General features: G+C 34.9%; 8 protein-coding genes, 2 long non-coding RNA genes and 2 pseudogenes across 20 annotated transcripts; 5 read left to right on the top strand and 7 right to left on the bottom strand.

The window, feature by feature from the left end:
- The first annotated feature begins 3,620 nt into the window (after positions 1 to 3,620).
- LOC114368301 (protein MAIN-LIKE 1-like) lies at positions 3,621 to 4,672 on the top strand. The gene is made up of 3 exons (XM_028325615.1): positions 3,621 to 3,737; positions 4,010 to 4,090; positions 4,184 to 4,672. The coding sequence occupies exons 1-3, from the start codon at positions 3,621 to 3,623 to the stop codon at positions 4,670 to 4,672; spliced, it is 687 nt and encodes a 228-aa protein (XP_028181416.1).
- A 28,451-nt stretch (positions 4,673 to 33,123) lies between these two features.
- Positions 33,124 to 33,492, top strand: LOC114368300. The gene has a single exon (XM_028325614.1). It carries the CDS (start codon positions 33,124 to 33,126, stop codon positions 33,490 to 33,492), a length of 369 nt encoding a protein of 122 aa, XP_028181415.1.
- Positions 33,493 to 71,366: 37,874 nt separating this feature from the next.
- LOC114367300 lies at positions 71,367 to 77,766 on the top strand. Of its 6 annotated transcripts, XR_003657163.1 has the most exons (11): positions 71,367 to 71,771; positions 72,223 to 72,320; positions 72,670 to 72,740; positions 73,016 to 73,749; positions 74,456 to 74,508; positions 75,696 to 75,745; positions 75,837 to 75,932; positions 76,018 to 76,134; positions 76,363 to 76,578; positions 77,169 to 77,231; positions 77,328 to 77,766. It is a non-coding gene; the product is annotated as an uncharacterized LOC114367300 (long non-coding RNA). The 6 variants fall into 6 exon arrangements; XR_003657165.1 differs by lacking the exon at positions 76,018 to 76,134; XR_003657161.1 differs by having other exon boundaries at positions 76,018 to 76,578.
- A 20,755-nt stretch (positions 77,767 to 98,521) lies between these two features.
- Positions 98,522 to 99,466, top strand: LOC114366918 (pectinesterase inhibitor 7-like). Its single transcript, XM_028323955.1, has one exon. It carries the CDS (start codon positions 98,586 to 98,588, stop codon positions 99,210 to 99,212), a length of 627 nt encoding a protein of 208 aa, XP_028179756.1. The 5' UTR covers positions 98,522 to 98,585; the 3' UTR covers positions 99,213 to 99,466.
- A 29,131-nt stretch (positions 99,467 to 128,597) lies between these two features.
- On the bottom strand, positions 128,598 to 150,430 carry LOC114368299 (annotated as a pseudogene).
- A 9,208-nt stretch (positions 150,431 to 159,638) lies between these two features.
- Positions 159,639 to 160,905, bottom strand: LOC114368690 (2-keto-3-deoxy-L-rhamnonate aldolase-like). The gene has a single exon (XM_028325919.1). The coding sequence runs from the start codon at positions 160,808 to 160,810 to the stop codon at positions 159,755 to 159,757; it is 1,056 nt and encodes a 351-aa protein (XP_028181720.1). The 5' UTR covers positions 160,811 to 160,905; the 3' UTR covers positions 159,639 to 159,754.
- Positions 160,906 to 171,371: 10,466 nt separating this feature from the next.
- LOC114367987 (putative receptor-like protein kinase At4g00960) lies at positions 171,372 to 183,632 on the bottom strand. Its single transcript, XM_028325295.1, has 6 exons — positions 183,393 to 183,632; positions 183,138 to 183,280; positions 182,558 to 182,768; positions 175,223 to 175,457; positions 174,342 to 174,492; positions 171,372 to 172,026 (listed from the first exon to the last, which is right to left on the bottom strand). The coding sequence occupies exons 1-6, from the start codon at positions 183,454 to 183,456 to the stop codon at positions 171,589 to 171,591; spliced, it is 1,242 nt and encodes a 413-aa protein (XP_028181096.1). The 5' UTR covers positions 183,457 to 183,632; the 3' UTR covers positions 171,372 to 171,588.
- Positions 183,633 to 198,460: 14,828 nt separating this feature from the next.
- LOC114368298 lies at positions 198,461 to 200,542 on the bottom strand (annotated as a pseudogene).
- A 2,288-nt stretch (positions 200,543 to 202,830) lies between these two features.
- LOC114367986 lies at positions 202,831 to 221,700 on the top strand. Of its 6 annotated transcripts, none has more exons than XR_003657299.1 (5): positions 202,831 to 203,281; positions 203,363 to 203,400; positions 203,524 to 203,560; positions 210,638 to 210,767; positions 221,142 to 221,700. It is a non-coding gene; the product is annotated as an uncharacterized LOC114367986 (long non-coding RNA). The 6 variants fall into 6 exon arrangements; XR_003657297.1 differs by having other exon boundaries at positions 203,521 to 203,560; XR_003657298.1 differs by having other exon boundaries at positions 203,363 to 203,405; positions 203,521 to 203,560.
- Positions 207,027 to 208,207, bottom strand: LOC114367985 (preprotein translocase subunit SCY2, chloroplastic-like). The gene is made up of 3 exons (XM_028325294.1): positions 207,779 to 208,207; positions 207,599 to 207,705; positions 207,027 to 207,175 (listed from the first exon to the last, which is right to left on the bottom strand). Exons 1-3 carry the CDS (start codon positions 207,927 to 207,929, stop codon positions 207,086 to 207,088), a joined length of 348 nt encoding a protein of 115 aa, XP_028181095.1. The 5' UTR covers positions 207,930 to 208,207; the 3' UTR covers positions 207,027 to 207,085.
- A 7,056-nt stretch (positions 221,701 to 228,756) lies between the features above and the next one.
- LOC114368296 lies at positions 228,757 to 231,210 on the bottom strand. Its single transcript, XM_028325612.1, has 4 exons — positions 230,289 to 231,210; positions 229,651 to 230,129; positions 229,030 to 229,467; positions 228,757 to 228,882 (listed from the first exon to the last, which is right to left on the bottom strand). Exons 1-4 carry the CDS (start codon positions 231,208 to 231,210, stop codon positions 228,757 to 228,759), a joined length of 1,965 nt encoding a protein of 654 aa, XP_028181413.1.
- A 28,219-nt stretch (positions 231,211 to 259,429) lies between these two features.
- On the bottom strand, positions 259,430 to 260,008 carry LOC114425509 (gamma-tubulin complex component 4 homolog). The gene is made up of 2 exons (XM_028392453.1): positions 259,744 to 260,008; positions 259,430 to 259,663 (listed from the first exon to the last, which is right to left on the bottom strand). Exons 1-2 carry the CDS (start codon positions 259,963 to 259,965, stop codon positions 259,454 to 259,456), a joined length of 432 nt encoding a protein of 143 aa, XP_028248254.1. The 5' UTR covers positions 259,966 to 260,008; the 3' UTR covers positions 259,430 to 259,453.
- Positions 260,009 to 267,443: the final 7,435 nt, after the last annotated feature.

Raw genomic sequence — 267,443 nt, 5'->3', positions numbered from 1 at the left:
TGATGAGTAATTTTTTGATGTGGATGATGAATAATTGTTGGATGTGAGTGTTGAATAATGAATGTTGTGTAAGCTTATAATGTTTGCCTATGTTCCTTGCTAATTGTGGTTATTTAGATTTGGTATTGGTTCTTTTTATAATGAACTCACCCTTGTAATTTTGTATCGTGTGGTTGATACCTGTGATGATCACGAACATTGTTTGTGGGAGCAGAATGACAGCAGCAGGGTGCAGGGAGTAAGATTTTGGTGAGGAGCTGCCGAGCTGACGTGATGACGTTGGCATTATTTTGGGAGAGAGTTGTGTTTTGTAATCAACTCCTCCGTAGTTGGTTTTCAAGTTTTATTTTGTTGAGTTAAAGATGTTAAACTTGGATTTTAATTATACTTATGAACAGATTTAATTTTCATTCTGTGTATGATGTGTACCGAGTTACTGTTCCTATATAATTATATATTCACTTAAGTAATGGCGTGTTGTTGGATGAATGTATGTTGGGACAAAATTACTTCTATTTTCATAAGAAAATTAAGGGAGTTCTTTTTATAAAAATTGAAATTATCGCATATTAGAGTGTTGATATCGTAGAGACGAGGCGGATCGTTACAATAACTCCTAACAGTCACACATTTTCAAATGTTTTTTTAATGGCCATCAAAGGCCTATATATAAGTGACTTGGGATACAAAAATTCTTCAGAGTTTTTACTAACCAAAAAGTCTTATCCTCTCAAAAGATTAAATTGTCTTATCTTCTAAAAATTCCTTGGCCAAAACACTTGCAATTCAATAAGGAATTATTTGAGTGCTTCATTGTACAATCTGTCTCTTACAAGAGAGATATCTTCTTCTCTTTCTTCTTACTCAAGAAAAGTGATTAAGGGACCGAGGGTCTCTTATTGTAAAGTGATCTGAACACAAAGGAAGGGTTGTCCTTATGTGGTTCAAAACTTGTAAAAGGTTTTTACAAGATAGTGGAACTCTCAAGCGGGTTGCTTGGGGACTGGACGTAGGCACAAGGGTGTGGCCAAACCAGTATAAAACTGAGTTTGCATTTTCTCTACCCTTAAACTCCTTTATTTATTGTTATTTATCTTTTTCATTAAGGAAAATTAGTCTGAATTGAATTATAGTAATTCATAATAAGGGAATATCGACATTGTCTTTAAAGAAGGATAAAATTTTAATTAGGGAAATAGTTTGTGATATCTTAATTCAACCCCCCTTCTTAAGATATCTGAGGCCACTTGTTTAACACATTGAAATCATACATGCAAGATTGGTGGATTCTCAGAAGAGTTATAATGTTATAATGTTGTGGCTGTTCAATTGAGTCTTTTAAGGGTGTCTCTACTAGGATTGGTTTAGTTCAATGGGATGGTACTTCCTTTGATAATACTTTGTCAAAAAGGTGAGATGCTTTGCAAGCAACCTTTATGAGTGGCGTATTCCCCCAAAGTATTTGATATGGTCATTTATAATCAAGTCTATTTTTTGTGTCTACATTAGGAAAGGTTGATCACACATCTTACATCTTGGAAAAAAATTACATTGAAGGGAGGATTATATTGTATTTGAGAAGGAGATTGAATCTACTGAAGCATGTCTTACGTAATTCTGTTAGTGTGGAGACACCATCACAATGTCTTTAATATTGTATACTATAGCAAGAGGGTGAACGTTAATTAATGTGGTTAGGAAAATTTGGCATTGGGCCTTAATAATAAATGAAGTTGTAACTGTAACATTAAGTAAGATTGCATTATTATGTAGGGTGTTACTTTGGGCATCCAGCGTTTTTTTGCAGGGACACCCAGCACCCTAGGTGAAAGGGCTAAATTGCCCTTCACCTATTTAATATATAAAGGAACAGTGACTCATTCGTACGAGTCACTTCCGTTCTCCTCCGTGCCGTTTTGCTTCTGCTTTTGCTTCGTCTTCTTCCTTTTCCTTTTCTGCTTCGTCTTCTTACTCTTCCTCTAGTTGTTCCTTTGCTTCTTCTTTCTTCTTTGTTTTTGTTTGCTTCTTCTCACGCACGTTTTTGCTTCCTCTCTTGCGTGTCGCTTCTGCTTCATCTTCTTTGTTGCTGCTTGGTGTTGGTTGCTGCTTGTTCTTGTTGGCTTCGTCTTCTTCTAGGTAAGTTATCCTTTTCGTATGAATGTGTTGTTTGATTCATTGCTTTGTATTCATCTACTTCTCACACATTTTTGGTTGATTCATTGCTTTGTATTGAATGAATGTGTTGGTTTGTTGTTGTCTGAAGTGCATCAATGGTGGAAACATATTTTTTTTTCGAAAAAGAAACCATATGGATTTTTTTAAAATTGAAAATAAAAATTTATAAATTTTTTTAAATTGTTTTGTAGTGTGGTTATATTTTGTGAAATTTGATAATGTAGTGATTTTTTTTATTATGTATGAGCTTATTTGATCACTCTTCCCTTTTATATTATGCTGTGTGGGGATTATTTTTGTGATTTATTTGTTACGTATATTAATATAAGATTATAGTAGATTAGATTAGATTAGATTTCCAAAACTAAGACTAAGATTAGATTAGATTAGATTTTCAAAACTAAGATTAGATTAGTTTGGCCAAAATATTAAATTAAAATATTGAAATATTATAATTTTTTAACTTAAAAAGAAATTGAAAAAAATATTTAAATTCACTAGTTATGAAAAATATTGAAATCAGAAAAAAATTTAAAATAATTTAAATTTTTTTAGTTATAAAAATAATTCAAACAAAAAATTTAAATAATTTAAATTTGTTATACAAACTATTGAAAAAAATATTTTAAATGTATAAAAAATTTGTAAATTATAAAAAATGATTGAAATAAAATTTAAAATATATTAAAGTTGTTAGTTATAAAAAATATCGACACAGAAATTTAAAAGATTTTAAAATTGTTAGTTAGTTTTAAAAAATTGATTGAAATGAAAATTTTGACGAAACCAAAATTTGAAATTTAAAATATGATTGAAATAAATTTTAGAATATATTAAATTTGTTAGTTATAAAAAATATTGAAACCAAAATTTAAAATATATTAAGATTGTTAGTTTTAATAAATGATTGAAAGTAAATTTTAAAATATATTAAATTTGATAGTTATAAAAAATATTGAAACCGAAATTAAAAAATTTTAAAATAATTTAATTTCATTTTGTTAGTTTTATAAAATATTTGAACAAACATTGAAAATAATTTAATTTGGTTAGTTTTACAAAAATTTGAAACAAATATTTAAAATAATTTAAAATTGTTAGTTAGTTTAAAACAATTGTTGAAACAAATATTTAAAATATATTAAAATTTTTAGTTAGTTTAAAACAATTGTTGAAACCAAAATTTAAATTATATTAAAATTGTTAGTTAGTTAAAAACAATTGTTGAAACCAAAATTTAAAATATATTAAAATTGTTTGTTTTCAAAAGTTATTTTAACGAAAATGTAAAAGATTTTAAAATTGTTAGTTAGTTTTAAAAACGATTGAAACAAAAATTCAAAATATTTTAACATTGTTAGTTTTAAAAAATGATTGAAACAAAAATTGAAAATAGTTTAATATTGAAAAAAATTCACAATAATTTTAAAAACATTTTGCTGATAATGATTAGAACTAGAGGTCTTGGTCGTGCTTTAGGCCGAGCAATAGGAAAAGCCCTGGGGAGGAGAGACGCGAGTGACTATGATGCCCCTAGCGGCGAAGGCCTACTACATCTGCCCGTAGTTAGCGACAACAGGAGCGTGTTGTTGAGGATCCTCCTACGACTGCAAAGGAATTGAACGAAGAGCAGCCAAAAGCACTTGTTGAAGAAGTTGTTACTAATGGTGAGGGATTTTCAGGCGGACCCCATGACACATTAGTTCTCAGAGATTTATAAAATCACATTGCTCTGAGAGTCTGGAATAGAGAAGTATGTAATTTTTTAAAAACATAAAACATGTAGTTTACAACTTTATAATTTTTTTTACATGATCGATATTATTGTTTGCAGGAACGTCCTGAGCTGAAGCTATCTTCCCATGGAAGGAAGATGGCTAAGTTCGGGAGGCCTGCTACAGAGATTGAAGGCCTTGTGGCTACCAATGGACTAAGTCCTTTGATTGCATGTTCCCTAGATATGGGCGATCGGGGACTAATGTTTGCTTTTGTGGAATGTTGACATAAGGAAACTAGTAGTTTCCATTTGCCCGTTGGAGAGGTGACTATCACCTTGGATGACGTCGCGTCATTACTACATGTGCCTATTGTAGGAGTGTTCCACAACTTCGAGCAACTTCATGTCAACGACGTTGTTGACATGTTGGTAGAATTACTCAAGGTCAGTGTTGCAGAGGCGAGAGCTGAGACGATTCAGTGTCATGGCTCTTATGTTCGACTATCATGGCTACGAGACGTGTATCATATGAAGATCGAGGCATGTCACAGGATTGTAGCAGTGCAAGCGTATTTGTTGCATCTTTTTGGATGCACACTCTTTGCTAAAAAGAGTGTCACACACATGCAAGTGGTATTCTTGGATGCACTACGTGACTTGACGCAGAGTGGGACTTACGCTTGGGCCGCTGCTGCAGTACTTGTGCACATGTATGATAATTTAAATGAGGCATCGAAGAGCACGACGAGGCAGCTTGCAGGATATATCACTCTATTATAGGTTAGTTCAGATGTTACGATTTTTTTTTCATTGGCATTGATTATTATATGTTGTTGCGTATTTTAATGAATATGTTTGCAAAATATATTTAGTGTTAGATCTACGAGCATTTCAAGTCCGTTGGTTCAGCCCTAGCTACTGAGGATTATGATGAGAGGAGACCGTGTGCGTGCAGATGGACCTTTGGCAAGGCACTGCCCGTGTCCACGTATCGCAGGCGTCTAGACAGACTGACCCTTGACGTAGTGTGCTGAATTTCGTATGGTGACCACCGTTCATTTATAGAATTTGAGGTCATCTCATTATTTTTTAGCCATCTCAAATGGGGTCCCTTGACGGTCACTCACCGACCGGAGAGGGTTGTACGACAGTTTGGATACATCCAAACTATTCTGCCACATCCTACTATGTCTTCGGTCTCTGTTGAAGAAATGGATGATAGATGGATGTAGTTCAGTGACTACATTGCACCTGTAGGGCAAATCTATGCAGTGTCTAACCAGTGTTCGTCATATTACATGGATTGGTTCTACATGATTTCACACTCATTCATGAGTCTGGCACAACCAAGGGATCCTCCTAGAGTTCCGTCGGTTTAGCAATATGACACATTTGTTGAACCAGATGTGCATCAGCAACCGGTGGCGACAGCGGCACCTAATGAGACAGACGTTGATGTGTATCATCTTTGACATGCAGTGGTAATATATTTTTTTGGTATTTGTGTTTGTTGTTTTCTTTTGTATTTTATTACTAACAATTGTTATGTTTTTTTTTTTCACTTACTAGAATGGTTTTGTAGCAATTGTTGATAAGTTGGAGAAGCTACTGAACCTGAGGATCCTGACCGAAGGAACAGAAGCCTATACTGTTGCTGAAGAATGTCTGGGCATCACAAGAAATTACATTAGCCAATCAACTATAGGTCATAGATCAAGGCGTAGGCGGCGTACGGACGGTCTTTGAAGTTGTTTTTTTTTTGCCTTATATATTTTATTTTTAATTTTTTGGATAATTTATTTATTTGGTACATTTATGTATTGACATTAACATTTGGTTAATTTATAATTTTCGTGCCTTACTTACGGACACGTTTTTAATTATGCGATATAAATTTTTGTCATTCGTTTATCGTTAATTAGCTGTTAATGTTGATTTGAGGAATAAATTAATTCATCCATAAGAAATATTGAAGCATCATAAATTGTTCTCAAAGTTGACAATACATTGTGAATTACATGCGTATGTTTAAAAAAATGAATACTACACGTACGTACTAACATAGAAATGTCTACTCAGTTATTTTAGTTCTGATAGTAACAATGCATGCCTGATGCAAAATTAAAGCATGACACAACATTGTTGTACTTGACAACACAGACAAATTTGCACGCGTCTATTTAAAAAAAATAATACAGCAGTCTCAATGAACATCTATATATACCACACCAACACTCTCAAAAATCACACATTCTTGCCCAATCCAACTTTAGAAACTAAATTTTACAAGAAACTATGGCATTTTTTTGGGAGAAACAAGCAGTCAGACCATTGTCAACTCCGGATTAGCTTTTATTTTTTCGAATGGATTGATTATTCACAATGAATCTGGTGTTTATTTCCAAAGTTCCACTCTGATACCTATTAGAGTACCTAACGATTATGGTTTTGAAACGCTAAAAAGCATAATACACAATACCCTCTAACCAGCGGTCAATATTTGGATGAAATTTACTACCGCAGCCATTCGCAGATGCAGGTAACCAATTTGACTTTCAATATATGCAATTGAAAAATGATGATAAGGTTAACACAATATTAATATGTAATAATCAATACTCGTGTGTTGGCCTGATTGAGTTATTATGTACCATTGGTAGAACATCGGATGGTCTATTGAACTTACTTCAAGCCACTATGACCCCTACTCATGATGCCTTGCTATATTACAATGGGAGGTGGAACATGTCACGCCAACACGACTTTGTGGGTTACTCGTTCACAAGAAAAAATCCAAAAAGATTTGACATTCCTTCCGAATGTACCATCGATGGATTGAAGGATATGATCAAGCAAGTTGCACCTCAAGGGATTCCCCCTTATGGTATTCATGAATCACAAACGATAAGGTGATTGTTTTTTCGACAACTAGGTCATTTTGAGTATTTAGACAAAGTTATCAAATTTGAAATTATTGAGTTGAAAACTGATGATGACATGTTAAAGGTTTTATTACAGTTTAACTACTAGAAAACAATTTGGTCCAATAGAAATTTTAGCTGTATTTAGTAAACTGGTAATCAAAATAGAAGACGACATGTCTCAGTTGCAACATGATTCAATGCAAAATTAGTATTAGTTAATTGTAGTTTTTGATGCATTTTTTGTTTGTTTCAACTATGTTGAAGTTAATGTAATGTTTAAATTCGTGTCTATTAGCTAATGAAACCGTATCTTTATTATTTTCAAAGTACTTAATTATTTCCTAACTTTTAAAAATAATGACTGAAAATAAATTATTATTTACAAAAATGTCAACAAAATTACAAATGTCAAAAAAAATAATTATTTACACGAATGTCAGTGGATATAACGTATTTTATGTTCATTGTTCACCTAAATCAACAAATTTGGTTTGCAACCTAGATAAATTTGTGTAATGTTGCATTCTGCCTATGTACGGGGTGGGGCACTGCTTTGCCTGATAATGACAATGTGTATTCCACAACAACGCCAATGGTGGTAAAGGACAATGATCTCGTAAAAAAATATGTTACATAACGGCAAACAGATTCAATGTAAGATAACCAACTACATTGTTAGCACTTATACTTTCATCATAATTATGCAATTACCTCTACAAAATGATTTCCATACACATGACCAATGCATATTACGCGATGCACAGAAGAATCTGGTGGTGACTGACTTCTAAGAGGAAAAAATGTCATGTGTCGCAACCTACCCTTCGACGGGAGGGCGACGCGAGGGCTCACGGGTGCATCTTCCATGGGAGGAAGATGTGCGGAGTCGCCACCAACGTTTATTCGAGGAAAAAGTCAGAAAAACCGGAAAGGTGTGGTCTACGAACTTTAAGTGTGAAAGATTCGGGAGTTGTATTTACGCATGGGGAAGGTATTAGCACCCCACGCGTCCGTCACAAAGGACGGCAGCCTTTAATTGAGTGTGCAAAGATGTCTTCAAATTGTTTTATTTTCCCTTTTTTACGTTTTTATGTCTTTTTATGCCTTTTTGTATTTTTTATCTTTTAGTGGTCGACAAGGGTGTTTCCCTTGCTCCTACGTATTCCTCAATTGTGATAAGGAAATCAGACCTACGTAGTTCTTTCAAAAGGGGCGAATGAAGTGATTCTTTTTACTTGGAAGGGGGTCATTTAAGGCGTTGGACCTAAAAATGATCCATTTTACTTGGTGAGAAATCTAAGGCGTTGGACCTCTAACCATCTCACGAGGTCGACAAAGGCAGGGCTTTTGCTTCTACATATCCTTTATCGAAGAGGAAATCAGACCTACGTAGTTCTCGCAAATTGTAAAGTTACATGTTGATTTTATGCTTTTGAACGGTCCAAGTTAACCGATAAAAGCAAAGAGGATCGTTTAAGGTGTTAGACCTTAAAACGGTTTTTAGTGATTTTTTGCGGACAAAGCTTGATTTGTGAGTTGATTTTAGCCTTAGTTTCACTTTGGTTATTTAGTCAATTGATCCAAGGAAACTTCCAAAGAAAAACGTCCGATTGATTTTTTTGACTATTTTATTCAAAGATATTTTGATTATTTTATTATTATTTTTCAAGATATTTTGATCATTTTATTATTATTTCGCTTTTTTTGGTTTAACCGAGATTACAGCGTGAATGATTGGTTAGATTTTGTTTTAACAGTGATTAAACGAGATTACAACGCAAATGATTGGTTGAAATTCATTTTATCATTTATTAGGTGAGAAAACGACTTAAATAAATGGTTAAAGCACGTTAAAAACGGAAGAAAAGAAAACTGAAAGTAAGCGAAATTAAAGTGAAAGTACACAAAACAAGTAGGGACCACTAAGGGTGCATAGAATGAATTGAAAGATTCGATTTCGGAAACTTATCGATTGAAGACCGAATAACGGTGAAGAATGATGAATAACAATGAAGAATTTTCACAAAATCGCTTACGGAAGCGTTACGGAAGCACTTCGACTCGATTTTTCTTTACGAAAATGTGTTTTTTGCCCAAAATAGTCGAAATGCATAGCTAAGGGGTGATGAGTATTTTTTGAAACAGCCCCCCTCCCCTATTTATTGGGAAAAAGAGAGGTGCTTGCCGCCTAGAGACTTAATGAAGAAGATTTCTAAGCGCACCCAAATTACTAAGTTCACCCCCTTTTCATATTTTACGCAAAAGTTACGGAAGCCTTACAGAAGTGTTTCGGATTTGATTTTCATCTTTATTTCTCTTCCCTTTCATCAATGTTAAGTGAAATATGCTTACCCAAGGTTTTCAGAAATTTTACGGAAGCCACGGAAGCCCCGAAAACCATTTTTCAAAAAACGTGGAGGAGCTTGCCGCCCAGTTGCTTCCTCCTTAAGCAACCCAACTTCCAAAATGTTCCGAAAGGGCCTAGACTCAAATTGCTATTTACATCCCTATCTTGATAAGTTCACCCCCCATTTTTGTGTTTTTGGCTGTTTTCTTTCCGAAATCTCATGAAACTTTACGGATTCCGTAACGACATCCATTTTCTTTCTGGAATGTTGTGAAACTTTACGGATTACACAACAATGCTCTTTTTGACTTCTGGAATGTTGCGAAACTTTACGGATTGCGAAACAATGTTTCTTTTTTACTTCCGGAATGTTGCGGAACTTTACGGATTACCTAACAATGGGGGTTAAGTACCTCGAGGCGGTCAAGTGAAGGTTGCATGCCACCAAACAATTGTCCCCGGACGAAATTAGGGTATGACAGTTGCCCTTCTTTACTTACCTTTTATCGGAGACAGGAGGAAAGTAAAGATAAGACACTGATTTCGTCCATCTCAGCCTTTTCCATAATTAATATATGATGATTCCCGAAGGCCATTCTTTGCCCATCATGGGGATTTAATTGATCTTAATTACAATAGTTCCAACCAAAACGATTTGAAATAATTGACCCCCGTCTCTCCTTCTTTTTCTCTGAACAACACAGAACAAAAAAATAACATAATATACACGTATACACATTTTTTGGTGAAGGAACCGATCGGGAAAATAACAAAAACTTTATTTTCCCCTCACCGAGGGCTCCATACTTGATAACGGAGGATGCATGAACAACGCTAGGCAATCAATTCATGGGACTCCGGACTCAATGATGGAGGATGCACGAACAACGCTAGGCAAACAATTCGTGGGGCTCCGGACTTGATGGTGGAGGATGCATGAACAGCGCTAGGCAATCAATTCATGGGGCTCCGAACTCAATGGTGGAGGATGCATGAACAACGCTAGGCAATCAATTCATGGGGCTCCGGACTTGATGGTGGAGGATGCATGAACAACGCTAGGCAATCAATTCATGGGGCTCCGGACTTGATGATGGAGGATGCATGAACAGCTCTAGGCAATCAATTTATGGGGCTCTGGACTTGATGATGGAGGATGCACGAACAGCGCTAGGCAATCAATTCATGGGGCTCCGGACTTGATGATGGAGGATGCACGAATAGCGCTAGGCAATCAATTCGTGGGGCTCTGGACTTGATGGTGGAGGATTCATGAACAGCGCTAGGTAGTCAATTCATGGGGCTCCGAACTCAGTGATGGAGGATGCATGAACAACGCTAGGCAATCAATTCATGGGGCTCCAGACTTGATGGTGGAGGATGCATGAACAGCGCTAGGCAATTAATTCATGAGGCTCCGGACTTGATGATGGAGGATGCACGAACAGCGCTAGGCAATCAATTCGTGGTGCTCCGGACTTGATTGTCTCTGGATAGTGAAAAAAAAGATGCGGGACCAAATGGTTCCCCCGCATGTCATCGGGCCCGCCGCCTCTGGATGACAAAGGTGCAGATGACCATAATTTGTCTCTACGTGTCAACGGGCTCGCTTGCCTCTGGTTGACAAAAGGTGCGGGACCCCTAACTTCACGGGTTAGTACTGATAGAGGTTGTCTGCGTGGAAGATGACGTAAATCTCCGCGTGTCAACGGGCTTGTTGGCCGCGATTGACAAAGGGTGCAGAAGACGACGTTAGTCTCTGCATGCTATCATGCATTGAGTCTTAGAGATAGCAAAAGAATGTTTATACGGATAACCACTTGGGTATTTCCACCTGCCCCCTAACTTCACGAGTTAGTGCTTGACAGAGGTTGTCTGTGCAGAAGATGACGTAAATCTCCGCGTGTCAACGGGCTTGTTGGCTGCAATTGACAAAGGGTGTAGAAGACGACGTTAGTCTTTGCATGCTATCATGCGTTGAGTCTTAGAGATAGCAAAAAAATGTTTATACGGATAACCACTTGGGTATTTCCGCCTGCCCCCTAACTTCATGGGTTAGTGCTAGATAGAGGTTGTCTGCGCTGAAGATGACGTAAATCTCTGTGTGTCAACGGGTTTGTTGGCCGCGATTGACAAAGGGTGCAGAAGACGACGTTAGTCTCTGCATGCTATCAAGCGTTGAGTCTTAAAGATAGCAAAAGAAAGTTTGCGGGTTACCATCAGGTGTCTCCGCATGCCACCGGACTCTTGGATCACGGTAACAAAGGTGGGGTGGTCGACAAAAGCAGGGTTTTTGCTCCTACGTATCCTTAATTTGTGATGAGGAACTCAGACCTACGCAGTTCTTGATAAATGTGAGACTAAAATAGTCTCGGTGTTTTTTCACTAAAATGCGAACATGGTTTAGTAAAGAAACAAAACCTTCAACTAATCAGAGCAACATATGATTTTTTTTTTATGAAAAACAATGTGTCTATTAGGGAAGGAGAGTATGCTGATGAAATTTTCTCATAACCATAAATGAGATTTTGGATGTTAGCATTTTGTTTCTAAATGACCATTTAGAGGAAACACTGGGTCCAACAAAAATAGAAGAAAATCACTCAAAGTGTATCAATCTCACACAGGTAAGTGTTTCATCCTAATTCCGAACCATAGATATGTCATGACTTGATTTTGCAAATCATTTCCTATCAAATCAAAGATTACATGCGTGATCATGGATCAATAGGACTTTTTCTTGGGAAAAGTTTGTTTTTTTTGTAGGAAATTTGGCTTTGAGTGTTCTTTTCCTTTTCCTTTTCTTTTTTTGTTTAGTGTGAGGTGAACAAGTATCCGACGCACAGGATTTTGGTTAGCAATCAAAGGGAGAGGACCACTTTAGGTCATGGTTTCCTTTCTTTTCTTGTTTACTTGGTGACAATTCTGTATTGTTCAGATATTGTCTGGTCCAAAGACCTTTCTGCATATTTCTTCTGTTTTCTTTCGATCTTTGATCGGGAATTTTCTTTCTTTTTGCTTTCTCTCAATCTTTAATTGAGAATTTTCTCTCTTTTCTTTCTTCTGATTCTTTAGATCAGGAATTTTCTCCTTTTCTATCTTTTTTTTGTTTTCTTCTGAGGGCAAGGATTGACATTCTCACCCTGGGTCAAGGTTTATGGTAAGTTGGGATTTTGGCTCAAGGCTTGTAGAACGGCTGGACATGATATATGTTAGGGTTTGGCTAGTGGTTCGGGGATAAAGGGGATGTCCCACATTATTTCCATGATACACATGCAATAATGATGATTAGGAAATTTCATGCAAAATTGGTCATTCATGCACCCATGTGGACACTCAAGCATCAAGTTTTTATGGTCACGTGATACTAGGGTTCAGGATTCAATTTTCCTATTTAAGTAAACCCAGTATTTCCAAAACATGTTCTTTTATCAATTCATGCATTCATCCGAGTCTATTTTGGGTGTTCGGGAAAATTTTCACAGCATTCACCCTTCAGGTGCATACACATTTTTTTTCAAAAACTGGTCATGATCAGTGAATCTCTTTCAAAGAAAAGCTGGAAGTTAATTCTTTTCAAAAGCATGCTGGCTTTTCAGCCGAAAGATATATTTTGTGTTCTTGGGAATTTGTTTTTGTTTTTGTTGTTTTTTTTTTGTTTTTGTTTTTTTTAGGTATTTTGCTACCTAAACATGTGTATATTTTTGTGAGGTATTTTTGCTATATACATGCATATCCAAGGTATCTTACTACCTAAACATACATATATATGTTTTGTGAGGTATTTTTTCTATATACATGAATATCCAAGGTATCTTGCTACCTAAACATACATATATATATTTTGTGAGGTATGACTACCTTTCGAGCTTGTGCTTGTTTTATTTAAATTCCTAGGATCATGAGCAACTAGGTTTGTCCTACTATGAGTTGAGAAACAAAGGTGATCAAATAACAAGCAGAAATTTAAAAGGTACTAGGTTGCCTCCTAGTACCGCTTCTTTGACGTCTTGAGCTGGACGTGTGATGACTTGTCGGCCATGGACCTAGTACTTTGCTTACCTTTGGCTTTGGACTTGGTCGCCTATTGGTCGACCATGTGTCATAGGCAACGCTCTAACCTTTTTGTGGACGAGCTGAGGTGAACTCTAGAGGTGGTGGCGGTGTGCCTGTTGCCCGCTGTCAGCCATCCCCGGGCTGCTGTGGTGTCTCGCCCTGCGCCTGCCTGGGGGCGTAGTACTTCTTGATGAAAACTCGGTTAATGGGGCGCCTAATGACCTTGTTGGGGCGACGGGTGCTTCGTAGAACTGACAAATGCCCGTAATCAGAGCTAGAAACCCCAAGACCCTGTTGGACTTCTCCAGGTCCACAGGGTGTCTTGCGGGCGCGATCCCTGCAAACAATAGATGACATCATAAATCAGTTGAGAGAAGTGCATACTTACCTATGTCACGATGGTATGACCTTACTGGGGGGGATGGGCACCCTGTAGGACTGACAGAGGCCCGCAACCCGAGCTGGAAACCCTAGGGCCCTGTTGGGCTCCTCCGGGTCCACTGGGAGTCTTATGGGCGCGATCCCTGCAAATAGTAGATGACATCAGAAATCAGTTGAACCATATGCATGCTTACCTATGTCGGGACAGCACAGACCAACTGATACTTCCGCAGGGGGAGATCGACATTGTGGTCGTTGGACAGAATGTTGCTAAGTGGCAATGTCATCTGTATCTGTGTAAGAGTGGTCATGTTGGTGCGCATGATCCACACTCGTCTTTTTGCAGCGGCACGGGTGAAATCTTGCCCTGGTATGCATAGTAGTTGCGTGATAGCCTCCCTTTCTGGTTGTGCTCGCACAGTTGGTCGCCCTCCAATATCAGGGGGTGGGCCAGGAGCTGATAAAAGGAAACTACTGGCCCCTTAACCGAGAGCACAAGTCTCAGTTAAGCATTAAGGGCAGAGGACCTTAAGTTCTCTTAAGGTGCGGATGTGGAGCCCACTGAAACTGAGGACACGTAGCCCTCTAAAGCCGGGGGCGTGTCACCCTTTGAAGGCGAGGGCGTCCAGCCCTCTGAAAGCAAGGGCGTGCAACCCACTAAAGGAGAGGGTGTGCAGCCCTCTGAAGGCGAGGATGTGCAACCCTCTAAAGGTGAGGACGTGTAGTCCTCTAAAGGTGAGGGCGTGTAGTCCTCTAAAAAAGAGGGCGTGTAACCCTCTAAAGGAGAGAGTGTGCAGCCCTCTGAAGGCGAGGACGTGCAGCCCTCTAAAGGTGAGGATGTGTAGTCCTCTGAAGATGAGGGCGTGTAGCCCTCTGAAGGCGAGGGCATGTAGCCCTCTGAATGTGAGGACGCATAGTCCTCTGAGGGCATGCATGTAGCCCTCTGAAGGTGAGGACGTGTAGCCCTCTGAAGGCGAGGGCGTGCAGCCCTTTGATGGCAAGGACGTGTAGTCCTTTGATGGCGATGATGTGTAGTCCTCTGAAGGTGAGGACGTGTAGTCCTCGGAAGGTGAGGGTACTAGTACCCAAGGGTCCACCCTTTTGAGAAAGCAAGAGATTGACTCATTGAGAGGGCCGGTCATCCCAAATTCCAAAAGATGGGACATTAGGTGTAGGAAATCTACGCAGTTAACATGATTTTTAGGGATGCAGATGTATGCAACCTTTGAAATTTGGTAAATGTGGACTTCATATGAAACAATGCAATGCAACGGAAAGTTGTACAATGTTCATGACATTCTTTCCCTATTTTGTGATTTTGATTTTGATTTAACTTTTTTGGAAAACACAGATTGACTGTCCTTTTGAAAGAGGTGATAATTCATGCAACCTTATCCTATCTTTTGCAAATCTCTCCGGAAACTCCCTCAGAGTGTATGTTCTGTTTGATTTAGTCACTTGACCATTTTGGAGTGATGACAATGGAGCTTTTTGATGTTTAATCAATCCATTGAAAAGACAAACTTTCCAGAATGATAAAATGAGGTCACATGAACGCCTATATTTTTACTTGAAAACACAGTCAATCAAATGCTTTTTTTATTTTTATTTTGAAACTTATTTTTGCTTTACTTATCGTTTTACGACACCCTCACCAAATGTGTAGCATGAGTAATTTCTGATTGAACGGTCTTGGAAGTCCAAACTTAGGAGCGCAGGTCGCTTGAGCAAACAGACCAATGGCTTGCACCCACATTCCGGTGAAAGTTGAATAAGCAAAGATGCGTTTGTGAGAGGATGAGGGACAAAGATATCAAATTTATCCATTTTATTTAGCATTGTAACTGTGGTTTACAATAATGGTATAAACTTGAAAATCCTGATGAGTCATTAGAGACATCTAACAATAGCTTTCAAAATTGCCCCATGTGTGGCATCTCTTGTCAATGTCAGGATTTACATGCGATTCTCCTTAAATTTCAGCCAGCCCGCATCAATTAGACCTTGCACCTTACACTTCAGGGCCCTACAATGCTCAATGGAACGCCTCGGGGCTTCTCCATGACAAGCACACGTTGCGTTCGAGTCGTATTCTCGGAGAAATGGAGGTTGATGAACCTTGGCTGGGGTTATGGCTACCATTGAATTATCAAGTAGATATGGGAGCAAGTCAGCATAGGACACCGGAATTGGGGTGAATTCTATAGGCTTTTTTGCTGCAAAATTCATTTCTTGGTTAGTGTTTTTTTTTGGTGCTAAAGGTGGTGTTCGTCATTGGAAGTGCGGTAGACAGGCTTTGTGGTTGATTTAGGGATGGCCTTTGTGGATAACTGGGTGGTGGGTAAGGAGAAGGTTTGTTATTGGCTGAGTAATGACATTGTTGGGTTGGTGGGAAACTTGGTTGTATAGGAATGGCAGTCATAACATGGGTTTCTCCCTCATTCTCACCCTCTTCATTTGCCCCAGTTTTTTTGCATTTATCAAAGCATGATGATCAAATTTGCCTCTTTTTAGACCCACTTCGATCATTTCGCCAGCAAAGACCAAATCCGCAAAGCTTGAAGGTGTGTAACCCACCATTTTCCATAATAGAACACTAGTAAAATGTCTACTATCATTGTTATTATTTCTTTCTTCATCATTGAGGGAAACACTAGGGCTGCCAGATCCCTCCACCTTTGGGCGTATTCTTTGAAAGATTCGTGCCCCCTTTTTGCACATGTTTTGTAGTTGCATCGTATCCGAAGCCATTATGCTGACACTGCCTAACGAAGGCAACCATTAGGTCCTTCCAAGAATGGACTCGGGAAGGTTCCAAGTTAGTGTACCAGGTAACAGCTACCCCAGTAAGACTTTCTTGGAAGGAATGTATCAGCAATTCCTCATCTTTTGCGTATGCCCCCATCTTCCGACAATACATCTTTTGATGGTTCTTGGGGCAAGTAGTCCCCTTGTACTTGTCAAAGTCCAGCACCTTGAACTTGGGAGGGGTGATGATATTGGGTACTAGGAAAAACTCTTCTAGGTTAGCAAAGACATAATCTTGACCTTCTTCAATGGCCTTGAGCCTTTCCTCTAGATGATCCAACTTTCCCATTTTTGCCATAGCATGAGGGTTTTTACTTGTTGTGGAATGCAAGAGGTGCAGTTGTGGGTGATACTGAGGGCCCTCCAAAGTGTTTTGCAGGGGTATACCACCAACTGCTTGCCCTTCAGTGGCATATCCGAGGCAAGGCTCGAAGTCGGCTAGATTGTGGTGGGGAATTTCATGTGTCTCCCCCACGATTTAAGAGACATGTGCATGATCAGTTTGGGGTTGTTGGCTCTCAATGGGTATAGGAGTGGAGTTATTGACATTCTCATTGGGAGTGTACACCACATTGGGTGGCGTATAGTTGGGAGGCAAGCCATATGGCGGGAAGGCGTGCTCGTTTTGAATTTGCACATCATGGGGTCGTCTGTACTTCCCAAATCTTTGCCCACCATATCTGAGGCTAGATGATTCATTTGGTTGAGATCAGATGAGGGCATTGGGTTCACCTTAGCAATAGCCCTGGTAGCGGCAACTGCAACCGCATTGGCTTCCATTATCTTCTTCATGCTCATCATGGCCTCCATCATTGTGGCCATTTGCTCTTTCATGGCCTCCATGTCGGCCTTCATCTGCTTTTGCACCTCCTTTACTTCACCTATTACTCTAGCTCTAGCACGGGTTTGGTAAGGGCGCCGTAAAGCGTGTTCTTTTCTTTTTGATAACAATGATTAAGTTCTTTTTTTTCAAGGAAAGAATGCAATGAGCAATGCAACCAATGAAAAGCACGGATGTATGCGAATGATGCACAGTATTACGAATTTTTATGTAGGACATGGGGTTGAATCAATTTAGATTTTCAACATGGTCCATGACATCTTTGTCAAGGTGAAACTGGAAGTAACAAGGACATCAACAATCCAAAATGTATTTGGCAGTAGACGAAGCAGTGATGTAACTCGATCCATCTTTTGCCCCAATTTTTGCAAGATGGTTACTTCCATATTTCAACTTGACTTGATGAACCTTTTCATAAAAGCATGAGCTTGGTTCAACTCTATAATCCAAGGAATGGAAATTCTAATCGCCAATACTTCAACAACATTTCATAGGGATGAATGACTCGGGCATACTTTAAGCTATGCATGGAAAATGTAATTATGAAATTGAGATGCCCGAAGAAACATCATTTCCTAGTTAACCATGCATTAGGTACCATGTTCAATCATTTTGTTTTTAAGTGAAACGGGTTTATGATCCCAACATGGTTGGCCCATGGTACCGAATATATGCAACTAAGAATGCATCATGAATTTTCATGCTTTCCTTTTTGGTTTTTCTTTGCAGAGGAAAATGCAAGGATCATGCATGAGCGAACATGAAAACAAAAGGTATGCAGTTTGTAGAACAAAAAGTATGTTGAACGCATATGCATGATGATGCAATGACTCATGCAAAATGTGATGCTGGAATATGATAACAGACAAATGCAGGAACGATATGTTCATTATGATGCCATGAAGAGATGCTTGTGCGATGCATGATATGAATGCATTTATGGACACGAGGGCCCGGAAAATTATCTCTTCTTACTTGCGCATTTAGGGGTGCAGTGCCCCATGTGTGCAGTTTAAGAAGGTGATATGGATCTTCCGGCTTCCCATGACAAAAGATGAAACCAACATACAACGCGTGCGTGATGACATGATGTAGACGCGCAAAAGCATAACACGGGGATGCACATAGTACAACAATATCCACAAATAATTACAAGCAAAGGCGTACATGACATTTAGGACTACATGCATGGCAGTGTTTAAAACGGCACGCAGCGTGTTTGCTCCGTGCCCTTATTTTAGGGACCTACACGGGAGGAACCAAAAGACCTTTTAATGATAATTCCCAAGGTGGTCATTTCTCTCTTGATGGTCTCTAGAGGTATCATCCCCTTCAAAGAACATATTGCGGCAGTAGGGACTACTAGCAACAATATGTTATCAAAAAGAAAAACTCTAGATGAGGGTTCACTGTAATCAAGTAAGTCAGAGACCTAGCATGACCACAGATTCACCTCCCCTCCTTATGTTCCCATGGACCCGGGTATAGGGCCCCTTTTCAACTCACCGTGTGTGCAAATAGTGTTGGTGTTTGTGTGCATCAAATGAATAAATATTTACCTCATGCATACATTTTAAAACACACTAAAAGCATCAAAAGAGTTTATATATACAAGAACATAAGAAAAAAAGACAAAGAAAAAGAACAAAAGGGAAGTCATAGTAAGGAAAGCACACTGATTGATTGGCCTAACTCTCTAACAATAGTCCCCAGTGGAGTCGCCAACTGTCACAACCTACCCTTCGGCGGGAGGGCGACGCGAGGGCTCACGGGTGCGTCTTCCATGGGAGGAAGATGCGCGGAGTCGCTACCAATGTTTATTCGAGGAAAACGTCAGAAAAACCGGAAAGGTGTGGTCTACGAACTTTAAGTATGAAAGGTTCAGGAGTTGTATTTACGTATGGGGAAGGTATTAGCACCCCACGTGTCCGTCACAAAGGACGGCAACCTTTAATCGAGTGTGCAAAGATGTCTTCAAATTGATTTATTTTCCCTTTTTTTACGTTTTTATGTCTTTTTATGTTTTTTTGTATTTTTTATCTTTTTGTGGTCGACAAGGGTGTTTCCCTTGCTCCTACGTATTCCTCAATTGTGATAAGGAAATCAGACCTACGTAGTTCTGATGCAATCCTACCCCGCAAGGGCATTGGATAGAAAAACTCCAAGTAGATTGGGCCAGAGATGCAAGAGAAGGCCCTAGGGTTCTTATGAGCCTTAGGGTAGATTTCGGGCCCATGGGCTAAGTACGAGCCCGTTTATCTTTGTAAATATTAGATTAAGGTTTCATTATTTTTGGGCCTTGTATTTAGGGCTCCATAATGTAGGTAGGGTACCCTAGAAATATAGGATTTTTCAGCCCTTGTATTTTAGGGCACCTAGACTAGTTTTTGTATTAGGGGTAGTTTTGTAATTTCACATGCACTAAGTGGATATTTGATGTGTGTGGTTAGAAATAAATTTAATTGAATTGGTAGAAGCCCAATCCAATTAAATTTTAGAGGGGGAGGTGAGCATTTGCTTACTACACCCCATTGCCACATCATATAGTCACACTTTGTGCATGTCCTTCATGCTTTTCATGCCTCATGACACCTAAGCACACTTAGTGGAGAATCTTGGAATTGATCTTGGATTAGTGGGCTGAACCATAACTAAAATTCACTAATCATAATTAGTGAAATTTTGGCTCCAAAGTTTGGCTCCACAAATTCAATTTCAAATTCAAGTGAAATTTGAATTTCCCTCCAATTTTGTGTGACACTTAGGCTATAAATAGAGGTCATGTGTGTGCATTTTTTTCAACTTTGATCATTTGAATATTAACTTCAGATTTCAGAGCTCCTTTTGAGCACAAAATTTCGTGCTCTTCTCTCCCTCTCCCTTCATTCATCTCCTTCTTCCTCCAAGCTCTTATCCATGGCCTCCTATGGTGGTGAGCTTCTTCTAGACTCATCTTCTCCTTGAAGTGGCGTCTCCTCTCTCTCTTCCTTCTCCATTCCGCTGCCATTTATCTTCCAAGAAGCAAAGGAATCCATTGATGAAGAAGATCCTAGGCCTACAAGCTCCAATGGAGCTTGCATCATGTGGTATCAAGAGCATCTTCATCTAGGTGATGTTCTTTTGCTTCCTCTATCTTTTTGTTCGGTGAATTCGCTTTAATTCCTTGTTTTTCATCTTATTCTCCATGTATATCCTCCATTGTCTTGTGGTTTGGTGCTGTTTAGAGTAGATTCAAAAAAATAAACCGATTAAATCTTAGATCTACACTTGTTCTTGCATTTCTATGGTTCAAATTTTGTAGATCTACTCTTGAATCTTGTTTTTGTGTTGATTTTAGGTTCTATCATTTTTCATTCATAATATTCTTGTGCTGAACCTTAGATCTAAATTTTCTTCCAAAATATTGATTAGAAAAAAAAAAACACAAAAATCTAAGTGTAAATCACTTAATCCATGTTGTCTTAGAGTCATGTTTAGTCATAGTAATTGTCACATTATGTTCTAAGTTTGTGTTGAATTTTTATTTTGTTGATTGAATTCTAGATACATTTGTTCATGTATTCTTGTCATTCGTAGCCTATCTTTTGAATTTTGAGTCTAATTCATGCATGTTATTTAGTTCATAACATGTTCTAAATCAATTCCTAGAAGTAGTCTTGTTGTTGAACTCTTTTTTTTTTTTTGTTTTCTAAGTTTCCTACATGATGCCTATGATGAAGTTGAGTTGTGGTGCTGAGTTGTGGCTGGATTTGTGAATCAAAATAAGTCTTAAGCTCTCTTTAATTGTGTTATTCAAGATAATTGAGCATAAGCAAACACAAATTGTAACTATCCAAGCCTTAAGCAACATAAACACTACTCTTGATTTCTAGGTTGAAATCGCTGGTGCTGGCAGCTTGAACATAAGAACTTGTATAAATTACTGGGAATTGGTCACTACGTTTTTTGAGCTGAAACTTTTACTGAATTTTCTAAACATCTGGACCAAAATTATAAAAAAAGAACCAAGCGATTTGGATTAAAGGAAAAAATAAGAAAAATCTCACAAGTTGGCAGAAAAATCAGTGTCCAGAAAAAAAAAAAAGTGAAAGGAAAGTGTGCTTGTTGTTTTGGCTCAAAATTTGTTCTATAATTGGTGCCTATTTTATACCAATCCTAGTTCTGAAATTTCAATTGAAAATTATTGTGAAAACAAGTGCCAAAACTAGAGGTTTCTTGAGTCTTTTTTTTTTGAGTTTTTCTACTCTACTCTAGAGCCATTCTAGGTTTCTCTTTGAGTCCTAGCTTGCTCTTTTGTGCTTTTCATTGCTTTAATTGTTGAATAATCCTTGGAAATTTGTCTTGTTAAAACTCTATTGGTTTAGCTTTCATTTCATTTTTTTTTTGGTCTTTGGTTATTGCTTGTCTCTTTGTTTCCTTGGTTGTGAGTTGCCATATAAGGAATTGGAAAGGAGGATTGGTGCCATATCTTGAAGAATTTGAGTCAAGAAGAAAGGGGCCAACCACCTTAAGAGCTATTGGACTAAGAAGCACTCCAAATTGAGTGAAACACTAAAGAGAGAATAGCCACCACAATTGAGGACTTTTTTTTTTCTTTGTAATTTTGTAATTGGCAATTTGTTTTACTTTCAAATTTTGTAACAAAAAGGCCTTTCATTGGAAGTAAGTTGGGAGCCTCCGCTAGGTCTCCCTACTTCCATTTGTGTGTAATAATTTAGGCAATTTTCCCTTAGGATAGTGAGTGTTTTGTTGGGAACCTTAAATGAGGTCATCCAAACACTCTTAGGATCCGCCTAGTTTGCATTTCTTGCACTTTAATTTCTTGCTTACTTTCATAGCTTATTTCTTTTACCCTCCATTGTCAAACCACCTAGATAGCTTGCCTTTTACCAATTAGTTTTTACCTTATCTTTCACACCTCTTATAGTGTTTATTTTGGCTAGTTTCAACCATAGTTTATTTTACCTTTTGTTTTCAAACCCCCAACAAGAAAGAACCATAACTTAGGAACCAACATGAGTCTTCATTCTTCATCTAGTGTTAATGGTGAGGTTTCTACTCCTAAGGACCCCTTGTATAAGATATTAGATGAGTTGAGATCCCTTAAGTTGTGGAAAGAAAAACAAGAGAGAAAAGAAAAAGGTAAAAAAAGAGTGGAAGAAATAAGTCAAGATGAAAGAAAGAAAATAAGAGAGGAAGAAAGAAGAAAAATAATGAAAGAAATGAAAAGAGAAAAACATGTCTCCTATAGTAGTCATAACTCTTGCAAGAGCCTAAGTGAAGAACTTCATGACTATTATGAAGGAAGGCATAGGTCACATCTTAGACCTCACTCCCATAGGAGAGAAAATGAAAGAAAGCCTCAAGAGGTTAACAATAAACTCCCATACTTCCATGGGAAGGACAATGTAGAGGCTAATTTAGATTGGGAAATAAGGGTAGAGCAACAACTTAAAAGGAAGTCTACTTCAAAATCTTATGGCTCTCACTCTTATCCAAAGAAAGACCAAGGTCAAGGAATCTTAGGGGTGAGACCTTCTAAGCCCAAAGATGATAAGGGGAAGACAATAGAAAAGTAACCCCTTAAGGCTAGTAAGCAAGAGAAGACTAGCTCCATGAAGTCCTTTAAATGTCTTGGAAGAGGACACATTACTTCTCAATGCCCCACCAAGAAAACCATGATTATAAGGGGCCAAGACATTTATAGTAGCCAAGATGAGACTACTACTTCACCTTCCTCTAATAAAAGTGAAGAAGCAAAAAGGGAAGAATCTAGTGAAGAGATCTACCCCCAAGAAGAAGGACAACCTTTAATGGTTAAGGAGGAGTGTAAGGAGGTAAGTGTCTCCTCCAAGAGGTTAGCTAAGAAGGAAAGACATTTTGAAATAAAGACAAATATTAAAGAAATTTCCCCTCTTAAACAACCTCCACATTTTCTCCTTTGTAAAAAGACACTTGTTCGCATTGCCACACCTCTTAGGCTTGAGTTTATTCCTCAAGTAAAGGAGTTGTTGGATGAGGGTTTGGTTCGCAAGAGCTTAAATCCTTGTGCTTTGTTGGTGCCCAAAATAGGTATTATTAGGCACCAAATCCCTAAAATATGTGGTATGATGAATGCTTTGGGTGGTGCAACACTCATTTGTAAAATCACTCGTGCACCCAACATCTTCATGATTTGTGTACATAGGGACTCATTAGGTAGGTTTGTTCTTATTTTTAGTTTCAATACAAACTTAGGTACTCATATGGGACACCTTAGGTTTGTCATACTTTTTGGTAGGAATAATCAACATGAAAATACAGAAAAAGGTATGTTCTATTGCTTTACTTTTCTTAATTTTTTAAATTGTGATCAAGGGGTTCCCATGAACCCTAAGAGAATAAAGGTCATTCCTGAGTGGCCCGCTCCACCAAGTGTAAGAAAAATTTGGGGCTTCCAAGACTTAACAAACTTTTACACAAGGTTTGCCCCATATTTGTCTATTCTTGTAGCACCACTCATTGAGTTGGTGAGGAACCATGTTCCTTCATGGGAAGATGCCCAGGAAATGAGTTTTCAGACCTTACCTTACTTCAACATACTAAACACCACTAATACATATGTTTTTGTTCTTTTTACAGGTGTTGAGGAAAAAAACCCAGAGTTTCAAGAACCTCGGGATTTGAGGTCAAATCCTTTTCAAGGGGGAGGGAATGATGCAATCCTACCCCGCAAGGGCATTGGATAGAAAAACTCCAAGTAGATTGGGCCAGAGATGCAAGAGAAGGCCCTAGGGTTCTTATGAGCCTTAGGGTAGATTTCGGGCCCATGGGCTAAGTACGAGCCCGTTTATCTTTGTAAATATTAGATTAAGGTTTCATTATTTTTGGGCCTTGTATTTAGGGCTCCATAATGTAGGTAGGGTACCCTAGAAATATAGGATTTTTCAGCCCTTGTATTTTAGGGCACCTAGACTAGTTTTTGTATTAGGGGTAGTTTTGTAATTTCACATGCACTAAGTGGATATTTGATGTGTGTGGTTAGAAATAAATTTAATTGAATTGGTAGAAGCCCAATCCAATTAAATTTTAGAGGGGGAGGTGAGCATTTGCTTACTACACCCCATTGCCACATCATATAGTCACACTTTGTGCATGTCCTTCATGCTTTTCATGCCTCATGACACCTAAGCACACTTAGTGGAGAATCTTGGAATTGATCTTGGATTAGTGGGCTGAACCATAACTAAAATTCACTAATCATAATTAGTGAAATTTTGGCTCCAAAGTTTGGCTCCACAAATTCAATTTCAAATTCAAGTGAAATTTGAATTTCCCTCCAATTTTGTGTGACACTTAGGCTATAAATAGAGGTCATGTGTGTGCATTTTTTTCAACTTTGATCATTTGAATATTAACTTCAGATTTCAGAGCTCCTTTTGAGCACAAAATTTCGTGCTCTTCTCTCCCTCTCCCTTCATTCATCTCCTTCTTCCTCCAAGCTCTTATCCATGGCCTCCTATGGTGGTGAGCTTCTTCTAGACTCATCTTCTCCTTGAAGTGGCGTCTCCTCTCTCTCTTCCTTCTCCATTCCGCTGCCATTTATCTTCCAAGAAGCAAAGGAATCCATTGATGAAGAAGATCCTAGGCCTACAAGCTCCAATGGAGCTTGCATCAAGTTCTTTCAAAAGGGGTGAATCAAGTGATTCTTTTTACTTGGAAGGGGGTAATTTAAGGCGTTGGACCTTAAAATGATCCATTTTACTTGGTGAGAAAGCTAAGACGTTGGACCTCTAACCATCTCACGAGGTCGACAAAAGCGGGGCTTTTGCTCCTATGTATCCTCCATCGAAGAGGAAATCAGACCTACGTAGTTCTAGCAAATTGTAAAGTTACATGTTGATTTTATGCTTTTGAACGGTCCATGTTAACCGATAAAAGCAAAGAGGATCGTTTAAGGCGTTGGACCTTAAAACGGTTTGTGATTTTTTGCGGACAAAGCTTGATTTGTGAGTTGATTTTAGCCTTAGTTTCACATTGGTTATTTAGTCAATTGATCCAAGGAAACTTCCAAAGAAAAACGTCCGATTGAATTTTTTGATTATTTTATTCAAAGATATTTTGATTATTTTATTATTATTTTTCAAGATATTTTGATTATTTTATTACTATTTCGCTTTTTTTGTTTAACCGAGATTACAACGTGAATGATCTGTTAGATTTTGTTTTAAAAATGATTAAATGAGATTACAACGCAAATGATCGGTTGAAATTCATTTTATCATTTATTAGGTGAGAAAACGGCTTAAATAAATGGTTAAAGCAAGTTAAAAACGAAAGAAAAGAAAATTGAAAGTAAGCGAAATTAAAGTGAAAGTACACAAAACAAGTAGGGACCACTAAGGGTGCATAGAATGAATTGAAAGATTCGATTTCGGGAACTTGCCGGTTGAAGACCGAAAAACAACGAAGAACGAACGAAGAACGGTGAAGAACGATGAAGAACGATGAAGAATTTCCACAAAATCGCTTACGGAAGCATTTCGACTCGATTTTTCTTCACTAAAACGTGTTTTTTTGCCCAAAATAGCCGAAATGCATAGCTAAGGGGTGATGAGTATTTTTTGAAACAGCCAAGGTTTTCATCTTTTTTTCTCTTTACTTTCATCAATGTTAAGTGAAATATGTTTACCCAAGGTTTTCAGAAATTTTACGGAAGCCCAGGAAACCATTTTTCAAAAAACGTGGAGGAGCTTGCCGCCCAGTTGCTTCCTCCTTAAGCAACCCAACTTCCAAAATGTTCCGGAAGGGCCTAGACTCAAATTGCTATTTACACTCATATCTTGATAAGTTCACCCCCCCCCCATTTTTTGTGTTTTTGGCTGTTTTCTTTTTGAAATCTCACGAAACTTTACGGATTCTATAACAACATCCATTTTCTTTCCAGAATGTTGCAAAACTTTACGGATTACGCAAGAATGCTCTTTTTGACTTCCAGAATGTTGTGAAACTTTACGGATTGCAAAACAATGTTTCTTTTTTACTTCCGGAATGTTGCGGAACTTTACGGATTACCTAACGATGGGGGTTAAGTACCTCGAGGTGGTCAAGCGAAGGTTGCATGCCACCAAACAATGGTCCCCAGACGAAATTAGGGTATGACATCATGTTTTGTTGTCGTGAAAGAGAAACAACGATCACGTTGTATCGTGAAGCAATGGCATATCTCATATCCATAATATTCATCCATTTGTCCATGGTAACCTACATGCAAAAGACAACAAATAGCGATTACTTAAACGTTATTTTAAGAAAAAGTGACATAACAATGAACTTACGCACCATAGATAATCTGTCAACAAGTAGGGAACGCTTTAATTCCTCAAATCTCTCTATGCCACCAAGCAGGTTGATATACTCTTCCGACCAGCTTGTCAATTCTTTATGTATATGGTTGTGCACCAATGATCATGATTCTTCACCATACCCAATAAGGTAGCTATTGCTCGATAACCACAGTTGCCATCTGCTTTGACATCAATAATGTTTTCAATAGAATCCTAGATGCACAAATGAAATTGATCCAACATTGGAATATTTTGTCTTTATATTGGTTCCTTAGATGATGATGTACTATGTTTCACTGAAGAATTACTATTTTGCACATAGTGTAACGCATCGACATACTCCTAATAAGACAGATCATGTTTTGTTGACTTTTGTTGTTTGGTCAATGGTTTTTTTGGAGCACCCTTGGTCTTCACCTTTTCTAGAGGAGGACACATGGAGTTCAGATTAGGATAAGAAATTTCTCGCAGCTTTGTCTTCAAATGTACCTTGCCACAAACATTGAGCTACTCAAATCGTTTCGATATGGTTTCCATCTCCTCAGTTATGGTCACTTGTGCCTCACATAACCTTTGATCTAAAAAATTAAGTCTCCACCAAAAAATGTGGATTGTCTTTAGTGGTATGGAGCCAACAACATATTTAGACAACTCACATGCACATGGAAGACCGTGGGTACTCCTCATGACACGTCCACAACGTGAAGGGTTTTTGCCTGAATAAGGTACACGCTCATACTCTACAACAATTTCATTTAAAGTGTACCATGATACCATGCCAAGTAGTTTTTTGTACAAGGTAACTTTAAACACATGCCCAACCACGTGCGTGCTTGTCTCAAAAGATGCTTTAATCTAGGTGTGTTGAAGTGTCATCATGTTGTTCATTGTTTCCCAAACACTGCATATGTCACCAGAGAATTTTGTAGGAGTCTCTTTAATGACTAATGAACACTCTTAACCCTACAAATGAAATATACAACAACATATAAACAACCGCAACATTTTCATTTAAGTCAACACTTAAACAAATCAACACAAACAAAAAACAATATTCATACCTGTTAGTGGTTGTGTTTCCTAGATGCATCACTTTGTTGGTCCATGCTTTCACAATTTTTTCTTTGTGCGGAATTACCCATGTTTGACATACGTAGTCCACAAACATAGGCCACGGAGAGCAAGCCATTTCAAATTTTTTAAGGTACTCATCAAAAGAACTCTCACATGGACAGTCAACAAAACTCCCCCAAGCCTCCATCACATAATCCCATGCATTCTTTTAAGAAACCAAGGTTTTGCACTTTGCCTTTACATTCTTGTCAATATGAAACTGACACAACAAGTTCGTAGCATCCGAGAATACAGTTTTCACTGCATTCATCAAAGACAAATCTTTGTCAGTGACAATAATCCTGGGAAGTGCATCAACTCTCATGAAAAGACTCTGAAACCGCTGTAGAGCCCAAACAACATTATTAAGATGTTCTCCTTCCAAGTAAGCCAAAGCAGCGGAGAATGTCATTCCTGTTGGTGTAACACCAACAATATCAAGCAAAGGCAATTTGTACCTATTTGTTTTGTAGGTACTATCAATCAAGAAAACCAAATTACAAGAATTTGTTAATTTTACTGCATCTGGATGACTCCAAAACAAGTCACATACAACGTTATCATCCTTCATCCTATGCCAATGAATATACCGATCTCGATCAAGCACCATCATGAGTTGTTGCATTTCGGTATTACTCCCTCTTATGGAAGAACGGTAAGCAAGTTTGGCATTGTAAATTTGTTTGGCATTATGCTCCTTCAACGTTAAGAGAATATTTCTTGGCTTCACCATGGACTTCGTCATATCAACAACAATAATTTTCTCATCTTTAGTCAGTCGACCCACATATGGATGTTCAACTAATGACTTTGCCATTTCATGGTTGTGAACCCCATAAATTAACTTTACCATCCATTCTTCTCCTCCCAAAACTGGCTTCGCACGCAACTTAAACGAGCATCCACATTTTCTTCTGCCAGTGCATGTTCTTACCAAATCATTCTTCTTAGGCCTATACTCACCACTCTTTTTGCAAGCTATTAACAGAAATGAGACCCTTCCTCTAACACCAGTATTGGTGTCTTACCTCATTATCATGGCAACAAATCCAATGTCATGAGCCACCGATCAAGCCCAATGTAAAACTTCATCACGGCTAGCAAACAACTATAACACAATTCAAGAAAGGTCTCAGATCAATAAACATTTATGTGATATAATTATTGTACCAACAACAAATTAGAAAAATACCTGGGAAGTATTAAAGGCGTTAGAGCAATCAACGTGTTCTACTTTCACGCCAACATCTTCCTCTTTTTCAACATTCATATCAACTTCATCAGACATGATACTATCATACATCAACTATTCTTCATCCATCTTAAAAAAATATTTAACAGATTCAATGATAAACAAAATACAACTTAAAAAAATTATACAATCACCTCATTTGTTATCGACACAAATATAGGTCTATACAAAAATAAAATAAAAATGTATTGTACATCATATAACCACAGACTACATTTTTGCTACATATCTTCATTAAAATATCATTCAATAAATATCATATAAATTCTAATAAATACATCATTCAATAAAATATCAAATTTGTTTAATTATTAATCATTGTAATAAACATTAAAATATATAATTTAGTTAAACATGTAAATACATAATTCAGTTAAATGCATACATAAAATTATTTTAGCAATCTAATATTACTTTTACCAATCTAATTAGTAAATTAATTTTTAAGCAATCTAATGTTAGTTTTAGCAATTTTTAAAAGTTTATATATATTATCATTTTTTTTCCAATCTAATTCCTGAATACATTTTTTATACCACTATAAAATAATATCACCAAATCAAAACTGCTAAAACTATTACAAAAAAAGTTACACTACCAAACAAATTAAATATATGATTCAAAAATTTTAATTTACAATTTTAAAAACAATTAAAACCTAAAGATTCACAGTCCGTATAGCCATACGGATTAGCAATCCGTCCGTATGAACCATACGGATTCCCAATCCGTATGTTTCTAAAAAAATTTCACATACCTTCTTCTTCAACGATGAATAATGACCCAACTTGATCATATACTCATGTACAACGCGCGTACACCACCAGAGACCGAAAACACTTAGAAAAGGAGCCTAACGGAAGCTAACGGAAGCAACTTACAATAACAGAGTGATATTTGGTGAAAAAAAAGGCACTGCAGAAATGAAAAATGGATGCTACTATTTATAACCAAAAATATCGGTATTTTCGGTATTTTTGAAAACTGCTGGGTGCCCCAAGCAGTTGCCTATTATGTAATACATTTCTTTGGGCCTGGCCCTGATTTCTGGTATAAATTTTTTGGAATCATTGTTAGTTAGGAAAAAAAAAGTTGTTGCACCGTTAAAAAGTAAGCAATAATTCTAAAAGGAAAGCAATTTATAAAGTACTCGACAATTGTAAAAGGAAAGCAATTTTTAATTACAAGGTATTTGGAAATACGGGTTGATTGAGTGGTTAAAAAAGAAAAAAAGAAAAAAAAAGATAGTAGATTCAATCTCTCTTTCTTATAATAAATAGCATTTAACATTTTTCGATAACAAAATAATTAAAAGACAAGTACATAGTTTAATTTTGGTTGCATTAGGTACTAGTCATTTATTTGTACTTGTATTACGTGAGAATGGATACACTTAATGAATTTGAAGTTTTCGTTTTGAGAAATTTAAAAGAATCTTATGAAGTCATGCCATGCTTGGTCATGCTGAAATTGGCCATATGTATTTTGTATGATAGACCATCTTTCTAAAGTGTCATCAGGCAAGCCCACAAGAATTTCATTGGCAGAACTATTAAATATGCAGCATAACATAGTCAGGAACAACCTACAAGTAAAAGTAAAAAATTGTCAATTTTTTTGTTTGCACAAATAAATTAAATGATAAGTTAGTTGTGTGTAGAAACTACAAACCATTGGTTCGGTAAAACTAGCCATTTCTTGTGTAATAGTTGTGTGTCATAGTAGTTCTTCGTGTATGTTGATTTGTGGATAATCTAAATCGTTGACTTGGGAATCAATTGTCATGTTAAAGAAGCTATATCCTATGTAAGTAAATTTAAGCATCACAGTTTGGCATAGATGATAGTAGTCTTTAATGGCAGATATACCATTTGTTAATAATGCCCTTTGACCTCATTGTTCCACATGGAATATGAATGTACTATTATTTTTTCCATTAAGTAAAATTTGTCTAGTAATTCGTGGCTCTAACAACGCATGAATCGGGTAGGAATGATGGCATAATCCTACGATGAAAAAAAAATAAAAGTTAGTTAAGATGGATATGTGTATCTAAATTAGAAAATGGAGTGTATCAAAATTTGAAATATGTATGACATTATGAGCAACGAAGTCGTTCGTCATGTGATAATGACTCACTCGATCAAAATGTAGCACTGTGTTGAAGTTCATGTATGATTCCATCACGAACGTCGCAACGATATAGGAGGCATGTGCAATTTAAATATGGTGAGTAAAAACTAAATAGAATATGAACAAAATATTTGTTGTGATTACATGCCTGGGCAGGTTCGATGCAGGAGTATAGCAGAAACAAGTTAGACTATTTCATGGTGAAGACGTTATTGATAGGTTCATTAGAAGAGGGTTGAAAATATAAGGGAATATTGATTTTCATATGCATATAAATATAAAGCGTTTCAATATATTGATTTATTGATATATAGTTATATATTGATGTTGATCACTAAAAGTGGTGAGTGGTGATTTTTTTTTTCAAAAACATCACAAATTTTTACATTCAGCGAACACTTTTTAGTAACAAAATGGTTTTTATTTTTTATTTTTGCATAGTAACGTGTAGGCTGCCTCATAGGCACAATCAATGTAACCTTTATGTCATTCAATCTTTCGATACAAGTGGAGAAGAGACACGTGTGTTGGCATGAAACTCGTGGGTGATGTGTAATATTTTAATGTTATTTCCAAAATGATCTTCATGCATGGGTTGAAGAGATGGTCTTAGCGGCATCGCGTAATTCACAATTAAAAAAATGGTTAATCCACTGTGAGTTCACAAATAATAAGTGTCACACGTGTCACTTCATTGCACACGTTATTTTAATCTCTTATTATTTGAATATATGATTATCTCTTTATCTCTTGGAAAGTATTCAATTATCTATAAGGCTTCACATTATTTGTAATTGACAATTATCTACTAGCTTTTATCTTTAAGCTATACATTATCTCTAACTTTATTTATAAGCTATCGATTATTATCTACGAATTGGTAATTATCTGCAAGGATTATAATAGCCCCTACAAACAAGGACGCGCAGCTCGCTCTACATACTATAAGTATCAGGTTCCTTTGTCCTCTTTCCTTATGTTGAAGATGGGTACCGTAGTGATATCAAACATAGAGATATGGATGATTCTCATGAAAGGAAGAGAAAAAAACTAACTATCAAAGAGTTCTTGTGTTTTAGGTTGCAGTCTAGAAAAGATGAAGCACAAAATTTACTGAGGTCCAGAAGATTGTTTCAACAATTCATTATTGATGGTTACACAATGATGGAAGTAGAACGATTATTGTTTATCAGAACTCATTAGAAGCAGTTGTGTTGTGTTCAATATAATACTTTAAAAAACTCACAGCACCCAGTTGAAAATCAGCATGCCAATTATGGAAAGCGTATTGTCTTACCTTCATCTTTTGTTGGTAGACGTAGATATATGAATCAATTGTACTTTGATGGAATGGCCATTTGTAGCACTGTTGGATTTTCGGATTTGTTCTTAACATTCACTTGCAATCCGTACTGGCCTGAGATTCAACGATCTATTTCAGCTCTTAATTTATCTGCACAAGATTTGCCGTACATTGACATTGTAACAAGAGTTTTTAAACTTAAGCTAGAACAATTAATGTCTAACTTAAAGGACAAAAAAGTTTTAGGAAATGTGCTAGCATGTAAGTTATCCATTCCTAATGCTTGTGATTAACCTATCCATATTCCAATTGCAAATATTCAAACAATCAAATTCCAAAAGAGAGGTTTGCCACATGCTCATATCTTGTTGTTTCTGGATGTTGGGAGCAAGTATCCATCTCCTGCAGATATTGATCGTATCATATCTATTGAGATACTAGATTCTATTGAACAACCACAACTCTATGAGTGTGTCAAGAAACATATGATGCATGGTCCATTTGGTCTTGCAAACAGGCAGTCACCATGCATGAAAGATGAAAAATGTTCTAGATATTTCCCAAAAAAAATGGCAAGCTGAAATTGTTGTTGACCAACATGGCTATCCTATTTATAAAAGGTGTAATGATGGTAAATATATTGACAGAAATGGTGTAGCACTAGACAACAAATACATGGTACCATACAATCCATACCTATTGTTGAAATATCAAGCTCACCTCAACATAGAATGGTGCAATCAATCAATGTCTATCAAGTATTTATTCAAGTACATTAATAAAGGTTATGATCGCATAACCGTAGCTCTTGTGCCTGTCAAAAATGAAGATGGAACAACTAAACAAACTGTTGATGACATTAAGCACTATCTTGATGGTAGGTATATTTCTCCTTGTGAAGCTTGCTGGAGAATATTTTCATTCCAGATTCACAAGAGATCACCTGCTGTTGAAAGGTTGTACTTTTATTTGCTTGGTGAGAATTCAGTCATATTTGAAGATGGTGATGAAATTGATGCCTTGCTGTCCAAGCTAACCATTAAAGAGTCTATGTTTACCTCTTGGCTGCAAGCTAATGCCATTTTCCAACAAGCAAAAGATCCTACATATCTGTAATTCATAACAAAATTTACATATATTGCCAATAAAAGATGTTGGAAGCCTCGTAAAGGAGGCTATACAATTGGAAGGCTTAACTGAGCGTCTCCAAGTACTAGAGAATTCTATTATCTTAGGATGATGTTGGGTGTGGTTAAAGGAACAACAACTTATGAACAAATTCGTTTAGTCAATGGTCAATTGTATTCTACATTTAGAGAAGCTTGCTTTGCTATGGGTTACTTGGTTGATGATAAGGAATATATTGAGGCTTTGGAGAAGCATACCATTGGGGTTCTGGCCAATTCCTTAGAAGACTTTTTGTAACAATGTTGTTATCAAACAACATTGAGAGACCAAATCATGTATGGTCTAAAACATGGGAATGCCTAATTGATGGTATCCTTCATCAGCAGAGAAGGATAAGAAACATACCTAGTAACATATATTAAACCATGACTTCTTTTTTCAGTTACAATTATTGTTCAGAACTTAAATACTCTATTTCTTTTTTGTGTCCAAAGATTTGCAGCTAGAAATAAAAGAGTTACAGACTTTGGCATTGCTTGAGATTAAAGATATATTACAATCCAACAAAAAATCATTGAAGGATTATCCAGCCATGCCTTTTGCAAGACATGTGGTGTTGTCACAAATGGGTAATAAAGATATATATGCTGAACAAAATTATGACAAAGCTCAATTACAACAAGATTTCGAAACATACTTTTCTTTTCTAATAGGTTAGCAAATAGTGGTATTCTTTTTAATTGACTATGTTGTATTAGTACAATAGAAACAATGATGGCTCATGTAGTAGCTACCTTCCTTTTTTGCATGCAAATACGGATGAATAGAGGCATATCTTTGATAGTATCATTAATGTTGTCAATAGAGGCACTGGTGGAATGTTTTTCCTGTATGGGTATGGAGGTACTGGGAAGACCTTTATGTGGAAGACATTAGCTTCTGCATTACGTTCAAAAGGTAATACTGTGTTAACTGTTGCGTCAAGTAGGATAGCCTCATAGTTGTTACCAAATGGCAAAACTACACATTCAAAATTTGTCATTCCTGTGCCTACATTACAAAACTCAACGTGTAATATCAACCAAGGTACAAAATAGGCTGAACTGTTAAAGGCAACCAAATTGATTGTATGGGATGAGGCTCCTATGGCTTATAGGTATTGTTTTGAGGCATTAGATAAGACATTGAATGACATCATGTGTATGTCTAATTCTGACAATGTTCCATTTGGTAGAAAAGTTGTAGTATTTGGAGGTGATTTCAGGCAAATTCTTCCTATCATTCCTAGAGGAAGTAGATCAGACATAGTGCATGCTACTATAAATGCCTCATACCTGTGGGACTATTGTACTGTCTTGAAGCTAACAAAAAATATGTGTTTGCATTCAAACTTCATGTTGATAAATGCTTAAGAAATCAAGAGCTTTTCCCAGTGGCTGATAGATGTTGGTGATGGGAAACTAGGCAAAGGTGATTATGGTTGTTAAGAGATATAAATACCACCTGATCTTTTAATAACAAGCTACACTGATCCTATTGAAGCAATTATAAACCATACTTGCCCAGATATCCAGAAGAAGTATAAAGATAAGGAATTTCTCAAATCCAAAGTTATACTTGCTGCAACAAATGAGGTTGTAGACCAAATCAATGACCATATCTTAAACATTATCCCAAGTGAAGAAAAGGAGTATTTCAGTCATGACTCAATTGACAAGACAAATGTTGCAACAACTGAATCTTTTGAAGCAATTACACCAGAGTTTCTGCATTCATTGAAGACCTCAGGAATACCAAATCATAAAATTAGGATGAAAGCAGGCACACCTGTTATGTTGATTTGAAATTTAGATCCTATGCAATGGGACAAGACTAATTATCTCTAGAATGGCCAACAATGTTATTGAGGCACGAATAATTTCTGGAAAAAAAGTAGGACATTTGGTTTACATTCCACGAATGTCATTATCACAATCTCAAACTCCTTGGCCTTTCAAGATGACTAGAAGACAATTCCCACTTATTGTGTCATATGCCATGACAATCAATAAATCTCAAGGCTAATCTCTTCAATGTGTTGGATTATATCTTCCTCAACCAGTTTTTAGTCATGGTCAACTTTATGTGGCATTATCAAGAGTTCAGAGCAAAGCTGGATTGAAATTTCTTATTCATGATAAAGAAGGAAAACCACTAAATAAAACAACCAATGTGATTTTCAAGGAAGTACTACAAAATCTATAGTTAACTGTAGGGTTATTCACTGCATTGTAAATTGGACTAGCTTCATGACTTCTACTTTTTGCACAATTTCACCAAGATAGCATTCAGCTCAACTTCATCCTCCTAAGCTTGCAGCATGAGTTCTATAAATATAATTTATTTACTTGGAAATAGTGTAAAACTATATGTGTTTGTTAGTTACTGTATGAAATATTGTATTGTAAGTGTAACAGTTTCGTGTGACTCATTGAATAAAAGAATAATTGATGTATGCCTAAGTAGATTCAAGTGGTATTTTGATACAACAGTGATTATCAGCCACTAGGTTTCTGTTTTACGTTGAATGCATGTATACTTCATGCAATTTTTATACTAAGTGTCTAAAGCAAATGTGGTGTAACTCTGTTGCATATATGATGAACAATTGTACTGATATAAATACATTCCCAAAGCAATCAGATTAACATCATGTGCAGTTAACTGTAGTGTTATTAACAAATCTAAAATTTTATAGCTTCATGACATCTACTTTTTGCATAATTCGATACATAACAAAATTGACCTTAGCTTCATCTTGCTAACCTTGCAACATCAGTTTTTTAGATATGGTTTATTTACTACAACTTCAATTTAAAATTATGTGTTTATAAGTTATTGTGTGCAAATTGTATTGTCAGTGTTACTCATTAAATAAATACTTGATTGTTGCATAAATAAGTAAATTGAACTGATATTTTCATGAATCAATGTTTATCAACCATGAGGTTTCAATTTTACACTGAATGCATTTATACTTAATGCAATGTTTATAGTTAGTGTCTTAAACAAATGTTGTGTGACTCAAGTGTAGTGTACTTTGTATTAAATTCTCTATTATGGTTAAATGGTATGATAGTGTAACGATGCAACCTTCAATTTTCAATCATAATACAATTTTCAGTAGTTGGTAAGAGCATCATAATTGTGTAACCATGAGTTTCATATACTTTTTACACAAGAGGTATGACAGTTGGTAAGGTTGTAATAGCTAAAATGACATATACTTTTTTCATAGTTTCATTGAATACAAAATTTGTCATAGCATGATTATCCAAACTTGCAACATGAGTTTTTAGATATGGTTTCTTTACTTGGTTTCAGTTTAAGACTATATGTGTTTGTTAATTACTGTGTGCAATATTGTATTGAGTGTAAGAGTTTGTTGTTCCTAATTGAATTAAAACATCACTGTTGTGTAACTAATTAAAATCAACTGATGTTTTTTATGCAACAACATCATTCAACCAAGAGGTTTTAGCTTTACACTAATACCTCATGCAATCTTTATACTTAAACTCTCTCATGCAATGTTTTAGTTTTATCACTTCAGTTGGTAAGGAATTTCTCATTTCTGCATTTTAGTTGCATGTTCTACAACCTAACCAAAATCCTGCATTTTCATTCTCCGGTGTATAGAGATTGTCCACCTGTGTTGCTTGAAGAAATTGACTTCACTTGGTAAGGTTCTTTGTATATATCTATTAATGCTCTGTGCACCACATTCTTTGTTGGTTTCTTTCTTTTTTGGTTTGTATTAAATCCTCTCTTGTAGTTAAATGCTATAACAATGTAATGGTGCTACTTTTAATTTTGAGTCATGTTATCTACAAGGTATCATCAATTTGCATGTGATATTTTGAACATAACAAGTTTCATGTAACCCAATAAATTAACATGACTATACCTTTGTTGTGTATATGATGACCAATTGTGCTGATATAAATACATTTCTAAAGCAATCAGATTAACATCATGTGCAGTTAACTTCAAGGTTATTAACAAATCTGCAAGTTGTAATAGTTTCATGACATCTACTTTTTGCAGAATTTGATACATAACAACATTGAACTCAACTTCATCCTGCTAACCTTGCAATTCTTTGTATATGGTTTATTTACTGCAACTTCAGTTTAAAACTACATGTGTTTCTTAGTTACTGTGTGCAAAATTGTATTGATAGTGTTACTAATTGAATAAATACTTGACTATTGCATGAATAAGTAAATTGAACTGATATTTTTATGAATCAATGTTGTTCAACCATGATGTTTCAATTTTACACTGAATGAATCTATACTTAATGCAATGTTTACAGTTAGTGTCTTAAACAAATGTTGTGTAACTCAATTTTAGTGTACTTTGTATTAAATTCTCTGTTGTGGTTAAATGGTATGACAGTGTAATGATGCAGCCTTCAATTTTCAATCATAATACAATTTTTCAGTAGTTGGTAAAAGCATCATAATTGTGTAACCTTGAGTTTCATATACTTTTTACACAAAAGGTATGACAGTTGGTAAGGTTGTAATAGCTGAAATGACATATACTTTTTTCACAGTTTCATTGAATACAAAATTTGTCACATGTTCATTATCCTAACCTTGCAACATGAGTTTTTAGATATGGTTTATTTACTTGGTTTCAGTTTAAGACTACATGTGTTTGTTAATTACTGTGTACAATGTTGTATTGACAGTGTAAGAGTGGTAGAAGCAAAGCTTCCAAGATTATTTTGATGATACCAAAGATTATTAAAGATTCATTCAAACAAGATTAAAGAATCACGAAGATTCAAGTGAAGATTCAAGATATGCAAGAACCTCAAGAAAAGCATCAAGGTAAGTTAAAAAGAATTTTTCAAAGAAAAGATTGAAAAGCACAAAATCGTCCAAGAGAATTTTTCAAGAAAGATCTTTTACCAGAGTTTTTACTCTCTGGTAATCGATTACCATGGGCATATCATCGATTACCAATGTTTTTGAACGTTGAATTTCAAATCTCAAGAGTCACAACTTGTGATAAAATATTTTCAAAATAATGTAATCGATTACACAATATTTGTAATCGATTACCAGTGGTTTTTGAATGTTGGATTTCAAACCTCAACATGAAGAGACACAACTTTTGATAAAATAAACTGTGTAATCGGTTACACCATTATGGTAATCGATTACCAGTGACTGATTTTGAAGAGATTTCCAAAAGTCACAACTTTTAAAGTGATTGGTTTTTGAAGAAATTTCCTAAAGTCACAACTTTTTAAAGTGATTGGTTTTGAAGAAAATTGCCAAAAGTCACAACTTTTAACATGGTTCTTCAAGAGCCATCAAATGACTATAAATATGTGACCATGTCATGAATTTCAATATACTGATTAATAGATTCATTCTCAACATCTTTCTAAGAGTTTTTGTTCAACACTTGCTTTGTCAAGAAAAATTCATTGGGCAAAAACTTGTGCTATTCCATTTTCTTCCTCTCCTCCATTCTTACAAAAAACTTTTCAAGAGACCTATTCTTGGTGACTGTTTTCAAGAAAAGGTCTTCTTGGTTGCAAACACTGAACACAAGGGACCAACGTTCCTTGGGTTCATTGCAAGAAGCAGGATTTGCTTCTTGGTTGATCACTGGACACAAAAGACCAATGTCTTTTGGGTTCATTGCAAGAAGTGGGTATAACTTCTTGGTTGTTATCACTGGACACAAGGGACCAACGTTTCTTGGGATTCATTGCAAGAAGTAGGAATAACTTCTTAGTTGTAATCACTGAACACAAAGGAGGGAAGTCCTATGTGGTTCATTGCTTGTAAAGGATTTTACAAGGATAGTGGAAATCTCAAGCGGGTTGCTTGGGGACTGGACGTAGGCACGGGTTGTGGCCGAACCAGTATAAATCCGGCTTTGCATTCTCTCTTTCCTTAATCTCTTTTACTTTTTGTTGTGTTTATATTTCTTTAAGTTTACTTCTCCTTATTTATTATTCGAGTAGCTTATAATTAAAGAAATAATTTAATCTAGGAAATAATTAAGAAAGGGAAAATTTCAATTAGGAATAGTCAACGAAATCTTAATACAACCTCCCCCCTTCTTAATATTTCTGAGGCCACTTGTCCAACAAGAGTATGTTGTTCCTAATTGAATTAAAACATCATTGTTGTGTAAATAATTAAAATCAACTGATGTTTTGAAATAGCAACATCATTGAACCAAGAGGTTTCAATTTTAAACTAAACGCATCTATATCTCATGCAATGTTTATACTTAGTCTTTCTCAACTAGATTTGATTGCATACATTCATGCTACCTCCACCCATGTTTTTTCCTGTAACCACTTGAAATAAATTCTGACTTTTCTTTTTATATATCAAGCTCTTCATTAAGCAATTCTAAATTTGTCATATTAATGTCCAAAATTTCTGGAACTTATGTACAAATTAATGTTTTCACACTCAAGTAATGTGCAATCAACACAAAATCACTATCGACCCATACATATTGCAAATCCATATGACTTTACGGATTCATAATACGTATCAGATTCCACAAAGGACAATTTTGTAATTATAAAAAATGGGCGGGGCATCCAACTATATTGGTAGGTGCAGGAAGCAAATTTGCTATAGCAGTAATGAATGGTTTGCTTCATAAAAGCGCAAAATGTACACGGTTATCAGAAAATAAATGTTTTTCAGAAAACAGTTTCTATTTTACCTATTTGGTTTATATGAACATTGTGTAGTTATAGCTCTGTGTATCAAAGGAGTTTCATCATGACGCAAGATTATTTTGTCAGATTGGTATTAGCATTGTCTACTAATACATTGTGTACTAATTCATTGTACGAAGGCGCTACCATCATTCATTTCATAGTTAATAGAGCATATCATTTTTTTTTATAACCATAACACTATGAAACAGACAACAGAAAGCTAGCACATTGTTTTGTTACCATTTGAAATTGCATTTTCAACGAATTATGGTTGTTAAGTCAATTGCATTTGACATTGTTCTGTTACCATTCAATTTCAATTCATGGTATGCATAACTTTGGCCATATTGAACATGCAAAATAGGTGTGTGATGTACATGCTTATGTGACGCTAAGAATGAACTGGCTTTCATCATGACGACTAATTGAATGTCAATTTTGTTATATCATTGTGTAATAATCTGCTTAAATAGATATTTATCTATCAACATTTTAACTCTAATGGTGTTCAGAATTCATGAACGAAGAGCACGAACAAAGCTACGAAATGGCCAAGAACCAGATCATCTTCATTTTGATTTAATTAACATATCATTTTTCAATTATTTTGTACAACTGACCAACCAATTATTATCATTCTAATGTTTTACCTATTTCAAATGTAGACTTACGTTGATGTTAGTAGGTCATTTGCCATAAGGTGGAAGGACGTGCTTGACTGTTACTGTCATTTGATTGATAAGGATGGAAATTTGCATACCGTTGTCTAAAACCAAGATTTGGACGGCCTAGCCATTGTATCAGGGTGGACAGCACTGAGGGATTTCTATCGGCTGACCAGAGATCATCAAGTGACGTTAACCCATTATGGTCAGAGTTGGTTCCCAAGATGGCACTCATTATACCATCAAGTGCCAAATTCTGTCACTTTCAACGTGCTTCTCACTTAGTACAAAATTACCTGTAGCAGCCTTGTAAGTTACATTCCAATTTATTTATTCATTCAACCAATCTTTATCTGCCAAGTTTTAAATTTCATTTATTTCTCACATAAAGTTATTCTTAATATCAGGACGTTCCAAATAGCATGTATTATTTTCTAAAAGCCAAAGGGTGGACGCATTTGAATTTAGAAGACATTGCAGAATGCCAGATTGCTTACAATCACTGGAGAAAGACAACTAAAATTGGAGCTGGATAGAAATATTTTTGTGAAACACAATCTTTCAAACCTGGCATGGAAATTGTTTTTGAATTCCCTGATCCAACAGTTAACTATGTTTTATTTTGGCCATGTTAATGAATTAAGTTTAATATTATTCTGACTTTTGTTAATATTTGTAAATTAACACTTTATTTTGTGGGCATGTTTTTGCTAAAAACAATCTCTTGAACATTATGACTTTGTTAATTAACAGTTTCTTATATAATAGTTATTTTACTATGTGTTAATCATAATTTTTTTAACCATATTCATTTTTGTTCTCAATTAGTTATACATCATAATATTGTCTAGTGTTATAATGACACAAATATAATTATATTGTCAATTCTCACGGCTTACCCGTGTGTAGGCACAATTTTAATACCAAAACAAAAAAATATAGCGGAGCGACTCGTGCATACGCATGAGTCCCATACTAGTAATTGTAGAAGCAAGCTTTATGATGAATCAAGATTGATTCAAGGAGTTTTGATGATAACAAAGATGATGACAAAAAGTTCAAAAGTCAAGATCACTTCATGATAACAAAGATGATGACATTCAAGAATGAGTTCAAGATTGAGTCGAGAACACTTCAAGGATCAAGAGGAAATTTGATTTCAAGATTCAAGAATAATCAAGATCAAGATTCAAGACTCAAAGATTCAAGAATCAAGAGAAGACTTAATCAAGATAAGTATTAAAAAGTTTTTCAAAACATTGAGTAGCACAAGAAGTTTTTTTACAAAATCATTACCAAAGAGTTTTACTCTCTGGTAATCGATTACCAGATTATAGTAATCGATTACTAGTGGTTTTTAAAATGTTAAGATTTTCAAAATTCAAAATGAAGAGTTACATCTGTTGATGTGTATTCGATTACACCTTTATGGTAATTGATTACCCATGACTGTTTTTGAAAAATTCATTTCCAAAAGTCACATTTCTTCAAGTGACTTATTTCTGAAGATTCTTTCAAAAGTCATATCTTTTTAAGTGATTAGTTTTAAAGGAATTGCCAAGAGTTACAAGTTTTGACTTGAGTCATCCAGAAACTATAAATATGTGACCTTGGCATGAAACATTTTAACAATCTCATTCATATCAATCATCTCTTTCAATCATTATATCTTTCAATCTATCTTTCAACATCTTCTTTCATTTCTTTCAGAACTTTTTGGTTTCATCTTCATTTTTCTAAAACTTTTTGTTCAAAACTTTCTCTTCCAAGAAAAATTCTTTGTTCAAAAACTTGTGTTATTCATCTTTTTCATTCCCTTCTCCCTTTGCCAAAAAGAATTCGCCAAGGACTAACCGCCTGAATTCTTTTTGTGTCTTTCTTCTTGTAGCGACCCGCCTCGTCGCTACGGTATCCACACTCTAATATTCGATAATTTCAATTTTTTTTAAAAGAACTCCCATAATTTTTTATTATGAAAATATAAGTGATTTTGTCACAACCTAAATTCATCCAACAACACGCCATTACTTAAGTGAATATGCATAATTACATAGAAACAATAATTCGGTACATGTCATACACATAACGAAAATTAAATATGTTCATATATATATATATATATATATATATATAATTAAAATTCCAATTTTACATCTTTAACTCAACAAAATAAAACTTAAAAACCAACTACGGAGGAATTGATTACGAAACACAACTCTCTCCCAAAATAACGCCAACGTCATCACGTCGGCTCGGCGGCTCCTCACCAGAATCTTACTCCCTACACCCTGTCACTGTCATTTTGCTCCCACAAACAAGGTTCGTGATCATCACAGGTATCAACCACACAATACAAAATTGCAAGGGTGAGTTTATTATAAAAGAACCAATACCAATTCCAAATAACCACAATTAGCAAGGAACATAGGCAAACATGATAAGCATACACAACAATCATTATTCAACACTCATATCCAACAAATATTCATCATTCACATCCAACAATTACTCATCATCCATCCATGGACCTAATCAAGATTGCACAGAATGATGCATGCACCTGACACAACACTCAGATGCAATGTGGTACGTACCTACAACAACCAAATCTCAGGAAATAGCCTAAGCGTGTCCACACGACACTCTTACTTAGGGAACTGTGTTGAGTTTGTCGAGACCACCCGGTTGTGCACGTAACAGCCCCCCTCCCATAGGTGATCAGCCTGGGAGCCCAAAGGTGTTCCTTACCAGGTGACAAGCCCCCTAGTACAAAGTACACTTGGCCACAGTTACTCTATTTCCTGTGTCGTATGAGCTATGATCACGGCCAAAAGTAAGTGCCAAAGACCATGGACCAATTAAAGCGCCTAAGCACCCCCTCAAAAATGCTTAGATTCTCTAACCACGTTAGTTACCCACGTCTGGGCCATCCGACAAGGTCAGTGCACTCTACCCCCCATGACATACACTCCATACGAAGTATGATCGTGGCCAAAAGCTAGTGCCAAAGACCCTGGAAGGTCAGTGCACAGTGCCCCCCACGATCATACACAACATCCAACGTATGAACGTGACCAAAAGCTAGTGCCAAAGACCCTAGAAGGTCAGTGCACAGTGCCCCCCACGAACATACACAACATGCACATGCCAATGCATTTCCAACATCAATCAACATTCCATTTCCATGTCATTCACAACATAAATATCATCTCATCTCAATGACGTTATCAACAACAACAACAACCTCATTTCATATTCACATATTCATCAATAATAACAATTCATGTTGACATGGTCTTTATTAACAACGTCATCTCAAATCAATATCATCATAATTATCATTATCATCACATATCAATTAAAATCCTCAATAGCAACATCAACAACAATTCAAACAAACACAACAATATCATTTCCACACGCACGGTCTTCAAACAACACATTTCAAACAACCAAAACAATATCATTCATCACAATATATATATATATATATATATATCGCATCCAATTAGTTAAAACGTAATTTTCTTTGAAGAAAAATCAGCATGCAACAGGGACAGGCAGATATCCTCATAGCTAGGTTCCCTGACCCTAACTATGGTGTTAAAACGGTAAATTTTATAATAAACTCCCCTCACCTATCGTGAGCTACCCCGCGGATTCCTCGTCGCGTCACTTGAAGATTCCTTTTGTCCTTGCTCGTCGATTCCACACAAGCCTCTACCATGCCAAAACGAAGGAGACTTAGTATGGATTTCAGAAAACAAAGCTAGTAACAGTGCTCTGGGTCAAACACCCACATCACTATATGAAAGAGCTGAGAGCATTTCAGATTTTACAAAGGAACGTCATTTGGAAATTCTGACCACGCTGATGTGACCGGGGTTCAGTGTAGGTTACGAAAATAACATGATTTCATGAAAGGATAACGTTTACAAAGTCTCTTTCTCTAAGGTTTTTCAAAGGGAGCATAAGACATGCAATGGCGGTTCCAAAGTCAGAAAAGATGCAAAGACAAGATGAAACTAACAAGAAACAAGCATAGAACCATGGTTACCTTGAAAGAAAATGAAAGGTCGGATTAGGGTTTCGTTCTCTACCGAAACCGCAAGCCAAGTTGGAAGATTCCGCTTCGGTTGAAGGGTTCCTCTCGGTGTGGGGTTTCAATGGAGAACAACGATGGTTTATGGTGGCTAATGGTGGCTATGGGTGATGGAGAAAGTGCTTGGGACTTTAGAAATGGCTTTGGAAGAAAGAAAGAAGAAGAAATGACGTTTTTCCTAAGCTACACGAAAGCAAAGGCTGAAGTTCTTAAATAAGAAATGCTCTCGGGAACGGAAGCTTCTAGCACACTCCAGACATCTTCTCAAAGATCCCAACGGTTAGATCATGGACACGTGTCTTATGAAGTTGTAGACCAAATTTTGAGAAGATCCAACGGTTAACGAAGGCTGGGAAGCGTTTTTACCGAGGTAGCTTTATGTAGCTTTCTCTAGAAGCTTCATTAGGAGGCTTCCTCCAGAAGCTTCATTAAGAGGCTTCTAGCATACTCCAGACATCTTCTCAAAGATCCCAAAGGTCAGATCATGGACAAGTGTCTTGTGAAGTTGCAGACCGAATTTCGAGAAGATCCAATGGTTAACGAAGTCTGGGAAGCGTTTTTACCGAGGTAGCTTCATGTAGCTTTCTCTAGAAGCTTCATTAGGAGGCTTCCTCCAGAAGCTTCCTCGTGGCTTCTTTGAGAAGCTTTCTCAAGAGACTTCTTTGAGAAGCTAGATCCTTATCTATCCACACTCCTCTTTTAACTAAATTAACCTCCTTAAAAATAATTATAGATGAAAATAACGCAACAAATAATCAAACATCAAACATAATTACTAATAATATATAGATCTATGTATCAGGGTGTTACACTTCTCCCTTTTCCAAAAGAACGAATGATTAACCGTCTGAATTCTTTTGTGTCTCCCTTCTCCCTTGTCAAAGAATTCAAAACGACACAGTCTGAGAATTCTTTTGATTCTTCCCTTTCCTATAAACAAAAGATTTCAAAAGACTAACTGCCTGAAAATTCTTTTGTTTCCCCCTTCACAAAGTTTCAAAGGACTAACCGCCTGAGAACTTTGTCTTAACACATTGGAGGGTACATCCTTTGTGGTACAAGTAGAAGGTACATCTACTTGGATTGTTGACTGAGAACAAGAGATGGTACATCTCTTCTAGATCAGTTCTAGTGGAGGGTGCATCCACTAGGTTGTTCAAAGAGAACAAGGGAGGGTACATCCCTTGTGGATCTTTGCTTGTAAAAGTATTTTTACAAGGTTGAAAAGAAATCTCAAGGACCGCAGGTCACTTGGGGACTAGATGTAGGCATGGGTTGTTGCCGAACCAGTATAAAAATCTTGTGTGTTTGTCTCCTTCTTCCCTACTCTTTTAATTTCCGCTGTGCACTTTAATTCCTGCTTTTACTTTTGGTTAAGTTTCTTTTCTATTCTTTATTTTCTTAACAACATAGTAAAAGCCTAAGAAGGATAATTTTTAATTACTAAAGGTCTAGTAATAATTAATTCAACCCCCCTTTCTTAATTATTCTGAGTCCACTTGATCCAACAGTAATAAAACAACGTGTCAACACAAAGGACAATATAATGATGTCCACAATGGAGTTCAGCTTACGTTCCATGATCAACTACTAACATAGATAACCATTAAAGCATCAAGCTTGTAAATAAAATGAACTTTTTAAAAGGAACGAAGACATCAACAAGACAATGAATAGGATATTGCAAATAGAAAAAAGAAAGAAACCAAAAAAGAATGTGGTGCACAGAGCATCAACAGATATATACAAAGAACCTTACCACGTCAAGTCAGGTTCTTCAAGCAACACATGTGGATAACCTCTATACACCGGAGAATGAAAATGCAGGATATTGGTTGGGTTGCGGAACATGCAACTGAAATGCAGAAATGAGAAAGAACCTTACCAACTAAAGTAAGGTTCTTTAACCAACATAGGTCAAAGTGAGGTAAAATCGGAAGCTTGCGGTATATCCAAATGGAATCCAGAAAATAAGGTGAAATCGGAAGCTTGCAATTTATGCAAAAAATGGAATCGAGAAATGAAATGAAATCGAAACCTACTCACAATATTGTAAATCATGCAAGTTTTGATGATGTCAAAAAGAATTTGCTTGATAATGATTGTCATCATCAAAAAGGGGGAGAATGTGAAAGTATGAATACATGAATTTTGATGATGTCAAAGAAGAATCAAGCAAGGCTGCTACAAAGGATAAGCATTGCTTCAAGATTAATACAAGATTGCTTCAACAAAAAAAGCCTTGCTTCAAAATTAATACAAGATTGCTTCAACAAACAAAGCCTTGCTTCAAGATTACTTTAAGATCAAGCCTTGCCTCAAAACAAAGTGTTTCCAAGACATGCAAGGCTCTGGCAATCGATTATCAGGCAGTGTAATCGATTACCAGTAGACAATTTTGAAAAAAAAACTTTTAAAAAGGGTTTTGAATTTGAATTTTGAACCTGTAATCGATTACCAGATGTTTGTAATCGATTACCAGCAACGGAACTCTTGAAATTCAAATTCAAAAGTCATGACCCTTCAAAATATAACTGTGTAATCGATTACCAGTGAAAAAATTCAAAAAAAAACTTTTTGAAAAGACATCTCTTCAAACCATTTTGAAAAGGCACGAAGGGCCTATATATATGTGTGTCTGATTTCAAAAAGCAAGAGAGAGATATTCCAAGAGAACTTCATTGTCAAATGCTCTCTCAACAACTCTTGGGCAAACACTTGCAAATTTATTGAAGAGTTCATTCGGGAACTTCAATTGTAATATCTTTCTCTTAAAGAGAGAATTCTTCTTCTTCTTCTTATTCAAAGAGATTGATTAAGGGACCGAAGGTCTCTTAAGTTGTAAGGATTCCTGAACACAAGGGAAGGGTTGTCCCTGTGAGATTCAGACTTTGTAAAAGGATTTTTATGAAGAGAGTAGAAAATCTCAAGTGGGTTGCTTGAGGACTGGATGTAGGAACGGGAAGTGGCCGAACCAGTATAAATCGAGTTTGCATTTTTCTCTTCCTTTATCTCATTTATTTTATCGCAATCAATTTTGTCTTGCATGTTTAAATAACATTATTAAATTGATTGTTGCTTCTTCTTATGCATTCTGAGCCTATCATTTAGAAGAGGGTTAAAAGTTTGTTAGTGAGACTTAATTCACCCCTCCTCTTAAGTTAATGAGGTCACTTGTCCAACAAATATTGCACAATGTTTCATAGCCTCTCTCTGTCAATCATATCAGAGTATAGAATGGGCCTAGCCTGGAACCTAGTCGAACCGTAGACTGCGATTTTGAATTTGAATGTTTTGAAATTTGGTGGAGCCAAAAGAGTGGAAGGAAGAAGCAGTGGAAGCAGTGGGAAGCTTGATGTTAATTGTTATTCATAAGTTAGTTTGGTATTGAAAATTTGCAAGTAAATAGCACTATGCCTCCAATTTATGGTTCTTTTTGTAGAAATTGTACATATTTTCTTTATTGTGTGATTTTATAGGGTAGAAGCTCCAATTTTGTGACCTAATGTTGAATCCAACTCAGTTTCAGGCCAAAGAAGAAAAGGTTAAAGCTGCTGATGACTCACTTAGCGAGGCAGATTGGCTAAGCGAGATGCATCCTCTTAGCGAGACATCCAGCTCGCTTAGCGGATGGGAAACCCTAGAAAAGCATAAGTCAGAGATTTGCACGTCCAGCGAGGACGTTCTCTCTTCTTGTGCTTAGCATGCCCATGCTCGCTTAGCGGATTTTCACTTACTCTCGCTCAGCGAGACATGCTCGCTGAGCGAGCCTTTGAAAGCTGAAGAGTCCAAGAGCCTTTAAAACACTGAAGTTGACTGATTTTAAGGGAGTGGAGACACAACCGGTGGAAAGCAGCAAAGAGCGCTCAGCTTAGTGAAAATAGAGAGATTTAGGGTTTAGAGGCTGGAGAAGACATTCTCCATCATCTTCTTCCAATTTCTTTCACCAAAAACAGTTTCTTTCTTGTATTTTTGAAGCTTTGCTTGTAATGGAAGGCTAAGCTTATTTGTTGGAGAGTTACTACTAAACCTCTTGATGTAATACTCTTACTATCTATTTAATGTTATTTCTCTGTTGTCATACCCTAATTTCGTCCGGGGACCTTTGCTTGATGACATGCGACCTTTCTTTGGTCCTTGCGAGGTGCTTGGCACCCATCATTAGGCAATTTGTGAAATTCCAGGACATGCCGGAAAACCAAAAAAATATTAATGCACAATCCGTAAGTTTCCGTGATACACCGGAAACCAAATGGAAGCATCGTTGCGTAATTAAGTGAGGTTCCGTAACATTCCGTAAGTCAAAAAGGGGATGATTATGTAATCCGCAAGGTTCCGTAACATTACGGAAAGAAAACAAGTATCGTTACGAAATTCGTAAGTTTCCGTAACTTTACGAAAAAGAATCACCAAAAAAAAAGCAGAGGGGGTGTACTTAGTAAAAATGGGGGTGCAAATAGCACCCAGGCCCACTTGGGCCCTCCAGAATATTCCTCCAGAAGGCTGTTGCTTCTGGAGGAAGCAACCTGGCTCGCCTGGGCGAGCTGGGCGGCAACCACCTCCCCTATTTTGCTATAAATAGGGGAGGAAGTGAAGAAGAAAAGGGTTCAGCCCCTTAGGCATTTCTCTCTCTTTCGAATTTGCTTGGAAAAATTGTTTCCGTGAAGAAAATCTAAGCCGAGGCGCTTCCGAAACGTTTCCGTAACGTTTTCCGTGAAGAAATTCGCAAAGGTTTCAACCGTTCTTCGACGTTCTTCATTCGTTCTTCATCGTTCTTCGATCTTCAACGGGTAAGTACCTCGAACCAAGCTTTTCGATTCATTCTATGTACCCACGGTGGTCCACATTGTGTTTTGTGTATTTTTATTCCCGTTTCGTTTACTTTTTATACCCCCTCTTGACGTGCTTAAGCCATTTTACTTAAGTCATTTCTCGCTTAACTTAAAAATAAAATCAATTTCCACCGAACGTTTGAATTGTATTGTCCGTTAACTTCGATTAAAATGAATTCCGACCGTTCGGTCGTGCCATAACCACGTTGGAAATAAAAAAAAGAGGTAAAAAAATAATATAATAATAAAAAAAAACATCTTTTAGCAAAATAAAGCGGAAAATCAATCAGACGTTTTCTCTTTGGAATTTCTCATTCTTAATCGAATTGACTAATAACTAAAGTGAAACTAAGGCTAAAATCAACTCGCCTAGTCAAGCTCGTCCACAAAAATAGGTTTTTGAAGTTTGTCATTTCAAATTCTCATTAAGTAAAATGGATCATTTTCAAGGTCCAACGCCTTAAAATGATCACCTCTTAAGTAAAAAAGAATCACTTGATAAGAAAGAACTACGTAGGTCTGATTTTCTCATCCCAAATTGAGGAATACGTAGGAGCAAAGGGAAACACCCTTGTCGACCACAAAAAAGGAAAAATATAAAAAGGATATAAGGACATAAAAGGGAACGTAAAAATCAAAGTCATGTTTGCACATTCGATTAAAGGTTGCCGTCCCTTGGGACGAACGTGTGGGGTGCTAATACCTTCCCCGTGCGTAAATACAACTCCCGAACCTTTCACTTAAAAGTTCGTAGATCGCGTCTTTTCCGGTTTTTCCGACGTTTTCCTCAAATAAACGTTGGTGGCGACTCCGCGCGTATTCCTTTCGTGGAACACGCATCCCGCGAGTCACGCGTCGCCCTCCCGCCGAAGGGTAGGTTGCGACAGTTGGCGACTCCACTGAGGAATTGTTTTTAGAGAGTTAGGCCATTTAATCTTGTGCAATGTTTTACCGTGACTTACCCCTTTGTTGGTTTCCCTTCATTATGTTCTTGTGTATATAAATTCTTTGTTGCTTTTAGTGCGTTTTAAATGTATGCATAAAGTAAATATTTATTCATTTGATGCACACAAACACCAACAATATTTGCACACACTATGAGTGAAAAAGGGCCCTATACCCGGGTTCGTGGGAACATAAGGAGTGGAGGTGAATCTGTGATCATGCTAGGTCTCCGACTTGCTTGATTACAGTGAACCCTCATCTAGAGCTTTTCTCTTTGAAAACTTATTGTTGCTAGTAGTCCCTACTGCTACAATATGTTCTTCAAAGAGGATAATACCTCTAGAAACCATCAAAAGAGATATGACTACCTTGGGGGTTATCACTAAATGCCTAGTTAGCTCTCTCCCTTATAGGTCCCTTAAATAGGGGCACGGAGCAAACACGCTGCGTGTCATTTTTCACACTACCATGCATAAGTATCATATACCCTTTTGCTTATATTTGTTTGTGAATATTGTCGTACTATGTACATCCCCGTGTTGTGCCTTTCGCATATGCATCATGCGTGGGTTTCATCTTTGATCCCCTCACTTTAGCAAACCGACGGAGGGTCCGTGTCGCCTTCTTAAAAAACATACGTTGGGTGCCATGCTGCCCAAACGTTGTATCCAAGAAGGAAACAATTTCTCGGGCTCCCGTATTCGTAAATTGCATCTGTGTCATATGCATTTCTTCATGCATTCATCCATTCCACCCATGATAGATGTAGGAGTTTTGTTTCGCACTAGATTTTATTTCACTTTAGTAAAACATGGGATCAAGTCAAAAGCCTTCGCTTAAAAAGAGGTTCTATCAAGTCAAAATCAAGAGCTTAGAGGTCACCAGTTTACGAAAGTTGGGGCAATTAATGGGTCAACTTCAACGGCAAGCCTTCCGCAAAGCCTATGATAAGATTTGGGACCTAGCTAGGGTAGAAGTCTCCATGGAACCGATTGCATCCCTTTCCCAGTATTATGACCAGCCCCTAAGGTGCTTCACATTTGAGGACTTCCAGCTAGTGCCGACTGTGAAAGAGTTTGAAGAAATCCTGGGATGCCCACAGGGAGGAAGGAAGCCATATCTTTTCTCTGGGTTCTATCCCTCCACGACAAGAGTTGCCAAGGTGGTGAAAATCTCAGCACAAGAGTTGGACCGTGTAAAGCAAAACAGGAATGGGGTAGTCGGAGTACCAAGGAAGTGTTTGGAGGAAAGGGCAAAGGCCTTAGCAAATCAAGGCGAATGGGCTTTCTTTTATTGACATCTTGGCGCTTTTGATCTTTGGAGTTGTCCTCTTTCCAAATATGGAAGGGTTAGTGGACCTAGCAGCGATTGACGCTTTCCTCGCCTTTCATCATGGAAAGGAAAGCCCGATCGTCGCCATTTTGGCCATGTATGACACGTTCGACCGGGGATGTGAAAAGAGCGGCGCAAGAATTGTTTGTTGTGCACCAACTCTTGGCTAGCATGGAGGGGCGTCTGTTAAATGGTTCCCTCGCTAGAAGGAAGGAAGAATCAGGATTCTATCTTCATGCGAAGGATGTCCCATGAGAGGAGTGCCATCAGACGAAAGCATCACGCCTTTCATCGCACGAGGTTTCAGTGACCACAACGCGAGGGTACTCCAAGGAGTTCGCAAGGCATGGGATGCGGCGTGAAGAAAGGACAGAGAGCTTAGGGGAAGCAGTAATGGGATCATCGGCGGCTATCATAAGTGGCTGAGAGTCCGAACAAAAGGACTGGATTGGCTCCCAAATCTAAAGACTGTGAGAGACGATGAGGTTAAAGCTTCGGAAGAAAGTGATGAGGTACAAGCCCTAAAGGCAGAGCTTGAAAGAGCCTGGGTAGTCGAAGAGAAGTTCAAGTCCATAGCCATCAAAGTCTGAAAAGAGTATGATGAACTAAGGGATGTCAATATGGCCACCGATGAAGCCTTGGAATGAGAAACCAAGAAGGCCCGAAAGGAAGAACACGACCAAAGCAAAGTTTTGAGGGGCTTTATAGGGCAGCAATAGTGAGCTCAAGCTCCGAAGAGGTGAAAGGAATCATCACGGGTCAAAGGCATGATCTTGAAGGACGAGCTAAAGGTTTGCCTTAGGTCGAAAAGAAATTTGTCCCAACAGTTAAGCGAGACTGAAGGGAATATGTGGGCCATCATCGATAAGTGCAAAGAGAAGCTAAATCTAGCGGCGACTCACGAGCAAAGGCTAGAGGACGAGTATGCTCAAGTATACGCGGAAAAAGAGGCTAGAGGAAGGGTGATCGACTCTTTACACCAAGAGGCAACCATGTGGATGGATCGGTTTGCTCTTACCTTGAACGGGAGTCAAGAACTTCCCCGCTTGTTAGCCAAGGCCAAGGCGATGGCAGACACCTACTCCACCCCCGAAGAGATTCATGGGCTTCTCGGCTATTGTCAGCATATGATAGACTTAATGGCCCACATAATTAGAAATCGTTAGGGAACTTGTATGGTCTCTCAGACCTTGACTAGATACGACTTCCTTTTTGAAATAAAATGAGTTGGTCCCATGTTTCTACTCCAAAAAACTTGTGGAAATCAAATCACTCCTACATTTCATCTCTAGCATGCATTTTCTTTCTTTACCCACTCCTCACGTTTGGTTTTTTAGGGAAAAACACCATAACTAAACGCGCCGCAAGGTATCCCTATCGCACCAGATCCAAATCTAGAACGATGGGTGATCAAGAGGAGACGCAGGAACAGATGAAAGCCGACATGTCGGCTCTGAAAGAACAAATGGCCTCCATGATGGAGGCCATGTTAAGTATGAAGCAGCTCATAGAGAAGAACGCGGCCACCGCCGCCGCTGTCAGTTCGGCTGCCGAAGCAGACCCGACTCTCTTGGCAACTACGCACCATCCTCCCTCAAACATAGTAGGACGGGAAGGGACACACTGGGGCACGATGGCAGCCCTCACCTGGGATACAACCGAGCGGCTTACCCTTATGGATTGTCGCCCAACTATTCACCACCCGTCTTGCAAGAAGATGCGGGCCACATTGCTTCTCCCGTCCATGAAAGAGAGCCTCCTCAGCAGCCCGATGAAGTCCACAAAGACCCTCAAGACTATGCTCGAAGGGATGTCGAGTTCTATCCCCCGATCCCCGAAGGGTCGGCACCAGGCACGTTGCCTCAACCCAACATCGCAGCACCACCAATAGTTTTGTCCACGGAAGGGCCGCCTCCAGCAACTGAAGAAAGGAGGAAGCTCGATCTCCTTGAGGAAAGATTGAGGGCCGTGGAAGGATTTGGGGATTATCCGTTCGCAGACATGACGGATCTTTGCTTAGTACCCGATGTTGTTATTCCCCCGAAGTTCAAAGTGCCGGACTTCGACAAGTATAAAGGGACGACTTGTCCCAAAAACCATCTCAAGATGTACTGCCGTAAGATGGGCGCCCACTCTAAAGATGAAAAGCTATTAATACACTTCTTTCAAGATAGCTTGGCCGGAGCCGCGGTAGTGTGGTACACTAATTTGGAAGCTTCCCGTATCCGTATTTGGAAGGATCTGATTACTGCCTTCCTAAGGCAGTATCAATACAATTCTGATATGGCTCCCGACCGCACTCAACTGCAGAATATGTTCAAGAAAGAGGGTGAAACCTTTAAAGAATATGCGCAGCGATGGAGGGATTTGGCGGCACAAGTAGCTCCTCCCATGGTTGAGAGAGAGATGATCACCATGATGGTAGACACTCTGCCAGTGTTCTACTATGAGAAGCTAGTAGGTTACATGCTGTCCAGCTTTGCGGATCTAGTGTTTGCCGGGGAAAGAATCGAGGTAGGATTGAAAAGAGGAAAGTTTGATTACGTTTCCTCCACAAATGCGAATGCCAAAAGAATCGGGGCAACAGGGGCAAAAAGGAAGGAAGGAGATGCCCATGTCGTCTCTTTAACACCCGCGTGGGTCAAACCCCAGCAAACACCTCATGGTACCCATCAGTACGCGCAACATCACCCAATCTTCTCGGCTCATGCCGGGAACGCCTCTAGTTCAACACCCGTGCAGCCTAAGGCACCCACCCAGAGGGAAGCTCCCCAAGTTCCAACTCCGAACACGACTCGACCGGCCGGTAATTCCAACACAACAAGGAACTTCCCTCCGAGGCCATTTCCGGAATTCACCCCACTCCCAATGACGTACGAAGATCTTTTGCCATCCCTCATCGCCAATCATTTGGCCGTGGTAACTCCCGGAAGGGTCCTCGAACCCCCTTTCCCGAAGTGGTATGACCCTAACGCGACCTGCAAGTACCATGGGGGTGTCCCAGGGCATTCCGTTGAAAAATGCTTGGCCCTTAAATACAAGGTCCAACATTTAATGGATGCTGGATGGCTGACTTTCCAAGAGGATCGACCCAATGTGAGAACCAACCCGCTCGCCAATCATGGAGGGGGAGCGGTTAATGCAGTTGAGTCCGATAGGCCGCACAGGTCTAAACCTTTAAGGGATGTGGCAACCCCTAGGAGGTTTATCTTTGAGGCCCTACAAAAAGGAGGTGTGATTCCCCATAGTGGGTGTAAGGAGGATTCCTGTCTGCTACACTCCGGCGAGCTGCATGACATGGAGACGTGTTTGGGAGTAGAGGAATTGTTACAGCGGATGATAGATCAAGGTCGACTGGAAGTCAGCATTGAAGGAAAAGAAGAGCAGCATATATGCATGCAGTCTACGGAGGGGAGCAGTGTTGCGAAGCCCAAACCCTTGGTGATATACTTTACTAAAAGCGCAGCTTCGCAAAAGCCCGGACACCCCTTAGTAGCCAAACCTGTTCCTTTCCCGTACCAAAATAGCCACGCAGTCCCGTGGAGATATACACCTCCGAGGGAGAAGGAAGAAGAAGCCACTGACGTCAGCTCGCTGTCAGCTAAAGTAACAAATATCACGGGACTGAGTGGTGTGACCCGTAGTGGTCGTGTGTTCGCGCCTCCGGACCTACCAGTCCAACCCGCGGACGTCAAGGGAAAAGGAAAAGTGGTGGAGGAACAAGATGGCGAAGCACCCCACGCTTCGAATAAAGATATTCCGGCAAAGGGCCCCCCGGAGAAAAAGGATGGTAAAAAGGAGGTGTCGCTAGAGGAAGCCAGCGAGTTCCTCCGGATAATTCAACAGAGCGAATTCAAGGTTATCGAACAGCTCAACAAAACCCCGGCCAGGGTCTCGCTGTTGGAGTTACTTATGAGCTCCGAGCCTCATCGGGCTCTGCTAGTAAAAGTTCTGAACGAGGCCCATGTGGCCCAAGATATCTCGGTAGAAGGTTTTGGAGGGCTGGTCAACAATATCACTACCAACAACTATCTTGCATTCGCCGAAGAAGAAATCCCTGCCGAGGGGAGAGGGCATAATAAGGCTTTACACGTATCAGTCAAGTGTATGGACCATATCGTAGCCAAGGTGCTCATCGATAATGGTTCCAGTTTAAACGTGATGCCTAAGAGCACTTTGGAGAAATTACCATTCAATGCTTCCCACTTAAAGCCGAGTTCAATGGTGGTTCGTGCCTTCGACGGCACTCGCCGAGAGGTTAGGGGAGAGATCGATCTCCCAGTACAAATAGGCCCTCACACCTGTCAAGTCACCTTCCAAATAATGGATATTAACCCCCCTTACAGCTGTCTGTTGGGGCGCCCGTGGATCCACTCAGTGGGAGTTGTGCCCTCTACACTTCACCAAAAGTTGAAATTCGTAGTGGAGGGGCACTTGGTCATCGTGTCAGGCGAGGAAGACATCTTGGTAAGCTGCCCATCCTCTATGCCTTATGTGGAAGCCGCAGAAGAATCGTTAGAAACCGCTTTCCAATCTTTTGAGGTGGTCAGCATTTCCTCCGTGGACTCCCTCTCTGGGCAACCTTGTCTGTCCGATGCAGCAGTAATGATGGCCCGAGTTATGTTGGGGAACGGTTATGAACCCGGGATGGGTTTAGGCAAAGACAACGGCGGCATAACTAGCCTGATAAATACCCAAGGAAATCGTGGGAAGTATGGTTTAGGCTATAAGCCCACTCAGGCGGACATGAAAAGAAGCATCGCGGGAAGGAAGAGCAGTGGTCAAAGCTCGCGTTGGAGACAAGAAAGTGAAGGAAGCCCGCCCTGCCACATAAGTAGAAGCTTTATAAGCGCGGGTCTGGGAGACAAAGGCAAGAGGTCGCAATATGCGAAGATGATGTTCCGAGTACATTGGATTTGGTACGACCATGCCCTCCTGATTCCCAACTGAGAAATTGGCGAGTGGAGGAACGCCCCGGCATTTACGCAACGAGCATAATGTAAACCTTTACGGTTTTAAAAGCTTTATAGTTGGGCCTAGGCTTTAGAGTTTTTCCTTTTGTTAAGGCTTTGTGTCCTTTGTTTTTGAATTTATAATACAAGGATCTTTCTTCATCTGTTCCTACGTCTCTACCCATTCTCATTCATTTGCATGTTTACTTCTTTTTCTGAAACGGCAGATCCGATGACGAGTCCCCCGAAGGTACTAATACCTGGGACCCGCCTATCGACTTCGAGCAAGAAATGAATCAAACGGAAGATGAAGGAAACGAGGATGTGGGACTTCCCCCAGAATTAGAAAGAATGGTCGCCCATGAGGACCAAGAAATGGGGCCTCATCAAGAAGAAACAGAGCTGGTAGACTTAGGAATTGGCAGTGGAAAAAGGGAAATAAAGATAGGTACAGGTATTACCGCACCTATCCGTGAAGAATTAATAATCCTGCTAAAAGACTACCAAGACATCTTTGCTTGGTCATACCAAGATATGCCCGGTTTGAGTTCTGACATTGTACAGCACCGATTACCTCTAAATCCCGAGTGTTCCCCGGTAAAACAGAAACTGAGAAGGATGAAGCCCGAAACATCCTTGAAGATAAAAGAAGAAGTGAAGAAGAAATTTGACGCTGGATTTCTGGCCGTCGCTCGGTATCCAGAATGGGTTGCCAACATCGTACCAGTTCCTAAGAAAGATGGGAAAGTACGAATGTGTGTGGATTATCGGGACCTGAATCGGGCCAGTCCCAAGGACAATTTTCCTTTACCACACATCGATATCCTCGTAGATAACACGGCCAATTTCACTTTATTTTCCTTCATGGACGGTTTCTCTGGTTACAATCAGATAAAGATGGCGCCCGAGGACATGGAAAAGACTACTTTCGTCACCCTGTGGGGGACGTTCTGTTACAAGGTGATGTCCTTTGGACTCAAGAATGCCGGGGCAACTTATCAACGGGCCATGGTAGCTTTGTTCCATGATATGATGCATCAAGAGATCGAGGTCTACGTGGACGACATAATTGCTAAATCTAAATCCGAGGAAGAACACCTTATCAACCTGCGGAAGTTGTTCGAAAGGCTTAAGAAATACCAATTAAGGTTGAACCCCGCTAAGTGTACCTTTGGGGTCAAATCAGGGAAATTGCTTGGTTTCGTTGTAAGCCGGAAAGGGATAGAAGTAGACCCCGAAAAGGTGAAGGCTATCCTTGAGATGCCAGAACCCCGCACAGAGAGGCAAGTCCGAGGTTTCCTGGGACGCTTGAATTATATTGCCAGATTCATATCACAGCTCACCGCCATTTGTGAGCCGTTGTTCAAACTCTTACGCAAAAACCAAACTGATCGCTGGAATGAGGATTGCCAAGAAGCTTTTGGAAGGATCAAAAAGTGCCTTATGAATCCTCCCGTGCTTATGCCACCAGTACCTGGAAGGCCTCTCTTTTTGTACATGACAATCTTGGACGAGTCAATGGGGTGTATGCTGGGGCAACATGACGAATCCGGGAAGAAAGAGCGCGTTGTTTACTACCTAAGTAAGAAGTTCACGACCTGTGAGATGAATTACTCCTTGCTCGAAAGAACGTGTTGTGCTTTAGTATGGGCATCCCATCGCCTAAGGCAGTACATGCTGAGCCATACTACCTGGTTGATATCCAAGATGGACCCGGTTAAGTACATCTTTGAAAAGCCAGCTCTCACAGGACGAATCGCCCGGTGGCAAGTCCTGCTATCCGAGTTTGATATAGTCTACGTCACCCAAAAAGCGATAAAAGGAAGCGCCTTAGCAGATTATTTGGCTCAACAGCCTCTTAACGACTGTCAGCCCATGCATCCTGAATTCCCGGATGAGGACATCATGGCCTTGTTTGAGGAAAAATTGGACGAAGGTCGGGACAAATGGACCGTATGGTTTGACGGAGCGTCAAACATTCTAGGTCATGGCGTTGGGGCAGTGTTGGTCTCTCCGGACAATCAATGTGTACCTTTCACAACCAGGCTAGGATTCGACTGCACCAACAACATGGCCGAATATGAAGCATGTGCCCTAGCCGTCCAGGCAGCGATTGACTCCAATGTCAAACTGCTCAAGGTGTACGGCGACTCAGCGTTGGTAATCCATCAGCTGAGAGGGGAATGGGAAACTAGAGATCCCAAGCTGATACCTTACAAAGCCTATATCAAGGAATTGGCTAAGACCTTTGATGAGATCTCCTTCCATCATGTTCCCCGCGAGGAAAATCAAATGGCAGATGCACTTGCTACGTTGGCGTCTATGTTCCAGCTAACACCGCACGGGGATCTACCCTACATTGAATTTTGGTGTCGTGGCAAACCCGCGCATTGTTGCCAAGTGGAAGAGGAACGGGACGGAAAGCCTTGGTATTTCGACATCAAGCGATATGTCGTAAGCAAAGAATACCCGCCAGAGATTGCCGACAATGATAAAAGGACATTGAGAAGGTTGGCAGCCGGTTTCTTCATGAGCGGAAGCATACTGTATAAAAGAAATCACGACATGACACTCTTGCGGTGTGTGGATGCCAGGGAGGCAAATCACATGATCGAGGAAGTCCATGAGGGCTCGTTTGGAACGCACGCCAATGGGCATGCTATGGCCAGGAAGATCCTAAGAGCAGGTTATTACTGGCTTACCATGGAAAGTGACTGTTGTGTCCATGTGAGGAAATGCCACAAATGTCAAGCATTCTCAGATAATGTCAATGCCCCACCACATCCTCTGAATGTCATGTCCGCCCCTTGGCCTTTCTCCATGTGGGGAATAGATGTCATCGGGGCCATTGAGCCCAAGGCCTCGAATGGTCATCGCTTCATCCTCGTAGCGATAGATTATTTCACCAAGTGGGTCGAGGCGGCTTCATATACCAATGTCACGAGGAATGTGGTGGTCAGGTTCATTAAGAAAAAGATCATCTGCCGGTATGGTTTGCCAAGGAAGATTATCACGGACAACGGCACCAACCTGAATAACAAGATGATGGGGGAAATGTGCGAGGAGTTTAAAATCCAGCATCACAATTCCACACCCTACCGGCCAAAGATGAATGGAGCCGTGGAAGCGGCCAATAAGAATATCAAAAAGATTATCCAAAAGATGACCGTGTCGTACAAGGATTGGCACGAAATGCTCCCGTTCGCATTACACGGTTACCGAACTTCAGTGTGAACGTCAACTAGGGCAACGCCGTTCTCATTGGTATATGGGATGGAGGCTGTGTTACCGTTTGAGGTAGAAGTCCCGTCGTTAAGGATCTTGGCAGAATCCGGATTAAAGGAATCAGAGTGGGCTCAAACGCGCTATGACCAGCTCAACCTCATTGAGGGTAAGCGCTTAACGGCCATGAGTCATGGGCGCTTATACCAGCAAAGAATGAAGAATGCATTCGACAAGAAAGTACGTTTGCGCAAGTTCCATGAGGGAGACCTTGTGTTAAAGAAAATGTCCCATGCTGTCAAGGACAATCGAGGGAAATGGGCCCCGAACTACGAAGGGCCTTTTGTTGTGAAGAGGGCTTTTTCCGGAGGAGCCCTGGTGCTTACCAACATGGATGATGAAGAGCTACCTTCACCCGTGAATTCTGACGTCGTCAAACGATATTATGCTTAGAAGCTGGGGCAATTAAGGATGTCGTTGCATGTTCTTTATCTTTATGCGTTTTCTGGATTTCCCCCGGGGATTTCCTGTCTATTGTATCTCTCGTTACAATCTTTCAAAGAAATGAACGTGGATGCGAGGCTTTAGTCCTCACGTTGGTTTCAAACCTTGCATTTGATTTGTGATCACCTGAGCCCTTCCGCTCAGTTCGTGGGATGCCCCAAGCGCTTAATTAAAATTGAACCTAAACCAACTTGTGCTAAGATTCGCTGCGTTTGAAAACATTCATGCATACGCATACGCATGCATATTGTTGTGGTAAGACAGGGGCAGGATCATCTTGAGCTACCTTCTGGGGTGAGGACAAAATGTGGACGGCAGAAACCAATCAAGGTAAGACAATGACACGGTCAAGATTGGCCATACCTGGTTGTTTATTACTTGCAGGTACTTAGGGACGGATGCAAGTGGGGATGGGGTCACGACCGACCGATCGTTGCCCCTTCTCTGCGCGAAACAAGCAGAGAATGTCGTTGCAAGGCAGCCCCGTATCCTTTGTATTTGCAGTTTTCTTTTACTATTTGTTTGTTTTAAAAAGTAAAAATAAGTAATCAACGCCTAATTCTAACCTAAGTAAGTTCAAGTTAGGCAAGACGCTAATCCATGAGAAGGGAGGGGACATGGTTAATGTTCCCCTCAAAAAAAAAAAAAAAATGCAGGTTAGCTCGCCTGGGCGAGCCACCCCTGCACCAAATTATAAGAATGACGAAAGGGGGGATGTTTTTTGCATTCAAAAACTTCTTTTCCCCCCTTTCAAAAGCCATACCCACGGGATTGACGAGTTTGTAGCCCTAGGGTCATCATTTTTCGCATTTTTTGATTCCGTTTTGCGCCTTTGTTCATCACCAACAAGTAAGTGTTCCATCCCTAAGCTTTCTAAGCTTTTCATTGGTGTATTTTGATCTCCTTTTGGTGCTCTGAATTGTGAGAATGTGCTCAAATATGTGGGGCAATTTTGGTTTGTTTTCTTGCTTGATTAGATTGAATTGGGGGTTTGTATGGGATGGCCCTAGGCCTATAATGCATTTTGAAACAATGGGACATGCCACATTGTCCCCGTTCTCTTGCTATTGACGCCTAAACGCGCGCCCACCAAGTGTTCGATGAAATGCCTCAATGGCATTAGCACGTGACTTTTGTAAGGAAACAACCCATGGGGCATTTTGGTTTGTACATATTTGCTATTTTTTGGGACATGTATTCATTCCCGAAAAAGGCTAGAGTAATTGCCCCACATATATCCTAGGCCTAGGAACCAAAGTTTTTATGCAAAAGAACACAAGAGGAGGTGCATGTTGGGTAAAGTTACCCTTTTTTTGGCCAGCAATCAGCTATGGGCCACGCTACAATATTTTCCCTATGCCTAGATGGTTAGGAATTTTGCTCATCGTAAATATGTGGGTTAGAATAGGTAGCAAAATACCTTTGGCAATTTACACTTTAGGTATGGTAGCAAAATACTTGGATGTATGTACATGTAATTTTTGGTAGTCAAAATGTCTCACAAAAATCTATAAATATGTTGCATGAAATACATTACAAAAGTACCTTTTAATTTGAATACAATTTTAGTCAGCAAAAGAAAATATACTTGAATTTGCATGCGGCTTTAGGTAGCAAAAACTTGAAAAAAAAAAGCATGAAATGTAGCACCTTATTGTGTAGATAGTCAAGATTTATCATAAAGTTTGTGTATGTATAGGTATTAGAAATACCAGGATGTGCACGTATGCAATTTTCGATAGCCAAAGTGCTTAGAGTATGCATGTATGTGAATTTAGCAAAGGAAATGTGTGTGATGTAGGTAACAAATACACCTTGGAAGTACATGTAAATAATCTAGGTAACGAAGCTGCCTTGATTGTATATGGGTGCATTTTTCTTAGTTAATAGAATGTCTTGTGCAAGTGAACGTTTGTAAGGAAATATGCGCATAAGCTTGCTCTAAATTTACATTGATGTTTGTATTTATGGGAGGAGGTTGTATGCCATTTTTGTTTTAAGAGTAGCGTCCCACTGGTAAAACTAACTTTTCAAATGTTTGCCTTCGCAGGAAATGGCCCCGAGGAAGCTTGCCTCAAAGAGGTCCAGGAAGGACAAGGCAGCCGAAGGAACTAGTTCCACTCCGGAGTATGACAGTCACCGCTTTAGGAGCGCTGTACACCAGCAGCGCTTCGAGGCCATCAAGGGATGGTCGTTTCTCCGGGAGCGACGCGTCCAGCTCAGGGACGACGAGTATACTGATTTCCAGGAGAAAATAGGGCGCCGGCGGTGGGCATCACTGGTTACTCCCATGGCCAAGTTCGATCCAGAAATAGTCCTTGAGTTTTATGCCAATGCTTGGCCAACAGAGGAGGGCGTGCGTGACATGAGATCCTGGGTAAGGGGTCAGTGGATCCCGTTTGATGCCGACGCTATCGGCCAACTCCTAGGATATCCGTTGGTGTTGGAAGAGGGCCAGGAATGTGAGTATGGCCAGAGGAGGAACCGGTCTGATGGGTTCGATGAGGAGGCCATCGCCCAGCTGCTATGTATACCGGGGCAGGATTTTGCCCGGACTGCTGCAGGGAGGCGAGTGCGAATCATGCGCACTAACATGACCACTCTGACCCAGATCTGGATGACGTTGCTCCTCAGCAACATCCTGCCCAGCGATCATAATTCTGACCTCCCCCTGCCGAAGTGTCAGCTGGTGTACGCCATCCTGACGCGAATGAGCATCCATGTGGCTCAGTTAATCGCTGATGCCATCTATATTTTTGCAGATATGGCGCCTACTAGGCATCCTTTGGACCCAGATAAGTCCAACAGGGCCCTGGGATTTCCCTCGCTGATCACAGGACTCTGCCAGTCATTCGGAGTCCCCGTTGCACCTACCAAGGTAATTCGGCCGCCCATCACCCGGGCTTTTATTGAGAAGTACTGTACCCAGAGACAGGCTCAGGGTGATGCTCCACAGGCCGCAGGCGCGCCACCACCACCTCATCAGGCTGGCCAGGCTGGGGCATTTGACATGGAGCAGTATTTACGGCATTTGGTTCGCCAACAGGCGGCCAACCACCGAGCACATGTACAGACCCATGATTGTCTGTACCAGATGAGCCTCAGCATGCAGAGCCAGGGCTTCGCTTCTTTTTCATGCCCTACTCCAGACCAGTTCAGGGCAAAGGTTGCATGGCCCAGAGATTGGCCCGAGGCCCAAGCGGGAGAGGCGCCCCCAGAAGCTCCCGGCGATGGAGAAGAGGCCCACGAGGACGAGGAGATGGCCGATTTGCTTGACTTCTTGGGAGGGAGTGGAGATACGTGACTGGGAGATCCCCATATTCATGTTTTCTTTCATATTTCTTTTATCATTTTTATGCTATGTTATTGTTTTGACTTGAGAGACTAATGTTTGTTTTTGTTGTTTCGATTGTCATTTGTACAGCGCATACATTTTTGATTAGATTGTTGCGTTAGTGTTTATATATCATTACTATCGATGATGTTTGAAATTCTGGAACCATGTAGAGTTCTTCGTTTAGGAACATCGTCCAAAAAATATATATGTAAAACAAACAAAAATCATGATAAAAATAAAAATAGAAAAGAAAAAAAAATGAAATGGAAAAGAGAACAAAAGAGAAAAGAAGAGAGCAAGTAAAGAAAAGGAGAGCAAATAAGGAAAAAGAAAGCAAGTAAGAAAAAAGGTGGAAAAAGAGAGAATAAGTTGTCTAGCTAAAAACCGACATGCTTTTGAAAAGAGATGATTTCCAACTTTTCTTTGAAAAAAAATTCATAACTAGTGTTTTAAAAAAAATGTGTATACACCTGAGGGGTGAATGCTGTGAAAATTTCCCCGGACGCCCGAAATGGACTCGGATGAATGCACAAATTGATAAAAGGACATATTTTGGAAACATTGGGTTGACTAAAAATAGAGGAAATGAATCCTGAGCCCTAGTATCACATGACCATAGAAATTTAACAGTTGAGCGTCCACATAGGTGCATGCATGACCAGTTTTGCATAAAATTTCCAAATCATCATTTTTGCATTTTGTGTCATGGAAATAATGTGGGGCATCCCTTTTATCCTTGAACCAAACCAAACCCTGACATGTATCATGTCTAGCCATTCTACAAGCTTTGAGCCAAAATCCTGACTCACCATAAACCTTGACCCAGGGTGAGAATGTCAATTCTTACCCTCGGAAGCAAAAAAAAAGGGGAGAGGGAAAATTTCCAATCAAAGAGGAAGCAAAAAAGGAGAGAAGGAAAATTTCCAATCAAAGGAAAAAAAGAGAGGAAAGGGAATTCCCAATCAAAGAGTGGGAGAAAGCAAAAAGAAAAGAAAGAAAATTCCCAATCAAAGAACGGGAGAAAGAAAAAAGAGAAGGAGAAGAAGGAAAGAAAGCTCCTGATCAAGGATCGAAAGAAAACAGAAGAAATGTGCAGAGAGGTCTCTAGACCAGACAATATCTGAACAAATACAGAATTGTCACCAAATGAACAAAAGAAAGAAAAGGAAACCATAACCTAAAAGTGGTCTTCTCCCTTTGATTACCAACCAAAATCCTGTGCGTCGGTGACTTGTTCGCCTCGCGTCAAACAAAAACAGAAAAAGAAAAAAGCCAACAAAAAATCAAAAGCCAAAAACACACAAAAGCCGAAAAACCCACTAAAAGAATCCATTCCCAAAGGAAGTCCTATTGATCCATGATCACGCATGTAATTTTTGATTTGATAGGAAATAATTTGCAAAGTCAAGTCATGACATATCTATGGTTCGGAATTAGGATGAAACACTTACCTGTGCGAGATTGATACACTTTGAGTGGATTTCTTCTATTTTTGTCGAACCCAGTGTTTCCTCTAAATGGTCATTTAGAAACGAAATGCTAACATCCAAAATCTCATTTATGGTTGTGGGGGATTTCATCAACATACTCTCCTTCCCCGGTAAACGCATTGTTCTTTTCACTCGGAAAAAAAAAGGGCATATGCTGCTCTAATCAGTTGGAATATTTGTCTCTTTGCTAAAGCATGTTTGCATTTTAGTGGAGAAAACACCGAGACTTTTTCAAGTCTCACAAGTTATCCAGAACTACGTAGGTCTGAGTTCCTCATTGGAGGATACGTAGGAGCAAGAGCCTCGCTTTTGTCGACCACACCGCCTTTTGTTGCCATGACCCAAGAGCTGGTAGCCCGCGGAGACACCTTACGGTTATTCGCACCTCGTCATTCAGTGACCCCAAGTGTGATTGACGAGCAGAGGCCAATGTGGTCATCTGCGCCCTTTCCGGAGATGTCAGCATCTTCCGATGGAGACTTTTCAAGTCTCACAAGTTATCTAGAACTACGTAGGTCTGAGTTCCTCATTGGAGGATACGTAGGAGCAAGAGCCTTGCTTTTGTCGGCCGCCCCATAATCTTTGTCATACTGACCCTGAGGTCATGTGACATGCACCCTTGTGTCATCCAGAGGCGGCGGGCCCGATGACACGCGGAGACAAAATTTGGTCATTCCGCACCCCTTTGCCATTCAGACACAGTCGTGTCCGATGGCACGCAGAGACAAAATTTGGTCATTCTGCACCCTTGTGTCATCCAGAGGCGGCGGGCCCGATGATACGCGGAGATACCTTACGGTTATCCGCACCCTTTTGTCATCCAGAGGCGGCGGGCCCGATGACAAGCAGAGACAAAATTTGGTCATTCTGCACCCTTGTGTCATCCAGAGGCGGCGGGCCCGATGATACACGGAGATACCTTACGATTATCCACACCCTTGTGTCATCCAGAGGCGGCGGGCCCGATGATACGCGGAAATACCCGAGTGGTTATCCGTATAAACATTCTTTTGCTATCTGTAAGACAGAACGCTTGATAGCATGCAGAGACTGACATAGTCTTCTGCACCTTTTGTTCCTCCGGGAACAACAAGTCATTTACATGCGGAAATTTTATGGTCACCAGCGACTCTCGTCAACCGAGAGGAGCGAAATTAGTGTCATACACTAATTTTCGTCCGGGGACCTTTGCTTGATGACATGCGACCTTTCTTTGGTCCTTGTGAGGTGCTTGGCACCCATCATTAGGCAATTTGTGAAATTCCGGGAACGACAAGTCATTTACATGCGGAAATTTTACGGTCACCCGCGACTCTCGTCAACCGAGAGGAGCGAAATTAGTGTCATACACTAATTTTCGTCCGGGGACCTTTGCTTGATGACATGCGACCTTTCTTTGGTCCTTGTGAGGTGCTTGGCACCCATCATTAGGCAATTTGTGAAATTCTGGGAACAACAAGTCATTTGCATGTGGAAATTTTATGGTCACCCGCGACTCTCGTCGAATCGAGAGGAACGAAATTAGTGTCTTATCTTTACTTTCCTTTTATCTCCAATAAAAGACAAGTAAAGAGGGGCAACTGTCATACCCTAATTTCGTCCGGGGACCTTTGCTTGATGACATGCGACCTTTCTTTGGTCCTTGCGAGGTGCTTGGCACCCATCATTAGGCAATTTGTGAAATTCCAGGACATGCCGGAAAACCAAAAAAATATTGATGCACAATCCGTAAGTTTCCGTGATACACCGAAAACCAAATGGAAGCATCGTTGCGTAATTAAGTGAGGTTCCGTAACATTCCGTAAGTCAAAAAGGGGATGATTATGTAATCCGCAAGGTTCCGTAACATTACAGAAAGAAAACAAGTATCGTTACGAAATTCGTAAGTTTCCGTAACTTTACGAAAAAGAATCACCAAAAAAAAGCAGAGGGGGTGTACTTAGTAAAAATGGGGGTGCAAATAGCACCCAGGCCCACTTGGGCCCTCCAGAATATTCCTCCAGAAGGCTGTTGCTTCTGGAGGAAGCAACCTGGCTCGCCTGGGCGAGCTGGGCGGCAACCACCTCCCCTATTTTGCTATAAATAGGGGAGGAAGTGAAGAAGAAAAGGGTTCAGCCCCTTAGGCATTTCTCTCTCTTTCGAATTTGCTTGGAAAAATTGTTTCCGTGAAGAAAATCTAAGCCGAGGCGCTTCCGAAACGTTTCTATAACGTTTTCCGTGAAGAAATTCGCAAAGGTTTCAACCGTTCTTCGACGTTCTTCATTCGTTCTTCATCGTTCTTCGATCTTCAACGGGTAAGTACCTCGAACCAAGCTTTTCGATTCATTCTATGTACCCACGGTGGTCCACATTGTGTTTTGTGTATTTTTATTCCCATTTCGTTTACTTTTTATACCCCTCTTGACGTGCTTAAGCCATTTTACTTAAGTCATTTCTCGCTTAACTTAAAAATAAAATCAATTTCCACCGAACGTTTGAATTGTATTATCCGTTAACTTCGGTTAAAATGAATTCCAACCGTTCGGTCGTGCCATAACCACGTTGAAAATCAAAAAAAGAGGTAAAAAAATAATATAATAATAAAAAAAAACATCTTTTAGCAAAATAAAGCGGAAAATCAATCGGACGTTTTCTCTTTGGGATTTCTCATTCTTAATCGAATTGACTAATAACTAAAGTGAAACTAAGGCTAAAATCAACTCGCCTAGTCAAGGTCGTCCACAAAAATAGGTTTTTGAAGTTTGTCATTTCAAATTCTCATTAAGTAAAATGGATCATTTTCAAGGTCCAACGCCTTAAAATGATCATCTCTTAAGTAAAAAAGAATCACTTGATAAGAAAGAACTACGTAGGTCTGATTTTCTCATCCCAAATTGAGGAATACGTAGGAGCAAAGGGAAACACCCTTGTCGACCACAAAAAAGGAAAAATATAAAAAGGATATAAGGACATAAAAGGGAACGTAAAAATCAAAGTCATGTTTGCACATTCGATTAAAGGCTGCCGTCCCTTGGGACGGACGTGTGGGGTGCTAATACCTTCCCCGTGCGTAAATACAACTCCCGAACCTTTCACTTAAAAGTTCGTAGATCGCGTCTTTTCCGGTTTTTCCGACGTTTTCCTCAAATAAACGTTGGTGGCGACTCCTCGCGTATTCCTTTCGTGGAACACGCATCCCGCGAGTCACGCGTCGCCCTCCCACCGAAGGGTAGGTTACGACATTTGTGTTCATTGCTTCTATCTATGCTTATTTTACATGTTTGTGGCTTGATCACCCATTTGTATGTGTAGTTAGGCTTTTTAGTATTGGGAAATGCTTTAAAACCTTAGAACTTGATAGAGCAAGCTAGAAATCTGTATGTCTAGGAATGAAGTGGAGTGATCTAATCTATTTTACATAGTAGGCTTAGTGCAACTCTTTTAGAACAAGGCTTAGTGCAACTCTTTTAGAACAAATTTGTTAAGGAATCAAGAACAAAGTCTAAAGAGAGTTAGGCTCATTCATGTGAGGAATTATGGTTTGAGTAGTTTCTCAGTGTAAGAACACTATAGTAACGTTAAATAGAGAAAAACACATTTTATACAACAAGAGGAACTCAGTAGGACACTCTCCAACGCTTTTAACTTGATAGTTGTCACTTTTTATAACTTTAAATATTCTGTTTTTGTTCAACTAGGTTTTAAGATACAAAACTCAACATTTGCTTTGTTTTAATCCTTAAAGTGTTTACATATTAAATATGCATGGTCTAGGTAAAACAAATTTCCTGAGGATACAATACTTGATCTTACTGTTTATATACTATTTGTGCGAATCGGTACACTTGTCGATCGATTAACACTTGCACGCGTTGCTAATGGAAGATTTTGAGGAAGCTAACACGTGTCAGGAGGAAATAAAAAATTGGAGGAAATGGAAAGCGCTGACACGTGGAACAACCAGTCGTTGTTTTATTACTAACGTATAGATTTTGAGAAGCAAGAAATAATATCACACTTTTGATCAAATCGGGTTTTGTAGGAACCATTGCTCAAACTGGGGGGCTGGTGAAAATGTGCCCTACGCCACAATGGAGTCCAGCGTAAGTTTAGTAGCATTTTTCATCGAATACTGACTCAGTTGCACACAGTATTTAAATAGTGTTCATTTTGAAATTTTAGGTGCAACACAAAAACCACAATCTCCAAAGAAATGAGGGAAACCATGCTGTTAGACAATCCTAATTTGACTCTAAGAGACATAGCTGATGCGATACAGGTTATTGTTGTTGTCTGTGTTTATTTAAAAATATGCAACAAGCCAAATGATATATAAAATAGCCTTTTGCAGGCACTTGGTCAAAATAATTTCAGGGTGAACCCTCAATGTACGAAACCTGTGGAACTGAGTGCAAGTGCAATGTTAAAGATCAAAACCATTTACATATGTGACTCGGATGACGAAGAAGTTACAGAAGTGATACCAACAAAAGGAAAATCCCTATGTACATGCCTTCTTTGCTGAAAGCCAAAGCATCGTCAAAGACGACGAATGTCGACACTTCTCTACCCCATGATGAGGCCATTGAAGTAAGAACATTCGGGAGCAACTACAAAAAGGGCTTCGGACAATGGTTTGACAACATCCCTCAGTTGTTTTTAATTTTAACTAAAATGTTGTATGCTTGACAATATTAACTTCAACTGGCAGACCATGGCTTCAACATTAACATTGCTAACGACCAGGAGACATTGTTTCGGTAGTTGTCCTATTTCAAGAGCAACCAAGGAACCAAAGACTGATGACAAAGGGGTACTCCTTGAAGAATCAAACAGCCAAACCAAAAGTGGAAATACTATGAATGAACAACCCATGAACAACAATGTTGTCAGTGTTTAACAGAAGGAAACACTTCCTAATATTACAAGGCACACTTCGCCAGAGGTGGATCTACTGAATACTATAGTACTTTTCAAAAAAATTGTTTCAATCATAAATTAGTGGTACATATATGAGCATAATTTTATATTCAGGTAGTCTCTCTTCTAAAACAAATTCCTGCCTATACTAAAACACTTGTAAATATTTTTTAGAATATCATATGTGATTTCAAACCTAGGGCAGACATGACCTTTTCGTTACTAGATTCCCAAGTTTGCGCTTAAATCTTCAACAGCATCCTCGATCCAAGGTAACATGGTAGCTTAAATCCATTGATTTTATCGTTGACACCAACATCCACGTGTCACGTATTACTTACTGGTTAACATTTATTGTCCTAATTTTAGTGGGGAGGAAATCGTATTTGGTGTTGGCAACAATTTGGGGCTAATGAATAACTTTCTTTCAATATTCCCAAACAAGGTGGTTGATCCCGAAGAAAATGTTGATCATTTGCTTTTCATTGCTTTGCAGATTATTTTGTTCACTACATTGAAGGTCACCAAAAATCAGTTGCACAAAGATGTTAGAGCTGTGTGGTGCCTACCTCCAGCTTTTGGGGTGTAATTGCCGCCCTATAATAAATTTTTAACTATAATGATCGTGGCTTTCTTATTCCATTCAAAATTTGAATCTGGTAACTAAATATGAACTGAATCTTTCTTATTCTTGTCCACGTATCATAGTCGTCATTTTGATAAAAAAAAATGCTGATTTTTTTACAGATTTATATCCCCATTCATGAAAACAATTCCTATTGGCTCCTAATAGTAATATGTCTTCAGCATAAAATCATCGAAAGGGTTTTCCTTAACCTTTTAATTTCATTCACATTGTCTCTCTCTCACTCGCGCCCTCCCACTCCTTCCAAAACCTAGCCTCCTTCAAATCCACCATCTCCGCCAACCCCCTCCACGCCCTTCTCTCCCTCGGCCCCTACCGCCCTCGTGACTCCTTCAATGTCGCCGCCCTCTGCCGTGCCGCAATAGCTTGGTTCCGCAACAACCTATGGCTCGTCGAAAATGAGCATCCGTAGAACTGATGCAATGGATGTATTGGATGCTTGCAGTCTGGTAAAAATCGAAGACCAGGGAGAGATGACATTGATTTGATTGGGGGAAGACGAAAACCAAATCACCGAAGCAGTCCTCCAGTTTTCGTTAGACACACTATCTCCTGTTTTCTTTGAATCTAACACACACCCGATTGCTACGGTACCTTCCAATCTCTTCATTTCAGTTTTCTCCTTTACTTTTAGATCTACGATTTTGACGCCAATGCAACCCTTTTTGGATTTCACGCGCTTTCCTACTATAATCAACTCGTTTTCGTTCCCGTTTCACGCGCTTTCCTTCATTTTCATTTTTGTTTGAGTGAGTCATGAGTGTGTAGCTATTTATATTTTTATTCATTCTGCTTGTGTCAATGGCTATATTCTCCTTCAAAATAGACTATTAAAGTAGGTGAGGATGTTAAGCAAAAGAAATATTAATTATGATTAACAAGTTCTTATATCTGTTGTTTCCATAGATTTTGATTATATGCATATATGCTTGATCAGGTCTTTAGATTTTGACATTGTCTAAGCTATGGTATCTTTTTCACAATTTTGAACTTCATAGCATTTGAAACCAAATGTTGAACTAAAATTTGTTAAATTATTAGGCGGCTTATGTTTTAGAAGGAATGGGACACAAGCTATGTGGGATTCATAGTTGATGGAGCTAAGTGGCTAGTGGATAACACAGATATCAAACTTGTAGGTAGGTATAAGTTGTTTTGCTATATTGGCTGCAGTTTTCCATGGGCATTTTTCCTGTCAGGTGTTCCAAGTCCAATGGTTGGGTCTAGTTTTGCACTTGTAGCATGCTTCCCCTTAAATTATTTTGTTTGACTGACTTCATAGTTTTATCATACAAGTAATGCAAAATAAATAGATGAAGATGAATGTTTAGGAATTTTTTTTTGCTTGTTAGTGAGTTGAATAGCTATAACTATTTCCTTTCTTGATGAAGATATCACATGATAATTTTGAGCTCCTGTGTGGGAAAACTAATGATCTAGATGTGTGACATTGATTACCTGACATTTATATTTTGTGGTGCAATGCAGGAATTGATTACCTATCTGTTGCTTCTTATGATTACTTGATTCCATCTCACCTTGTTTTTTTAAAAGACAGGGTAAGAAAAAGTTCCTTTTAAAGTGTTAACTTACTTATTGTCTCCACATCAATCCTAATTTATTATTCAATTTGGTGTTTGTTCTTCTGATAAAATATTTAACTTTTTAGTTTGGAAGATAGTTGCCAATTAGTAGGTATAAAAATATTTTGAAATGAGATTGGTAGTCGTGTCCTCAGATTTCCTTGTATAAACTAGATTGAATATGCTTCATTTGTTGCTTGGATAAGAGATAAAATCAATGTGATATGAACTAACTACTACAAATGATTTAGGAGATCATTCTCGTGGAAGGCTTGACGCTTGATGATGTTCCAGCCATAGTTGTCAATAGCGGCCGTAGCGGTCGCTATAGCGGCGGAGCAGAGCGGAGCGTCCCCCATCCGTGACAGACACCTCTATAGCGGAGCGGTTTCGTTTCGCGGCTGGAGCGGCCGCTATCGCGGCGGCGCGGGGCAGAGCGGCGCAATTTCTAGAACGGTTTTTCGCGCTGCTACTTCGAAGCCTCCACCTTTTCCTCCTCCTTCTCCTCTGCCACCCTCCATCCTCCTCCCCTTCACGCGCTAGTACTCACCATAGTGTAGAAGATATGTGTTTTCCAGAGAGGAAGTGGGGGTGGTTGGTGAGGACGACGTCGTTTTTGGTGAAACATTCTTGGAGTAGTGTTTGGGAGGAGACGACGACGAGGCGGGAGCCGAACCATAGGGAGATGACGTCGTCGTACTTGTCGGAGAGGGCTCTGAAGGTGCAATGGAGGGGGCGCTTGAGATGGTGCCATGGTGGAGGTTGCTGATTATGGGGAGAGTGGTGGACCTGGTGGGAGGTTTTGGAACTTTCTAGAGGAGAAGCTTTAAAAGGAGAAAGAGAAAAAAGAATAGGAGAGAGTAGGGGGGAAGTGTCCACGCCAGCAAAAAAATTAATTTTAGCTTTCAGAGGAGAAAGAGAAAAAAGCATAGGAGAGAGAGCAGGGGAAAGCGTACTTGCGAGCAAAAAAAATTAAATTATTTAGGTAACATCTACTGCAAGCTATTCAGCAAAAATAAAATAAAATCTATTGTAAACTTAATTGTCATATGACTTGAGTAAAAATGTTTTGAGAGATAAGATGAGTATACATTTATAAAAAAATAATTAATGTTATATAATTTTATTAATTTCAAATAAAAAATATAATTAGTTTTTAAAAAAATTATTAAAATTTGATATCATAAACAAATAAATCATTAAAAATAAAAATAAATAAAAAATATTTTAAATAACAAAATAAAATAATTTATATTTAAGTATGTTATTTTTTCTTATATATTATTTAGTAGGAAAACTAAAAACTTATATGTAAAAGTTGATGCAAGTGTTACAAACTCAGTTTCTCTAAGCATAATTATTTAATTTGTTTTGGAGGGTATTTTATCATTTTCATTAAATTTTTTTACTTTATGTTTTGTAACTTTTGTTTAATTAACTATGTTTTGAGTTATTTTTCTGTTTTTTGAACTTATATATATATATATATATATATATATATATATATATATATATATATATATATATATATATATATATATATTTTATTAATTATTTAACATATATAAAAAACATAAGAATAGCGGTCATCCCGTTATCCCATCTTGGGGTCGGCCGCTCCGCTCCGTTATGCCGGTATTGACAACTATGGTTCCAGCAGGATTATATTAAGTTCATTGCTTATCTCTTAGGTTGGCTGGTGCTGAGGGATCACCAATACAGTGCATTCTGATTAAAAATTAAGGTATGTGTGAGCTTTGAATGGATAACTTGGATTACATCTTTTTTCTTTGTGTGTGTGTTGGGGAGGGGGGGGGGAGGCTGGAAGGGTATGTTCTATTTGTTAATTCTGTCGAAAGTTGAAGTCTTCTTTTCAGTGAATCAATAGCCAACACTGTATTGAAATTGCTGCATGAAACAGTGTTGTTTCAAAGTAGTTTTTGAATTTGCAGAGCAACAGGGATGCATCAATCTTTGCAATACTTGAATTTGGTTCTCTTTTGTCTGATAGGTTGGAACTGATAAATTGGCATAGTGGTGTGGTGTCCTTATGGAGCAAGATAGTTTCAATGTTGTGCATCAACTTTTGTGGCTTACGTTTACACTTATTAAAAACATGCATAAGCACTTCAAGAAATCATTTTGAAATGGAAAATAATGTATATATAGATAATTTGCACGTAGCATTAGCACTTCAAGAGAGATGCAACAGAATAAGTTGGCACAATGGTGTGTCTTTATGGAGCAAGATTAATAATGTTTGTTAACTTTAGTGGCTCATGTGTACACTTATTCTTGTTTCCTAGTACATAATTGCAACTTTCGTTTTGGGCTTCTTTCAATAGTTAGTCCATCATAGAGCACCATGTACTTGAAAGTTGATGGATTGAAGATCAAGGTGGGGTTGTTATTACTCGCAGCTATGACCATGTGATATTGTGTTATGAACTGGACCTTTACCAGTTTCTATTCTCCTTTCTTTTGATTAGTGGCATTGATTGCGTAGAAGACTAGAAAGATGAAATGTAGGAAGATGACTTGAATGGAAAATATACATTGAATTTCTTGTCTTGTGGGTTTTTTTTACTTCTGATGTTGGGTTTTAACGGGCATCTTTGTCCATAACTTCTGAAAATGGATTATTGATGCTATCCAATCCAAAAGGTATGAGGATGCACTATATTTTTGGGTGTGCATGGTTATGGATTCACAAAACCCTTTGCAAATGGACTTTTGGTCATTTTGTTATGTTGTTAATGCAGGAAATTGCAAGTATGATCTCTTAAACCCAATATGTTTGTTTCTTGAGTACATGGAAGTTTGAGTGTTGACCCTTGCTTTTTGTTGCCTTTTACATTTTTAAAGATATAGCTTCACTTTTTCTACATTTTTAAAGTTTGAGTAGATGGTGACACATGGTCTGTCATGTAGAGTTGGGCTCTGCCTACGAGATCGTTTATGGAGTTTGTAATGTTCTCTAGGTAAACCAACTTCATTTTGTCAAATAAGAAAATTGTTCTCTTGTAACTTGTTTGAGAGTTAAATAACTGATGTAAACTACCATTTGTGCAGAATGTTTGTGGATGCATTGGATGTGCAAATGTATGATGAACACCATTCGACAGGACACTATTCTTTGAGTTTGTCAAAAGTAATTTGCCTCTGGAGGTAAGCTCTTTTCTCAATTTATTCAACCCATTTTTTACTAAGTACTTTATTTTTCAATGAACAATTCTAGTGAATCTTGTCCCAGTCATGTAAGATAGTTGGGGGTCAAAGATATACAAAAGGGCTTAACGAAAAGCAGATAACTTCTCTGCTAAAGGTCTCATGCCAGAGACCACGTGAGCAAGAGACAAATATTCTCCAGGTCATCATCATGGGTTCTTGATATCACTCTCCAACCTTTTATTTTCTTCTATACATTCTTATTTTTGTCAGAATCAATTGGAAACTGAATAGCCATGGCTGTATGATAAATTGCAATTGTTTTAACTTGTCCTTTTCAGTATTTATTCTCTTTACAAACAAATATATAATGTGTATTGCTGGTTTGGTTTAGTTTAATTAATCTATAACTTTCCCAATATACTAGCAGACAATTCACGAAACTGATTATGAGTATAATCCCTATGCAAAGGAGTTTGGGATTAGCATTGATAGCAAGCTTGTATCAGTTAAGGCTCGGGTGTATACATTTTTTTATACCAGTTTTCTCATCGAGTATGTTCATGTCTAGGAATATCTCTTATTCCTTACAATATATGGCTGCAATTTAAACGTGAAAGCTAGATGAGAAGGATTCATGTAATTGGTAAGCATTATTCTAATTGGCTAAGACTACTGGGTGTTTTTTATTTATTTATTAAAGCATAGTTTTATTTAGTTTTCTATTAGAACTTTATTCAGGAGTTAAATTAATATTGTGTGGACTTACATTGCGTGGACAGTGGACTTTCACCATATCACGTGTTTGCACAATTGCACTAACTTGATATATATACTATTTATTTAATATCAAATTTCAAGAGTAATATGGATGTATCAAAAAAATTTCAAGAGTAATATTTTATATATAGATGATTAAAATTCTTTCATAGAATTGTACTATTTTTATCATTAAAGATTTCACCCTCAATCTTAAGTCATTTGTATAAATATACAATTTTATTTTACTATGATTTTAATTTTCTTTTTAACATGAAAGTATTTATTAAATATTGAATTATAAAAAAACTTTTATTTATTTATTTATTTTACTGTGAAATTTATCTTTTTAATTTCGTAGTAAGGTAGGAAGGCTAAGGGGAAGAAATTTTTCCTATTCAAAATGTTTTTGCGCCTATTTCTTTTTTCCGTATGAACCAAAATTAAGTATGCGTTTTAATCTTTATTTCTGTGCAGTGAATAATCCAAATGTCTTGAAGTGAAATGAAAGACTTATTATAGTCGTTGATGCAGCCCAAGGTATACAATCCACTTTTATTTTGAACTATAGCAGTTTATGTTTCTTGCTCCATTTTACTCTTATTTTATGCTCTATGGTTTCTTATGGATTTTCAGGACTGGATTATCTTCATAATGGCTGTACACCTCCTTTGATACACAGAGATTTGAAGCCCTCCAACAAATTACAAGATCAAAACATGCATGCCAAGATAGCTGATTTTGTTTGTAATAAAAACTATTTCTCAACCATATTTATCTATTTGGCATGATTATGATGCATACAATTTATTTCATTTAAATGTGTTGTATGCTGAATTGGCTTCCGAGGTTTGTCATGGACGTGGTAAAATTCTAGTGGTAGATTACAAAGCTTCTGAGCTTTATCTATTTCCCAAGCTCTCTTGTTTGTTCGTGATCTATTTAAATGTGTTGTTAGCATTTGGAGGCTATAATGGGAGGAATAGCAATGAGGTGTGTGCTGTAAGCTATATTTCTAAAATTTTCTATTGCCCGTGGAAGATTGGCTTTCATATATATACACTCTCTTATCATAGTTTGAGATGTCATTTTCATATAGGTTCAAATGTAAAATTGCCTCATTGCATATGTAAATTATTACATTTTTTTTCATGTTTTCTTTTCGTACAGATGTTTATGGTAAAATTTATCCCAAAACATGACTATATTTTCCTTAATTTAGTTTGTTTCTAAAAAACAAGAAAAATCTAGTAAATAAAGAAAAATAATTGTAAGGGAATAGGTACTACAAGAATATGGAAAGTTTGCTTGTTAAGGGGAGTGGGGTATTGAATATATACAAAAAGAAAATAATTTTTTATTTTTTTTTTAGAAAAATGACATTCTAAGATAGTTGTAAGGCCAAAATCGTCTTAGAATCTTTAGTTTAATATTTAATATTTTATTAAAAGAAAAAGATATTTTAAGATGGTTCTCTGAAAAACTGTCTTAGAATTTTTAATTTTTTTTTGTTTTAAAAGAAGATATTCTAAGATCGTTATCTGAAAAATCATTTTAAAAAGTCTATTCTTCTAAGACGGTTTTTTTTTATTGAGAATCATCTTAGAAATGTACTCTTCTAAGACGATTTTTAGCTAAAAATCATCTTAAAAGGATGTTTTTTTCTAAGACATTTTTTTATTGAACCGTCGTAGAAACTGAAAACTTTCTACAACGTTACCTATGACAACGATTAATAACTAACGTAGAATGACCTTCACATGACAACCTCTTCAAGTATGGTTTCATAGTGAAAATTCTGCTTTATGGGTTTTGGATTGGTTGCAGATGGAACATGCCTTTTTGAGAAGCCTGTATGGTGTGGTAAGCACTTCATACATAAGTGTAACACATGTTATTTCAATGTCTACATGTCTTAAGATTGCTAAAAGTATGATTGATTCAAAAAGAAATTGCAATGTAGATTGATGACAACCTTGTTCAAATGAAGATGGCATTAGGATTGTTGCTGGGATCACACAATGACTACTATCAAGATGTCATAACCAAGGCCAACAAATATTGGCAGCAACAATTCAACTTGAAAAAAAAATTGAGGGATTATGTCGTGTGAGCACATGGTAACCAATGAAAGTTGGTTTATTTTGGGGACTATTTAGATTATATTAGTGTGGTATTTTGTGGTAGTTTTGTTGGGGTTGACAAATTCCTACATGACAAATATATGTCATCAGTTTTAAATATTTTAAATTGTATTATGCAACCATTGCAGTTTAGCCCGATTTAGTAGTATTGACATTACAAGTTTTTGAAACACTCTCGTATAAGTACTTGCACTATATGATCATACTCATCTTACTCCTCATATGAATATTAGCAAACCTACCTTGAAAGATCAAGAATAGTGGCATATCTTGCAACAAGGTAAGAATACCAATAATTACAGGCACCAACAAATATGCAACGAATTTCCTCCCTAGCTTCCTTTGACCACCTATCAAGCCTCAAAGACTTGGGTAATTCATTGAGGTCTAATGCCTGTAACACAATTACAATGTGACCATAAGGCATTCCAATTGACTCCATTCTCAAACAATAACATCTAAACTCAACAATAGATGGGCAATAAGACACAAGCCATCGCCTACCACTACAAGCACTATATGAAAATAAGTTTTTTACATCGGTTATTTATGACTTTCTACATCGGTTTTTAACCGATGTTGAAAGTATTATCGTTAACATCGGTTTTTTAAAACCAATGTTGAAAGTATTATCGTTAACATCGGTTTTCAAAAACCAATGTTAATGTAAAATTGACAATATCGGTTATTTAAATAACCGATGTTATATAATAAGAATTATACAAAAAAAAATATATGAATGTTGACAATTCACATCAATTTTTATACAAAATTGATGTTAACTTCCAAACGTTAACATCAGTTTAAGTAAAAAACCGATGTTAACTTATACGTTAACATCGGTTTTTGTAGAAAATCGATGTTAACATTTTTTATGTTAACATCGGTTTTTAATAAAAACTGATGTTAACATATAAGTTAACATCGGTTTTTTTTAAAAAAAACTGATGTTGTTATTCGGAATTTTTTTAAAATACTTTCTCTGTTTTTACAAAAAACCCAAAATTTAACCTATAAATTTAAAATCAAACCACACAACACAACATTTATCATTTGCATTCTGCTTTCAAACAGGTTTTAGCAGAAAACTAGCTAGTAAACTATCAATTGTAAAAAATCAATTGATAACTATGTATAAATAATTTATTAATAACTATCAACAAAGATTATTCAATGTTAAAATGAAACAACAATTGTAAAAAATGTAATGCAACCTATAGTAAACTAATTAAGTAACCTAAAGTTACATAGTTCCCTAACATCCTAAGTTTGATTTCTAACTTTGAGATAATATTGTGCCTATTGGATGCGAAACGCCTTCAATCTCTCTGCTTCCAATGGTCTAACATCATTAAAATACTACATGATCAAATAAAACATAAGTTAATAATGTAATACCAATGATAAGAAAATCAACTTTGTTTGAAATAAACAATTACCGTTTTCCAATTATTCCTGAAAGTTCCTAGGATTATCGTGGACATCTCGTGCATGACATAATAGCCGCACTTAGTGCTTCCTTTTTGTCTATTACACTAAATACATAATGAAATTTGGATATTAAACATTAACTACAATTATTGTACACACACATAAAATATATATAAGTAGAAGTTTTATTTAAATCACGTACCTTAACAACAATCCACCTAGCACCAGCCTTGGATTTAGGTTGTGGAGTATCATCAAGTCCTTTCAAAGCACTGTTGAACACAAGGAACATTAAAATATTGATGTTGTTGAGTTATGCTAATGCAAATGTATTGAAAAACAACACTAACCAGTTAATTATTCCTTTAAGGTAGTTGTTTGGCCTGTTATGCAAGGAACGCAACCAGACAACAAGATTTTCATTAGGCAAAATGACGACCATTTGCCAGTATACGCTGCAGTGGAGACCAATATAGGTTATTGTAGTATTATACATTATTTAAATTCATTTGTTCAGTTTTACTTACCCATTCAGGTAGGCTCCTGATGTAATCCTACCCCGCAAGGGCATTGGATAGAAGACTCCAAGTAGATTGGGCTAGAGATCCAAGGGAAGGCCCAAGGGTTCTCATGAGCCTTAGGGTAGATTTTGAGCCCATGGGCTAAGTATGAGCCCACTTATCTTTGTAAATATTAGAATAGGTTTTTTTTCCTTTGTTTAGGCCTTATATTTTGGTCATTCTAGTAGTATAGAGTTTTAGCCTTATATTGCGAGGCATTTTGAGTAGTCTTTGTAGTAGGGACTTTTTTTTTGTATTTTCATGTATTTTGTCATGGGGGTGAGCTTAGCTATTATAGGGGGTGTGTATCTAAGTTCTAGCTTCTCATCTCAAGGAGATGAGCTTAGCTATTAGAGAGGTGTGTGTAGCTAAGCTCTAGCTTCTTTAGGAATCTTTTCAAGGAAGCTTCTCAAGGAGGTGAGCTTAGTTATTAGAGGGGTGTGTGTAGCTAAGCTTTAGCTTCTCAAGGAAGTTTTCTCAAGAAAGCTTCTCAAGGAAGATACCTAGTCTATAAATAGAAACATGTGTAACACTTATTGTAACTTTGATGAATGAGAGTCATGTGAGACATACTTCAAAGTTTCACTTCTCTCCATCTTTTATTCCTTCAATTTTGTGCTCCCCCCTCTCTCTTTCTCTCCCTCTTTCTTTTCCTCCATTGAATCATCCTTCCAAGCTTCTTATCCAAGGCTCATCTTGGTGGTGAAGCTCCTTCTTCCATGGCTTATTCCCTAGTGGATGGTGCCTCCTCTCACCTCTTCTCCTTTGTCTTCTGCTGCATCTCCATGGTGGAAAATCACCATTAAAGGACCTCATTGAAGCTCAAAGATCTAGCCTCCATAGAAGCCCCACAAGCAAGCTTCCATCAGCTCCAAGGTAGACGTCGCGTTTTGAACTCTGCATCCAACTCTTCATGTAACTTTCTGATTCAAATTGTGATTGTCCAGATCTTTGAATGGACTGTGGCTCAAAGAATCCATACACATCAGAATTCCCCGCTCACATACTTGTCTCAGTTAGATGCCTATTGTTGTTAAGACAAAATTAATTATGTATGAATTTAAAACAATAACTTAGGTAATTAACAATAATCTAAATTGACTTACATAATCCACAACTGTATAACAGATATGTTGAGACATTGACCATCGTGTGCAATTTCAGAAAGATTTTCGTGCTTTATGTACAATGTGAAGTCTTGATTAAACACCCCGAACACGGTAGCATCCCATATAATTTAGTTACAGTGAACAAATCAATTGAAAAAAAGAAGCATATAATCAGAGTAAAATACCTATTTTGATAAACGCTTCACGAGATGTGTTGGTCAAGCAAGGAAGGTGTTAAGTGCCCCACTAAACTAACCTCGTCAGTGGGTACAGGAATGGGAACCTCTGCATCTTTAACCTCTTCAACACCAACCTTCACTTAACCATGCAACAAAGGGATGTTGTGAACCGCTATGGATTCCTCATAAACTCTTCCTAGGGCAACCAGGCAGGAAGGATTTTCTTTGATGTACAACCCGCATTTGTCTGAGTCACCCGTCTCTGGATCGTTCCCTGAGGGATCAACACAACTCTTCTTTGTGCTGACACGAGTAGCTGAGGGACTAACCTCAGGCTCCAGAGGCAGTGCAAGTCCCTGTGATTGCATCTGTGATTGAAATTGGGACTGCATCTAGCTGAAGGATAACATCAACTGTCGTGTCACTTTTTTTGTGATTGACTCCTCCAGCTGGTTCCTGATTTGTTGAGTCAGCTGCTCGAGTTCTTCGGGAGCCATGGATGAAGAATTATGGGAGGTTCGTGGAGCCGATCCAAAGTATTGTTTTATGGTCACACCGACTCCAACAGCACGCACACGACTAGGGTGTTCATATCGCCCAATGGCAGCAGTCAAGACATCCTGACATCCATGGGGGACAAACGAATCCTGTGACGCCTGCTCCTCCAAAGAATCTTGTACATAACATATATATCTGTTTAGTCATTCACAAAATAAACAACGATAATTACAATTCTTAATTGAAAATGACTTACAATCTTCTCAGCAATTTCCTTTGCTGCCTTAGACGTCATCTGCCCAATTTTCTTGGTGCGGGCCATCTTCCACTTCACGTGTCGTCTAATGGGAGATGGAGGGTTAATCACTCCCTCAGTGCATCCGGATTGAGCAGCTTCCTCCAATTTTTTCTTAGTCTTCTCAACTATCAGCTTCTGTTCTAAATATTCATAACCCCCATGAGACAACACGTGGGGCGGTGTTTTGCTTCTGGATGGCCTGTGCCTTTTTCCACACATCCTGCAAAAATCAAACATTAATGAAAATCATTACTACAATGTATTATAAGAACTAAATTTTTAGTGAAAAACAATTAAAATGACAAAGTACATACCTCCCACAAGGGGTCTCTACGGGTCTGACAAAACTGGGCCCATTTCTCATTACTAATGTCATATTTTTCACAAACAGTGTCTACACACTATCCTTGTCGGCTGCAAGTGCCCATTTCCTCGTCAAATTATATTTAAACTGTCTCCAGCACTCCCCGACAGTTTGAAGTACTTTCTTTTTTGTCCAACCATCAAAAGCTTCAAGGATATCAAATTCAGCTTGACAAACAATAAATTAGGTTTTATTGTTAATAAATTATAATTTTTGGCTAATAAAGAAAATGAAAGATGAAAACTAAAAATACCTGAATATCCTCTCATATCAAATCCTTCTAAGCAGTAGGGACTTTCTTCCAAGTCTCGTATGTCACGTCGACCTTATCAAGAGCGACAATCCCCAAATATGTTCTTAATTTCTTCCTGTGGAAACTGTTGGCCTTCCCGGTCCCAGGATCGACATGGACTACCGGTCTCTCTACCCCAGGTGGTCTAGTGGCCAAGGATCATAGCCGTGTGGCTTTCCGTGTCTGCTTCAAGGTAGACGGAGACTCTGATGCCACTACAGGACGAGGGGGAGGAGGAAAAGGAGGAGGAGGAGGAGGCGAGGCAGGTGGAGTAGCCATGGGCCTGTAAAGAAAAAAAATTTATTTAAACATGTGCCATTATGAAAGGGTCTAGCACATAAAATACATGTTTAGCTTGTTCTGCCATGATGAAAGGGTCATTGTGGTAAGCTAGTTTCTTTAGGTCAACCAACGTAAATTCTACATCATCGGTCCGCACACCGATGTTGCTGTCAACCAATTTACATTTGAAAACACAAACAGTAAATTTGACATAGTTAAGCTCCCAAATTTCATCAATGAACCCAAAGTAAGGGATAGAAGCTACACAGGGATTGTCATCATGTACACTTGCGAAGTGTTGAGATTCAGCCCTTAGGATGACCCCGCTGTTTTGCATTGTACATTTCTCATCTTGTGCTTTTGTATAAAAGGAATACTTGTTTATGTGGTATCCTTGCCAAGTTATGAAATTTCTTTTAGGCCCATCTGCTAGCTTTCTTAATGTTTCAGAAGCATTTTCATTAGCAAAGATTGTATCTTTAAACCAATCAAAGAAAGTCTTGTTATGCTTTTTCAAGACCCAGTTCTTTGACATTTTTGGATTACTTTGTTTAACTAAACCTTCATGTTGAAGTATGTATAACAAAACTTCATTACTGTTATTCAACACATACAGGTGAGCTTGTAACAAATCTTGTACACTTGGAGTGATAACATGTAGTCCTCTTGAACCCTTACCGCCCACTCTGTTGTCATGGAGAGACTCAGGAAGTCCAATAGGTTTAACCTTTTCAATGTACTCTGAACAAAATTCAATGGTTTCTTCTGCAATGTACCTTTCAACAATTGATGCTTCTAGATGATGTAGATTCTTGGTATACCCTTTTAAGATCTCCATGTATCGCTCAATCGGGTACATCCACCGCAAATAAACAGGACCACAACATTTGATTTCTCTGACCAGATGAACAATTAAGTGAACCATGATGTCAAAGAAAGCAGGAGGAAAATACATCTCCAACTGGCATAGTATAATTGCAGCCTCATTTTCCAGGTCATCAAACTTGACAGGATCAAGGACTTTGCTACATATGGCATTGAAGAAAAAGCACAGGTGAGTTATGGCTAACCTGACTTTGTTAGGCAAAATGTCTTGTATGGCCACGGCTAACAATTGTTGCATCAGCACGTGACAATCATGAGACTTTAACCCTACCAGCTTAAGCTCCTTCAACTGCACAAGGCTCTTAATATTTGAAGAGTATCCTTGTGGGACTTTGACCCAGCGCAGACACTGACAAAAATTGATCTTCTACTTTCTAAACAAAGTATGACAAGCTGGAGGCAAGTATATTTTTTTACCATCAGACCTTGGATGCAACTGCGATTGTATACCCATATCAATTAGATCTTGACAGGTATTCAGACCATCTTTTGTCTTGCCTTGAATGTTAAGGAGTGTCCCAATGACCATATCACATACATTTTTTCTCCACATGCATAACATCAATACAATGTCTAATATCTAGATCATACCAGTACGGAAGATCAAAGAAAATGGACCTCTTCTTCCATATGCAAGTCTTACTTTTATCCTTCTTTTGGGTCTTTCTAAATACAGTATTCAGGTGTTGAAACCGCTAGAAGACCTACTCACCAGTCAACAGTATCAACGCAATTTCGTGCTCTTGACTTTTATTAAATGCTTTTTTCAATTGCCTGTAAGGGTGATGAGGTTTTAGAAAACGGCGATGCCTAGTGTACACTGTTTTTCTACCATGTTTCAGTTGTATGTAGCTTGTGTCTTCTTCACAAAAGGGGCATGCATGATGACCCTTAACACTGTAACCGCTCAGATTCTCATATGCTGGAAAGTCATTAATGATACAAAAAAGCATTGCACGCATTTAAAAAGTCTCCTTGCGAAACCCATCAAACACCAAAACTCCCTCATCCCACAACTTTGTCAGGTCTTCAATCAACAGACTTAGATAAACATCAATGTCATTTCCTGACTGTCTTGGGCCCGATATCATCATAGACAACATCATGTATTTTCGCTTCATGCACAACCAAGGAGGTAAATTGTAAATTACTGGCAGAACTGGCCATGAACTATGTTGAGTGCTTAAATTGCCATATGGATTCATTCCATCACTGGCTAGTCCAAGCCTAAGATTTCTTGCTTCTTTGCTGAAATCCGGATATAAACGATCAATCTTCTTCCACTAGGAGCAATCAGCCGGATGACGGACCATTCCATCGCAGTTTCTACCATTTGCATGTCATGTAAGGTCTTTAGCGTCGTCTCCATTAGCAAAAAGATGCTAAAACCTTGGAACGATCAGTAGATACCACAACACCTTCGCTGGGGGGCCCTTCTTTGAGTTTTCATCACTACTACACTCCTCATCATCCTTGACTTTGTACCGTGATACTCCACACCTAGGGCATTTGGACATTTCTTCATATTCATGTTTGTACAGTATGCAATCATTGGGACAAGCATGAATCTTCTGATACTACATACCCATCGGACACAATATCTTCTTGGCCTGATAGTAACTTTTAGGCAACGTGTTTTCCTCTGGAAGCATATCGTGCACTACTTGAAGCAGTGAACTAAAGCTTTTGTCACTCCACCCATATTTGGCATTCACATTAACTAGACTTAACACCGCCGACAATAGAATCAACGAATTGTTGCACCCCGGATACAAAGGCTTCTTTGAATCACTTTGTAATGTGTCATACATAGGGGCATGTGCTTGCTGAAAAGACTCTTGTCCAAGGTCACAAATCATATCCTCCATGCGATCTCCCATTTCTACATCAAACGGTTTAGATTGGGGTCCACTCTGCATGTCTTTCATTTCACCATGTCATATCCACGTCGTATAATTCCTCTTAATTCCATCACACAAAAGATGGTCCTGTATGTCATCGACTTTTTGCCGTCTCCCATTCAAACAATTTATGCATGGACAAAAAAACTTCCCATTTTCATCCGGCCGACTTCTTTCTGAAGCAAATTGTAGGAACTATTCCACGCCTTCCTCATACAGATGGCTCAAACGGCTTTCATTCATCTAACTACAATCCATCTAAAAAATAACTCCTTCATACTCTGAAACTCATTCAATGCATGATATCTCACTTTTTCATTTAAGGTGTGGCCCTATCCCATTCAGGAAGACATATTTTTATGGTACATTCATGCGTCAAGGTTAATCTTATTTTTTAAAATTTGATGAAATTTCGGCAGCATTTCGCATTGGTCTCCGAGTACACGACATGAAATCGGTGACATTAATTCGCCGATAATCAAGTATGCACTCAGAGAACAACTAGAAATGCATTGTACCGTGATTTCATCAAATTAAACAAAATAATGTTAACCTTAACACATGAATGTACCATAAAAATGTGAGTCTCCCCAAACTGTCCAAACATACAATTCAAGATTCAATACAATGATTAATGCAAACTTTTTGCAAGAATCATTGTATTCAATCTCAAACGGGAATCTAAGGTTCACTAATTATGAACAAAAGTTGAATCTAATGCAAAGAACATTAATGACATACAAATTAAATATAGTGAGATATAACACAACACAACAGATCGAGAAGAATCCTAACCAAACAAGAAAACAATGGCTGCGGAGTTAGGGCAACAAAAGGTGGAGCTATCCACCCTTGTCACGCGTGCCGCTAATGATAAGTCCTCTGATTTGTTAGCGTCGCTAACATATATCAGTATTATCATGAAATCATGGAAAGTTTTGAGACAGAGACATAATGTGTTCTTAAGAGGAAAGTGCTTAAAATTATATATAAAGAAAAAGAACTCTGAATTACTACTTAAAGGAAATGCTTCTAAGATTGATGTTAGTCATTATTTTGTTTCCCTGTGTGTTTGGAAACACAGTGCAAATGTGATAAACCACATTCATCAGAAGCAACTTGAAGTAACTTCCACGTATTTTCATCCTTAGACATGGAGAGAAGGTGGCGATTTGTGATCCAATTCATTCCAAACACGTTACCCAGCACATTCACATGCCTTCTAATAACCAAATTACAGACACCAGATCCAAAGCTAGAAGCCTAAACTAGATAGCATATAAAATTGGATTCTGCCCAGTATAGAGGAACCAAATCAGATAGAAGATACTGTATTCAAATTTGTATTCAAGTGTTCAATGAAATAGCCATAGGTCTTAATGAGAGTTGTCGTGAGAGTTTCTTTCTCATATATATGAAGTTATGTGAAATTTTCACATTATAAAGTAGTGAAAAAAATTCTAGTTCATAGTAGACACTCAAGAAATCAATTAACAGCAGTACAACCTTATACTAAATGAGGTTGGTTACTTAAATCACACAAAGATTATACTATTTGACTCGACTAAAGATTAAAAATTTAGGAATATTATTTATTATGAGATCTCTTCACAACTTTCTCTCATGTCCACCTTCTTTTTACAAGACAAATTACAAAATTGCATGAAAAAAAAAATATAGTTAATGAAGTAATCTCCCTAATTTTATTTTATTTTTTTGCCTAATGTAGCTTGTGTAAATTTTCTAATGCAGGGGGTCATATTAACCCAGCAGTGACGTTTAGATTGTTCTTGGAACGCAAGCTCTCTCTGACAAGGGCAATTTTTTACATAATCATGCAGTGCTTTGGAGCTATATGTGGTGCTGGTGTAGTTAAGGGGTTCGAGCCACACCTCTATGAGAACACTCCTCTAACTTACAAATGAATAGGCAACTAGAACTCCACACAAATAACAAAGAAGAGAACAAAAAAATACCACCATAGAAAATCCTAAACAACCAAACATACCATCGACAAGAAATGAGAAGCAATGTTGTACTTGAGATTGGTACCTGCAACAAGAGAAACCTACAACATCCCCTTTTTAGACTTTTAGTCCTTGCTGTAGGGGCAAACCCGTTCAAAAATACTTGAGACAGAGTCGCGAAAGTACCTGAGATTGGCCATGTTTGCGAACCCGTTCAAAAATAGCAAACCTAGTTAAACACAAGACACACAGTGTCGAAAAGTACCTGAGACAAAGTCGCGAAAGGTGGCGAGCTGTCAACGTGTCGATAAGCTTGCAAGGACAAAGAGAGCTTACAGTCACGAAGAAGAAAGCTTAGACAGAGAAGAAGATCAAATAGCACGAGCAAAATAGGACTCACGTTCTAATATTTTTAAATATAAGTCCAACATCGGTTTTCAACACAAAATCGATGTTAATAAAATCATGTTAACGTTAACATCGGTTTTCTGGAAGAAACTGATGTTAAATTATCATATGTTAACATCGGTCTTCTGAAAACCCAATGTTAACTAACTTACATTAACATCGGTTCTTGAAAAACCGATGTTAACTACAGTTTATTAACATTGATTTTTCAAGAACCAATGTTAATGTAAGTTAGTTAACATCGGTTTTTCAGAAGACCGATGTTAACGAATACACATTATTTACAAATATGCTACCACATTTATGTTCACATCAGTTTTCTCAATAACCAATGTTAAGTTGACGATGTTAAATATGCTTTTTGTAGTAGTGAAGATACTTTACAACAATAAAAACTGAATACATTGCCATCTTTTGACAATCAACTACCTTAAACAACAAAGCATTTTTCAAAATTGATAGAAAAATATAGAATATCTCCTTCATAAAGTTCCTCGATGCTGACTTCTCAATGGAGTAGAAAGACATTTACACCACTTCATTCGCATAGTTAGAATTAAAATCGGCCTCAAGTTCCCTAAAGCGAAAAATAACTCAAGCAACGTTGGAATTCTTGTACAAAATCTATGAGATTAACCCAACATATCTTGCAACATGACTATGAAATGCTTAACATTGTGAGGTAGCTCTTAATCCAGCGAAAAAATTTCCACGAATAAGAGTTGTGGACCACATCTTTTTCTTTTCATACAATTCTTTAATCCAATTGTTTCCTTCCAAACCAAACTTTGAAACCATTTCAATCCATTTTTATTCAAACTCAATAGCCTCCAAGTCACCAAGCATTAATTTTTTCAATGACGGCAGAAAGTCATGGGGACGAACATTGCTAATGGCATTTCGCACAATGTGTCAAGCAGATAACCTATGGAAAGCACTCAGATAAACTATTCTTATAGCATTCCTCATAGCAACATTACCGTCAGTTATTACAGAACACAGAGCTTTTCCTTTCATGATGTCATTGAATTGTTCCAGTAGCCAAACATAGGTTTCTTCCGTCTCACTTCTAACAAGAATGCAACCAAAGATTTGTTGGATAATATAAACTTGATTTAGCCCATTAATCAAGTGTAAGGCCCATTAAGTTTGTGCTACTACTTTAAAGAAACTTTTAGAGAAGTGTAGAAATAAGTAGAAGTAATATTTAAGTAAAGAAGTGTGTAGAACTAAGTAGCTGGAAGAAGTGCGTAGAACTCTCCCTTGAAGTGTGTGGAAACTTTCTTGATGTATCTAGAACTCTCCCTTAAAGCCTATAAAAGGAGGAGAGCTTGTCATTTGTAAGTGGATTCAAAAAAAGCCAACGAAGCCAAAACAAAAGCATTTCTTAAGTAATAAAAACTAGACTTCTTTCAAAAAATTTCTCCTCTTTCATTTCTCTCAAATACTTCCTATAACATTCTCCTTCCAACAAGATTATCCTTTGGTTATGGTTATTCACACTAGAAAAAATAACCCATGGACAAATATGTTTGTTCTTCTTATATGTCGCATCAAATGCTAAGACGTCACCAAAGAGACGATAATTCATTTGGCTCTCCTTATCTGACGAAAATCGGTTTTGCAACCTATTGCTATCATCAGCAGTATAAGTCACAACCAAAAACGGATCTTTCAAGCCCATCTCATTAAAATACTTGAAGGCACCAATTAGATCTGAAGAGTTCATTCATCTCTGCCTCACCACTTGATATAAATATCTTTGCCCACAAATCCAACCTTTTCAAAATCACCAGAACTATTAGCAAAAAAACCATACACGTTCGGAGGTCTTATTTACCTTTGTCTTAAATTTCAACAACTTATATATTTATTTAAATTAATTATGTATATTTTTCTTATAACTTTAAGAATTTTTATTTTTAAATATTTAAAATACTCATAAAATATCCAGGATGCTTGTTAATTAAAGTATAAAATATGTTTTGACTCCTCTTAAATTTTCAAAATGTGATTTTAATTCCTCTAATTTTAATTTGCACCACCTTTGATCTTTAAGATAACATTTAATACAAGTTTTGTCTAAATTAGCTTGAGGAAGAAAAGTTGCACATTTAAAAATTAGAGGGAGTTTTTTTTTTTATTCGGTGGAAACCTTAGAAAATTAGAGGGACTTAAATTGGATAAAAAATATTTAGAGGGACTAAAATTGAATATGATTTTTTTTCTAAAAGTGATTAAAAACAAACATATTTTATTATTAATTAATCAAATTATAAAAATACGCCGAATAATTGTGTAAAATTATTCCTACATTTTCTTAGTTCTAGAGACAAAAAGAGAGCCAATTACGCCAATGATTCGATATAGAACTAATAAATTTTTGTTGACAAATGGATTCACCTACTGCTGGAGGCCCAGTGTTCTATACTTCACCAGTATTGTTTGTCTGTTATTCAATCTCTCAAAAGTCAAGAGTGAACCTCATCCTAATTCTCATGGTACTGAAGGGTTAAAGAATATTTATTTTTGTAACCATTTAAATATCTAATAATAACTAGAGTCCACTTTGTAGAGGAAATTTTCCGTTATATACTTGACTCTAGCTAGGTGTACCTCCGTATCCAACTTGCCTCATATTCATACAAAATGTTGAAATAAAAGTTAAAAATTACATTTACATCCATAACTTGATAAATAACCACAATTGCTGCTAGTTTATTATTGTTGGAATATAATTATAAAGTGACGTGGTTTGGAATATAATTATAAAGTGAAGTTCCACGTCAAATAACAGTGAAAAAGTTAAAAATCATATAAGTGAAGATAAAATCATAAATTTAAATTTTAAGATTTTTGGTTAAGATGAGATGTAAACATAACATTATAATGTGTTAACTTCTCATCCATCTGTTAACTTCATTTCGTTACTTATGAAAGAGCATATATTCAAGAACGAATTTTTCAGCATATTTAGAAACGAAAATGACTATTTATCCAAGGTATAATTTAATCTTCATATTTCTTCTTTTTTAATCGTTGTAGGCATAACATTATAATAAATACTTAAAAAAACAAAAAAAAACAAGCATAAGTTAGAAAAAACATAATAATAAGCATAATATTGATTAATAAGTATAATATGTCTAAAAAAAGTAAAAAAATGAAGATTAAATTATATTTTAGGTAAATAGTCATTTTTGTCTCCGAATGTATAGAGTGCTGACAAATTCATCCCTAAATGTATCACACTTTTACACTTTTGGAGACTAAAATTTAAATTTTTATCTTTTGGGATGAATTTATCAGCACTTTACACATGAAAATTACTATTTACCCTCTAAGTTATTATTAGTTGTACCACTATAAAGATAAAAATGGGTCATATTCTATCTAAACGTTTATAGGTGCGTACCTTTACTTTTAGTAGAATTGGTTTTTCTTCTCCTTAAAAGCTATATCTAGATTGAATTTGGATAAATTTTTCTGTAAATATGTATAAAAAATAATGAGATAAAATGAATTAAATTTATCCCATAAATTAAAGCTAACCCATTGCATTTTAACTTTTAAATAAGCTTTATCGTCTAAATGTTTATGTGCAAAAATTGATTTTAATTTATAAAATAATTTTGATTATTTTATTTTTTATGAGCATTCATTGAGAAATTTATTAATACTCTTGATGTTACATATGGTAGTGGTAGAATGTTGTACATGTCTTGGTGTCACTGCATAAAGTTTTCTAAGTGTTGAAAGATGCGCTCGGTGGGTTGAATTCAATTGCTAAAAAAAAAAAGGTATATCTTCAAATCAAAACCTGAAATTAAATTAAAAGTATTTTGTCAAAGTGATTGAACTATCCAGTCAAGAATCGAATTTAAACACTAAAGAAACACAAAAGTAAAAATTATGAAAATTGCCAAGTACTAGATGGTGAAACATTTGATGCAATGGTTCAAATTGAAGTTAACTTCGGCTCTTTTCAACATATAAATTGTAAACCGATACTTGTGTGGATGAGTTTGTGTACATGTGTTTGTACTATATAATTCAGTCATTATTTAGGATTGAAATTCTATAAATAGAACTTCCGTATCTTGTTATTACTATAGTTCAAACACTTTATAACATCTAACACACCAATCACATCCATAGTTGATATTGAAATTATGTAAATATGTCTTTAAATCGATAACATGATACTAGTTAATAAAGTATTTAAAAATATAATTTATAAAAAAAATTATGTGACTATTTTTTTAATCATACTCTTTGATCACATGACAAGTCAAAGTCTTTAAATCATCATTTATTTAAAACAATTGATAACATCACACTTGTTAATAAAAGATTTAAAAATAGAATTTATATATAAAAAAAACTACACATGACATTTTTTTCAATCATTTTCTTTGATCACAAGACAAGTTAATGGACAAGTCAATTAACATTGGTATCTGATAATATGGATTGAAATAAAAAATTTAAAATCTTTAAAGAACTAAAAAAATATCATATTTTATAAGGATAAAAATGTTATTTGAACCTTAATTTAAAATTTTAGAACCGTTGAATTACATAAAAATTTCTTAGTGAAAGCATTTAAAAATTTCTCATATTCTCCCGCATAAGGAAAAAGGTGAAAATCAGAAAGAGGAGTGCTAAGATGTACTATAAGAAGCTAGCATCTAAATGCTAATAAAGGTTACAATTTGAAGGATATTATTGTGCATAAGGATGACTTGGAATTTGATTTCTAAAAAGAGGAAATGGAACGAAACGGAAGTTACGGAACCCACTATTTCCATGCTGAAACGTGGGGCAAAAGAAGTAGTAGCACGCTTCGATCGCAGTGCCCAAGTGTGAACATCATCATCATGCACCACCACCTACAAAATAACACACAAACTTCAAACTAATAGCCCAAATCTCCTTGACAAAAAAGTGACTCCTCTTCCTCTGAAGTCTTTGTTGCTTTTCGGTCATTAGTTGCGTTTCCATGGTGCTGTGGAGATTGAAGCTTACCTATCTTTAATATTATTATTAAGAGTCTAATTTAGTTAGTCGAACAATAATATATTAGCTGTTATAAATTTTTTGATACTATCTTTAATTCCCATGAATAAAAAAAAATCTTCAATATCATTACTTAAAAGAATTGTTTCAATTTAAGTAACATTACATGAAAAAATTTATTATTAGAGCATATAAAGTTATATTACTTAAACAAGATGGTTGTTTATTTAAGCAGCATTGTTTAGAAATTGATAAAAATAAAAAACATGTTTTTATATGTTCTAAAGAAGCGAAATCAGTGGATTATAGAACTTACAAATTTAAGTTAAACATTTATTTAATAACATTAACATTTGAGTAAATTTCATATAAAATATTTAAATTTATTTAACGTTATATATATATGATCTACAAAATTAAGATAAATAGTCTATTTTAAGTAATTATGCATTGTGAATGCGCACTATTACAAAATTGACATTTTACATAAGTTAAAATGGTATTTTTACATTGATTTTCACGCGTTATTGTAGTCGGCGACTAATTTGTCTATCTAGTGTATAGTATAATGGATAGCGAAGTTTTTACAATGGGTCTTCAAAAAAATATTTCTTCTCATTACCTATCCTCTTCAATCTACAAAGTATTTTCCAAACTTGCTCATTAGTAATTGGCTATTTATTATGGACTATTTTTTAAACATTGACCTAACTTGTTTATAGATATGATCTGATTTGAAAGTTTATTTATACGGTTTAGTTATAGAAGATCCATAAATAGATTAATAAGCCTATAGACCAATGAACCTAATCAAGCAATCAGACCCATCAAACTTATTATTAATGTTGATATATATATATATATATATATATATATATATATATATATATATATATATATATATATATATATTACAAACAAGCCAACCTATCAAATTTGAGAGTTTTTTTTTTAATCCTAACCATCTTTATTAATTTTTTAAAAAATCTATGTTTAACCTTTTTAATAAACAAGCTAGGTCAAACCTTTGGCAAACCAAGCCACAACCTAAACTATACTTGTAATCATTGCAAATCAATATAAATTATATTTATGTATTAGTATATAAATTCAAATTCAAAATAAATACTTCATAGAGCTGATTCACATTAAAAGAGGAAAAGAACAACTCTTAAAAATTCTATTTTTAAAAGTGAAAAAGCTTTTATATAAATCACACATTTATTATTTATTTTGAAGATTTATTTATTATTTTCTAAAATCATAGAAACTGAAAAATTGAATCGATTTAAATTAGAATGGATCAAATTTCATTTTGTAATTAAATTGATCAGATAACAAATAAATAAAAACTATATTGAATAATTACACCTTTAAAATCGATTTAAGTACCACTATGTCTTTTGCCTACCGTGGAAACAAATTCTGATTGGCTAGCCTACCGTTAATATCGTTATCGAGTGAATGAGTGGGAAACTACCTTATTTGTATTTGCATACGCACTAGCCGCAAAATTGAAGTGGGCATTGTGCACGCGAAACAAAAAAGTGACGGACGGTTATATTTTATGGTCTAAAGTGATTGTTTCATTATTATGAGTTATTTTTCGGCTAAAATAAAAGAATAATTCCTTATCTTTTTTTAAAATTAGTCTCTTAATTTGAATTTTTTTAAAAATAATTTCCTAACTTATTTAAATCATGACAAATAATCTTTTTGAAAAATTGATCTTTTTTTGTTCTTTTAATACCATTTTTAATTTTTTATCGATGAATTTAAAACATGAAACTTGTTTTATTAAATTCACTTTTATAAAATTTATAGGAATCAACTAATATTTTAAAAAAAATCATAAATATAATAAAAATCACATGAAAATTATCTCATAAATAATAAGAATTAAGAAGAGAATATAATATTAAATTATTAAGTTTTTGATTTATCATGAAACTCAATTTTCATGCATTTTTTTACCTTATTTATGTCTTTCTTTATATCAAACATTAGTTGATTTTCATAATTTTTATACAGATAAATTTAATGAGATAAATTTCACACCTTAAATCAATAAAAAAAATATTCAATATTTAAAAATAAAAAAAATATTAATTTTTTGAAACGACTAACTTATCATGAATTAAATAAGTAAGAATATCATTTTAAAAATTTTAAAAGGTGAGAACAATTTAAAACTAAAAAATAAGTTAATGAATCATTATATATTTTAGCCTTATTTTCTACTAATTTTTTTGGTACATTTATTATGAGTTATTTAAATGAACTTTTGATTAAAAAAATAAAAAATAAATAAACTTAAACTTCTTCGATTGACATTAATAAAAAAAATTTCCATTAACAAATTAAACATTATTTTCCTTGACTCAAATGATATGAGACTTTATAACTACCAAAATAATATATAATATTAATTATGTTTTTATGTTAATTAATTTGTACATTAATGGCAGTTAAGACTTAAGAAGGTGGGAAGATAAATCATGGTTTAAATCATTCTCATTAACAAAATTAATGAATTAATAACTAATTTTAATCGTTAAATACATCAACAAAAGAACATTGGTCTTTAAAAAAGACTTATATATTAAAATAGATGCCAACATATTTCCGATGTTTAGGGACAGATATAGGGAGAGTGAAAAGAGTGCGTGTATGCTTAGGGATAAAAAAAATTGTGAATGTAAGACAATTTTGCTATCTATCTTTTGTGGTTTTTTTAATTATTTTATATTTAATTATGATTTTTTTGATATAACTAAAATACATGTCAATGTATCTCCTGTGTTTAGGGACAGATAACAGAGTTAGAGAGGAAAAAGTGTGAACGCGCGTTAGTTATGATTTTGTTGACATAACGTTTGTACATTAAAATAGATGTCAACATATATCATTATTATAGATTATTTAGTTCAATAGAACACAAAAAGTAACCTTCTATTCAAACAATGAGTTTGTTTAAACTTATGTAATTTTAATAAGTGTTTTTTTTTTTAAAAATACTTAATTAATAAGCAGATAAAATTTACTTTTCAAAACAAGCAATTTTTATATATAACCAGTTTAGATAAACAGATTTAAAAAAACCAAAAACAAATTATTTTTTTTAAATAAATATTTTTTTAAAAGAAAATAAGTTTACTCAATACAAACATAACAATGTAGTGTCAATGGTCATTACCTTGAAAGCACTTTGTTTTCTCAAAATTTACATGTAATGCATTTTAATTAGAGTTTTTCAGAAGTGAACGAAATCGAGCGTAAAACCAAAAATCGATCCAAAAAATTGATGATCATTGGTTTAATTTAATTTTTTTATTTTTCAAACGACAGTTCGGTTCGATTCGCAATTTGATATGTAAAACCAAACCAAATCAAACTGCGAATACCCTATAAATTATTGTTCTAATTAGTATTTTATTATTGAATATCTACTTTCTAAGTTTCGATGATTGAAAACAAATATTATGAATATATTTTTTTTAGTTTAATCATTGGAACTTATAAGCAAGCATTATACCATTTTTACTTTTAAGCTTAATTACTTTTAAATTTAATAGTTATTATTTAAGGATTATTTCACTTAAAAATAATTATTGTTTTACTTTAAGTTCAATTGTTGAAATCTTTGTTATTCATTTATATGGTTGATTATTGGAGTAGTTATCATTCAAATTTTGTCCAATTAATAACAAACTTGTAAGTATTTTTTTAATACTTAGTAGTAGATTTTTCAAACTAAAAAATCAAATCAAATCATAAAAGATTAATTTGGTTTTGTTCTGATTTCATAAATAATTTAAACTGAAACAAACTACATTACACTTAATTTTCTTGTTTAATTCAAACTAATTTTAATATAAAAGTATACTCAATCACACCATAAACACCCCTGATTTAAAGAGAAAGTTAAAAGGATTTTGCTAATCATACAAAAATCATAGGAAAGTGAGTTTGTATGTATTTCAATAAAAAAAATTGCATCAATTTTTTTTCTACTTTTACACTCTTAACTAGTGTCTGCATTTACCTATTTAAAATATCGATAACCAATTATAAAAATAAAAACTATTAAAGAGAAAATAACTAACATTAAATATTTTATCTATAAAAATACAATTACTTTAAATATAAGACGAAAAATAATTCGTCTAAAAAAATTATTATCTTCAAAATAAAGATATAAAAGACTTTAATGCCATTATATTATATACATATACATTATACACAACCAAAACCCTTGATAACAAAAATTATCCAAATATTAAAATATTAAACATGTATATGTATATATTTTTATACAAAATTGATGATTATATTATTGTTGAGAAACCTGAATGTATATAAAATTAATATCTTTTTAATATGGTTTATTTTTCATATTTATGCATTATTACTGCAATATGCTAATTTTTATAAAAAAAGTTAGGGATGCCACATAAGCGTGCGGTTCTGCCTACATAAACCCTTCTCATACCGAGACAGTCACATTCATACATATAAACCACAACGTTACAAATCACACAAACACACAAACGAACAATGAAACCCACTTTCCTCCTTTCTCTCTTATTCTTCACATTCACACTCTCCCATCTCACCCCACCCGCCACCGCCGGTGACCGTTACGTTTCCGGCGACAATTCCGGCGATGCCGACTTCATCCGCGCGAGCTGCAACGCGACCCTGTACCCCGACCTCTGCTTCTCCTCCCTCTCCCGCTACGCCGCCGCCGTGCAGAGCAGCCACGCCGCCCTAGCACGCGTCGCCGTCGCCGTGGCCCTCGCCAAGGCCCACGGCGCCGCGGCCTACCTCTCGCACCAGACCGCGGCGGCCAGCGACGACGACTCCGGCGCCGGCTCCGCCCTGCACGACTGCTTCTCGAACCTCGAGGACGCTGTGGACGAGATCCGTGGCTCTCTTAAGCAGATGCGCCGGCTCAAACCAGCCGGAGCCGGAAACTCTGACTCCAGCTCCGTCCGGTTTGGGCTCAGCAACGTGCTGACGTGGATGAGCGCCGCGCTCACTGACGAGGAAACGTGTACTGACGGATTCGAGGGTGTAGAGGAAGGTCCCGTGAAGACGAGCGTATGCGATCGCGTCACTAGGGTCAAGAAGTTCACCAGCAATGCCTTGGCGCTGGTTAACGGTTTCGCTAATAACTTATAGTTATAACCGCCAAATGGGAATAGTAATGGTTTCTCTGTCGTTTTGGTTGGTTACTTTGCGTTTTGCTATGTGTGTGATAAAAAGGAGCGGAAGATCATAGGTTAATGTGTTGCTTAAGTTAAAAAGTGTGAATGTGAATCCTTCTTGTATGTTCAAAGGTTTTGGTTTCTTTGCTCCGTTGTAGCTTTGTGCTTTCATCGGTTATGTTATTTTCTCAGTAATTTAGTTTTTATAATATTATGTTTTTTCTAGTATTTAACTGGGCTAAAATGTTCGCAAAGAAAAACTCCACATAACTAAACAAGGAGTTACAACTCACAAAAACTAAGGAGCCATGCAAAGCCAACTACTCTTTCCCCTTTTTATTTACTTTTAGATCTCCTCGTTCATTACTTATTTTACCTCTCATCTCTCTCTTTTTTCCTCTCTCTTGAATATTATGTAAATTATAGTGAAAATTTTACAGATAGAAAAGAATAGCATTTCTCTCTCTCTCTTTATTTTAGTTAATGTTATTGATTCTGGCCTCCATTTTGTTGTTATAGAATAGGATAGCCTTTATCTCTTTTTTAAAATTCATTTAACAACATTTTTAAATAAATAAAGGCTCATATAGATTACTATTATTTAACTATTTATTGTGAATATTATCTTATATAGTATAGGACATGTGTCATATGATTCTTTTATATTAATTTTTAAGAATTTTATATTAGTTATATCACTTTATAATATTATACAACATATCAGTATTTTATATTTCAATGTTATATATTCAATCCTAATTCAGTCACGAACTGATCAACTTAATTTGAACCATTACTTTCACAAGCTCAGTAATCTCATAAGTGTTAATTAAAAAGATTATTTATTTTTGGAACGCAGAAGCTAGTAACTTAATATTATACAACATATCAGTATTTTATATTTCAACGTTATATATTCAATCCTAATTCAGTCACGAACTGATCAACTTAATTTGAACCATTACTTTCACAAGTTCAGTAATCTCATAAGTGTTAATAAAAAACATTATTTATTTTTGGAACGCAGCAGTTAGTAACTTTTGCTTGAAGACAGATCAGGTCTTACAAAACAGGGATTCGAATTCAATCCAAGCACGCTGTTAAACATGAAAGAATCCTTTTTTATTATTATTTTTTCTTTCGAGTGTAATTTGGTGGGGTTCATAAGCCACCGCTGAAAAGACGGCAAAAGTTAATAAAGGATAACCTAGGCATGATGACTCCTAGAGCTCATGAGTACGTGTTAGTAATTTGCACATTGATATATTATATATTTTTATAATAAAAAAAGTAAAAATAGAGGGAAAATGTATTAAAGTATATATTATTCTTATCATGAATCTCAAGATAGTGTTATTTTTTTGGGCTTTGCTTCCTGCATTAGACGAATTTATACTGCACCCAATAATTTTTCATTAATTTCTTATGTTAGAACTTGTTGTCCTTGCTCACACAGAATAAGGAGAATGAAAGAATGGAAAAAAATTAAATTGAAAGAACAATGAAACAATATTTATACAAAAGGGACAAAGACTGAATTATATTTTGCATTTTGGTCCCTCACTAACAACTTGATTACATTCATTATTAACTAACCAACCAACTTCCTATATTAGGAAGACTTAACAAAGTCAGAATTACTATCATTTCTAACACTCCCCCATAATTCTGACTCTCATTCAATCATGATCATCATCTTGTTTCTCAAGTCTTCAAATCTGTTCTTCTTCAAAGGTTTGGTCACTAAGTCTGCAAGATTATCTTTTGACTTGCAGTATAGCAGTTTTAACTTCCCTTTGCTCACCTTGTCTCGAATAAAATCGTACCTTGTTTCTATGTGTTTACTTCCACCATGATCAATTGGATTTTTAGCAAGGCTGATTGCAGATTTGTTGTCCACCAGTATGTTTATAGCTTCAGTCTTCTGGATCTTCATTTCTTTCAACAGTTTTCTTAGCCATAAGCCTTGACACGAGCACATTGATGCTGCTATGTATTCAACTTCACAAGTTGATAAGGCAACCGGATCTTGCTTCTTTGAACTCCATGACACCAATGCATTTCCAAGTAGGAAAATATATCCAGCAGTGCTCTTTCTATCATCATTATCTCTTCTCCAGTCTGAGTCAGTATAGCCAACCAGTTCCATGTTTGAACTCGTGATGGTATTTAGCAGTAGAATACCATAGTTAATTGTGCCTCTAATATACCTTAGAATTCTCTTTGCTGCCATCATGTGAGGAGTTTTTGGAGCTTGCATAAACTTGCTGATCAGTCCAACACTGAATGCCAAATCAGGTCTTGTATTGCACAAGTACCTTAATGAACCCACAATTTGTCTGTACTGAGTTTCATCAACAGGTTCTCCTTCATCTCTCAAACTCAATGCCAATCCTGTTTCAGCTGGGGTGGCTGCTGCATTACAGTTAGTCATTCGAAACTTCTTCAACAGGTCTGTAGCATATTTGCTTTGATGCATCATAATTCCAACTTTAGTTTCCTTGAACTCAATTCCAAGGAAGTACGAGAGAGATCCTAAGTCAGTCATTTCAAACTGATTCTTCAGCAGTTGCTTAATCTTGTCTATCTCTATCTTGTTGTTTCCTGTGATGAGTAAATCATCAACATAGAGGCACAATATTACTAATTCTGACTCATTTTCTCCTTTTACATATACTCCATGTTCAGATATGCATTTGCTAAAACCAATCTGAATTAGGACACTGTCAATCTTCTTGTTCCAAGCTCTTGGAGCTTGCTTTAGGCCATATAATGCTTTCTTCAGTTTGTATACCTTTCCTTCATGTCCAACAACTTCAAATCCAGGTGGTTGCTTGACAAACACTTCTTCTTTAAGGGGACCATTCAGAAATGCGGATTTTACATCAAGCTGATACATTGACCAGCCTTTCATGCTTGATATTGCAACTACAAGTCTCACTATTTCAATCCTTGCCACAGGGGCAAAGATCTCACCATAGCCTACACCTTCTTTCTGTAGGAATCCTTTTGCCACCAATCTGGCTTTGTGTTTAACTACTTCACCAACAGGATTTCTCTTCACTTTAAAAACCCATTTTACAGCAATAGGTCTTTTAAGTTTAGGTAACTCCATTAGCTGCCAGGTATGATTCGTCTCAATTGATTTCAGCTCCTCTTTCATAGCATTGACCCACTTGTCATTCTTCAAGGCTTCTTCGAAACTCACAGGTTCAGCATCTGCATATAGGGCAAAGTGTACAATATCACATTCATCTGTGATTTGGCTGTCTTTCATGACTTCATAATCTTTCAACATTTGTGAGGGTTGCATAACCCTTTGAGACCTCCTGGTTCCTCCTTCAGTGTTCCTTGTAGGTAGTTCATCAGTAGTGTCACTCAATTCTTCTGGAATGATTGAATCTACCAGAATCTTGGTTGTATTGTTTATAGGGTCCTCCTTCCACTCATATTCCTTTAGTTCATCAAATATCACATCTCTGCTCACGGAGACCTGCTTTGACCTTGGATCAAGTAGCTTGTAACCTCCAGTTGCATGATAGCCTATAAGGATCATTTGTTCACCTTTGTCATCCAGTTTCTGCCTCAGCTGCTCAGGGACATGCTTATAGCAAAGTGAACCAAAAATTTTGAGTTGATTCACTTTTGGTTTAGTACCAGTCTAGGCTTCTTCAGGTGTCACTCCTTTCAGTCTCTTGGTAGGGCATTTGTTGAGTATATAGACTGTTGTTGCAGCTGCTTCACTCCATAGGAAATGAGGTAGCTTCTTAGTCTTCAACATGCTTCTCACCATATTTAGGATAGTCCTGTTTCTTCTTTCAGCAGCACCATTGTGTTGTGGTGTATAAGGTGGAGTGAACTCATGAGTGATACCTGCCTCATCACATAACTCAACAAATTCCTTGGAGGTGTATTCACCACCTCCGTCAGTTCTTAATGTCTTTATACAGTGGCCACTACATTTTTCAACTGAGGCTTTATATTTTTTGAAAATTCTAAGCACCTCATTTTTCTTCTTGATTATATAAATCCAAGTCATTCTAGTCAAGTCATCTATGAATGTTACAAAGTACCTGTTTCCTCCTAGGGATTCAACCTGAAGAGGACCACAGACATCTGAATAAATCACCTCCAATTTCTGTGTTGACTTTACTGGTACAAATTTCTGAAATGCATTCCTTGGTTGCTTGCACTCCAAGCATTCTCTGCAGTTTTCTGTCATCTGTCTCAGCTGAGGTATTCCTTGAGCCATTCTGTGCAGTTGACTCAAATTCTTGAAATTCAAGTGTCCAAATCTGTAGTGCCACAACCATTCCTCTCTACCTATCTCAGCCTGCAAGCAATTGTGTTTCATGACTTGAATACCAACCTTAAAAGTTTTATTCCTGGTCAATGGAGCTTTGATGATCAACCTTCTGTCCTTGTCATAGATCTTCATTTCTTTGTCCTCCATCACCATTATGTATTTCTTTTCAAGTAGTTGGCCAAGACTTAGAAGATTGCATCTCATGTTTGGATCATAGAGCACATCCTCAATGTATGACACTGTACCATCCCTTCTTTTAATCACAACCTTGCCATGACCTTCAACTCTTATAGTGCTATCATCTGCAAATCTGACCTTGTGATTTACTGACTCATCAAGGCTAACAAACCAGTCCTTGTGACCAGTCATATGTGTTGAACATCCTATGCCCAAGTACCATTGATCTTCTGCATCAGTTCCAGTCTTTGTTGTGACCATCAACAACACTGGTTCAGTGTCAGAAACAGCTCTTGTGGCTAATTGTGCTTCATCATCAACATTTTTCTCCTTATACCAGCATTCTTCTGCATAGTGACCTTTTTTTCCACAATTGAAGCATTCAACATTTCTTTTTGCCTCCTCTTCCACGAGTACCAGAACCACCACTTATTTTATTGCAACTATCTCCACTTCTTTGATCAGGTTGAGGTTTGCCTTTATCTTTGGAGTAACCTCCTCAACCTCTCGTGTTTTAGAATCTCCCTCTTCCTCTCTTGCCTCTGTGATTATCAGAACCACCATTTCTTGACTGATGGTGTGCTTGCAGGGCTTGTTCTGTAGCCTTATCATTTGCTCTTTCGTGCAATCTTTGTTCATATGCCTCAAGTGATCCTTGTAATTCATCAACAGATAATGATTCCAAGTCCTTTGATTCCTCAATTGCAACCACAATGTAATCGAATCTTGGATTCAAAGTCCTCAGAACTTTCTCAACTAACGTCAGATTAGTAATTGTATCACCACAACTAGTGATTAAATTTGCAAGAACCTGCAATCTTCCAAAGTAATCTCCAATGCTCTCAGTCTCTTCCATCTGCAGCAATTCAAATTGCCTTCGAAGAGTCTGAAGTCTCACCTTCTTGATCTTATCAGCTCCTGCATAAGCCTTGTTCAGAATGTCCCATGCTTCCTTTGCGGATTTAGCATTTGCGATTTTCTCAAAGTGAGAATCATCAACACATTGATGCAAAATCACCAAGGCTTTGTAGTCTTTCTTCTTCAGATCCTTGAATCCAGTCTTCTGTGAATCTGAGGCTCCTTCTTTTGGAATTTCTATTCCATCCTCAATCACATCGGTCAAATCTTGAAATCCAAGCAAGGCTTTCATTTGCACACTCCATCTGTTGAAGTTCTTGCTGATTAGAATTGGAAGATTTGAGGGAAAATGACCATTGGAAGCCATGATTGGAGAATTGGTCCCTTTTTCGAACCTAGCTCTGAAATACCACTGTTAGAACTTGCTGTTCTTCCTCACACACACACACGAACAAAGAGGTAACTTGATGAAGGATAAAAGTGAGAGAGGTTCAGAGAGAAGCAAAACTAACAAAATAAGGAGAATGAAAGAATCGGAAAAAATTAAATCGAAAGAACAATGAAACAGTATTTATACAAGAGGGACAAGGACTAAATTGTATTTTTCATTTTGGTCCCTCACTAACAACTTGATTACATTCATTATTAACTAACCAACTAACTTCCTATATTAGGAAGGCTTAACAAACAAAGTCAGAATTACTATCATTTCTAACATCCTATTTATCCTTTTTTTTCATTCTTCTTATTCGGTCATCCTTGTTTCGTTTTCTGTTAGAACAAAGGAGAAAATGAGTGAAAGTTTGAAAAAAAAAAGGAAAAAAAAGGCTTCAAGTCCCACATCGCTCAGGATAAACACTTGAATAGTGTTTCACTCCTTATATATAGAGAGTCATTTTCTTCATTTTTTCTTATCCCAGTTGAGAAGCATTTCCTCAACTTTTCTTTCTCCCTCCCATATTTCAGCCGATGCATTTCCGGCAAACTTCTCCCTTTTTCTTTCTGTCACTCTAAAATTTTGGTTGGCTATAATAGTGAATTTTCAAGTAATATTTTCGGTTGGCTATTAGAGTGACTTTTCAAGTCATATTTTCAGTTGGCTATTAGAGTGATTTTTCAAGTCATATTTTCGGGTGGCTTTAGAGTGACATTTCAAGTCATACAAAAGGGTGTAATTCTAGAAAGGTTCCCTCAGTGCAGTGAGAATATTATACAGTGATCTGGGCTGTTTTATCCTGGGAACTTCGTGGTTGATAGTCTGCTTGCACAAGTTTTGGCAGTGCCACGAAACGTCTTAAAGAAAGTGACATTGTCCGTGACTCAGCCAATAATTTTTTCGGTTTGCCATAAATTAATTTTCCAACAATTTTAAGACATTTTCGGTTCTGCTATGGCTACCATAGATATTACTGGCTCGAACAACAATGACCTCAACAAACCTTTTAAGTTTGAAGGGTATCATTTTAAACGTTGGAAACAAAAGATGATGTTTTCTTTAACTATGAGGAAAGTTGCCTATGTTTTGAACACTGATATTCCAGTGATACCTGAAGATGCTGAAAAGGAAGTGAAAGATAAAATGACTATGGAATTAGCTCTCTGGAATGAAAATGATTACCTATGCAAGAATTTCATTCTGAATGGGTTAGCTGATGATCTCTATGATTATTATAGCTCATATAAGTCTGTCAAATTAGTTTGGCTGGCTCTGGAAAAGAAGTATGATACTGAGGAAGCTGGGACTAAAAAGTATGTTGTTAGCCGCTACCTCAAGTATCAAATGACTGATGATAAATCAGTAGAGTCTCAATCCCATGAGATACAAAAAATTGCTCAAGAGTCATACATAGCTGTGATAACTGAGATCAATATGATTGGAGGATCAGATGGATAGTGGGTAGACACTGGCGCCTCCCGCCATGTCTGCTATGATCGTGCTATGTTTAAAACATACACGAATATTGAAAATAAAAAGGTATTGTTGGGTGATTCCCACACTACTACTGTTCTTGGAAGTGGAGATGTTGAACTGAAGTTTACCTCTGGAAAGACTTTGATCCTCAAAGATGTGATGCATACTCCAGAGATGAGAAATAATCTGGTTTCTGGTTTTCTTTTAAACAAGGCTGGGTTTACTCAGACCATAGGTGCAGATTTATTTACTTTGACCAGAAATGGAAAACGATATTTTATCACTTTTATTAATGACTGCTCTGATTATACATATGTATATCTTATGAAAAATAAAAGTGAAGCGCTTGACATGTTTAAGTTATATGTAACAGAAATTGAAAATCAATTCAATAAGAAATTAAGAAACTTCGAAGTGATAGAGGCACAGAGTATGATTCCAATTTGTTTAATGAGTTTTATAATTTGCATGGAATCATACATGAGACGACTGCTCTATATTCACCTGAAATGAACGGTAAAGCTGAAAGAAAGAATAGAACTTTTACAGAATTAGTTGTAGCTACTATGTTGAGTTCTAGTGCAACATCTTTTTGGTGGGCGAAATTTTATTAACTGTTTGTTATGTGCTAAATAGAATCCCCAAATCAAAAAGTAAGACATCTCCCTATAAGATATTAAAGAAAAGACAACCAAATTTGTCCTATTTGAGAACTTGGGGATGTCTAGCCTATGTAAGGATCCCAGACCCCAAGAGGGTTAAACTCGAAAGTAGAGCCTATGAATGTGTGTTCATTGGTTATGCTATTAACAACAAAGCGTATAGGTTTTATGACCTAAATGCAAAAGTGATCATAGAGTCAAATGATGCTGATTTTTATGAAAATAAAATTCCTTTTAAATTAAGGAATAGTGGGGGTACTTCATCTAGTCCCCTTCCTGCTATTAGTAGTGAAAATCTTGTACAACCACAACCAGAAATAGAGCCTCGAAGAGGTAAGAGAGCAAGAATTGCTAAAGACTATGGGCCTGATTATATGGCTTATACATTAGAGGAGGATCCATCAAATCTCCAAGAAGCTTTGTCCTCTTTGGATGCTGACTTGTGGCAAGAAGCCATTAATGATGAGATGGATTCTTTAGAATCTAACAAGACCTGGCATTTAGTAGACTTGCCTCCTGGTTGCAAACCAATTGGTTGTAAATGGATCTTGAAAAAGAAACTAAAACCTGATGGTACTGTGGATAAATACAAGGCTCGCCTTGTAGCCAAGGGTTTTAGGCAAAGAGAGAATGTGGATTTCTTCGACACCTTTTCACTAGTCACTAGAATAACATCTATTCGGGTGCTAATATCTCGTACTGCTATTCACAATCTAGTGGTACACCAAATGGATGTTAAAACTGCTTTTTTAAATGGTGAATTGGAAGAGGAAATCTATATGGAACAACCCGAAGGGTTTATGATTCATGGACAAGAAGATAAAGTCTGCAAGTTAGATAAATCTTTGTATGGTCTAAAACAAGCACCTAAGAAGTGACATGAAAAGTTTGATAACTTAATAGTCTCGAATGGATTTAAGGTGGATGAAAGTGACAAATGCATTTACTACAAATCTGTAAATAATATTTGCACTATCATATGTCTATATGTCGATGATCTTCTCATATTTGGTTCAAATATTCATGTAGTGAACGATGTGAAATCATTGTTGTGTAACAACTATGATATGGAAGACCTCGGAGAAGCAAGTGTAATCCTTGGTATTAAGATTACAGGTCAAAAGAGGGAATTTCTCTGGATCAATCTCACTACATTGAGAAGATCTTAAAGAAATATGACTGTAAACCTGCTAGTACACCATATGATCCAAGTGTAAAACTGTTTAAGAACACTGGTGAAGGTATACGACAAACTGAGTACGCAAGTATCATTGGTAGCCTTAGGTATGCCACTGATTGTACTAGACCCGACATAGCCTATGTTGTGGGATTATTATGCAGGTTTACCAGTAGACCTAGTAAGGAGCATTGGCACGCTATCGAAAGGGTAATGAGATACCTTAAAAGAACCATAAACCTTGGATTACATTATAAAAGGTTTCCCGCTGTACTTGAAGGGTATAGCGATGCAGATTGGAACACTCTTTCAGATGATTCCAAAGCAACCAGCGGCTATATATTTAGCATAGCTGGTGGGGCTGTTTCTTGGAAGTCAAAGAAACAGACTATCTTAGCTCAGTCCACTATGGAATCTGAGATTGTAGCACTAGCAACTGCTAGTGAGGAAGCAAGTTGGTTGAGAAGCTTACTTGCAGAGATTCCTTTATGGGAAAGACCGATACCAGCTGTGTTAATCCATTGCGATAGTACCACAGCTATTGCAAAAATTGAGAACCGTTATTACAATGGTAAGAAACAACAGATACGTCGTAAGCACAACACTGTTAGAGAATTACTCTCAACAGGAGCTGTTAGAGTGGATCACGTACACACTAATGATAATTTAGCAGATCTTTTGACGAAAGGATTAGCTAGAAAGAAAGTCCAAAATACTTCTAAAAGAATGGGACTATTTCCCTTATTGCGATGATAATTCATGATGGTAACCCAACCTAAATGACTGGAGATCCCAAGAACTAGGTTCAATGGGTAATAACAAGTTATGAAGTGATATGAGATGAACATGCTGTTATAAGTGAAAGCAGCATGATTCTTGAAGTAACAAGATGATGAGTTATGGAAAAAATTCATAATTCTTAATGAGATTTATACTCTATATTGAGTGGAGTACCTAGGCTACATGAGTACTCTTGATAGACTCACCTATGTGAATGTTGAAGTGGGGGCCGCTTCATATGAAATTTTGGGCAAAAATTTCTAGAGCGTTCACTATACCGGGATAGACGTGCATGGCCTTTAACACACGGGCTTTATAGAATACACCTATGAAAAGGTTGTGTGTGGTTTGATGTCGGAGATAGAGTTCAAGACTTCGAGTCACTCTAGTAAAATCTGAATCTTACTCACTATGCAGAGAAAGTTGTATGACACCTTTGTTTATGCACAATTTTATGAAATCCTCGAAAATCTTCTTTTCAAATTTCAAGTGGGGGATTGTTAGAACAAAGGAGAAAATGGGTGAAAGTTTGAAAAAAAAAGGAGAAAAAAAGGCTTCAAGTCCCACATCGCTCAGGATAAACACTTGAATAGTGTTTCACTCCCTATATATAGAGAGCCCCTTTCTTCATTTTTTCTTGTCCCAGTTGAGAAGCATTTCCTCAACTTTTCTTTCTCCCTCCCATATTTCAGCCGATGCATTTTCGGTAAACTTCTTCCTCTTTCTTTTTGTCACTCTAAAATTTTGGTTGGCTATAATAGTGACTTTTCAAGTCATATTTTCGGTTGACTATAAGAGTGACTTTTTAAGTCATATTTTCGGTTGGCTATTAGAGTGATTTTTTAAGTCATATTTTCGGTTGACTATAAGAGTGACTTTTCAAGTCATATTTTTGGTTGGCTATTAGAGTGACTTTTCAAGTCATATTTTCGATTGACTATTAGAGTGATTTTTCAAGTCATATTTTTGGGTGACTTTAGAGTGATTTTTCAAGTCATACAGAAGGGTGTAATTCTAGAAAGGTTCCCTCAGTGCAGTGAGAATCTTATACAGTGATTTAAACTGTTTTATCCTGGGGACTTCGTGGTTGATAGTCTGCTTGCACAAGTTTTGGCAGTGTCACGAAACGTCTTAAAGAAAGCGACATTGTCCGCGACTCAGCCAGTAATTTTTTCGGTTTGCCATAAATTAATTTTCCAACATTTTCTTGTTACACCATTCTTTGGTTTGTTGGAGGCTAAGGTTGTCACTCCATTGTGGCTAGTTCTCTCGACGTGTATTGTCATGGTGATTGGTTACCTGCTACATTTAGGTTATGATTGTCGTGGTGGGTGTTGCGGTGAAAACGACGAAGGAAAGGTAAGTTTCTTACATCCGTAACGAATCCATATATGGATTGGTAATCCATAAAAATCATATGAATTGTCAATCCGTATTGATTATACGAATCGTTAATCTGTATAAGTAAAAAAAAATATTTTTAATGTATTTTTATATAAATTTAGTTATATTTATTAAGATATTTGTATAAATATTATTACATTAAATAATTTATTCAAGTGTAAAAAATATGAAAATTTAGATATAAATTATTATTATTATTATATGCTTATCAATTTCAATGTAATATATTAGTATATGTAGTAAAATAATAATAAAGTTGTGTCATAGTATATGTTAAAAAACATATTTATTGATATATCTACATAAATATTTTTTGTCTAGTGCAGAAGATTTTAAAATAAATTTCAACATTAAAAATTTCAAAAATAAACAAATTTATTTATAAATAATTAAAAGTAATGACAATTCATATATTTTATTAAAAGATAAATTATTATTATTATATGTATATAGAGGTATGAATTATTATATGTCAATCCGTATAGGCTATACCTATGGAATTTCATTAGTTGTCGTTAGTTTGCTATTGATTTTTTTAATGTTTTGTTAAGATTGATAAAGATCACTGGATATATGAAAGCATTATGTCTGAAAAAATTAATATGAATGAAGACAGTTGAGAAGAACCTAGTGTGTTTGAAAATATTGATTGTTCTGATGTCTTCAATACTTTTCAGGTATTAATATGATTTTGTATTTGGTTAAAATAACTAAATGAATGTCCTAAGAAGACTAAATATGTATTGTCCCTTTTGTAGGTGTTTGCTACCTATGAGGATTTATTGCAATGGGCTTGTACTATTGCGTATGATATTGGTTTTGTATTTGTGATAATGAGGTCATACACATCAACTAGAAAGAGAGGAAGGGTCTCATATATTTTAATTGGTTGTGAGAGAAGTAAAAAATATAGAGCATACAAGAAAGACTTGGTATGGATGACGATTAGCACTAGAAAATGTGGGTGTTCCTCTAAGCTCTGAGTGAAACCAGTTTTGAGAGGTAAAGGGTGGATGTCCAACTTAATATGTGGGACTCATAATCATGCATTGGCTAAGTCATTCACTGGACATCCATGTGTTGGTCGACTAATTAAGGATGAGAAAATTATTATTGGTGATATGACAAAGTCAATGGTCAAACCAAATAATATTCTTCTCATTTTGAAGGAGCACAATGTCAACAATTGTACAACAATGAAGCAAGTCTACAATGAAAGATATGCATACCGTTCTTCTATAAGAGCAGTAATAGTGAAATGCAACAATTAATGAAGCTACTTGAACGCGATTAGTATATTCATTGACATAGACTGAATGATGGAGATGTTGTACATGATATATTTTGGACACATCCAAATGTAGTGAAATTAAGCAATGCCTATAATTTGGTTTTCCTCATAGATAGTACATACAAAACAAATAGGTACAGGTTGCCTTTACTTGACATTGTTGGTGTGACACTTACTGGGATGACATTTTCAGTTGCATTTGCCTATTTGGAGGGAAAATGTATAAATAATGTTGTTTGGACTCTTGAACGGTTTAGAGGTATTTTATTTGACGTGATGCAATTCCTCAAGTTATTGTTACTGACAAAGATTCAACATTGATGAATGAAATGAAAACTATGTTCCATGAGGCAACTAACTTGTTGTGTCAGTTTCACATTGATAAGAATATGAAGGCAAAATGTAAAACCCTTGTGCATAAAAAAACGCATGCAACTATGTGATGGAAGCATGGGGGAGTCTTATGGATTGTCCTATTGAGATAGAGTATGATGATTGTCTTATGAAGTTTGAAATTGCTTACTCACCATGGCCAATGTTTGTTGACTATGTGAAACAAACATGGTTGATTCCTTATAGACAAATATTTGTTAAAGCATAGACGGATAAAGTGATCCATTTAGGAAACACAACAACTAACAGGTATGAAAATTGTAAATGTATATTGGTGTTAATAAGAACACATTAATGGATAAAAATAATTGTTTGTGTTTTTCAAATGCAGGGTTAAGTTTGCACATTGGGCCTTAAAGAGTTACTGCAGAATAGTCTTGGAGACCTATGTAGTATTTGGAAAGCCATGAAAAATATGATCACTCTACAACACACTAAAATTAAGGCATCTTTTGAGACAAACACACATGTGGTTGAACATGTTTTTAAAGTTACCTTAAACAAGAGACTAATTGGCATGGTATCAAGATATGTGTTAAACCATATTACTGCTAAGTTTGAGTGAGTGAATTATGTTGGCATTGATAGTTCTTGTTGTGGATGTATCTTGAGAACTACTCATGATCTCCCATGTGCATGTGAGTTAGCTAGATATGTTGTTGGTAGCATACCACTTGACACAGTCCATATGTTTGGGCGGATGCTAAGTTTTTCAGACTATATGTTGGTAGCAAGATGTTTTGTGGTATTCTTGGATGCAACATTCAGATTGTCATACATATGGACTAGTGCAATCGCTCCCTATGAAAACCCTCTAGATTGATTAAGGTTACCAAATGCGTTCAAGGATACCACACTAATACGTGTGACACCTTTGTTAGCAAATAATGTGTAACCTACAAGATGCAATAAATATGCTCTAGCTGCTAGTGTCCATTGTCTTGCGTCACATTTGCTATGATAAACGTCTCACAGCTAGGCTAGGCAAACGTATGCCCCTCTATATTGCTCAGTCTCATCTTTTGCGTCTTGTCTACTGACTTCAAGCGACTCAACTAACAAGTCAACAACCTACTCTACATCAATGTCATCAAAGGTATGGAAGACACCTGTAATGGGTAGATGTAATAAGGATGCCACCTCATCAAGGGTTATAGTTAGTTCTCCTATAGGTAGATGGAAATTGCTAGTTTTCTTGTGCCACCTCTCCACAAAAATAGATAAAAGTCCCATGTCTCCTGTCTGTAACGAACATCTAATCAGAGAACTTAATCCTGTAGCAGTCACTATGCCTTCAATCAAGTGCAAGCCTTCCAAATTTCTTCACCTTTCTCCCATGAGAGGCCAACTTCAACTCAGTACATTACTGCAAATAATTAAAGTTAATTAGGTAAATTAAAAGGACAAATAGTTATTTAAATATGTTATAATTAAACAAATAACTACCTCTCCTGCCCAAACTCTGGCTGTCACATGATCAACATATGATGTCAACACTGATGTATCTTAGGGCTCGCCTGGAAAATCGTATGTATCAGCAGCACCTACATGATCCGTAATTGGCTCGTGAGGCTCCTTATGAGCCTTGTCAGCAGCATGACCCATATGCTCAATATCCTTGACAACAGTTGTAGCTGCTCGTGGTCTACGTGTCGATGTTGTCAACTTTCAATGCTAAGAGGCTTCTTCTCATCACCACTAACCTGTCTACCTAAGGCTCTACCTAAAGTCCGACACAATCCTCTGATTCTAACCATAATCTACAAATTTACACATTAATGTCAATTAATGTCATCATTTTGTTACTCAAACTAACTAAAAATTTACAATATTTTTAAACATATTTTGATTATGTTTTTCTTCTAACCTAAACGCTTCATTCACTAATAGTACGCATTCACTTCTAATCAACCCACAACTTCAACAAAATAGTCTTAAATTGAAAATAAAATCATACTAATAAATGTTTTAAAACCATAGTAGTATTTATTAAATGTAATATATTTTAAGAAATGTAATAAAAACAATTTTAAATTAACTTTAAATTATTAATCGAGCAAACTAAAATGTATCATCAAAATCAATGTACAAATTTATTTTAAATATTATAAATAACTATGTAATTATTTTATAAGTAACTATTTTAATACTTTTATATATTTAAAAATCAATGTATAAATTAATTTTTAAATTTTTTATAGTTGAAATCACTATTTATATAAATATTTAATATTATTAATGTAATAATATTTATACATATATGGTTCTCAATAACATTTTTCTTATACAATATTTCCTATTTTTGTTATTTAACAAAATTTTCAAAAAATTACATTATAAAAATTTCCACATTTTCTTATTTAATTTTTTATATATAACTATTTTGAATATATAAAAGCATAAAATAGTTATTTATAAAATAAAAAAATAACATTAATAATCTATACATTGATTTCTTAAATATATAAAAGTATTTAAATAGTTATTTATAAAATAATTAAAATATATAAAACTATACGGATTAACAATCTGTATGGATCATACGGATTGACAATCCATATGACCTCTATGAATTGTCAATCTATATAGGTTCGATACACTAAAGAAAAAAAAAGCATATAGAGCAACAATAAAACTCACAGCGGCAATAGCGAGACGATGATGAACACGACGACAACCACAGACGGATTAATGATGATGAAGCGCAGATTGGTGAAGATCAAACACGAATTGAGGAGACTGAAAAAGGAAAATTTTGGTTTTTCACTCCATATGTTGGGTGTTGTAGAAGAAATTGGGCTGGTGCAAGAAAAAACTCACTATCCTTTTTCATTGACAAGTAGTGATAGCCCATTAGATCAATTGGGCTTATTCAGGTCCAAACGAATGCACCAAAAACCCTCTAAGAATAAGAATTTTGTTTAATGTCTTTATTTCTAGTCATTGATGACTATTTGGGATATTTTCCTATTCCTGGAAGTTTCCTACAATTGCACACAATTATTTCCTACTATAGAATTTCTAGGATTATATTGTATTTAACTTTATCTCCTATTCTACTGGAAACATGATGAAATTATTCAGATATTTTATTTGTCTTTATTTTCTTAATTTGGAGATCTGATCCATTCTAGAATTTGGGTTCCACCATCTTGGTGCTTTCATTTTGTTTGAATCATCACCATGCGTCCCAAATCGATGAAGAATTAGAGGACGTTGTTTTAGCCATGCCTACTGAACTCAAGACCATCAAGTGAAGTGGGATAGCCATACTGAGTAGCTTCAAAACATTATAGACACCCATCACGATGCCTTTCATGGTGTTCTTTCCACCATTTTGGATAAGCTCACCACTATGCCCACCAGCCAACCCATACCACCTCATCCTCATCTTGTAGCACACACAAACACCCTCTTTCCAAGTCGCTCAGGATGGATCTATTCATAATATATCCTCTATTGCCTTTACCACACCCATTTCTCTCGACCACCCCTTTTTAAAGCCCTATTTTCTCCCCCCTTCTTAACATAATTTTGATCAACCCCTTTGTTCAATCAAATCCCTTTATCCGCTCACAAATTTTTCCTACCCTTTTTTTCCCTTTTCCAACCTCTTCACTTGGCCCAAACACTACTTCCAGTGTTTGCCCACCAAAGCTACAACTTTTATCGATCCATTGCAACAGTGCATCCTAAAAGTTGTTGATGTAAGACTCGGTGGAAATTGTGGTTATAAGGTAATTGCAGTTTTACTAGGTCAGGATGAGGAATCATGGGCTCTAGTTCAACAATACTTGATTCAAGAACTTCAAACATGAAATTCTCAAAATGTTGAGTTGTTTATTGGCACACAAGAAATACTGGTTAAATTATTAGACTCATTGTATGTCTAGTCTGGCCCAACAACATTTGTTGACAAGTGGATGATCATTTCCAACATGGGTATAGCTATATTTGATTTGTTCACTAACTCAACCATACTTTTTTTTTCTTCTGTGATAATATAGTTGTATTGGAAGGATGATTGTCCCTTACCTCCTATTGCACCATAATGTGGTACATATTGCACACATGAAACTCATTCATGGTAGAGATCATACATATGATGAATACAAGAGTTCAATTCATTGATATTTCATTCAACTATATGATCTGAGTATGTAATAGACATCACTGACGATTAGTTATTTTAGTTAATTCCTCTTGTATTAAGTATTGTTATGTGTATTCGTTTAATGTTGACTATAAATCATGTTTTCGTTGTAAGTCATGCATGTTGTGTTGCATGTCAAGTTGAGGTCCTTATACATTTAACTATTGTGGTTGACAGACAAAAAAATGTTTCTGTTAACTTTTTTTCCACAAACATTTCACAAAACGAAAATATATTTTTGTTGCACACTTTTGTTTGTGAATATCAAAACATACAACAAAAAAATGATTATCTTGTTAATTGTTTTTTCACCCCATTTGGATAGCAAAAACACATTTTGTTTTGTTTGCTGCCAAGGGACAATTTGGAAATATAGTCGAAAGGCATCCATGTGGATAGTGTCAATAGCAAAAATGATAATGCCAGTACTTTTTTATATGTGTCCCAATTCTTATCAAACCCAATTGTATCCTTGCACCTCCATTCTGCATTTTGTATTTTCCATTACATTTTTTAAGTCCACTAATTAGATGTGTCCACGTAACCCAAAAATATGTCTAGGACAAATAATATCCTTGCACAATTAACAAAATATTCTAAATGAGTTTCACTTTCACGTTACATCTTTATCACCTTAATCGCATGTCCAACTACTTTTATTCACGCTAATATCACTGCACAACTCCTGCACACCATATTTGTGCCTCATATGAATTGCATTATATTTTTGTATTTATTTAAATGAGTTACACCTTGATAACCTACCATTATTGTCTCCTCAACAATGTAGCCAAATAAGTCCATCTATCTTAACATATCATTTTTTTTTTTCAGAAACTTTAATGATTTATTTCCTTTATCTATTTTCATAGCATTAATCATATACTTTTTTTATAATGATTTTAGTATTTATTTGCCATGCTATTTTTATTATACATATTTAATAATGGAAAATTCTAAAAGAACAAGGTATAATGTGCTTATCAATCTTGGTAAAAAATAAAAAACTTATCAATCCTCCAATGCAAAAAGTGATTTCTCTACAAACATGAGTACAAAATTGGATCCAACCAACGTGCTCACCTTCGCACACAAATATATATATATATATATATATATATATATATATGAAGGATGATTTTGTTTACGGACACACTCGTGTGTGTATATATATAGCTAGATGCAAGTTGTGAGAAACAAGTTAATTAATGTCAAACAAAAAAGATAAATTAACATGGAGTATGAAAGCACACGAACATGAGATGGGTGTTAAAATAACTTTCAGCTCAATATTTTGGTATTGTTGTGATTGGTTAGTCAATTATTTATTTTGTTTAACAAATATAAAATATCTCTGTTATTATATCTTAGTTTTTTAGTTCAACAAAGATAAGTATTGTAAAAGGATTAAAAAAAAGAAGGAGTGAAAAACATTAGTAACTGAATACAAGCTAAAACATTATATTCTTTCTCTCTTGGTTACTTATTTTATTGTATCATGGAACATCAAAGAAGGAAAACAAAACAAGATAAATTTTACATGAATGTATTTTTTTGGATTTTTTCTTAAACTCTTATCCCTTTCAATCTATCATTTTAAATATTTTTAGTTCCGACTTCAATTTTAATATTGTTTTTTAAAAATTATTAAATATAACATGGTATCATAATATAAATTATTAAACATAATTAAATCTAAAATATAATTTATATATTCAAAAAAAATATTTATTACATATTTCAACATAATTTACATGTTTAAAAATATTTATTATTATAAATTAGTTATATAAATTAGTAATTGTTACATACAAAATCAAATAAAAAATAGATTAGTGGTTATATAAATAATATTAACAAACTAAACAACATGATATCAAATAAGTCATATTGATTGAATTATAAGGTTATGGGTGGAAAATGATACAAATTAATATTATTTATGATAATCAATCACTAGAACCTAATTATTTATTTTTATTTTCTAAAAAAATTACATGGAGGATGTGTATTAGTCAGCACTCGCCAAATTGTGTGATAAAAAGTTAAAAAAACTGTTGAAGTGAACTAAGAATACTATTTGAATTAAGATTTTAGGTGAACACTAACAGGCATTGTTCATGTATTTTGTTGATACCAGAAAAGATGTGGGTAAGTCCTGCACATTTTTCATTTTTTTCGTAACAAACTTGGATGTCATGTCCTCTCTTGACTTTCTTCCTAAAAAGGAGTTGATTTAGGTTTTTTTTTATAATTGTGTTGTTGATACTTAATATAAACTTGGACAACCCATAAATTTTGTGATTAATCCATCTCAAAATTTGATACATTACAACCAAACACTTTATTAATATTTGAATTAATCAACTAGGTAATTAATTAATTAGTTAATCAATCAATTATATATTTTCAATCTAATCAATTAATCGGTATAAGAATTTCGTATAACAAATCTAATTTAGATTGCCAATTGAAAAAATAGAATAATAATAAAACATGATTTTCTACTTTATATTGTTCTTCTTACATATCATGATTATATTTATTTGCATTAATAATTGAATAATGTCATTTGATAGTTTTTGGAGGAATAAAAGTGAGATTATCACTTGACATCACCTCATCGAATTAAATTTTCTTTTATTGATATATACCAGTTTTTTGACTTGTAGATTGACAAGATATTTGAGAGTTTTATGCAAATATTGTTATGCATGTAATGTGCATTGATTAAGTATATGATGCAATCCTATCCACAAGCGCATCTGATAGAAGACTCCAAGAAAATTGGACGGTGCAAGATAAGGTCCTATGGTTCTCATGAGCCTTAGGGTAGATTTTGGGCCCATAGACTAAGTATGAGCCCAATTTTCTTTGTAAATATTAGAATATGTTTTCCTTCTTTTGGGCCTTGTATTTTTGCCATTTTAGGTTTGTAGGGTACCCTACAAGTTAAGGGTATCTTAGTAGTATAGGGTTTCAAAGTTCAACTTCTCTCCATTTCTTCCTCTTTAAGCTTCTTATCCAAGACACTTTCTTGGTGGTGAAACTTCTCCTTCCATGACTTATTCCCTAGTGGATGATGCCTACTCTCACCTCTTCTCCTTTGTCATTGAAGGACCTTAGTGAAGTTCAAAGATTCAGCCTCCATAAAAGCTTCTCAATCAAGCTTCCATCAAGTGGTATCAGAGCACAAGAGCTTCAAGTAGGTACTCCTTAAACCTACATTAATTTTCAGCTTTACCTTCACCTCCATTGTTGTTTCTTCATTTTTCTCCATTCCACTGCCATTGATCTCCAAGGCCTACAAACTCCACATGGAGCTACATCATGTGGTATCAGAGCATCTTCATCTAGGTGATGTTCTTTTGCTTCCTCTATCTTTTTGTTCGGTCAATTCACTTTAACTCCTTGTTCTTCATTTTTTCTCCATGTATTTCCTCACATGTCTTGTGTTGAATGTTTTTAACATGATTCTTCAAAATTTCCACCGATTAAACTTGCTATAGAAGCTAGGTTTGATTGTCTATGGTTCAAATTTCTTGTTCTTGTTCTTGAACCATGAATTGTGTTGAGTTTAGGTTCCTTTGAGTTTTGTATTGCTATTTTTTTGTGGTTGAAACCTAAACCATAAAATTCTTACAAAAACATTAAAGTAGAAGAAAACCTCAAAAATCTAGAGTGACATGTTAACCCATTGTAGTTTTGTCATAGAAGTCATGTCTAGTCATGAAACTTGTCACATAAGATTCATTATGTTGTGCTGAATTTTATTTTTCTTGTTTCTTTGTCTAACTCATTTGTTCGTGAGTGTATGAAATTTATTTTAGCCTATTATTTGATTTGAGTCTAATCTTGCATGTTAATTAGTCCTTAACATGTTCATATATAATTCTTAGAGAGTATTTGATTGTGAACCTTTTCTTGAACTTTTAGGTTTCCTTATGAATGTCTCTATTGTGAATTTGAGTTTTGGTGATTGAATCGCTGGCTGGAATTTTGATCCTAAGTGTATATTGAACTCCTAAAACTTTGGTAAACAAGCCTAGTGAGTTCAACATACATAGGAAGGTTGAAAGTAAGCCTCAGACAATCAATATACCATGCTTAACAAATTCGAAGCCTGAAATTGCTAGTGTTGGCAGCCTGAACATACGAACTTGTAAAAATTACTAGGAATTGGTCACTGCGAATTTGAGCTAAATTTTTACTGAATTTTTTAGACATATGAAAAAAATTAGAAAAAAAAATAACCAAGTGATTTAGATAAAAGGAAAAAATAAGAAAAATCAAGCAAGTGGGCAGGAAAATCAGTGTCTAGGAAAAAAAAGTGAAAGGGAATTATGCTTGTTGTTTTGGCTCAAAATTTGTTTTATAATTAGTGTCTAATTTAGACCAATCTTAGTTCTGAAATTTCAATTGAAAATTAGTGTGAAAACAAGTGACAAAACTAGAGGTTTCTTGAGTCTCTTTTTTTAGTTTTTTTACTCTACTCTAGAGTCATTCTAGGTTTCTCTTTGAGTCCTAGCTTGCTTTTATGTGCTTTTCATTGCTTTAATTGTTGAATAATCCTTGAAAATTTTTCTTGTTAAAACTCTACTGGTTTAGCTTTCATTTCATTTTTTGGTCTTTGGTTATTGCTTATCTCTTTGTTTCCTTGTTTGTGAGTTGCCATATAGGGAATTGGAAAAGAGGGTTGGTGCCATCCCTTGAAGAATTTGAGTCAAGAAGCATGGGTCAACCACCTTAAGAGCTATTGGACTAAGAAACACTTCAAATTGAGTTAAACACCAAAGAGAGAACAACCACCAAAGTTGAGGACTTTTTGTAACTTTGTCATTGGCAATTTACTTACCTTCATTGCTTTCCAATTTTGTAACTAAAAGGTCTTTCATTGGAAGTGTGTTGGGAGCCTCCAATAGGTTACCAAACTTCCATTTGTGTGTAATAATTTTAGGCAATTTTCCCTTAGGATAGTGAGTGTTTTGTTGGGAACATTTTATGTGGTCATCCAAACACTCTTTAGGATCCGCCTAGTTTACATTTCTTGCACTTTCATTTCTTGCTTACTTTCATAGCTTATTTTCTTTACTAGTCACACCTAGTTTATCTTGTTATTGCATAATACTTTCTTCTTGCTTATCACGCTTATCTTGAGTTCTTTTGAAACCTTAGCTTTTACCTTTTTGCAAACCCCCAATACGAAAGAACCACAACTTAGGAACCAACATGAGTCATCATTCATCTAGTGTTAATGGCGAGGGTACTAGTCATAAGGACCCTCTATCTAGAATCTTAGATGAGTTGAGTTCCCTCAAGTTATGCAAAGAAAAAATAGAAAGAAAAGGAAAAGGAAAAGGAAAAGAGAGGGTAAAAATAAATCAAGATGAGAGGGAACAAATAAGAAAAGAAGAAAGAAGAAAAATACTTAAAGAGTTAAGAAAATAAAAACATGTCTCCTATAGTAGTCATAACTCTTGCAAGAGCCTAAGTGAAGAACTTCGTGACTATGTGATTATTATGAAGGAAGACATAGGTCATATCTTAGACCTCACTTCCAGAGGAGAAAAAAAAGGAAAGAAAGCCTCAAGAGGCTAACATTAACCTCTCATACTTCCATGGGAAGGACAATGTAGAGGCTTACTTAGATTGGGAAATAAGGGTAGAGCAACAACTTAAAAGGAAGTTTACTTCAAAATCTTATGGCTCTCACTCTTATCCAAAGAAAGACCAAGGCCAAGGCATCTTAGGGGCGACACCTTCTAAGCCCAAAGATGATAAGGGAAAGACAATAGAAAAGCAACCCCCCAAGGCTAGTATGCAAGAGAAGACTAACTCTATAAAGTGATTTAAATGTCTTGAAAGAGGACACATTACTTCTCAATGCCCCACCAAGAAAACCATGATTATGAGGGACCAAGACATTTATAATAGCCAAGATGAGGCTACTACTTCACCTTTCGCTAGTGAAAGTGAAGAAGCAAAATGGGAAGAATCTAGTGAAGAAATCTACACCCAAGAAGAAGGACAACTTTTAATGGTTAAGAAGGAGTGTAAGGAGGTAAGTGTCTCCTCCAAGAGGTTAGCTAAGAAGGAAATTCATTTTGCAATAAAGACAAACATTAAAGAAACTTTCCATCTTAGACAACCTCCGCATCTTCTCCTTTGTAAAAAGACATTTGTTAGCACTACCACACCTCTGGGGCTTGAGGTTATTCCTCATGTAAAGGAGTTATTGGATAAGGGTTTGGTTCGTAAGAACTTAAATCCTTCTGCTTTGTTGGTGCCCATAATAGGTATTATTAGGCACCAAATCCCTAAGATAGGTGATATGATGAATGTGTTGAGTGGTGCACCCCTCTTTTGTAAAATCACTCATGCACCTAACATCTTCATGATTCGTGTACATAGGGACTCATTAGGTAGGTTTATTCTTATTTTTGGTTTCAATACAAACATCGGTGCTCATATGGGACACCTTAGGTTTGTTGTACTTTTTTGTAGGAATAATCAACATGAAAATACAGAAGAAGGTATGTTTTATTGCATTACTTTCCTTAATTTTTTAAACAGTGATTAAGGGGTTCCCACAGACCCTAAGAGAATAAAGTTCATTCCTAAGTGGCCCACTCCACCAAGTATAAGGGAAATTTGGGGCTTCCATGACTTAACAAACTTTTACAAAGGTTTGTCCCATATTTTTCTATACTTGTAGCACCACTCATTGAGTTGGTGAGGAACCATGTTTCCTCATGAGAAGATGCACAAGAAAGGAGTTTTCAGACCTTACCCTACCCTAGATACCCAACACCACTAATATATATGTTTTTATTCTTTTTACAGGTGTTGGTGGGAGAAGCCCAGAGTTTCAAGAACCTTTGGATTTAAGGTCAAATCCTTTTCAAGGGGGAGGAGATGATGCAATCCCACCCCCCCCCCCCAAGGGCATTGAATAGAAGACTCCAAGGAGATTGGGCCAGAGATGTAAGAGAAGACCGGTCCTAGGGTTCTCATGAGCCTTAAGGTAGATTTTGAGCCCATGGTTAAGTATGAGCCTACCTTTCTTTGTAAATATTAGAATATGTTTTCCTTCTTTTAGGCCTTGTATTTTGGTCATTTTAGGTTTGTAGAGTACCCTACAAATTAAGAACACCCTACCCTACGAGTTAAGGGTACCTTAGTAATATAGGGTTTTAGCCTTGTATTTCAGGGCATTTTGAGTAGTCTTTGTAGTAGGGACTTTTTTGTATTTTCATGTATTTTGGCATGAGGGTGAGCTTTGCTATTGGAGGGATGTGTGTAGTTTCCCCCCTCTAGCTTCTCAAGGAATATGCTAAGATGCATTTGATATATTCTTGGAATATTTCTTTGGAATATTCTTATGACATATTCCTTTCCCATGTGCTAGAGTCACCTCTTTCATACTTGTGGCATCTAAAGGAAATATGCTAAGATGTCTTTGACATATTCTTGAAATATGCTAAGATGCCTTTGACATATCCTTGGAATATTCCTCTTAGATTCACATGAAATGAAAATGAAATTCACAAGTTAGTGACCTAGGCTATAAATAGAAACATGTGTAACACTTGCAACTTTGATGAATGAGAGTCTTGTGAGACATACTTTAAAGTTAAACTTTTCTCCCTTTCTTCCTTCAATTTTTCATTCCACTTTTTCTCTCATTCTTTTCCTCCATTGAAGCTTCCTCTCTAAGCTTCTTATCCAAGACACTTTCTTGGTGGTGAAACTTCTCCTTTCATGACTTATTCCCTAATAGATGACGTCTGCTCTCGCTTCTTCTCCTTTATCTTCCGCTGCATCTTCATGGTGGAAAATCACCATTGAAAGACTTTAGTAAAGCTCAAAGATGCAACCTTCATATAAGCTTCTCAAACAAGCTTCCATTAGTATCAATATACATGTTTCTAATAGTGTGCATTGCACCATATGAACATGATATTTTAGAGTTTTTAGTTAGATATTGTCTTGTATGTAGTGTGAGTTGAAGTATCAAAATAGACATACATGTTTCTAACATAGAAATGTAATTAGTCGCCTGATATGAAACAGAAAGTTTCCTTCAAACACATGAATTTTAATATATTTATTTTTTATTTAAAAACTACCTAAAATAAATCTATTTTTGGATCAACTGGTTATGGACTTACCATAACATAAATGTTATAAAGAATCAAAATAAAAACATGCAAAGCATAGATTACATATCCATGGCTCGATGCAACTCACCAATAATAAACATGATATAAATTAAAATATTTATTCATGTATTTTATGCAAGACTATAAAAAAAGATTGAAAATTAAAAAAGAAAAACGAATGAAAGACTATTCACATCCTTTATGTTTACCACATTCCTAGTATGTTGACCCATGCATGAATGGGCGACACTGACAACCGTTTACTTATCTTTGTTGTGAATCTATAAAACATGCTTGTAAGTATTAATAATTGTTAACAAACTTTGATGGATTGAATAGTTAAAATTATAGGAGGATTGTATATTTTGATTATTTTTTTAGAATAGAATATTTTCATTAGGTTAAAGAACTATAATATTATAATTGTAATAAAAAATGTTTATTAAAATGTGAAAAAAACTTAAATAATTCATTAAAAGTTACATGTCTAAATTCTTAAAATACTTCCAAAATCTACAATAAATTATGCAGCAAGTTTGCATTTTCATAAATTCCCCTACTTGGTTTTATATATAATATAATTTATTTATTAAAATATTTACATTTAGATATCAACGTATAAGAGAAAATTTAAATTAATCAATATAAAAAGAGATTTTCAATAATTTACGCAAGTGAAAATATAATAAATAAGAAATGAGTTATAACTTGTCTACAAAATTTTTTTAAAACATTAATTTTATTCATATAAATTTATATTAAACTTATTCTTATACTAATGAATAAAAAGAATACTTTGACTCTAATAATTTAAAATTCACATGGTTTCAGTTAAATTATTCATCCCTATGAGTTAAGCGTGAATCTCCTTACTTGATTTCATAAAAATTATTCATTCACATAAATTTTATTTTATATATAATTTCTATATTGATTTAGATATAGATACAATGTATCAAAAGAATAAAACATAAAAAATTTACACATGTAAGAAAGAATCTTCAATAATTTACTAGTACTTAAGCAAGAGTATACTAAATAAGAAATGAATAACGATTTGTCTAAAAATTAATTTGACTCGCATTCTATGATAGATAGAATAAAATATTCAATAAATTAATTAAGTTATAAGAAAAAATATTTATAATAAAGAATTATAGCAATAAATTAAAAAATAATAATTCAACCTTATAATATAGATGAAATGTGATTTTAGGTAAATTATTCATCCACGTTAAGAGCTAGAGAATTTTCATTAAAAAAATACTTCCGCATAAGTTTTAAATAACATTTATATATAAATACCACTGTATAAAAAATGGATTTACGTATTTGAAGAAAAACTTCTATAATTAAGATGAAAATAATAAGTAATGAATAATGATTTGCCTAAAAAGTTCATTTTGTTCATACAGAAATTAATATAAAAATGCAGTTATATTACAATTTTTATTATAACAATGAATTGAAAAAAAATTATTCTAATAATTTAAGAATAAATGTGATTTCAAGTAAATTATTCATCATTGTGAGCTAAGTAGGAAATCCCTTATTTGGTTTCATAAAAGAAAATCATTCTCACAAGTTCTATTATATATATAATTTTTATATTAAAAAAACTACACATAGATATCAATGTATAAAAAAATTAAATTTACGTAGATAAATGAAAATTTTCAATAATTTTAAAAAATAACAAAGAATAAATTAATAATGATTTTTGAAAAACATAATTTAGATATTAATTTTACTCACACAGTCACACTTTATATACTAGATAAAGTAGAATATTCAATAAATTAATTAAATAATTCATAAAATAATAAGCAAGTAAAAAAGTTCATTCATATTAAATAATTATAACAAAAAATTAAGGAAAACAATTTATCCCTAATAAGCAAACAGCATGATAGTATATACAAAGAAAATATAAAAAAATACAAAAAAATCATAAAAACCTTACATACATTGTAGTAACAATGCTAAATAAGTATAAGTAAATCATATTGTACTTTTTAATTTACATAAGAAAAAAGTTGTAATTGCTGAAAATTAATTTAATCATGGTTATTAAAGATGTTAACGGTTGTGAAAACATGATTAATAAAAATTAAATGATTAAATTTCTTTAATCATTAATTTTTTAAAATTTGTTATATAGGGGCTTGCTAATGAACTCATGTCCTTTTTTTTATAAGTGCATAAGCATCTAACACCATAATTATTGGACAGAAAAAACCAATACTCTGCCTTACTTTAAGTGATTTGTTTTAAGGTTATTTAAGTAATTTAATTATTAATTTTTTTAAAACATAAAAAATTCTATTCTCTCACATGCTCTGAATCTCATGTCACACTTCACCTGCCCCACTCATAGAACGTTCTGAATGACGCTCCGTCTTCAATCTTTATCTTTTTCCACCCACCACCAAGGGTGCCGCTGCTTTGGCATTGTTGGCACTGTTGGAGAAAGAGATGAAAGTGTCTCCTTTTACCTATCTTAAAATACCTTCTTTTGCCTATCTATCTTTGAAATTTGACCATTTATGTCTCTCATAGTCTCATTGAACCGTATTCGTTTTTCCCTTTCTGGGTCTCTGTGTCTCTTTTGGTCTTTAATTTTCTTTTTATTCTAGACAAGAAACTGAAGAAAGGTACAAGAGAAGCAAGTTTCAGATCTAGCTGGTGAGAAAAATTCACGACTTCTCAGAAAAATAAGCACATTAAACATCACTTCTTTGACCATGATAATTGTTAGTTGCTCCTAGTTTTACATGAACAAATTTTTTAACGTATAGTTTTCTGAATTTTTTGGAAGTCAATATATTCTATTACTATTTTAATTGATCTTTTTGTTTTCTACTGTGCATATATTCTAGTACTAGTTTTATCATTAATTTATCTTTTTCGCGGGTGTTTTGTGAGTGATTTTTTTTCCTTCTAATATGTTCGTTAAGTGTATAATTGTATTGGTGTAGGTGATGCAATAGAGACGCATAATACTGATATTGTGCCAAAGTGATGTCATGTAAGATTGCTACAAAGATGAGTAACCTTTGATGCTTGGTGCCAAATGCTGCTAGACGAACCAAATACGTGTCTGGTTGTCAAAAAGGAAGCTAGGAGTCTGTCAATATCATGCACAATAGATTAAAGATTGTGATATGTGCTCAAGGAGGTGATACAATAAAGGCTCTCGGAGAAAATAAAAAACAATGGAATTTGCTTCAGTGACTGGTTGTTGGAGTCATATCAACATCTACCATGTGCACAAATAGATGTATATGTGCTTTTAGGCTATTTGTAATGTCGATCTTATAATTAATGGTTTTGTCTATGTGCTCTTATTGTCAAATCTTGGAACATTATTCCAGTCTTTTGTACTTTAGGTAAATATAAAATGATAGAGTTTAGTAAATATATCTCTTGATTTTAAGTTTTACTTCCCAGATATCTAAGTTGTTTGTTGTAATAGAACACAATTTTGTTTGAATAATATTTATTCATGGTCATGAATATTAAGAAAAGCTTAACACTAACACCAAATTCTTTAGTGGCATAATGTTGATACCAATTTATTGTTACTTTTTTTTACAAGCATATTTATATGAACAGAAGATTTATTGGATATAGCTAGTGCAGAGCATAAGACATGAAAGTACACTACCTTGCAAGGACTATAAGCTTTAATATATCCTTGTTATCGAATGCCTAATATATGTCAATGTTGTAATAACAGAATGGGTCCGAAGTGAAGAAGTCTACAATAAATATATAGTGCAGTATGCACCAGTTGGTGAAACAAATCTCTGGTCTATTTTTCCCTTAATAAATGAGCCAAGACCAATCCTAACATTAATGAATACTATTAATCAAAAGGGCGTTCATTGAAAATTATTTCTGACTCAATGAAAATAAGTCAGAGAGGAAATATGCTGACATTAAAATGGAAAAATATTCAAGACAATATCGTGCCTAAGCTTTTCATGGTTAAAATAATAGAAGATGCAAAATACATTCTCATTATCTTAGACTAAACACAATTAGATTGTTTGAAGATTCGCTTCGACTCTTGAAACAACACTTAATCACAAAACAAACTGAAGTACTCTTTCAACTCATCCATTGACTGGTGCACATCCTCTTTTAGACTACTTTTCCAACCCTTTGCTATCCTATTAAATAACATAAACACTCAGTAAGTCATCATTAACACTTAACAAGTCATGATCAACCAAAAAAAATATTAGGACTTACTTAGTTGAAGATTGAGAAGACAAATTTTCAACATTTTTCTTTTTGTTTGGACAATTTTGTGAGTCATGATTAGTCCCATCATAATTAGGAATATGACAACGACCAGAATTTTTTGCAACTTCAACTCCTCCTTTTGGCCTTGACCCTCTTGGGCAACCTTTTGTTTTAGATATCATGAAATTTTTAACATCACACTCATTATCATTTGGAGCAAAATGTTCCAACTCAATGGAGTCTTCTTGAACTTCAGGCATGCCTTTTACCAACTCAATAATTCTCTTTAACTCTTTCACAACAACTTCAACTCGATCTTTTGTCTTTAAACATTTAACTTCTAGATGTTGAATTAGAGATCAAATCTCAATAGAGGATTTATCATTGAAATTAGTTAAGTGATTAGATTTTGGGACCAATGAACTTTTTTGTCTCCACTGAAGAGGAAGATATTTTGTCTGAAGATGAAAATGATCATTCTTCAATAGTACTCGAATATCATATCTACACAATATCCCAAAGAATTCAAATTCTTTACAATAACATTAGATTGATTCTTCTTCTTCTATCCAACTTACGAAATGCCTCCATCAACTTTGGTATGATGTCATGCTGTGTAAGAGTCATTACTAGTTTTAGTTGCTGCATATTTTGTAGATAACTCAATTTCATGTTGTAGCAACTCAAAGGCATAAGGTGTAAGTATAGTTGCAACATGTTCCTCAATAGGAAAACTTGTTCTAATTGAAGGATTATGGTACTTTTTCCGCATTCGTGCCTCTTCTCCAGCTTGATTTCTAATAGTGACATCAACACCAACCTACACAAAAATATATTAGCTATAACAACTTTAAAAGCTAAATGATTAAAGGAATAATATGCTCACAATAAAACTTATGACACGACTCTATACTTGGTATACAAAATCCACCAAACTTGTTTTAGCATCTAAGAACCTTTATATATATGAATTTATAGACTCCAGGTTGTTGTCACCAATAGAAAAAAGTATTTCAAATAGGTAAAAGCCCAAAATTGAAGATGAGAATAAAACAAGTCTATATGTCCATCCATAGTTAGACCAAACTGTACAATCATTACTTCCCATTGTTTTCAAAATCAACTGCACATTCTAAATTATATAACCTATGGAACTCATATTTGAATTCGTTATATCTTGAACCCAAAGGAAAAGAGAACCAAGTTGATAATTTTGCCACAATATGCCATATGCAAAATGCATGTTTTGTGTTTGGAAACTCCGTTGAAATGGCTTCTTCAAGTGCAAGATCTTCATCTGTAAGAATTGTTTGAAGACATTTTCCTTTAACAAAAGACATAAAACTCTAAAGAAAAAAAAACAAATCATAAAAAATTACTAAAATCTCAATTAGAATTAGGATAATAATAATTTTGAAAAATAGGAACATACCTTTAAAGCCCGTATGAAGGAAGGAATTTTTTCATCCATATGATTATTGTTAGTCGTTATTTACGACTAACTTTTGTATTGAATAGTGACATGAAATTAGCATCTTTCCTCCAATTTATGGTTCTTTTTGTAGGAATTGTACATATTTTCATGTTTAGTTTGATTTTATATAATAGATACTCTCATTTTGTGAATTAATGTTGAAACCACTTTAGTTTTAGGCTAAAAGAAAAGAAGGTTCGAGTAGCTAGTGTCTCGCTAAGCAAGGCTTATGCGCTTAGCAAGTGACATCCGCTAAGCGAGGCATGCAACTCGCTTAGCGTGCTAGAAAACCCTAGAAGAGGATCAGTCAGAGATGTGCTTGCCCAGCGAGTAGTTTGTCTCTTCTCGCACCCAGTTCGCTAAGCCAAATTCACTTACTCTCACTTAGCGAGCCAATCTCGCTAAGCGAGCCTTCAGAAGTTGAAACGTCCAAGTAGCCTTTAAAACACTGAAGTTGGCGGAAATCAAGGAAGGAGTTGAAAAATAGAGCCAAGGGAGAAGCTAGAGCGACAGAAACGAAGCCACTAAGATAGTTTAGGTTATAGGAGTGAGATTAAGGTTCTAGAGGTTGAAGGAGACATTCTCAACCCTTCTTAGCCATTTTTCTTCACTCAAAATATGTTCTTCTTTGTATTAAAAGCTCATTACTCTATCCATGCTTATTTTTACATGCTTGTGGCTTGATCACCCATTTGTATGTATAGTTTGGATTTTTAGCATTGGAAAGTGCTTTAAAGCCTTAGAGCTTGATAGAGCAAGCTAGAAAACTGTATGTCTAGGAATGGAGTGCAGCGATCTAGTCCATATTATGATGTAGACTTAATGCAACTCTTTTAGGCTGAGTTTGTTGAGGGATCAAGGACGAGGTTTAAAGAGAGTTGGGCCCATTCACTCGAGGGATCTTGGTTTGGGTAATTTCTCGGCATAAGAACACTAGGATAACAATAAATAAAGAAAAATATATAACAACATCAAGGAAAATTCAGTAGAACGACCCAACGCTTTTCACTTGACTGTTTTTACTTCTCAAACCATAGATATTTAGTTTATAGTTAACTAGATTTCCACACAAAAACCCAACTTGATATTTACTTGCTTTCGGTTTATACAAATGTCTGCTCACTGAATATACATTTTCTGAGTGAAACAAATTCCTTGTGGATACAATACTCGGTCTTACCATTTTATATATTACTTGTAGACTCGGTACACTTGTTGAATAGCAGAGAGCATAACAATTATCAACCCCAATCCATAGTCCATGAGGCATATCATAACGATTAATTCCATATGTGGTATCAAAGATGACCGCATCTCCAAAAGCTTCATATGCTCGAATTGAATCACCAAATACCCAAATAATATGCTCCAATTTATTGTTTTCATCTAATGTGAAATCATATTGGAAGGCATCATCCTTGTCTTTCAAACTTTTGCATAATTTGAGAACCTCAGTACCTTCATTCTCTTCTTCAATACTATGTTGAGATTGAATAAAATTCTTAATATCTTTCTCTAAAAATGATAGATTGTCTGCATCTATTCCTTTCTCTAACTCAAGAACTTTTATTATGAGACTTACGAGACAACAAACCTTTGACAACAATAATATACGATTATGATCATCAGCAGGGATGTCATGATAAGTAGGAAGATACTGAACCTCTTTATCATCCAACAACTCATGGTTATGAGAATTATTAAAACATGAAACTATCCATTATTCCTCAAAACCAATTTTTCTTTTAGCAATCCACATTTTTGCACTACAATTACATTTTAAACTTTTTTGTTTCCTTTTTCTTTCTAATTCAATAACTTTGTGATGTTTAGCATTGCCTGCACGATGGCAAACAAACTCCCTTTTATAAACACCTGATGGGTTCTTCTCATTCTCACTTTTACTACATTTGAAAACATGATCACTTCTAATTGAAAAACCACCACTATTAAAAAAACTATTTTTTACGACACACATTCTAAGACGGTTATATGAAACCGTCTTAGAATATCACACGGTGACAATTTTGTAAATAATAAAAGTTATACAATGACGGTCATTGAAAACTATTCTAGAAATTAAGTATTCAAAATATTCAAAGACATGTCTTTAATAAAATCGTCTTTGAATTTTTCTCACCTTTTTACTTTGACGCTGAGAATTCCATTCTCTTTCTTTGCTCCTCGTGCCCTAGAAGCTTCCATACACTTCTCCTCCCTCTCAACCCTCACCTCCTCGCCACCTTGCTCCACGCCCACGCCGCCAAGTCCTCCTTCCTTCATAACTTCCTCCTCCTTCCTCCACCTCTATGACACCCGCCTCTCCCTCCCTTAGCCCACCAACTCTTCCTCCAAACCTTATCGCGGCACCGAAACATCGTCATTTGGAACACCATCATCTCCCTCCACGCACACAACAACAACCTCCATCAAGCCCTTCAACTCTTCCACTCGCTCGACACTAACCTTATCGATTCCACCTTCAACCCCATCATCTCCGCCCTTGCCACCACCAACCCCTTCGATTTCATTTCCTTCTACTACAAAATGCTACCCCTTAACCTATAGTTGTGCTTAATTACTCTTTTGTCCTTGCTCCGTGCTTGCGTCAACCTCTCCGTTTTCAATTTAATCAAAGAGATTCACGGTTACACCCTCATCATCGTCATCAGCGGCCTTAGCGGCGTCGGCAGGGACACCTTCATTGCGCCCCATTATTATGGTTACTCTTGTCTTTCACTTTTCCAAAATGTTAACATAGCATGCCTTTCCCTGCTTCTTGTTTCTCTGAAAATTTTTAACAATATTGTTGCAGTATTTATTTATTTATTTTTTACGAAGCAAACATAGCTAGATGTTGGAGTGCATATAGTAATATGTTTATTGTTATTTTGCTTTTCACTTTGCATAACTACATTGGAGAGAAAATTGGCCTTGATGAAAAACTTGGTTGGACCTGAAGTGTAATTTGAAGAGGCTTTACGAGTGAGGTTTGGCTAATTTGCTCGCACTGCACTATATATGAGAGATCATAGAAAATTTCCCTCAAGAATTTGTCCTGCACTCGTGATCTACAACGCAATCGAAGAATGTGATTTTCAATTACTTTTATGGCTTGGTATTTCTCATCAACACTACAGTGCATCAGAAATTATTAAAATCGTGTAAGCTATGCAGAAATGAATTAAACCGGGGTTTTTGCTTTGTTTCTATAATTTAATGGCCTTTGTGCTTGTAGGACACATTCTTGGGGGAAATTCTAAGCACAGTTGTCTTGGATGATGGCCTTTTGGAACTTGTCTTTTTTGGGTGCATTTTACTTGCAATGCAGAGTTCAAAATCCAGCAGAAGCAACTTGTGACCAGGGCGGCAACACCCAAATAGTGTGAGGATAACTTGTGATCTTACCAAAAGTTGTCAAAAAAGCTATTAAATTTTTGTGGTCTTTTACATTGGCAGTTGATAAGGGTACATAATGTGGATCTCCTTGGCCACAGGACATTTGGACAAGTGGCTAAATGTTGGGATTCAGATACCAACAGTTTTGTTGTCGTGAAGATCATTAAAAATCAACCTGCATACTATCAACGGGCGCTGATTGAAGTAACTATTTTAATAACGGTAACCTCGTGTTGTTATTATTAAGATCCTTGTCATTTTCTTGCAAGTCAATGAGAAATTACACATGTATACTATTTTTGTCCTGCAGTTAAATGAGAGTATGATCCTGAGGATAAGCATCACATTGTTCGTATATATGATTATTTTGTATATCAACAAAATTTGTGCATTGGTACTAAATTCTTTGGGTCACTAAATTCCGTTTCATTATCTGCTATAAACTTCACACATGGTTGTGTTGGTATCTCACAAACTATGTTAATCTAACCATTTTAACAATACGACATAAGCATGGTACTTGTTCTTTAACTTCAGCTGCAGATACAAATTTTGTGAGGAGTTTAGTCAATGGATCTAGGGACTTTAATGAATAAGAAAATATTGTAGATTGAACAGTTTGTAAAATCATTTTTGTTAGATAATTATATTAAGCGTATTGTGGTGTAGTTATTTACCCAGACTTGTACTTACTATAAGACACTTGTTCTACACATGATTTATCAGGATAAATAGATACATGGAGCCTAATTAATCATGAAGTTACTTCACCTAATATATGGCAATCTTCTTCCTCTTTCTAATGCGCACATTTTCTCCAAATGAGTAAATTGGTTAATTTATATCTTCGGTAAAACAAATCCTATGCTTATTCCCTCCTTATTGTCTAATTTACTATGTCTTTTATGTTTAACCAGCAATTAAAGAAGAGTGTCCAAGGTTTTTGCTTATGGTTTTATTTTTAACAGCATGAAATATAGTTGCAGGTTATCACAAATATCTCAGGTTTTCCCAAAGATGATGAAGCTCCCCCTGGAGGTATAGATGACATGACAAAACTGTCATACTTGCATGAACCAAGAGTTCTGCACAACTTGGCAGCTAGATATGAACTCAATGAAATCTATGTACCTAAGTAAGATACTAATAATCTTATTATTTCTTTTAATGCTAAAATTGTTTTTTATTTTATTTTATTTTAGTGAAAGTAGAACTCAATGTAACCATGATGCTGCTGCCCCTACTCCTACTACATTGTTGCATACATTGTTGCAGACGTATACTGGCAATAAACCCATTTCGAAGGTTACCACATCTATATGATACTTACATGATGGAACAATATAAAAGAGCTGCATTTGAGTCCTCAAGCTTAAACAACAGGAGCTACATCAAAAAACCCAAGAAGACCTTGAATGAAGTTACAAAAGAGCTTTGCCCTGTGGGTTTTCCTTCCTTCTTTCTTTCTTTTAACTAAGATCATATTTTTCTTTGATTTGCTTTCTTATTATGATGTTATCATGCTGCAGGTTCTCAGTTACACAAGATCAGTACAACGTACTGGGATGAACAACACATTATCCCACAATACAAATGATATATCCTTTATTCAACTTCCATTCATTCATTCATATATTTATTTATTCCATGTTGACCAATTGCAAGCTTCACCATGTTCAGTTGTTCACATAGATAGGTTCATTTGTTTTAGTAGAGTAACTAGTTTTTACTTAATTTGACTTTTGTCATGTGCTGAATTTCAGTTAAATGAAGTTAATGGATTTCAAATTATTTGTATGTTAGGTATGAAGTTGACACAGATGCATTTCTTTCTGTTTTAGCCCTTCAACCAATTCCAAACATGGATTTTGTCCCCACCATTATTGAGGTTTGTTACTTGTGACTTATGAGCATCTTTGTTTAAACTAAAAATATAAATAAAAAGAAGAGAGTAAACTTTATATGAAATTTTATTAATTAATGAATATAAGTTTCAAGTTGCAAGACTTATGAGCATTTATTTCTCTTTTTTTTTCTTACCTCTTTTTAACGTTACATTTAACAAACGTACATTACCTAATTCGATTGTCCTAGCTTCTGTTCACATGCACTTTTATTATTTATAAAATGTCAATACATTTAAATATTAAGATAACTTGGCAAAAGGAAAAAAGTTCAACGGCAATCCATTCCAGATATTTAGTGGTATGTTTGAGTACCAAAATATATGTGGAAAACAAAATCACCTAGATTGAAATCTAATAATACATTATCCCTTTTTCTTTTGGTGGAGCGTTCCCAATCCTATCAGTTATCTATATCCTTCCTAACTTTTTTCTTATTTCAAGAAAAAAACTCAAGACTTGACTTATAATCTGTGTTTGGTTGTGAAATGAAATTAAAAAGAAATAACTTTAAGTTGTTAGGATTTAATAAAATAAGAAATTGTTTGTATGCAGCTTCGAGACCTACTAACACAGAGCAAGTTCATGTTAAAAAGAATATTGATAAGAAGAGGTAAACACATATACTTCACTTTCTAATTGGATTTGAATTGTTAGGATATGGAACGTGGTTATGCCTTTTTTCTATGGAAGGATATGGTAGAAATGTATGATAGAAATGATGGGAGTAGGAAGAGGATGAGTTTTTAGAAAATTGGCACCTTAACTTGAATTGTGCTTATTAGCTTCTTGACTTACATTTCATGGCCTTCTACAACTTATGTCTTTATATAGGTTACATAGGTGATTTCTACACACTTCTATACTACTTAGTCCTAGAGTCTTGTAGACTCATCTATCATCTACCATCCATCTCTATAATATTCTAGGTGCTTCTATAAGATATTTTTCTACATCCATCAAGAAGTTTCTACACACTACAACATCTCCATAGGTGTAGAACTCTCTAGATAATAGACCACCAATTATACATCTACACTTTTCTAGATTAATCTTCAACACTCCCCCTTAATCTAGAAAAGTCTTGAACTCCAACCATGTCTCTGAATTTGATGAACTTCTCTGTTGCAATTGGCTTGGTGAAGATGTCTACTAATTGTTCTTCAGTCTTGCAGAACTCCATTTTGATTTCTCCATGTTCCACGAGCTCTTTGATGAAGTGTTATCTAATCTCAATGTGCTTTGTACGACTGTGGAATATTGGATTCTTAGTCATTGCAATAGCCGACATATTATCACAATGAATATGTTGGAGTCTTGTAGTCTTGTTGTACGTCTTGCAGAATTTTTCTGAACCATGTCGCTTCACACACAGCGCTTGTTGCAGCCATGTATTTTGCTTCTGCTGACGATAGAGCAACTTTCGTTTTCTTCTTTGACGCCCATGATATTGCTTTGTTGCCTAGAAGAAACACATATCCACTTGTGCTTTTTCTATCATTTGTGCTTCCTGCCTAGTCACTATCTGTATAACCTGTCAAGTTAAAGTCTCTATTTGCATCATACAAAATGCCAAAATCCTTTGTGCCATTGACATATCTTAGGATTCTCTTGGCTACTGCAAAGTGTGTTTTGCTTGGGTTACTCATGAATCTAGACACGATGCTAACTGCATGTACGATGTCTGGCCTTGAGTTGGTTAAGTAGATTAGTGAACCGACTAGGCTTCTATAAACTGTTGCATCAACTTTGTTTAGCCCATCATCTTTTGAAAGCTTCTCGTTCATCGCCATAGGTGTGGCAAGTGGTTTGCAATCTTGCATGTTGAACTTCTTCAGTAAGTCATCCGCATATTTTTCTTGCGAGATAAATATTTGTTTAGGTCTTTGCTTGACTTGCATGCCGAGAAAATATCTCATGAGTCCAAGATCGGTCATTTCATACTCTTGCATCATAGTCTTTTTGAATTCTTCCATCATATGTGAGTTGTTGCCGGTGTAGATTAAATCATCTACGTATAGACACAAAATCAAGAAATGATTACCTTGCATCTTCACATATAGTGACGGCTCACTTGGACTTTTGAGGAATCTATGCTCGACGAGATATTTGTCTATTTTACTGTTCCATGCTCGGGGAGCTTGTTTGAGACCATAAAGCGCCTTTTTCAAGCGATACACTTTGTCTTCTTCTCCTTGAACTTTGTATCCTTGTGGTTGCTCCATGTAGACTTCTTCTTCAATCTCTCCATTCAAGAAAGCTGATTTTACATCTAGCTGGTAGACTTGTAGCTTCAACTGTGCAGCTAAGGCTAGTACAGTTCTGATTGTTTCCATGCGCACAACGGGAGCAAATGTCTCATTGAAATCAACTCCTGGCAGTTGTGAATAGCTTTAGCTACAAGTCATGCTTTGTGTTTCTGGATTGTTCCATCCTCATTATATTTAATTTTGTAAACCCATTTCAGGCCAATGATCTCCTTGTCTTCTGGTTTTTGCATGAGCTCCCATGTATGATTTTTCTCTATCATTTTGATTTCCTTGTCCATGGCTTTTCTCCAAACTTCTTCTTTTAATGCTTCCTCAAACTTTTGAGGTTCACAGGCAAAAAATCCAACATTTGCATACTTTGGATTCGGTTTGTGTGGCCTTCCTGATCTTCGAAATTTTTGTTGTGGGACTTCTTCTACTTCTTCTTGTTGGTGTTGTTGGTCATGCTGTGTTGGTGATGGTGGCAGTGTGCACGGGCTTGGATTGGTTACTTATTGCGTCTCATTGACTTCAGTACTCCATTGCCACCTTGCTCCTTCGTCAAAGATGACATCTCTTGAAATGATCAGCTGCTTTGAATCTGGTTTGAATAATCGGTAACCTTTAGATTGGTCACTATAGCCGACAAAGATGCACTTTTCTCCTTTTTCATCGAGCTTTTCTCGGTTCTCCTTTGGAATGTGCGAATAAGCAACACATCCAAAAACTTTAAAATGATCAACTGTTGGTTTTCTGTCGAACCATGCTTCATATGGCGTCATATTTAAGACTGCTTTAGTTGGAGAATGGTTGACGATGTATACTGTTGTACTAACAGCTTCCGCCCATAGATTCTTTGGCAGGTTCTTGTGTTGTAGCATCGATCGAGCCATTTCCACAATGGTTCTATTTTTCCTTTCAGCGACACCATTATGTTATGGAGTGTGACGAATAGTCAGCTCCTTCTTGATGCCATGATCATTGCAAAAATTGATGAATATGTGCCCATTGAATTCTCCCCCATGATCTGTTCTCACGATTTTGAGGGAATGCCCACTTTTCTTTTCCACTAGGGCCTTGAACTCCTTGAAGCAAGAGAATGCATCGGATTTTTGTTGGATGAAGTACACCCACATCATTCGAGTGTAGTCATCAACGAAGAGGAGAAAATATCTTCTTCCACCAAAGCTGGGGGTACTTGATGGTCCCCAGATATCAACATCCACCAATTGAAGTGGAGCTTTAGCTCTCCAAGATGCTTTTGGAAATGGTAACCTGTGCATCTTGCCATAAATGCAACCTTTGCAAACTTTAAGGTTAGATGAAATAAAAGGAAGCCCAAGCACCATATTTTTTTGTTTTAATAATTTGAGGCCATTAAAGTTTAGATGACCATACCTCAAGTGCCACAGTATGGACTCATCCATATTCTCACATTTCAATGCATTGTTTTGCCCAAATGGCATAAATAGAGGAAATACTTTATTAGGAGCCATTTTGATAGAAATAATTTGGCCTTTCTTTTATCAATGATATTACATTTATCATCATCAAAGATGACTTTATAATTTTTATGAATAAGTTGACCAACACTTAGAAGATTTTGAGTAAGACCTAGCACATAAAAAACATCATGGATATATTTTTGGCTACCATTTTGAGTTTTAACAGCAATGGTGCCTTTTCCTTCAACTGTTTGAACATTTCCATCACCAAGTGTAACTTTGGATTTTATTGTCTCATCTAGTTGCACAAAGCGACTTTTGTTTTTTGTCATGTGGTTTGAACAACCACTATCAACATACTATATATCCCTTTATTCTTGAGAAGATAAAGCGGAGTACAAAGTATGATCAAGGAATTCTTTATTTTCTAGAAAATTTGCTTCTTCTTTTTGTCAATAAAAATAATCTTTTTCATTGCATAGGTGCCTTTTGCACTTTTTGCATTTGTACCGACAATCATTTGTATCATGATTATTTTTCTTGCATAATTTGCAATAGGAGCTTGAAGCATTATTACTCCGTTGCTTTCCGCTCCTTTTACCACGATTAGTAAATGCTCCTCCTCTTTTTTGAGGAAATTTACCATGGTTATTTTTCTTATCTCCATCATTTTTAGAGATATTAATTTTAGATTGGAATGCTTGCTCTAGTGGCTGCTCAAATCTTTTTATTCTAGCTTCATGAGCTTCTAAAGAGCCCATTAATTCTACTAGAGTGAGTTTAGATAAATCTTTTGATTCTTCTATGGCAGCCACAAAATGATCATATTTTACGGGAAGACTTCTTAATATTTTTAGTATTATTTTCTTGTCTTCAATCGTGTCCCCGTAACTTCTAATTTGATTAAAGATATTAGAGACACTATAGAAGAAAGATTGTATAGATTCATCTTCCCGCATTATTAATGTATCAAAATCCTTCCACAAAGATTGAAGTTTAATAGAAATTACTTTGTCTGTGTCTTTAAATTCATTTTTCAGAGTCTCCCACGCCTCCTTTGCATTTTTTGCTTGCATGATTCTTGGAAAGATCTCTCTACTAACTCCTTGTTGGATGAATAACAGAGCCTTAGCATCATGTTGCTTGTTTTGCTTGTACTCCTTTTGCTTTGTTGTTGTCCACGTAGCCAATTCTTCTTGGCTTTCTGGGACTGGATAGTCATTCTCTATAACATCCCACAAGTCTTGTGAGATGAATATAGTTTGCATTTGGATGCTCCAATAATCATATGCTTCTCCATTAAATATGAGAACTAAGGTTTGGTTATAGTTGAAGGTTGGTGGGCTAGGTGATGTAGCAAAGGCCATAGGATCAATACTGCTCTGATACCACTGTTAGGATATGGGACGTGGTTATGTCTTTTTTCTATGGAAGGATATGGTAGAAATGTATGATAGAAATTATGGGAGTAGGAAGAGGATGAGTTTTCAGAAAATTGACATCTTAACTTGAATTGTGCTTATTAGTTTCTTGACTTACATTTCATGGCTTGCTACAACTTATGCCTTTATATAGGTTACATAGGTGATTTCTACACACTTCTATACTACTTAGTCCTAGAGTCTTCTAGACTCATCTATCATCTACCATCCATCTCTATAATGTTCTAGGTGCTTCTATAAGATATTTTTCTACATCCATCAAGAAGTTTCTACACACTACAACATCTCCATAGGTGTGGAACTCTCTAGATAATGGACCACCAAATATGCATCTACACTTTTCTAGATTAATCTTCAACATGAATAGCTGGGAATTTGTGAGTAATTTAGAGAATGAAAAACCTGCTTACATATGTTTAAGAATTATCTACAAGCAGAGTATGAGAAGATAGACTAACAGGTTCAGGCTTGGGGACTTTCAAGATTTACTACTGATTGTGCCTCAAGTCATTGGAGATCCAGTTTAGGAACTATTTCATATAAGTTATTATAGATTCATGTTCTCAATTAGTACTTCAACTCCATGATTTTTATGATCCAGAGAAGGTTTGAACGTCAAAGTGTAATACCTTCCAGATATAAGTTCCTTTTTCTTATTCTAAACTATCAAATATTTACACAGATAAAAATCAGAGTGAAGATTCTTTTTGGTTCTTTATCCAGAGCAATTGCTATTGAAGCCAAGAGAGTCTGATCAAGCTGGGTTATATTGGACAAGTAACAATGAATACTTTTACATTTCAATTTATCTGTTAAAAACTGTGTTGTTTACCATACTGCATATCTTTGAAGTTGATGCTTGATTGTGTGTGCCAACTATCATGTTATATATATATTGAGGCATATATATGTATATGAGCAATTGGGTATATATGGCCGAGGAATGTAATATGTTTTCTGCTACTGTTATGTTTATAGAATTCTATAGTTCAAGATGCTTAGAATATTTGTCGAAAATATTCTAATGATATCCTTTATGTTGCAGGATTTTCCTTCAACTATGAAGCAACACTATAATTTGATGCTTGAAAATGGTATATTTTAAGGCCATAAATTTTTCTTTTGGTTATTTGAACAATGAAAATTCATGTTCTATGATCTGAGATTTAAGCAAGGGAAGATGCATAGAAGGTAACTATATATCTTTAGAGTTGTAGAGAAATAGGAATTTGTTTTGTGAATTCAACAACAATTGAATATAATATAAAAGGTAAAATGAAGTTGCTAGTTTATTTCCTATATTACTGAAGAATTGTTCGAAAGTTTTTCATCTTATCTTTTGGTGCCCTTTTCTTTTTAAATCCTTATTTTAGTTTTATATTCACTTAATAGTTTAGTAAATTTTGTAATTATCTAAGCATAATTAAATAATTGAAATAACATAAATAATTGTTTTAATTTAATTAGTTTGTCGTATTCTTTTTTCCTACTTCACATTTTATCACTATAGTTTTTTCTCTTATTTCCTTGGTTTTACTTTTGACCTTATAGGAAATAAATCATAAACACACATTTTAGCTACATGTTGCTCATCATCTGCTCATGATTTCTTTAGGTTCTGCAGATGAGTTTATTGTCTCGAAAAATCATCAAGCATAGGTGGCTTGTTGCATAACATGAGGAGCATTATTGTTCAAGTGTTTGTATGGCACTAAATGGTTTCCTTTCTTTCACTTGCAGTGTATGGGTTGGAATAAATGAAGCCGCAACTCAAAATTGCTTTTGCTTTAGTTATTAGCTTGCTTTGGATTCAGCAATCATTTTGTGGTTAGTATAGCAATTTGGAACACACTAAGTAATTGGCTCTCCAATTGTTTTTAATAGCGTACTATTAATTTTCTATTGGAATGAAGACAAGCAGCCTCCTGCAGTGTTTTGTTAGGAAGCAATACATATATGAATATGTTTCAGTTCTTGTACTCACACATTTGCGCACATATATTCGTTTTAATGAGTTTCATTCCTACAGTATGCTTTTAAAATTTGTTAAAAAATAATAAATATTTGTAATATTTGCTTCTTATTTAATAAGTTTCACTCATATTTTAAAAAATTACGATAAATTTTAATTAATAACAAAAAATAAGTTAAACCACACGTGTTAGAAAATATGTTAGAATACTTCTCTACTTTATTTTTTCAAAAAAAAAAAAGATAACACCAATAACTAATTAATAAGCATTATTAATATATCATATATGAGTCATAACAGCTATGGCTTGTGGCATGAAGGAGATGTGTGAAGATGATAAAGGATACAACTTTTGGTATGTGCAAAAGATTTAGTTTATTACTGCAAATCTTTATTCTGGTTGGTAGATAATTTTAATTGTTTAAATTAAAAATAAAAAAACTACATCTCATATCTTTTTTTGGGTGGGTCTTGTTGTGTAGCTAGTGTGCCTCTACTCTTCTTTTCCTTTTTGATGGGTGATGGGTCACAAGTGGTTCCTTAATTGTATTTTTTTTAGATATAAATTTATTATGTCTTGTCAATACTCAATAGGTGATAGCAGTAGTTTTTGCTATCGGTCATTAACCAGGAAAAAAAACTGAAGGGGCTAATAATTGTTAGTGTAGTGTTCTATTTTTCGTTGCATTTATAGTTTATACTAGTTGTCCTAATTGCATGGACTGGATTTTGTTATCACTTGTACACCTCCTTAAATGTTTGTTTCCTGTTGTTACAATAGGTATCAAGGAGTTTGATACTGGTTTAGTTGCACCAAGCCACTGGGGTCTTGTTTCTAATAAGCAAATGATGCAGGAGGAGCAGCCTCTTTAGGTGATTATTTTTGAGTTATTTAGTGGAATTTGTTCTAAGTGTTTTAATATTTGCAGGATTTGCTGACTATGGTTATTTATAGAATAGGTGGCAAGGTGCACAAAGATTATAAACCCAAATTTTGAAGATGTCAAGTATGTTATCAATGTGAAGCAGATTATAAACCCTCTTTGATAGTATTTAATTTTTGGAGAAGCAAGTACAAAAAATTTATTAGAAAAATAACAAATTGTTTCTTTTCTTTCTAATCTTAATATAAATGTAAGAATTTAACTTTTTAATCTCAAAGTTTAACATATAACAATTATTAATTATGAACAAAAGAAATACATAATAGTATGAAGTACAAAAATAGAAAAGAATATATTAAACGAATAAAGTAATTTTTAAAATTTTAAAGTAGGGTAGGGGTCATAAAATATCTATAACTTTATATAACAATGTAAAAAACTTCAAGAAAAGTTAATTGAAAGATTGAACAAAGTTTTTCTTCTTTGAATACGTGCAGCTTTTCTCTCTCGCGCATGATTTGTTTTTCTTGTCATTTTCATTAAGTGTAACTAAATTTCTCTTATGCATAACTTCACTTTTTTTTCACCCGTACTAATTTTTATTTTAGTTAAAAAATATTACACAGATATCTCTTCAACACTCTTTAAATCTTATACTAACACTCCTATAAGGGAGATGGATGTGATGGTTAAAAAACAAGAAGTGAGTGTTTTTGTAATTATATGAAATCTTAAGGAATGTTGCTGTAATTTTCTCAAATGAAAACAGGTTTGCGTGGAAACTATTTTGATAAAACAAATTCATTTAAAAAGTTGGGGTGAACTTAGAAAATGGGTGAGAAGAATAAAAAATGGTGGTGTTAAGTGATGAGTTGGGCCTTTTCATCCTGTTGCTAGATTAGTTACAAAATGGTCATTTAGTCTTGACTTGCTATTAGTTGGAATGTTTTTTAAAATTTCAATATAAACCAAAAGTGGTTTCTGTTTAAAACCAACCAATTATGAAATAATTAGTCTTTTCTCCATTTTGGAAGTTGCTAATATTGTCCTTCTTTTAAGCTGCTTTAAATTTGGATTCATGACATGGTGTTTTAGTATTGTGGCTTGATTTTAATCCATTGGTGGTGGGTGGACGTTGTAAGAAATCATATCAGTGATTAGTAATTGCCAAAGGTTTGCGAACTTGCTTGAGGTTCTTTGTTTTCTTGCAACTAGCATACTGTTTCATTTCCTTCAAAGGAGATGAATCCTACTGAGAAGCATTGCAAAACAGCCATATATTGTGTTATGCATGGGTACAAGGTAATAATTTTTTTCTTATCACTCCAACAATTTTATTTTATTTTTCTTTTTCTTCTATATGTTTTTCAGTACTATGCTATTGTTATGTATTTGAAGGGGATATCAATGAGTTCTACATGATCAATTTTTCATATCTTTTGAACATATTTTGCTTTGCTATATTTTTTGTTATTTGATATATCATGGATAAAATCTCAATGCAGTTTACAAATAACTCCAGTATGCAACTTGCGTCTGAAAGCACTTCATGGTGGTGGTAAAGTTGTTATTGTAAATCTCCAGGCATGTTTCTCCTTTTTAGCTTCTTAGCTAGCTTCTATATGTTAATTTAGTTTGACACCATCTCCTAACTTCTAAAATAAAGTTTTCTTTGCTATTTTAAGAGGTAGAGACCTCTTATTTTCTATTCTTTTTTTTTTTTGCTAATATGAAATTATAATAGTTAAGAAAAAAAATGTTAAAGTTGTTGTTTTTGCTTTTAGAGAACAATAATGCTATTGCTCCACTTACTAGATTAGCAATTGAAATCTATGTAAGTTTGTATTTAGTTCATTCTCTCTTATTGCCCAAAAAAGGGTCATTGGACCCCAAGGATCAGCTGTTTACATCAGTTGGCACATGGCCTCAAGGTTTGGAGAGTTTACACTAGGAAGAATAAAGGGAGGAATGGCAGAATGTCGAGTTGATAGAGAGAGAGAAATAAAGAAGAGGGTTGTTACTGATTTGTGGTTTGCAGTAGTATTGGTGGGAATGTGGGGTAATAGGGGTATCACATGGAAAACATTACGATAGATATGAACGGAGTGAAATAGTTCTCTGTAGTAGCTTGACTCTGTGAGAGTAGAAGAGTTCTTCCATTGTATTACTTTTATTAATTCTCAAACTTAATATTAGGTGAGCTAAAGACTTGTAACTTTTTTCTGAAGGCTAGAGGCATGAAAGTTGAAAATGTTCTATAACCACAATCAAGACAATTGCTTTATGCACCACCTTTTTGTATAGAAAATAAATATTTGCTAAGTTTTTTAATTTTCAGGGGAATAATAGCATGGTTATTTAATGTACCTTGTAGTTTAGTGGCATTTCAAATTAGCATGGTTATTCATATATGTATTGCACCAAATCTTCTTACTAATGGATAAATTTATTAAATCATGATATAATATTTTCATTCTCAAGTGTAAAAGTAATAACATCTTTATAATATATTTTCATTCTAGCTATGTACATATCTTCAACCTATAGTAAGCAATATTGTGTATCCATACATCTCTTCATTCTAGCTTTGTACATCTTTACAGATGAACAAAATTAAACTAGGATTCATTTAAAATTAAAGTGATGGACCAATTGTTCCTCCTGTTTTTGAAATTAAAGGGACCAATTTATAATTTCTAAATTGTAGTGATTTATTTAAAAAAATTCCCAAAAAGTAGTAGGGAGATTCTTTAACTGTTTTTTAATCATGTTTTCTTGTTTATGTAATTTTCAGGTTAGAATCATATGAGATTCTTAAGAACTACAAACCTAGGGCAAGCATCTTTCCCAGTGTTCATAATTATACAGATTGTCCTTACTCATGGCCCTTCTGTTGTCAACCACTCTATGCAGGTGTCATGCCTGTCATCTTCATATCTTCTAGTCATCTTTAAGTATGCAAGGATGTATATTTATTTTAGTATTTCTTTTGTTACACATTAGAATGGTCTGAATGAATGATTGTTATAATATAGTTAGAGACAAAAAGAATTTTCTTACACATTAATTAGTTGAATGGTCACACATTTTTGTCAATTATTACATGACACTTAAGTAGCAATCTATTGGTGCCAATCATTATAATATAGCTGGCATGGAGATGACTATAAAAAATGAAATTAATTTTAAAAATAATAATACATTCTAAGACAGTTTCCTTTTAGACCGTCTTAGAATGTGGTACATTCTACTACGGTTTAATACTATCGTCGTCGTAGACGTCCACACTTTCTACAACGCCTGATACGACGACAATCAATAATCGATGCTGTAAGCTACAAATAACCGATGTAGTAGGCTTTCATTGTAGTAGTGCACTTCTCTTTGCAAATAAAGAGTAAAAATCATAAACATCATTATCACTCTTAAATATTTGTCCTTTCTAAGGAACACATGCATCAATACGTTTCATTTGAGGCAAAGGCCTAATTTGTGACTCTTCAAAAGTTAGAGATGTCATATTTTTATCATCTTCACATACAAAAGTACAATCTCTAAGAAGCCTAAAGGCCAATCACCAACATGGCTTCTTTCTTCAAATTTCATTCTAAGAATGATTGGGTTTGTGAAATAAAAAACCTGAAAAAGAATCTAATAATTTTATGTGAATGTTGAGTTTGCAACCAAGAAGGATTATACATAAGGACACATTATCCACATTAAAGAACCAAAACTGTCATGATTAAAAAAAGACAAAAAAATCAATCGAAGGTTTAAAACAAAATAAAAATAACAAATAAAAGAAAAATCTTATGCCACATAAAGTATTGAGATACAAATGTAAAACAATCCCCTGCACCCACTAGCACAAAACAAAAGACTTGAATTCCCATTTCCAAATGTCGAGACATAATGTCCTACTCTAGAGTATAACATCTATTGTACCCAAACTTGATAATTTCTTATATCCAATCCCCATCCAATATTTTAATCCACCGTAGCTATACTCCATCAATGATACAAGTACATAACCATCATTCAATATAGCATATGCATTTGTATCATCACGTCCCAACAAATACTTGAGTCACGTGGACACCGAAAACCCTTGGAATTGAAGACCAGACTGAGAATTGGGACATGCAAAGGTAAAATTATGATTTTATTAAAATTTAGTAGAAAAAATGAATGTGCAATTCATAGAGACCCATAAGCTTGATATATATAATAACAAATTAAGCAAACAAAACAGCATATGCAAATACCAAAAATCAACAAAAAAAAAGGAACCAAAGTGACTTACTTCACTGCCCTACGGAGTTGTGATATGAGAAACCAATGGAAAATGGAGGTTGAAGCACCAAAGATGCCAACGAGAAAGGCAGCAAATATCCTAAGCATAGAGCAAGAACAATGAGAGAATGTTATGTGAATGCAAAAGAAAAGGACTTACACCAAGAAAGATTAAGAATTTGAGAACGTGATAGATTTAGCAATCATCTAAATTCAAGAGAATATTAACATATGTTATTTACTTGAATTTGAGAATGTCATTGGTACATGATGAAGCTGAGAATGATACGTGAATACCAGCAAAAGGAGATGAACGAAGAATTGTCATGGAGAACTTATGTGAAATGCAACTTTGCAAAAGAGAGCACCAACACTCACAAAGGAGAGAAAAGAAAACTAATAATCGATTACATGAAATGAACTCTGAGAAAAAGACACACCAACAATTGAGAAGCTGAAAAGAGAAAACGAACCAGCAATGTTCATCCGTGAGATTAAGAGTGGGGCAAGTGAGAGAATAAGTTTTTTTTATATATTTTTTTCAAAAATTAATAATTAAATAACTTAAATAACCGTAAAATAGACCACTTAAAGTGAGGAAGAGTATTGGTTTTTCTATCCAATACTAATGGTGTTGGGGGCTAATGAACTCATTAAAAAAACGAGTTCATTAGCAAATATATATATATATATATATATATATATATATATAAGAGTTTAATGTAGTTTTATAAAATTAGTAACTTATGATTATAAGTTGAATAATAATCATTTGATTTCAAAATTGATTATTCAGAATGCTATTAATTTAAAACTTTGTTTGCAAATTATCTTTTACTAATTAATTGTATTAACTAATTGTATTAATTATATCTAACCATAAAATTGAAAACCAACCTTTTTTATGTCAAAAACAAAATTTTTTCATTATATTTTAAATGCTACAAAATAAGGAAAATCTAAAACAAATAATATAGATATAACAAACAACAAATCATCAATAATGAAAATACCGTTAACCTTCAATAATGTTTTTTATTTTAATTTTTCATCACGTTAATATTTTTGGTATAATTTTAAATATATTTAATTACATATAAAAGTTAATAATCTTATCTTAATTTTAATCTAATAAAAGAAATTGGAGGTATGGATTTTAGACACTTACATACTTTTAATCTTGTTGCTGTTGTGCTACGGAAGTAAGCTCCATCTATATCGGTCAACATGACTATACAATATTACTCAATATTAACCATCCTAGTATAATTTGAGTTAATTGTTAGTTACCTAACTAACTAAGTCTGTTATATTAGTTAGAGGTGGTTAGTTTTCTGTTATGGTAGTTATAGAGAATATATAAGTAATGAAAGATACTTTGAATTCAATTTTTTGATAAATGATAAACACAATTTCTTATCCATTTCTATGACCAGATATTCTTCCTATTCCAATAGTTTTCTTCACAAGCTATATCTTCTTCTTCATTTGAGTTCATCCATGACATTCCTACATATCTTTATTATGGCTACATCCTCTGAGATAGAACCTAAGTCATTTAAAGAAGCTTCCCAATCAAACAAATGGATCAAAGCAATGAATGCTGAAATTGAGGCTTTAGAGGCTAATCATACTTGGATTTTGACTAACCTCCCTCCTAACAAATCTGCTATTGGATGCTAATGGGTTTCTAAAGTTAAACACAAGGCTGATGGGTCAGTAGAAAGATATAAGGCTAGGTTAGTAGCCAAGGGGTATACTCAGATTGAGGGTCAAGACTACCTTGATACTTTTTCCCCAGTGGCTAAGATATTGTGAGATTGTTACTTGCTTTAGCTGTTGTTAACAACTGGCATTTAAAGCAATTAGATATGAATAATGCCTTTTCGCATGGAGACCTTAATGAAGAAGTTTACTTGACTTTGCCTCCTGGTATGCACTCAACAAAATCTAATCAAGTTGTTAGATTACAGATATCTTTGTATGGCCTTAAACAAGCCAGTAGACAGTGGTATGCTCGATTGTCCGCTTTCCTCATCTCACATGGATATAGACAATGTTCTTCTGACCATTCTTTGTTTATTAAGCATCATCTTTAATCTTTTACTACTTTACTAGTTTATGTAAATGACATTGTGCGAGAGAAACTACATTCAGGCCTTATCAAGTTGTTGCCCATTGCTTCTGCTTAGCAACTTGCAGACATATATACTAAAGCACTTCCACCATACGCTTTCAATTTTCTTCAGTGTAAGCTAGGAATGTTAGATATACATTCACCAGCTTGAGGGGGGGATATTAACCATCCTAGTATAACTTGAGTTAGTTGTTAGTTACCTAACTAACTAAGTGTGTTATAATTAGTTAGAGGTGGTTATAACCATCCTAGTATAACTTGAGTTAATTGTTTGATCTAACATGATTGTATTGATCATTGAGACCACACATAAACTTCATTATTCTATCTTGATCTTTCCTTTTCTTTACTTCAACAAGAGCATCACAGTCACATTTAGAAGTACATGTACACACAGGATCAGGTCGATAACTCTCAAGCTCATCCCAAATTGTTCTCAGCTTTGTAAAATAATCAGTAATATTCATGTCTCCTTGTTTAATTGAAGCTAATTTGTGTTGTAAATAAGAAATTCAAAGCAAATCACCTTGTGAGTATCATGTTTTCAAATCTTTCCAGATATCAACCGTGTTGTCCATCCATAAGATGCTTTGACGAATGGAAGTTGCAACTGAGTGTACAAGCCATGAAACCACCATGTTATTCGCTCTTTTCCAAGCTGCGTACAATCTATGATTCGAGGTTGGTCGAGGAAGGGAACGATCAACAATTCTACTTTATTCTTTGAACTTAGGGTCGTGAAAGCTAATCTGCTCCAAGAATTGTAATTCGTTGGATCCAGAAGAGGCGAAACTAATGCGATTGTTGGATTTTCACTAGGGTGCAGGTAGTAATGGCTATGAACATTGAGAGATTCATCTTGTAGTTATTCACTCATCTTGAAGAATCAACATAGTACTAACAAGACTAAACAAACAAACGAGAGAAAGATGAAGGATAGAGTAGCACAGCAGAGTTCTTCAATTGAAGCGCTCTGATACCATAATAAAGGTATGTAGGAATGCCATGGATGAACTCAAATGAAGAAGAAAAGATAACTTGTGAAGAAAACTATTGGAATAGGAAGAATATCTAATAATGGATGAGAAATTGTGTTTATCATTTATCAAAAAATTGAATACAAAGTATCTTTCATTACTTATGTATTCTTTATAACTATCATAACCGAAAACTAACCACCTCTAATTAATTATAACATACTTAGTTAGTTAGGTAACTAACAATTAACTCAAGTTATACTAGGATGGTTAATATAATCACCTCTAACTAATTATAACAGACTTAGTTAATTAGGTAACTAACAACTAACTCAAGTTATACGACGATGGTTAATACTAAGAGTGGTAGCTCTAGGTGAGATCTCATACTACACACATAACATATCCAAATCTGGTCTCGCCTCAAAACTAGATTGCACTTCCAAATGGCTTCTTAAAATGTAACTTCCAATAAGCTCTTGCAATCGTGACGCTGAGGGTACTTTCATCAATGCCCGCACAATGCTCTGGCCTTCCTCTTCATGAAGATTTTCAAAAGCTTTCGTTTTGCAGCAAAGCCTTGCTTGGATACAGGAACTCAACATCCACAATATAATTCTCGAATAGACTTGTAAAAGGGTTCATGATCATTTTTCTCATGGTAGAAAGGAAGTATCTGATTTTTACTTGACTCTATCCAATTGTAAACCCTCTTTCTCTCACATTAGAAACTCAAGCAATTATAGTTCAGAGGCATGCTAATCTCGTTGCACATAAGTTTGCAAGAGCATCAAGATTTCAAGTTGGCATCCAAAATTTTGATTATATTCATGCTTTTTGTATCATCCATTATCATTGATGAAATGAAATAATTTTGCTCTTGACAAAAAAAAATTCACAAATAAAACATAAAAGCTATAATTATTAGTAGCTTTTATTATATCATCGAAAACTGGCATAGAATAACAATTAAGGAAAATGATATAGTCACTATTCAAAACTTAAAAGAATAAAGGATAATACGTCCACGTCTATGTACTTTTTATCAAAGTGGTCTCTTTTCGATCAATCTTATTGTGGCCGAAATGCTTAAGTGAATTGTAGAGTTTCTTTTCTTTGTTACAATTAGTATGGTTATTAGAAGAATATTAATAATTATTATTGGAAGCTAAAAAGAAGAATATTCATAGACAAATCTTTACCAACAACAATATATCACAAAATTTTCCTAGAATTAACAACAAAATTATGAAATATCCAACATAAACATACATGTAACCGTTATTTTTTATAAAAATTATTAAAGAGAAATAACATAATAAAATATTTTGATAGAATCATACAAATCAATAGCCAATTTGGCTATGGTATCTTTCTTCAAGCCATTTACAACACACAATTCAGTCTATTACTCAATGAGTGTGGCTTTTTTGTCGAACCTTTCTCAAAGTCCATTGCTCAGCCCATCGTTTAAAAGACAATCCTATACTTATCTACCGGAATCAAAATTGACTGGATGAAAAAAGAAAAATGATGATGAGTTAAACGAATTGGTTCTCTATTTATGATGATGAGAAGGAATATGAAAATATAATTATATGCATTAATTTTCTACTCTTTAAAAAAACATAAAATTTCAAAGTTTTAATGTAAAATGACCTTTTTTTTAACTCCATTTAATTTCCATTGATCACTTCATTTTTAATTCCTATAAATTTCTATTGATCCAAATTATTGCAAACGATATTTTTTTCATTTATATTTTTTAACCCTTTCATTACATTTTTTTACTCTTATTAATTCCTATTAAAGTCTTTTTTTTTTCACTTCATTGTTGCAAATGATATTTAGCTCTCTTTCATTTATGTTTTTAACTCCTATTAATTCCTATTAAAGCCTTTTTTATATATAATTATTGCAATTGATATTTCCACAACTACCCCCACCAACTTTCTTTTATATATTAAAACTTAAAAGAATAAATGATAGTACGCCCATATCTACGAACTTTTATCAAGTGGTCTCATTTCGATCAATCTTATTGTGACTGAAAAGCTGAAGTGAATTGTAGAGTTTCCTTTCTTTGTTACAATTAGTCATATTTATAAATGAAGGATAATTACATAGTGAAATTTCCTAGAATTAATAATGGCAAAATTCCGAAATATCCAACATCAACAAACATCTAATCATTATTTTTTATAAGAAAATTGTTAAACTCAAACAACATAACAAAATATCCTAATAGGATCATCCAAATCGGTATCCGATTTGATCGTATTGTCTTCCTTTAAGTCATTTGTAGCACATAACTTTGTCACCATTTACACGAACACCTCCTACTTCAAATTGCATTTCTTTTACCTCCCCTAAACTATCACTATTAATGAGGGTGTTAATTTTTTTTTAATTATCCAAATTAACCTTATCACTTAAGCACACACACCGTCATTTTCCTTATTGTATTTTGACTTCTGAGTGAAACTCGAAAGCCCCAATACATTGGGCTTCACAAAATGTTTGCTCGAGTGGCACGTTGTGAACATTGAGGACGGCTTCGATCCTCGATCCCAAACTCATGTGGCACCGCTACTATTGAACAGTGGTATGACATTGCCGACATTACCACCATTATTGTGTTTTGCAATTTAGGGTTCCTCAATTCATATTAAAGCCTATTTTTTTCACATCATTTTTACAAATTAAATTTCCACAATAGCCACCACTTATATATATATATATATATATATATATATATATATATTGGAATGGTAGATTTATAATTTAATTTTACATTTTATCTCTCGAAGAAAATATTTTAGTTCGATCGTTATTGTCTATCATCAACAAAATATCATTTTATATTAAATATTTCATATATTTGTTTTTTTATTAATATATTAATATTTAGTTTTATTCATTTATAATTTGAGTTCTTGTTTGTGTTTCTTATTTTTTTTAAAATAAAAGAAATATTTTAAGTTTATTATCATAGATCAATTACATGTTGATATTTTTTTGGTGAATAATTACATGTTGATATGTCATAGGGAGCTAAACATTCATTCAATATGGACTTATGAAGGTAATGCAAAAAAAGAAACTAACAACCAAAATAATTATACTTTTTAATCACATGTCACATCTTAATTTAAATAAAAGGAGATATGAAATATAATAATAATTTTAATTTTGTCACAAAAATAACATAAATAATATAAAAAAATATTACAGGACTATAATATGTTCTTTTTTAATTTGAGCCCCTTGAATTTGTGGGTCATGTGCTATTGCACCTCCAAGCAAGGCCCAGGGCCGGCCCTCTAGGTTGACATGAAAGATTGGAGAAGAAAAGTGAAAAGGGTGAAAAGGTAAAAATAAGAATTAATTGATTGAAATCAAAGAAAGTGAATTATTTTTTAAAAATAGTAGAACCCACAAATTGACTATCTTTGTTAAAATGAGATGGCAAAAGATATAATGACACTATTTTCAAACCATTTTTTTCTTAACCCTTCGATTCACAAGGGAAAAGAGGCATTGACTAATTCGAAGTTTCAAGTGAAAGGTAAGTAAAGTCTAACCAATAGTTGTTTCTGTCAAGGACCAAACTCACATAGTACTAGAGATTCAACTTTAATTTCAACACATTAATCATTTGTGTTCATTCACTTGGTTATTTTCAAACCGTTTTAATTCAAATATTTGTTCTCTTTTCCAATTTCTTTCACTTTATTTTTCACTCTCTTACTACTCTATTCAACTTCTTTCCATTCCTTTCCATTCCCCACACTTTCATTTATTTTCTTTCCTAACAACCAAACACAATAAAAGAGAGAAACAGAATTACCACTTAATGAACCACCGTTGTAATATAATTATATTATTTTTATTTACTGACTAATTGTGTAAAACAAATTTATACTATTGACCCATTTAAAACAACAGTTTGTATGACTTTTAAGATATAAATAATAAAAGTCAACAAATTTATTATATATTGTAATTTAAAATTATTAATGCATAGTCCATTTTTGTATATTATATTATCTTATATATATATATATATAGTATTTTTTAATTTAAATATTTTATCTTCTAATTAAAAGTTAAGATTAAAATGCTATCTTTGTAAACATTGATAAATAAATAAAATCTATGAAAATCAATAAATTGATTAACTAACTTGGATGAATTTCTAAATAGTATCTTTTAAGGTTGATTTATTAGAATAAAAAATTAGTTTCTATTATTAAGAAGGAAAAAATATTGAATTTTAAAAAAAATCAATAAAACAATTAAATTTATTAGAATTCTGAAAATATTTTCACTGAAAATGTTTTCAAAAATTCAACTAAATGCATTTCCATTACCATTTTCTATTTTCAGTAAAAATGAAAAAAAAATAACCAAACCAAACACCCCATAAGGGAACAAAATTTCTCTATTTTAAAATAAGAGGACCAAAATTACGAATTTTAAAAAATAAGGGGATCAAAATTACATTTAAACCTTAAAATATTCTCGTATATTTAAAAAATATTAAAAAACTTTTAGTATCAAACTATCAATCCAAGGTTTTGATAACTAGATCAAATCAACTAGTTCAACCGATTGAACCAAGAAACAATCAGGTGATCGGTCCAAAGACTCTTAAAAACCAAAGGACTTTAGAATTGGGAATCGGCCAAAACTAGGTTGAACCGGTCTTTTTATTTTTACAAATTTTATTTATTTAATCTAAAATATTTTTAAGATAAATAAAAATATATTCTTAAATATTTCACATAAGTATCAACTATTTTCTCAACTATTATTAGTTTTTAACTCATAAAACATATACTTTACTCATTTATACTAATTTATAATCGTTTTAGATTCTAATTTTTTTAATTATATATGATTTTATTACTTAAAATATATATAATATTAAAAAAATATAAAACCGATTCAATCACAATTCAACTATGATTGAACCATTGAACCAGTATCTCCGTTTAATCACCCGTCTGTCCTTAAAAAACCTTGTATTAATCAATCAAATATTTTAAAAAATCTTTAATTGCCCCCCTTTTGTTCCCAAAATTCTTAAACAGATGAGCAGTTACATTTGAATACCCATTGAAGAGAATGTGCAGCGAGAAAATCACTTCACTTTTGACTCTGAAAGGTCTCCCCTTGCCCTCCTTGATGTTCTGGTGAGTATGCCAATTACAAGTTTTGGTTATTTTTTGGATTACTTGTAGATAAGGGTGTTGTGTGGAGTGGGAACAACTTCTGAAGCAAGATTTGGTTAGGAATCTCGATGACTATGTTGGAACAACAAGCTTTGTAGTATATGTAATTTTTGTTAAATAGAGATTAGGGGGAGAGGGGTCAAACACCGAAATAATAATGAAAGTCTTGTTGAGCTGAAAATGTTGCATCAACTCAATTTATGAAGTTTCAAAAAAAAAAAAAAACTCAATATATGAATGACATAAAGAAATATATAGAAAGCATGGACCAACAATTTAAATAAAGAAAGCAAAAACCTTGACACCCCTTCGGAATATCCGGAGACACCTTGCTATTTGTTATTAGCCTATGTCATTTGTGTGGGAACGCATAGTTCCTTCAGAGACTGAATTTTTATTTTTAAGTTCAAAGAGTTATCTAGCTTGCAAAAGATAAATCTATTGATAGATTGATGATTCAGCGATATCTATCTCCCCAAAGGCCAAATGAATACACAAATTTAGTCAAAACGCTATTTTGGTTCTTGAAAGATTTGGAATCAATCACATTATTCCTTGATAGATAGAAACCACAATTTTTGTTCTTTAAAAATGAAAATGTTGATGAATTTTTGTCCTTCAAAGTGTCTAAAACAACTTTTTAATCTTCCAAAGATGAAAATGTTGATTTCCATCTTTCTGAAACTAATGTGACAAACTTCAAATCTTTTAGGAACCAAAATAATGATTAATTCAAGAAACAAACTGAAAAGAACACAAACCACTCCAACTAAAAAAAGCAAAAACACCTACAAAATACGAGTCTTTGATGACTAATGTGCATGTTTATTTCAGGGCTTTTTTAGGCATGATGATATATTTCAATTGTTACTACTACTACTACTCATAACTACTTCAAATCTTGAACTTTCACTACATTTGATTCAATGGAAAATCAGTTGAAAAAGGCTCAAGCAGAGGGTTGTCTTTCTAAGTGCAAGATAAGGCCAGAGTGTTTTCTCAAGATTCAAGCAACCAAACATGAATAACCATCATGAGCGACAAAGGTTAACACTTAATCACATCAGCAAAAAAATCATGAAGATAGCACAAACAATCAATTTACCACATCATCAGACATAATGCATTTCAATATCAATTAGTACCCGCCAGACTTCTTTTTGTTCCAAATTAAGGTATTTGGAGCTGCACCTATAAACAGTAACCATTACAGAAGAAATTACATAACACACACCAATCATCGTATTACAGAATGTATTATAAAGCAAACCAAGAACACTATTACACACCAGAGAAAAGAAAAAAGCTAGATCAGTTTATAATTTCTTCCATCTAACCACAGGAGGCTTGGCTTGTTTGAAGGAGTGACTTGACTAACTTCTCTAATTGTGACCTTCTTGTTTGATGTTTCACAAAGCCATATATCAACTATTTCCTTGAAATACTTATCACAACTGGAAATGGCATAATTAGACTGATATTGGATAAGAAAAAGGAAAATACTACAATACAACTTTGAATTATTTTTGTTCCTTCTACCCAATCACTGTGACAAATGGACCAATTAGACCATAAATATCATAACATCCCTTTTTTAACAATTGAGATACAGAAAACACCAATAACCAGAGAACTATGAATTACAACCATATATGGGTCCAAGAGGTTATTTATATGGTTATCTGAAGAACCCAAACAAATAGGAGGTTCAATACTTCAATGTTATGAATGCCACAGAATAGCACCAAGTTGAAAATTGAGACTCGCATAATTTATGTTTTAACAAATAACCATAACTCTGTGTAATCATGCATCAACAAAGCTGTACAAACACAGTCTACAATCTAGAAATTGGAATCCCTATTATGCCATCTAATTCAATAAACACAACCTCCCATGCATTTATCTGCATGTCAATCCAATCCATCCCTACTCATCCAATCGATCAAGATTATCATTCAAAGAATAGCCTTTAAAATGTTTTCAGTTGGTAGTGACAAAAATCTTAAATTGCAGTTGCAGTCATAGTTGTAGTCAAGTGGTTACTGATATGTGGTAAATGTGGCTAATGCAATCGCAAAGACCGCCAAAACAATGATACAGCAGTTGCACACACCAGAATTTAAAGCCTTAGTAGTGTTTATCAATGGCACACCCAGATTCATTGAGGCATATAAGCTGACAAACAGTGCATGTGGCACCAAATCAAGCCAATCTATTATAGGAGTACAAGCATATGCATGAGATCATAGAATTTCAACAGTGTCGTGTATTATGAATTTCCCCCCATACCCAGATAAAAACTGGAAGGCAAAATACCATTGTCATCAGCAATTTTGAATTATTTTGGTCTCTTCTAACCCAATCACCATGACAAAAGAACCAAATTAAACCACAAATAACATAACAGAATGTCTTGTTTAAAGAATGAGACACATAACACACCAAAAACCAGAGCAACTACTAATAACAACCATTTATGGGTCAAAGAGGCAATTTATATGGTCACCATAAGAACCTAAATGAAAAAAAAAATAATAATAAGTATGTCCAATGTTACAAGTGAGATTGAGACAGAATAAACCTAAGTTAAGAGCCAAGATTCCCATAATTTATGTCTAACAGATCAAACAAAAACGACTCTCCATGTAATTATGCCATAAAAAAAACAGTACAAACATGTTCTGAAATCTAGACAACCAGAACTCCTATTCTGACATCTAAATCAATAAGTACAACCTCTCATACTTCTATCTGCATATCAATCCAATTCATGTTTACTCATCCCATTGAGCAGAACAATCTAATTCATAAAACATCCTCACAAATATTTTCAGTTGATAGTATCCAAGGATTTAAATTACAGTTGCAATCACAGTCATGGTTACTGAAATTTCAGGCAAATGTGGCTAATACAGCCACAAAACCTTCCAGAACTACAAACCACAGTTATGGATCCCAAATTCAAAGCCATTGTAGTTTCATAAACAGCATGCAGATTCGTTGAGGCATATAAGATAGTATGCAGTGCAAGTGATACCAAATCAAGCTACCAGACATATTAGAGTTTGCCTTAAGATAGTAGAACTTCAACATGTATATCAAATTCCCCGACATGAAAAATAGAGAAGCCAAAACCCCGTACTCATCAGCATCCTCTATACAACATGGATTTTCTTGCACAAATAAACAACAAAGCTTTACCTCACCAGGAAATCGACTACATGGATCATATGACTAGCAAAGTCAGGTACATAGATCATACCACTAGTAAAGTTATCTACATGGATCGCCGGACGCCATTTGGCTTCTATTTTTTTTCTATCCATATGAATTGAATACGATACCAAGAGATTTACAAAACTCACATACTCTGCTCAACTAACTGAGCTAGACCCTCTTGGTTGGATGCCATTTGGCTTGACTACATCGATTTTGTTGCACATATAACAAACACAAAATATGCAATCAAAGAGTCATTTTCATTTAAAAGATCAAGCTATCAAAGTCACATAAATAAACTACATCACCTAATTTACAAAAATTCCAAAACTACAAAAAAAAAAAAAAAACTCATTCATTCACTCCAGTACTTCTCATCACCCTCTTTCTCCTCTCCCTCATCACTCTCCGACCCATCCCCGTCCATCTTGAACCGCGTGACATCCTCCAGGGCCGCGCTCCGGAACAGCCCCACGTCGACGGCGCCACTTACCATGTGATACCCACGCGACCTCAAATCCCTCGCCCCATCATACGCCGTAGCGAAACCCGCCAAGTAGGCCCCACTCTCAACGTCGTCGTTTCGGCTCTCCAAAACCTTGTTCTCGGCCTCCCTCAACACCTCCCTCACTTTCTTGTGCCCAGGGTCCCACAAGTACCCTAAACTAGCACTCAGATCCAACGGCCCCATCTGCACGCAGTCCACACCATCAACAGCGGCGATCGCGCCAGCGTTCGCCACGCCCTCCTCGGACTCCACCTGGCACATGATTAACAGCTCGTCGAGGTAATTACCGAGATACCCCTCGTCGAGGCCGTACTTGGAGGCCCGGACGATGGGGTGGGCCGCGCCGCGGAGTCCGGTGGGAGGAAAACGGCAGTAGGAGACCGCGTCCTGGGCCGACTGCAGGGAGTCAATCATGGGGAACATGAGGCCCTGTGGGCCGAGGTCGAGGGCTTTCTTGGCCCAAGCAGCGGTGGACTCCGGGACGCGGAGGATGGCGGCGGTGTTGGCGGCGGCGAGGGCGTGGAGGCAGGGGAGGGCGTCGTGGATGCCGCCAGGACCGTGCTCCATGTCGACGACGACGAAGTCGTAGCCGGCGTGGCCCGCGATCTCGGCGAGGGTGGGGGAGAAGGAGAGGAGGAAGAGGCCGTAGAGGGTCTCTCCGTTGCGGAGTCGGGACTTGAGGTTTAGGGGGAAGGAGGAGGAGAGGGTGGGGATGGATTTGGGAATGAGGGGATGTGAATTGGGGGAAATGGTTAGGGGCTTGGAGAGAGGGAATGCGTGGGATTTGGAAGTGGAAAGGGAGAGAAAATGAGGTTTGGGTTTGGGGAGAAGGGAAGAGAAAGGAGTGACTGTTGTTCTTCGGGTTGGGGGAGCTCTGATGCTGCTTGTGCTTATGCTCCCCATTTTTGTGTGTTGCTTCTACTATTCACCTCACTCTCTCCGGTCTCGATTAGCCCGTGAACTCAAGGTGTCTATTCATGTCAATTTTGCGTTTCTCAGATTTGTTCCTGTTTTTTTTTTATCATTTTTTTATTCATTTATTTAAGGTGGATTTGTTTTTTTTTTTTTTTGCTAGATGAATAATTTATTTGGTTATTAATCTTATATTTTAGTTTAATTTGATTATTTATCTTTTAAAAAATATTTAGTTTAATCGTTATTCTTTAAAAAAAAAATTTCATCATTTATTTTATTTGATTGTTTGATCCATTTAACACTTACATTATTAATTATTTAAGAATCTAACTTTTTTTTTGTCTATTATCTCTCTATGCCAAATTTAGGCTGGGAAATTCGTGTCTTATTCCTTTTAATTTCATGACATTTGTCCATTCTAAAGGCTATTTTATCTTATAATCATTTTTTGTTTGGTACTATAAGGTTTTAGAAAGAAGAGGAAGAGAAAAGGTGAAAAATCTTGTTTTTTTTTCTCCTATCGAAGCAAAAAAATTCTTTTTTTTTCTTCTTCTTTCCTACCGTGTTCAGAGTGAAAAAGAGTTTTCTGTTCTACACTTGAGAAAACTCGGTGTGGCTTCTTCTCTGGTAGGAAACTCGTCGCAGCTTCTTCTTCTGTAGTAGGAAACTCGCCACAACTTCTTTTGGGGGGAAAAAACAAAGGCTCGTCGGTGGGTTTTTGGTGTGGGCTATTGGGGTTCTTTCTAAACTTGTCTCATTTCTTCTGTTGCAAATAACAAAGAGCTACATCGACGGCTTTTTATTTCTTTTGTTGCATTAACTAAAGTTAACAATCTAATATTCTAATATTAAATAGTATGTTTGCCTCCTTTATCATGTATACATTTGGTATAAACTGGAGATAACTAATAAGGAAGAAGAACTAGCTGAAGCAGAAACAGGAGTAGCAGAACACGCAACATAGGTGCAAAAAAAGTAGAAAGGCCCAAGAGGGCAGTAACAAAGCCATCTTACCTCAAGGACTTTGTCTGAGGGTGAGATGGGAAATTTAGCAGCAAATCATCTATGATCTTCTTGCTTGGTGCTTGTCGGACCTTAGGAGGCAGGCATAACAAATTAGTATTCTGTTTGGCACAAAGATTACAAATTTTATTACAAGGGATAGTATAAATAAACATGTAATAATCAAGCAAGTTATGAATGAAAATTTCCTTTTCTTATTTTTCTTCACTGTTTTGGAGGTCACTGGTCCTCGAAACCAGCCTTTTTCCCTTTTAGCTCTTATCAACTGGTGCTCTCGTTGTCCTTATCATGGCCGACCTTGCTAAATCATCTTCCTCTTCCGATAAGCTAGAGGATATCCTCATTATCCTTACCAAACAATAACTCACCTTAACCTACAAAATTGATGACCTTATTCAACACGTTGCACCTTCGTTCCACACTGCTCCCACCTTCCCTTCATCCTTTCCCCACACCTTCCCTGTCAATCCACCTGCACAAAACCATAGACTCAAATTAGATATGCCTCGTTTCGATGGCACTGACCCCCTTGTTTGGACCTTCAAGATCAACCAATTCTTTGAGTACCATGGTACCATGGTACCCCAGAGTATGATCACCTCACCATTGGATGACCAGCAATGGTCAATTCACTTCTTGGCCAACATTTTTGCACACCCTGCAAACTAGGTTCGCACCATCGCAGTACAAGGACCCTACTGGGGCTTTGTGTAAACTTACGCAAAAAGGATCAACGGCGACTTACTAGTTGAAGTTCGAGGATTTGGTCAACCGCGTCATGGGGATTCCACCCTCGTTCCTCCTCAGTTGTTTCGTCTCCGATCTCACTCTAGAGATCCGCTTTGAGGTGCAGGCTCATCAGCCTCTCTCCCTCACTCAAGCCGCCGACTTGGCTCGTCTCCAAAAGGAGAAGTTCTTTGATCATCGTCCATCACCTCCCCCGCCTTGCCCTCGACCACCCTCCCTGACAAACCATGGACCCCTTCACCCTAACCCGCAGCTAACCCTACTTCCTCCTTCCCCTCGGCCATCACCATCTATTCCCTCTTCTTCCCCACGTCCAAACCCGCCACCACCCTTCAAGCACCTGACCTTTGAGGAAATTGTCTCTCGCCGTAAGCGAGGGCTCTGCTTTAGCTGCGATGAGAAATACCATAAAGGTCACCGTTGTGCCTCTAGGGTCTTTCTTTTGCTAGCAGAAGAGGACAAACCGCCTGACCCGCTTCTTATAGCCAATTTGGACCCCAGCCTCGACCCTTCCTGACCTGCCCATAACCCATGACCCGTACCCGGCCCAACTAAGTTTAAATTCCCTGACATGCCACCTTGCCCCGAAAACACTCCGTTTTGTCGCCACAATCTCCGGTCGCGACGTGGTACTTCTGGTGGATGAAGGAAGCACCCACAATTTTATTCAACAACAATTGGTCACCCAATTGGGTCTTTCTTCTTGGCCCACCACTCCTTTGTGTGTTATGGTTGGCAATGGTCAACAATTAGATTGCAATTCTATTTGTGAAGCCATTTCCATCAGTATCCAGGCTACGGAATTTTGAGTTGACCTTTATATCTTACCTATTTCCGGCGCGAACGTAGTGCTTGGCGTTCAGTGGCTCAAGTCCTTGGGGCTGGTCTTGACTGATTACAACACCTTGGCAATGAAATTCTTCTATAAAGGTAGCCTGATTACTTTATAGGGTGACATGGACGCTTCTCTTAGCTCCATCTCTTCGTTTCGGCGGCTCTCCCGGAGACATAGTAATGCTCTCTATTACCACATCACTTTACTTTCAGACAATGATTCCTTTCCTCAAGAACTCCTTCTCTCCATTCGCACTCTGCTGACCAAGTTCGATGCTCTGTTCCAGCCACCCCACACATTGCTGCCAGCTCGCGAGACTAATCATCACATTCATCTACTTCCTCAGGCAGCTCCGGTCAATGTCAGGCCATATCGATACCCTCATTACCAAAAGCAGGAAATGGAAGCTCAGGTTGATTCCATGCTACAAAAAAGGCTCATCCAACCAAGCACCAGCCCATTTTCTTCTCCGGTATTGTTGGTCAAAAAGCATGATGGTGCATGGCGATTTTGTGTTGACTATAGGGCTTTGAACGCTCTAACAATGAGAGACAGGTTCCCAATTTCGATGATTGATGAGCTTATCGACGAATTAGGGGGTGCAAGGTGTTTTTCCAAACTCGACTTGTTGCAGGGGTACCATCAGATTCGCATGAATTCTGAGGACGTTCCTAAAATAGCTTTTCGAACCCACCATGGCCATTATGATTTCAAGGTCATGCCATTTGGGTTATGCAATGCACCTTCCTCATTCCAAGCAACTATGAACATGATCTTCCAACCGTACCTTCGTTATTTCATCATCGTCTTCTTCAATGATATACTAATTTACAGTGCCTCCATTGATGAACACATGAAGCATGTGGAGCTCACCTTTCAGGTATTACTTGCAAACCAATTTGTTCTGAAGCTTTCTAAATGTTTCTTTCCCCAGTCTCAGGTGGAGTACTTAGGGCATTTGGTTTCGCATCAGGGAGTGGAGCCTTTAGCATCAAAGGTCGCTACAATTCAGCAATGGCCTGTTCCTCGTACAACGAAGGTCGTGAGAAGCTTCCTGGGCCCTGCTGGATTTTATCAGTTCATTCAGAAGTATGCCACTATTGCGGCCCCATTGGTCAAAGCCACAACCAAAGAACCCCGTCAATGGACATCGGAGACACAGGAAGCCTTTGACACTTTGAAACATGCCTTGTCAACAGCTCCAGTGTTAGCTTTACTGGACTTCGACCTTCCCTTCATAGTTGAGACAGATGCGTTAGGAATTGGTATGGGTGCCATTCTTTCACAGCGAGGACACCCCATAGCATTCTTCAACAAACCTTTCAGTGCCAAGTTACTCTGATCATCAACGTACGTGCGAGACCTGTTCGCGATTATCGCAGCCATCAAAAAATGGCATCAATATTTGCTTGGTCATCAGTTTATCATACTGACTGACCATCGTAGCCTCAAGGAACTGCTCACTCAGGTCATTCAAACACCTGAGTAGCACATGTATTTGGCTAGGCTCATGGGCTATGATTACCAGATTCAGTACCGCTCTGGTGCTCACAACCAAGCCGTGGATGCGTTATCAAGGTTGCCGGAGCAAGAATCGTCAATCTCTATGATCCTCTCGGTTCCTTGTTTGACTTTCTTGGAAGAACTTTGACACCAACTAGAAGCTCACTCAAGGTATGTCCAGCAACGCACTGTAATCATTGACAACCCCACAAACCACTCCGACTTCTCCATTGCCAACAACATGATTCTCCACCGAGGTCGAATTTCGCTTCCGCAGGACCTCCCAATGATCTCCACGTTGCTACGAGAATATCATGCTACTCCTATGGGAGGACACGCCGGGATTGCAAAGACAATTGTGAGAATTTCAGAGAACTTTTATTGGCCTGGTCTCAGGAGTGACGTCACTCAATTCATAGCCATGTGTCTCGACTGTCAGTGCACTAAATATGAGACAAAGAAGCTTGTTGGGTTGTTGTGTCCCCTATCGGTGCCGCATCGGCCCTGGGAAGACCTCTCCCTTGATTTCATCATAGGGCTACCTCCTTATCACGGCAACACTGTCATTCTCATTGTAGTTGACCGATTATTGAAGGGCATGCATTTGGGCATGCTTCCTACTGTGCATACTGCTCACACAGTGGCCTCTCTGTTCTTGGAGCTGGTTGTGAAGATCCATGGGGTACCCCGAAGCTTGGTCTCCGACAGGGACCTGTTATTCATCAGCAAGTTCTGGCAGGAGCTTTTTCGTCTAAGCAGAACGCAATTAAGGATGAGTTCAGCCTATCACCCTCAGAGTGATAGCCAGATTAAGGTCCTAAACCACGTTATTGAACAATATTTGCGGTCCTTTGTTCACCACCGGCCATCTAATTGGGGCAAGTTTCTTGCAAGGGCAGAGTACTCCCATAACACATCTTGGAATTCAGCGACAGGCACCACACCGTATGAGGTTACATTTGGTCGGAAGCCATTCAATTTTCCGGCATACATCGTCGGAACCTCTAACCATGATGTTGTTGATACCATGATGACTAACCGAGATGAAGTATTTCAGCTCATTCGAAAGAAGCTATTGAAGGCACAAGCTTCAATGAAGAACCAAGCAGACACGAGACGTCGTGATGTGAACTATCACCCTGGAGAGTGGGTATTGTTGAAACTGCGTCCTCATCAGCAATCCACTGCCAAAGGCTCCTAAGCATTCTCGTGTAAACTAGCCAAAAGGTTTTATGGCCCTTTTTAGATCATCGAACGCATTGCCAAAGTGGCTTATCGTCTCAAACTTCCGACAGAAGCAAGAATTCACTCAGCTTTTTCACTACTCCATGTTGAAGCCATTTCGTGGGGACCCGGAAAATGCACCAGTTACATTGCCAGGTCAAATTATAGATCATCAACATGTCATAGCTCCAATGAAGATCTTGGATTATCGAAGAACCAAACCACCACCCAACGCTGCCTGGGAGGTATTGGTCCAATGGCAGGGATTATCACCAGATGACACCTCTTGGGAGGATTGGTCCCAGCTTCATCAAGAATACCACCTTGAGGACAAGGTGCTTTTCCAAGGGCCACAGAGTGATAAGGAAGAAGAACTAGCTGAAGCAAAAACAAGAGTAGCAGAACATGCAACACAGGTGCGAAAAGTAGAAAGGCCCAAGAGGGCAGTAACGAAGCCATCTTACCTCAAGGACTTTGTCTAAGGGTGAGATGGGAAATTTAGCAGCAAATCATCTGTGATCTTCTTGCTTGGTGCTTGTCGGACCTTAGGAGGCAGGCATAACAAATAAATATTCCCTTAGGCACAAAGATTACAAATTCTGTTACAAAGGATAGTATAAATAAGCATGTAATAATCAAGCAAGTTATGAATGAAAATTGTCTTTTCTTATTTTTCTTCTTTATTTTGGAGGTCACTGGTCCTCGAAACCAATCTTTTCCCTTTTAGCTCTTATCAATAACAGTCTTGGATAGAAAAAAATAGTGCAACTTTTGTGTTCTGGGATAGTGTATGTGCTTAAATTATTGGGAAGTTTGCTCTTGAGCTTAGAGATTTAATGAGGGAAGTATGTACTCACAAATTATATTTTTATTTACAACTTATATTATTAGCCTTCTTTTAACATCTCTTATCAGTTGACTTTATTAGTGTAGTGAAGATGAACCAAATATATATCTAGATCCTCTTGATCAAATGCTTAGATGTACTTTAGCTTTGAGGTGTAAGGTGCAGCCCATTTACAAAAGGTGTCTTCTAATGCATAGCTCATTCAAGCTATAATGGATCAGTTTGGACATGACCAAGTACAAAATATATTATGTATATGAACTCTATAAATTTTTTTGATGAGTATGACAGTAAAGAACAACAGAAGCTAAACTCTAAGGAAGAAATAATCCTTGGCATCAGTAAGTAACAAGTAATGCATAGGTGTGGGACAAAAACTTAACAAGCGAAAATGATCTTGAGAGTTGGCTCCAGATTTAGCCAACCAATTGGCGCAAGCATTTCTTTTCCATAGAGTGTGCTTGAAAGTTAAATCCTAGACATGGTCAAGAAAGGGGAATAGAAGAGATGATTAGTGCATATTAATTCTGGAGAGCTACACCTTGGAAGATCATCTTTAACGTAATTTGAGAATTTGACTCACAATTAACAATGTGAAATCCAGCAGCCTTTGCAACCTTAAGACCATTGAAGATGCCAAACAACCTTGTTTCCATGTTAGTAGTAAAACCGCATAATTCCATGAACCCTGTAATTCAATTACCATACTCATCTCGAAGTAAGCTTCAAAATCTCGAAGCACCAGGATTTCTGAAGGAGCTTCTGTCAGTATGGATCTTGATGTCTTGCATAGGAGGAGAGGAGGATTCCATTTGACTAAGGTTGAAGCTTTTGTTGTACCTAAAGGAGAGGTTGAAATCTAGATTATTATTCATAGCTAATACATATTTTTAATACAACTCTGTCCAGGTTACATATGAAACTTCTGTGGGACAGTCAGATAAAAATAGTGTTCTTCAATATGACACCGTAAGATGGAATACAAATTATCTTATGAAGTTTTAGCTTATTATTTGATACACACCTCTAATAGTGATCTGTATCTTTTAAATTAGTTTTTGACTTTTTTTTTTTAGATTATTGTATTTACAGCAGTGTTTGCCTACAATAGTGGATCATGATCCGGATTTAGTAGCCAGCAAAGAGATTGTCTAATGAATTACAACTTGATGAATTCATGTCACAAGAAATCGCATCTGCTCAGCTATCATCTAGGAAGCTCACAAAGACCATCAAAACTGAATGAACTTGAATTTATAATGTTCCTTGAATTTGTTTTGTAATTTGATGATTATGCTATGAGAAATGTGGAAAATTCTTACTCCTCTTTTGGTGTGCAAATATGATCATACTTGAATCATGTTTTGTAGACATATGGATCAATATTAAGTTGTTAATTGAGCTTGATTTATATTTGGTTATTCATGATAGTGCAAACTACTTTATATTTGTTAAGTTGCTAGCAAGCTTGATCTAATCATTGTATTGAATTATTTTAGATAGACCGAGATCTATACCCCATTTACCATATAATAGACCAAGCTTGGTTGTGCAGTTTGGCGTGATTGGATAATGTAGATTCTGCTGTGAGGTATCAGGTGATCGTAGAGGTTAAAAATTGCATTTTATGTGGTGCAGACAAAAATAGATGGACATCATCAGCCAAAATTGATTCTTGAAGTTATTTCGGTTTTCTCTTTGTCTGGGCCTTCATAGTAATATGTTGTTTGGCTATCTTGGATGTGAGGTGGTGTTATATAAAAGCATCTAAAATATTTGGTGATGGATAGCAGCTGTTGAGTTTTGGGAGCATAGTTTTTTGTTTAATATGCATAACCTTAATTGCACAATTGATGTAAGGTTCTAGGATTGGATCATATTTAATATATTTTTACACGAAGATCAGTACCCCCAATTCAGGATACACGAAGATCAGTACCCCCAATTTAACATATAAGTAGTCCACATTGCTATTATAATCTTAGGAAATTATTTTTTGTGCAAATTTAAATTAGTAAATAAATTTGTAGGTTATAATAAAAATAATTAGAGTCAACTAGCAGGAACCACACGCATAACTTATAAAAGGCAAGTCATTCCAAGTTATGTATAAATTAATAAATTAACAAATAAAAAAATTGATCAACATCATTGCACAATTGGTGTTCAGAGTCGTCAACTCAAGTAACCTAATTTCATAAAAAATTGTGCAATGGAAAAGTTGTGAAAGAGAAAAAAATGATCTATTGGATTGGTTTGGCAAAACTCATATCGCAAGCAAGATTCATCGTGGGGTTCAAACTGTTGGCTATTGGAGATATTGTTGTGGGGTCTACAACCGTCAACTGGTCTAAAGCACACAAGCATTTTTGTCATTGGTCTTCTTTCTTCTTCCAAAAGCGAAGGTTAGTGTAGGTACAACATTTTCGCCTACTATTCCATTCCAGCTTTCTTACTTTGTTTATTGGGTTTAAAAACTGAGTCATTTCCTAAAGGTATTTCCCTTTCCTTCATATGAGTTGAGATTTGTAAAAGACTCATGCTTATTATATTATCGAATGTGTAATGTAGGATTGCAAATAACACAAATGTACATTGATATGTTGAAGACTGGCACGAAGTTGTGGGACCTTTACTTCCAAGGTATACCACTAATTTCATGTTTCATGCGCTTGAATGTCTTAGTAGAGTGCTATATTTGTTCTTTCATTTCAAAATTTATAATTCATTTACCTCTACAAATTCTACTTTTACAGCTAATAATTGAACTAGCAAAATGAAATTTGTTTTGAGAGTATTTTTCATTATACTATTGACAGTGTAACATATTTATAACAGGGTACAACAATTGTACCTGTGCAGATAGATCTTTCATTCTGTTAAAAGTTTGGGAAATTTTGACTTCTAAGGTATACCAATAATTTCATATAAATTTAGTCTTGCCCAAACTTAGCTTTTGTAAATTTAGATAGATCTTACCATAGTGAATATTACTATAAGATTTAGATAGTAGACATGAGGCCAAAGTACCAAGTTTTTGTTTTCAAGAATGTTAACAATAAGTTTCTAATTAGTGTTTCCTACAACTTCTCGGAAATATATTAGCATCAGAGACAAAAATAGCGCATGATAATAATAAAATTCTAACAAACCCAATTGATGCATCCTTATCTCAATTTTAGATTTCAATTATTTCCCATTTGATGAAGCCTTATATGTCAATTTGTTATCTTAAATACTTTTTCTACATAATACACACATGAAAATAACAACATGCTGGAGATGTTGGATTGAAATTGATTTTAATGCATGGCTTCTACTATGTTTAATGTGAAATGGTTGAATTGAAATTGATTTGAGACTATCATTTTTTTAGTGTAGTTAATTGCAATTAACTTTGCAGCATTTTTTACTACACAATCATGGATAATGATCAGCAAGAAAGAATGTTGCAGCTGCTACACGATTGAAAAGAAATGATGTCACAAGGGAGAAAAGTGAAAACAAACAAGTTAATGGAAGTCAAATTAAAACTTATGTCTTCCTCTGAGAACAAGATATTTAACACCACTAGCTGATGTTAGTTCCACCATGCTAAATCAGCAGTCACTGCCCTGGAGAATACTCAGTTAAATGATCACAGCTACACTCAACCAAGTGATAACCACGTCCTTTTACTAAGGAAAAAGTTCAACTCGAAGTCATTTGGCTGGTGTAGATCTTACGAAAAAAAGGGAATGAAATAGATTCAAACAATCCCTGCAATGTAGTCTCATCTTCCTCCAACTTGATTCATCCTAATACTTTCTGTCTCCTATCAAGCTGATAATGCAGTATATAATTCTCCTATTGACTTTGATCCCGTTGAAGGTAGGAATTAACAAAATGTTACACTATATTTATTGATGTTTGGATGGATTAACTAACTTTTTTATTTTAATTGACGATGCTTCTAATAGCAACTCAACTTCTGAAGGAAAGGAATTCATTAACAATTGGAATCATGACTCATCATTTTATTTTAATTGACGATGCTTCTAATAGCAACTCAACTTCTGAAGGAAAGGAATTCATTAACAATTGGAATCATGACTCATCATCTTCCATCAATAAGCAAAGTACTATATGAATAGTGACTCATGTTTGATGAGCAAAGTACTATATGAATAGTGACTCATGTTTGATGCTTCGGTCTAAATAGTAAGAAATTTCATTTTATATAGATTTAAAATCATCACTAAAATATTTTTTTTAAAAATGAATCAGTTTTAAAATTAGAATATTAAATTGTACAAAAAAATTAAAGGATCAAATTAAATCGATTTTAAAAATTAGATGACCAAATTAAATAAAAAAAATAAAAGATCAAATTGAACATAAATAATAAATTAGATAAAAAAAACTAATTTAACCAAAAATAAAAAATAAAAACATACTCCGTGGCACTAAAAAAATTTCCCTACTCCGGGTAACATTTACATCCTAAATATTTACTTACATGATCACAAAAAATTGATGACACCATAAAATAAAACAATAAGTGCCCTCATCAATTTCTTTCTTCAAAAACTAATCATGATGCTGCACCTAACCACCTTGCATGGGTCGTTTCCCTCGCCGGTCCACTACTTCTGCAGTAGTATTGGAGCTTCTTGTTGTTGGTGTTGTTGCAGAAGTAGTAGTGTTAGTGCCATAGTTGCTTGAAGAATCAAAAGTTTGCGAATTAACAGAGGAGTCATCATCAACTTCCCCAGAAGTTGTTGCAGAGGGTCTGCGACCGCGAGATACTCTTCTTCTGTATCTCGAACCGGCTATTCCTGGCCTTGTTGGTTCTTCCATGTGGCATGGTGGTTTCTTTGACAGAATCACCATCACACGACCCATGCTTGGACGCAGGTCTTGATTCCCTTGAGTGCAGAGTAGACCCAGTTGAATGCACATTTCTGCTTGTTCTGCTACCACTGATGAGGCCAGTGTTGGGTCCACGATTTCTAAGGCCCTCCCTTTCTTGTATAGCCTGTATGCCTATAAGATTAAAGGGCAAAAAAAAAAAAAAACAGACATCAAACTTGTGGCAATGTTTTGCATTTATAAGGGGTTGTGAACTTACTTCAAGTAAAAACGAGGTTATATACATATATAAGGAGGGATCCATTTATCTAAGTAACTATTTTAGAGTTATTTTTTATATTTATTATTTTTTAAAAAATTTTAATAATTATAATAAACAATTAATTTTAATGATTAGATTTCAAGAAAATGAAAGATAAGGATAAGAAGAAACTCTCAAATAGTTACTCTTGGAGTAAATGAATCTCTCCTATATATATATATGTGAAAGTAAAAAATGAGTTGTTTTTTTAATTGTAAGAATCAAAAACTTACAGCAATCCATGCACTATATTCAACCAATAAGTTAAAACTCCTTCATAAGATTAGATTAAACAACCTCATCCGAAATTTATCAATTTATCAATGTAATTAAAATAAATGTCCACAAATCTAGACTCATTTATGCTACGATGTTTTGTAAAGCTTTGTATTTATTACAGTGGAGAGAACACAAATGTTTGAAGAAGGCATGTCATGCTTTCTATGACGAGAATGGGATCTTTTGCATGTTGTTTATTACAAGATATACTCTCTGCCATAACACGAGGTGATTCAATTAGTGTAGTAATCTTCATTATTTTTCGGCATTTTCTTTTTTGTTAATTTGCAACTTAGAGTCAAATTGTAAATACATTTAATTTTAAGAATATGACTGATAAGTATTTTGAGATTATTAATTAAGAAATTAATAAATACAGAAATTTTTATTGGAAATAGAGTTTAGTCCGTATGTATTGTTATAGTAAAATTTATGATAGATATAATTTAAGTAGTTATGATAAAATTTGAGCTTAAATGTAAAATTTATCTTCCTATTTTACCAATTTTTCTACCTAAGTCTTTCTATATTTCAAAATTCACTATCTAAATTTTTTTTATATTTCAAAATTTACTATCCGAATCTCAAGAGTTGACTAGACTAAAAAATTGACTAATATTTTCTTAAATGAACTTTAAGAATGCTTGAGAAAGAATTAAAATCATAGTCATTGAAATAAGAATCACATTCCTTTACTACTACACTCCAAATACTTATTTATGATTAGATTACATAATAACAAGCCTTTACACTATCAGGATATACACTATCAGGATATAAAGTATTTACTCTTACAAATAAGAATGTTAAATTAAAAATCACTATAAGAATATGTTAGTAACATATTCCATACAAAATTTTAACTTTTAATTTTTCAAAAAAATTAATGTCCTTGAGATAATTATTATCATTCTCCTAGTTTTAATTTCTAAATACAACAACATCCTCATTATTGTCATAATCTCGTCACATAAATTATAGATTAAAAGAAAAAGAAAAACATACTTTTAAATAGTATATATTTGTTCCACTTATGTATGAAAAAGTCTTAATAAATTGCATTCAATTTTTTCCATTTTAAATACGTAGGAACTATGACCCAGGACCAGCATTCAAGTTGGCAATATCAATGTTGGCAGAAAGCAACCTCAATATTATGTCCCACAAGCAAAAGTTACTGACACGGGCTTCAGCCTTGGATCCATTAATCAAAGTCTAGAATTTAATCCCTCAATTTGAGTATTGATAACAACAGAAGTATCATTTTCTTCCTCCAAAAAAAAAATCAATCCACTAAGAGAGGAATCGCACCTCCTAATTATACCAAAAAATTATATTATGTCCCAGTCCCACCAATTAAATACGTACCAACTAATTAAATAATAAACGAATAAAAGTCTACATCTATTTAATATGCAAGAAGTCATAACTCTCTCAGTCTCATTAATTATTGCGTAAAAAAAATATTATCTTAAAATAATTATTATTTTAATTTTTCAATATAATATTAATTAAATTTTTTTTACTTATATCTCTTATATATTAAGAATGAACTACAAAATCTAAAAATGAACTAATAATGATGTATGATTAATTTTTAAAATTACTATTCTCTTTTATTCATATTTCTTTGATTATGTAAAATAATACAAGATGATAATTATTTTTGAGATAAAGAGAGTAATAAATAAAAAAATAATCTTGCTAACCAGCTTCTTTATGACAAAATATTTATTATATAAATCAGATAAAAACATAAAAAAATTATAAACAACATAATTTTTGCGTCCCGATAAAAATAATTTTACTTTAAATTCCTTAATCAATTTCTTAGATTTTGATTAACATTTGCCTAAAAATATTAGCAAGATAATATTGTGGAATAATTTAAAATGAGTGATATTATTACCCAGTCGACGAGATTCTGTGCACTCACGTCCATATCAAAGGATGAATTTCGCTGGCCACTGACCAATTCCAACACCAAAACCCCATAGCTAAATACGTCAGCCTTCACGGTTAAATGTCCATGCATTAGATACTCCGGAGCCAAATAGCCACTGCGTGTGACATCATATTTCGTAAGTTATTATTATTACTAGTATTTTATAAAACTATGGTCTGTATCTTATACACACTAAAAATAAAAAAGTATTCAAAAGAATCTTACGCGGCAGGACATGAAAATGCTTTTTATTTTAAACAATTTCAGTAGAGAATAATTAGTAATTTTTTCTTTGGCCTGTTTCAGAAGACGTAATAGATTTGAGCATATAATAATTGTTCGTTTAATATTTTATTAAACTCACTATAATTTTCATAAAGAAAAATTTGACCAATATATTTTATTTTTACGTCCCTACAAATTTAGTGTCCTTGACATTATTACAACACATCAAAACAATTTTATATTACGTGGTCATCAGGTCATGTCAACTAAAAATAAGAATCGTTATATATATTTGCAGAGAATGAAAACCAAATTTGCTATTAAAAACAAAAAATCATCATATTTGTACTTTGTAGAAATGTAAAGCATTTTTTTATGACAGGTTATGACATACTAAAACAAATGACGACCAATATTGTAAGGATAAAAACTCCAATATTTTTACAAGAACTAAAAAGAAAAATCATTATATCTACAGAAATTTTCAACAGGGGAATTTTTCTTCAAATATCTACAGAAATACAGGGCACTCCATTTTAATTTGCAAAAGTGTTGATTTTGATAATAAATAAATGTATTTGATTTAAAACTTTAGGATGAAAGAGATTATTATTACATACTTGGTTCCAGCCACACGTGTGTTGACATGGGTTTGGTCTTCGGGGAAGAGTCGTGCGAGGCCGAAATCTGCAATCTTGGGCACCCAATTTTCATCGAGTAAGATGTTACTTGCCTTTATGTCGCGATGTATAATGCAGTTGTGAGAGTCTTCGTGTAGATAAAGCAACCCTCTTGCCACCCCATTGATTATGTCAAACCTACGTTTCCAATCTAGCTGTTCTTTCTTATGGGATTCTGCATTATTTTCAACAGATAAATATTTTTTTTCACAGCATATCCACTTTTTAACTATCTTAAAGTGTGTTTGAATTCACCTTGAACGAAAAATCACACATTTCAATGCAAAAAAAAAAAAAAACTGTGAGTGATAGATTGTGTTAAAATTAATATTTTATGTAAGAGACATATGACTTGTGTAGGGAAATAAATAAATAATTAATAATTAAGGACTAAATTGTAATTAGATTAAACAGGAGAAATTTCTAAAGGTAACTGTTATTTGATGGAAGTAGTAATTATAAAATGAGTTAATACCCACTAATGTGAAATAAGATTCATTTCTTGACAGAAAAATGTTCTCTCTAATCTCTAATCAGAGAGAGATAGAAAGAAAGAATAATCAAGGAAGTGAAATCTTATTTTTCTTATCTTCTAAGAAATCAAAGTACACCGGAAAAAAGTCTCATTATGGAGAAAAATACACATTATTTATCTATTATTTGTGAGAATCATAAGTTTCAAGATCATGTTAGTTTTCTATAATTGTTAATTTAGAGAACCCTTAAAATTTTTAATGTGGTATTAAAGCATTTGTTGTGAAATTTTTTATTCTCTAATAATGATTTATTTTCTTCCAATTATGATGAACTCTAATTATGAAATTTATGGATTTTTTTTCCGCTGCAAGTATGAAATTTTATATTAAAAAGGGTATCAATTAAATTGGCTTTCAAATCATAAGTATGAATGTGTAAAATTATTATTTTGATTGTGTTTAATGGATAAAGACTTGTGATGTTTGTGTGTGGTCTATGCACTTTGGGTTGTACGTATTAAATTTGGAGAAAAATTTTAGATTTTCCTTTTTATGCTATCTAATTTGATTTGATGATAACAACGGGTGCGTCCGTCAGCAGCATGTACGCGGTACGCGAATTGCTATTTGCAACCCACATTTTGTTATTCTTAATCCCACTTGCTTATTTTTTTCAAATATTATTATTACACGTGATTAAAGGATTGAAAGTTTATGTCTGCAATTAAGTTAACACGAATGCTTTAAAAATATTGGTAACAACAAATATGTATATGTTATACATTTGTTTCAATGTGATTGAATTTCTATTATTTTATTGGTTATAATATGAATGTATGGTATTTATTTGGCTTGGAATGAAATTAATAAAATGGTTATGAATTGTTAATAGCAATAAGTATGTTCAGACCATATATTTGATTGGAATTAAATGTATGATAAATTTATTAGTCACTAAAGTGGTCAAATCTATAAGGTTATTTAATTCCAAATTAATGATTATTTCAATTACTCATAAAACAATGGATGTTAAATTATATGATTATTGGTTTATGGATAATTGAAATTCATTGTTAAAAGGCATTTATGGATCGTCCAAAGGTTGATAATTGTTCTTATAATTAATTAATATAATTATAGGCGATTTGTATACATCATTAGTTTTATTTATATACCCAAAGGAAATAGGTACTACTGATTGGTGCATATTTAATTGCCAAATAATGTTAAAAATTTTATTAGTGTCATCATGTTAGTATGTTATGTGTTAGTGTATCACTCAAAGGAGAGCATCAATATACATTGATCGTTATTAGAATGAATCATATGTATGACATGTGTTTTATGTCTCAAAACACTTACGTGAATTTTATTCTGAAGAGAAAGTCCATTATGAAGCTTGGAAAAGATCTAACAGACTCAGCCTAATGTATGAGAATGACTATTACAGTCAGTGTTAAGACAGTTCTCCCTAAGATCAATAATGCTAAAGAGTTTATGGGATTAGTGAGAGAGCGCTCTCAAACAACTGATAAGTCTCTTGCTGAAACATTAATGAGTACACTGACCACCATGAAGTTTAATGGTTTGTGTACTATGCATGAACATGTCATTGAGATGACAAACATTACAGCAAGACTTAAAACCTTCCTTGATCAGTTTATTTTTAACTTATTACCGTTTGAGTATGGCTCATTCCAAATGAGTTATAATACCATGAAACATAAACGAAATGTGCATGAATTGCACAATATGTTAGTTTAAGAAGGAACGGGGTTTAAGAATCAAGAAAGTCACTGAGTCCATTATGTAAGACACCAAGGGAATCAAGGAGCTGAAAAGAAATTTATGAAAAAACATGACAAAGGCAAAAAGTCATTGAAGATCAATGATGACTCTTTGCTAATCCAGAAAAAGGTATCAAAGTGCAATAATTGCTAATTTTGCGGAAAATCTGGACACTTCTAGAAGGATTGCATAAAGCGTAAGTCTTGGTTCGAAAAGAATGGTGAGCTTAATGCTCATGTATGTTTTGAATCAAACTTAACTGAAATTTCCCATAATACTTGGTGGATTGATTCTGGATGTACAACTCATATTTCTAATACTACGTAGGGATTCCTTACAATCCAAACCATAAGCCCAAATGAGAAGTTCGTCTTCATAGGAATAGAGTGAAAGCTCCAGTAGAAACAGTCAGGACTTATCGTTTAAAACTCGACATTGGATATCATTTAGATTTACTAGAAACTCCTTATATACCTAATTTATCTGAGAATTTAGTTTCATTATCTAAACTTGATGTTATTGGATATTCTTTTAATTTTGGTAATGGATATTTTAGTTTATTTAAGCATAATCATCTTATTGGTATTGATGTTCTTTGTGATGGTTTATATAAATTGAAATTAGATGGTTTATATGCTGAAATCATTTTAACTCTGCATCATAATGTTGTGACTAAATGTAATTTAGCGAATGAATGATCTGCTTTCTTGTGGCATAAACGTTTATGTCACATTTCTAGAGAAAGAATGAAAAGATTAATAAAGAATAAAATTCTTCCTGATCTAGATTTAACAGATTTAAATATTTGTGTGGATTCTATTAGGAGAAAACAAACAAAACATACAAAAAATGAGCTACAAGAAGCGTTCAGCTTCTTGAAATTATGCAGACTGATGTTTGTGGACCTTTTGATATTAATTCTTTTGAAAAGGAAGGATATTGTCACCTTTATTGATGAATATCCACGTTACGGTTATATCTACTTACTGTATGAAAAATCTCAAGTCGTGAATGTCTTAGAAATTTACTTGAATGAAGTATAAAAACAATTAGATACAAAGATGAAAGTTGTTAGGTTTGATAGAGGTGATGAGTATTTCGGAAGATACGATGAAACTAGACAATACCCAAGTTCATTTGCAAAAAAAATTTAGAAATGTGACATTTGTGTGCAATACACAATGTCTAGTACACCACAACAAAATGGTGTATCAGAAAGACATAATAGAACTTTAATGGATATGGTTAGGAGTATGTTAAGTAATTCAACTTTACTCGTATCTTTGTGATTGTATGTCTTAAAAACTGCCTTGTATTTGTTGAATAGGGTTTCTAATAAGACAATTCCAAAGACACCTTTTGAACTGTGGACGAATAAAACACCTAGTATAAGACACCTACATATTTGGAGTTGTCAAGCAAAAATAAAGATTTATAATTTACAAGAAATAAAATTGGATGAAAGAATAATCAGTGGATATTTCATTGGTTATCCAAAAAAGTCAAAGAAATATATGTTTTATTATCCTAATCATAATATGAGAATTGTTGAAACTGAAAATATAAGGTTCATTGAAAATGGTAAAATTAATAGGAGTACAGTTCCACGAGATGTGGAAATTAAAAAAAAAAATAAAGTACAAGTCCCTTTAGCTTGTGCCTCTAGCAGTAAGGTGACTTCTCTTTTAGTAATTGTTCAAAACAATAATGAAAAACAACAACACAATAATGAACTCATGATACATAATAAACCTATTGCGGAAGAACCACAAGAAGTAGCATTAAGAAGGTCTCAGAAAAAGAAGATCAACTATTTCGAATGATTATGTGGTATACGTACATGAACCAGAAATAGACTTAAATATTAATGATAATGATCTAATTTTGTTTTTACATGCTGTAAGTTATGATAATTCTAAGAAATAATTAAATGTCATGAAAGAATAGATAAATTCCATAAAACATAATAGTGTTTGGAATCTTATAGAATTGTCAAAGGATTGTAAGAGAGTTGGTTGTAAGTGAGTCTTCAAGACTAAATGTGACTCTCATTACAACCTTGAACGTTACAAGGCTAGACTAATTGTTTAGGGATTTACTCAAAAATATGACATTGATTATAAAGACATGTTTTCATCGATCTCAAAAAATGATTCTTTCAGGATTACCATGACATTAGTAACCTATTATGAAAATTGTCTTTCTTAATGGAGATTTAGAGGCGAATGTTTATATGGATCAACTAATGGGATTTTCAATTGAAGGAAAGGAACACATGGTATGCAAATTAAAGAAATCAATATACAGTCTTAAGCAAACTTTCCGCCAATGATATTTGAGGTTTAATGATATCATTGTTTCTTTTAGATTTAAGGAAAATACTATTGATCAATGTATATATTTGAGATTTAATAATATCATTGCTTCCGTTAGATTTTTCTAATTCTGTATGTTGATGATATCTTGCTTGTCATTAATAATCTTGGTTTTCTTCACGAAACTAAGAAATTTTTCTTTAACAACTTTGAAGTGAAAGATATGGGTGAGGTAAGCTATGTGATAGGAATAAAAATATTTTATAATAGATCACAAGGATTATTAGACTTATCTCAGAAAGTATATTCCAATAAAGTATTAAAGAGATTTGGAAAGAAAAGGTGTTCAGCATCACCTATTCCAATTTAGAAAGAAGGCAAATTTAGTCTCGCACAATGTCCTAGATATGTTATGAAACGAAAACAAATGAAAATAATTTTGTATGCATCAATTGTTATTGTATCTACCTTGAAAACTGAATTTATAGCATGTTTTGAGGCTACAATCCAGGCTAATTGACTGCAAAACTTTATTCCAAGGCTTGAAATTGTCAAAAGTATTACTATGCCGGTGAAAATATATTGTGATAACTCTGCAACAATATTTTTTTCTAAAAACGACAAGTACTCTAAGAGTGCTAAGCATATGAAATTGAAGTACTTTGTCGTGAAGGAAGAAATTCAGAAACAAAGAGTGTCAATAAAACATATTAACACAAACTTTATGATAGCTGACCTTTTGACAAAAGGATTAACACCCAAGATATTTATAGAACGTGTTGAAAATATGAACATTATTGTTATTGATGATCATTAACTGTAATTTACCTTATACATTTTAGTGACACTCTGATCTCATTTATGATGTTTCTGATTACTTATTCTTTATGTTTGCATGCATATTTGTATTAGAATAATGTTAATAAGTTTTGTCTTGAATAAAAGCATTATGTTAAATCAATTATGTACTCCTAACTAATAGTAATATTAAAAAGAAGATTAATTTGTAGTACATGAAAGGAATTATGTCAATTAAGTGATGTATATTCGAATTGGTTTCTATTTTTAATCATGAAATTATGATGTACCCAATATATAGAATGGTTTAATTTAATGCGCATTATGTTGGTTTAATCTATTTATGTATTTAGTCCATAATGTTTAGTAATGTCATATGAGTCAAGTGAAAAAATGTTAAAATTAATATATCATGTGAAAGACATGTGACTTATGTAAGGACTAATAAATAATTAATTAATAATTAAAGACTAAATTATAATTGAATTAAATAAAAGAAGTTTCTAAAGATAACTATTACTTGATGGGAGTAGTAATTATAAAAAGAATTAATATCTACTAATGTGAAATAAGGTCTCATCCATTCTCTTTAATCTCTAGCCATAAAAAAACATAGAGACAGAAAGAATAGTTAAGGAAGTGAAATCTTATTTCCATACTCTTCCAAGAAATCAAAGTAAATCGATAAAAGTCTCATTATAAAAAAAGATACACATTATTTATCTATTATTCGTGAGAATCATAAATTTTAAGATCATATTAATTATCTATAATTATTAATTTAAAGAATCCTTAAAATTTTTACGGATTAAACTTTTCTTTCCTTCTTTTGTTTATTCTTTTTATTTCAGGTCTCAAAATCTCAAAATATATTATCTGATAAACTTCAATTTAAAAATAATTTTAAAATTAAAATATATAAAATTATATATTTTTATTTTTAATTATAACCTTCTACTTTAGAGTAACTTTTAAATAAAAAATTTAGGTCAGATACACCTAATATTGTGAAGGCATTATTATGAGAACAATCTACAGAAAGGGTATCGGGGTGAAGTTTCTTTCATTCTTCTGCGAAGGTGGAGGAGGTGTCCTACAATCTAGAAATTTTCTAGGTTGTAAGTTGTGTGCTTAACTGAAGAAAAATAGAAAATGGGTTTGCGTATTTTTTTTATCGGGCGTATTTTTTTTATGTTATAAAACATGCATTCAATTAATTAATAATTTTATGTATGTCAAGGTGAAGGGATTAAGTGCCGTCTCTTTCTAGTTTCCTTAGGCTCTGGACAAGGAATTACTTAAGATGAGAAGGGATGAAAAAAAAAATGTCTTAGGACCCACAGCTTGGTGGTGAATTGTGATGTTAGGAGTGGGTTGATTGACTTTAAATAAAAAGGAAATATTTAAAAAAAATGTGGGACCCTCTCACTTTTTCTTTTAATTTAAATATTTCTTTTTCCGTGTTCAATGAAATTTGAGGTGAGGTGAAGGGAAAACCTCAAAACCATTTCCCCACATGGCTAGGAAAATTTATTTGGACTCAACAACTCAACTGATGACTTAATTGACACTCTGGACAGTATATGGGTTTGGACTTCACATTGCAGAAGTTCTATAAGAAAGAATATATGAAAAGAAAAATATCGGCAGGTCCAATCATTCACTTAGGTCTATTGTTCATAATTTAATTGGTAAGAAACTCGAAAATTTAGAGTGGCATTTTTTATGGGTGGCTTCTGGGTGAGAGTAAAAAATTAATCTTTAGAGGTATGAAAATGCCAATTTCTCTCTCTCTCTCTCTCTCTCTCACTATATATATATATATATTCGTACACAGATTTGGTGATAAAATTAAATTAAATCAAGTAAACAAAGAGGATTTGCAAAGAAGCACTCACTGAAGAGAAGCTTGTCGAGGCTCTCGTGAAGGACATACTCGTAAACAAGAAGCTTTTCGAAGCCATGGGTACAATAACCGAACAAACTCACCACATTACGGTGCTGTACACGTGCCAACAACTTTGCCTCGTTAACGAACTGCGTCTTCCCTTGATTCGATCTATGCGATAACTTCTTCACCGCAATCTCTCTCCCATCATTCAATTTACCCTTCACAAAAAAGTAAAAAATAAAAGAAAACACATATTAGAATAAGTCTTAGATTTTTTGCTTACCAAGTAAAACCAAAAATTAGTAACAACAATTTATCCGTGTTGAACTTTCTCCAAAATTATAATTCCAATTTGTCAACCTTTCTGGGTATAGAAAATTGCTTCCTTAATCCCTAATAAAATTCATTTGCAAAAACTATTATAAAAAATAAAAAATTAAAGCCCCATCATAGGTCCACATCAGATATTATTCAAATCCATTTTTTAAGAAAATATTTGATTTAATTCAATTAATTGAATCATTTCTCATATTCCAAGCTTAAACAACTCAAACATGAAAAATAACAACGATTGTTAATTGACTTACCTTATAGACGGGTCCAAATCCTCCCTCACCTAGCTTGTTAAGAATGTGAAATTTGTTGGTAGCAGCAACCAATGTTTCGTAGGGGAAGATCTTTTGCTCTTGTGCAGCTAGGTTCTTTATTTCTTCTACTTCGCTTTGTCCCTCTAATTACATACATAAGTATATGATGTTATTGTGATAGGATACTCAATAATCGGAAAATAAAATAAAAAAAATTATTTTAAGAAAAAGAATAATTGGATTGTGTTGCTTTACCTTTGCTGGGGCTGAATTTGAAGGGCTTGATGAGATTGTGAAAGAAAGTGTTGCGTTTGCTCATGGCGCTCCCAGAATGAGCCCATGAAAGAACAAACAAAGGGTTTTTTCGAGCAAAACTGCGAGAAAAGGTGAGGATTTTGGGAAGTGAAAAAGATGAACAACTGTTTCGGAATGGAGCAAGTTGTTTTTCCTCTTATGAATGAACTCCTACCATAGAGAAAAATAATCTAAATGATAATTTATAATGAAGGCGTGTTGGTTTTGTTCACATTGACCCGGTGGGTGACCCATCTTGATTTTCGCCATTTTTTTAATTGTTTTTTATTATGAAATCCCAGTGCGCATGGATAAACAACACACTTTTGTCTTTTTTATTTTATTTAAACATATTTAACGATGAATGAAAGTATCGTGCACTCCTATCCCATGTAGTGTTTGGGTCCAAAAAGAAAAGGAAATTTAAAGTTTATTGTTAATCAATATTTTTAGGATATTGATGAAGAAGTTAAAAGAATAAAGTATTTATTATAAAAATTACAAGAAAATGTTAAAAAGATCGTGTACAATATAATTTTGTGTATCTCAATAAATTTTGTTTTGTTTTCTTATTTTAATTTATTAACCAATGCTCAAAGGATATCAATTAACATTTGTTAAATTTAAATTAAACACTTCTATTGTGTAGTTGAAGTTTTTTTTTCACTTTTGTTTTTAGTTTAAACTTAATTTTCAAGATAATGTAGATTTTTTAAGATGTTAGAAGTTAGAACTCATTTTATTACCGATTAAAACTTTATGCAAACCCAAGGAATCAATTAAATATATTAATAGTGTGTTTGCATGATAGGAGAAATTTTAAATTCTAAGAATTTCAAATTCTTCAATTGAAATTCTTTTATTTTCAAAATTTTGTATTTAGATAAAAAAATTAAAACTATGAGGGTGAGAAAATGAATGCAAAAAGAATAAAAGATATGGTTGGTGTGCTTCCAAAGAGAAGAATACTTATGTGGCATGGAGAGTCACAAGGGAACCAAGACACAGCGCATACACCACCACACTCGACCATAACATTCAATCAACGGCACAAGGCATGGCCCAAGCCCTCCGCGTCGGAGAGCACCTCTGCCGCGTGATAGGCAGCGACGACTGCTCCCTTGACTGGCGGGTGCAGTTCTATGTGTCCCCCTCATGCCCGCACTTGATCGACACTCCGCGAGCTCAGACAATATTTCTTGAAGAAGATGATCATCGGTGTGAAGCAAGAATCGCAAGTTCGAGAACAGGATTTCGAAAACTTTCAGGTAAAAAAGAAGATGAATGTTATAAAGAAAATACGCGAAACATTTTGGAAGGTTCTTCTATCAAGAAGAGAATTTTAATTTCTCACATTTTAGAAGGAAATTAAAATTCAACATTTTTAGTTGTTTAAAATTATGTTTTAAGATTAAAGAAATTTAAATTCTTCATAAATTACTTTCTTTATTTAATATTCTCTATCCAAACACACTTTAAAATAAATCTCTCGCTCATTTACTAGGGTTTTAGTGGGGCTCAGTTGGCACCAGGGTTTTAGTGAACATTTTGAAGGTCCTCTCAACAACATTCTTCTTGTTTTGTCGGGTATTTCTTGTATACCTCTTGTATTCTAAGTGAGGGTGAACCTCGGTTGTGGAGTACCCGTGGTTTTTTTGAGATGGAAAGGTAAAAGCAGGTGAATTTTAAAGGAGAGGAAAAGGCTATGGTCCAAATAACTATAAAGGAGATAGGTCTGCCCTGAGAGGAATTAGAAGCCTGGCTTGTTGGAAGGGTCCTCACTAATGGAATGCAAAGGCCTTTCAAATCAACCATGGCTCAAGTGTGGAAGCTAAGAATGGAGAGGGGATAAGGAATTCATTTGCTTTTAGTTTTTTTTATAGGAAGGATATGATACAAACCCTAAAGGCTAGTTCATGGAATTTTGATCAACACTTGATACTATTGGAAGAGATGAAAAGAGATTGAAACCCAAATTAGGTGACCTTGTCATCCTACCTTTTCTGGGTCCAAATCATGATTTACCGATAGGGGCAAGAACGGAAAAGGTGGCCAAGTTTATAAGGAACTTAGTGGGCACTTATGCCAAATGGGATGGTGGAGGTGAGATTTGTTTTGGCAGAAGGATGTGCATCAAAGTGTCTATAGATGTGAGGAAACCTCCGAGGAAGGGTATGATGGTGAAGTTAGGGGACAAGTTGGCATAAAATTTTTTCTTCCAATATGAATGCCTAGCCAATTTTTGCTTTGCTTGTGGTGGGCTAGACCATGTCATAAGGGAGTGCGATGAACATAACAGAGAAGAAACGATAGAGGGAGATGAGGGTAAGGCCTATGGGACCTGGTTACAATCTTCAAGTTCTAATAAGACGATGATTACAAGGATTAAAAAGGAAGTAAAAATGGGGGTGTTCAAAAAGACACCTCTGTTAGTAGAGGAACTTGGGTAGAAAAGGGGTCAACGAGAATCCAGTGAGTATTGATGAAGTAGATACATCTTCACAAACTAAACACCAGATGCTATTCTCAAAATCCCCATGTGCATCTTCCTTGACTGCGACTGAGTCTCGTGGTGTTTGTTGAAGGATGGGAACTACTTGGTCAGATCGGCAAATTTGATGCATCCTTTAGGGTCTCATGTGATGCTCTCTGGAAGCAAATTTGGGAAGTGAATGTGGCCCATAAATGCAAAACACATGGTGTAGAGAGCATGATGCAACATCTTACTTGATAAATCAAACTTAAAAAGGAAAATTAACACTATAGATCCCATTTGTCCATGTTGTGGAGAGGAGGAAGAAACTGTTGGACATCTCTTTTTGGAGGAGCAATGATGTTAAAGGTGTTACATCCCTGATTTTCAACTTTTCGACGGCTCTCACACTACGACACTTCACGCAATGGCACTTCACACATTATCCTTGTTGGTCAGAACCCTCCACCGGCAAAATGACATTAATGGGTTTTATTTACAAACTTTTTATCAAAAGGGGTCCCTTTTTAAACATATTTTGGAGGGGGTCTGTTTTGTAAGGGTTCCACCAAAAGGAATGGCGAAACAGCTATATCGCCATTTACATCTACGAAAACGAACCTGTACATGTCAGCTTAAAATTCATGTGTGCATGTGGGTTTCACCATTACCATTGGCGAAACACACATGCATTGTCCCACCATCATTCATCCACGTCATCCCCCTTCACCAATGTATACCATGCCCATCATCTAGCATGGGTTTCACCAATGGGACTAGCGTATCCAGTATGTTTCGCCATGGTGGCTGGCGAAATAGGGTAGGGGTTGGGTTTCGCCATTATGACTGATGAAATAAGGGTAAGATGTAATTAAATATTGTTTCCCATTATAACAAATCATATCAATTTTAAAAAAACAATCAAAATAAAGTTAAAAATATATTACATCAATCATCAATTACAATCGTATTTAATTTTTTTCCGTTAAAATCAATCATCCCTGATTTAACTACAATCAATTACAATCATATTTAACTTTTCCCCGTTAAAATCAACATGTCTAATTTTTTTCTGTTAAAATCAATCATCCCTAATTTAACTACAATCAATTACAATCGTATTTAATTTTTTCCGTTAAATTTTTTTCCGTTAAAATCAACCATGCCTAATTTTTTTTCGTTAAAATCAATCATCTCTAATTCAACCACAATCAATTACAATCGTATTTAATTTTTTCCGTCTAATTTTTTTCTGTTAAAATCAACCATGCCTAATTTTTTTTTCGTTAAAATCAATCATCCCTAATTTAACCACAATCAATTACAATCGTATTTAATTTTTTCCGTCTAATTTTTTTTTTGTTAAAATCAGCCATGCCTAATTTTTTCGTTAAAATCAATCATCCCTAATTTAACTACAATCAATTACAATTGTATTTAATTTTTTCCGTCTAATTTTTTTTCGTTAAAATCAATCATGCCTAATTTTTTCCATTAAAATCAACCATCCCTAATTTAATACAATCAATTACAATCGTATTTAATTTTTTCCGTTTAAATTTTTTCCATTAAAATCAACCATGCCTAATTTTTTTCCATTAAAATGAATCATCCCTAATTTAACTACAATCTTACAATTGTATTTAATTTTTTCCGTCTAATTTTTTTTTCATTAAAATAAAAAATCAACCATGCCTATTTCGCTAGTTCTACTGGTGGAACCTATGGGGGATGGATGCATGCATGGCCATGTGATGGATGGGATGAACGGTGCTTGCATGCACAGTGGGTTTCGCCAATGGTGGTGGCGAAACCCACATGCCCGTGAATGCTTTTTGATTTTTCTGTGCGTGAACAGTGATGTTGCAGGATGTTTCGCAGTTGGAGTTGGCGATATGCATGTTTCACCAATCTTAATAACGAAACCCCTAAAATAAAAGACCCCCTCTGAAATATGTTTGAAAAGGGACCCCTTTTGGTAAAAAGTTTGTAAATAAAACCCATTGACGTCATTTTACCACCCTCCACCGGTTAAAATCCTTTGTAGGTAGCCCTTTTCAAGACCTTGAAAATCAACTTTATTTGCTTCCATGATCAATGGTTAATCCTGCAAACCAACACAATTTTTCAGCGAGTTTTGTCCTTACACACTTTCCAAGAAACTTCCCAGAAGACTACCCATCTTATAACTATTTCAAGCTAGACACGCTTAACTATGAAATTCTTAAATGATGGACTACCTAAAAGTATATGCATCTTGTTGGTATAGGTAGTGCCAATTAATTCCTTTAAGCCATCCTCAACTATACAGTCTCATACCTACACAGTCTCTAGATCCCTTTCATTCTTGTGTGATTTGATTAGGGTGTTATAAAAGGGAGTGGTTTGGGAACCAGTTGGGTGTGAGAATTATACAGCCATCCATATCCTCCAATCAATGGCTCTTAGAGTGGTTGAGAACAAAAGATGAGACTTCAACCTAACAAGTGTTTGGTCTTCTTTGATCGATTTGGAGGAAGAGAAACGACTGGGTTTTTGAGAAAAAGCAAACCCCTCTCCATTAGGTCATTCAATGCTCATTTTTGGAAATTTTTTGGGATAAAGAAGATAACACAAGGCATCTTTAGAGCTACACTTGACCTTGTGATCCCCACAGAACATGGAATGGTTGGCTAAAATCAATTTTAATGTTGATACAAGACAAGAGATTGGTGTTGGGATGGGCATGGCTTGTAGGGATTATTGTGGTAAAGTCTTAGCCTCTGCCACAAAGTTGATACTGTTGAATTCATACCCCTGGTTTTAATTATGACAAACCATTAGCAATGCAAATTGAAAGGATGATGAAATTAAGTGATGGTTAACATTCTAATTAAGTGTTTCAATGTTTATTAATTTGAGAAGCAAAGATGTTCTTTCATTCCAAGGCACTCAAAGTGATGCTCATAAAAGTTTAGAGAATTTCTATCAGAACTGAGAATTCGGAAGAATTCTTAAAGCCCATCAAAATGATAAATTTTGCTTCCCTCTAAGTACTTAATTCTTGGAAAAATACTGACAACAAGGCCTCACATAAAATATTCATCAAAGACTACATGAAGAACATCATGGTTCAGAATGAAGCTATGCAGAGTTTGAGTTTTTGAACATCATAATAGTTCAAAAAGACTCAGATTGAATCACTTAAACAAAATCACAAGACTAAAGTCTGAATAGTCCTTCACTTTGCAAAAATTACTATCTTGTGTGCGCTTCAGAAAGGAAGAACTAACTGCATCAGAAGATGCATAATTATTGGAAGATAAAGTTGTTCATGGGAAGAATTAGATTGAAAGACTAAAGAAAACAACTTAGTCTAACCATGGATAGAACACTAAAACACCAGCAATAAACTTTTACTAAAGTCTTTCTGAAGTAGTCAAACTTCAAAATGCATGAAGCTGTGAAGAAGTGTTAAGAAGAGATGAAGTTGTACTATGTTAACTCCTAAACAAGTGTACCAATTTCTCAAAGTATTATTAAAACCATAAGACCAAGTGTTGAATCCACGAAGACTTTGATTGTATCAAGAGTTGTATATATTGAATTTTAAGCGAATGAAGGACTAAAACTAAATATTTTTCAAAGTGATAGTGTCGAAATGTAAACTTCAACCATAATGGATAGAAAGCAGAGCAAGATACAAGAGACAAGAAAACAAACATTTGGAGGTGGAAAATGGTATTTAGTGCAAATATTTGGGGAAATGTCGAGTGCTTGGCCTACTAAAATTATTCTTGATACAGTGTTAAGGATTTTTCATCATTTAAAGTTATTTCAACTATTACCTTCATCAACTAAACTACTCTAACCATGATTCCTCATGTGAAAGAGTCTAAACCACCTAATTTCACTCCTAATATCTTAAGATCTAAACCTAGTAATTTGCGCTAAGAATAAAGATGCATAAATAAGGCTAAATAATACTATTCTATCCTTAGACATAGGTTACCTAGAAACTCCTTTAAGTTCTTAGGGTATAAACATTTCCCAATGATTAAACCCTATGACATACATGTGAAAGGATGATCAAACCATAAACAAGGCAATAAACTTAGAAAGGAAGAAATTATGTTGAAATAACATTAAACAAATAGTAAAGATCATTATATCAAAGATTGTTTGATATCCAAATCTCTAACAATAGGTAATTTATCCCCTCATAGTCATGAGAGGCTCAAAAACAAAAGATGGAACAAAGCAAATGGAAGAAAAAGAGCTCCCAAATGAGTGTTTTGATCTATTTCATACCTTGCTAACCAACCTTCTCCAAAAGCACAGTGTCACCCTTTTATGATCTTCAAAACGTTGCACATTCATGCTTTTCAAAAATGACTATGCGCTAAGTCTGCATGTGCACGCTGGGTGCACATGCAAAGTACAATTGTCTTAAGTGATCACGTGCTAAGCCTCCAAGCGTGCGCTTAACGCCCATGCTCGATACAACTGGCTTCCAGCTTTGCTTCACATGCTGAGTGTGCATTGGCGACTTGCTCTAATTCTTCAACATCTTTCTAAATCTCTATTGTTAAGTCAAAAGTCTACAAAAAGTAGAACCAAAACACTGTAAATTCACTAACTTTATCATTCTCGAGTTAAAAACCCAGAAAAAGCTAAATTCTTACCTTTTTAAGTCAAAAGAAGCATTAAAATAGAAGAAATTAGATAATTGCTATGTAATTTAAATGTACAAACTAAGTATGTATAACAATTATCACATTATATCAAAATGAAATATCAATCTAGACTTCATCAAGAGAATTCAATAAAGTGTGGATCTAGTTTCAACAAATATCATAATGGCTATTTGGGGACTAAAATCAAACAATTATAATATCTTAAAGACCTAATTGGCACAATTGAAACCCGGGAAAGTAAAATAGCAAAATACAATACCTAAGAAACCAAAAATGCAACTAAGAAAAATTATATTAAAAATCAAGCTGAAAAAAATGGCAATGGGAGCTAAAAAAGGGAAAAACAAAACCAACAAACTACAAACGCAATAAGGGAATGTTCAAAGCATTAGCTAGTAGATACTGATGCAAATTTATGGGAAAGTTCTCCACCTCCGTAAACCATACTCCAGAATTTGGTCCCTTTTTGGCCAAGAAATTTGTGTCAGAGTTACCCTCACACAACGAGTGTCTAAACTCCAACATCAATCTTCCCTTAAGAAATCTCTTATGCTGAGAACAATGGAAGCATACTGATGGCAATTAGGAAGACCCTCCTTGACCATATTAACAACATTTATGGAATCAAATAGCCATTGTCACAATGCATGTCCTATACCATTTTCAAGCCTTCAAGCATAGCCATAAGCTCCGCTTTCAGAATACCTGCACCCCAATATCATCGAAAAAGCCATACATGAATATGTCATTGGAGTTCCTCACCAGCCCTTTATAACCAGCAAACCCTGGATTCAAAATGCAACTCCCATCAATATGAAGCATCACTTGACTAGCACTACTTCTCACATAAAATGCTCACTTATGTCTAATGGCAGGCCCTGATAAGTCTCTGTTTAAGCGAAAAGCCCGTTGGATACTTTGCACGAACGTACTAACGTGAGAGACGATAGTGTAAGGATGCGATTTTGGAATGTAGCCTCATTCCGAGTCTTCAAAATTTCCCAAATCATAATAGGGAACACGATCCCCACCACACATATGTGTTGTTGCACCCACTCAAACTAGTTAGAGACCATGGCATCCACGGGGGGTAAGGTGGTATGAAAGAAATTCCAAACATTATGAGCATACCACACTACCAAAGGATATGACCAACATCTTCATTCATAATTCCATAACAAGGGCAAAGGTCATCATTGATGGTGCACCTGTATGGAGGAAGCTCCTAGAGGGAACAACTTGATGGCCAAGCTACCAAATGAAGATTTTTCATGTTTTTTTGAAAAAAAAGGTGTCAATCCCAAGTACATGAGTTTGATATATCACATGAGGGTTGGTTAAGCAACCAATGATAACCTAAACTAGCTATGTACTCACCTAAGATGTCTCCAAACCACACAATCAAATCCGAACTTGCATAATGTAGGATCAACCTCATTCTTGCTAAATAATCTTTGGTACCAGACAAGATTTCAATATAAAGGTTGCTAAAATCCCACTTATTAGATGTATAAACATCTCCAACCTTCACTTCAACATCACGAATATCAATATACTCAACTTGATGGCCAAAGGTGAATTACCCATCGAAGAATCATACTAGAAACTACTATCATCCCTACCAAAAGCGTAAGAGAGAGAGACATCATAATATACGAACCTTTGTAAGAGAAGAGATCCTCAAACTAATCCTAAGGGTACTTGGCAAAGACAAGTTGAACCCAAAACTTATTGAAGATGTGATACAAGTACCAAATGAATTTTCCAAGGAGGGAAACATCTAGAAGCAAGCAATACAAACACCCTTACCTCCTTGTTTCCTTTTCCTAGTGATCACTTTCCAGTTGACAAGATGAACCTTACGCTCCATGCTACCACTCCAAATAAATCTCCTTGTCATCTTGTCAAGAGTTTGGTAGACTCATTGATGCACCCATTTCATATGCATGGTATAAGTAGTGATAGAAGAAAGCATATAATTAGCCAACACCACATGACTAGCCCTCCCCAATAGATGGCCTTTCCAAGAAGCAAGACACTTTGATTTTTATCCAATAAAGGATCAAAATGGTTCATGGTAACCCGACCATGAACAATATTTAAGCCAAGATATATCCCAATGTTGCTAGAGAAACAAATAAAAGAGACATTGGAGAGCTTGATCTACTTTCTTCTAGGAACCCTATTGGAAGCAAAGGCTTTAGATTTCTCAAGGCTGACCTTGAGAGCCAAAGCTACACAAAATTAATGTAAAATTTTAGGCATTACACGCATCTGAGAAAGCTTTGCTTTAGTGAAAAGGAACGCATCATCAACAAAGAATAGGTGGGAGAGCTTAGGACCATTCCTACTCAACGTGATAGGCTCCCAATCACCTTTATCCACAGCATCCTTAATCATGTACCCCAAACGCTCCATACACATAACAAATAGGTAAGGGGAAAGGGGATCCCATTAATGCAAACCTCTCCTAGGAATAATGAAATTAGAGCGCTTGCCATTTCACAAGAAGGTCTGGATGAGTAGGAGATGACATGCATGATTAAGCTCACAATACAAGGGAAGCCAAAATCAATGAGAACCCATTGGAGAAACATCTAATCAACCTGATCATAGCCTTTATTAAGATCCAATTTGAAAACCACATCACCTTTCTCTTTTCAAGACTTGGACATATAATGAATTATCTCCTAAAGGATAATGCCATTATCAGTGGTGCCCTTCCTAGGGATGAAGCTTCTCTGCATGGGATTGACCAAATCATCTAGAAAAATGCAATAGTCTATTCACAAGCACTTTGGTAATCAACTTATGAATAACATTACAACAACTTATAGGTATGAAATATTTCATACGCTTGGCATTGTCAATCTTAGGGATAAGCACAATTAAAATCTCAATTGCTTTGGGATTGAACATACCTTTCACAAAAGCATCCCTAACAAACTTCCAAACATCATCACCAATAATCTCCCAATACATCTTGTAGAAGATGGGTTAAAACCTATCAAGGTTTGGGGACTTATAGGATTTCATGCTTATGAGTGCCTTACACACTTCCTACTTGGAAATTGGAAAAAGAAGGGCTTGCACCACTTCATCATTCAGAAAGGCCATGGAATTCAAACTACACATAGACTGAATCCACTCAGTATCACTAAAAAGGGAGCTAAAGATAGCCCATGCTTCTTTATGAAGAGTATCATCATCAATGCACCAATCTCTAGAGAAAAAGAACAAGCCACGATTCTTATTCCTTTTGCATAGAATAATTTTTTAGGTATGGAAGACACTTGTGTTCTTATTGCCAAATTTAATCCAATGCTCTCATGATTCTTAGAACCACATATTCCTCTTCAAAGATAACTAGATCATACTCTCTCGATAATTCTTGATACAGATTCCAGTACCTCACATAGTCTACAAATTCTAAAAAGCATTCCAAGCCTTTAATTCTAACTTGGAGCTCTCTTTTACAGCGATAAATGCTACCAAACGTATCTTTATTGAAAATAATAAAGTCTCCCATCACATGGTCCAAAGAGGTTAATACATGATCCACATATATGTGCCAAGCATTACAAACAACATGTTGATAGTCCCCATGGGTGCACCAAGCGATAATAAATCTAAATGGCCTCTCCCCACGAGATTGGGGAAATCCATAATAATGAAGTAGAAGGGGATTATGATCAAAGTTAGCTCTCTGAAGGACTTCAATCATTTCCTTAGGGAAGGTTAATCTAGAGGAACTATCATAAAGGGCCCTATGAAGCCCTTTGTGAATGGAGTTCATACCAACCATGTTCCTATGCCAAGTGAAGCAAGCCCTGACATTGTCCAAATTAATCAAATTATAGTCATAAAAATTTTGGCAAGTCAATGTTGTTCATCAGAGCAATCTCTTTCAAGTGGAATTGATTTCTCCTCCCTAGCACCCCTCCCACATTCAAGCTAAAATATTGAAATCATTGAAACAAATCATGATAACTATATGTAGAGAGAAAAAGGGACACTATAACCTCAACAACTCAACATATAGTAGGGTCCAATCGACCACTCTTCATAACATCATCATTAACTCTAGTGACTTGGTTTGATTTAACTTAGGCACAATATTCTCCAAATTTGAATTCAAAGTCCCTTCCTTATTAGAGAGATTTATGTTTGGTGGCTCCTCCTAAAGTGTAACCTCTCCACACAAACTTTCACTCTCCATCACATTATCTAACCCATCACCCATGACCAGATCTTCAACCTGTGGATTTTGGTAGTCAATAGCATCACTCAATAAGTAAATTTTTCCCCCAGCTTTAACGTTAACATTTTTTTTTTCAAAGACCATTTTCAAGATTGACATGACAACAAGTCTAGCCTTCAACATTGCAACCTTCTCTTCCTCCAATAATTGCTTATTCTTTTTTTCTCTCCAATTTACTTGGAAAGGGACCCACCATATAGTTCTCATTATTTTGATTATTTCCAACAACAATATCCTCCAAATCTTCTATTTTATAGCCCCCCGTGCAACTTCATTCTCCCTAGTTATCTCTCCTCAAATATCTTCCTTGTTATCATGTAATATCGCATACTTATTTTCCCCCTCATTATGACTTATATTCCATACCCAATTGTTTTTATTTCTACACCCATCATTACCCTCAAATTTCAACCCCCTTTTATGCTTTATAATTATTAGCCAATCACCACGAAGTCCCTTCTCTATGTCATTAATGTCACTAATTTATGCATTAGGATTTTTCTAGCCCAGCTTCCTTTTGTTGTCGTTGGACACAACAACCATCACCATTGTTTAGGCTATATCACCAGGGGCTTCCATTGTTGTCCTCTCTGGGCACTCATGAGCTAAATGGCCATAATTTCCATAGATTACACATAAGAGGTGCAAACCATCATACTCAACTTTAAACCATGAGTTTTTGAACCACACTTGCCAACCATTGGTTGGTGCAACTCGACGTCTACACACACGCGCGCGAACATTCCACTTGATGTATTTAGTGTCATCATATCAACTTTAACCGATCTTCCAACCGCTGTCGCTAGTGCTAAAAGAACGCTCTTATCATAGTACTCATCCCAAGGCTTGGAAAGCAAATCCATACCAAGGTTTTATCAATACCAACCTCAACAACAACAAAATTGAGAACAATTCTCTCACTGCCAAGTAACGATCAAACATTATCCACAGACCATAATCCTCTAGAAATAATATTCTCCCTATCCTCCGACAGATCAAACTTGACCAAAAAGAAACCATGGCCAATTCCACACACTTTTCAGTGATTCCTTCATTGGCACATATCCCATAGATTTTCCCAACAACTTTACAATGATTGCATCCAACCATGGGCCCTAAACATTTGCATGACAGTCTCATCTATAAAACAACATGACTTTGATCAATTTCCATCTTCAAATTTGATCCTGAAAAGATTTTGGGCAATAAGATTTTTTTCCTCCAACTTGGGCACAAGTGTTTTACTCAACACCTTATCCTAGAAGGATACACGTTTGGGGTTTGCACTCACAATATTAGGTGGTTTTGGTGGGAACGAATAAACCTTCTCACCAAAGGAGAGATTCACACTCATACTCGTGTTGAACAAATTGATATGGAGGAGATTGACAATGACAATGAAGTGTTGAAGCACCAAATAAGTAGAAACATATTTCTTATTTTATGAGGTTGAATTTTTTGAGGTTGCATTGAAGTTACTTTTATTTTCTTTTTATTCCATGTATCATGTTACTTGTATTTCAATCATTTAAGGGTATGTAAATGATACATGGTTAATATGATATTGCTGCCAAGATAACCCTTGAGAGGTTATATAAAAGGAATGTCATGAGATTAATACATAAGAAAGTGTTACAAATTGCTATTGTTGTTTATGAAAAACTTAATTGTAAATTTTACTGTCCAACTTTTATTATTTTACAAATTTTAGCCTTCGAGTTTGTTTTTTTACAAATTTTACCATTCAAATTTTTATTTTTTGTGCATTTTATCATCATGTTGGTAATAAAACAACATTTTATTTTATCTTTAACTTTTTTTTGAAACAACAATAATAGTAAAATGTAAAAAAAAACTTAGGTGAAAAATTTGCAAAAGTAAAATATAGGTGATAAAATTCATAAAATAATAAAAATTAAATGATAAAATTTACCATTAATCTTTTATGAAATTTTGACATGTGAATAACCCTTGATATTGATCTACATGGTAAATTTTGCTATATAAACATGGTACTTCAAATCAGTAGTAATAGCACACATAAAATAGGCGGTCAATATATATATATATATATATTTCAAATTCATCCCAATTCCTGAATACAACACCATAATTCCAAACCATCACATAGATTATGGTACCCCATGCTGGCCATCACTCATCAACCCACTCAGGTAAATTGACTCAAAATTAATGAGGCTCAAAAAGGGTAAACAAATATTATGGAATTTCAAAATATACATTTACCATGTGTTTGGATGAGGAATTTAAAGATTTCTAGGAAATTCAAATTCACAACATTTTGATTGCCTTGATTTAAATTCCTTTCATTTTGTAAATATTCTGTTTGGATAAGGCAATTCAATTTCTTGTATTTTAATTACCTTGTTTGGATAAAGTAATTCAATTTCAATGAAATTCAAATTTTCATTTTCAAATATTTATTTAAAAATTAAAATTTTAATATTGAATGAAAATAAACATGAGTCATTTTTTAAATAGTTAAATATTCAAAATAAATTTAATGTTATAAAATATATAAAAATAAATTTTTTAAATATTTAATAGTTAAATAATCAAAATAATTTTAATGCTAAACAATTTTGAATCTTATACAATATTCTTGTAGTAACACAAAAAAAATTGGATTAAACAATACTACAAAATTAAAAGATGAATGATATGTAATTCTTTATTCTTGTTTAAAAAATTAATTACCTAATCTTGCAATAATTTTAAAAAATATATTAAAATTAAATAATTATGTAATTTAAGGACAATTATCTCGTACAAAATTCAAATGATATTAATTTCTTTGTTCGTACGGGAAGAAAATTCAAATTGTTAATAACGCATCAAATTGTTAATAACGCACCAACGCATAAACACGAATCAACACAAGCATTACAAGGTCCTAATTAATCAAGTTCCAAATAAAGATCTTAAACAAGAATTACAAGGTCCAAATTAAAAAAAATAATAATGTTCTTCATTCCATAATCTTCATTCATCATCAAGTGTAAAAGGTCGAGGAACCTGAATAATTAACATCCAATACTGCCATTTAGGGGAGAAGAAACAAGATAATATAAGTCACAAGAGGAAAGACAAATAACTATAGTGAAAATATGAGCTCAACTAGGCAGCTTTCTTAGGATAATATAAGTCACAAGAGGAAAGACATAATCTTCCAGGGAAGCATTTTTCAAAACTACTGGCTGGAGTCCTCTCCATTACTCCCGCTTTCTCAGGAGAACTACTTGTGTAATATTCCCTACAACTCCAGCTCCTTAGTAATTTAAGATTCCTACAATTTGGCACTGTCTCTGACATAGTCATAGGAGAATCATTACTCAATTGTGAATCATCGAGTCTCTGCTCCAACACACCATATGTTAATTGGTTCTGTTTCTCTTCCCTATCTTCATTCACAGGGGTCGGTATCTCCTGGCTTATTACATTTTCCTCTCCATACAATGTTAATGCCAACACCCCGTTGTTACTTACTGATGGATCAGCATATTCAAGGTCATCTCTACTTGATTCCTCCAATTCAACACTTTGAATTTCTTTGCAGCATCGGGTGTTCTGTACAAAAAAAAGTTATCAAATGACTAAATATGATGCGGTTCTACTCTTGAATGGTATTAACTATAAACTTCTATCAGCCTACTTACTACTGGCAAAGGGAAGAAAAGAAAAAACTTACTATCAGGACTACTTTCACTATTTTCATTGTTGTAGTGAGGATTGTTGAATTCTCTAATGCGTAAATCAAAAGGATAAGTGCTTGATGACTCTGATATTGAATCATCATCTTCCTAGGTGTCCATCCTTTCCTGCATATTAGCACAATTTATTAATGCCAAATTGAATAATAAGGAGAGGAAACCAAATTCAGAGGCATAATTTTCTTATATAAGTTCACTAATTAGGAGATAGAAATTACTTTTCTAGATTTCTGACCATTTCCAACCATGCACATCAAATCCTCAATCTGAGATTGAGCAAGATGACGTTGCTCAATAAGCTCCCTAATCTCCCTCTCCATCTGAATAATTGAAACCCATATTATCAACATCCAAGGAGTAACAAAAATGTAACATGCACAAGGGTGGAAGATGTATCACTAAGCACCAATCATACAACTTTAGGTATGATACAAAATCTAAGAAAATGGTGAAACCAATTTTAGATATTATGACACAAGTATTGTTCATCAAGACAAATGGACAATTAACCAGAAAATGGAGGTTAATGCACCAAAAGTTCTAAATCAATATCTTCAAAGTCCCACGTCTAGATATGTCCACAATCAACATAAAGTGAAATATCATATGAATTAAAAAAAGAGAGAGAGAGCAAATTATGACCTTTTGTATCTGGAGATTTTTCTTTCTCAACATTGCTGCACAATCACAATTGGTGGAAGGAGGACAAGGAGTTCTCAACTCACTCTCTAATCTGGCTACCTCTTTTTGCAGCTGCTTGACCAATACCTTATCAGACATCACTACATTAACCTGTGCTTTAGTAGTCACTTGTTTTGCACAACAAGCAAAAAGAAGAGTGTTTCTAGTTTGCTCAACATGGCTCCGCGCAGGGCTCAAAGTGCAAATGATGGATGTTCTAGAATTGCCACCTAAGGAAGGCTGCAGTATGCGCGTCAACTTAGAATCTCTGTAATTGATGTGTCCTTGTCTTCCTTTATTGAATCCAAGCACATGATGTCAGCCAATAGAAACTACTGAATTTTACATTTGAACAACTTCATAGAAAGTGTAGCCCATCAGATAATTATACAGTGAAAAGCTCTTTCTAATTAGTCAGAACACAAGGTACATAATATGAATATCTGTCTTGCTTCTTCACCCAAATTTTTATTTACTGGTAAAGTTAACATTAACTAATATTCAACCCTATACAAGGAATTCAATATCTTATAATTAATAAAAGAAGGCTATCTTAATGCTCTTTTTCTCTTTTTTGAAAGAAAGGCTATTTTACTGCTATGAGCCCATGATGAAATCAATAATTTCAATCTGATAGTGGCGAAAAGAAAAAAAATAAGCTAGTCAGTTCTTGCATAGAAAATACAAAGTTAACCTTGTAGCCTGACAGGTTGTGAAGTCATAAACAATGAAGATATGATTAATTAATCAACAATAAAATAAGAGGCAGGCATCCATATGACTTACAGTTGAATTAAACAATCCAGATGTAGGTTTGCTAACAATATTAGAAGCTGAATAAAGAAGGTAGACACCATAGGCTAAGAAAGAAGGGGACAACCTAAGTTTACGAATAACTGTTCCAAGAGTGAGTAAACTCCGATTTATATGACAGCCTTCTTTCAATCTGGACTCAGCTGATAATGCTTGAGATGCACGCTCACTCCCTGCCAAATCAACAAAATTCTGCAGAGAAAAGAAACAAAAATAATAGTAAAATGATCTAAACATTTTATGTCGAGTGAGAGGAAGAACTTAAAATGTTAAACATACCACACTAGCAGCTAAGGTGGTTGAGCTGCTTTTACCCATGAATTCTCTGGCAGAACTTTCAATTGTCTGCAAGGTTACAATTCCAATAACAAAAGTCAACAAGATATAGACAACACAATGCTCTAAGCAAGCAAGGGGGAAGGCACACGCACCAGTCTGATAATTTGGTGAGATCGAGAACTCTTGTCATTGAGGTATGAGTTTCACTGAGTAGAGCTATACAAAACAAAATAACATTTTCAAAATCATGTGCCTTAAGAAGAGGGTAAACTTGTTCATACTTGCTTCAAGGAGGTGTTGTTAACTACCCAACCAGCCACTACTCTGATTAGTGACCAATTTTTACCAAGTGGGCGACTCCTAATGAATTGAAGGCATGACATGGAAAGCCTTGGTTCACAAAAGGTTGCAGTAGAACCTAGTCACCATGCACTCATGAAGTTACTCAAAAGAGTAAGTGTGCTTGTTATAAATTGCAACCTAATCACTTGTAACTCTCCAAGGTCCACTATCTAGTGCTCTATCTTTGTGTATATTCCCTGTGGTCCCCTTTTACTCTCCAAGTTTTCTATACCTCTCTTTCACTTCGCCATTGTCATTTGGCAAGTTTGCATGTTGCAAACGTTTCACAAGGAGAAACTCAATTTTAAGGACCAAAACGTCAAAGATTGGATTGAGCTCAATTAATTTATGTTGACTTGGAACAATTTAGTTGGACTACAACAATTTCAAAAAATTAAAAGGACTAAATGCTTAGTAAAAACATAAACTAAAAAGAGATCCAAAACCAAAAAATGGAAAGCAAAGTTGGACAAATTTTAAAGGAAGCAATAGGACATGTCTGCAGTCCATGGTAGCAATAGGGTCTGTTCTGCCCATAACGCAAATAATTATAATGATGGGCAACATAAAGTGGAAGTTGCAATCATGAAATTGTTGTTTAGATAAGAAGAGATGCTTCATAAAACAAACGGATCCAGAGTTGGTGGCAGTGGTTTGTGCATCCTTTATAGGCTTTCAATATAGGCTTTCAATCTCATAGAAAACGAAACATAAATAAAAAAAATCAAGCAACCCTTATAACTACAAAAATGAAATCAAAATCAAACAAACATAAACTTGAAAAAAGAAAAAAAAACAGAGATGAGTGAGGGAGAGAGGAACTTACCAGTGAGAAGAAGAAAAGCCACGGAGAGGGAGTGGTAGCTCGTGACGCTGCTGAGAGGGAAAGAGAGAGAGCTTGTGATGGTGTGCTGAGAGGAAGAGAGAGCTCGTGGTGTGCGTGCAATGAGAGAGAGAACACTCGTTGTGGTGTGCTGAGGGAGGGTTACGAGGAATTTTAATTTCTTTGCTTTTTAATGAGAATTTCAAATTCTCTTAAATTAGTATATTAAAATACTTTGTAAAAATGACAACATTTTAATTACTTTTAAAATATCCCATCCAAACATATTAGATTATTGAAAGGCAATTTAATATCTCTGGTGAAATATTTTACCTAGTTAAATTTTCTCATCCAAACACAACTTTAACGCTCGACACATCAAAAAAGGTAAACACTAATTGTTTCTAGCTTCCTATTTCCAAAAAAGCTCTCAGCGTGCTCCTAAAAACTTGTATTTCCATAAAGTTTCAGCTTCGTCCTCTAGCCTTTCTTTGTACTCATTGAGTGACCAAAGGAATAAATCCATGGCAGTGCTCATTCTAACCACTTTCTCATTAAGCTAAACATAACAATTTATATAGTTAGAAAATAATAAATTAAAATGATAATATTATAAACAAATAAAATAAAATACCCATCGCACTAACTTCATTCGGTTGAAAGCAATGCTCCATATTCATCCATTCAAGAATCCAAACGACAGGGTTGTCACTGTATTTTGGGTTTAAATAAAATTTCAATATTATTATTATTTTATATTCATATATAAGAGTGGCAATATGCTGGAATAAATTGTCAATTTGATCCTTGAAGTATATCCTTTCTCCTAAATAGTCCTTAAATTAATGAAATTATATAAATAGTCTCTAATGTATTAAAAATCATGTTACAAAGACCTTTAAGCATTATAAAATTGTTCAAATTGGTCCCAATGTTAGTAAAATCTATCAATTTAGTTAAATTGATTGATATTCAATACTATAGGAATTATTTATATAATTTCATTAGTTTAAGGATTATTAGAAAAGAGGGTAATGCTTGAGGAACTAAATCTATGATATATTTCAATATATTCACTAATTTAATTTAATCATCACTATTAAAATATTATGATTTTATGACGTACATTATAAAATGTTTATTAGAGATCATTTTAAAATATAAGATGATGATATTTTTGTAATTAAAAAGACTAAATAATTTGTATTTTAACGTATTTTAAGACTATAAAGAATCATCTTAAAATAAAATATATGTTAATGGTAAAATTGTAAATAAAATGATAAGAGACATCACGGGTCTTTCGTTTAAGACCGTCGTCGTTATTGGGAACATTATTAATTAATTCCCTCCGCATTGCGCCCGCGCCACCACAGCTCCTTCCCTCACCTCTCCACTGCAGCTCCTTCGACGTCGTCACTACAGGAAGCTCTCGCCCCCTCCATCAGTCACGCTGTCTATCACCGTGTATATTTGCGGCTTGTTTGGGTGCCCTAATTAGGGTTTAGAATGCTTAGTATTTGGGAACGTACCACGAATGGTTTATTTGGCATTGAGATTCTGTGAGCAATGTCAACATAGACCATTTCGTGGACTTTGAGTTGCTGTACACATTGCTACACACCCTAATGCCATTAGGGTAACTTGTATGTTCCTGCGATGAAGTTTTGTTTAACCAGATTCTTTGAAAATTGTAGGAGACCCATGTTATCTGGTTTTATCTTTAGTTTGAGCATGGGCATGGTTCACGACCAGTTGCGGTTTTAATACGGTGAGTGAATGGCATGAACTCCCTTACATGTTCTGTTTCTCACTGCACTGCCCTTTTAATTAACAGTGGTTTTCAATTTAGGTTGAGATGCTTAAATGGAACAAGTCATATGATTTCTGGTAAGGTCATTGCAGTAAGTATTAATTAATTAACACGATGTGTCCCACTTCTCATATAGACTAGGAACTTGCCAGGAACATTGGGTGTTACCTAATAATTCATTTCTTATATGCATTCAGGAGATGATTGCAATTAGAAGATCACTCGTTAGTCTCTAAGGTACATACTTAAATGCATTCTTAATGGTTTTCATATTTCTTGAATCCTTTTAAAGTTGGTTCTTATGTGATGCCCCTGCATAGTATTTTGTTCCATGTATGTGAAAGGTGCAAATTATGTGTACACATTAATGTGGTTTGTCTTGACATAGCTAATGTAATTGATGTTTTGATTTAGTTTCTATATTTATCCAATCTTTTGCATGGTTTGTTCACCTTATCTCCTACACAACAGGTTTTCATTTTTTTTTTCAACACTGTAAATTTGGTTTGTTCACATTATCGCAGCCAATTTTGGTTACTGAGATAGGAACAACATTCTCAATTTTGATTAAAAAAACAGTATCCTTAGTGTGGTGGTTTCTGGTTGTAGCTTCTTCCAGCAACTTAGATAACTCGTCCACCTTCTTGATAGATTCAGGTTCCGTAATTCGGAGTTCATCATTTTCTTGAAACATACAGTGCAACTCATTTTCTTTATCCAATAAGTTCTCCTTCAATTTCATGTTCTCAGCTGTTGTTTCCTTAAGAGCTTCCTGCAGTTGGATTGCCTCAGCCTCAACTTCCTTCAGATTTTCCTTCAACTGAGCTTCTTCCTCCCTGTTGGCATTAGCTTGTTCCTCTGTTTCTTCAAGCAAATAAAGAAATCTTTTTATTTCTTTTTCCAGGGACACCTTCTCTTCTTCATTTTCTTTATGCAGCTGACTAATTGAAGCTCTCTCTGCTCCCTCTCAGCCTTGGAGTTCTCAAAGGCACTCTTAGAATTTTCAATACTACATACAAGAACATCAATCTCATGTCGTGCCTCATCAAGCATGGACTCGTATTTTTCATTAGTAGCTTTTAACACTAACTTTAAGTCTTCAATCTGGGCATCATAGCTTTCACTTTTAGCTTGGATGTTTAGTAGATTTTCTTTGGCTTCTCTAGCATCTGCAGATACTTCATGTAATGAAGAAGCTAAGCTTTCCATTGCCTTTTTACTATTTTCTTCTTCATCCCTAGAATTCTCCAATTCACTGATGAATAAAGGTTTTTCTCTTCTAATAAGGCTTGAACACTAGAAGCAGCAAGCTTTTCATCGTTCAGAGCCTGTGCTTTCTCTTCCTTAACCCTCTGAAGTTCAGTTGTCAGAGCCTCAACTTCCTTTAATAGAAACAGTTTACATGTGCTACTCCTGCACAGGTTCCAATGCTGTGCTTGGATTACCATATGCTAGCTTTGGTGGTTTCTCCACATACACATTGTGGTGTGAAAATGCAAGATTCTGTCCATTTTTCAGTTTCCAAGAAATTTTAACACTTAGGATCCTTGAATCTTGAGGACCAGATTTCCAATTGATGCATTCACCATTAACTAGCTAGGAAGTAGAAACTGGAAAATCTGGCTTATAGTTAGAAGTCTTGACAGTGATGTGACCAAGAACAACAAAATAATCAGTTGAGGAAGGCACAGCATGATCAGGACCAAATGGTCTGGATTTCATGGAAGGAGCATTTGGCCTATAGCACAAAGCATGGATTCCAGTGAGAATGTAACCATTCATTTCAATTGTACCTTCATGTATAACCCATCCAGGGGCATTTCCCTTGTGCTCACTTGTTAGGACTACTTTGCTAAATTCGCTTGACAGATAATCCATTCCATGGGAAGTGAGTAGTAAAGACGTTGTTTTGTTGATGGTAGAAGTGAAGTCAAGTACAAGTTCCAATGAAGAATTGTATCAGATTTCATCTGCATTTGTCACAGATTTCAGGTGTCAAATGGACTAAGAAAAGCGGGTAATAGGAATCTCAAATTGTATATGATGATTTTGGTGAACTAGTCAGTATGTGCACTATACCATTGGTTAAGGAAAGATACATACTTCACTTCCCTTCCCTCAAATAAGTATCTAGATTTAGCTCCCTAGGAAGATAAACAATTTTTAAGTAAACTTTTATTTACACTGCTGTATTGACAGCTATTTTAGGTTAGATGAGTCTGATGGCCAGAGATGTAAAGGCATAAAATCATTGGTGCATTTGCCTTTGCGAGAGTTGGTTCATGACAGTATTAGAGCCTCTATGACCAGAAGGTCTAAACTTCAACCTTTGCCACTATAATTTCTAATAAAAATTTGAATTTCAATGCAAAGCAAGTAAGCTTCTGCATTTTTCCTAGTTCAAGCCCAAAGGGTCTTACACAAAGTGGTGTGTTGAGGATAAATTATTAGATAATCTTCGATCACATGGTCTCCATTAATCTCCCTATGATATGTTATCAAGTGTTATTAATTTTTCCTTGTAAATTGAAAATTTTGAATACATGTCATATAAAGATTAGTTGGGACCATAAACAGTGGTGGCCCTGGACCACTTTATAATTTCTTGTGCTTGAAATATACAAATAGAAAACAATTCATGTGCCTTTAGCTAACAATTTAAGATTTTGAAAGACATGAGCATGTAACCTCCCTATCATGCTTCAAACCTGAGGATAGAGATATGTACACATTTTCCAGAAATTTTAATAGAGGTGATAGCTTACAGAATAAATGAAGTGGATAGGCAACTTGGCTAAAATGGACTGTCCTTGAAAGATTCTTCTCTTTAAGTAAGTACCCTCTCCAAGAGATCCTTTGAATGTAATATTTCCCCCTCCACTATATGATGCTTCCTTCAAGCTACATTTTATAAGCAAGACAACATATACTTGGGAACTTATCTGAACTAGTTCTGAAATGTAGTAATTTAATACCTTGATTTAAAATAGAACAGAAAAGAAAGGAGGCATACAAAATCATGGAAGGTTGTAATACTACAAAAACTAAAAGTACATAACATAATAATATGACAAGTGTTTGCACACTATCAGGTCAGCCATCAAACTCTATAAATAAGTTCCAGAAGCACATAATCATAGCAATATGTGATGCTTAATCATATTTCCAGTCTCTTGGTACCAAAACAGGTCCTCAAAATTCAATAAGGAAAGGAGCCTATAATCTACACTGAATTTTTTGTTAGTGTATCAGTGCCTACCATTTAGGCCATTTTTTGGGGATAACGACTCGCTATCAAGGCATTTAACCTCCTGTATACAAACACCTCGTTTTTATATTACAGAGCACGTCTATAACAGGAGAATTTCCTGTACAAATTTCTGCTGTAGCTACAACTATAACCTAAATAATTATTTTCCTAAATCCATAAAACAAATATCAAAGAGATATAAACCAGAAGATGAGGCTTCTGAATCAGCTACTGTCATTATCGGCAGGCAGCGTTTACCACCTCCTCACTAGCAACACACCACTAGCTAACCTCAATATTCTTAGACACTGTAAACTTTAATGTCCCCGAAAATCCAAACTTCCTGAAAATTTGTTTGACAATAGGCAGTCCTGATCAATTATAAGTACCAGAATTGAAAAATCTGTGGACAGAAAAATTATACTACTTACCACATACAACGTTGGCCAAAGTTATCCCAGAGGTTCAAATTAAATTGGCTCAGGGGAGTGACAGCATGGCTTTTCCCAAAGTTATACGCCATATCGTCTCAAAGCATTGCTCAAGCTTGGCATCACATTATATGCTTGATATGATCTTCTGAGTTCAATAATGGAACCAACCTGGATCAATAAAACCAAGGACTAAGTGAATCTATACAACAGACTAGGAAGTTGAACAAAGAATTTGATGGTTTATGTATTATGTTTAAAGAAAGTCTTTCAAATTTTCAGTACTGTATATAAGTATGACTCTTGAACCAATTCCATTTTTTTTTTGTAGAAGGAAAACTGTTCAACTAAATCCCCTTATACCCAATGCAAATCATTTATTTCTTTTTTTAGGTGATGAAAATAGAAACTATAAATCAGTAAGATACTACCAATACTAGTGACATGCCAGTTATGTGCTCCCAAAATTGGAATTACATAAAAAGCAATTCAAGCCAGGGAAGTGCAGGTGGCATGAATTTCTTGCCTGATAATGTGGTGTTACCTATAAGTTTGCATGCAAAGTATAATTACAAGAATCCTCCTTGCACTTACAATAATTAGAACTGATGTAAAACCAATAGCAAATCCAGCATTGACACGCCGCAAATAGTGGTCAAGAACGCTTGATGCAGTGGCCAGAACACTTAACAATAGCCCCCCTGCAAATTTTCCACTGGGTAGTGAATTAACATCATGTAACTGGAAAATACAGGCCATTCACCAGTAACATACCCCAAAATCGTGTGGATGCCTGAACCTTGGAGAGGTACTCTATGGTAGCCTTCCCAGGCTTTATGTTTGGTATTCTCGCACCCATCTTATTTAAATAGTCAGCAATTTCCTTTGGCATGTTATCCTGTACACAATCCACATGTAAGACCATTTACAAAATTTATACTAGTCATTCTGATAATTGTAGTATGGAAATTTTTAATGAGCATCAATTCAACCAGTTTACAGTAAATGTATTTCAATTGTGTTGAAAATAATCAAAATAAGAAGCTGAATCAGATAATTGCATAGATACATAGAGGACAGCTTTGATACTGCTTTTCTTGCTCCATTCCATATTCTCAGTAGAAAGCAAATTTAGTCTACAACAGTACTAAGGAGAGAACCATTTGGCTCCATACAATAGTTTAGTTTACATTTACAGTTACACAATGTCTTGGCAACTAAATTGTGATCCCTGCCAAACTTTTGCCAATATCATTCCTTAGTCCCTCAAAATAATTCCACTTGGAAATGTGCTAACCCAGTTTCTTTACTGCCAAAAAATCTGGTCTCCAATCCTAAATTGGTTTTACACTCACCAGGGTATAAGCTGCTGCCTATTCTTTGTTCATGCCAAAAACAATGTATTTTTCATTTCATATTACCTGGAAAACAAAAAACATAAGAAAGAAATACGATCGAATTTCAGGGTCAAGCTTGAGATTCATTGCTAACCCATATAGTTAGTTTGATAGAATAATTTGATAGTTGAGTTAGTTACACGCAGAGATAATGGTTGCAACAAGGCAAGTTGCCTATAAAAAATGCTTGGGTTGAGAGGGAGTGTTATGAACAGAGGATAAAAACAGAATGCAGAGACACAGAGGTAAGAAGCTTAAGACAGAGACAGAAGGAAATTTGCTTATATTCTTCACATCTCCTTCTAATAATACACCACCTATATATAGTTATATGCGCATGCTACAAGACAAAAGCTAATAACAGAATCTCTAAGGCACTAAATAACAGAATTATAAAAGCATAAGGTACTACTGCTCCTAACAGAATTGAGCACTACTGCTCATAACAGAATGGAGCACTACAAAATAACGGAATTGGTACCAAAATCCCTTAAACATAATCCTTCGAGTGCAGAGGTGGTTTGGTTTGCCTCTTGTTGAGTCCTTATCTTCCTCTTCCTATCATCCCTGGCCCATCAAAAACACCTTGTCCTCAAGGTGTTAGGACTTCAAACCACGGCTTAAGAAGTAGAACCAGGATCCCAAATTATAATGTGTGAAGGAAAATAGCTCGTGAGCGAATGAAGGTTAGTGTTGCGGATGCAAAGCCATTTGGCAGTGTCGATAGTTGCATAGAAGGTGAGGAGGAAGGGGTGGTCGAGCTCCTTGTCCCTGAACTTGGCGGAGAACATGATGGAAGGGGATAAGCGGAGGTCCGAGGGGAGGATGCGGCGACTGGGGGGACTCTGTGTGGATCTAGTGGATGGCGGCCCAGCGGAGGTTGGGGGAGGACGTGTGCGGCTTGCTGTTAGTGGGGTGGTGGAAAGCAGCAATGGGAAGCGGAGCCGGCAAGGGTGCAGGGCTTGGTTGCATGGGTGCGGGACATGGAAACGGAATTGGCATGGGCGGCAGAGTCGCTATGGACGGCGGAGTCGGCATGGACGGCGGAGACGGCGGTGTTGATTGCACGAAGGAAGAAGATGGGTAGTGGTGGCTGGTTATCGGGATAGGCAGTTTTAGAAGAAGGACATCCAGTTTAGATTCCATGGAAGCTTGGGTCGCGGCGAAGCAAAGTTGAGCTGCAGCAAGTTTGGCCATGGCAGCCTCAAGGCGGTCCATGCAAGCAACAGAAAGTTCGGCATCCGCCATTCGAGGTGTGTGCTGAAATGGAAGGGATGAGCCTGACAAAGGTGGTTGCTGATGGAGGGTAGTGTGGAGAGGATGCAATGGAAAAGAGGTGGTTTGGCGGGTGGTGTGGGTTGGCATGACAGTCATTGGAGCTTAATGAAAACACCAATTGTTATAAACAGAGGATAAAAACAAAATGCAGAAACACAGAGGTAAGAAGCTTAAGACAGAGATAGAAGGAAATTTGCTTATATTCTTCATATCTCCTTCTAATAATACACCACCTATATATAGTTATATGCGCTTGCTACAAGACAAAAGCTAATAACAGAATCTCTAAGGCACTAAATAACAGAATTATAAAAGCATAAGGCACTACTCCTCCTAACAGAATCAAGCACTACTGCTCATAACAGAATGGAGCACTACAAAATAATGGATTTGGTACCAAAATCCCTTAGACATAATCCTTCAAGTGCTAAGGTGGTTTGGTTTGCCTCTTGTTGAGTCCTTATCTTCCTCTTCCTATCAGGGAGACTGTATGTTGTGATTTGGGAGGAAATTCAGACTGTTATGATACAGTCCAGGCCTGAAATCAGGCTGTTTAAAATCACAAGTGACGGCTCCGATGACAAGATTGACCACTTGACTTGGCCAAATTCATGACACACCCTTGAAGGACAAAACATGTCATCCATAGCATAAGCCCTGTGTTTATACGCCAACATCCTTGGAAGATGAGTCAAATAGAAAGCACGAGACAGGTGTTGAACATCACGAGGAAAAATAGTTGATGCCAAAGCTGATACTAGTGAGACAAGCACTATGAGCTGCAGCAACTAGTGGTAATGGGCCTCAAGTCCAACATGGTCTGTGGAGTGAAAATTAATTGAATAGTTCTTTAATTAATTTTGACATGATAAATACATATATTGTCAGTGTGTTTGAATTAATTTTCTTTGACAATTGGTTTCCTACTTTTAGCTTAAACAATTTGTATTGCTTGTAGGTACTACTATTTAATTGTGTAACAAAGTTAAGGCTCTCGAAGAACTTCTTGTTGCTGGACTGAACATAAAATCATCAAATTATCACCGGCCTTACTGCACCCAAAGTTTTTGTTACTAGCACATTTTGAGGTATGTATGTCATTGTCAGACTTATGTCGTTTATTATTACATTTGTTGTACACATATGAGTATTGTTTAATATTACAATTGTCTACATTGTCAGCGAACCATAGTTTCTTATTTGAGATTGAATACAACAATTAATACAGTTTGGATTAATCGTTGTAAGTGAAAACATACATGCAGCAAAAAGTAGCATTGTATTGCTGAAAATATAGAATTGAGTCAGTGTTTTATACAGTACCACATTAAATTATTGTCTCCTCGACCCCGACTCCCCAACATGTCCCCATACCTGTACCCGGTACTCGACGGGTTAAAATTTATTATCCCATCCTCGTATCCGTTGGGTATCGGGTATCCCTGATCTTGACACGTACCCGATTCAAATTCGAAAAGTAATTTTTTTTTGTAAAAAAATATTAAAAATTTGATTCTAGAAAAAATAAATTGATTGTTAAACATTTATTTTCAACTACTTATATATCAATAACTTTATTATAACGTATGTGTCTACAAAATTCGTTAAGAAATGAATATTAAATTATGTAAAAAGTCTAAAATAAAACTAACTAGTAATAAATAAAATTAAGACTAACACATTTGTCTAGCGTGATTCTATAATTTTTTAAGGTAAATAAAATACACCAAATATGAAACAACATAACTCAAATGTTCATTAGTTCAAATTACACCAAATTAGAAATAACTAGAAAATGAAAACAATGTCCATCATCAAAATAACCACCAACTTCACTAAAGATGTCATCAACATTTCTTCCTCAACCTGGTATTTATAAAATCAAAACATCATATTTTAGATGTTGTTTCAAATCTTAAAATCATACATCACATTAGTAAATAAGTATAGTTATTACTTTACCGATCAACAATAATGTCTACTAATCTTGCAAACATTGAGTAATGCCACTGACCAAAGATCCATCTATATTTTAAAATTTTTGAAAAATTAGATATGAATAATGATATTAAAGTTTTTTTAGAACAACTAAAAGTGAATATACCTTCATCATCGGATTCAATCTCATCAGTAAAAGTTGATTCTTCAATTGATCTAGAACTTATAAATAATAATTATACAATAATAAATATCAAGTTATAAAAGCCTTAGAAGGCCAGGACACCAGACCAGCAACGCACCAAAAAAATAGCCAGCCTCAAATGAGGGTCACCACCATACAGCAACATCAATCTTCGGACAGTAAAGAGGAAAGTCAGCGCCCTGTGCATAGAGAAGAGACAACAAATTGGGGGGTGGAGGAAGAGGCATGTGAAGGAGAAAGGGAGAGGCAAGAAGCAACCACAATATGGGAACTCGCAAAGAAGTTGGGGGTAACGGGAGTTGATGACCAAGGGAGGATAATGGACAAACTTATGACAATGAAGGATAGAGATAAAAAAGAGGCGGATAAAGTGGGGAATAGGAACCACAATCCATGAATATTATCACGTATAATGTGAGAGGGTTAGGGAGGGGGGTGAAATGGGCAGCAATAAGGCATTTGGTGAAAAGAGAGACTGTAGATATGCTGTGTATACAGGAAACCAAGAAGGATACAGTAGATAAATCAATGTGCCAAGCAATTTGGGGGGATCCAACTGTTCCATGGGAGGTACAGCCAACAATGAACTCTGCAGGGGGAATTCTTTGTATGTGGAGTGAAAAGGCATTCAAGTTAGAAAGGAGAGCTATCGGTAATGGCTTCATCTGGTTGACAGGAAAGTGGATTCAGGAGGATGTGCAAGTTAATATCGTATCCATATACTCGCCATGTGACGTGCAAAATAAAAGAAACCTATGGGAGGCCATCAAGCAACTGAAAACAACAAATCAAGGGGGACTTTGGTGCATTTTGGGGGACTTCAACAGCATTAGAGACCCCTCGGAAAGGATGGGAGTTGGTCAAAGAGGAGTGGAGGAGAGTAACATCAAGGAGTTCAATGACTGGATTGATGAGCTTGAGGTGGACGAAGCGCCATGGGTAGGAAAAAACTTCACTTGGATAAGACCTAATGGAGTTACAAGAAGCAAATTGGATAGATTTCTATTATCCCCAGAATGGCTTGCAAAATGGCCGGGGAGTACGCAACACCCATTGGAGAGGAACTTTTCTGACCATTGCCCGGTCGTACTCAGATCCAAGTGTGTTGATTGGGGTCCAAAACTGTTCCGGATACTTGACTGCTGGATGTTGGACAAATCATTCAATAAAATAGTGCAAGAATGTTGGTTGTCGCACCAACAAATGGGATGGGGAGGGATTGTGCTTAAAGAAAAATTGAAGAGATTGAAAGCAAGGTTGAAGACATGGAATAGAGAACAATACGGGGACACTTTTAAGAAATATAAGAAAATTGAAGGTGAGCTAAACCAGATAGAAGCAATCTCAAGTGACAGACATCTTTCTTCCCACGAAAGCCTTACCAGGAAACAGTTACAAGAAGAGTTATGAGTAGCTGCACAATCCCATGAATGCTTACTAAGGCAGAAGGCGCGAGTAAGATGGCTAAAAGAAGGTGATTGCAACTCAAGATATTTTCATTTGATGGTAAATGCTAGTCGAAGAAGCAATGCTCTAAATGGAGTCTGGATGGATGGAGATTGGATAGAAGAACCGGCGAGAGTAAAAGAGGCAGCTAAAGTGTTTTTCTTTCGTAGATTCCATGAGGCTGATCCAAATAGACCCCGATTGGATGGTATACGTTTTCAGACCATTGGACAACAGGAAAATGATATGCTAATAGGCAGATTCAAGGAGGAAGAGATAAAAGAGGCAGTTTGGGGATGTGGGAGCGATAAGAGTCTGGGCCCCGATGGTATAAATTTCAAATTCATCAAAAGATTTTGGAATTTAATGAAGCCGGATATTATGAGGTTCTTGGATGAGTTCTATGTCAATGGAATTTTCCCAAGGGGATGCAACACATCATTCATAGTTCTAATCCCTAAGGTGACAAACCCACAAGCTTTGGATGAGTATAGACCAATATCACTAATTGGATGCATTTACAAGATAGTGGCTAAATTGTTGGCCAACAGGATGAAGAAGATCATGCCCCTAATTATTGATGAAAGACAATCTGCCTTCATGGAGGGAAGACACTTACTACAAAGTGTTCTAATAGCAAATGAGGTGGTGGATGAGGCTACAAGGAGACAGAAGCCATGCATCATCTTCAAAGTGGATTATGAGAAGGCATATGACTCTGTGTCGTGGGAATTTCTGTTATACATGCTTAGCCGAATGGGCTTTCCTGCTAAATGGATACAGTGGATAGAGGGATGTTTAAAATCTGCATCCATCTCAGTTTTGATTAATGGCAGCCCCTCGTCTGAGTTCTTCCCCCAAAGAGGGCTTAGGCAAGGGGACCCATTAGCACCCTTCCTATTTAATATTGTGGCAGAGGCACTGACTGGACTAGTAAGAGAGGCAGTGAATAAAAATTTGTTCCGGGGCTTTACAGTGGGCTCATCCAATGTCGATATCAGCATCCTGCAATATGCGGATGATACAATATTTTTTTGGTGAGGCATCATTGGAGAATGTGTTGGCAATCAAAGCAATCCCGAGGTCCTTCAAACTAGCTTCAGGACTTAAGATCAACTTTGCAAAAAGCTATTTTGGGGCAATAGGTGTGTCGGAGAGGTGGAGTTTTGATGCGGCCAGATGTTTGAATTGTAGATTGCTGTCCATCCCTTTTGTCTACCTAGGCTTACCTATAGGGGCAAATCCGAGAAGGGGGCGGGTGTGGGATCCTATTATCTAAAAGTGTGAGAGAGCTTTATCTAAGTGGAAGCAAAGACACTTATCATTTGGAGGGCGGGTCACGCTTATCCAGTCAGTTTTAACTTTCATTCCTATCTATTTCTTATCTTTTTTCAGGATTCCTAAGAAGGTGGAGGACAAATTGGTTAGATTGCAACGCAGATTCTTATGGGGAGGTAGTGAAGACACACAAAAGATCGCTTGGATCAAATGAGAAACAGTATGTCTCCCAAAGGAGAAAGGTGGATTGGGTATAAAGGATATAACTACCTTCAACCTTGCTTTGCTCGGTAAATGGAGGTGGAACCTTTTCCAGAATGAAAGTCAGCTGTGGGTCAAGGTCTTGGAGGCAAAATACGGAGGATGGAGGGGTTTGGAGGAAGCACCTAGCGATAAGTTTCAGTCCTTATGGTGGAGGGACCTAAAGATGATGTTACAAACAACACAACAAGGGGACACGATCAAAAAAGGTATTAAATGGAGGGTTGGGGGCGGAGAAAGGGTTAATTTTGGGAGGATAAGTGGATACATGATGAGGTTTCATTGGAAGTTAAATATCCTAGATTGTTCCTAATCTCGGAACAACAAAATCAATTAATACAGCAGATGGGAGGGTACAAAGATGGGGAGTGGGAGTGGAATCTATCTTGGAGAAGGCCATTGTTCAACAATGAGATAACAATGGCTGTCAATTTCCTAAAAGATGTTGAAAGGTCAGTTATTCAGCAAAAAGGAAGAGACGCATGGGTGTGGATGGCAGATCCAAGTGGGAGTTACTCGGTGCAATCTGCATACAAGGTAATGAGGGGGCCTGTAGTTGATGGGATCAAGGACAGGGCTTTTGAGGAGCTGTGGCAGCTGAAGATTCCAACGAAATATGCAGTATTTGCATGGAGGCTTCTTAGAGATAGACTACCCACTAGAATAAACTTACACAGGAGACAAATAGATATATTGGATAGGCACTGCCCATTTTGCAGCAGAGAGGAAGAGGAAGCAGGACATTTGTTTTTCCACTGCAATAGAATCATCCCTATTTGGTGGGAATCATTATCCTGAGTGAACAAATCTGTAGCTTTTCCAAAAGATCCAAGACAGCATTTTCTACAGCATGGAGATATATTGAATGAGGGGAGAAGGGCTACTAGGTGGAAATGCTGGTGGGTGGCAGTGACCTGGACCATTTGGCAGCAACGGAATAAGATAGTATTCTCCAATGAAACATTTGACAACAACAAATTGATTGACGAAGCAGCTTTCTTGTTGTGGATTTGGCTGAGGCATTTGGAGAAGGATTTTTTTTGTCATTTTAACCAATGGTCTAGTAATCTTAGAGAAGGGATAGTGTAATAGCTCAGAATATAACTTTTGATTAGCAGCTTTTCATTAATATGGTCTATGGCCTGGCTGTGGTTCCTTTTTAGACTCCATTCAGTCTAATCTCGAACCACTAGCTTGGGCAACAAAAATTGTATTTCAGTACCTCTGGTACTCAATTATCTATATATATACTTATTTTTGCTGATAAAAAAAAAGTTATAAGTTTTAAAAATATAAGCAATTCATAAAGTATCACATAAGCATTCAAAATTTTACCTGCATTCTCTGAATTCCATAACCAACTTTTAGAACACATCCAAGCTTCTAAAGTAGTATAATGAAGTCGGCTACGATGGAGAGTTAATATCTGACCTCCAATACTAAATGCCGATTCAGAAGCTACAGTGGAGATCAGAATAGCTAACACATCCCTTGCAATTGCTTGTAGTGTTGAATACTTTAGCTCATTCAATTTCCACCACATTAAGATATCAAAATCTGAACTTCTTGGTAAAACTTCCTCCTCTAAGTAATGATCTAACTCTGTTTTCATAGTTGAGGTTCTTGACCTTTTCTTTCTTTCAATGTATCTATCATAATCACACAATTTACTCTTTTCATCACTAACCACATTTGGCGATTCAAAAGAACTATTAGAATCTTGATGCTTTTTGGCTTGATATTCCGAAACCAAATCATAACACAAGTTTCGGATCCTATTAACTTGTGAAAAAAAATCCATGGGGTAAATTGATTCAAAGTAAAACTCAAGCAACTCCATTTTGTATCTTGGATCTAAAACAGTAGCAACTCGCATGATCACATGAATAACACTCCAATAAGAATCAAATTTTTGTAACATCTTTTCTGCCATTTTTTGAATCACTTCATTAGGGGAATTGACCTATTCAAATAAAGCCATCTTGATCTCACGAATTTGAGAAAATAAATGCTGGCAATTGGATATTTTGTACTAGAAATCATTTTTGTGATATCATTAAATATGGCTAATCTCTTACACACTTTGCAAATTTTCATTGTGAATCACTTGGAAAACAAGAGTATTGAGTTTCACGCTGCTTTAATCGGGAAAACACGTCCTTATATGATATTGCAACATCAAGCATCTTGTAAGTTGAATTCCATCTAGTTGGACAATCTAAACTCAACTTTTTGGTGCAAGGGATTCGCAATTGTTTAGCAGTTTCTTGAAATTTTTCCAGCCTTTTAGGTGTTGCAATCCAATATGCTACACTATCTTGAATTTTTTCCACTCCATCCTTCACAACTCCTAAACCATCTTTTACTATCAAATTTAAGATATGTGCACAACAACGCATGTGAAGAAACACTACTTCCTTAATTAAAGTGCCTAATTGCAACTTATCCTTAATTTTTTCAATCATGCAATCATTGTACTACAATTATCCAAAGTGATAGTAGACAATTTTGTATCAATGTTCCAATCAGCAAACACTCAACTAGTGCATTGCAAAGTCTTTCATTTGTGTGAGGTGAAGGAACATAAATGAACCTAGTATACAATATAACAATAAATATGTACTTAAGATACCACCTAAGGCAGCGGTATTTACATGGAGGCTTATCAAAGACCGCTTACCAACGAAGATGAACCTAAGAGGGAGACAAGTGGAGATAAGTGACCCAATGTGCCCGTTATGCAACAATTCGGAGGAGAATGCATCACACCTTTTTCATCAATTGCAGTAAGGTCCTCCCCTTGTGGTGGGAGTCACTCTCATGGGTTAAATCAGCGGGTGCTTTCCTGAAAGAACCGAAAGATCATTTCATGCAGCACAGCAGAAGGAATGCTACACGAACAAAAGATATAAGATGGAGCTGTTGGTGGATAGCCCTCACAAGGACCATATGACAACATAGAAATAAGCTGGTCTTTGATAACCAAACTTTTAATGCAAGCAAGCTGATGGATGAAGCGCTTCTTCTAGTCTGGTCCTAGCTTAAAGCTATGGAGAAAGATTTCGATACACATTTTAATCAGTGGTCTTCTAATTTGTCAGATGCCTTTGTGTAATTAGAAAGGGAGGGTCCAGGCTGAGACCTCTTCCAAGAGGTGCAGCATATATGTACTTAAGTTTTGGGGTGTAGCTGGTCCATAATAGTTAATTTCATCTTTTGAACCAGCTATGTGTTTAAACTATACTTGTACCTCTGGTACTCTTTAATATATATAATATATATCTACTTTTGCTGAGCAAAAAAAAAAAAAAAACAATAAATAGCTTAATCACATTATCACAGAAAAAGGTCTAACACAATATATCAAAACAAAAATATCTAACACAAAATTCTAAAAAATATATATTGGGAAGCTATAAAATTAAGGATGTTGCTAGTACCTCAAAATGCGATTTTGCAAAGTCCATGAGCTATCAATGTAATGAGCTGTGACTGTCCCATACCCTTTCTTTTGGTTGCTTGCAGTCCACATATCTAATGTAATTGCCATCCTTCCTTCATTTGTATCCAACAACTTCATAACAATTGATTTTTCAAAGTCATAAACATTAAATATCTTTCTTTATAGTGTTTCGTGAAGGACATTGAAATTGTGGTTGGAGTGTAGCTAAAAATCTTCTAAACCCAACATGATTCACTATTGAAAGTGGATATTCATGCATGATAATAGCACATGCAAGATCCTTCCTTGCATTTTCTTCATTATAACTTCCAGCAGTCAATTCTTGTCTACCTTGTGTAACCTTAGGAATAAGAAATGTTTGTACCTTCCCATTGTCATTTAATCTTTTCTGAATGCATTTCTTCATATGGGCATGCAAATGCTTTGTTCCATTCTTTGATGCTCCTCCGAGAAACTTTTTGCAATATTTACATTGGGCCTTGTCTTGTCCATCAATAATTTTAATCTTATCAAAATGGTTTCACACAATACTTTTGAGTCTCCCTCCTCCAGTTTTTGTTGATGATGCAACATGGTCATCCACCTTCATGCTAGGTGGTTGTTGCATAGGTTCATTATTAGGACCTTCCGCTGTACCGGTAGAACTTTCTACTGGAGTTGGTTGGTGTGAAGACAACGGGAGTAGGATGGTCTAAAGACTGTGGAGTTGGTTGGTGTGAACTAGGTTCTTAGTTTGCATATTTTCTGCCATGGACTTCAACAACAAGCTATTATTTTAAAACCAAAGCAATTAATACAAATTAACAAACATGAATCAAATATTAAGATTTAACAAAATTCATATGCATGCATATTAGTACATATAGCCTGTAATCCATGGCAGCTAGTGCAGAGAATAGTACTTCAAACAGCAATGATAGGTGACAGCTAGCTTAGAAAGAGGAAGAACAACAGTAATGATTTTAGAGTAATGTAATTTTAACAAACAGTTCTCATGACATCTTTTATAGCAAGGAGAAGCCCCCAACCGTGAGTGACATTTTGATCAAAATTTACTTACATCCACAACCATATCCTCCTTTGATTATTACAGGCTCATAGCAGCCTAACTTCTTCAACCAGGCTGTGAGGATGGCTTGAATTTTGTAGCAAAAATATAAATTAGTCCTGTTTAAATAATCTTCTCCATAATCATGTATAAGAGAAAAATAAAAATAAAATTAATTGAACTTCTCTCATAAGTTAAAATCAACTTATATACCACAACTTTTGGAGAAGTAAGATGAGAACTATAAAAGTTAATTACATAAGTTGATTTTAATTTATAGTAATTCAATTATTTTATTTAATTTTCTTTTCCCGTTAGTGTTTATGGATAACTTATTCAAACATGAATAGTTCATAGGCATCTTGAAAATTGTTTGCAATATGCACCGGCATTTAATGTTTTTTCAGTTTTGACTTCATTCTTGCATTATGCTGCAGTTAGAGAAGGCGAAGAACTAAATTGGACAATGAGAATGAGGATAGCTATGGGGATAGCCTACTGCCTAGAGTATATGCATGAGCTGAAACCACCCATTGCCCATAGAAACCTGCAATCTTCCTTTATATACCTTACTGAAGATTATGCTGCTAAAATATCAGATCTTAGTTTATGGAATGACATGTGTGATACAAAGAATGGGTCTGCAACCATACAATTCTTGGAATAGACCAGAAAAATATTTCTATGTATGTATGTGCAATGGGTCTGCATTTATCGCTTTCATATATCTGTGGTGGCCCATGTCCTCAGTTTGGCTCTATATATAAGCCTTCAACTTGGACTTAAGTACATCACAATGAGTACATAAAAAAAAAAAAAACTATCCTTATCAGACATTCATAATAACTTTATCTAACTGATTAAAAATGTTTTCAGTAAAAATAAATATGTGATCTAAAAAAAAAAAGAGTAATATGAATCAAATATCCTTACTGTCACTTTTTTTTGTCTTGATTTTTGTTTTTGCTTTCAAAATAATTCAACCATTATATTTAATATCATTATCTTATTAATTTGGTGTATAACTCTAACTCTAGAATGCGAGGAAGTGATTTCTTCCTCTGAGAATCTGCAAGAAAATATGGATTGATATTTAATATATATAAAAATCTGATGATTGACACCAAAAGTTGCAACAGCTCACCTAACAAAAGTTGCAACACAAGGGACAACACCAAAAAAAACTCTTCCTACGAAGAAAAGTAAGTAAAACCACCTACGTGCCCTTTGTTCCTCCTTGAAGGAGTGCATTCAGTCCCTTTCCCTTACATTCACTTTATGCTAAAAGGACTCATTCTTTGTATCACACAATGCCCTTTGTTCCTCCTTCAAGGGTCTGCTAAAATATTTATATGTATGCATGTGAAATGGGTTTGTTGCAGTGAAAGCTAAGCTTCAATAAATGGACCATTTTAACTTTGGCAACTTCTTTCATAATTAAAAGACCAGAAAAATACAAAATAAAGAAGGGGAGATGGCTCTAATACAAAGCCATAATTATGACTATGTGCTGTTTCTTTTTCATCCTTTTTTTTTCTTTCTTTTTTCTATAATAAAATGTGTTATTGGCATTGATTAAAAAAAAAAGAAAAAGAATATCCACTTGAACTGTTCAAAATTATTTCTATAAAAAAGGAGTTGAAATAAGATAATAGATTGTTCATCATCCTCTGGGCATTCTCACACTTTTCGAGTGTGAATTAATAACTCTTTGAATTTTGAAATACTAAATCAATTTTGATACTATTGATATTTTTTTCCTTTAAAAAAACAAAGAGACAATGTTTACAGCTTTGGAATAGTATTGTTTGTGTTGATTACAGGGAGAATTCCGCTTGCTGGGAACAATGAACTTCTGGCAGATTGGGCAGCAGAATATGTAAGGTGGGGGAAATCCTTAAGACATGTTGTGGATCCAAGGCAGAAGTCTTTGCAGGAAGAAGAGATTGAGGAATGGTCTGAAGTGATAAGAAACTGTGTACAACCAGATCCGGAGAGAAGGCAAGCATCACCACTTTGGTGAGCAGAAATGGCAATTACATCCACTGATTCAAGTTGAGACATTAATATTATAACACAAATAAGAGTTGGATGATAATTTGTACAGTTACTCTAAATTTGGAATTCATGCACTTTTGAAATATTTATGTTTATACTAATGTTTTCTAAACTAATATTTTGAAGCCAACCGAAAAAAAGAAGCATGTAGAGAACAAATAACATTTGTCTCATTGTAGAGGAATTGACTTTTGTTAATATTTGGAGGGACAGTGTTTCCTTAATACCCTTTCGAATATGTTCTTTTGGGAAACTGCTGTTGGGGCAGGGTAAAGGGCTGTTATATGTTTGCCTACTATCTATGAGCATAAAATGATTTCATTTTGTACTGTGAATACATAGTTGACATAAACTAGAGTGTCCTTGTTTCTAAAATGCTAGACATGGAAATGCTGGTGACGTCTAGTTGACATAAACGATTTCATTTTATAGAAATTCAATTATTTTATCTTCTACACTATTTTTCTCCACAGCAGACTGTAGTGTTACAAAATTTCAAGTAAAAGAAAACTTGCAGCTTTGACAAAATGATTTTAAGCTTCTTGAACAAGGTATGCCAATGTTGTGCCAGAGTCAACTATGATTCCTCAATTGTTAGTTGCTACAAATACATTTGAACTGTGAAACATAGCAAGTTAGTGAACATAGTAAAGATGATAAAATCACACAAATGTTATTTGTTCTCATATCCCCATACACAATCAAGTAATCAGTAATTTAAAGAGAGATAGATTTCCTTGGATATTCTCGTTGATTCTCCACAATGGAAGACAATTGATCACTTGTATCCTGAATTTGGAGAGGAACCAAGAAACCTACAACTTGGTATTGCTTCAGGTGGCATGAATCCATTTGAGCACTAGTCATAGTTCATGACCTATTTTGCTAATGATTTACAACCTTCCTCCTTGGTTGTGCATGAAGTGAAAATACATTATGTTGTGTATGATGATAGCAGGTCCAAGACAGTCAGGAAACAATATTGGTGTGTGTTTTACTCCCTTGATTGAAGACTTGAGAAAATTGTGAGTAGACAGGGTTTATGTTTATGATGGGAATGTTCAACAAACCTTCAGGTTGTGTGCGATAATATTTTGCACCGTTAATGACTTTCCAGCTTATAGAAATTTGAGCGGATATAATGTGAAAGGACACCACACATGTCCAATTTGTGAGAAAAAAACGAGTTACATCCAACTAAAACATGGAAAGAAGACAATATATACAAGGCACCGAAGATTTTTGAAACATTATCACTCATATCAGCGATTGAAGAAAGGATTTAATGGAACCCACGAGATTGAAGGTGCATCGAAAACCTTAGCTGGACATGAAGTTTATGATCAGGCGAAAGACATTGTAAGACACAAAGGAAGGATCCGTCTGAGAAGAACATTTGGAAGAAAAGGTTAGTATTCTTTGATCTTCCTTATTGGTGCAATCTACATGTATGCCATTTTCTGGACGTAATGCATGTGGAGAAAAATGTGTGTGATAGTTTAATTGAAACCCTTCTTAACATCAAAGGAAAGACAAAGGATGGTATGAAATGTCGTCAGGGTTTGGTTGAGATGGGTATTCGAGAGCAGTTGCATCCCCAAGCATAAGGTCAGCAAACCTATTTGCCCCCAGCATGTTACACAATGTCAACCAAGGAGAAAATTTTTTGTTGTCATTGTCTAAAAAATGTAAAAGTCTCACTAGGATACTCTTATAATATTAAGAGCCTTGTGTCAGTTAATGATTTGAAGTTGGTTGGCTTGAAATCTCATGATTGTTACGTGTTAATGCAACAACTGTTGCTAGTGGTCGTTCGTGGTATCTTGCCTGAGAAGCTATTTTGGGACAATGCATAATGCACAATGCACTTGATAAGCTATTTTGGGACAATGCACAAATTTTTTAAAATACAACAACTGATAGCACAATGCACAATGTTTCTTCCATTTTGGGACACTGAGTTGACAAGCTATTTTTATGGCTAGTGAAGGTGATGGCAGTAAAAGCAATGGAGATGCTAGCAGTGGTTATTATTACAAGTCCATGGATCATAGGGATGAAGATCAAATGCATAAGAGAGATAGAGAGCAACATATTGATACTTATGTGGTAACAAATTGAATTGATTGAAAAAGATGAGAATTACACAGTGAAAGCTCTTATTCATATAGCTGATTATCCTTACCTAACTTTCTAACTTCCTAACTCACTAATTTTCTATAACCTCTATTAGTTATTATGGCAGTAAAAGAGAGTATTGTGCAATGTACAGGTGAAGATGAAAGGAGAGAAATTGTCTCCTTATGTTTGTTCTCCCTATAACATTATAACTGGATAAACAAGAATGCTTAATCGTATGATTATTCTGAATAGAACATCAATAATTCGGATAAATTAATATATATATATATATATATATATATATATATATATATATATATAATGATCTTTATTGGATAAAGATTAATAAATCTCATTCATTAAATTACATATATAGATGATGTATATGTGAATCTCATCATTGAACTGACTTAATTGAGAATGTTTAATAGTTAATATTACCTTGAGATGTCAATAGTAAGTTCTAAGAAGAAATATAATAGTTTCATTTGACATGAGATTATGATAGTAGTTAACAAGTTATTTATTATATTCTAATTTCGGACACCTAATGTTTTAGGGCACTAGTTGAATGAGTATTGGATATGATTAAATACTTGTAGAATTAATGATTAATTAAGGAGGAATCCATCAACTTTAGGTAATGAATTTGAGCTTTATGATTGAACTAAGACCTTGGTCAGACAATTGAATGAAAGAAGGAAAAAAATTTTCTTTTAAAGTTTTCTTAAGTTATTCATCGATTAAATGTGTTAGCTTATTAGAGTTTGACCATAATACTATAACCTTGAGCTATAAATGACGGAAAAAAAATATTACATTAGTCTTCTATTGGTTATTGAAGGTAAAGATGTTACTTCATGCTATTCGAACGTTAAGGAGTGTTACTATAGGATTTAATAAATTGATTATCATTAATTTACTATCGGTTTAGTAGTGACTACGGGATCACACACAAACGAGTGTTCCAATCTTTACAAAAGAAAATAATTTATTTGATAATTAAATTAGAGAATTTAATTTAATCAAATAAATATTTTAATGGAATATTATTATATTTTTTGCTAGCACCAAAAATATAATTAATATAAAAAAAGGGAGTATTATTCTATAAATGTGAAAGTTGTCCATAAAATAAGAATAATATTCTATTGCTCCATACCAGGAATGTGATTAATTATTATGATTAGTCATGTAATTAATTGTGAATTATCTTTGTCTTATATCAAGAAGCTTTTTAAAATAAACTATATGAAATCATTTTTATTTTTAGAAAGATAAAGAGATATGAAATTATTTTAAATATTTTCTTTTTTTTTCTTTGAAAAAGGGCCAAAATCCAGATCTCTATAACATCATATATATGAGCATTTACCTCAGGCAAAATGCACCCGACACAAGCTAAAAAGTTTAAGTCTAGTTTTAGACCTGAAAAGTAGAAAGATGATTTTCTCTTTAGAGTTCCACTCATCAAAGAGTTGAGTTGATATCAGAGATTTGATCTCGGTGTGGATACATATAGAGTCTTCGCACTATTGAAGAAAAGTTTTGTTGTTTAAAAAATGCACGTCTAGGTACACAAACCTATTTTCCTCTATTTATTATTGTTGTATATTTTTTAATGTAAAATAGATCATAATTTTCCACTACAAGTGTTGGGAACACTTCTATGTAACTCACTCTCAATTGGTATTAGAGCCTCGTTCTTTTGTGTTTAAAATTACACTATGAAAATGTGTTTTTCTTCTAAAAGTGAATATGTTTTTCTCAGTGTCATCAAACATATTGCAATTGTTGGGAAGAAATGTGTTATTGAATCTGAAACAAGTCGAGATGCATAGTCACCATATTAGATTATTAGATATGTGATATCTCTCTCTTTTTTTTTTTTGGGGGGGGGGGGGGGGGGGGGGAGAAATCTGATAAAAAAAATAATAAAGCACCGTGTGTGCTCTTTTTTTTTTTTATGTTACAAAACTAGCTTGTTGAAATATCTTTGACTTGATTTGTTAAATTAAAATCTATATTTAATTGTTGGATTAATGTTAATGAATTTTGTGTATTTGTCATGTGAATCGAGATTCTAATATATACTTTAGATTATTATTATTATTATTATATTATATCTTGTATAACATATTGTGATTGCAATGAAAATAAAAATAATATATCTTGATCATCGTGTGATATTGGATTGGGTGTACATGTGATGTATTGATATATATATATATATATATATATATATAATAGTAGATTAGTTTTTTTCACCTATTGAAATGTCATATAAATATAGATTAAGGTAATCTTTATTAGATGTAACATGTTTTCAATAGCTTTGAAGATGAAAACTATTGTCTTTAACATTACTATATAAATCAATGACTTTGATATAATGAGTATATCAAATGTTAAAATAATGAATATGTGTCTAATTAAATGTTAATGAGTTCATTCATTTTAAGTGAAATTATATTTCATATAATTTATAGAATGATTAGGCTCGATCCTTTTCACTGTGAAGTTGTTCACAAAGTATATATCTATATATTGTGATATATTTATTTAGATGTTTAGAAATTCTAAAATTAATATCTCACATCTTTTTTACGTGAATATTTATTAAATATCTAGGGAGATATTTAAATTGATCTATAATTCATTGTTGGCATTGATGTGTGAAATATCATATATACTGATGTGCGTCAATTTTAATTGGTGATTTTTTTCATGATTATTATTATATTATATGATTGTAATGTATGGAGATATATTGTAGCATATAATTTATAGGATTGTATCAAAATTTTGATTATTGTGATAAAAGTCAATAATATATGATATTATGTCCACTAAGCTATATCCTTCTAATTATATACTTATGCATATAGATATTTGACTTATTAGATTGTTATATTATATTGATAATATATTCAAAATTCTTATTATATTATTATATACATATAATATATATCGGATATATTATATGATTGCAATATATAGATATATATTGTATTATATAATTTATAGGTTTGTGTCAAAATTTTGATTATTGTGATAAAAGTTAATAATATATGATATTATATATCCTTTTTATTTTGTTTTCCTATGTGGAGATATTTGATTTATTGATTAGAAACAAAAAAAAAGATTTTGCTTTTAATATGCTAATAGTTGGCAAATAGAAACAAAAAAAAAATGATTTTTGTTTTTAAATTTAAACATTAGATAGAAACAAGAAAGAATGTATCATTTTTTTGTTCGGATAGTTAGAAAAGAAGTTTTTTATGTGTGCTTTAAGAAGAGTCTTACTCTCCACATTGAAAACACAAATAGTTATTATTTCTCTTGTTATTCTCTCAAAACGAAAGCACCAAAATTTTTAATTTTTTTCTTTTTATTCTTTATTGCACTTGTGAAGGAGGTTGACAACAAAATTGATTCTATTTCAAACAACTAATATAGAAATAAGATTTTGAATTAAAATGATGTAATTCAAGTTGTATCTTGTCAATGACTATAAAAAAACTTATTTTAGGAGAAAATTTTTGTTTCTCCACATGTACGTTGTTTATAGTCTTTATGGAAAAACATATTGTGATATATTATCCAATTTGTTTTATATATTAAATTTTTTAATACCAAGGAACTTGTGGTTTTTTAAAAAATAAATTGGAGCATATGATGCAAATTATTTTGATGTACTTTATTACAAGGAACGACCTGACAACCAGGAGGAGACTTGTAGAAAGCATGTGATGCAAGTTATTTATTTAATTAATAATAAGAAATGACCTGACAACCAATCAGAGGATTTATAATTAATTAATATAGCACGATATGTGAATTTTGAAATTGTTTTTTATACTAAACATCTGGACTACCTGGGGGAGTATAAAATTTAATTTGTAGATACCAATAGGATTGACCTGACAACTAGATACTTATCTTGTATAATTATTTTTCAAAGTGTATGTGATACATCATGTCTTAGAAAAATATATGTGATATATTCTGCCTTAGAATGTGTTTGAGAAACGACTTGACAACCAAGTGACTCATTTATAGTTTTAAGGAATTTCCCACATAAAGAAATATTGAAACAAAATTGGTTTGATCCAATTATGAAGATTAGTATCCCTAAGAATTGTTTTCATGCATAAGATGCTTAATATGCTAATTGACCTTAAGAATCAAGTTACCTATGATCTTCTAGTAAGTTTATGTGCATATATGCTTTAGAAGAATTAACTTATTTGCCAAATAATATTTCTACAAAATCAGTATCTACAACTCCATATGTGATATGGGAAGGGCTAGAATGAATCTCAAACACAACAAGGCTAGGGATTGTCCCACTTACACTAAGAGATTGCGAATAAACAAACTTGAGACAATGTATGGGAAACGTAGATTCATTGGGTATCCCAAAGAAATAATGGTATATTCTTTAAACCACTTCAAAAGGAGTTTTCCCAATCGACACATGATAGGTGGTATTGTACCAAAACTCAGCCCAAAAGAGCCAATTTGACCAAGTTCTGGGCTGATCTAAAGCAAAGCATCTCAAATAGCTTTCCAGATATCTATTTATCACTTCCGTTTGCCCATCCGTTTCCGGATGATAGGAAAAACTCATCTGCAATTTAGTGCCCTGCAATTTAAATAATTCCAACCAGAAATGGCTCACAAATAAGGGATCCCTGTCACTGATAAGGGACTTTGGAATTCCATGAAGCCTCACTATTTCTTTTACAAACAATTCAGCAATGGATTTAGTGGTGTAAGGATGCTTGAGCAATATGAAGTGACTGTATTTAGATAACCTATCCACAACCACAAGTATAGCCTCATAACCCTTAGACTTAGGTAAACCTGTAATGAAATCTAGAGAAAGATCCTCCCAAATGCCATTAGGAATGGGGAGAGGTTGCAGCAAACCTTCGGGAGTCGTGGCCGCATATTTTTGTCTTTGACAGACATCACAAGCACGCACAAAATCTCTCACCGACTTTTGCATTCCCCGCCAATATAAATTATCCGCCAGCTTCCGATAAGTTCTCAAGAAACCTGAATGTCCACCCGTTGGAGTGCAATGAAATTCCTCCAATAGAAGAGGGATAGATGGGGACTTGGGAGAAAGAACCAGCTTGCCATGATAAAACAACACACCTTGCTTAACAGAATAGCCGGGCTTGGAATCAGGAGCAGACAACACGGTTTGTATCATGTCCTGAATTTCTGGATCATCTATCACCTCATCTAAAATTTCTTGCTATCAGTCCATTGAGGGTATGAAATCAAAGTACCCAAATCAGCATCGTCATAACATCTGGATAGAGCATCAGCAGCTTTGTTCTCCATCCCTGGTTTGTATTTCACCTCAAACTAATAGCCAAGCAACTTAGCCAACCAACACTGCTAGTCTGGGGAAGTTATCCGCTGCTGCAGGAAGTGTTTTAGACTCTTGTGATCAGTGTATACTATGAACTGCTTTCCCAACAAGTAGTGTCTCCAATGTTGAATGCACAATACCAAAGCCATAAGCTCTTTTTGATACACCGACTTCGCTAAATTGCCTTGAGATAATGCTTTGCTAGAAAATGCTACAGGTTTCCTCTGCTGCATTAACACTGCTCCAATACCTCTACCAGCTGCGTCACATTCCACTTCAAAGGGTAAAGAAAAATTAGGTAATACCAAAACAGGGGGTGAAGTCATGATAATCTTCATCAATTGAAAAGCTGCATTTGCCTCTGTTCCCCATGCAAAGTTGTCCTTCTTGGTCAGCTCCGTCAAAGGCTTGGCTACTTTGCCATAATCCTTAATAAATTTTCTGTAGTACCCAGTAAGTCCCAAAAACCCACGAACTCCTTTAACATTCTTTGGTTCTGGCCAATCCAAAATGCACCGTACTTTAGCAGGATCAACTGCTACCCCTTCACCTGAGATGATGTGCCCCAAGTAATCAATCTGCTTACACCCAAACTTACACTTAGCTTGATTTGCAATAAAATAGTTCTCACCTAAAACCGAAAGAACCTAACTTAAGTGCTTCTGATGCTCTTGAATGTTCTTACTGTATATGAGAATATCGTAAAATAAAACTAAGACGAATTTCCTCAAAAAAGGCCTAAAAATATCATTCATAGTTGCTTGGAAAGTGGCTGGAGCATTCATTAACCCAAATGGCATCACTAGATACTCATAGAGGCCATTGTGAGTTCTAAAAGCTGTTTTGGGAATATCATCTTCATGCACCCTAATTTGATGATAACCGGACTTAAGGTCAATCTTCGAAAAAACATTCGAGCCGTATAATTCCACCAATAATTCGTCTACGATGGGAATAAGGTACTTATCTGGAACTGTAGCTTTGTTAAGAGCTCTGTAATCCACGCACATTCTCCAACTTTTATCTTTCTTTTTTACCAAAATCACCGGACTAGAAAAAACACTCATACTGGGTCTGATCACTCCTACCTGCAACAGTTCAGTCACCTGTTTCTCAATCTCCTCTTTCTGATGGTGAGGATACCGGTAAGGTCTAACATTGATTGTCCCCTGATTTGGAAATAATTTGATATGATTCACTTGAAACCTCTCTGGAGGCAGCTGAATTTGATCTTTAAAAACTGCAGGAAATTGTTCCAGAATTGCATTTAATTCTGTTGGCACAGAGACCTCACCAGCTTTGAATTAGTGATGCTGAGATCCCCACCATTCAACTCCCATCCTATTCTATTTGTCTTCCAAAAATGAGTTCAGATAACTATGCTCTCCTTGCCTGCTACCTTGACCCAACACCTTTACCATCTGCCCCTCATACATGAACTGCATAGACAACACCTTCCAATCCATTATTACCTTTCCCAGTGTGCTCAGCCATGAGACTCCCAACACCATATCCAAACCTCCCAGATCCAGTACCAATGCATCAATGACTACCTTCATAGAACCCATCTTCATTACAATTCCTTTACACACCCCTTGAGAATTCACCCTATGTCCATCTCCAAGTTTGATGCTCCTGGCAAGTTCAGGAGTGATTTCTAACCCTAACGCGTTTGTTACTTGAGGGGAGATGAAATTGTGGCTCGCACCACTATCAATCAACACTAACACATCCACATTTTCAATTTTTCCCTCAATTTTCATGGTACGATTTCCACTCATACTTCCCAACACACCCATGGATTGACATTCTACCTCCTCTTCCTCATCAGGTGCTAATTTCTCACCACCAATTTGCATTGCCTCCATAGATAAGATTTCACCTTCATCGTTAAGAGTTTCTCCTTCACCCAGAATCAACACTCGTAAGGATCTCTCAGGACACTTATGGAGAGTAGGGTGATACTTGCCTCCACACTTGAAACACAACCCTTTCGCCCTTCTCTCAGCCATCTCGTCGTTGTGAATGCTGCGAACCCCTTTCCATTTTCCAGATTGTGAATCATTTGCACCCTTTTTCCTGGTTGAAGCTAACGACATCGTGGAGAGCGTGTTAGATCCACTGGATCCTATTTTCTGAGTCGGGTTTGCCCAACTGGAACGATTTGTCTCTTTTGGGTTTGACCTGCTCCTGCTTCGAAAGGCTGACCCGGCCCAATCATTACGGCCCAATCGATCCTGCCCTCCTTTTTTGCTACCATATTTGTCGACATCATCATCATCTTCTCTCAACTCTTCCTCTACGTCTTTTGTGATACGCATCATTTGCATCCGATTTAGGGGATTGAGAGTCTGAACCCTACGACGAATTTGTGGCTTCAAACCACTCATAAAATAACCTAGATACTATTCCTCTGGAAGTCGTCCCACTTGTGACGAAAAAAGTTCAAAAGCTTCCACAAATTCTTCTACACTACCACTCTGTTTCAACGTGGCTAATTCCTCAAAAGGATTTTCCGGACATCTTCCTCCATATCGTGCAATCAGTCCCTTTTTTAACTTTTCCCAGGATAGATTGTCCTCAGTTTCCATCAAAAGGTTAAACCAGTGTATGGTAGAACCTTCCATACTCAGACGTGCCAACTTCACTCGCATCTCATCAGTCGTATTCTGCACATCAAAATAGGTTTCAGCTCGTGTGATCCATGCAACAGGATCGTCTCCTTCGAATAGTGGCAATTTCACCTTCTTCCCTGACAAACGTGATTCCTCATGCGAAGACTCACCCGTGGAACCCCCACTCCCCTGATTCGTATTCTTCTGACCGATCTACTTGCATAAATAAGAGAGAACCGAGCTTTGTTGTTGCATCTGTTGAGCCAACGTTTGTAGTGTTGCTTTGACATCAACCATCTGTGTTTCCAATGCGTCCATACGATCTCCCATCTTAGGCTTTCGTGGCATCTACAACTCCGGTGCGGTGGTGATTTTTTTTTGATCTGGCAGGTCGGACCAATTGATGGGTTCTTAAAAGAATATATGGAAAAAATAGCGGATAAATGAATGAAATAGTAACAGAATAACTCAATTATAGAATAATAATGCTGAAAATAACAACTGATGGTGAAAACCTATCAGCCCCTAAGCACACAGTGCTTCCCTCACCAAGATGGTGAATCTTAATGGAATTCCTAGACGATTAATCCCTACCTTTCTGTCCTCTTTTATAGCCATAAGCTTATTCCTAATGTATCGACACAAACCCCCCTAATTAAAATAACAAACTCCCCTAATTAAAATAACAAACTTATTCAATAACAACTCCTATAATAACGATAATAGACTCCTATGATTATTCATTTTATTCTTTTGTTCCTTTATTTCTCCTGTAAACCCTCCAAATCTTTGGCTTGGGCCCACTGTCAAGGCCCACCACTTGATCCACCTTTCTATCAAGAAACAACCAACATTTTAGAAATAAAGATTTATTGAGATAGATCTAGAAGGTTGCTTGGTGTCTCCCAATCTAGGTCATTAATACCATCTTAAAGAGGTATAACATGGAAACTCTAAAAGTGACTATTTGTTAATAGGAATTGAAGTTGCTCTCAGTATGAAGGATTGTCCTAAAACTCATGAAATGAGAGAATACATAACTAGAGTACCATATGCTAGCCTAGTGGGAGCTATTATATATGACATGATTTTTGCATGTTCTAATATCATTTATGCACTAGGTGTAACAAGTTGATATCAAGAAAGTCTTGGTGGGGAACATTGGAAGTGGATAAGACCATCCTTAAGTACTTAAGAAGAACTAAATATTATGCCTCATTATGGAGACTCAAAAATTAAAAACGAAAGTAGTTTGATGAGCATATGCTGGAATTAGTAATGGAGTACATGAATGATTGACTCTTTTATTGGATAATTAAATTAGAGGATTTAATTTAATCAAATAAATATTTTAGTGAAATATTATAATATTTTTTGCTACCACCAAAAATAATTTTTTATTACTACATATCAGGAATGTGATTAATTATCATAATTAGTCATGTGATTAATTGTGAATTATCATTGTCTTATGTCAGAAAGCTTCTTAAAATAAAATATGAGATGTTTATTTTTATTTTTATAAAGATAAAGAGGTATAAATTATTTTAAATCTTTTCTTTTCTTTTTTTTTGAAAAAGGGTCTAAATCCATATCTCTTTAACATCTATTTACAGGATATAAAAGCTGGACTTCCCACTGTTACGTTGCCACATCATCAAAATTGATGATATGGAGGAAAGAGAACAATCTCCTTTTGTGTCTATCACTTTTTTTTTTCTTTTTCAATGTTACTCACAACATAACAAAACTCTTTACCAAAACATTTCAATTCAATCTTATTTACCTTCAAATCCTTTTCATGCTCAAGACCCTCATTCTTTAATGTTGCTCACAATCTTACAAAACCCTATACCCGTACATTTCAATTAAGACTTACTCACCTCCAAATTCTTCTCATGCTCACAGGCATCAACAATGGCAATAAAAGAAAGATACACACGACTTGCAATCACAAGCCTTACCCAACAAGAGCACCACAAACTCCTCCATGGTCATGGAAGCACCATATGTGCCATGTGATTGCTAGCAAAGCTGCAATGCATTGATCTTAGCATAACAACATTGGAATAAATGTCCTAGTCTTCTGCATTCCCTTTATATATTTTTATATTTAATACTATATACATTCTATATATATATATTTTTTACATTATATATTTTAATAAATGTATAAGCCTTTCAAAATTAATTAACAATTAATATTTAACTGATAATTAAATAGAATTTAAAATTTAAAATTATTCATTACCAGTTGTAAACAAATTTACTACATTTTAAATTTTCAATAGAACACATTTTATTTATTTATTTTATATTAAAAATACTTAATTCAGATTTGATTTTATGATTATTAATGCATGACAGACTTTTGAATTTTAAATTTAATTTTTTTTCATTTTTATGTTTCATTATGACACAATTTGATTTTTGATTATTGATATTAATTATATGATTCAGATTTGATTTCATTATTAATGTACAACATAATTTTAAATTTTAAATTTGAATTTCTTAACTCAATACATATTAAAATCATTTATTACATTACATATCATACTATTATATAATTGTAAATGTTTTATAATTATATACAATTTTTGTCTACTATACAAGTTTCTAATTGGAATATGAATTTATCAAAAACCTCAACAAAAATCATGATGATTGATTTAAAATTAATAATTTCTAATTTCTAATATATTTTATGCTCTATAAATAACAAAAATATTTCACATAAACAAAGTTCATGATCTAAAATTAGTTTTCAAACAAATCTATAAAAAAAATATGTTGGTTAAACAAAGTTGAAAATGATTTATTTTTCACATTAGTATGTAAAAAATATATTTCACATCAACTTTAACTATTATAAATATATTTTATTTACTATCACTAATATTACATATCGCAAAATGCAAAAAAAAAACATTAAATTACTTTAAACAAATTTTATATTGATTAAATTTATTTAATATTTTCAATTTTAATCTGATTAGCACTTTTAAATATATTGCAACAGCAAACTTCACTACATGTAGTGATACAAAAGAATATGATTTCAAAATTTAATGATATTTTACAAAAGGGAAACTTATGCAAAATTCAATGACTATCTTAAGTATTGTTTTCAATTCAACTTATTTAATAAATAAAAATTAATTTAATATAATTTTAAAATTATAAATTTTATTCTAAATAACTACTTCGTATAAAAAGAATTGAGCAACATCAAATAAAAAAACTATATTCTCTAAGTTCTGCCAACATTGATCTTGACAAGAAAATATAAAAAAAAAATAGAAGATCTTTACAAAATATAATGTTCATGAAAATGGGTATGAGCATCACATATATGCTAACCTACCATGACCTTCATATTCATAATATTCAATAGTAAATAATTTTTTCTTGGTTTTCAATTCAATGACTATATCATACTCTTTGTTTACAATAATTTTTTTGTATTTTATTTAATATAATAATTTTAATTTACTAACAATTATATTTTAATAATTATTTTTTAGATGAGTATTCAATCAACTCAACTACAAGTACAAAAATCTACATCAACCTTGACAATCCTGATTTTACAAAGTTCAAGATAGGATAAAATGAACTTCCTTATTTTATTTTATTTTATTATACACATTTTGTAACATTCAACAAACAAAATCGTTAGTTTATTCTAATTCTTTGGTTGATGTAGTTAAAAAATTATAAATTTTTTGTATATCTTAAGTATTGTTTTCAATTCAACTTATTTAATAAATAAATAATTTTAATTCAATTAAGTCTATATCATACTTTTTGTTTACAATATTTTTTTTATATTTTATCTACTATAATAATTTTAATTTACTAACAATTATATTTTAATAATTATTTTTCAGATGAGTATTCAATCAACTCAACTTCAAGTACAAAGATCTATATCAACCTAGACAATCCTGATTTTGCAAAGTTCAAGATAGGATAAAATGAACTTCCTTTATTTTATTTTATTATACACATTTTATAACCTTCAACAAACAAAATCGTTAGTTTATTCGAATTCTTTGATTGATGTAGTTAAAAATTATAAATTTTATTCTAAATAACTACTTTGTATAAAAAGAATTGAGCAACATCAAATAAAAGAACTATATTCTCTAAGTTGTGCTGCCAATATTGATTATGACAAGAGAATATAAAAAAATAGAAGATCTTTGCCAGATATAATATCCATGAAAATGGGTATCATAATCACATGTATGCTAACATACCATGACCTTCATATTCATAATATTCAACAATACTTTATTTTTTTCTTGGTTTTAACATATATAAAATAATAGGATAATGTATTCACAATTCATGCAACAATCGATGAGATCGACGATAGGTTTGGTTGGAATTATGTTGCATGTGAGAGATTCCAAAAGAAAGTTATGAAAGAGAGAAATCAATACACTTGTAGAAGAGAATGCAAACAACCATCCAAGTACTCAACAATTGTATATAATGAATTTTTTTTATAACATAATTAAATAAATATTAAAAATTTTAAGATCTTTTTTAGGTTCAAGATACAATTGAAAGTCTTTGATGACACCAGTGTAACAACATTCACAATGTTCGATTGAGATGCGCAATAAATAAACACAACAACATTTGAACTCCTTCACACCCAAAATGCAAAGAAGGCTAACATACCCCAATATTGTATACCTTTTCCAAACACACTTTTATCTTTGAAATCAAGCTCACAACTCACAACTTGAAGGAAGGATTTCAAACCTATACCATCACAAGGACTTTTATCCCAAAGAATATCATTCAAAATGATCCTCTCCTCAAAGAAATTAAACAAGCAACCATATTTATAATTTATTTACATTCTTATGTGTTTAATCAATATGGTTGACTATTTTTCTTTCATTAAATATATTTCTTTGGTTGTGTTATTATGTCAATTTTACTTTATTCTTATATTGCTCTTACAAAATTTATACATAATGCTTACTTTTATTTTCACGTTAATTAAATTTAATTGAGTGGTCAGCCTCAAATTTTAGAATATTTCTTTATAAATATATTAATAAATAAAAAATATTTTAATTTATACGTAAATTTTTTATCTCCTTTAACAGAAATTGATATAAAATATCACTGACGGTTATATTTTTAAGTTTGATTTATCAAGCAAATAATTTATTTAAATATTTCTTTAATTATTTATAAACTCGCGCGTTGCGTCGGTCTGTGTCTAGTTATAAATAGAAGCATATACCTGAGACAAAGTGCACCAAACACAAACTAAAAAAGTTCAAGTATAGTTTTAGACCTGAACAAGGGGATTTACTCTTTAAAGTTCTATTCATCAAAGAATTGATAGCAGAGATTTGTCTCGGTCACATAGAGTCTTCACACGATTGAAGAAAAATTTTGTTGCTTCAAGAATGCAAATTCGAGTACACAACCCTATTTTTCTCTATTTATTATTGTTGTATATTTTTAATACAAAATAGATCATAATTTTCCACTGCAAGTGTTGGAAACACTTCTACGTAACTATTAGTGCAGCCAACACATAGATCCCCCGAATCACCATGGCTATTCTGAAAACACTGCCATTTCAACATGCTAAAAGGCACATCCTATTACGGTTCTTTGCTTTTAATGTGATCTTTTTATGAAGGTTAAAATATATTTGTAATTCCTATAAAATATTCAAAGTTGATTTTTCATTGTAAAAATAAAATATATGTTTTTCTTTCTTGAAAAATTAAAATATGTGATTTTCTATTTTAAACTAGACTTAATTGTGTTGGAACTTACCTGTCTAATATTTGGCAACTAAAAATTGTTCACTTGTAAGTGAGTATTTTTTTTCTTTTTGTTCCCCCAACAACTCATGTCCTTCCTCTCCACTCCAAGGAGGGGTATTCACGGATATGGATCACTCGTGAACCCGAATTTATCAAAATCGATCTGAATAGTTTGGGTTGAGCCATTTATGTATCTAGGTCAAAATCGAACCGAACCAATCAAAATTTTTAGAATTGTTTGGTTAGGCTTTAAATATGACTGATATTGAGACTCTAAGTGTTGGAACTATAAGCGTTGAGACTAGGCATGGCACCCGCGCGAGGCGGGGGCGAGGAGTACTCCCTCGCTCCTCGTCCCCGAACCTTACCCTGCTCCCCGTCCCCGCTCCCTGTGGTGTGGGTATTTTTTGTCCCGTCCCCGTTTCCCGGCTCCCTGAGGGGACATGCGGGGACCCTGTTTTACATTAAAAATGGTCAAAAATTATAAAAAAATATATTTTTTTTTGTTTTATCTCAATTTTTCAACAATAATAAATTTAAGGTTTAATTCTAAGTTTAAAACATGACTAAAAATACCAAAATAAATCAATAATAATAGTAATAAAATCACACAAGCACAAAAGGTGAAGAAGTAAGTCAAGGAACGAAGTCTGAATGTTTGATGCGACGTTTTAGGGTTTGGGTAATGTTTGTGTCTTTGTGACTTGTGAGATATTACTTATATATATGATAATTTTATTTTGTATTTTTTTTACTAATAAAATACTATATTAACCCTTATATTTATGTTATACATATTATAAGTTATAAGGGTATATAAGTAAAATTATATATACGCGGGGATACGGGGACCCTGCGGGGCAAGAAGCATAGTCCCCATCCCCGTCCCCAAATTAGCTGCGGGGGGTTTTCCATCCCCATTCTTGTCCCTGCGGGGAATTTTTCCCCGACCATAGGCCTCGAATGGGGGCAGTCCCTGCGGGGATCCTCGGGCAGAATTGCCATGCCTACGTCGAGACTACTAGTGTTGGAACTTCTTAAAGTATTATTTTCAGGTACATTGTTATTTGTTTAACCTTTTTATATTTATTTTTTCCGTTATGTTCATAATATTAAGGGATAATATTTTGTTCATTTGTTTTAATAAATTTAGTTGTAACAAATCTGGTTCTAGCAAAACTTATTACAAGAAATTAGTTTATAAGAAATAGTTGTGATTTAAACTACTATAGTACATCTCGTTGAAGAATATGTTGTTTTAATTTGTATTAGTCTATTTTAGAATATTATGTTGATGATATTAAATGAATATATTTTACTATTTTTAGAAATTTTATAATATTGTGTTAATTGTATTGAATATTTGGATGAATCATGATATAAAATAGTAGTTCTAAGTAAAACAAAGGTCAAATTTAAATGGGTAACTCGTTAGCTCAAACCGAATCAAACCATTTATGAATGAGTTAGGTTTCAAAAAAGAAATTGTGAAAGTCAAGCTAAACCAAACCGATCAAATTTGATTGAATTGGGTCTTGAATTTGACCAAAATCGATCCAAACCGACCCATGAATACCCCTAATTCCAAGCATTCTATCATCCCTCCCTTAACATTGTCAATACTTTATTACTTCATAGTAAAAGATTAAAACAAAAATGATCTTTAAAGAATTAAAATAAAAACAAAAATATTTAAAGTACTAAAAAAACTCCTATTTTATAAAAATTAAAAGGTTATTTAAGTTTTTATAGAATTATAAGGGTTTTATAAAATTATCTATTAAGATAATTAATAAATATAAAAATCAATACTTTTATATAATTTTTTTTTGATAAAATATTATTTTGAGATATTTTAAATTTTAATTGTAGAAAATATATTTATTAGTTTTTAACTTTTCATATAAATTTTTTAAAATATGACAAAAAATAGACATAGTAAAAGACATTCACATTACACTAGGGATGTCAATGGGGCGGGACGGGGGCGGGGAGTACTCTCCCACTCCTTGTCCCCGCCCCCTAGCTACCCCCCATCCCCGTCCTTGATTCCTATCGTGGGAATTTTTTTTCCCGTCCCCATCTGTGCCCCAATTTTTTTTTTTTAAAATATCAATTTTAAATTCTGAGAGGGCTCAGTTTGAGATCTTGTACATGCATCTATGCTAAAGCTTGGTTTGGAGATTCTCATCTATGAATTATATTGGGCTACTTTCTTGAGAGGTAGGTTCCTAAGAAATAAACAAGTAAAACATATGGATCTATACTATTCAAAAACAATATGATTGGATGGAAGATAAGTATTAGCCAAGAAAACAAAATAAGATTTGTTTGCCTTCTCCTTCCTGGCCCCTAGCAAACCAACCTTCTACAAATGCTTCATGAATATAGCTTCCAAAACACAACAAGAAGAAAAACATAGACAAACAAAACAAATATCTTGCGCTTGCAAAAGAAAATACCCTATTAAATTCAAACTAGAATCTTGTGTAATATTTTTTATGCCTATCCATAAGTTTTACAGAAAGTACATATTGGATTCGGGTACATTAGATTAGATTCTAATACATCCTAGAGCTATTAAATATATAGATTTGTTTAAAATAAGCCTACATGAGTCTAGAGTTGTTGTAGCCAGTCAACCAGGAATCATGATATATAATGCTTTGATCAACCAGTCAACACTATAAATATAAGAGTAGCATAAATATCAAATTGAAATAGATAAAATTAGATAAAGAATATATAAAAAAACTAGTGGAAAAATATATGAAAAAGATTAAAATGAATTACTAAAAGTCTGATAGACCAAGAGTGTTTAGATTTTTAGTAACTAAGATATCTTATTTATACTATTTTGTAAAAATAATTTAAGAACTTATTCGAAAGAACACGGTCTAACTTATTCACAGCTAGGGCCCAAGATGTTAGTTAGTTTGAATGTGTTAGGAAATATTTTGGTGTAATTCAAAGAGAATTGGTCTAATTAGTTCCATATTTTAGTCAATTATTAGTGAAAATATATAAATAATCATTTCATTTTTCAATGTCCACGGATCCATGTAATGGTAAAATATAATAGAACTTTTAAGTTACTTGTTACAATGAATATTTTTTGAATAACTAATAAGCCCATTATAAGTGCTAAGAAAATAAAATGGGAAACTAAACATGAAGTTTTGCTACATTGTATACCACACTCATCATTGTGCTGCAAGTAACAATTTATGGCAAAAAAAAGACAAGAAAAAACAAACAAGGAAACAACTGAATCCCAAATTATATATTGTTAATGATGGACCACGAGCATAACTTATAATATCATCCACAACCATTGATTCACAAAAAGAAAGATCTTTCAAAGAAATAAAGAAGCTCCAGATAATCAAAACATGAAAACAAATTTGGGTTTGAACTGAAAACTCAAATCTAAAAAACCAATTAACCAAAGAAAATAAAAGATTAAAACTTTCAAACGTAAAATGTAGTTCTGAAATGATCAAACAAAACCATAGCAAAAAAAAAAAAAACAATGAAGACAATGTATGCCAAATAAATCCATTTGTAGGAAGAAAGTAGTCAGCATTCACACTTTGAGGTGACCAACGGCAAATGATGATGAGACTGAGTGGTGACAGTACGGTTTGGAAAAAAGTGAACAGCAGAACACGGTCTAAGACGAGAAGTGAAATGAACAAATTATTTGAGGGAGACTAAGTTTCTATAATTTTTTAAAATATAAAGATAATTTTGTAATTTCTTCATATTTCCATCCAGTGGGGAGGAGAATGATTCTCATCTTCATCTTATCTGTGGGAAAATATTTATCTCCCTTCCCGTTCTCGCGGATCTCTGTTTACCGGCCCCGAACATGACCATTTTCACGGGAATTCTCATTTAGGATATAAATTGACATCCCTATATTACACATTCTCCAAGACTCCATCGTCGCCTAATATGCTGCCACATGAAGCCCAATACTCTTTCTTTCTGCCTTCTTTCCTAGGATTAGGTTCTCTACAATAGTATAAACATTACACAAAATCTAGAGGCAAATTTCCCGAAATGGGTTACTTTTAGAAACATATTCCCGAAATGGGTATGTTTCTAAAGTAATTCTTGCATGGTGTTGTTTTTTACGTGGAACACATGCAACTCGCAGGAGTCATTGGCGAGTTTGGTGACGAGGTGACAGGTGACAGCTGGCACTGGTCTCGCTAGTGATGTTAGCGCTTTCAGGTAAGGTTGGACTCACCAGTCAAACTGGCGAGTTGAGCTAGGGTTCTTGTTTGCTCAGTGTAGGTTGCAGGAAGCGTGGCAGCTTTAAGCAGTTGAAAATGCCAGTGCTACTGGCGATTTGCGCTGCAGTTGGAGTTGCTAGTAGCACTGGCGAGTTGAGCTTCAAGTAGCCATTCCCAATGGCGAGTTGATCTCCTTTATAAAGCGTAGCTCCCTTGTCATTTTATGTGCGTTTTTTTTAAAAATACTGAGTTTCAAATTGCTTACTATCCTATTTTGTTTTCATTCCTAAAAACGTTGTTGAAGCCAGGTTTAAGGTACAACTTTAAGGTATTTTGTTCAAATGTGTATTGCATGAAAGTTATTTTTATGAAGTAATTTTTTTTACGCCGGAAAAAAGTATGAATGTTAAATGTTTATTATAATTTTTTGTAATGAAGTTGTATTTTTTAAAATTAAATTTGTGAGGGTTAAAATAAAATTTTGTTTTAAAAAAACAATTATATCATCATATTTATTTGAAGAAAATATGTAGAGTAAAAAAATTGTTTTGAATATGAAATTTATAGTTATTTTATAATTATATTAAGTTGGTGTTGGTGTTTATGTTGTGTTATTGTCTTAAAAATTTATGAGTCTTCTTTGAAGTGTGTTTATGTTGGTGTTTATTTTAATATGAAGTTGTAGTATTTTTTTAATTAGATTAGGTTTATTTGTTGGTGTGTTAAAAATTTATAAATGTTCAAGTTGAAAGTGTTATTTGATGATGCTTTGTTGTTTCTCGTATCATATTTATTTTAATATATTTGTAGTAATTTTGTAATTACCTATTTTTATTTTGAAGTTATTATTGTTAAGATTAATTATTTATACTACTAACTTCGTTCATGAATTTTTTTTATTTTGTCTTTAAAATTACTATCTTGAAATTATTCATTTTTTTAAGTGTGTCTCATGAAATTAATTTGAAGTTAATTAAATTATTTTAAAAGAAAAATTGAATGTGAAGTTTCAATAAAAGGACCTTTTGTGATTACATTTTATTAGTTTGGATTTAAAGTTTTATAAAATCGTTTGTGTTATTTAAGTGTGTTGATGTGAAATTTATTTAAAGTTAATAATTTTGATTACATCTTGATTAGTTTAAAATTACTACATTGATATCGTTAATTTTTTTAAAGTGTCTTAATGTGAAATTGATTTGAAGTTAATTTTTTTTTAAAATAAAGTTTTATTTTGAAGTTCCAGCAATGACTTTTTTTTATACCCATTTTATAATTTATTTGACGTGTTAAAATATTGTTTTTGTAGGTACACGATGAATTCGGTTATAACAGTGTTGTATTTCAATGGAAGGGTATATGAAGATAATGATGATGTAATATTTGAAGGTAGTAAAAAAGCGATTCAGATTAAACATGGAATTAGTTTCAATGCTTTGAAGAAAAAAATTGGAGATAAGGTAAAGTTACAAAATAATGAAATTATTTCTGCTATCAGCTGTAGATTTTTAGTGTCAGAAAAATATATTGCCTTGCAAATTTGTGATGACGAAGACGTTGAAACGATGCTGGAAAGTTTTAAACAACAAGACCAAATGTCAGTTCTGGAATTGTACATATAAAAGGATGTGGCTGGTGGTTCAATGTTTCATTCTGCAAATTCGCTTACATCATGTGGAAATTATTTATCTAATGCTGAGACAACCACCAACAAATATGAGCAATTTACATATTGACAAAGATGATGATGATGATGATTATGTTGTGTCTAACTCATACGTTGAAGAGTCTTTAGACGAAGATGACAGTGTTGACGGTATATCTGATACAGACGATGATGTCACCGACATGATTCAACCAGTAAGAATTGTTCACCCAGCAGAAGGTATAATTTGCTGTATAAAAAAATTAGACAATACATTTATTATTTGATGACAATTGTATTTAATGCTAAAGAAGTATGATTTGAATTTGTTTTTGAACTGTTAGGTGCACAACGAATTGAAAATCCATTTTGGAATGATGCTTTACATTATAACAATATCAACTGGAGTTATCCTGATGAGGAGGACATTTGTGGTTTGGAGATGCCATCGACCTTTAATGTTGGCCAAGAATTATATGTTGGCATGGAATTTGATAGTAAAGATGCGGTAAAAAATGCAGTCAAACAATATGTTATGAAGTTGCATCAAAGTTTCAAAGTCATTGAAAGCAAATCGAACAAGTATGTGGTTTGTTGCTTGAATAAAAGTACAGAGTGTCATTGCCCTTTCTACATGAGGGCAATTTTATCTAAAAAAACAAATATGTGGAAAGTCACACAATGGGGTGGACCACACACATGTATGAATATGACCATGACACAAGATCACGAGAAACTTGATTCAGATTTAATTGCCACTTGTGTAGTAGGTACATATTTTATGTTCATTTTTTGTTAATTGTCATTTAAATTTTGTTATGTTATTGACAGACATGATCAGAGAAGATCCATCAATAAAAATTTCTTTGATTCAAGAGAGGATTAACATTGAATTTGCGTACAAGGTGTCGTACAAAAAATCTTGGTTGGCGAAACAGAAAACCATTGCAATTGAATATGGCGATTGGGATGAGTCATATGCGAAACTTTTGTCGTGACTAACACACATGCAAAATCATTCTCCTGGATCATATTTTCAAATACTACATGACGATTTTATCGTTGGGAATATGGTTAGTCGCGAACACCGTCAATTTCATAGAGTTTTTTGGACTTTTGGTCAATGTAAAGAGGCTTTCAAGTACTGTAAGGCAATCATACAAGTTGACGGCACACATTTGTACGGCAAATACCGTGGGACCCTCTTAATGGCCACACTTGCGTGAACACGTCACAGATAAAAAGGGTATTTGTCTGATATCTGATCGACACGCGAGTATAAAGTCCGCTGTCGCTAAGGAAGCACTTGGTTGGCAACCTCCCCACGGTTATCATGTCTACTGCGTGCGACACATAGCAAGCAACTTCAATAATGCCAAACAAAAAGAAATGTTGAAGAAATTGGGTAAGATTTTATATTTGATGATCACATTTATTTAACTTTTATATATACTTAAAATTGTTATTCATAACTAATTTTATGCAGCCTACACTCCTTGCAAGAACATTTTTGATCAAAATTTAGAAAAATTTCATGAACTGAGTCAGCCATAGCAACATGGATTGATCGCATTTCAAAGGAAAAATGGACGATGGCTTATGATAGAGAAGGACGTCGTTATGGCCACATGACAACCAACCTCTCAGAATGTATCAATAAGGTTTTGAAGGATTGTCGCAACATTCCCATATCAGCATTGGTCAAATCAACGTACAGTAGGTGTCGAAAGTACTTTGTTGAGCATGGCCGCCAAGCCCAAAGACAGTTAAATGAAGGGCAAGTATATTGTTCAAAGCTTGTTAAAGAACTTAGAAAAAATCTAGAACAAGCTTGTTCGCACATCGTTCGCGTGTATGATATCCACTTCACAAGGTTTGAAGTAGAGGAGAGCTTCAATCCTATTACGCAACGTGGCGGACAAAAGTGGGCAGTTAACTTGAATGGTCATTATTGTCAATGCGGAAGGTATTCTGCGCTTCACTATCCATGTTCACACATTATTGCAGCTTGTGGTTATGTGAGCATGAACTTCTACCAATATATAGATGTTGTTTACACATATGAGCACATCTTAAAAGCTTACTCCGCACAATGGTGGCCTCTTGGGAATGAAGCGGCTATTCCTCCTTCTAATGACGCATGAACACTTATCCCTGACCCAACTTCAATTCGTGCGAAAGGTCGGCCAAAATCAACAAGGATAAGGAATGAGATGGATTGGGTCGAACCATCTGAGCACCGACAAAAATGAAGTAGATGTGGAGCCGAAGGGCATAACAGGCGTCGCTGTCCAATGTAATCTGAGCGTGGGAGTTGTTCAAATCATTAATTTATGTATGTTAGTCGACTGAGCTGTATTTGTTTAAGTTCTCTTCAATGTATTGAATTTATGGGGTTGAATGAATTCGTTAGTTAAAAACATTACTTATTTTGGTTTGTGTATTGTGGGATTCAATGAATTCGTTAGTTAACAACATAACCATAAACCCTATCCACTAAATCCTAACCCCTAAACCCTAAGCCAAAACACCAAACACTAAACCCTAACCATAAACCCTAAGCCCTCGACCTAACCTCTGACTTCTACCATGAGCCTTAAACCTTAAACCCTCAGCCCTAGACCCTAACCCAAAACCCTAAGACTTAAACCCAAAACCCTAAGCCCTACACCTTAAACCCTATGCCCTAGACCTAACCCCTAACTTCTACCATAAGCCTTAAACCTTAAACCCTAAGCCTTAAACCCTAACCCAAACCCCTAAGACTTAAACCCAAAATCCTAAGCCCTAAACCTAACCCCTACCCCAAAACCCTAGGCCATACACCTTAAACCCTAAGCCCTAAACCTAACCCGTAACCCCTAACCCAAAACCATAAGCCTTAAACCTTAAACCCTAAGCCCTAACCCAAGACACTAAGCCTTAAACCTTAAACCCTAAGCCGTAACATAAGACACTAAGCCTTAAACCCTAACCCAAGACAATACGCCTTAAACCCTAACCGAAAAGCCTAAGCCTTAAACCCAAACTCCAATCCCTAAACCTAAACCTAACCCCTACCCCAAAACCCTTAAGCCTTAAACCTTAAACCCTAAGCCCTAACCCATGACACTACGCCTTAAACCCTAACCCAAAAACCTAAGCCTTAAACCCTAACCCAAGACACTACGCCTTAAACCCTAACCCAAGACACTACGACCTAAACCCTAACCCAAAGGCCTCAGCCTTAAACCCAAAACCCTAAGCCCTTAACCTAACCCATACCCCAACACCCTAAGCTCAAACCCTAAACCCCAAACCCCAAACCCTAAACCCTAGGCAATAAACCTTACCCCTAACCCAAAACCCTAATCCTTAAACCTTAAACCCTCAGCCCTAAACCTAAGCCCTAACCAAAGACCCTAAGCCTTAAACCATAAACCATAAACCCTAAAACTAAACACTAAACCGTACACCCCTAACAACAAACCCTAAACCTAACCCCTAACCCAAAGCCATAGGCCTCAAACCCTAACCCCTAAACCCTAAACCATAAGCAATAAACCTAACCCCTAACCCAAAAGCCTAAGCCGTAAACCCAATACACTAAAACATAGGTTGAGTGAAAGTGGGGAGTCCAATGCTGTAGTTAAAGGTATTCAAATTGATACTAAAGGAGAACTATCTACAATGATGAACTATGGACTTAGTCAATGTGGAGTATCTGCACATATGGCGTTGGTGTTCGGCTTTAGTTACTAAAACTAGTTATTTTTCGTTTGTCTACCTTAGTTTTATTTTTATACTTTCTTTATTATTATAGTTTGATGCGCCACATAAACTGTATACATTAGTAAGGCATAATAAATGAGATGCGATAGATTAACTGTCAAAATCAAATGTCATACATACAACAACAAATTTACACAGAGACATGAAAATCAGTCATTATGGTGTCCGTGATGTCGTGAGGATGTGCCACATGGTCGATCCCATCTTCGCGCTTGACGATCAGGATTTCTTCTGCCGTGTTGTCTCCCCGCTTCTACTTGCTCAGCCTCAGCAGAAAACTCCTGACGCAAATCAACACCTAATAAGTCGCCCATATCAGGTATTGCTTCGGGTACATTCCATTGCGGAGCAAATGGGGCATTAGGTGTTGCAATTGGGGCATCGTGTTGCTGTGAAGGAGTCATAGTGGGCCATGAAAAATGAGGTTGTGTTTTCGCAACACCACCGTACGAATGTTCACTCGTAGAAGTATCAGTGTGATGACCTTCAAAAGGATACTGATACATCTGTGAAGGATATTGGGAAAATGTTGCTAGCGTGTAATACATTCCATGACCACGCTCCATCATTTGTTGGGAATATTGTTCTGCTTCAACAGGCTCCCTTCGTCTACCTATGCCCCGAGTTTCAACACTTGATTGAAGAATGTGAAACTCTTGTGCTGGGAATTCACGCTCTGATGCTGGACCATGTGACACTGGCTTAGTGATTCTCTCTTGTTCTTCACATAAAATTGCTAACTTTTCCACGTAAGGCACGAGATCATCAACTAACATTGTGTTCCTCCCTTGTGGTGACACCATATACTATAAAGACTCCACAACTTCACCCTGCAATTATTAGCGTCAGGAAATTAATGTTCATGCTTAACAAAATAATTTCAACTTAAACATTGAAAAAATAGATAAGTACCAATTCAGTTGTGTTTGCATTGTTTGGGTCGACAAACATCTTTGTTTTACGCCTGTACCAGACCATGTAGTCCGAGTTAAAACCCAGTAGGCCCTCCTATCGAGGATAAACGTCGACCCTAAACTCAGCTCGATTGTTCCACTGACTAATCATTGGGGCCAAGAGATGGAACCAATTTTCATCTTGTTTGCCTTTGAGCGTTATGCCATAGAGATTCTGCGGTTGCGAAGGACACCCGGGAATAGGTTGTTGCATTCCACATTGTCGCAAAACTCTATCGGGTTGGTGCCACTCAACAACATGGAAACAAATCAGTGACACCACTGCGAATCAGGCTACACTTCCAACCACACAAAGTGGAGGCAACGCTGCCATCACAGTTGTTGTGTATGACTCTCAGACAAACTGCATATAACAACACACTTGTCAATTTTCAGTCAAACACAACATATTAACATTTCATTTAACCAATACATTACGATCTTCTTACCTCATGTCGTTTCATGAGATCCAATTTGCAACGGAAAACTCTAAGATCATCATTGCCAATATGCTGATTTCCACGTCGCAGCCACCTACAATAAAAAAAATCATCATTGTCGTGCATCGTTCCCATGCCCACATTTGGATTAAGATGCACATACCTCCGATTAATTTAACTTTGTAATCGGTGGTGCTGCACATCTCTCTATATAAATACGCAAGCACGGCAGGTCCCCACGCATACGTGTTGCACTGTTCAAAGTCACGTAAAAATTATAGGTACCTTAAGGAAACTTTGCTACTGCTTTTGTTAACAAAGAGGACACCTCCTATGAATCGAAGGATCCATGCCCGGGCAAACCTTTGTAATTGTTCAATGTTATCGTCATCAATATTTATGTGAGAAAAATGGTGAGCCAGCCAACTTAATTTTACCACACTTCCTTCAAGTTCGCCTTCCTGTGGTTTGACTCCTAATAATTCTTCACATAAATCCGCCCAATCAAGATTTGTTGAACCAATTAATGGTGCGCCGTCAGTACGAAGACCTAATAAAACTGACACATCTTGAAGAGTAATGGTAGCCTCTCCGCATCTCAAGTGAAACGTGTGTGTTTCGAGCCTCCATCTTTCAATCAACGCACTAATTAAGGTCGCATTTATCTTTAAGTACCCCATCTTCATTATCCAATAAAACCCAGATTGTCGAAGCAGAGAAACAATTTCCTCTGGTATTTGTTCTTCACCTTGATATGTCGGGACTGCTCGTCTGATGTGTAATTTTTTGTCTGGTTCCCCATTCCAAACATGTTCTGAAACATGTTTAGGTTGTATCCACAAAACGTCACCATCAATTGGAGCAGACCTAGTTTGTATATTTGATGAGCATGACGACGAAGATGCCATTGATCTTGCAAAATAAAATATAATACAATAAAATGAATAATAAAATTTACACATACTCTCCAAATTTCAAATAAATAACAAATAATATTTTTGAAATTTCAAATATTTCAACAACAAAATATATTACACAATCAACGAAAATTAAATATATTCTACAAATAAATTAAATCACATCCAAACACAACTTTACATAAATAACAAATTGTTTTTTTTTAAATTTTAATAACAAAATATATTATACAAATAACCTAATTCATCACACACACACACACACACACACACACACACACACACACACACACACACACACACACACACACACACACACACACACACACACACACACACACACACACACACACACACACACACACACACACACACACACACACACACACACACACACACACACACACACCACACACACACACACACACACACACACACACACACACACACACACACACACACACACACACACACACACACACACACACACACACACACACACACACACACACACACACACACACACACACACCACACACACACACACACACACACACACACACACACACACACACACACACACACACACACACACACACACACACACACACACACACACACACACACACACACACACACACACACACACACACACACACACACACACAAATTTTTTTTTAACTAAACCTAATCTACCATATAAAAATTAAAACTATTTCTAATTTATATAAATTTTTTTAACTAAACCTAACTTACCATATAAAAATTTAAAGTATTCCTAATCTATCATATAAAATTAATAACTTACATTTCCTAAAACTAAAACTATTCCTAATCTACCATATAAAAAATTTAAACTAATTCTAATCTGCTATATAAAATTAAGAACCCAGACTAATAATATTAACAAATGAAACTAATAATATTAACAAATCAACTAAATCTAATGTATCTTATAACACAAATAATAACATACTAAAACTAAACCTAATATTATTTAAAACTAAATCTAAAAATAAATGTACTATATAAAACTATAATTATCAAATTAAATTTAATTTATCATTTCTAACTAAAACTAACTTAAGATAAAAAAAACTAATAACATATATTACTAATTATCATCATAATACAAATAAAATAAAAAAATAATTAAACAAACTTATTGAAAAAACTACAAATGAAGTTTGACTGGCGAGTCCAACCTTACCTCAAAGCGCTAACATCTGTCACCTCGTTGCCAAACTCGCCAATGACTCCTACGAGTTGCATGTGTTCCACGTAAAAAACAACACCATACAAAAATTATTTTAGAAACAGACCCATTTCGGAAATATGTTTCTAAAAGTAACCCATTTTGAGAAATTTGCCAAATCTAGATCACATCAAATATTACTTTTTTTTTTGTAATCACAAAATATTATTTTCATATATAATTATAATCTAAAAAATATTTTTTAAATTACATGCGTCCCGTAGGATGCAATGCAACTGCACCGTGCAGTTTTATTTTTTTCTTTTTTAATAGGTGATCTTAAATTCTTAATCCTCTTTTCTATTATGCTGTACAATATAGTACAGTTTCCAAGAAGCATCACTCAATCAATAAGCTGTCATTGTATCCGCCAAGTTACTTAAACTACAGATAAAGGAAATTTTAATTTTACGATACTAGAATCCTTGTACGCGTCCTTTCTAAAAGGTATACTTAAAGAACGGTTTTATTTTTATTTTTCCCGTGTATATGTACGTGTCAGTTCGTCAATTGATTTTCGATAAAAAGAAAAAAGATTAAAATTAATATTAAAGAGTTTTATATAGTGTAGTACATTGATTGTCAAATGCATAGAACATAAGTATAAAAATAGTTCCAAACAAAGATAACTAAAATTTTCTGCCAAAATAACAAAATAGATTTAATAAGAACACTAAAACCTATCTGTGGCGTCTAATGACAACTTCCCATATTTTGTCGTGACCCTTAGAACGAAACTTTGTCTCCATGGCTGAAATCGCTCTCTTCAAGGAATTTATACCAAGGCTGAACCACATATTTATCACCAATCCCCCCACTGTCAAGCACGATGACATTCCATTGTAGTGGAGTTCCGAATCTTCTGAGAATTATCATATGCTGACCATAGTGGATTAGACATTGTGTGGCAGAGGGTGGAAGTTGTTGTAGGAAAAAGAAAAGTTAAGCATTGAAATTAAGATTTGTATAGAAGCTATAAATAGATATGAATATTTGTATAGAAGCTATATATTAATAATTTGAATATTTATTTGTTATTATTATTATTATTATTAATATGTAGACTTCAGCTGAATGCCCTTTTTTATATTGTGATAACAAGAGTTGCATGATTTTTTTTTGTCACTAATTTTTTCTAAACCTGATTCCTCTGCTATGAGAAAGTGATTTTTTTTTTTGGTTCATGTTTGTTCATTTTTTGTGTGAAAGAGAATAAAATGGATAAACACACTATTATTCCTAACAAGGAAGCAAAGGAAATTTTGAATTCTATAAAAAGAATGATGTCCATAACCACAAAACTATTTGTAAAATATCAATAAATTTATAAAAAAGGAAGCATGCATTCACAAATTACTCATAAAATTTATCAGCCTGAGAAAAAAAATATACATGTCTTACAAATGGAAACAATTAGTAATAAAGCAAACATGCATAACCAAAAAAAAATTAAGAGATAGGAAATATCAGTGTTAATCCCTGTCATGACAACATAAAAAAGATTCAATAATAATAATAATATTTCAAATTTTATTTTATTTATTAAATTTTTTATATCATTAATTGATGATAATTTTTTTTCCAATATAACTTTATTATGATAATTTTGTGATCAAATTACAATATCATTTCTGTACACCTTATTCATTAATTAAATTATTCTTTTATTCATAATGATAGAGCTTATGCATAAAAAGCATGAAACAAATAAAAAATATCTTTGCACCCCAATGGTTATGCTTACTCCTATGCGTCCTGTGGCACTGAATCCTTGCAAACTTTATGGTGATGGGACTGGAGTGTTCTTGCCCTGGAATGTGTCATCTAGAAAACCTGCTAAGCATCTCCCCCCACGTATATTCACGACATTGATTAAGAAATCACTACTTGTAAAAAAATAAATTAAAAACCAAGTTAGAGCATTTGGTATCCTTGCTTTAATTGTCATTCACTAAAAATAATAATAATAAACAATATAAATACTAACTTACATCAAACTCAGACAAAACTTTAATATCCAAACTCCAAACTCCCAAATAAAAAGATTTTAGATAAATACAGCAACTTCTTAAACATTTTTCTAGGAAAATCAATGTATTTATACAACTGAATAAATATATCATATTATCCTTAAGCACGCTCAAAATAAAATGAGATTAAATTGAAATTCGTAGCCAAAAGTAGCTTCTTTGAAGCATAAGGCCCTTATGCCTGGGGCGACACATGTGCTACACTGGACAGGACAAAGGATCACGATACCGCGAGGGTCAACTAACTCAAAAAATCCGTCCTCAGTTCGGATTGTATGCTGCAACTCGCCTGCATGAAGAAAATAGGCAGTTCAGATAGAATTGAACTTTTGATTGATTCGGGTGCTTGGAATCCTATGGATGAAGATATGGTATCTCTGGATCCTTTTGAATTTTAAAGTGAGAAAAAACAAACAAGCAACAAAAAAATTCACTTCGTGAGGGAATTCTATGGTTAATAGAATGAAAGCAGATGACAGTGAATGAGAACATGTGACTTTGTTTTGCTGGGTCCGAGCCATCTCGGCTTCAATTTCTTTGATCTTTTAAATGATACCCATTTTGATTTTCCGCTGTAACCACCAAAAGGGTAATCAACATCTTGGGTGCAGTGGTTGATGCAACCCACATTAGGCTGTGATTGTGGACCAAAACCAAGCCTTAACTACAACTACAATTTAAAGCATGATCGACTCATTCTTCCTATCATTACATGCTTCACTTTTTAAAGTTTATTTTTTCCCTTCCCAATCATAAATTTATTTACAACATTATCCCAAATTAAGTGTTTGACATTGTGAATTAATCATAATGATGGGTTGTGTTTCTAATAGAAAATATCTTCTGGGTTCTGTTCTTCGTAGTGAATGAAGTAGTTGTTAATGGTCTTCTTGCCAAGAGGTATGTGATTTAGTTACTTTTTTTTAATTTTCTTATAAGTAATTAACACAATTACATTCATAAAACTCAAATTTAAAATCTCTAACTTCAACACTAATCCTATGTCATATCAATTAATACATGCATTAAGTGATTAAAATTGATTATATAAAAAATTAATTTAAAAGATTTCTTTTAAGTATATAAGCCCACTATATTAATGCATGAATATATATTATAAATGTTTAATTCAAATTATTAATGAATGAAATCTATTTAATTTAATTAGTTAGTTAAAATTTAAATCCTTTAAAAAATTACATAAAAATGTATAACATATTATAAATTATAATCTTATAAGTAATTACATTTAAAATAATTATATAGTCATAGTGTTCAAATACCAATGTTATTTAAAAAATAAATGATACATATTATAAATATTTAATCCCAGAAATAAAAAATATTGACGATTGTGTAACTAAATTAATTAATTAAATCTATTTTATTTGATTAGATATTAAAAAATAAAATCCTTAAAAATTCAATTCTATTAAAATGCTGGAATGAAAATATATCTCATATTATAATCTTGTAAGTGATTGGATTGAAAACAATTATATATTCATAGTATTTAAATATTAGTGATCTTAACAAAGGAATTATACATATTCTAAATATTTAATTCCAGAAATTTTAAAATATTTAATTAATAAAAACATATTAACAAAATTATATGATAGTTTAACTATATATATATATATATATATATATATATATATATATATATATCAATATCTTATGTGCTAATTAATTTTATATATTTTACTTTAACATATCATTGGATAACATCATTTAAGAGAAGACAAAAAAACCCAATTGTGTCTCAGATACAAAAACACACCGTGTGACGTGTGAAAATTTATAGGACAACCTAAACCATAACAATACCTTATTGCTAAGAAATACATCATCATATCACCCTCAAAAATCAAAATACCCTATCATGCATATAAAAGACTCCCAACATATATACTTAGGAATCCTATACATGAAAACTTTTAATCACACCCCTCTAAACAACAATTGTAATATATATCAAGTAACTCTTTGTTATGAACTTAGTTTGAGTGGAACATGACTAATGCATGGTTGATTCAGAACCTTTTAGAATTTCAAATCAAATAATAACTCTAAGATAAAGATAAAAGATGGATAGAAAAAATGGATAAATTAGATTGGAACAAAAATACTAATTTTCAATGTAAGCAACAATTGTAATACATAGCAAGCAAATTTCAGTTATGAACTTAAATTAAATTAAAGAAAACATCCCACAACTTTATGCAAAATTAATGGTTTAGCTCTTCTCTTTCAATTTAGCAAACTAATATCTTCATTTCTCTTCATTTTGTCTTGCATCTTTTCTCCACTTTGAACCTTCATCTTCTACTCAACCATCAACTGGATTACAATTACTCACATTTGTTTGTGCCAATGCTCACTTTGATAGTGGTATTGCATCAAATTTCACAATTGAATATTCCATTCATCCTGTGCCCACTACTAAAAAAAAGGCCTTCTACATCGGTTCTAATGACCTTTCTACATCGGTTATGACGCGTGGTGATAACACAGTGTCGTTGAATACCGACATCGGTTAGAGGACCGTCTTTGAAGGACGACCTTTCTACATCGGTTGTGTAGCTCAACCGATGTAGAATGTAAGCTTTCTACATCAGTTCTAAGGCTGAAACCAATGTTGAATGGTAGGGTTTCTACATCGGTTGACTGATAACCGATGTAGAATGAGTAATAATGGCAATGTTTCTACATCGGTTATAAGTCAACCGATGTAGAATTTGAAGGATTTCTACATCGTTTATTACTGAACCGATGTAGAATGGGTAAGAATGGCAAGGTTTCTACATCGGTTATAAATCAACCGATGTAGAATTTGAAGGGTTTCTACATCATTTATCACTCAAATGATGTAGAATAATGAATTTTTTATTATTATTTGTGCGAAATTTATAATTTCCCCTTCAAATATTTATGTGATGTTAAAGTGAATGATTGTGGTTTACTAAATGTAAAAATACACATATTTGAGCCAGTAATAGAAAAATCACAAACTATGTGCTAATTTAACTTACTAGAGCTAATTACAATCTTAAATTGTATTAGTATTTAACTACTATATATATATAATTATATATTGTGCATTCTTCCTAATATTTCAACTTTTCAACTGAGTGCTAATTTAAAAATTAAAATTCTATACTAGAAAATAATAGCCACGTACGTTATCTAACTTTCAAACCAAACTATTGTATGAATAAATTTATTAACCTAAAAATCCAGCATCTTCACATAATAAATTAAACTACCAAATCACCAATAGTCTTCAAACACTAGTTAACAGGAAACTAGCAATGGGTCTAGCTCACTCAAATAATACCATTAACTAATGACGTGACAATTATAATTCATTGACTAACCATAAGAAAAAATTGACAGGACATAATCACGTGTTTTGTTTTTGGTAACTTGTTCTTTAAATCCCATCATGCAAGCGTAAATAATGAGGATTCCCTACCCATGTTCACGTTAAAAGAAAAGCCCAATTGAGGCATTATCAAACAAAACTATACCAACAAAATTTGCTTATCAAACAATTCTAAATCACGTGTATAATGATTTTCATATCTGAAAAATACCATTATGATGGATCCTTAATATTTATCATCAGAATGAAGCATCCTGCTACGAAAGTGCAACTGACCTGGTCAAGATCTTTAGCAACCACAGTGTTTCTAAGTGCCGCAAAGAAAGCAAGCTTCATTCTTTCATCTTGAACTTTCACTAAATCAAAAAGGCGTGGAACCCCCTCTGGAGTGCTTACATTCTTTTTCAACTTCGAAAGAAGATCAACTTGCTTCTCCTGAAAAAAGAAATGATATCCTAATTATATTTATCAAACAAACATCCATTTTAAGTATTATCAGCACACCAAAAACATTACAAAACCAAATATTAGGGACAAATTTCTTTGGTATTGGCATATTTCTTGGTTAGACATTTTTGCATTCGACCTCCGAAAAACCTCAAAGATATCTAGATAAGGCATTCAGTATCCAAGTCAAGCTTAAGATTTTTCACTATCTCACAATGTCTATTATAACAAATCAAGGGATGCCACCTTTTTTTATCCTTTTGAGATACCTTACCCAAAAGCTCTACCTAATAGGAAAAAAGTCTACCTAACTTTACCATGTTGTAATTAACATTGTGCAATAGGGAACCTTGCCCCTGATTTTTCACTATCTCATTTGTCATACACATTTCAGGATAATTTTACCCTTAAACCATTTCTTAAATTTCAAATTTTTCTTCTAACTTTCTATAATTATTGATAATGGAAATTATTCTATTTGGTGTATATATTAGAATGAATAATTTTATCGTTAAATTACTTCTTAAATTTTAATTTTTTTTTCTAACTTATATTAATTTTCCACTACTTTTATATTATTAATTTTTTTTATTCTGTCATTTTTTATTAATTGTATTTAACTTTTATTTTTTATTATTTAAAAATTTTAGTTTTCCTAGTATATCACAAAGACAATAGTTAATATATATATATATATATATGTATATATATATATATATCATTACTGTTAATAACATTTTTTTAATGTATTATTTTATTGCAAGTGTTACTCTATTACAATTTATTTGGGCATATTACTCCATTAGAGTCTCAGCACGTGATATCATTATTGTACAATGATTACAAATTGATTAAATGATAGAACAGATAAACACTAAGTTCTTTAATAATTAGCTATTTCAATCAGGATGCAATTATGCTATATCATATCATATAAGTGTAGGCTGAGTCAATGTAGTCTTTCTTCTCTCAAATTGTGTCGGTGTATTTTCAATAAATATGATATTTTATGTCTGCTGTTTTTCTCAGGCCACCATTATCCTTTAAAAATATATGGAAGCATCACATTATTCTTTTTCCGTAAACACCAAAAATCATTGAATAAATTGTTTAATCACATTTTTTTTTACCTGCATACATACATGCGAATCTAATCTAATATCATAAATTAATAAATTAAGAGTCCAGCCGCTAAGAGGTATTATTATTTATCAATTTGTAATCATGAGGATTTGCCAACAATAAAGCTCATGAGGTATATATATATTCACACACATACTATTTACATTAAAGCTCATGAGGATTTGCCAACAACTCAACAAGCATGTATCTCAACGGGCACTGCTCCCCGACCCAGTTTGGCAGTCTCTGTCTCTAAGTCTAGGATGCAGCTACAATATATATATTCCAAAAAAAGAAAGAAAAAACATATTTGTAGAATATATAAATTTTCATATAATAAAAAGAGAGAAAAGTGTGGGATTAGGTAAATGATGGGATGAGAAAAATAGAAAAAATATTATAAAAAATTGTAAAGAATACCATATAAGTTGTATAAGTCTACAATTTATACTTTCTATAGTGTCTTTATGATTTGTGGTTAGCCCTTTTAAGTGGCTTAGAAAGCAAGTAAATCGCTTTCCTCTAACATGTGGTTTTCTCTTAATTAGTCACAAGTGGACCCAAGGAAATGTGAAATCTACATCAGATGTTATATTCAAGTCCAAAGTCTTAATTAAAAGTCCAATAATATAGAAGAAATCCAAAACTATTGTTAATATCTTTGGTCCATAAAAGAAGCACTAATTGATTGGTGGACGATGGGTATACTCTATTGTGTCCCAAAAATTCTAATTGGAGAGATCAAGTATTTACTGTGGAGTCGTTCGAAGATAATAATATAAATAGAACTAAATATGGTTATTTCTTCTCAAACAAAACTTAAATGCAATTATAAGGATCAGAATTGGAGTTTCACCTTACTAAAATACATGATAAAGGATTTCATTAAAAGTAAATTCTGACTATCAAAGTAAAACATCAATTTTGATTGGAAAACAATATTAAGCAGTTTCAAAGTAATAGTCATAGACATGGAAATAGATTAAAGTAAATTGTAACACATGCCAAATATAATTTTGGGTATAAACACAAAAGGAGGGAAGGGGATCACCAGAAAATCGGATTGGGTGAGGTATGATCAAATAGTATTATGCTATGAGAACGAACATAAAGACAAGAAATATATTAAAGGACATGCACCTTGGTAAGTTGCAGTCTTTAGGCTGCCATCTGTACTTGACATAGAGTTTATCAGGACGACCATTCTTTTGGCAATCAAATTCCTTGAGAATAAAGGGACATTCTGAGGTATTATGAAGAGGGTATGAATCATCAATAACCCAGTTACCTTGAAACAAATCACAGCCCCTCTTTGGATTAATATTTCCTCTTGCCTCTTTGTGATGACCATTCCCGTGTATATGAATGATAAGTAAAATAAGCAGAACAATTAATATCCCCATGAGAGTTTGGAAACTGAAAACAAAGGTGGCAGAAGAGGTTGGTGGAGCTTCAATTCAATGTAGATGACAATGAACAAGGAGGGTGTAATGTGTTTTTCTTTCTAATTTATTAGTAACTGTGGTATAATGGTTGAATTGATATTTGCCAAAATGGTGATGAAAAGATTGATTATTGCAAATTTTATTGGTGCTTAGACTTGCGCATAAAAATTGATATAGTAAAGGAATACATGCCTAGGTGAGACGATAGAGAAAAGCAGAGAATGAAAAAGAGGGAGATGACACTTGAAATGGATAGAAACAAAGAATCTTCCTATATATGGACCCACCTTCCAAGTATCCTCTATCCAATAGTGATATAATAGAAGTTAGAAAACGAGTAGAGGGACTAGCTAGCAGTGGCAAAGCTTGGCACAAAAAATTGGAGGGACATGCTATGTTTACAAACAACACTAAAACATTCATGACTTAAAACCACAAATGTTTACTAACTACTAGCCTAACACAACAGCATTAGAGGCATATCATCACATAGTTGGAAATGACACAACCTGCATCTTAACATTACCAAGAATACTACACGTGAAAAGAACTGCATACCTTTGCATGCAAGTCTGTAATTCAGGCACTCCACAGTGGCATCTCTTATGTAGAAGATTAAGAAGCTGACCTCCACGAATATCATCACGCTCAATCTCTAGGATGAGCTCATACAGAGGAGGCAAAAGGCAAAGAAACTGGAAAGCAAGTAAAAAACAAAGACAATATCAAAATACACACACACACACAAAAAAAAGGTGGGAACAGAAAAAATTACCTTGTTAAGGCCCTGAGTAACTGTGGCCAAGATAGGCATGTTTTCAGACAACAACTTCTGCTCAATATGCAGAACCGCAGACCTATAAACTGAGAGTATTTCAACAATGCCATTGGCAAGTGCCCTACGATAAACACTTCCCTTCTCCTTTTTCTCCAAAGGGTTCGCATTTGCAGACCTTATCCAACTTAAATCCCTGCACTTTCCTGAAAACCGCTCCATCTCCCTATAATAAAACCCGAACACGATGATCCTCTCAATAAGTTCCCTGCACCCAACAACACAACCCATTTGAAAATTTCAATTTTCAACGTGCCCATTATAAAAATACCCCACAAAATAAACGAATTGAATATTGGGGTATAGAAAAAAAAATTGAAGGTTACAGCGAAAAATAAACGAATTTCAATTTTCAACCAATTTCCAATGTACACTGAAAAGTAAAAACACAGCATCTAATTATTGGAAAAGCAAATTCATCAGTATATCATGCAATGAAAACAAATAAAAAACAAAATCCCTAACATTGCGACGAGTAAAAGCTAGCATGTTTATTGATGTTGTCGTTTCATCAGGCACGGAACCTGGTTCACTACTCTCACATAACAACAATAGAAATAAATGTCACAAAGAAAGAATACTCACAGGCTGATAAGAGTGGTTGAAGCGGCAGCGGCGAGTTTGGGGAGGGGTTCTAGGGATTGCTCGACGACGGCGTCGATGTCGGAGACTTCGGTGAAGGATTCAAGGAACTTCTTCCTGTAGAAGCGAGACAGCAGGGCTCGACCTAGCCCCGTTTTTTGGATCTCGTTCTGCTTCTTCCCCATTTCTTCTACACAAGAAAAAAAAATTAAAAATGAAAAGCTTGGATTGAGAAAGAGAGAGAGGGGAAGGTGGTTAAGGAGGGGTTATCCATTACAGGCGGGGAGGGAAAGGGAGAGGGATTGAGCTACCTCTCTCTGTGAACGAGACGACACTATACATGATAGAACTTTAGGGTTTATTCAGACGCGCGAGTAGTAGTAATTTTAAGAAAATCAAAAAATCATTTAAAATATTAACAATTCAAAGACGGTGGTATATAGAAGACCGATGTAGTTTGCTTAGAAACAAAGGCGGTTTTACAGTAACCGTTGTTGACATGAGAAAAAGTTCATCTAAATTTCAAAAATGCCACCGTGATATTTACTACATTGGTTTTTTAATAACCGATGTAGATTTGACGATGTTAAATCATCTTTTTGTAGTAGTGGCCCTTACACCTAAATCTGTGCAATAAACATCAAGTTCCATTTACTAACCTTTTAAAAAGGAATTTAATTGAAAAATTGATTATAAAGAGGAGTAATTTTAACAAAAGATAAGAAACAATAGCCAAATATTGTACGTGAAAAGTTTTAAATTCTATAAGATAATACCAAATCAAACCGACGGAATCAACTGAAAAGTTCCCATGTGAAAAATAAATAATTCTAAAAGTGTCACAAATTTAAAATTAAAATAAGAAATAAGAAAACATACCCAAAAACATCATCTTGAAATTTGATCAAACACATAACTTCCAACCAATAGTAAAAAGTTAGATCAGATTGTTTTAGCTTTATTAAAGTTCTGATGCAATGTCAATATAATGATAATTTATTCTGATTCCTACTTTGGTGGAGAAACTTTCTTCAAGGACTCTTAACAGAACAATAGCCACAACCAAGAAAGATATAATTATATAAAAGTACCCATATAATAAAAAAATATGAAAATTCACATCACATGGTCCTTTGCAGCAAAATCCTAAAGTTTCATATAACATAACATATTATTGCAGACAAAGACTCAATAAAAATGAATTAACACATATTAGATTAGAGAGACTGACCAAGCATGTTTGAAATGGTAGGAGGGCAAGCATGGTTGCATGGAAGATGCAAAGATTGACGCATTCGCTGCAGCCATGAATCACCGTTCTAAAATATAAACGTTTAAAAATCGTGGCAGGTTCTCACCATTCTAAAAGGGATTAAAAAATAAATTTGATATAACCAGAATAGAATACCTTTGGTGGCAAAACAGTAGCAGATTGTTTGTCTTGAGTTGCATCAGTGTCCTTGTTCCTTATCTCCAAATACAACCTTTCATGAAGTTCAGCTGTCATGATGTCATCCTCAGGAGAACCTAAAACAACCTTTTAAACAAATAATCACACAACCATCGGAATCTAAAAAAAAAAAATGTTCAGGCACAACACGTACATCATATAAAATGAAAATTAATCCAAGACAAATTTCCATCTTTACACATTTAAAAAATATATTATGTAGAAAAATACTAACTTGCCAAGTCTTCACGGCACGCTCGTGACTTCATATGAGTCACAGAAAAAGAAAAAGAAAGAAGGAAATACCTTTGGGGCGATCGAGGGTTATGACAGCGACGTTGTTTTGATGAACAAAGCCCTTCACAAATTCTTCAGCCATAGCGGAAAATGCTCGCAGAGAAAAGGAAGGTTGAAAAAAAAAAATTAGATACCAAGCTGCAAGGAAAGAAAAAGAAAAAAGATGCACGTACATCATATAAAATGAAAATTAATCCAAGACAAAATTTCATCTCTTCACATAAAAAATAATATATTATGCAGAAAAATGCTAACTTGTCAAGTGTTCATAGCACTCTCGGTGACTTCATATGAGTCGCACTGCCGGTGTCCTTATTCCTTATCTCCAAATACAACCTTTCAAGAAATTCAGTTGTCATGATACCATCCTCAAGAGCACCTAACGCAACCTTTTAAACAAATAATCACACAACCATCGGAATCACAAAAACAAAAATGTTCAGGCACAACACGTACACAATATAAAATGAAAATTAACCTAAGACAAATTTTCATCTCTTCACATAAAAAATATATATTATGCATAACAATACTAACTTGCCAAGTCTTCACAGCGCGGTCGGTGACTTCATATCAGTCGCACTATCGGTGTCCTTGTTCATTATCTCCAAATACACCCTTTCAAGAAGTTCAGCTGTCATGATACCATCATCAGGAGCACGTAATGCAGTCTTTTAAACAAATAATCACACAACCATCGGAATTACAAAAACAAAAATGTTCAGGCACAACACGTACACCATATAAAATGAAAATTAATCCAAGACAAATTTTCATCTCTTTAAAAAAATATATTATGCAGAAAAATACTAACTTGCCAAGTCTTCGCAGCACGGTCGATTGTCCTTATTCCTTATCTCCAAATACAACCTTCCAAGAAGTTCAACTGTCATGATACCATCCTCAGGAGAACCTAATGCATCCTTTTAAACAAATAATCACACAACCATCGGAATCACAAAACAAAAATGTTCAGGCACAACTTGTACATCATATAAAATGAAAGTTAATCCAAGACAAATTTTCATCTCTTCACATAAAAAAAAAGTATTGTGCAGAAAATACTAACTTGTCAAGTCTTTATAGCACGGTCGGTGACTTCAGATGAGTCGCAGAAAAAGTAAAAGAAAGGAAATACCTTTGGGGGGGGGGATCGAGGGTTATGACAGCGACATTGTTTTGATGAACAGAGCCCTTCACAAATTCTTCGGCCATAGTGGAAAATGCTCGCAGAGAAAAGGAAGTTTGAAATTTATTGAAAAAAATTAGATACCAAGCTGTAGTGAAAGAAAAAGAAAAAGAAGCACATACATCATATAAAATGAAAATTAATCCAAGACAAATTTTCATCTCTTCACATAAAAAAATATATTATGTAGAAAAATACTAACTTGCCAAGTCTTCACAGCATGGTCGGTGACTTCACATGAGTCGCAGAAAAAAAAGAAAGAAGGAAATACCTTTGGGGTGATCGAGGGTTATGACAGCGACGCTGTCTTGATGAACAGAGTCTTTCACAAATTCTTCGACCATAGCGGAAAATGCTCGCAGAGAAAAGGAAGGTTGAAAAAAAAATTAGATTCCAAGCTGTAGTGAAAGAAAAAGAAAAAGAAGCATGTACATCATATAAAATGAAAATTAATCCAAGACAAATTTTCATCTCTTCACATAAGAAAATATATTATGCAGAAAAATACTAACTATCCAAGTCTTCACAGCATGGTCGGTGACTTCACATGAGTCGCAAAAAAAAAAAGAAAGAAAGAAGGAAATATCTTTGGGGTGATTGAGGGTTATGACAACGACGCCGTCTTGATAAACAGAGCCTTTCACAAATTCTTCGGCCATAGCGGAAAATGCTCGCAGAGAAAAGGAAGGTTGAAAAAAAAATTAGATTCCAAGCTGCAGTGAAAGAAAAAAAGAAAAGATAAAGAAAAAAGGAAATACCTAAAGGTGAGTGTGTTGCGGTAAAAACTTGTCCTCAGTTCAGATTGTTGGTTGCAACTTGGTTGCATGAAGCTGGAATCGCTATTAATCGCCTGCAGGAAGAAATATAAAGAATACAAGGAAAAGAGGAGAAGATTGAGGAAGAGAAAGATCGAGGGAGAGAGAGTAACGGAGAAAACACAATGGGGAAAACACAGGAAAGAGAAGACAGTTCTGAGTATTAAGTGGAATTAAATGGGAAGTTGAAATACACCAATCAGGGAGCGACACGTGGCGATGGTAGTTCTGATTATTAAACGAAATTAAATGGGGAGTTGAAATCCACCAAATAGGGAGCGACATGGCAACAAAAAAAATGGTGCCAAAAAGGGAGAGGCAAAATGACCAAAAAACTCAAAAAAATGACACGTGTCAAAATTATAGGTAGGGGCACAACAGGTTTTTCCAAGTACTTCTCTTTTATTAGATAGTATATAGATATACAAATTCTTTTTCCTAAATATTTCCACAATACACCTATTTAATTTTTTTCCCCAATCTATACTACTTTTGGATATAGAAGTTGGGTTTAGCCACCCAACTTTTGTGTTTGAGGTTTTATTTTTTTAAAAAATTAAATAATTAAAAAATATAAATATTATATTATGTAAATATATTTTTAATTGGTTTTAAAATTATGTTTTTATTAAATTAATTTTTTTAAATTTTTTTTAAAGAGAAATATACAGATGAAGAAAAATGAAAAAAATTGGATAAAATTATAGTACAATTTCTTAGTTACGTTGTATGTAATTTTGTAATTAAATTTATGTGTCGTTGATGTTTTTTTTGTTATGTTTATTAAATAAAAAAAATAAAATTAGCTAGTAATATTAAAGCAAATTAAAAAATACATTGAAAAAATAATTGATACATCTGTCTTATACAATAGATATAAAATTTAAAAGTGTGGTAACTGAGATTATAGCCAAGAATAATGAATCATATTAAAAAATACAATTGCAATGTAAATATGACAAAGCTAATGATAATCCAAAATATGTTGTGCAGGATACATGTCTTCTTCTATTTCAGTTACTGGTTTGTTAAAAATAGCAAAAAATTTCTATTGGGAAAAATCGTTTCCAATAGTTGGATTGTGCCAACATCTTTAACAAGTCTTCTTCATTTTTCAATTCTGTTATTTCATATTCAATTAAATTTTCTGAATACTTAGCATGACCTGGTTGTCGAAAGAACAATCGTCTGACCAATTGTGATTCGTGAATTCCATAAGGGGGAATCCTTATAGGTGCAGTTTGCTTGATTAAATCCTTGAGTTTGTCCATACTACATCCCGAAGGAATGTCAAATCTTATTGGATTTGTTCCAGTGAAGGAGTAACCCAAAAACCCACCTTGGCGTGGTATGTTCCACTTCCCGTTGTAATACATAATTGCATCAAGAGTAAGAGTGATAGTGGATTGAAACACGTTGAGTATAGCATCCAGTGTTCTATCGATGGTACATGATAATTTTATAGGGTCAACACACGAGTATTGCTCATTGCACATTAACATTGTGCAAATATCATCATCATTTCTCAACTATAGAGATTGGAAAAAAATATTGTTGACCTAAATCTATGAATGGTTATTGGTAGTAGATTTTATCCAATAATTGATCGTTGGTTAGTTGAAGGGTGTTGTGTATTCTATGCTTGAGTGTATCAAAAGGGCAGTCATTAGGAACTTGTATTGGTGTTGGAGGGTGGGACTTTAAAAATAAATACTAGTTTGGTTGTGAGTGATTGATCCATTTAAAAAAATGAAGGCTAATCTCGAGTTAGCAATGGTTTGACTGCTTGTTTCTCCCAAAGATGACAGTAATAAGATTGAATTTTGGCTTATGAAGGTATGTTGTGTGAAATTGTGCGTTTGTATCAAGTGTGTTTTGTGTTATTTATAGTTGTATATTGATGTGTATTGGAATCCAATGTTTCTTTTTCCCTGATAGCTGATGTAGCAGACGTCCATTATAATTTCAGAGTGAAAAAAGAGATTCTAAGTTATCCATTTCATGTCAATTTTGATGGTGAGTAATTTAATTTTTTAAAGACTAGTGCAAATTGCAGAGTGTTGTCAATTTAGACTGTGATTTTTCCCATGTAATTAATGCAGCAGACGTGCATGATAATTTTCAGAGTGAAAAAAGAGATTATGAGTTGTCCATTTCATGTTAGTTTTGCTGGTGAGATATTTAATTTTTAGAGATGTGTGCAAATTACAGAGTGTTGTCAGTTTGGAGCAGTAATTTTTCCCTTGTAATTAATGCAGCAGATGTCCATGATAATTTTTAGAGTGGAAAGAGATTATGAGTTGTCCATTTTATGTCAGTTTTGCTGGTGAGACATTTAATTTTTAGAAATGTGTGCAAATTACAGAGTGTTGTCAGTTTGGAACAGTAATTTTTCCCTTGTAATTAATGCAGTAGATGTCCATGATAATTTTCAGAGTGAAAAAAGATATTATGAGTTGTCCATTTTATGTCAGTTTTGCTGGTGAGACATTTAATTTTTTGAAACATTGTAGTGTAAATTGCAAAGTGTTGTGAATTTTGACAGTTATGTTACCATGCCACCTACTGCAATAGAAGTGGATAAACTGAAAATTGCTAGCTTAAATTTAAATAAAAAATTTATTTCATTACGTAAAGTGATAATTGAACACGGACATAAGACATTACATGAAAACCTCAAAGCAGAAATAACTAAGACATGAATGATCCATAGATTACCAATCCTGTTTGAATATTGTTTCGTGGGATGGAGACATGTTACTTCCTTCGGGCCCGGAAGAGGAGTCAGTATTACTATCATGGTTTTTGACCCAAGTCTCGTATTCATTTGATAAGTCCTCAAGATTGGAGGTTGAGCCATGTTGGTTGCTTGGTGGGTTATTATTGTCACAGATTATGGCAAATAACTCCATAAATGGTAGTGATGGATTGTTGTAAAAAATGTTGAACATCAGCATCATCTCGTAGAATAAAAGATGTGTACATATAACGTTGTGCTGAGTCAAATATAGGGCACCGAAAGTGGAGATGTTGGATATGTTGTGGTTCAATGTTTAGTTTTTGGTGAACAAGTTCAAGAAATTGTGTAAAGGTTATGACCTTGATGACCATGAAAGTTTTTGTGTTGTTACTAACGAAGGTGGTGCCCTCATTAGCATTGCAGATTTGCCCTTGTAGTAAGCACAAACATATGCAGTTGGGTGACACATTGTGGTAGGGATTGAGATGAAAATTTGAAAGTGTTACGAATGTCTTTAGCTGTAGTGGTATTTATAGAATTTTCTTATAGTTGGGTGAGTCACTAGTT

This window comes from Glycine soja, chromosome 9 (genome assembly GCF_004193775.1).
Source record: "Glycine soja cultivar W05 chromosome 9, ASM419377v2, whole genome shotgun sequence".
Lineage (NCBI taxonomy): Eukaryota > Viridiplantae > Streptophyta > Magnoliopsida > Fabales > Fabaceae > Glycine > Glycine soja.
Note: the sequence above shows the minus strand (reverse complement) of the source record. Positions and strands in the feature narration are given on the sequence as shown.

Coding starts and splice junctions, on each gene's coding strand:
- LOC114368301 (XM_028325615.1), top strand. CDS start 3,621: ATGATTAGAACTAGAGGTCTTGGTCGTGCTTTAGGCCGAGCAATAGGA. Junction 3,738..4,009: donor AAGGCCTACTACATCTGCCC/GTAGTTAGCGAC, acceptor TATTGTTTGCAG/GAACGTCCTGAGCTGAAGCT. Junction 4,091..4,183: donor CTACAGAGATTGAAGGCCTT/GTGGCTACCAAT, acceptor TGTTGACATAAG/GAAACTAGTAGTTTCCATTT.
- LOC114368300 (XM_028325614.1), top strand. CDS start 33,124: ATGTCTATCAAGTATTTATTCAAGTACATTAATAAAGGTTATGATCGC.
- LOC114366918 (XM_028323955.1), top strand. CDS start 98,586: ATGAAACCCACTTTCCTCCTTTCTCTCTTATTCTTCACATTCACACTC.
- LOC114368690 (XM_028325919.1), bottom strand. CDS start 160,810: ATGGGGAGCATAAGCACAAGCAGCATCAGAGCTCCCCCAACCCGAAGA.
- LOC114367987 (XM_028325295.1), bottom strand. CDS start 183,456: ATGAGCAAACGCAACACTTTCTTTCACAATCTCATCAAGCCCTTCAAA. Junction 175,458..182,557: donor CCTCGACAAGCTTCTCTTCA/GTGAGTGCTTCT, acceptor AAAATAATGCAG/AATCCCATAAGAAAGAACAG. Junction 172,027..174,341: donor CACAGAATCTCGTCGACTGG/GTAATAATATCA, acceptor TTAATCTTATAG/GCATACAGGCTATACAAGAA.
- LOC114367985 (XM_028325294.1), bottom strand. CDS start 207,929: ATGGTCTTACATGTGGATTGTGTACAGGATAACATGCCAAAGGAAATT. Junction 207,706..207,778: donor GGCATCCACACGATTTTGGG/GTATGTTACTGG, acceptor GAAAATTTGCAG/GGGGGCTATTGTTAAGTGTT. Junction 207,176..207,598: donor TTACATCAGTTCTAATTATT/GTAAGTGCAAGG, acceptor TTATTGATCCAG/GTTGGTTCCATTATTGAACT.
- LOC114368296 (XM_028325612.1), bottom strand. CDS start 231,210: ATGCGTATCACAAAAGACGTAGAGGAAGAGTTGAGAGAAGATGATGAT. Junction 230,130..230,288: donor GGTAAAGGTGTTGGGTCAAG/GTAGCAGGCAAG, acceptor AATTTCCTGCAG/TTTTTAAAGATCAAATTCAG. Junction 229,468..229,650: donor ATGCTCCAGCCACTTTCCAA/GCAACTATGAAT, acceptor GGGTGTAAGCAG/ATTGATTACTTGGGGCACAT.
- LOC114425509 (XM_028392453.1), bottom strand. CDS start 259,965: ATGGAGCGGTTTTCAGGAAAGTGCAGGGATTTAAGTTGGATAAGGTCT. Junction 259,664..259,743: donor TTACTCAGGGCCTTAACAAG/GTAATTTTTTCT, acceptor CTTGCTTTCCAG/TTTCTTTGCCTTTTGCCTCC.